The 258627-nt window shown below is 40.9% G+C and overlaps 3 protein-coding genes and 1 long non-coding RNA gene across 4 annotated transcripts; all 4 read left to right on the top strand.

Annotated features, from left to right (window-relative positions):
• The first annotated feature begins 30813 nt into the window (after positions 1-30813).
• On the top strand, positions 30814-160662 carry PKIB (cAMP-dependent protein kinase inhibitor beta). The gene is made up of 4 exons (XM_075553943.1): positions 30814-30956; positions 111472-111541; positions 150576-150752; positions 159925-160662. The coding sequence occupies exons 3-4, from the start codon at positions 150584-150586 to the stop codon at positions 159990-159992; spliced, it is 237 nt and encodes a 78-aa protein (XP_075410058.1). The 5' UTR covers positions 30814-30956; positions 111472-111541; positions 150576-150583; the 3' UTR covers positions 159993-160662.
• Positions 160663-207190: 46528 nt separating this feature from the next.
• FABP7 (fatty acid binding protein 7) lies at positions 207191-211234 on the top strand. Its single transcript, XM_075553735.1, has 4 exons — positions 207191-207339; positions 207720-207892; positions 208543-208686; positions 211184-211234. The coding sequence occupies exons 1-4, from the start codon at positions 207267-207269 to the stop codon at positions 211232-211234; spliced, it is 441 nt and encodes a 146-aa protein (XP_075409850.1). The 5' UTR covers positions 207191-207266.
• Positions 211235-218573: 7339 nt separating this feature from the next.
• Positions 218574-241213, top strand: SMPDL3A (sphingomyelin phosphodiesterase acid like 3A). The gene is made up of 8 exons (XM_075554607.1): positions 218574-218731; positions 225112-225325; positions 226727-226871; positions 231324-231420; positions 236711-236880; positions 237315-237495; positions 238722-238846; positions 240590-241213. Exons 1-8 carry the CDS (start codon positions 218638-218640, stop codon positions 240905-240907), a joined length of 1344 nt encoding a protein of 447 aa, XP_075410722.1. The 5' UTR covers positions 218574-218637; the 3' UTR covers positions 240908-241213.
• Positions 218870-225104, top strand: LOC142453358 (uncharacterized). Its single transcript, XR_012785373.1, has 3 exons — positions 218870-219250; positions 219703-219857; positions 222863-225104. It is a non-coding gene; the product is annotated as an uncharacterized LOC142453358 (long non-coding RNA).
• Positions 241214-258627: the final 17414 nt, after the last annotated feature.

Below are 258627 nucleotides of genomic sequence, written 5' to 3'. Positions count from 1 at the left end.
AATGGTCAACAAAAGCTGACCTTGGCAGAGGATGATTTTAACAAGCAAGTGCATAGGATAACACATTTTGTAGATACCTCTTTCTCCAGTAACTCTTGTTATGGCTTATTGAGCTCATGAACCTTGTGGCCATGATGGCAGGGATGGAAGACATACATGGGGTCAGCAATATGGAATTCTACTCATCAAGGCTAATGTGGCTACACTCATAGCTGAGTGTCCAATCTGTGAGCAGCAGAGGTCACCACTGAGTCCCCAAGATGACACCATTCTTAGGGCACTTAGCCCTCTGGATACTTCCATTGTGGAAAGGACACTATTTTGTGCTTCCTGAAATGGACTTTGAAAACGAATTTGCTTTCCTTACATAGAACGCTTCTGTTAAGTCCACCATCTAGAATTGTATAGAAGGCTTTATCCAGCTGAGGTAGTTAGTTTATTGTACCAACCTGGCCAATAAACACATGTGGGGTTAACTGAAGGGCTGAGGGATAAATGGTTAGGTGACTCTCCCCTTTCAAGTTCTAGGGTCCCTTGTTTTCTGATGGTTGGACCAGGGTGCAGCTGCATCAGCTAGTTCTCTGTTTTAGCTAGTTCTCTGTTTTAGGCTCACTTCCTATAAGACATCCCTGAGGAGAAGCCACATGGACCTACCCTGATGCAGCCCTGGGTGCTGGAGCAGCCATGTGGAGACCCCTGCCAGTGCTGAGACACTCACACATTCACTGATTCGGCTTTCCTCCTGCAGTCGGCATCATTGTGTCTGTTTTGTGAGATGGAGGAGGACTTTGTGGGTTGTTATCAGACACATGGGTTAATGTTGGACTTGTGGGTTTGGGCAGCACTGGGTTAGGATGTTTTCTTGATGTGCACCTAACCTTTATATAAAACTCTCTTATACATGAGTTTCTGTGGATTTGTTTCTCTAAAGTACCCAGACTAACACACCACCATTATGGTATCTCACCCAGCATGGTCTTGGATTGGGGTTTACTCCACAGAAAATAAAGTGCTCCTGCAATTCACTGGTCTTAGCATGCTTCCAATCATTTCGAAGCCACTGTCTTGATTGAATGATGGAATGCACTTCTAAAGGGACAATTATGGCACCATTTAGGTGGTAAGCCCGGGAAAGGTTGGGTAAATGTTCTTCAGGAGGTTGCATGATCTCTTAAGTCAGCATCCAGGTATGCAAGGTCTGTAAAATTTCATGGAAAATTAACTTTTAAAGCTCAACAACAGCCTTTGATATGCAGGTAATACAGCTTTGCTTGGTGAAAGTGAAGAGATCTTGAAGCACTTACTGATGATCAGAGACGGCAGCCTTAAATATGGATGACCCATCAATGTAATGAAAGACAAACAAACAAACAAAACCCTCACATCTTGACTAATAAATAATATCATGATAAATGGAGAACAGATTGAAGTTGTCAAGATTTCATTTTGCTTGGTTTTCAAATGAACATCCATGGAAACAGAAGTCAAGAAATTAAACAACGTATGTACTGCATTGCACAAATCTGTTGCATAAGCCCTTCTGAAAGTGTTGAAGAGCTAAGATTTTGAGCATTAAGATTTACTTGATCCAAACAATGGGATTTTTCAATGGCCTCATATGTGTGTGGGAGCTTAACAATGAAGAAAACTGGATTATTTGAAGATTGGTATTGGAGAAGATGATTGAATGTGCCATTGACGTCCAGAAGAATGAACAAATTTGTCTGGAAAGAAGTGCAGCCAGGGTGATCCTTAGAAGCAAGAATGATGAGCCTTTGTCTCATGTACTGTGGACATGTTATCAGGAGAGATTAGTCTCCAGAGAATTTCATTCTTGGTAAAGTTGAGGATCGTGAGCAGAAGACTTTAACTAAAGCTAGTTCAGCAAGTGGTTACAGCCACAGAGTCAAGCCTGGCAACAGTTGTGAGGATGGCACGGGACTGAGTAGTTTACATTGTGTTGTCTATGCAGAAGACACTTGATAGTATCTAGCAACAAGAAAAACAAAACCAGAAATTGTGTATAGTTTAAGAACATGTGTACAGGTCTCAAGCTGTCAAGGGGTAGATTGAGAAGGGGTAGCTTATGTGCCAACGTTGCCAGCCTCTGATTCTCAGGGAACTGGCAGATACTATGCAATCATCTCCATTATTTGATCTGATGTAAAAAGCTAATCAATTGAAAGAGGAGTTTCCATGGTGATGTAGGCTGCATCAAATATGGATGTTGTGGTATAGAGCTCAATATCCACTCATCCTACCTACATATCCTCCTCTGACCTCTGGTTCTTGGCACTTGAGCTTGCAGTCTGCTATCTGACTCTGGTTCATTAGCCCCTGCAACTCCATGAGTATAGGAGCTTCCAGCCGGACACCTGAGCTATAGAGTTGAGACTTGCCAGCTTTCATAACTGCATGGGTCATTTCCTTAAAATACATCTCTTTCTCTCTCTCTCTGTAGGTTGATGTTATTAAGTGTCATTGAGTTGGTTCTAATGCATAGCAAACTAATGGACAATAGAAGAAAACACCACTTTCTCTTTCTGTGTAACTTCACTGGTTTTGCTTCTCTAAAGGACCCAGCCAAAGACACCGCTTTTCAGTGACAAAGGTCATAAAAATCTTCAGGTTTATAAGTCCAGCAAATATGGCTGGAGAAACACCACCCATTAGCTTTCAAGTGTCAATAAAGAAAAAAAAAGTCCTAAACCCATCACTGAAGACAAATGGAATTGTTCTCATTTTAAGTGTGGAAGACATACAAATATACACTGTTTTTGAAGACGCATTAAGTGGCATGACACGGAGAAAAGTATTGGTAGGTGGGGAGAAGATACTTGTTTTGAAATTTGGGGCCAAGGAGAAAGCAGAAATCTCTTAGGATGGTGTTAAAAGAGAACGTTTGACTGGTGAGACCTGAATGAGTGCTGCTTGAGTTAGAAGGCGTGTGAGCAGAAATAACGAGGACAGGGAAGATCTACTGCAGGTGAGGTGCGGATCCAGGACCCCAGGTAATAAGAGATTGAGCCAAGGAACTTTAAGGGATCTGGCAGAGTCAGCAACATTTAAAACATTGAAGGTGGTATGGTTCCCACTGACTTGAAAAACAATACAAAACAACTTTTTAACCTCGCCTTCTTGATGCATTTCTAACATCTCGAAACCTCCTGCTTCACACGTGAGCTCATGAATTTCCCATGCAAAATAAATTTTCCTCTGAATGTCTCCTTGGTGATCCAAGGATGTCAAGCTGTTTTTCCTTCTTTATCATTTCTTACATTCAGTCATTTGCCTGGCTGTCTAATTCATCTTTGTTTCCTGATTCTATGATCACTTTCCCAATCATTGTCTATTACTTGCCTAGGCTCTAAGCCTGTTAGTGATTCTTTCTCATTGTACACACCGAGGATGTTAATCTCCTGACAGCCAGATCTGAACATATCACCCCATCTGTTCAAACTCTTTCCATGACTACTCATTAATTTAAAATAAATCAAGATTTCAACACTTTCATCATTTGACTATAACCTTCCTTTCAATTACTTCCATACAGCCTTATCAAATTCTGGTCTTCTTATTTTTTTTAATATTCTCTCTGCATAGAATAATTTCCTTTCCCCCTTCTAGCCCACATGCCTTGACCTACTTTTCAATCCCCATCTTCAAATCCCTCTGTGGAGCCCTTCCCAGGTGTATCAAAGCCCTTGGAGCCTCTGCTTCATTTGAACCCTTATCACGTTATATTTGTATTTTCTTTATTTTCTATTACAATAATATATGAAGTATTATTATCTTCCGAAGTAGTTTGCAATTTTTCCAGGGCGAGCATTTGTGTATTATGCATCTCTGTGGCTCTTTACATAATGTTAGGCATTCTATAAATGTCTATTGAATAAGTGAACATTAATCAATAATTAGTATCAAGGCAAAAGGCTACTTTCAAAAATATGATACATTCATTCAATTTCAAAATTCTGAAAATGTTTTAGTTCCTAATGAAAACTTCTACACTGCCAAGTCAGAACTACCCCCTATCAGGATCCCCTGGTAGTGATGAAGAATGCTGAAATAAAGTGGCAATCTCTGTGTAGTTCCACTGGAGGAACTCCGAATTCCTCTCACAGCAGTGGCGACAGGAAACAAGTTGTAAGTGTCAGATGCAGCTAGCTGCTTCTCATTTGGATTTTGCCCACCTTGTCCTTGTTATGGAAAGAAAACATTGTGCATAAACAGATAGATGCAGTCAGCCTCTTATTTAATATCTAAAGTACAAAAGTACTTTTCAATGAAGTCCCATCTGAATTAGTTGTCTAGTTTTATTAATCCAATCATTAAAATTGTAAAAACACATTTTCCCCTTTGTGAAAGCAGAGGCTTCCTATGAACGCAGTTAAATTCAAAGAATAAAATCATTTAGTTGAAGATACTTCTTTAGCCTGAGATCACTCATGTGTATTTGAAGTGTGCAACAATCTTCTTTTCTTAATTGTGCAAGAAAAAACAGCTGTTGAAATTGGAATTTAGTTGCTAGTGGTGGAAAGTTAGGAGGTAAAACTCCTAAATGACTTCAGTATTATGTTATTATTTTTTAAGTCATCTGTTCTACTACATGGAAGTACTTATTGACCCCATTGCCATTTGCATGTTATTCATTCATTAGATTAGAAATAAATTTCTCCTGAATTTCCCTTTGCCTCAGTCACTTCTCCTTTAAAAGTAAACTGGCTTCTTTCTTAGCATGCTAATAAGTATATTGTTTGCTGGCACCCAATCTTGATGTGCCTGTCTTTGGGCCTCTCTGAGCACAGGCTTTTTATGCTGCCTCCAACACCCAGACGGGTAGTGTCCTGGGTTGTGCTTGCATGCACCGTGCACTGCAAGTCCCAGCAGATATCTAGTCTGGTATCCCTTGGGGTCTTGGCGTACCAACTCTAATTATTTTTCAGATTGAATATGCTTTAGTGAGTGTCCTAAATGAAATGTTAATGAGTTAAATAGTGTCGTAGGTTTGTTGACTTCTTTTGCTGAATGGTGTAGAATACTGCCCCTAGTAAATCTCCTTTTTCTTTCCTGCTAAAAAGAACAAGAATTGCAGCTGATGGGGAAATAATTGCTATCCTGTTCTTGTCGTCTAGGTTACAGGAGGTGGATGTTACTAGTGCCATCTGAAAGATTTTATCTTGCTGAGTGCCTGGTACCCTCCATCAATCGGAGGCTTGGATAAACCTCAAGTCACTGGAGAGCCAGGGACTTTGATTGTTGCAACAATTTACTCTACAAACAGCCCTAGTAATTTTGTGAATATAAAGTACTGTAGATTAACCACACTATCACACTGTAATTTGTAAGAATTTACCCATTATAATCCTACTCATACTTTTTCTATAGTAGCCTATCAACATTGAAGTAATTTCTTGGTATTGAAAGTTAATATCTCTGTCTGCCACTGGAGATCCCCTCATAGAGGAGTTTAGGAGAGGAGATGGGTCAGTTAGGGTGCGAGGTAGTACCGATGAAGAACACAGCTTCCCCCCAGATCCTGGATGCTTCCTCCCCCCAACTACCATGATCTGAATTCTGCCTTGCAGGACTGGATGGGGCAGAGGTTGTACACTGGTGCATATGGGGGCTGGAGGCACAGGGAATCCAGGGTGGATGATACCTTCAGGACCAAGGGTGTGAGGGGCGATGCTGGGAGAGTGGAGGGTGAGTGGGTTGGAAGGGCGGAACTGATTACAAGGATCCACATGTAACCTCCTCCCTGGGGGATGGATGGCAGAGAAGGGGGGAAGGGAGACTCTGGATACGGCAAGATATGACAAAATAACGATGTATAAATTACCAAGGGCACATGAGGGAGGGGAGAGCAGGGAGGGAGGGGAAAAGAAAAAAAAGAGGACCTAATGCAAAGGGCTTAAGTGGAGAGCAAATGCTTTGAAAATGATTAGGGCAAAGAATGTATGGATGTGCTTTATACAATTGATGTATGTATATGTATGGATTGTGATAAGAGTTGTATGAGCCCCTAATAAAATGTAAAAAAAAAAGAAAGAAAATGATTAGGGCAAAGAATGTACAGATGTGCTTTATACAATTGATATATGTATATGTATGGATTGTGATAGGAGTTGTGTGGCCTTAGGAGGTTTGAGAGCCACTGTCCTATGGGAAAAGAAGCAGATGACTGCTATCCCAAATGGTGGACTTAGAAGTCATTGGACTTTGCTTCCGATCTTTTGTTTTCAAGCTGCCCAGTAATTGACAACTTCAGAACAGCATACAGTTGCTGTTTTCATAGATATTTGGGATATGTTAGGTTCTGTAGGCATAGATTTGCCTTAGTGTATAAGTGCTGTAAAAATGTGTGTTTTGTGCCTAATCCTTATCATTTTGTCATGCAGTGGTCAGCGACTTTTAGTCTAATAACCCATCCTGCATATGAATATTCCCCTTCTCTCACTAATAGTTTAAATTATACACCACTGGCTGTTGAGCTTAGGCTCCTACTTGCAGTGACCCTGTGCACAGCAGAACAAAACCCGTCCTCGTCCTGCGCCAGCCTCACAATTGTTTTTGTGTTTGAGCCCATCGTTGCAGCCCCTGTGTCAATCCCTCTGGAAGCCTGTCCTTTTTCATGACCCCTCTGCTTTACCCAGCATGGTGTCCTTCTCCAGCGATTGACCTCTCCTGACAACATGTCCCAAACACACAAGAAGTCGTGCCATATTTGCCGCTAAGGAGCATACCTTCGGCTATATTAAATGATATAAACATTAGAATGACCAAATGTCTCCTGAAGGTTATCTGCATCATTTCTCAAGAAGCAGGTAAGGCTGCCTCTGAAGTGGACCAAGGATATACATAAACCTTAGCTATGTGAATTGATTTTGAGCTCACCCTAAGTCATAAACCCTAATCTAAGAAACAGTAGTTTTTCTGTTGTGACCCTGCTGAATGCTTGCCCTCCTGAAGTGATTATTGAAGATATGGGTGCTATAGAAAAATGTAGTGAATAAATCAGATGGTACCATGTCCATCAGGAAGAAGAGTGTCTGACATCTTAAAGGCTTGTCTGAAAACCAGCAGCCCTTGAAATGAGGTGTCAGTTAAAACCACATGAAGGAGCACGTCAGCCAGTGTGATCTAAAGATTGTAGACAATCAAACCCAAGACCACAGGAGGAAAATGGATTAGAACTTAATTTGTGAGCATCCAGATTACAGAAGGCTATGTATGGGTGGCAATGAAAAGTCTAAAATCCATTTGCAGCGCCCCCACATGGATTGAGCCTCCATTGAATTCCTTGGGACCATTGACCAGCATGAGAACAATCTTGCCCTCAGACAGAGTGCATTGAAAAGTACATTATAGCAGAGATAGTGAGCTTAAAATTTAACAGTGTACTATTTGTTTTCCCTTTGACCCATTTAAAACTTGGTTTAGCTTTTATTATTTGCTGCTTTCTTTCAGATTGAGATTTTATTATGTTGATATTGTTAGTTTTTTTGTTTTGTTATTGTATTTTATTTCTTTATATGAAATCCAGGATACGTAAATCTATAGAGACAGTAGCTAATAGCACATTAAGGTTATGCTAGAAGGAACAGGGAGCTAATAAAAATTGATGCAAATGAAGAAAATGATTAAAATTGATGGTGGTGATTATTGCACAATAAATTTTAATGTATTTAAACCATTGAAGAAAATAAGCAAATAAATTGGCTATATAAATTTCTGTTTTGATTTCTCATGGCTGAATACACTATAGGAATCAAACAAACTAAGCTTTGGTGAAGATTATTTTAGAAAAATTTAATGATTTTATTTGAAGAATATATTCCAAAATTTTTTTTTCTGTCACTGAAACAGAAATCTTAATAGTCCTTTCTGGTAGGCAGACCATAAATGGTGAGGCAGAGTTTCTCAACAAGGCAAGCAAAAACAATTCTATCTTTAAATATTTTCACAGACTTGAGTTTAAATGATTGTTTCTTGACTTGAAAGGTAAACAGTCCCTTGGAGCCGTAAGACTCCTTTCCCCTGCTCTGTATCTGTTTCAGTACTTTCACTTTCCCTCCAATGGAAGGCTGAAGTGTGAGCCCTGAGGGTATTTGCAGCATGCGAATTGTCTACACAGGAAGTCATGGTGCAATGCAGGAAGACCTAATCCATTTATTTTTACTGTAGACTTTTGTTTGTTTTTTCTTGAAGTGAATCAAACACCTGGCAGGGTGCCAAGCTATCAAAAACCTAACCCAACTGTTATCCAGATAATTCTGACTCACCATGACACTATAAACAGAGTTGAATTACTGTCCTATTGGGTCATTGGGGCCAGCGAAGCTTAAAACTTTCTGAGGTTGGTGCTAGCTAGGCTTAAACTTTTCTTAACTTCTCCATGGCCACTGCAATGTCTTTTTGCTAGGGGATCCTTTGAAGATTGAGAAATTAAAGAATGCTAGGCTATCCTACTAGAATAGGGTCTAAGAATCAATACAGCCCGCACTCCTGCACCTAACAGAGCCTAAGATTAAATTTGTACCTCGAACTGTTTGTGCTTCCTTTACCTGTTTGCCCAAGATTAGCCTTTGGGTGGTGGGCATGTAACAGTCAACCGAGTGTTAAATGTTAGGCCCAGCACCGGAGTCGCGAGGGCTGATTTTAAGTGGAATTAGTTTTAAGCCTGTAGTCTGAGGACCTGTGCCGCGTGTGGACTCAGTATTTACATTTCCTAGGACGCCGCAGCATAAGAATGAAGTGGACGGCCTTACAGAGCGCATGTGTATCATTTTATAGTTTTAGAGGTTTGAGTCCAGATCTGGGTATTGATCACATTGATTCTTGGAGATAGGTGCGAGTGAAGTACCTCTCTCCTACCTTCTTGTGGCTGCTGCCAATTTGGGGCATTTCTTGGCTGTTTCCAGATGCATCTGCCTCTCTTGTCACACGAGGTCTGTTTTTCCCTGTGTGCGACCCTCCTCATGCATTCTTTCCAAAAATGCCACACAGAAGGCACAGAACCCACTCTGCCTTCCCCCCTCCTGACTTCTCTGACAGCATCTTCAACTCTCGGCCATGGAGTGGGTTCCAACCCGGATAGGCTGGCTTGGTTCTGTCGGGGTCCAGAGACTGTACATCCAACAGGAGCAAACAGCCTGCACGGCACTAGGAGGTTTGAACTGCCGATCTTGTGCTCAGTGGTGGGATTGAAATAATTTAACAAGTGGTTCGCTGCCCTAATGAACTATTTAAACATTAAAAAAGTGATATATTGAAAGGCAGTTGATCATTTCATAAGTTTATACTTAAATAAGGATAATAAAAGAAGTATACAAAATGATTAAAAGTTATGTTTAAAAAGATTAATGAAAAATATTAAATAATACCTGAAAAAATACAATGCTTATTTAAGATATTTCCATATTGCTTCTTGATTGGCATCCTCACTTGCAATCCTCTTCACTTTCATCCCGGAATCATTGATTGCATGATTTATCCTTCATCTTTTCTCCATCTTTGTAGGAGTAGGATTTGATTTCTTCAGAGGCAGGCCAACTAGATAATAGTCATTGTGTTGGATGTATTAGAAACAGTCCAGCATCTTTGTTTTTGATAATCTCTTTCTGACTCTGCTGAGCTCACAGCAGTTGGTTCTAACAATATTTTTTTTTTAGCTCTTTGAACACTTTCAGAAATTGCCTAACTCACCTGTAATATCTCTTGGGGTGTAACCCAAAGCTGAAATGAATGACAGCGTGTCATCCTCTGGTTGTTTGACACTTTGTCTCTTTACATTCTGTTTGCTTACTGAAGTAACAAACACGGAAAATAAAAATGCAGTATTTCATCAAAAGCATAACAAAATGAAATAAATTTTACAAGTGTAGTTCCATCTATTTTTTAGCTTTAGTGAAGAAATGGACATTACTACAGGTAATTACAATATGTTGTTGAGTTGTTTGATTTACTGTTATCCCAAAATTATAAGTTCCCCACATCCTGTTCTCCAGGATCAACAAAGGAATACTTTATCCTATACAGTGAGACAGGGTATAGAAAAAAGAGTAAATGGTCTACTGAATAGTTGAACTCTTCAGCTTGGCTTGGCCTTCCCAGCACTGTGTGGGTTGCATATACCTGTTACTTCTCTATACAATTACTTGGGTGATTGCTGACAGGGGCACATATTACATAATTCCTTTCTGACAGTTAATAAAACCATCTAAAGAAGCAAATTTTACTTATGTAAGTGCACAGTGCAAGACAATGAAGGAATGGTGTCTACAACCCGGTGTCTTCCCTGTTAGCCCAGCACTCGCTTCGTGCTACTCTCCTTTCCCCCCTGGTACCTTGCTTCACACTTGTTAAAATTGAACTAAAACATATTTTCTTGCACTATCCAGACAGTGATTCCTAATGTTTTGGGAGCTGTTATTACATCTTTTGTCCTGTTAGTCATGCTGAGTCTTTCTCTCTTTGTTATCTTTTTTTCCCAAGATAACACATTATATAGTTAATCTGGCTTTGAGATTTAACAACGTTGAAGTAATTCTAACAGAAGGCAGTATATTTTCGTAGCGATCATGTTTTGCCATGTTTATGTCCCTAGCAACTGACAGGTTTCCTGGTGACTAGTAAGTGTTCCCTGAACTAAATGAGGCTCAACCAAATGGATATCATTGGCCTACACTTTGAGAAATTTGGCTTTGAAATCACCTCCTCAGAAGGTGCTTCAGTTTCCCACTTTGTGTGACTGTACAGTGTACACAGTCAGCCATGATCTAATACACTAAGAATGGCATTGGCATGCAGTAACTTACTTATGGTGCTGTTCTTGTTAGACTTCTCATTATTTTTGTTAAATACGTTCTTGATACCACTATTTTCCCCCCATTTTAATGTAAGTATAGTTTATATCATGAACTCTCGTGGCACAAGGGTGAAACTTTTGGCCACTAACTGAAAAGCTGGAGGTACGAACCCACTAGAGAAAAAAACCTGTCATTTTCTTTGGTAAGATTTATAGCCTGGGAACGTCTGTGGGGGCAGTTCTACCTGTCCTACAGGACTGGTTGCCATGAGTCAGGGTTGTCTCAGTGGCACAAAACAACAGCAGCATAATGTTTATTCCATACTTATAGCCCAGCCAACCTCAACAGTTTCATGTTATGAATCATCTTAGGTGATTTGCGTTTTGATTCATCTTTATTTTTGCGTCCTAATATAGTTCTTTTGCCTTTGCAGCTGTCGAGTTCAAAGAAGTTTAACTAAACGAAGAGATTTATGGGCTCAGTGCTGACTGATCGGAATTTCAAAGTGGAATAAACATGGTTAAACTGTTCTTTTTGGTTTTGTTGTTGAAAGCTGCTGTGGAGTTGGCAGTAGAGTGGCTTCAGAGTACTTTCTTGGCTGTTTTCTTTACCATAGCAGAACACCAGGCCTTGTCTTCTGTGGGGCTGCTCAGGGGGCTGAGCTGAACACAGCTGCTTGTGCCACTCATGCGCCTTTTGGTCTTTAAGAGGCATCATATATATTTATTGTTATTATTATTTTACAGTTTTATTGGCACATAATCCACATCTGGGAGCCTTACATTTAAAAAAGTCTCTTCCTCGGGAAGTCCTTTGCCTGCACTTAGCCCTCCATTCCCCTTTTTCATTCAGCATGTGTGAATCCTCCGTGCAATTGATGATGTAACAGAGGAAAGGGATTACCTGTAAGGAGAACAATTCAAGAGCTGGGCCATAAGGCAAACCTTGGGAAGCAAGGAATCTGGAGAACACCAGGAAGTGCCCCTGGAACTTGAACTCTCAATACTGGGGCACAAGTCTTCCAGGAGAGTTTAAGGCCCCAGAACACACAGAATGACCTGTTAAAACATTGTCCTTCCCCCCACTCCGACCCCCCCCCCCACACACACACCAGTAGGGCAGTGGGCGGGAACAAGAACTTCACTCTGGCATTTCTTGTTTGCTGAAAAAGGTGTGCCGAGCAGCTGCTCTGTTCATGCATGTGAAAGCAAAGCAACTACGTGATAAATGTTTATCTCTTGTACTCATGCTTTTGAACACACACATTTTGCAGGGTAGATAAATTTGTCTAAATGCTATCTGTTAATAGGCACATGCCTTTGCTTCCTGGTATTATTTCTTGTTAAATTCTTATTTGAATATTGTAGATTCTTATATGTGCCTGGAAAGAATGTGGAAGGAATGAATAAAGGAGGAACTGAAATATAGCCTTTCAAGGCGGGAAAATTCTGCTAAATCATCTATTCTCATTCCTTCGTCCTGGAGATGAGGACACAGAAGTCTGCAGAGGTTGACTTCCGATGAGCAGAGGAGGGTTTCCCTGCCATTGCGTTTGATGGGAAGAATGCAACTGCTGCCTCCTGGATGGACTTTTTATCTCTTGACTCCAGGATTGAGCACACTCTCATTTTAGTGCCTAAGGCTTTATGACTCGAATATAATCTCTTGGAACAGAAATCTCTCTTAGACAAGACATATGTCACTTCCCAGAAATCCTGTTTCCTGGCACCGCCCCTGAAGTATCACATGGGCAATAGGATTTATTTTTTTAATGTTTATAGCAGCAGTGCTTGTAAGAGTAAACATTGGACATGACCTATATTGTTTCTGTAGAGTGGAATGGCCAGATGATCCTTGACATTTTACTTTATGAAAGAGCACACAACAGTTAAGAAAAATGAGTCAGACAGATGCTTAACAATAAGAGTAAAACTCTAAAATATTATATAGAAAAAAAAGAGAATTGCAGGACACCATGCCAGCGCTTAGATATTTCCACTGCCACTGAAGCCACAAGACTTTCTACTCACTAGCCTGTGATCTTCCTGAATTCGGTGTTTAATTTTTAAAAGGAGCTCTGGTGGCATAGCAGGTTATATATTGGGTTGTTAACTGGAAGGTTGGCAGTTCAAGGTTACCAGCTGCTCCATGGGAGAAAGATGAAGTTTTCTGCTCCCATAAAGATTCACAGCCTCAGAACCTATCATGGGCACTTCCACCCCATTTTATAGTGTCCCTATGAGTCAGAATAAATTCTATGAGAGTGAGACTAATTTTTTCTTTTTAAATGAAAAAAAATCATAAAGAATGATTTTGTTACTATTAGAAAAGAGTCATTTAAATTAAACCAATTTACTTTTAGGTTTAAGTAATAATTCTCAAATATATACTATATTATTTTTCTGGGAAAAGGCAGAATTTTCAAAGTTTGGCAATTCTGAAACATTCTACTTGCTTTTGTTTTGCACTTAATTGTTATGTGTGTTTTGACATCAGTAGGAAGCAAAAGAAATGAGTTAAATCAAGGATCACAATAAAGTAATATTTAGACCTATATTTAGGGGAATCAGTAAATTGTTCAAATATTTACATTAGTATTAAAGACTGGTGGTATCTGATTAAAACAGCTATCATACTGAGCTTGAAATGTGCTGGTAATCCACAGCATATCACCTTGAAATTAAATCTTATTTAGAAAGGAGATGTTGATGAATATTTTCTATCAAATATAAACCTTAGTGAAATTTTGTGATGTTCATTCAGGGGATGTTATTTGTATGGAGGTTACAATCACAGGTGTAGGATACATACACCCCATATACATACCCACCCCCTATACACATCCACCCCATATACACACATACCCCACATACACATATACTCCATATACACACATATCCCACATACACATATACCCCCATATATACATACACCCCATATACACATCCACCCCATAGATTCACAAACCCCATATACACATATACCCCACATACACATTCACCCTATATACATCCATCCCATATACATCCATCCCATATACATCCACCCCATATACATACCCACCCTATACACATCCACCCCATATACACACATACCCCATATACACATACCCCCATATATACATACACCCCATATACACACCCACCCCATATACACATCCACTCCATATACATATCCACCCCAGATACACATTCACCCCAGATACACACACCCCATATACATACCCACCCATATACACATACACCCCATATACAAAACACCCCACATATATGAATGCACCTTATATACACACCCCATATACACATACACACACTGTTAGACTAAAAAACTTTTTATAATATTATGTATTTCCTTTGAATATCTGGGTTATTGGAAACTAATGCTTTTCAGTATCATTTCTATTGCATTTATTATTTCTTCTGTGTTTATGTCTCATACATATGTCTTTGTTCAATAGATAGTTAGGTTAAAACAGCTTTCAGTGAAATCTAAGCATCTTTCATGCATTGTAGAAGCATAATCCTTCAGATAAAATTCAGTTCTAATTAAGATTTTTAAAAATGAGTTATGTATTTCTTAATCTCACCTGGGATTCTATACATGGTGATAACAAACACTGACTTGCTGTGTAGTCTGTTGTGTTTCTCTTTTTTGCTTGAGTTTCCAGGAAGTGAAGAGTTCAATTTAATGCTTCCTTGTCGTCCAGGTGGTTGATGTACTTACTTAACTGCATTGCTCAAATATATGTGGCCTTTTGTAATAATAGATTCCTTGTGGAAGCTGGCAGGGCATGAGCGATATCAAGATCAAATCAGTAGTTCTGCTATCCTTTTCAAATCACTTTGTAAATGGATTTATTTTAAATTGGGGTACTTAGTAATTCTGGACCTTTCTAAGCATTGAAAGAATCATGAAAGGGTTGTAGTGGTGATATGATAAAATGATATACAGTGTTTGGTCACAGTAAATAAAAAATCAGGGGCAGGTGTTCAAGAAAGAAAACCCTTATTGCGGTCCCCTGCGGGCAGCCCGCTAGGCGCGAAGGTGGGCGCAGCGCTGCAGTGCGCGCTTCGCGCTGGGAGTGGTAGTTCGGCTGGGTGGCGGGAGGGACTGCAGGCTGGTGCTCCTGAACATTCCCGGGCGGAAACAGTGCTTCGCCCTCGCAGTCTCCATGGGCGGAGCTCACGGGAAGGTGTGGTTTTACCTTCACAGGCTGATAAGGAAATTAAAGTGAAGACGAAGAACAGCAAATGACTGCAGGCAACCAGGAAGCTAAACGACCACGAATCTGGAGGAAGGGAAGGACCAACCGAAGTGGGCCCCTGAGATGTGTTGCCTGCCAGCAGCTTTATCATAAATACAAGAATTTGCCCAAAGTGACGCGAGAAGAAGTAAACCAAAGTTAAAGCCGAGGATGGTGGGAGGAATGACCTAATTTACCTGGTCGCCACCAAGGCCAAACCTTCTTTCACGTAAAAGTGAAAATCCTGTCCCTTGTGCTTAATGAAGTTTCTTCGTCCCAACAAAAAGAATGAAAGTAGAAAAAAGCTTTTCTTAAATGATAGTAATTAGGACCTTAGTGCGTAATTAGATAAGCTCCGTCGATCCTAGAGACCCAGTTGTTTTTGCAAATACAAAATTCTAAGCTAGGTTACACTTGTTCTGTATTCTTACCTTCCTGCACCACTATCACTCTGAGGCGGCTTCGACAGTTGCACTGTGTCTTTCCGAATTGTGTCGGGCACATTCTGCTGGCGAGGAACATTGGAATAGAGAGGCAAGGACAGTTTGAGTACCCATGCAGTTCTTCACAGTCGGCTTCCACTAGAAAAAAAAAAAAGAAAAAGAAAGCCCTTATTGAGTTGTTTACTTCATGAGGATATGGTGTCTGTCACAGTGCCTCTCCTGCTCTTCTGAAGGCCTGCCTTCATACTGCAGTTTTCATCACAGAAACCAGGTATACTTCACACCACCTGACATTATTGTGAGGTACCCTCGCGCTGCAAAGTTAGCAGTTCAAAACCTCCAGTGGTACTCAGGAGAAAGAGCAATCTTTGTATTCCTGTAAAGAATGACATAGAGGCAGCTCTTTGCTGTCCTCCAGGATCACTATGAGTCAGAAACAACTCAATGCCAGTGAATTTGAGTTTCTGAAAAGTATTGAACAAAGAGGATTAAGAGCAGTCTTTCTTAGAACAAGAGGACCATAGCTGGTGTAGAAAAAGACCCCGAGAGTTAAAGATGCAATGAAATGCATTCCCATGCTTTTCAGACATTAATGCTTGGGAATCTTGTGAAATGCAGATTGTGACTCAATAGATGTGGGGTGGAGCCCAGGACCCTATATTTCTAACACACTCCCTCGTGGTGCCAATTGTGATGGTCTGCAGTTTTGAGGAACAAAGATCTGATAGGTGGGGTCATGTTAGGTTAACATTCTTGATTGACATATAACAATCTTTGGAAGTCATTTTCCTTTGTGGACCATCATAGACCAATAGTATTTATAGTAAAGATGTGTGGGGCCAAGCTAACATATTTGGTCCTAAACTGTCCATTTACAGGTTCCAGGTCTATAGATCCAGGCATGTGGGGCTCGGGCAAACGCAGCACTCCTTTAGTGCTTGTCCTGTTTAACGTTCTTCATTCCGGATGCCACTGAAGGGCTGACCTGAACAAGAGGGCAGACTGGGAATGCAAATTTATGCCCTTCACAAGATCCTCCGAAACAAAGCAGACATTTTTATGAAGTATTTATAAATAAGTGTTATATAAATGTTTTTCACGAGGAAGGGAATGGTGATCTTCATCAGAAAGATCCTTAAGTTAATGAAAAGCTGAGATTATTCCCCTTAAGATTAGAAATATTTTTATCTGTCTTTCTCCTTGAGATGTGGCCTTCTGTCGTTGATGATGATTTTTACCAGATGATTTCAAGAGTATGGCTTGGCATTAAACTCTTTATTGGTATTGAATGATTTATCATCATTAATACTCACGAAGTGCTTAAAGGAAACAGGATTTTAATATAATGCTCATTAAGATTATCCTGTTCAAATATAATGTACAAAAATTTCACTTAATTTTCAATAGGAATGTCAATATCTATTACCATTTTATTTGAAAACGTATATATGGAACATTAAGACGACAACTTTCCCTTTTTACTTTACATAATTTTCTCCATACGGGTCAAAACGTTTATCAAGAGTACAGTGTGTGGGGTTCACCATTACTAAGTATTTTGTACTGAAGAATTTTTGCGGGGCTAAACCCAACACTAACAACAACAAATATTCAAACAAAACATTAATAGGTCGCCTTCTATTGAAAGGTCCAGATTTACCCTGCCTTCGGAAACAGCAGAAAAACAAACAAAACATCGAAAACAATGGTTTTCAGATGTGGAGGAGCAGGCAGTACAGAACCGTGATTCTCAGGATGGGGAAACAAATGAGGTGATCTCTAGGATTGTCTCAGCTTTCGTGCTGGAGAGTTTCTGGGCGATTGTGCAGGAAGGGTGACAAGCAGAACATGCGTGACGCATTCTCACATATGACTAGCAGGAGCTGGGCCTCTAGGGAGCCAGGGTGGGTAGGGGTTGCAGAATTCTTAGAAAGAGAGAAGCCCAGAAAAATAGCTCCTGAACTCTGCCGAAGGTTTCCTTTATAGTTATAAATCAGAACACATGTTTGCAAAAAAACCAGCCTCCTTCCCATCAAGTCGATCCAGCTCATAGCAACCCTACAGGACTAGTAGACTGCCCCCAATGGGCTTTTGAGAGGAGTGGCTGATGGTTTTGAACTGCTGACCTTGGGTTATCAAAAAAGTGTGTAGCCCACTATACCCTCCACCAGGATGCTACCAGAGACTAGTAAAGAATTACCAGATGAACTCAGGGAAAACTCATCAATGCTTAATCAGCGGTTCTTAACCTGGGGTCGTCTGATTCATCACAGTAGCACAATTACAGTTATGAAGTAGCAACAAAAATAATTTTATGGTTGGGGAGGTCACCACAACATAAGGAACTGTATTAAAGGGTCGCAGCCTTAGGAAGATTGAGAACCACTGGCTTAAATAAACCTAAGAATAGTTTGTGTTCCTATCAGTCAGGATGGAAATTTTCATAATTTAAGCAACATTAGGTAGAATACTCAGAAAGATATTACCTCAGTATTGAAGCAAAATAAGCCCTACACTAATAAATTATCTAACTTTACTTCATAAATCTTAAAAGCAAACCTCTTTTCAAGTAACTCAACTACGATTTTTAAAAAGTTCAATGAACTGAAATGTTTTGAATGGGGGTCTGTGAAAATTGATAAAGCATGAATTATTTTTTAAAAATCATATCTTGATGATTGTGCTATTAAAATAAGCCAGCTAAAAGATAAGCCATAATGCTATATAATTATCTTGGGAAAATTAATTAACCTGAAAACTCTCCTCCTAAGAAGATCACTTGATTCTTTGTTCACTCCAAGAATTAGAAAATAGTTATAACCTGAATTTTTCAAACTGAATAATAAAATAAGTTAATTTTCATAATAGGTTTATTTCTTCTAAATAAAGTCAAATAAACACAAAAAGTTCAACAATATTAGTAGGGATACAAAAATATTTAGCACCTACTCAATAGATTCCCAGAATCACAACACACTTCATCCTATACAAAATTGCCAGGCATGCAAACAAGCACAGCACAGTGTCCCACAGTGAAGAGGAAAAGCAGTTGACACAGACACCACAATGACACAGGTGAAAGAATGAACAGACAATGATATTCAAGCTATTTTTCTTCCATTTTATTGGGGGCTTTTACACCTCTGGTTACAATCCATACAGCAATTGTATCCGACGTATTTGTACATCTATTCCATCATGTCTTTTCTAGACATTTACTTTTCATTGAACCCTTGGGATCAGCTCCTCCTTTTTCCCCTTCCTCCTCCCTCCCCCAACGCTGTGGCCCCCTGATAGATTGTAGATTGTTAATTATTTTCAAATCTCACTCTGACCATTGTCTCTCTTCCCCTCTGGTTTCTGTTGTTTTTCCCCCTATCTGGGGGTGTGTGATTATGTGCTATTCATCGTGATTGGTGCCCCCTCTCCCTCCTTCTCTTTTGGCATCTCTATTCCCATTCCTGTTCCTGGTTTCCATGTGTTGTGAGTTTTACCTCTTGCCTATACCTATGTACATGCTCCTGTCTAGTTCAGATTGGGAGGGGGCATTGAGGTCATGATAGCAGGGGTTGGGGGTTGAGGAGGCCTTCATGAAACAGAGGTATATTGTGTGACCCATTAGTGCTCTACGGCAGCCTGATTGACACCCCCCTCCCTGCGACCCCTCTGTGGAGGGATGCTCCATTGTCCATAGGTGGACTTTGGATCTCTGCTCAACGCCCCCTCCATTCTCACCAACGCATTTTTGATTGTTTGTTTACTGCTTGTTGTGAATCTTCTGATGCTCGTTGCCCAGTCTTGACACCTTTCGATCTCACTAGCTAGTGTGTTTCTTCCATGTGGGCTTGTTGCTTCACTGTTGGATGGCTGCTTGTTTCAGTTTAACTTCAACCCTTTAAGACCCCAGGCACTATATCTTTCAATAGCCGGGTACCATCCTCTGTTTTCACCACAGCTGCTTATGTACACATTTTGTCTTCAGCGATCATGTAGGGGGGTGGGGGTGGGTGAGCATCACAGAATGCCAATTTGTTAGAACAAAGTGTTGTTGTATTGAGGGGAGGTATGAGCCGAGGCCCAAGGCCCATCTGCAACGTCAGTTTATTGCATTATAAACATATGTACATAGGCCCGTACCACTATTGTTATGGATTAATATATTTGCATAAGTGCACACCTCTGTCGATCTCCCTATCTATGCCTTTGCTTCCTAGAACTTGCCTCTGTATCCTTTTGCCTCCTCCTGTCCCGCCATCACTTTCCCCATTCTTCCACCTCTCAGTGCTTCCTCTCCACCAGCTTGGTGTTGCTCTAATACTCACCGGATCTCTACCCTCTCCTAGATGCTGGTTCTGCTTCCCTAGTTGTTCCCCTGCCCATGACACCCTCCACTAACCACCCACTTCTCCCCACCTCCTTCTTCTTCTTCTACCTTCCAGGGGACATTCAAACTATTATTGTAACTGTGGTGGAGTAAAATTTATTAATATGACTCTTCTGTACAAGTCACTGCACCTCCTACCAAATGATTTCAGGCCATTTGTAAAACTAATAGAGGGGATTGGTCAGTTTTTGTCCCCACCTTACTGGCTCTAAGGATGAACCAACTTGGAAGAGGAGAGGACCTTGGATGCACACGTTCAAGACCTCTGTCTGAAGTAGCAGAGGCTGCCGAGAGCAGAGGCATCACAGACTGTGGCCAAGACTAAGGGGTACCTTCTTATCTGGTCTGAAGCTATGGGAATTGTGGGACAGAGTGACAGGTGGGCTGCCTTCTTGGCCCATTGAGGCAAAAGCCAAGGACTATGTGGCTGAGAGACTAAGAACCTGAAAGAGACTTGGCTACCACATGGCTGAGAGGCTGAGAACCAGAGAGAGATTTAGCTGCCGGCTGAGCAAGTTAATTATAAATATTAACCAATTTACTCTCAGTTTCTTGCCTTACAAACTGCCCTGAGATTTTACTGCCCTTTGTCTCAATTCCCGCCAGAGGGTGGCTGCCTTGACCCTTGCTAGGATTGGTGCTCTTTCACTAGCAGCTGCTATGTTCATTGGTCAATACATTACTGATGGCATCTCCCCCTCCAGGCACCAGGAATGCTTCATTAGCATACTTACCTGTTAGATCAGTTGCCCGCCATTCCTTCCTTATTTGGAGATGCATGACTAGTGGCTACCTCAGCTGTACCTTATTTTACATGTGACGTAATGGTGCCAGCCTCTTGCTGGATATTTAAACCTCTGCTCTCAACTCAATAAATGAGGCTTGATCAGATTCCTGTCTTGCCTCCATTTCTCGCGCCCTTGCCCATCTTCATTCCCAGTCCCTCTTTCAGGTACCCACGTTGTTGATGCCCCGCGGGATGGGACAGGCTATAACCTTACTATTTGCTGATTCAGACTTGTGGTAACCTATTAACTTCCCCAATAAACCTCCTTAATTGTGAGTATTATCTCTGAGTTCTGTGTGGCCATTGCACTGAATTAGGGAACCCAGCAGAGATGTAGAGTGGCGTGGGGCAACAGTGGGTTTCAGAGTTGGTAAGGAAGAATGGACTGGGAGGCTTATTCGACCCCTGCCTTGTGACAATAGGGAAGAAGAGTAGGTCTGATATGTCCACCTCCATTGTCATTTATGGCAGTAACTATATTCTGCATGCTCATAAAAGAACTGATTGAGTGTGTTAAGTTTAAACAGATGTTAAAAAGACCCAAATAAAAACTTCTAACCCCCCAAATTCACTGTCATCAAGTTGATTCCAACTCATAGCAACTTCATAGTGTTTCAAAGACTATGACTCATCAGAGAGCATATAGTTTCATCTTTCTCTCAAAGAGCAGCTAATGAATTTGAACCACTGACCTTTAGGTTGAGTTTAGTGCCTGACTCACAGTGCTACCAGGGGTCCTTACTTAAGGATTAGATGTTCAAAAGTTGAGTGCTGGATTTTGAGGGAGGATTCCTCTTTCTTTTTTTTTTCTTCTGGGAACTCAACCTTGAATGTATTACCCAAACTCACAGATTGTCTCATTTTGGAATATTTTTCAAACTATTGACCACGAACTCGGTAACACTATCTCTAAACATGCATTTTTAAAGTTCAATTTCCACTCAGATTTCTTTCTCATTTATATCCATGACCACAAATATTTTCTCCATTCTTATAATTAACACAAATCATCTACTGAATGATTAAACTGTGTATCTCTAAATTAATATATATTAATAATAGGGAAATTCAAGCACACAGTGATGGGCACCTGGACTTCTCTTGGCCAGAATTTGCTGAGGATAAAAAGCAATTTCTTTGCAAAAAAAGACTTAGGAGGTTCACAAAAATCCAGGAATTCAAGTACATGGCATGATAATATTTCTCAGTAGGAGATCATTGAATTAGTTCAGTTTTCACATCCAGACTGGTATGGCATCACTTGAACTTGGTCTTTCCAGCACTCTAGGGGGATGGTCTTTGTCTCCTCTCAACATCTGTGGGCCTGCCATTCCTTGCACATCTCTTAGCATCAAGCTAGGAGCTTCCCAACACAGGGATCCTGGGTCCAAAGGATATGTACTACTCCCCACTCTTTTTCTTCGTCATGGTTTGTCCCTTAATCCCTGCTCTTGTTTAATGTCTTACTGGTTTTATCTCAAAAGGGATTCAATCTCACTAGGATTGCTTAATCTCAAAAGAAATTGCCTCAAAATACTATCTAATTCTATAGTTTGTATTCAGACTCATTAACATATCTGTTTCTAATCCTGCCTCGTTGACATAAAAACATAATCCTCATGGACACAGTCTTACCCTACATCATCAACATATAGAGGTGAGAATTTACAACATGTCACAATGGAGAGGAAAATCAGATCGTGGGGGTGACTACATCATTGCCCAGCTGCCAGATCACAGCATTATGTAACTGCCACACCACTGAGAATCATGCTCCTCTCAAGCTGACTCCTATTTGGGGGTCGTTGGGGGACACAGTTCAATCCATGGCACTAAGATGTTCTTTTTTTAGTGTTTTTTTCACACAGCTTTGATCTGCTCTGCAAATTGAAGACCCATTGACCAGAAGCAGGGGAGACACAGACACTGTAGCAATATTATAGACATTTTCCTTAGAAAATGTATACCTTTAAAAGGACCTTGCTCTTTCCTCTGCGTCATTCCACAGACTCTGATTTTCTAAAAGCAAATCATACCTTTTCATTGCCGATTTTCTCCCTTGGCAGTATGGGTTCCTGCAATGGGAAGACTGCTCAATAAATAAGGTAAGTCAACCTTGCTTATTGTGTATTCCATCCCTGTTAAGAACTGTAAATGGGAAAAGCCTGTACATTTGTTTCTGTCAGAAGGTACTGTGAGGTTTGAAGAGAGACATGCTACCCTTAGCAAGAAGCAGAGTCTCATATGGGGTAAAAATGTGAAATTGCTCACTACAGATTAGTAAGTACACCAGTAATTACCTTGCTTATTGGGTAATCCAATACTGATCCCTAACATAATTTTTGCTACACAGTAGGACTCAGATCACCATCTGATGGCTCAGGTCCTGCTCTATCTGCCTTAGAGGTCTATCTCATCTAAGCCTGAATCTTAAACTCCTTCCTGAGAGGTTACCCAAAGATCGATGTTTCTCTGAAATACTCCACACCTCAGCCAGACCAGGCCACTCCCTGGCTGCCGCAGCTGGGATGCTCTTGCTGCCATTTTCCAAGAGAGTGACCAAAAGACTCATTGGTGTCAAGTGTACAGGTCTCGTTCTTCCTTAAGCAGAAGGAAGGAAGGGCCTGAGAGTGGTCCCCTTTATTTAATGAGCTGCACTTGGTGATGGCAGCTACGTAACTCGTTGCAAGCGTCCCTACTAAGTATGTGTGTGTGTGGGTGTGGGGGGTGGTGAGAGAAGGATGAGGTGGCACAGTTACCATTGGTACCACTGTTTTCTTCTACCCTCTCTAAGAATTCCAAAGACTGTCCTCTTTAACGCATGGTTAGGGAAACTAGCCCAGCTTCTGTCACAAAGGCAAAAGGACGCTTCTCTAGCCCCTCTCAATTTTATGTCTTTAAGACAATATGAATCTGTACTCATCCCTTATTGTCAGAGAACTGCATAAATCCTCTAAAATGGAGGGTGGATGGAAAGGAAGTGTGAGCAATCCTATTTCCTCCGGTCCTTGTTATCATATGGTTACTGTCCCAAGGATAAGACTCCTATTTGCAGTACCTCTTATTCCCATGGGCACATAGCTATGAATGGAAACTCTTCTGGGAAGTTTAAAACTTCTAAAATTTATATGTATTAAATTTTATGGTTGGAAAGTCTTAAAAACATTGATAAGCTTAAAAAATTATTATAGATATCTTGCTTTGCCAAGTAGACCTGAAAAACTATCGTTCAGTCTGGCTAATCCTGTGGCCTCAGCTGACCTGTCCTCCAGAAACATGAATAAGCTGCTGCTCCCGCCCAGGTCTCAGTTAACCTGGCCCTGAAGAGTTCCGGCCGTGCCTAGTCTCCCTCAAGACAGCCTCTGCAGTGCTTTGTCTATAACATACTTCAATCCCCGAAAGGTTTGTATTCTTTCTTGCTTCACTTACACTCCTATTTATCCACCCCCTACTACCAAGAGTGCCTACAGCATTCGCAGCCCAATGCCAAATTATCAAGGACTGATGGTGCTGCAGGAAGGAAGTCCAGGGAGCACTGCAGGCATTAGTGAAAAACAAGGTTCTAGGAATTTATGTAATAACAATGGGAATGTTTCAACACACCGATGAAGTATTGAATGCACTCACCGATGGCAAGAAAATTGGAAGCCAGCTACCCGGCTAACTGACTGGAAGAGATATGTATTTATACCCATCCTAAAGAAAAGTGACCCAACAGAATGTAGAAATTATCTAACAACATCGTTAATATCGCATGCAAGCAAAATTATTTTGAAGATCATTTAACAAGAGTTGCAGCAGTACATTGACAGGGAGCTGCCAGAAATTCAACCAGGATTCAGATGAGGAGGTAGAAAAAGGGATATCATGGCTGAATGTCAAATAGATCGTGGCTGAAGGCCTAAACCTCAGAAAGAGGGTTACTTGGTTTTTATTGACTATGCAAAGGCATTGGACTGTGTGGCTCGCATGGAAAAGAATGTAAATTCCAGAACCCTTAACTGTGCTCATGGGAAACCTGTAGTGGGACTGAGAGGCAGTGGTTCAAACAGAACGCTGCTCGGTTGAAAATCGGGAAAGTGTTGAAGAGCAAGGATATCACTTTGAGGACTAAAGTGCACCTGACCCAAGTCATGGTGTTTTCACCGGCTTCGTAAGCATGTGAAAGGTGCGCACTGAAGAAGGAAGACAGGAGAAGAATCAATGCCTTCGAATCACGGCGATAAATTATGAAAAAGAATATTGAGAGTGCATACACTGTCAAAAGAACACAAAGCTCTCTCATAGAGGACCTACAGCCAGAATGCTCTTAGAGGTGGGTATGTCTAGATTTCATCGCACCTATTTTGAGCATATTTACAAGAAAGGCTATATGAAAGAATATCATGCTTGGTAAACTAAGGAGGCAGTGAAAAAGATGCTGCTCCACAAGATGGGTTGACACAATGGACTCAAACAGAACAAAAATTGTGACGATGGGGCAAGACCAGGCAGTGCTTTGTTATGTGTACATGGGGTCAGTACGGGTTGGAACTGACCTGATAGCACTGACAACCACAACCAGGCAAAGTGAAAATGGGGGGCTTATGGTCTGTTTAAGTGGAGAGAGGAGAGTCTTTCTCAGAGCAGGGCCCTGTGTGACTTACTGTAAGTTTGGACACCTCTGAGGCTAGTTCTGTATTTGCAGAATCCTCATTCAATATTGAAATTTCCACTACACTTACAACCTGCATTCACATGACACTGTATCGTTAAAAAAAAAAACCAACTTCAAGTAAAATTCACCTTTCTCCTGGGAATAGTTTCCCTTAGATCTTCTTTCAATGTGCTGCTGTTGTTGGATGACTTTAGGTCTGTTCTGACGCATAGGGACCCTATGTACAACAGAATGACACATTGCCTGGCCTCACACCGCCCTCACAATCATCATTACACTTGAACCCATTGTACAGTCATGCCATTGAAGTCTTCCTCTTTTTTAAAAAAAATCATTTTATTGGGGACTCGTACAACTCTTATATAATCCATACATCCATCCATTGTGTCAAGCACATTTGTACATTTATTGCCATCATCATTCTCAAAACATTTGCCTTCTGCTTGAGCCCTTGGTATTAGTTCCTCATTTCCCCTCCCCTTCCCGTCCCCCCTCCCTCATGAACCCTTGATAATTTATAAATTATTATTATTTTGTCATCTTACACTGTCCGACGTTTTCTGTTCTCCATCCCCCAGGGAGGGGGTTATATGTAGATCCTTGCAATCAATTCCCCCTTTCCACCCACCCTCCCTTCACCCTCCCGGTATCGCCACTCTTATCTCTGGTCCTGAAGGAATCATCTGTCTGGGATTCCCTGTGTTTCCAGTCCCCATCTGTACTAGTGAAAATCTTCCTCTTTTCCACTGACCTTCTACCAAGTGTGATGCTCTTCACCAGGGACTGCTGTCACCTGACATGTCCAATGTGAATGAAATGAAGTCTGGTCATGCTTGCTTCTAAGGAGCACCTTAGCTGAACTTCTTCTGAGACAGATATGTTTGGTCTTCTGACAGTCTATGGCAATTTCAACATTCTTCTCCACCACTTCCATCTAAATACATCAATTCCTTTTTGGTCTTTTGTATACTGATCATTAGCTTAGATAATAGCAACATGAGAGGCAGCATTGGCATCCTAATTGCTCTCTTGCATTGCTTCTGAACTCTTAAAACACACACACACACACACACACAAACTGTTGTCATGGAGTTGATGCTGTCTTGGTGGTCCATGTGTAACAGAGCACAACTGCAGTTTTCTTGACTGCAATCTTTTGGGAAGCAGATTTCCAAGTTGTTACTTTGCAGACTGCGAACAGTTTGCGCCATAGTCTCTTAATCATCTCTTACACAATTGTTGTAAAAGACCTGAGCATAAAAGTTCAAAAGGCAGCAAGAGAACACCAAGAAAAATATTATAATGAAGTATGCAAAGACCTAGAGTTAGAAAACCACAAAGGAAAAACACCTTCAGCATATATTAAGCTAAAATACTGCAAGAAAAAATTCAAGCCTCCAGTTGAAATACTGAAGAATTCTACAGGCAAAATATTGAATTATGCAGGAAACATCAAAAGAAGATGGAAAGAATAAATAGAGTCACTGTACCAAGAATAACTAGTCGGCATTCAACTATTTCAGGAGCTAGCATATGGTCAGGAACCAATGGTGCTGAAGAAAGATGTCCAAGCTGCATTGGAAACACTGGCCCTAAACAAGACTGTAGGCATGGATGGCCCCCCAACTGAAATGTTTCTACAAGCTGATGAGGTACTGGGAGCACCCCCTCATTTATTGGAAGACAGCAACTTGTCCAACAGAGTGGAAGGGGTTCATATTTGTACCCATTCAATAGAAATCTTACCCACAGAATGCTCAAATTACAAAACAACATCATTAATACCACAAGTAAGACTTTCCTGAAGATCATCTAATGATTACAGCAGTACAGGGACAGGGCACTGCCAGTGGGTCAGCCCAGATTCAGAGGAGGATGTGCAAGAAGGGGTATCACTGCTGATGTCAGATAGATGTTGGCTGAAAGAGAACTCCAGAAAGATGTTTCCTTGTGTTTCATTAAACATGCTTGCACCACTTCCCTCATTTTCCGAGTAGAAAGACCAAACTAAACCATACTCACTGCCATTGATTTGATTCCCACTCACAGTGACCGCTAGGGACAGGGTAGAACTGCCCTTGTGAATTACCAAGATTCTAACTCTTTGTGGGAGTAGGAAACCTTATCTTTTTTCCTGAGGAGCAGCTAGTGGTTTCGAGCTGCTGGTGCCAAATAGTATGTTTTGAAATTATACTAAAGATATAAACACCTCTCAACCTCTCTTTATATAACCACAAAAGTTACGATGCTCTCAGAAAAGAAAAGTTAACTTAAGCCATTGTATTAGGCAGTTCCAGGATTTCCAGGGTGCAATTCTTCTCACCACCCCCCTCCAGGGTGCAATTCTGCTCTGGTCCACCCAGTCGTGATGAGTCAGACTCAACTGACCACACCCAGTAGCAACCACAGTGCCTGGACCTCCCTGAGCCTCCTTAGTGGCTACTGTCAGGAAACCCTCCCCTCCCAAACTCACAGGGGGGGGGAGGGGTAAGGATTGCTGTTTTTGTCGGTGGCCGTCAAGTGACTTCGGACTTGTCACAACCCTGTGACCGAGTTCTCTAGACAGTCATGTTTCGAGGGGCAGACGACGAGGGCACTGCTGGGTCAGAGCCAACGACTTTTAAGCTAACCATGGACTGCCCCTCTCCCCTCCCCTGTAAAATTTGTGAGGGCCCCCCAAGTGGGTCCTGACTCAAAATGGACACGGGGTGAAGAGAACTGCCTGGCCCCAAAAATTGTTTCCAAGTTTGTCATCTTTCCAGGGGGAGGCTCTGGTGGCACCATGGTGAAGCACCTGGCTGACCACGGCACGGTGGACAGAGGTGCCGCTGTTGGGAAGATCTCCAGAAGGTTAGGGTGCAAAGACCAGGCTGTGGTGGGAAAGATCGATAGTAGGGGGAAATGCAAGATGACTGTGGGATGCAGAAAGGGTAGTCCCCAGGCTGTCCCCTATATTATGTGTCAAACCCAAGCTGCTGCTTGCTAACACATGATCCATGACTATACACTTGGAGGTGAACTGCTTAAAGGTTATCTCCCTGAGGGTTATCAGCCAGCTAGAGAGATCAGACCCTAGTCTGCCCCACCCTAGGTGGGACCCACTCCTGCTGATAAGGATGGTGGATTACTCTCCTGGAGGAGAGCCCAAAGACAACAAAAAAAAAAAGAGAGAGAGAGAGAGAGAGAGAGAGACATTGTATTAGGTCAGGTTGACTACAGAAACACATCAGTGACGTTCATATCTGTGTAAGAAAGAGCTTTATTTTCAAGAGGCTTTACATACCAAGCACACATCCCAGTCCAGATCAAGTCCCTCTGTCTGATACTAGTCCGGAAGTCCCTCCTCAGAACCATGCCGTCGCAAGCACTGATGTACAACGCAGGAAGATCAAAGGTTGGTGAGTGCAGTCATGTGGATCTAATGGTAGTAGATACATCCCAGGTCTCTGGCAGCCGCCATGGTCAGCCAGCAGGAAGGTGAACGTGAGAGAGAAGGGACGGTTCCCAGGGCCCTTCTCATGAGAAGGTCATGCCATCATGCCAGGGGCACCATCAAGCTATGGCCTGAGTGACAGGTAGAATACCACCACCCCCTCTACACTTTTCATATATCTTCAAGCTGACATGAAAGTATGTAACTACCACAGCCCCCACTGAGAAAAGTCACAAGTTTCATTATTAGGACAATGTTGTGAAAAGTGATTTCTTAGCCATAACCAAGCCTTAAAGGGAAGAGTCACTGGGCCCTGGGGGCTCAGCACCACAGCCTTGGGAAGCATTGAAGTCAGTTTAATATCTCACAGTCCACAAAGACAATGCGTGACTGCCTGCTTTGAGGAATTTGACTGGGGTCTTAGGAACTGTGAGTGGCCAGCTAAGGTGTGAATCTCAAGGGGCTTCAAAAAGCTGTAGAAAAATCAAATGAGCAGATAATGGAATGTTTCCACAAACTTGTTGAAGTCCCCTTGTATTGGCCTCCACAGTAAAAACGAGTCAAGAAAATCAAAGACACAAAGGAACAATTTATCCAAAGAACGAAGACTATTTAAACACAATCCTGAGGCCACACATACTAGATGGGACATGGCTACCGCTGGTGGCCGCTCTGAAGAGGATCATAGTAGGAGGTCCTATTATGATAGAGTGAAAGCAAAATTTAGACCCAAATTCAAAATCGGGGAATCGCCCAGGTTTACTGCTCTGACCCAAACTGCTGGAGCCATCGAGGCGATGATAGTCACTGTGCAATCCTGGGACTGAACTCCCTCAACTTTCAGTCAGACAATGGCGTTAAAAACAAACCAACAAAACGTTGGCGTTGTTAGGTGCCATCAAGTCGGCCCAGACGCCCTAGCAACGCTCAGCATAACAGAAACACTGCAGGGTCCTGTTCCATGTTCACACGGTGTGACTGGGGGAGTGTGGCCAGTAAAACCCAGTTTGGACGCTTCCTAACTATTTTACCTCATTCCAAGGATCTAGCCTTGCTTATTCTCCACGTCTTATCTGCCCAAACACGTCAGACTCAAGTCAATTCTATCTGCCCTGAGATGGGATCTAACTGGCCGCCTTTGGGCACCATTTCGCCACTGTGCCGCCAGGGCCCCACACAGCACTCTGGGGTGTGAACACTAAATAACCGAGTTTGTGCTGTCATTAGAGAGGCTTAAAGTATGTGTCTGTTCATATTATCGTACGTCACATCGGGTCACCAGGAGTCAGAATGATTTCATGACAGAGGGGTTTGGATTTTGAGTTTTGATCAAGGAAATTGGGTATCCGCCTACCAGTTACTGAAGTAGCAGCTAGTGGCGTGGCCTTGGCTGACTTGTCAGCATACAGACAGGATCACTGGCAGATTTTGAACACGAGTAAAACCACACGAGACGTTAGGGCTTCTAGAAGGTGGTTCCAGCTGAGAAGGGCCCTTACAAATTTATCAGCACTGCCATCATCCAGTTCGTCAAGTTTCCACAGCGCCGCGTTTGCCTTCCTGAGGACCAGAACGGGCAACACGGTGGGCTTTGTTTGATGCTTTTCGTGGCATAAAAAGTTGTCAGCGCGATGCCAGCCGCTTGTTCATCCGCTAAAATAATCTGCCAGTAAATTCGAAACCTCCCATCCTGGGCGCAGGAGTAAGAAAACTGTGCCCGTTCCGACCTGCCCCATCAGATAAGGTTACATCAAAGGGCAGCCTGACCCCGCGCGCACAGACCCGCGGGGCGCAGACGGACCGGCCGGACGGGTGCGGACGGGTCCCGGAGCCCGGAGAGAAGCGCACGCCCCGCAGTCAGGCCAAGCCAATTGCGACAGACCCTCCACCGCGGCCGCGAGGGAGCAGGGCTGCTGCGCGCGGGCCACGAAAAGCCCTGCGGGAGCGCTGCGGCCGGAGTCCGCGCTCGGCGCCGGAGGCGGGTCCCGGAGGCCGCTCCCTCCGCCCCCCGCGCCGCCGCCCCGCCCCCGCCGCGCCCCCGCCGCGCCCCCGCCCTCCGCCTCGGACGCGCTCGCAGCCGCTCGGACGGCGGTGGCGGCGAGCGAGAGGCGGCGTCGCAGCTCGGGGCCGAGGGAGCTGGGGAGCCCGAGCGCGCGGGGACCAGGCTGGGGCTTGGCGGGCAGCTCTGCGCGCGACTGGTACGTACCCGGCGGCGGGAGACGCGAGCCGGCGCGGTGCCGCCGTGCGGGGATGGAGGGCGAGGACCTGGGGAGTTGGGGGAGACCGGCTGAGGGAAGAGGTGGCCTCGGTAACTTTCCCGATCTCGTCGCGGGGGTGGGCGGTGGGGGGCACGCGGATGCCTGGGTTAAGAGCGAGGGCGCTCACCACAGGACGGCTCTTGCAAACCCGACTACGCTGGGGCTGGAACGGGCGCTCGGGGCAGCCAGCGGTACCTGGCTGGTGTGGTCACCTGCGTTTTGCACGGTCTGCTCTGAAGGTGGCCACCGATGGTGTGCTGTCCCAAGTTGAGGAGCTTTGAGCCACTCTCGCCAACCGTGCCACGTCGTTGTCGTTGGGCGGAGCTTCCCAAGCCCCGGCGGTAGCTTGCAGCCAGCCACTGGCGCTGCGGAGACCGGGTTTGGGGTTCTAGTCCACTCTCCCAGCGCCCAGTTGTGTGGCTCTCCTGAAAGCACCTCATCTCTGTCCGTGCTTATGTCGGTGTGGATAGACTGATAGACCCAAGTGTCCCCTGTAGCTATTGGATTTCCCCCTCCTTAGCCGCCGCCGCCACCCCCAGCCTTCCACCCCCCCACCCCCCGGGTGTGGGAAGCTCAGGTGAGGTGGTGTCAGGGCTGAGGCTAGAAGAGGAGGGAAGGTGTGGGTCCTCGGCTGCTACATCCCCTTGGGGAAACCTAAAAATATGAGGTGCCCTACCCCCTGCCCCACCTCTGCTAGGGCGGATGGCCCTGTCCCACGTACCCCCTTCCTATCTACCACCTTGGCGGGGGCTGGAGGGCAGAGAGCACATCCCTGCCCAGGGAGGCTGAGCGAACCCGCCAGTCCTTAGCAAGGAGCTCCTCCCAGGCGGCAGAGCTGGCCAGGGCTCCTTTGGAAAAGGACTTGTCCTGGGTTTAGCCACTGGAGATTTCTAAATAACGGAAGGTGGAAAGGATTGGAAAGGGGAGAATCGAAGCAGTCGACCAGTAGTTATTGGTACAGTTGTAACATACACACACCACAACAAAACAAAAACATTTTAATCAGTGATTTGGATACCGACAGAATGGAATTAGAAAAGACTTGCTCTCATCATTGAAATCCCCAATGTATACGAGCCTTCAAAATCCACCTGTCCACCTTTCTTTTCATAAGAACCTTTCCTTCTAGCTGACTTGCCACCTCATTTATTCCTTTAATGCCTCCGCGAGTTGACATGCAGAAAGTGTAAGACTTGGGTGAAAATGAGAACGGATGACCCTTTAAGCTCCCAGACAGCACTGGAATGAGTCACATTCTAGATCGGCCCCTCCTTATGTCATATTAGTGTGTCCTGTGTTGATCCATATCATCACCCAGTGCACTGACATCATCTCAGAATTAATTTTCTCTTGAGAAATTTTCAGATGTGTTGAAAGATCTACTAAACCAAATTTGATTCAAAGTAAGATTTTAAAGAAAAAAAAGGTGGGGGTACTGGTGAAAAGTTTCTGGTAGTCGATATTGTATTCTCTTTTCTAAAATGTCAAAGACTATGATTTTGTGGAGGATATTTAAACATGTCAAGGCTCATTATAGAATTTTTATTTCTCACTAGCCAATTTTATTATTTTTAGATCAGTAAGGGATCTATCTATTTTGCTTCACAATTTTTATAATTAAATCTGTGTCCAGTTTTCACTATAGAATTTTAAATTTCATTGAAATATGTAATTTACATATAATAAAATTCACTCCTCTCAAGGTGTATGATTTTTAGAAAGTTGTCCCTTTCAATGTTTTTAAAAAAATTTTACTGAGTTGTCCATCCATCACCATAATCCAGTTTTAGAACACTTTTATCACCCTCATAAAATTCCTGATGCCTATTTAAAGTTAATCTCTGTCCCCACAGCCAGCCCCGGGCAACCACGAATCTACTTTCTGTATTTATAGATTTACTTTTTCTTGACGTTTCATAGAAATGGATTCATGCAATATATGTTTTGTTTCTTAAAAAGTTCATGATCTCTTTCACTCAGCATAGTGTTTTTGAGGTGCATGCACTTCGCAGCATGGATCAGTGTTTAGTTCCTTTTTTATTGCAGGAGAGTTTGCCGTAGTTTGCCTTTACCACATTGTCTCTGTCTGGCTATTATCAATATAGCTGCTATGAACGTTCACATGCAAGTCTTAGTGGGTTCTTAACTTTTATTTATTTTGGGTAAATACCTAGCAATGGAATTGCTGGCTTGTATGATAAGTTTATGTTCAACTTTAAAAGAGTATTATGGAATAATTTTTCTGTAGAGTTATGTTCACAAAAATGTGTAAAATTCTGGAGAAATAATTGTTTCTCACTGCATCACATTTGATTCAAATGTATGTAGAGAGGGGGTTGGGAGAAGAAACATTTTGCTTAACTTTCAAATCTTAAATTGTGTGTAGCAAAGAATTTTGAGAAAATGTTACAGAAACAAGTTATTTTTCGCTGAACTATTTTTCATTTAAATGATAACTTTTTCTTTTTCAATGAAGGCGCCCTGCCCTCAAGTCAGCTCCAACTCATAGCCACCCCATAGGATGGAGTAGAGCTGCTCCCTGTGATCGCTGAGAATATGCATCTTTATGGGAGCAGGCTGGCCCATCTTTCTCCCAGGGAAGTGTGGGTGGGTTTAAACAACTGTCCTTGACGTTGGCAGCCCAACACCTATACACAAGCAGGGCTTTCCCCTCATCTTCTAATAACGCTAAACGAGAGTAAATTAGACATACCCAACCACTGTTTTTGAGTCTGGTCCAGCCCATGGCAAGCCTGTAGCATAGAATTGATTGGCTTCTCTCACAGGTGTCCATGGCTATAAATCTTTATGGAAGCAAACAGACACCTGCTTTTTTCCCATGGAGCAGCTGCTGGGGCCTTATCACTTGGCAGCTGACCACTTAACCACAGTGCTAGCAAGGCTTCTAAGTCAGATACAACGAGGATGAAATTTCCTCCAGGGTCTGTGGAAAAGGTGGAAGGAATGCCATTGGCAGAGTGTATTTTAAGTTGTTGGTGAGACTTAGCTATGCATGGCTTGAGTTCAGTGGTCTTCTGTTCCTTCTATGTATGAATGAATTAGAAGAAAAATTGCACCTTTTTGAACACCAAAATAGACTATAATTCTAATGATAAGATTAACATTCTTAACTATAAAACCACAGAATTTCAAAAATTACACAGTCTATCATTATAGGTAAAGATCTAAAGCCTGAGATTAAGATATTTACCTGTAGAAAAGTCACACATTAAGGGTCGAGCCAGGGTTTCAATCTTCCTGTTTTGTTTCCGTCTTCTGTTCTATATCTTATTGGGTTCAGGCATTTGCAAAGCAATATATTTCATGTACTTTTATAAACTAATATCAGTAATCATAACAGGAACTCCAGGCAAAACATTTGTGCACATCCAGAAAACCAAAGGTAATCGTTCTCCTTTTGAAGTAGCAATATAACAGGTTTTGAGGAATCAAATAGATGGTCCATTTTTAAACTCAAATGACACATGCTTTGTATTGTAGCTCTTAACACCAACAGTAGTTTTGTGCATCTGTTCAGGAATGGTGCGTGCTGGTCACTTTATAGAGCAGAGTAAGTTTGTGTTTCCCAGGTACTACTTAGATTCTCAAAAGAGTTTGCTGTTTGGTTGAAAAAGAGAGGATGGGGAAGTTTAGATGAGACTAGAACCATTTAGATTTGCATACATTCTGGAGTAGTAGAAGATGATTTTACCCAGAGTACTGGATCATTTAGAACTGAATTTCTCTCACTGGAAAACACCCAATGGATTTGAGGTACTTTAAGATCATGGAGTCAGGATCCGAGAAAGTCATAATATGAGGGGGGGCAACAGCAGAAGCCCAAACCCAAGCCCACTGCCCTCTGACCCTACAACACAGAGGAGATCTGCCTTTTGGGTTGTCAAACCTGTGAATCTTTAAGAGAGCAGGCAGCCTAACTTTTCTCTCTCAAGGATGCTGGTGGGTTTGAACAACAGACCTTGTCATTAATAGTTCAACGCTTACCAGACAGCACTACCTGGGCTCCTTAGAAGCATCTCAGAAGTAAAACTCACTGCTGTCTAGTCAATGCTGATTCAGAAAGTCCTTGTAGGACAGGGTAGGACTACCCATGTGAATTTCCAAGACTGTAACTTCACCAGAGGAGAAAGCTCCATCTTTCTCCTGCAGAGCGGCTGGTGGTTTCTAACTGCGGAGCTTACAGTTAGCAACCCAACCCATAACCACTAGATCACCAGGACCCCTGGTAGCATCTAGAGAAGCATTTGTAGACAATATAAATCGAGACAGATGCCATCCACCATTGCCTGAGTTCTCCCTATCCATAACCTCTACTTCCTTCTAGCCCTTGAAATCCGCTCTAATGATGAAAGAGAGCTCCTTTTTGGGGGATGTGGAAGCCTGTGAGATTAATTATAGGTTTTCATTTTGGGGAAGTGAGACAAAGGAGAACATTGAAGTACAGGGTAAGCGTCAGGAATAAAACTGGGCAGGCAGAAAATAGCTAAGTTGTCCTCACAAGCATGCTTACATTTTAATGATCATAAAATTAGTTAATTCTGGTCTAATATTTTCAGGCTGGGCTAATTTGTCTCCGAAGAAAAACGCACCTTCCTTCAAATCACAGTGTGTGTGTATGCTTACATATGGGTGGCTTACAGCTTAGGAAATCACATTACTTTATTAGGTTTGTTTTAAAAATGAAAAAAAATTCTGCTCTTGTGAAGCCTCTAGAGCCAGGTATAATATTGCATCTATTTTAAAATGTTCCACTTCTTTACCGCAACATGAAAATTGCAATGGACATGCTCTTCACGCCTCTTATTTCCACCACCCTTGAAGCAGGCTTTCCATTGTAATTTGTATGTTTCAGTAAAGAAGTAGAATATTTGTAAATAGTGAAGGGTTAGAAAATAACAAGAGCAACAATAAGGCTCTGCTGTGAATCTGTTTTTAGGTATGTACATGATACAGGCATGCACGTATGTATTTGTAGACAGACATAGCTTTGTAGCTCTGACAGGTTAGATTGAGGAGTACTAGGCAGGTTGTGGTAGTAGTCCCAGCAAGGGATGCTAAGGTGAGGGCAGTAGAATTAAGGATGAAGAGGAGCGTTCAGTGTCTAGAAAGACTGGGAGTCAAACTTGCTGGACTTGATAGTTTGGAAATAGCATGAAGAATGAGGGAATCAGGAACAACTCATAAACCCTTGGCTTGAGATTGAGAGCCGGTACCATTTACCAAGATAGAAATATCAGAATGGGTATCGACTTGGTGGGCATCTGAGGAAAATGATTAATAAAAGATGAATCAGACAGGAAAATATCCATTAGGATATTGTATAACAAACTCAGCAGATGTAGATTTAATTGCTATGGGGATCTAAGAGGTAAATTAAACCTTGACACTTTCTGTGTAGAGTATGCACAATAAGAAGGGAAACTGACCTAACACGAAGGCCGAGTGACTAACAGGAGTTCCTGTTAGACTACAAAATAATAACCTAGAAGTAGCACTTTTTTTTTGTAGCATGATTATAACAAGTTTGGGCCTCAAGTGGCCCAGGAGGAGAGGTGAAAGAACATTCGATGAGTAGAAAGATTACTGGCTTTATGAGTGGGAGACGAAGCCAGGTTGCTTTAGGTGAGAAGCATTTGACAATAATGGGAATGTAGTTAGCCTGTGCTGTCCACTCATTCCAGAGTTATAAGTGAACAAAGGAGGAGAATTTGAGGTACATAGAGGGGTAAAGTTAATTTCTATTTAATCTCAAGTGCAGCCTGTCTTCTCTTTGAGCATCCGATGGGAGCAATTAGTGTGTGAATAATTTGAGGGTACAGAAAAGATAGGTTATAAGATTTGGAGTTGATTTACACAGGAGGGAACGAGACGGATTCAGGGTGAAGATGGAGGCAATAAGCAATACAATATGAATTTTAAACATGTAATAGAAGCTCTAGAATTTTGTGAGAGTGACTTTACTGTGAAAATGACTGTGCATATTAAGAGAAACGAAACTAGCACCTACTGAGTATCCACTGCATGCCATGCCCTAAGCCAGGTGGCTTTCCATATTTTATTTAACCCTCAAGCTATGAAGTTGATGGGATCACCCTAATATTTCAGATGAGTGGGCCTGGACAATATTTAACCTGCCTTTTGGCAGCAAGTGGCAGAGCAGAGGTTATAAAGCAGACTTAAATGATGGCTGTGTACAGCCCTTTTCTTTCTCACTTTAATTTCACCAATAAAATGCACAGTTGTTTAACTTGGATGGGTATTTTTAAGCATTGAATTGGATAAATCTTCTCTACAAGAGCCCTTTAAAGTCTTCAAAAGCAAGGAAGTTGCTTTGAGGACTAGGTGCACCTGAACCAAACCACGGTGTTTTCAATCCCCTCATACGCATGCGAAAGTTGGACATTGAAGAAGGAAGACTGTAGAAGAATCATGCATTTGAATTATGGTACAGGCCAGTAATATTGTAAGTACCAAGAACTGCCAAAGGAATAAACAAATCGATCTGGGAAGAAGGACAGTCAGAATGCTCCTTAGAAGCAAGAATGGTGAGGCTTTATTTCACCTACTTTGGACATGTTGTCAGGAGACACTAATCCCTGGAGAAGACATCATGCTGGGTAAAGTAGAGGAGCAGTGAAAAAGAGGAAGCTCTTCCACAAGATGGTTTGAGACTGTGTGTGGCTGCATCATGGGCTCAGGCACAGGAACAACTATGAGGATGGTGCAGGATCAGGTAGTCGTTCATTCTGCTATCCACAGAACCACCTATGAACTAGTTCAATGGCACCTAACAGCAAGAAGACACTGCTGAGTGATACATAGACCAGCCCTAGTACTTGCTATATGTTGTAGTTACTATTGCCAAAGAAACAATGTGATAAGTTTGGGTGGTGCACCTCCTGCATTCATACATGATCTAAGTCCTATACTAGTGAAGTTAGCCAGGTCACTCTACGTTTTCCATATGCACATGAATGCTTTTGCAATGTGGCACACTTTCTAATCATTTGCCTTAGGGAGAGGTGAGAGAAGGTTTCCTGGGGGAAGCACAGAGAATAATGATATGGCAGAACTGGCTTAACCTCCTTGGGGTAAGTGAATAATAACCTCCAAGGAAAACTCAGCATCATTTTCTTCCATTCTAAAAAAAATGAGTTTTGGGTCCTAGATTTAAATGGACTTTGGGCCTCGACTCAAGTACTCCCTTAACACAAGAACACTTTGTTCTAATAATCTGATATTCTGTGATGCTCACCTTCTCGACATGATCACTGAAGACAAAATGGGTGCATAAGCAAATGTGGTAAAGAAAGCTGATGGTGCCCGGCTATCAAAAGATATAGTGTCTAGGATCTTAAAGGCTTGAAGATAAACAAGCGGCCATCTAGCTGAAAGCAACAAAGCCCATCTGGAAGAAGCACCCCAGCCTGTGTGTTCATGAGGTGTCGATGGGATCAGGTATCTGGCATCTAAGACCCAGAACAAAACCATACCCAAGGTGAATGGGGGGGGCATGAAGTGGAGACCCAATGCCCATCTGTAGACAATTGGATATCCCCTCACAGAGGGGTTACAGGGAAGAGATGAGCCAGTCAGGGTACAGTATAGCAATGATGAAATACACAACTTTCCTCTCGTTCTTTGGTGCTTCCCTCACCCCACTATCATGACCTCAAGTCTGCCTTATAAATTGGATTAAACCAGAGCATGCACACTGTTACAGATAAGAATCCACAACACAAGGAATCCAGTATAGATAAACCTCTCAGGACCAACAATGTCAGTGGAGATACCAGTAGGATTAGGGGAGGGTATGGGGAGAAAGGGGGAATCAATCACAAGGATCATCTAGAACCCCCTCCCAGGGGGACAAATAATGGAAAAGTGGGTGAGGGGTGATGGAGAACGATGTAAGTTATGGAAATAATAATCTATAATTGATCAAGGGTTTGTGAGGGAGGGTGGGTGGAGGAGGGAGGGGGAAGAAATGTGTAGCTGATATCAGGGGCTCAAGTGGGAAGAGAATGCTTTGAAAATGATGATGGCGGCATATGTGCAAATGTACTTGACACACTGGATGAATGTGTGGATTGTGATAAGAGATGTAAGAGCCCCCAATACAAGTATTAAAAAACCCTCAATGGTTTAAACATAGTAAATAGTAATGCAATCATCACACACACAAGAACACTTTTCATATTATCTGTCACTAAATATTGCCAAGCTTAATAGCTGTTTTTTTCCCAGTCGTTCATTTTGAAGATTTTGTCTTGATGTGATACACCTGAAGATGAAGTGTGTCTAACTAATGACTTCCGTTTAGTTTACACTTAATTACATTGTCATCAGCTTGCTTCTGACTCCAGCAAACATATAGGATGACTAGAACCACACCATGGGGATTCCAAGGCTGTCACCTGTGTGAAGCACACTGCCGTACCCTTCTTCTGTGAACTGGTTGGTGAGTGCAAACTGTTGACCTTGAGTCATCAGCACAGCTCTCAGTCATTGCATAGCCAGGTCCTTCGAGTATGCCGACCCCAAACAAAGCAAACACCCTGCCATCGAGTCAGTGCCGACTCCTTGTGGGTTTCCAAAATAGCAATGGTTTACCAGAATAGAAAGCCCAGTCTTTTTCCTGCAGGGCTGCTTGGTTGGGGACCAAGCAAAATGAAATCTGTGACAACTTCAGTTTTTCTCCATTGACTTGCAATCCACACGGAGGGCTGCAGGTCTTGGTCTTTACCAATCAGTGCTTCAAGTTCTCTTCACTTTCAGAAAGCAAGAGTGTGCCATCAGCATATCACAGGTGTTTAATAAGCCTTCCCCAATCTTGATGCCGAATTCTTCTTCATAGAATCATATAATCTGAGTACTTGCTCAGCATACAGATTGAATAAGTATGGTGAGATGATACAATACTGATACATACCTTTCCTGATATTTAATACATGCAGAATTCCTTTATTCTGTTTGCTCCACTGCTTCTTGATCCATGTACATGGTCCATAGGAGCACAATGAAATGTTCTAGAATTGCCATTCTTCTCAGAGTTACTCATAGTTTGCCATAGTCCACACAATGGAATGCTTTGGCCTAGTCAATAAAACACAATATTCTATTACTAATAGTTCACTAAGTAAAGTTTCTTATATGAGACTACTTTCTAGTTTATTGAAAGGTAACATTTTGCTAAATTTGCTGTGTTCACTGGTAATCAGTTACATAGTAAGAAATGGAAAGACAAAATAAAAGTAAACCTAAACCAACAAAATATGTTGCTTTAAATGTCAGCAGTATTTCAGTATGGAATTCAGTTTTCCAAAAGCAATATATGCTTGCGATTGTACATTTCCACCAAGATTATAGATATGAAGCTACAGTCAAGTGGACATTTTTTTGTTTTACTTTGTTTCCAACCATTACACTGTGATGAGTTATTCTCCAGGTTATTATTCTGAAAAAGTGAAGATTGCTGCTTAAAGTACCAGTAAGTCTTACTTTTAAAAATTTTAAATTTGGGAAAAATACAGGGACTTCAAAAAGTTTGTGCAAAAATTCCCCTCGTACACAATGCCAGAAAGAAAGGAAGAACGCCATCCACTTAAGAACAGTGTTAAGAGGGTAATGAAACCTGTACTTCCACCAACTAAAAATCATCCTGGTGATGCCGTCAGGCAACGTCGGACTGCTAAGCACAAGCTGGAGGTTCAAACGCACGGTCTGCTCCTCGGGAGAGAGGAAGCTACGCATGCGCTCCTGTAAACATTTACAGTCTCAGGAGCCTCGGATAGGATCACTGAATTGGAATCAACTTGATGGCAGTGGATCTTGATTTGACTTTCATGGTAACCAATATAAAATTATACTTTGCTATATATAAGAGGGCTTCAGAAGTTGGTGGGAAAAATGGAAAGAAAGCATAATGGAATTTTTTTCCATTAACTTTTAAAAACTTCCCCATACATACCCACTTCCACTCATAGTGACCCTCGTATATAACTTAAAAAAAAGGTGATATAATGCCATATGCTTTGTTTACAGGTAAATGAATCATCTTAATTTTAAAGCAATAGATCACATTTTTGAGTGGCTTCATGATGTTCTCTTAATCTCAGACCACATCATCATGCTGTGACACCACCCCCACTTCTCTTTCAGCTTGCTGTACTGTGGTGGCTTCATACTGGAAGCTGTGTCATTAGCATTTCAAATGCCAGCAGGGCCATCCGTATTGAACAGGTTTCAGCCTAAGAAAAGACTACGAAGAAGTTATAGGTTTTCCATTTCTGAGGAATTAGCCATGGAAAACCTTACAGACAGAACTGAAACATGGTCAGATACTGAAAACCTAATGAGAAGAAGCAGAACATTGTTGAGATAGTGTCAGAAGAGGAGTCCCCGGGGTAAGAAGGCACCCAAAATATGACGGAGGAAGAGATGCCTTCTCAAAGTTGAGTTGAGATTGATGACATGGATGGAGTAAAGCCTGTGCGAGGAAAGCCTTTAGAACCTCTGCTGATGGGGCACAACTCAAAATAAGAATTATCCGTTGCGAACATCAATTGATAATCAGAACTTGGAATGTACAAAGTATGAATCTAGGCACCAGCTACCAAAGCTAGTTTTGAAGAAGTTGAGGAATTCTAACAACATCTTGAGTCGGAAATTTATCAAACATGCAATCAAAATACATGGATAATTATTGGCATGCAATGGTTGAAATACACAGAAGCCAAATTGATTACATCCATGGAAGAGACAGAAGATGGAGAAGCTCAATATTAGTCAGGCCAGGGGCTAACTGTGGATCAGACCATCAAATGCTCATTTTCAGTTCAGGTTGAAGCTGAAGAAAATTAAAACCAGTCCATGAGAGCTAAAATACGACCTGGAGTTTATCCTACCTAAATTTTGAGAGTATATCAAGAACAGATTTCTTAAAAACAGTTTTACTGACATGTAATTCACTATCTTACAATTTGATGGCTTCATCATATTAACAAGAGTTGTACAATCATCACCACAATCAAATTTAGAACATTTTCTTCTTCTTGTACTTATTGTTACTAGCTTCTCATTCCCAGTGCCCCACCCAGCCTTCCCTGCCATGTCCCCAGGAAACCGTTAATCCATTTACTTTCTCCATATTAGCTGTATGTGTTTTCCTATCCTGTGTTTCATATACAGAAAAATATTTTTAAAAATAAGCAAAAATGAAACCAGCCACAATACCAAAGTAAAGCAAAATAACCTCAAGTAAGAAAGCAGAAAATATTACAGTAGAACAAATATAAAATAGATCAAAAGGGAGATCAAATGATAATGTGTTAAATTGTAACCTAACTGTATCTGCAATAATCCACTTTTCAATGTACTGTGTAAGGTAGCAAAGTTCAAGAATAGATTTATTTCATTTAACTAATGATAGAAGACCTGATGAGCTGTGGGATGATATCAAGAACATAATAGTTGAAGAAACCAGAAAGTCATTAAAAAGATGGGACAGTCCTTGATCTATTTACAGGTTTTTCTTTCTTTAATTAAAAAAATTTTTTTTTCTTTAATTAATTTCTGGGTCATTGGTTTTCTTTTTTGTTGTCATCATTGTGTTTTCTTTTGTTGCTTTGTCTTGTGATGCCTTGTTTTTTTGGTGCATATTATTATCTCTGTAGATCTAGCTAGATAAGATAGGCTGGGTGAACACTCTGGAGGAGAAAACAATGGGACCGATGGTTCTGGGGGCACATGGGAGAGGGAGAGGAAGGGGAAAGGAGGTGGTGTTGACCAACCCAGGGACAAGGGAACAACAAGTGATCCAAAATTAGTGGTAAGGAAGGTGTGAGTGTGCCGGTAGGGACTCAGCAAGGGAAATGTAACTGAGAGAATTTACTGAAACCCAAATGAAGACTGAGCATGGTAGTGGGACAAGAGGAAAGTAAAATAAGTGGAGATACTAGGAGGGTAAAGGGAGGATGGGTTGGAAAGAGAGAACCTATTACTAGGATCTACATGTGACCTCCTCCCTGGGGGACAGACAACAGAAAAGTGGGTGAAGGGAGATGTCGGACAGGGCAAGATATGACAAAATAATAATTTATAAATTTTCAAAGGTTCATGAGGGATGGGGGAGTGGGGAAGGAGGGGAATATTGAGGGGCTGATGCCAGGGGCTTAAGTGGAGAGCAAATGTTTTGAGAATAATGAGGACAATGAATGTACAAAAGTGCTTTACACAATTGATGTATGTATAGATTGTGATAAGAGTTGTATGAGCCCCTAATAAAATGATTTTTAAAAAAGAGGAAAGTAAAAGGAAATAGAGGAAAGAACTAGGAGGCAAAGGGCATTTGTAGAGGTCTAAATCCAAGCATGTACATATGTAAATATATTTATATAAGGTGGAGCGGAAACAGATCTACATGCATATATTTATAGGTTTAGTATTAAAGCAGCAGATGGACATTGGACCTCCACTCAAGTACTTACTCAATGCAAGAACACTTTGTTCTATTAAATTGGCATTCCATGATGCACACCTTCCCTACACAATTGCTGAAGACAAATGTGTGCATAAGCAAATGTGGCAAAGAAAGCTGATGGTTCCTAGCTATCAAAAGATGTAGCGTCTGGGGTTCTAAAGGCTTGTAGGTAAACAAGCAACCATCTAGCTCAGAAGAAACAAAGTCCACATGGAAGAAGCACACCAGCCCGTGTGACCACGAGGTGTGGAAGGGACTAGGTATCAGGCATCATAAAACAAAAAAATCATGTCAGTGGATGCCCACCTTCCCGATATGATCACTGAAGACAAATGTGTGCATTAGCAAATGTGAAGAAAGCTGATGGTGCCTGGCTATCAAAAGATATAGCATCTGGGGTCTTAAAGGCTTAAAGATAAACAAGAAGTCATCTAGCTCAGAAGCAACAAAGCCCACATGGAAGAAGCACACCAGCCTGTGTGACCACAAAGTGTCGAAGGGATCAAGTATCAGGCATCAAAGAACAAAAAAAATCATATCATTGTAAATGAGGGTGAATGCAGAGTGGAGACTCAGCCCACCTGTAGGCAACTGGATACCCCCTTACAGAAGGGTCTCTGGGACAAGCCAGTGAGGGTGCAGGGTAACAACGATGAAACATACAACTTTCCTCTAGTTCTTAAATGCTTTCCCCCACCCCACTATCATGATCCCAATTCTACCTTACAAATCTGGCTAGACCAGAGGATATACACTGGTACAGATAGGAACTGGAAACACTGAGAATCCAGGAGAGATGATCCCTTCAGGACCAGTGGTGAGAGTGGTGATACTGGGAGGGTGGTGGGAAGGTGGGGTACAAAGGGAGAACTGATTACAAGGATATACATATTACGTCCTCCCTGGGGGATGGACAACAGAAAAGTGGGTAAAGGGAGACGTTGGACAGTGTAAGATATGACAAAACAATAGTTTATAAATTATCAAGGGTTCTTGAGGGAGGGGTGAGGAGAGGGAGGGGGAAATGAGGTGATATCAAGGGCTCAAGTAGAAAGCAAATATTTTGAGAATGATGATGGAAACGAATGTACAAATGTGCTGGACACAATGGATGTATGTATAGATTATGATAAGAGTTGTAGGATCCCCAATATAATTATTTAATAATAATAAACAAAAATATAGGAAAGAAAGAGAATCTCAGCATGAATATCAGAAGACTCTGAAACTTGCTCTTAATTGTTGAGTAGCTAAGGCAAATGGGAAAAATGATGAAATCAAAGAGTTAAAAATATTCAAAGGACAACACAAGAAGACAAAATAAAATATTACAATTAAATGTGCAAATACCTAGAGTAAGAAAACCAAAAAAGGAAGAACACGCCCAGCATATCTTTAACTGATAGAACTCAAACCTGGAAACATTCAAATCTCAAGTTGCAACACTGAAAAATTTTATGGACAAAATATCGAATGATGCAGGAAGTATCAAAGAAGATGGAAGGAATACACCCAGTCACTGTACCAAAAAGACATAATTGGCACTCAACCATTTTAAGAACCAGCGTATGATCAAGAACCAATGATGCTGAAAGAAGAAGTTCAAGCTGCACTGAAATCCTTAGCCCCAACAAGGCTCTAGCCCGCACTTTATGCCTGGAAACTTGGAAGATAGCTACTTGACCACGTGACCGGAAGAGATCCATATTTGTTACCCACTCCAGAGGAAAGTGACCCAACAGAATGCTCAAATTATAGAACAATAGCACATGTTTTTAAATTTTTGCTGAAGATCATCCAACAAAAGTTCAATATTATTTGATGGGGAACTGCCAGAGGTTTAGGTTGGATTCAGAAGAGGATGTGGAACAATGGTTAGCATTGCTGATGTCAGATGAATTTTAACTGAAAATAGAGAATGGCAGAAAGATGTTTACTTGCATTTATTGACTATTCTAAAATACTCAATGGTGTGGGCCATAACAAATTATGCCTTGCCTTGAGAAGAATGGGAATTCGAGAACACTACATTGTGGGGTACAGAACCTGTACATGAATCAAGAGGCAGTTGTGCGAACAGAACAAGGGGACATAGTTTAAACTTGAGAAAGGTGTGCATCAAGGTCGCATCCTCTCATCATATTTACTTAGTCTGTATGCTAAAGAAATAATCAGAGCTTCTGGATTCTGTGAACAAGAATGCACCACCACCACCACCACCACTGACACCACTACCACCACCACCACCACCACCACCACCACCACCACCACCACCACCACTGACACCACTACAACCACCACCACCATCACCACCACCACCACCACCTCTACCACTACCACCATCGCTGCTGCTGCCATCACCACCACCACTACCGCCTCCCATGAGTCCTCTTGGTCCTAATGATGCCCTGTCTTGTTTTTAAAAATCACTGCAAGAAGTCTTGAAATCCCAATTAGCAAGACTGTTATCCTCATTTGCCCAAGTTGAACTGCAGCATTTCCCTGAATGCTATGTGCAGTTAGCCCTTAACTTAAAGACTCCATACTTGTGATAGGTTTTCTACTTTTTACTATTTTTCTCATCTATCTTCCTTCATCCTCACTTTCAAACTGTAAGTCATTTTTTGAGAAAAGTGCTATTCCTTCTCTGTACAGAAATATTTGAGTCTACATAAGTTGAGACACAGATAACTACGTGCATTAGTTAGGACTATTACAGCTACTTCTGATAGAATATTCACATCAACATTGGCATAAAAGAAAGAGAATTGATTAAATTTATGTCATGGAAAAACCTCCCTTCGGCCACAACCTGATTTGGAGCTCAACTGATTTTATAAGAACCCTGTTCCCTTCTCTCCCTTGACTCGCCTCTCTTCCAGCTTGCCTTAATTGTCAGGTTCAGCTTCGTGACAGAATGGTGATCAACCATCCCATGGCTAGCTTCTGGAGTTTAAATTCAAAGGGAAAAGAAGTGTTTCTATGCTTTAGCTTTGGCAAGTCTTAGGTGAGCCAGCTTGTACCACAGGTTGGGAAAATATAATGATCCTACTGGGTCGATTTGAGTCACAGGCTACTTCTAAACCAGCCATTGTTACTAGTGGCATTTGGAGCTTTGATCGGTTCTGAGTCTGATCTTCAGCTGTGGAAAGAACTGAATCACATGGAGTGAGAACAAAGAGGGGAAGACTCTTCAAAGTGGAATTGTATTGTGGACAGGCAAACCCAAGACCTGTACTATCTCCCAAATTAGTGAAAAACAGGTTACAAAGCATGGGGGTGGGGAGGGGGAAGCAGGGGTGTATAAAAAGACTCTCATTCTCATCAAACCTGTATTGTTATTTTTTTGATTCATAGTGACCCTATGCGTAACACATAACATAACAGGACATAACTGGTCTTGTGCCATCCTCACAAGAGTTATGTGATGGGCCCATTGTTGGAGACAGTGGCTCAATCTTCTTTGAGGCTCTTCCTCTTTGGGTAAGCAGTCCAACCCGTAACCCACTGTGCCACCAGGTTTCATATAGTTTAGCTTACCAAGTTATTTGCTCTGCATACAGATTCAGTATGTATGGCTAAATGATACAACTCTGGCACACTCCCTTTCTGATTTTAAACCATTGAAAGTCCCATTTTTCTGTTTGAATGAATGCCCTTAGGTTTATGTAGAGGTTCTTCTTGAGCACAATTACGTTTTCTGGTGGTCCCATAATTTGTTATGATCCACAAAGTCAAATGCCATTGTGTAGTCAATAAAAGACAAGTAAACATTTTCCTGGTATTCTCTGCTTTCATTTCAGTAGTATCTATCAGACTGTACCACTCCTTTATTATTAAAACTTTGAACAATATTAGTGTATAAGGCTGTTGAACAACATTATTTTGTAACACTCTGATACTTGACTGTATTTTTGATAGTTGAAGTTTCAAAATATATGAGCTTTACATAAGTAGATTATGTTTGATATAATCTTCTGGGGACATCATTAGTGGCTTAGTTTTAAATCTCCCTATTGACATACTTTGAGGATAAATAATAAAATTTTCTTCTTTATCTAATTATTTTTGTAACTGACATGAAAGAAAATATGGTGGCTATTGAATTAGGAGACCTTAATGGAAAACCACTAAGTTGCAAATCACTGTTTTTCACTGTCTTTGAGTTGGATCGGACTTATATCAACCCCATAGGACAGGGTAGCACTGCCCCTGTGGGTTTGCGAAATGGTCACTCCTTATGAGCTCGTCTTTCTCCCCTGGAGAGCTTGCTGATGGTTTCCAACCACTGACCTTGTGATTACCAGCCCAACGTGTAACCACTGTCACAAGGGCTCCTTTCTAAACTGAAAGTAGAAAGCTTTATTAGGAGGGCAAACTCACCTTTTTAATTAGTCATGTGACTTTGCAGAAGTTTCTAATCTCTTGAGATTTCAGGATTTTTGCCACCATGGTTACCAATATGAGAAGTGTTATTTTACCTCACCTTCACTGAACAACATAGCTGTATTGTTTATGAAGGAGTCTGCTATTCCGCATTTTAGTGCTGTATGTGTCCATTCATCTTTAGATCAGGTGGTTACAGATGCCCTTTGTGAATTTGCAATGAAACCTGAAACTTTGTATAGCTATCTCTGATATGAACAACCCCAAATCATTGCTATTAAATCCAACTCCTAGCCACCCTGTGGGAATGTTACAGGGTTTCTAAGCCTGTAAGTCATTGCTGGTGGGTTTGAACCACCAAACTTCAGCCAAAGACTTTACCATGGTGCCATTTGGAACCCCTAAGATGAACATCCCCAAACCAAATCCACTGCCATTGAATTGATTTTGACCCAGAACACTCCTATGTGACAGAGTAGAGTTGCTCTATCAATGTTTCTAAGGCTAAATATTTACAGGAGAAGATGGTTTCATCTTTCTTTCATAGTGCAGTAGGTGGGTTTAAACCACCAACCTTGAGGTTAACAGCCCAGTGATTAAGCGACTACACCCCCAGGACTCCTCTGAGACGAATAACTAAAATGCAAACCAAATTCATTGTCATTGAGTGTAATCCAAAACCTAGGGCCCCTGTAGAGCAGAGGTGTTGTCAGGTGCCACTGGGTCGGTTCTGACCCTTAGTGAGTCTATGCACCAAAGAATGAAACTGTCTTGCGCCAAGCTCACGGTTATTCCTATCCCTGAATCTCTTGTTGCAGCCACTGTGTCAATCCGTCTTGTTGAGAGCCTGCCTCTTTTTTGATGCCCCTCCATATACCAAGCATGATGTCATTCTCCATGGACTGGTCTCACCCAACAATATGTCCAAAGTATGTTAGAGAAAGTCTTACCATCTTTGCTCCTAAGGAGCATTCTGGCCGTGCTTCTTCCAAGACAGATCAGTTTGTCCTTTTAGCAGTCAGTCCATGGTGCTTTCAGGATTCTTCTCCAGCACCATGATTCAAATGCATCGATTCTTCTTCAGTCTTCCTTATTCAATGTCCAATTTTCTCATGCATATGAGGAATTGAAAATAAAATAGCTCGGGCAAGGCAGAGTAGAACTGCCCAGTTGGGTTTCCAAGGCAGTAAGTAAATATTTACCAGAAGATCAGAGTGGCTTGTGGGTTCAAACTGTTGACCTTGGTGGTTAGCAGCCCAGAATAGAACCACCTGCCCTGTCTTCTTTCCTACTTCTTTCCCTAGCTCCTTCTGAGATGAACACTTGAACGTAATTCAAATAAATACTTATAAAACAAGCAAACAATCATACTTCCTCCTTCATGCATGCTTCTTATTTCTGGTCATGTTGCATATACAGGAGACTTGAGACTGCCCTTTCTGTGTTTGGAGAATCTGAGAAAAGACAATGCGTACAGCAGTCCTTTGTAGCAGACCGCACTTCTGGTTGTTAGATGCCATTAAGTCTGCTCCGGTGCGCAGCAACCTCATATATAAACAAAGGACACATTGTCCTGCGCCTGCACCATCCTCATGATTTTTTTTTTATGTTTGAACCCATTGTTTACATGGGTCCATCTGTCTTATCGAAGGTTTTTCTTTTTTCACTGATCTCTAGTGTACAAGCATCATGTCTTTTCCCAGGGATTGGTATCTCATGATAACATGTCCAAAGTGTGGGAGATAGAGTCTTGTTATCCTCTCTTCGAAGAAGTATTTTGGTCGTACTTCCTCCAAGACAGATTTTATTTGTTCTTCTGGAAATCTGTGGTACCTTCAACAGCACCATAAATCTAATGCATTGCTTCTTCTCTGGTAATCCTTATTCCTTATCTGGTTTTCAGCTGCATATGAGTCTATTGAAAATACCATGGCTTGAGTTAAGTACACCTTAGACCACAAAGTGACATCTTTGCTTTTTAACACTTTAAGAAGGTCATGTGCAGCACACTTGCCTAGTACAATATGTCATTTAATTTCTTGACTGCTACTTCCAGGGGTGTTGATTGTAGATCCAAGTAAAAGGAGATCTTTGACAACTTTAATCTTCCTTCCATTTATCATGATATTGTGCATTGGTCCAGTTGTAATTTCATTTTCTTTCCATTGAGTTGCAGCCCATACTGAAGGCTTTGATCATTACTAGTAAGTGCTTCAAGTTCTCCTCACTTTCAGCAAACAGAGTTGTGTTATCTGCCTATCATAGCTTGTTAATAAGCCTCATCCACTTTTTATGCCATGTTTTTTTTTCATATCAACCAACTTTTCAGAATATATGCTTAGCATACAAATTGAATAAGTGTGATGAAAAGATAAAGCCCTGACACATACCTCTGATTATAAACCGTTAGTATCCAATTGTTTTGTACATGTTTTGGGTATGAGCAGGAACACAGTTACGTTTTCTGGAATTCCCATTTTTTTTAGTCCTATCTACATTTTGTTATGTTCAACCCAGTTGAATACCTTTTCATAGTCACTGAAACACAAGTGAAATAACTTCCTAGTCTTTTTTGCTTTTAGCTAAGACCCATCTGACATCTCTCATTGTGAGTGGTAGTCAGATGGTGAATTAGTCTAGATAGACTAGAGAAACAAATCCATGGACATACATATGTGTGTGAGAAAGAGATTTATATACAAGAGCAATTGAACATTAAGAAAACATCCCAGTCCAGATCAAGTCCATAAGTCCAATATTAGCTCATATGTCCGATACCAATCTATAAAGTCCTCTTCAGACTCATGAAACACATGCAATGACTCTGAATGTAGAAGATCACAAGACAGTGGGTAGAAAGTGGTGTTGTAAGCATCTCAGTGCTGCCAGAGGTCTCTCTGTGGCTTCTCCGGCTTCTGAGGTCTGGTTGCATCCATGTGGCTTACCTTCTTCATTGTCTCCCAGGGAGCATCAGACAGAGGTATCTTCCGCCTCCAAGGAGGAAGTACCAGATTTCCCAGAATTCTCAGGAGAAGGCCATGCCCACACAGAGGCCTCATTGGCTATGATCTGATTGACAAGCTAGACTCCACCCCTACACTCTTAATCCTCAAATTGACAAACGATTATCTATCCACCACAGATGGCAATAGGTCTCAAAGAAGAGAAACATAAAATCAGACACACAATATGGTATTTCTCTACGTGGATGGTTCTTGAAGGACTGATGGGATTTCAGTGAGTAGGGGAATGTGTCTGACTAAACAATAGTCTATAAAGAAAATAATGATGCAGAATTTTGCAGGATTTGGGGAACTGGGAAAAGTGAAGGATGGAAGGATAGGCTGGGGCGATAGTAGAGAATTTTAAATGCCGGGATGAATAATTTCGATTTAAATTTGAGTTACCAGGCATCTTTGAAAACTGTTGAATAGAAAACATTATCATCAACATTGCACTGTATGATTAAAAAGTTATCACTTTCAATTTAAACAACTGTGTGAAAAGAGAAAAGTCATATACATTTTTAAAGGAAACAAAAGTAGGGAGTAGAGCAACATCTATTTAAAATGTGGTTTACAGCTTATTCAATATAGACGTCAAGTGTTTACCCAATGATGATAGTGCAGTTTGGAACTCTATTAAATATAGATTATCCAGAACAAGGGAGGTGAGGTAATGATCCAAGTCTGTTTTGCCCTTGTCTTATTGTTCTGGGTATGCTGCTCCTATAAATATATACACCAAGTCCTTATACATTCATATATGCATCCATACATTGAATTAGACAAGATGGTGAATGATTGCAGAAGTAATAGTCATAAAATGGAGACATGAACACATAAGTAGAAAGACATGAAAATGTGCTTGAACAAGCACAGATTTTGGACTGGGATCTGGAATTCAATCTAAGCTCTGCTACTTACTAGCTGTATGATTTTGGGCAAATCACTTATCATTTTTGTTATTTTTTTTGTTATGTAGAGATGACAGACAGTTTATTTGCAGGGTGTGTGTATATGTGTGTGTGTGTGTGTGTGTGTGAGAGAGAGAGAGAGAGAGAGAGAGAGAGAGAGAGAGAGAGAGAGAGAGAGAGAGAGAGAATGATGTACAGCACATTTCCTGGCATCCAGCTCATTTCTACTACTTGTTGACATTGTTTTCATTTGAAGCCTGATTTACAAATACAGTGACTTAAGACAGTTCTTGCGAAATACCTGTGGGGAGATTTAGAATTAATATTGGAGATAATTTTTTAAGCAAAAGACGTTAGAATAGTATAAACTGCAACAAAATGCAATGCTTTATCTAAGCTTAGTAGCACTAAATTCAATTAGTATGCTAATGTGCTAGACCCAAGGCTATATATCTTATACATGAAAGTGAAGACATCTCCCCATGGACATGAACTAGGCCTGGTTTTTCAATAAAAGACTTATCATATATTTTCACCAGAGTTCCCAGAACCGAAGCATTCAAAATAGTAGAGCACAACATTTCTTTGGAATTTTATATTCATCTCAAAATTAAAAAATAAGTTTTGCATTCTACCGTGCAGTCTATTAATTTTGTTCTAGTAAATAGGTCACACTTTCAGACACATATTCTCAAGTAAAAGCACCTCAATGTACAAACTTTATCATGTAGTTTATGAATATCATTGGTATTTAATCAAGTATCCCCAAGTCTGTGGAATCCACAAATTTATAATAGGCCACTTCTCTCTTAGTTCTTAGCACACTTGGGCTAATCCTTCCTTGTCCATTGATCATTTTTTTGTGGCTTGTTTTAAATTAGGTGATCATATTACTGCTACTATCTAAATATTTGTCAATATAGTTGTCTATGTATACGGTGAACTTAAAAAGTTACAGAGAAAGCGTAAGACACTGATATGAAAATGGAGCCTTCTATTTCTAGTTATTGAGTTGGTGAGTTAAGATTTTCAACAGCTGTGTTCAATGCTTGAGTGTTGCATTTGTGGATTATTGTGTGTTGTTTATTTGTGTTGCCATTTGTATTTTCTATTAGTACTTTGGGGGAGTAATTTCTGATTCATGAATTATTATTTAAAAGACCTTAAAGCCAGAATAAGTTCCTTTTTTATTTAGACCTAACAAATACTTTATGTTTTATATTTGTTTCTTTTTCCTTTGGATCAAAATGAATGATTATTATTTTTTGTTTTATGCACATAGTTGTATCCATGCTTTACTTCAAGGAGTGTCGTGAATTATAAGCTGGACTGTTAATAGAAAGATCAGCAGTTCTAAACCACTAGCTATTGGAATTATTAGACAACTGATACAAGTTGGAGCTAGGATTTGTGCAAGCCCCGAACTTCATCCTGGATCTGTGATTGTTAATTAATTTGCTGTAGCTTGGGCTTTAATATATGTATAATGTATTCCATAGTTCAGTCATAGGGAACATAATTGTGCCATTGCTTCCATAATCAATATCCAAACATATTTTTCCTTCCTGGACTTCTTGATGTCCTTTCTTATCTGCCCCGCTCTTTGTTATTACCCCTCCCCTGACCACTTGTTGGGTTTTCTTTCCCTATAGCTTCCATACTCCCAGGTTTCATTTACTGAAGAATAGAGAATCAAATAATATAGCTTCAAGAGGGTGCCCTCAATGGCAGTGCACCCCTGTGACACACCCCAACATGGAAATTTTAATCCAGAGATGATACAGGAGACCTGTCTGTCATGGATATGGTGGTATCACTTCTGTTCGTGGGTTAACTAGGAGGGGCAACCTGCCCTTGGGAAAAATGCTTAGTGTTATTTACATAAACCCCAATGGGAGAATACTCCCAGTATTCTCAGACCAGAGAAGGGAATTGTATTAGCATTTAAGTTCTGAGTACCTGATTTACAGAAGACTGTGGAAAATAGTGAAAGCCCAAGCTCCATTTGTTGAGTGCTTACATGGGTTAAGCCTCCGGAGAATCCCCTCTGGTTCTTGACCAGACATGTGAACATAGCCTTGCTGTCAGACAGAGTGCATTTGGAAACTGGAGTAATGGAGATGTGGCTGTGCTTGTTAGGTGCTGTCAAGTTGGGCGTGACTTACAGTGACCCTCGCTATGTAGGACAGAAACATGTGCCACCTGTCCTGTACCATCCTCACAATGGTTGCAGATCCAGTTAAGTTCAAATTCAATACCATATCATTTACTGTATTCTCCCTTTTGACCCATTTAAATTTTGTTCTTGTTTTTATTTCCTGCTTTCTTTTCAATTGAGGTTTTAAAAATATATTTTGTTATTGTTTTGAGTTTATTTGTTTGTTTTGGGTATGTGTTTCTTTATGTGAAATCCAGGATAGAGTGTAGAAAGTGACTGGATTAACGGTTCCCTAAGGTTATGACAGAGGCAATTGTGAGAGAATGGGGACCTAATAACAATGAATCCAAGAATGAAGAAAATGCTCTAAATTTGATTGTGGTGATGATTGCACAATTCTTTTCAATATGTTTAAACCATTGAATTGTATGGTATCTGAATGATCTATCAATAAAATTATTAAAAAATCCAAACAAAATAAAGCCCAAAAAACACCCATTACTCCATGGGAGAAAAATTAAGCTTTCTGCTCCTCTGGATATTTGCATCCTTAGACATCATCAGGGCAGTTCAACTCTGTCTGTAGGGTTGCTATGAGTTGAAATTGACTTGATGGCAGTGAGTTTTGTTTGTTTGTTCTTTTAAAACTTTAGTTGCACCAAAGATTTCTGCATACGCAATTTTGTTGTTGTTAGCTGTCATAAAGCTGACTAGAAGTCTCTGAGAGCCCCTGTAGAGCAGAATGAAATGCTGCCTGGTTTTGAACCACCTTCACGATCATCGGTGCAGCAGAATGCTCTGTTGTGGTCACTGTATATTTTGAGAGCCTTCCAACATAGGGGCCTCATCTTTGAGTGTTATATCAGACTCCTTTGAGTGAGAGGGTTCTCACTGACTTATTTTTGAAACCTGATTGCCAGACATTTATCCCTAATCTCAGGTGGGACATTCTGCAGAAACCTGTAAACCATGTTAGTATTTGACATATTGACGGTGTAGCTTCCAACATCATCGCAGCATGCCAGCCACCATAGTACAGCATGTGGTGGTGAAAGGGTGTAAGAGTTGCTCATTTGAATGGGAAATTGTCTTCCTTGAGACTGGATGTAGACAAACTTTTGATGGTTTGGTTCTTTTACCATGTAGCTCCTTTGAATTTTGCATTATTATAATTAAAGTCGATGAGCCCTGGGTAGCCTGATTATTTTAGGAACATTGCTATATGGTTTGGATCACCACAAAAGTATCTTCTTGTTTACAATGATGCATCATAGATTAGGAAGAAGAAGGAAAACCTAAAAGTCAGAATAGAGATGTTGTGTTTTATTTTTTGGTGAATTACATTATTATCCAGCCCTGATATTATAGGCCAATGACCTCTAGCGAAATTCAAGAGGTTAAAAGTAGAAATATAATCAATAATGTATTTTATAGTTCTGTGTAGGGATACTGTTCTTTAATCAGTAGTAAATTATAGTATGAATATCTAATATCTCCTAAAGAACACGCCAGACCTTGAAGCAATCAGGTTGAAGGGGTCAAAGTCTTTGTTCTTTTAATTTTTCAAATAATTTATTATATAATTATATATTTTATTATATAACAATCCATCTTTCAATTAGATTAGGCATAACTGTACAATTGCCACCACTATCTTTTTGAAAACATTTTGTTTCTTCTTGAACTCCTTGGTATTAGCTCCCGTTTAACCCCTCCCTCTTCCACCCTGTTCCCTAGGAACCTTTATTATTATATCTTATTATTATTGTTATTATATATATATATTTCCACATCTTATTCCATCAGTGTACCCATTCATGTACAGTTCTGCTATTTGCTCCCCTCAAGTGGGGTTATACAGTCATTGTGGCTATCAGGTCCCCTTTCTCCCCTTTACCCCCTTCTCTTCCCGAATCCTCAGAGAATTCTTACTCCCATTACTATTTCTGTAGGCTTTATCTATTTCAAAGTCTTGGTCCCTGAAGAGCAGTTAATTGATGAGGTAAACAATTTGGCAAGTAAACAACAATAAAACAATGTGACTAATGCCACAGTAGGAGATGAATGACATATAAATCCCAAACCTATTCCCATAGAGGTGATACTCTCTTCCTTTACAATAGAATTCCTTAGGATTTCTGAGGCCGTAAATCTTTACACACATGGAATAGTTCTTCCCTGAAGCAACCAGTGTGTTAGAATCACCAACCACTCGATTGGCAGCCTCCATGCCTAACCAACTGCAATGCCATGGTGCTTGATGAAGTGTGAAGAAGCGCACAGGTGGAAATTCTAAGACCAGGTACAGTTTTTCAGAGTATGGGCCATTTTTGTGAGATCTTTTAAGCTAGCCAATAGTTTTCCAGATAAAGGGGAGGCAGGAAATGAATCCTAGGTTAAGAAAAGAGTCATAAAATGTTCAGTGGGGTCTCAAAGTCAAATTGATTTCAATTCATAGCAGCCTTCCTTACAAAACAGAGTAGATTGGGTCCCCAAGATGATAAGTCTTTACAGAAGCAGACAACTACATCATTCTCCCTTGGTTCTAACTACCCACCTTTTGGATAGCAGTTGAACACTAACCACTGAATCATGTGACTCCTTTCCATGTGACTAATTAACTCACTATTGTGGAGTGTGTACACTATGGGACACAGTATTGTACACATTGTGTGTACACTATAGGAAAACTGACTGGGAAATTAACCAGGCAATAAATTTAGAAGTATGTTGCATACTATGCGAAGTAACTTGATTTTCTTGAAGGTATTGGGCGAAGGGAGTGATTGAACCTCGTTTATCGTGTGGTAACTGCCATTAAGACCATGTCTCTAGAAGCACATGTCTCTTCCTCGACAACACAGGGTCCAGGGATATTAGAGGAAAGAGGGCCAAGCCTGTACTCATGTTTCCATATCTGGACCATTCTCTAGGCTGTTGCAATCTTAAGACGTGGGTCAGATATAGATGAGAAAATAGGACTATATAATTTAGATTTATTAAGTTTGAGTTAAGTGTCTGGCATTTTGGAGACATTGAGACTAAGAGTGAATGTGATTTAATTGTAGATAAAAAATGAAGTCCATTCCCAGAAATTGCTGAGCTGAAATTCGCTGCTTAAGTATTAAAATATTTTAGGAACAGGCTTGCCATTCCTTTTAAGTTACATTGCCTCCCGTTTTTGGTCTGTTTACTGTAAAATTTCTAAATGGTAAAATTCTTTGAAATTCTTATTTTACATGTAATTGAAAAAAAATTCCTTGGTGTGTGTGTGTTCAACATGGACACTTTTCTTTTTCTATTAAAATTTTGGCTTTGATGCTTAAGTTTTTCTGTCAGATTCTGAAAAGACCTGAGGTAGAATTTACTGTAAGGATACATTCAGGGTAGGAGATAGCTCTGCTCCCATTTTTTATTTAGCGATAGTTGGAGGGCATTCTGAGAATAGATTATGTAACTAGTCACTTAAGGCCTCTGGTCTCTTGCTAACCTGGTCCTCATGAGAAATAGGGAGTTGGGAGTATGTTGGGAGCAGCTGGGTCAGACTCAGCGCCTCTGTTGCCTAGCAGTACCGGCAGCTCAGTCATAGGGGCTGTTGCTAAGCAACCATTAGGGAGGGGTGCTCAGTAGTGGAGCCTGGGCCCCACAGAGTGTTATGGTAGTGGTGGACCTGTCCCCTGGGCAGAAGCAATAGATACTGGCAGGAGACCAAGTCTCCCTCAGAGACACAAGGATTGTTAGCAGTAAGTACTTGACCTCATAATCAAAGATGTAACTTGTGTCCTCTGAACATCCAAGTACTTTATGAAACCATTGATGTAAATTTAATTAAACATGAACTTGGGGTAAGACAGTTGGCTGTGGCAGTGAGAGTTCTCATTTTAAGTACTTCACATTTCTTCTGCTTTCAGATGTAAGGTGAGTTTTCTGAGTCAATGGGAAATATTTTTTCTTCTTTATACTGCCTAGAATATGCACCTTTAAATATTTCCCCGATTACATTATGTAGCTAAAGCAAACATTTACACTTGAGGAAAGCCAGCAAGTTAATCTATTCTGTCTTGGTCAAGTGGGCCTTGACAAGCCAAGTAGTTGCCTCAGTATCAAGGAAAGAACTTGCCACTTGTATTTGAAATAATACTGTGTGTTTTTGTCCTGTAGAGAAAGGTAAAAAATATATATAATAACCACTCCTCTGGATTACATGGCATTTTATTTTTTCACATTTAACATAATATTTAAGTGATACTTCAAGAAGGCTGATATATTTTGAAACCAATCAGATCCTGTAGTAAGAAGGCTGAATCCTACTTGTGTATTTTATAGTGGCCCACGTTGAGCAATTGCCTCTTGGCTAAATCCAGGCCTGTGTTTTAAAGGGCAAGACACTTTTGGTATATTGGAATCACACTTGGTTGCATCAAAAGCTAAAGTATGAAGTAGAGGAGCAAGCAACCGTCAGGTCTGAGAAATAATAAACATTAGCCAACTAGGGAGAAGTTACATAAACTTTCCTTATCTCCCTCTCCCACTACTTTTTCCTCCAGTACTTCTGGCCTTGGGCTTTAACTGTTTGCTTACTTGGCTCTGGGTCCAAAGGGGAAGGTTCTTTGTTGACACTGGGGTCTGCACTCTCTTTAGGACATGCACTCTCCTTTCTTATTTTTTTCCCTCTGCTTTATTTAAAAAATACATAAACACTTGAAAAACCCCTTTACTGCCTTGAATATGTTTATTTTATTCACACACATGCGCACTGAATAATATATGAAAGGTCCCTTCCATTAGAGTACAACGGAGATAATTAAATAAAAAGGAATGTGTACACACCAATGGACTCAAACACACCAACTGCCATGAACGTAGTACTGGACCAGCGAAGTTTGGTTTTGTGATATGAGCTGGCTCCATGGCAACTGACAACAACAACAACAACAACAGGACAACGAAGCCTTTTTCTAAAAAGCCTTGTTGAATTGATGTAACTTTTTTTTAAGTATTCTTTTTAATGCTTATATTATTAGCAGGAACACTATATTTATCTTTGTTATATAAGAGAATTAAGAAAGCGGAAACATATCAAGTATAGTACTTGCCCAGACCTTGTTTTGTGTGACTTGAATTTAGTATGTCATTTAAACTTCCCAACCATGCGATGTAATAGATATTGTTATTGGGTTGTTTTCCATAGGGGAAAACCCAGAATTATTAACTAGCCCATGTCTGTCTTCAGAGTTCATGCGCTTAATCATTACATGCACAGTAAATACCATATTATTTTACAAGGGCAACTTAGCATTCATAGCAAACTTGTTTTAAGATATAATGATATAATGGGAGGATGCTGATTACAAAATCGTGTAGGTAACTAGGTTTGCTTATTTTATTCTTGAGCCAATAGCCCAGAGAAGATTTTTAAATTAAGTTTCTTGATATCCATCCAAGTTCTGTAAGTATGAAAAATAAATTCAGTAGGCCTTGAGCATTTCTTAGTTGTTTTTCTTTTGAATAATTTGGAAGAGAAAATGTCAACAAAAGAAGAAATTATTAAGTTGTTAATTATTGTTGAGCCAATTCTACAACAATTTCCTATATCTTAGAGCTTTGAGATATAGAAAAAAATAATGAACATCAAGAAATTGTCATTTAAGCATAAGACAAAAAAACCCCAACCCTTATAGGAGAAAAATTACATACAAAAACCGGGTTGATGATCAAAAAACATTGAAGTAGAAGCTTTTAAAATTAAAAAAAATGGACTTTGAATCTTGGTTCTATGACTTATTAACTATGCGATCTCACTATCTTTAAACCTGGATAAAAGCTCATGGTCTGTGCTATGCATCTTGCTAGACATTTATATGTCTCACCCTATTCAGTCATCATAATCAATCTACTTTACACAGTGAAATTACTGCATCAAGTTTCCCAAAGTTGTTTTTCCAAACAATTTTGCCAAAATGTTATATACAAGCCATTGTACAATGCAAGCATTCTTTTTTGTTTTCTGGAGAATCGGATTCTACTTTATCTATTACATATGTTTAAAGGGGTAAAAAGGAGATGATGCCAGGAGTCCATGAAGAAAAAGAATGTTTGGAAACTGATTATGGTAGCAATTGTATAATTCTGCTTGACGTGATTGAACTACTGAATGATATGATGCATATATTCACTCCCAATTAATAATAAACTATTTTAAATAGGAGTGAATGGATGAAACATGTGTTTTATAATTTTACATATAAAAATAGCTATGAATTAATTTGAAAATGTAGCAGTTTCTGAGTAGATTAGTTTAAAAACCACTCTGGTGGTAGACACCAAACATATATAGTAGGAAAAAAATAGGAGAGAGAATATGCCAAGGGTCCATGAGCAGGAAACCTAGGAATACAACAAAATTGAGCATAATAATGCTTATTTTGTGAACACTTTCACAAATGAATACTCTTCAGAACTACATGAGACAAGAGTAAAACCTGCATTTGAAAGTCATCCTTGTTTTAAATTGTGATATAACTTTCTCATACAAGTAATGCGCATGGACTTCCTATTTCATCATTATTGTTGAGCACCTACAATATGTCATGCCAAGCTCTTTGGCTGGATGAATAAAACATCTCCATTCAAGACATTCACAGGTGCAGACAGACTGCCGTGCAAATATTTGTACTATAGAGCAGACTGTGATGACTGCACCAGGAAGTCTGAACAATGTAATTTGGGGACAGGGATTATGATTAATACCAATTGGTATTCTCTTTCTGTAATTGATATCTCAGTTGACTTGGTTAGATACATGAGGTCAAATGTATGCCTTTATAAATATTCTCTCATTTGCGTTACCTGGAATTGGTCAAGTTTTCCATTTTCCTGTAGGAAAGCTCTTCTTGGTGGAATCACACTCACTGATAACTGAATGCTCGAATTTGATCTCGTCATGTCCTTTCATAGCTCTTATTTCTCAGCTTTCACCCAAATCCATTATCAAGCCTTTGTATTTATTATTTTGGCATCTTTATCATTTATAACCTTGAGCCAATAGTTGGAACAGATGGCCTATTATCTTTTTAAAATCATTTTATTGGAGGCTCATATAACTTATCACAATCCATGCATCCATCCATTGTGTCAAGCACATTTGTACATTTGTTGCCATCATCGCTCTCAAACCATTTTCTTTCTACTTGAGCTCTTGGTATCAGCTTTTCATTTTTTTCAGCTCCCTCCCTCACTAACCCTTGACAACTTATAAATTATTATTTTTCTATGTCTTACACTGTCTGATATCTCCCTCCACCCACTTTTCTGTTGTCCATACCTAAGGGAGGGGATTATATATAGATCATTGTGATCAGTTTCCCCTTTCTTCCCCTCCTGGTATTGCTACTCTTGTTATTGGTCCTGAGGAGTTTATCAGTCCTGGATTTCATGTTTTTAGCTCTGATCTGTATCAGTGTACATCCTCTGGTCTATCTGGATTTGTAAGGTAGAATTGGGATCATGGTAGTGGAGGGGAGGAAGCATTAAAAAACTAGAGGGAAGTTGTATGTTTCATTGGTGCTATACTGCACCCTGACTGGCTTGTCTCCTCCCCATGACCCTTCTGTAAGGGGATGTCCAGTTACCTACTGATGGACTTTTGGTATCTACTCTACATTCTCCCTTATTCAGAATGATATGATGTTTTGTTCTATGATGTCTGATACCTGATCCTATCAACACCTTGTGATCACACAGGCTGGTGTTCTTCCATGTGGGCTTTGTTGCTTCTCAGCTACATGGCTGTTTGTTTATCTTCAAGCCTTGAAGACCTGAGATGCTATATCTTTTGATAGCCATCAGCTTTCTTCACCACATTTACTTATGCACCAGCTTTGTCTTCAGCAATTGTATCAGGAGGTGAGCATCATGGAATGTCAGTTTAATAGAACAAAGTGTTCTTGTATTGAGGGAGTACTTGAGTAGAGGACCAATGTCCATCTGCTACCTTAATATTAAACCTATAAACATGTGCACATAAGTCTACTTCCCCATTGCCATATATAAATATATTTATATATATACATGCCTGTATTTAGACCTCTATAAATGCCCCTTTGCCTCCTAGTTCTTTCCTCTATTTCCTTTTACTTTTCTGTTGTCCCACTATCATGCTCATCCTTCGCTTGGGTTTCAGTAATTCCTCTCAGTTACATTGTCCTTGATCAAGCCCTACCAGGCCTCCTACACCCTCCTCGCCATCAATTTTAGTTCATTTGTTGTTCCCTTGACCCTGGGTTTGCTTAAGTGGGTCTCATTCATTTTATTTCCGTCTCTCAGACAGTTGTCCAACTACTATATTCATTATTAATAATCATTCACTGATTAGGAAATTAAAGCTTCTCTTTTATAAGTACCTTTATTTTCTAATGATAAAGAATGTGACTAGTTTATGAAACAAAATAATAAAATCATATGTAATTTTACTATTTAAAGATAGCTATTTCTAAGATTTTATTATGTATGTATTAACATATAACTTAAAAACAAAATTGTTATCATATTGCGTGCACAGTAAGTGTATCTAGCATTCACTCAATTTCATTAAAAATTATCCACATATGCTCAATAAGTATGTTTTAAGGAGGGTATGAAGATCATAGACTCTAAAGCTCAAATAGAGCAAAGGTTAAGTCACTTCAGTGGGCATCCTACTATGATCCTGTGAAAATCCTGAATATTTCTAAGTTTTAGATTTGTTATCATATTAAATAGGAATCTTAAGAGTCGTCATGAGACCTAATGACTAATTCATGTGATGCATTGTCAGCACATAGCAAGACATATATGTTGTAAAAATGTCGGCTTCTGATGGCTAGATGCGATTTCTTCCTATGGATCCAGCACATTTTCTTAGATCAAACTTCCATTTAGGCTTATTGTTGCCACCAATTCAACATGAACCCTTTCTGTCTGGCTTTTTGGGTTCCCTCTAAACTGTCCTAAATTCCAGTGCTCTTCTGTCTGAGAACAATTTCTCTACACCTCCCTGTGCCTGTTATGTTCACTCCCACCTCATTCCCATTACTTGTGGCTGTCTAATACTGCTGCTTGTGTATCAAGAACACATTCTTGGAGATGCTGAGATTTGACTGCAGAAGGTACACAGAGGAATGCTCTCGGGAATGCTATCTGCAAGAAATGAAGGAAGCAGGTTTGGGCAGAGGGAAATAATGATTTCACAGGGGATGTCGCAATTGCCAGGCACCCTGAAGATCAGCCTGAGTGGAGGCACAGATTTTAGTCTTGATGACCTTATGTTGATCCCTTACAGTATATGAGCTCTTCTTCGCTGAGGGAAATTCTTGAGGGTGAGGGTCGGGGCGGGGGGGTCTCCTCTGAAAGCTCTCAGTTACTAACACTGCAACCACCAGAGGAACTGAGCCCCCAGTTCCAGAAGTGGGCACACCATGTTGTCTATTACATCTGCTTCAGAGCACTCTCCCTCTTCCTTTGTACCAAAGTGAACGTTTTCTTGAAGTCATGTACAAGTGTATGTCAAGCTGAAATATTCTCAACTGATACACAGTTCATTAAAAGGAGAAGTATTACAGAATCCTATTGAAAGAGTTCCCAGTGGCCAAAGCTAGAACAATATGAGAAAGAAAAGTAATACTCAATTATAGTCCAAGGCATTCGTGTGAGATAAGTAGCCATGAGTCCATACTGACTAACTAAATTATTTAAAAACATAAACAAAGGAGGAGGAATATAATTTCCTTCCCTTAAACGTGGCCTGCACAGGGACTGGCCTCCAGAAAGTACTGTGGAAAGGACAGGGGGTGGGGAGAGAACCTTTACAGTAGAGAAACTTGACATGGTATCTCAGCCAAGTGATAAAGGTCAACCTCAACAGAGATAAGAGATGTTGATGGCATATACCTTTTGTATAAAATGGTATTTACCTGTGTTCTCTTCCTTCCAAATCCTCATAATCTCAAGTTAAATCTTGATTAAAAATATCAGACAAATCGCAACTGAAGGACATTCTACTAAAAGTCTGACCAGTACTTTTCTAAACCTTAAAACCCTTCAAAAACAAAACTGCTACCTCCAAGAGGAAATGAGGACAATGAAATGTAATATTATAATCCTAGAGAGCATGGTGGTAAAGAAGGACATAAAATAAAAATGAAAAAAAATCTGAATAAAGCATGAGCTTTAGTTAATAACTTTAGCAAATGTACCACACTAGTGCCTAACTCCCCAAACTCACTGCCAGAGTCAAAAAGACCAATGATTGCGATGGTGGTTCAGAATGGGGCACGGCTATATTCTACTATTCTACGGTCATCATGAGTTGAAGAAGACTGCACAGTAACTACCAGCAACAAAAGGTTTTGCAACTAATGGCCATCCAAAAGCCAATACACTCAAGTGGAAAGAAAATGTTTTGGAAGTGATAATGGCAACATGTGTACAAATGTGCTTGATACAATCAATGCATGGATTGTTATAAGAGCTATAAGAGCCCCCAATAAAATGATTTATTAAAATAAATAAATAAAGCCAATATAAATATTGTTCAAACAACACAAAACAAAACAAAAACCCCTCCCAGTAAAAGATAGAAAACCCAGGAGCGTTTAGGAGTTGAAAAAGAGGGAAAAAACGAATTACTAGCATTTTTATTTTCATTCAATTTACTTGAGTTAAGACTACAGTGTTAATTATACCTGAAGAGATATCTAACTTGATACCTTTTATTTAGGCTTCAGTAACAAAACACACACACACACATCCTACTACACACATTTCACATTCTTCAAAAGCCCTGACATAGTGACAGAGGACTTTTATTTCCATAAAAAATGCCCTAGGGATACGTTTCCTTTTAGAAAGTGCTCGTAATATTTGGAGTCCTTAGCTAAGTTTTAAGGCTTTTTCATTAATATCTGTGTAACAAATGTCTGTTGGTTGACTCAATTAAGATTTTTCATTTTCTTTGGACTCCCCTTTTGCTTGCTTTTCCTTTTCCAGTCAACCTTTCTTTGAAATCCAAATATATCAGGATGTGATTCCATTGTTCTTTTTCTTTGGAGGCGATAGCAAGACTCTTTAGAACATTGCATCCCAAAAGGAAGCTGTGAGACTTAGGGGTGTGATCCCAACTACCTTTCTGGGATCCCAATTCTAATCTAGTGTTAAACACAAGAAGCATAGTTTTTACATTTTCATTTCTTTAAGGAGAGGAATAATGAGATGGCTCACTTGCTATTTTATTGTAGGTAAACTTCTTTGATTACAGATCAACCTGAAGAGACAAAAAGGTTGAACCCTATCTTCCCGATTTGATGAGTAAAGCTCTGCCCACAAGGAAGGAAGGGAACCTCAAAGTCAACAACTGATCAATGAGTCCAAAGAAGAGCTCAGTTGTAATTTTGTCTGTATTACGAGGCCTTTAGAATGCTCTTTTACTTCCTAGTTGTAATCTGTAAGAACATGTGAGAGAGATTGGAGAGAATACTTGTGTTAGTCTGGGTAGACTAGAGAAACAAGTCCATGGACACACATATGTGTATCAGAAAGAGATTTAAAATCAAGAGCAATTGAACATTGAGAAAACATCCCAGCCTAGATCAAGTCCGTAAGTTCAATATTAGCCCATATTTCCGATATCAATCCATAAAGTCCTCTTCAGACTCATGAAACACATGCAAGGATTCCGAATGCTGAAGATCACCGGTCAGTGGGTAGAAAGTCTTTGGATCCGGTGTTATTGGGAACATCTCAGCACTGGCAGGGGTCTCTCTGTGGCTTCTTCGGCTTCTGAGGTCTTGTTGCGACCATGTGACTTGTCCTCTGCAATGTCTCCCAGGGAGTAGCAGAGAGAGAGAGAGAGGTATCTACTCCCTCCAAGGAGGAAGTACCCAATTTTCCAGAATTCTCAAGAGAAGGCCATGCCCACAGAAGTCTCATTGGCTGTTTCCATATTGACAACCTAGACTCCACCCCTATACTCTTAATTCTTAAATTGACACCAGATTAGGTAACTACCACAATGATCAATTTGAAGAAAATAATAATTTTTTAAAATAATCAAAGTATTTGAAAACTTGTTTAAAAGACTAGCATTTGTGAGGAAGAAGAATCTTGATTTCTAATCCCGTGAAAATTTTCAACCACATGATTCTTAGATTTTCTACAAATCAAATTTTGGGTTGCTGCACTGTCCTAATGGGAATGTGGACAGATTGGAGTTCCGTAACCCAGGGAGGCTACTGAGAGAATGAATACAGGAAGCAAGGGAATGGCAGGACATGTGGGGGAGGGTCAAAATCATGGTGGCTATAGGAATCAAATCGGAAGAACCAGTGATGTGAGGAGCAGTAGAAGTGATGTGAGATTTATTAGACAGGAAGAGGAGATAGAGAAAAAAGCAGCACTGCTCCCTACAGACATACTATATACCTGGATCCTCTCTGCTGTAGATGAGATTTACAATGCTCACAAGCACAGGAATACTGATATTGTGTCAGTGCTGTTACACACAAGGCAAAAGTAACAGATTATTTCCATGCACTGAAAGAAATAAGGACTGCTAAACATCTGCTATGTGTCTGCTTCACTATGTCACTGCCTGATAGAAAGAGGGTCAGATTTTACCCAACCTCTACCAGTGGCCTAGGTGGAAAGGAAAATTATTCTTCTCTGTAGTAATTATTTTAAAATTGAGTTTTTAATATGTTAACACTCAGTGGGCTTGAATAGGGAAAATATGCTCCTGGTCAGGTCCCCTCTCCACCGGGAGGCATTTCAAGTGGTTTTCCTGGGGATTGCTTTCTCTTTTGGAATTCCAGTCACTATATCAGAAGTTCGAGGGGAGCAATGGCATTGAAATTTGAAGGTGAATTGCTGCAGGAATGTACTGTTTTCTAAATCAGACATGGTTAGTCCGCCAGGAAATCTGTTTTCAGTGGCCATTTGAAAGAACTTTGAAGAGAACTGTATATCTTGCTGTATTTTTAATTCTGCTAGTTAGTTATACATGCAGAGCATAGGAAAATTGTTCAGAATACAATTAATTGATGGGTTTGAAAGGTGAACACAGTGAGAAGGAACTCACTCCTGACTTACCAGGAAGCATCATACATACTTCTTATTCAAAGGAACCTGTCCTGCTATATATCAAAGAAATGCAGAAGAACAAAAGTATCAGGGTAAGGAATGAGAAAAATTAAACAAAATATTAAAAAATCATATAAAATTTGTTAATTAAGTTAGATGCTTAAAGGATCATTTGGAGTTTTTTTCCCTGCAAGAAAAGAGGAACTAGATATGTTTCTCTAAATTAATCCCCAACCCCTACTTCCTAAAGGGATCATGGTACATAAGAGGGACTTGAATAAGAGAAATCTGGAAAAAAGATATCGATGCTAGTCAGGGCAGAAAAGGTAGCATATTTGCTCCATTGATCCTGGTATTGAGAATGTCCTTGAAGTTATTGTTTCTACTTGAAGCCAGATGGAACATAAGGAGAGGTCTTCTTTTTTTAAAATCATTTTATTAGGGCCTCATACAACTCTTATCACAATCCATACATACAACAATTGTGTAAAACATTTGTACATTCATTGCCCTCATCATTCTCAAAACATTTGCTCTCCACCGAAGCCCCTGGCATCAGCTCCTCATTTTTTTGTTTTTTTTGCCCATCCCCCCAAAAGGAGGTCACACGTAGATCCTTATAATCAGTTTCCCCTTTCCAACCCACTCTCCCTCTACTGTCCCAGTATCACCACTCACACCACTGGTCCTGAAGGGATCATCCGCCCTGGATTCCCTGTGTTTCCAGTTGCTCTCTGTATTGGTGTACATCCTCTGGTCTAGACAGACTTGCACAGTAGAATTCAGATCATGATAGTGGGGGAGGAGGAAGTATTTAGGAACTAGAGGAAAGTTGTATGTTTCATCATTGCTACATCGCACCCTGACTGGCTCGTCTCCTCTCCGATAACCTTCTGTAAGGGGATATCCAGTGGCCTACAAATGGGCATTGGTCTTCCACTCCACACTCCCCCCTCATTTACTATGGTAAGATTTTTTGTTCTGATGATGCCTGATACATGATCCCTTCGACACCTTGTGATCTAACAGGCTGATGTGCTTCTTCCATGTGGGCTTTGTTGCTTCTGAGCTAGATGGCTGCTTGTTTTCCTTCAAGCCTTTAAGACCCCAAACACTATATCTTTTGATATAGTTTTCCCATTTAGTCTTTTGTTCTTTTAGTCAGGTATGTCCATGGATATTTCAATTTGTGTTTGGCTATTGTGAAGGTACCACCTTTTTGGTTTCCCCTTCTGTAGACTTATCCCATGTGTATAACAGTTGGATGGACTTCTGTTTGTTGATCATATATCCTGACAATCTGCCAAACTATTCTATTGCTTCCAGTACTCCCCTTGTGGAACTTTTGGAATTTTCCATATATAAAATCATATCATCCGCAAATAACAACAGTTTCACCTTTTCCTTCCCCAGACAAATACCTTTGATGTGTTTTCTTTGCCTTTTGCTGTTAGCTAAAACCACCTGCACAATATTAAATAAGAGTGGGGAGAAGAGGCGTCCTTGTCTGTTACCCTTTTTCAGTGGGATTGTGAAAGTCTTTTGTCCATTGACTACCACATTGGCGGTTGGTTTTTCATATATAGCTTGTATTATCTTGAGGGTTTTTCTTTCCATTCCTATCTTCTCAAGTGTCTTACACAGGAATTGGTAATGGATATGGTCGAATGTTTTTTTCTGAATCTGTCGATATTATCATGTTGTTCTTATAGTTTTTAATGTCAATGTGGTGAATGATATTAATGTTCTTTCATATATTGAACCATCCCTGCATCCCTGGTATGAATCCCACTTGTTCATGTTGAATTATTTGCTTTATATACTTTTGTATTCTATTGGCCAATATTATGTTAAGGATTTTTGTATTGATGTTCATTAAGGATATTGGTCTGTAGTTCTCGATTCTTCTGGGATCCTTGCCCGGTTTGGGTATCAGAGTTATACTAGCTTCATAGAAGGAGTTCAGGAGTTTGCCATCTTTTTCTATGTTCTGGAAGAGTTTGTGTAGGATTGTTGTTAGTTCTTCCCTAAATGCTTGGTAAGATTCTCCAGTGAAGCCCTCTGGTCCAGGGTATTTTTTTGTTGGTAATCCCTTGATAACCTGGTCTATTTCTTCTATTACTATGGGTCTGGTGAGATTCTTGACGTCCATCGAGGATAGTCTAGAGAGGGGTTGTTTTTCCAATAATTTGTCCATGTCTTCCAAGTTGTGGAATGCATTGGAGCACAATCCTTCATAGTACTGTGTAATTATCCTTTTGATTTCATTAGGTTCCGTTATAAAGTCCCCTCTTTCATCCCTCATTCTTGCTATTGAAATGTATTCCCTCCTTTCTTTGGTTAGGTTAGCCAGCAGTCTGTCGGTTCTGTTATCAGCATTACTTTTTCCATAGTTTTCTTATTTTCCCTCTCCTGAATCTCAGCCCTTATTTTTATTATTTCTTTTCTTTCTTATTAGTATGTCCTACTGACTCTGCTCTAGTTGTTGTAAATTTTGTGCCAACATATCAATCATGAGTCTCTCTTCTTTTCTTAGGTGTACATGTATTGCTATGATAATTCCTCTGATAACTGCTTTTGCTGTGTCCCATAAGTTTTGGTACGCCATGTTCTCGTTCTCATTGATTTCTAGAAATTTCCTAATTATCTCTGATCTGTGCCAGTACTCACTCCCTTTGCAGTAGAGAGTTATTCTTCCTCCAATGGTTTGCTCATTTTCTTTTTCTTTTGTTGATTTACAGCCTTGTGGCACAATGGTCAGAGAGAGAGAGTTTGGTGTAATATCAATGTTCTTGAATTTATGTAGATTTGCCTTTTGCCCCAGCATGTGGTCTGTCTTCAAATATGTGCCATGCGGGCTTGGAAAGAATGTGATTTTTTTTTTATTTGGATGAAAAGCTCCGTAAATCTCTCAGGCCAAATAATCTAATTCTTATGTTTAGATCTCTAACCTCTTTGTTGAGTTTCTTTCCCTGTGATCTGTCTTTCTCAGAGAGTGGTGTATTGAAATCACCCAGTAAAATTGTTGAGGCTATGATTTCCTTTTTCATCTTTCGAGAGTGTTTTGTTGACGTATTCAACGGGTCTTTCATTCGGGGATTATGTTTACAATGCTTAGTTGTTCTTTGTCTACCATTCCCTTGAGTATTATGTTGTGTTCCTCCTTATCTTTTTTTTATGGTTTGCACTTTGAGGTCAATTTTATCAGAGATTAGGATTGCCACCCCTGTTGTTTTTGAATTGCTGTTTGCTTGGTATGCCATTCTCCAGCCTTTGATTCTCAGTCTATTTTTTTTTTTCTGTAGCCTTAAGATGTGTCTCCTATAGGCAGCAGATTGATGGGTTGTGTTTCCTAAGCCAGTCTGCTAGTCTCAGTCTTTTAATGCTTGAGTTCAGGCCATTGGTATTCAGGGTTATTATCTCCATCTGCGGACTCTGTGATGTCATCTTATACTGTTTGTGTTGGGTGTTTTCCTACCTTCCTTTCTCATTAGTGGGTTGTACATGTGTGTGTATCAATCATTCTTTAGTTCTTTCCATCCTTAAGCCAGTGATATCTTGGGGTCTGTTTTTGAGGTTGTTCTATGTGGTGGTCTCTTATTTATGCTTGGTGAGTGTTGTTCTTCTGCCCTTATTGGTTGTCAAGCATCTTTTGTAGGGCTGGGTTTCTTCTAACATATACTTTAAGTTTTCCCTTGACTGGGTAGACTTTTACTTCTCCATCTATCTCAATCGATAATTTTGCTGGGTAGAGTATTCTTGGGTTTGCGTTGTTTTCCTTCAGTTTTTGAAATATGTTACTCCATTCTCTCCTCTTCTTCATAGTTTCTGCTGATAGGTCTGAGCATATTCTTATTTGGGAACTTTTATATATGGTTGTTTGTTTTTCCCTAGCTGCTCTCATGATTTTCTCCTTTTTCTCAAAGTTGGATAGTTTAACTATTATATTCCTGGGTGACTTTTTCTTGAGATGAAGTCTAGCTGATGTTCTTTCAGCCTCCTGAATGGTTGCCTGGTTTTCACAATTAAGCTGAGGAAGTTTTCCTCCAAGAATTCTCTCACTATTGTTGCAGATGACTTCTTTGTTGTATCTTCCTTCAGTAAGCCAATAATTCTAATGTTCTTCTTCGCAGCGTCAGGCACAGCTCGTAGGTTTTCTTCAGTTTTTCTGTATTGTTGCCTTCGTATCCTGTATGACTCCAAGCAGCATTATGAAAATTTCCTGTGGCAGTTCAATGTCTGTTTCTTCTATGTGTGTTATTATGTTCAGGACATCTTCTGCAATTGCCTTCTGTTTATCCTGGTTTTTTTTTCCATTGAGGTCATCGGGCTGATGGCTGTTGTGTTGCATTGTTTTAGAGGAGCCAGGCTCCATTTTCCAGGGAGTCGAAGTGCAGTCGCTCTCTCTGGAGACATGTAGGAATGCTTCTTCTAACTGCCTAAAGCTAATTTCACTATGGTATTAACCGACCACTTTATACTCCTGGCTTCCCTCTCTGGGGAGTGCCCTAGAAGGCTGGTGGGTTGCCTGCTTTGGTGGTGTCTAGTTTGGGCATAGGTTCCTGCAGCAGCTTGGCACTTTGACGATTGTTGGCCGAGCTGCCTTAGGACCCCAGGCACACAGGTATGAATTCTCTGCTAAGAAGTTGGGCGGAGTATCCCCTGGTGGAGGTTGGCAGGGATTTCCCAAGCCTCACATTAGCGGCACAGGGTAGAGCTCACCTATCTGGGTGTGGCTCATGCGTAAATGCCCTAACCTAAGGGGAGTAGTCTGGAGGTCAGCAGTGGAGTGTGAGAGAACAGGAAAGATACACAGAGGAGAAAACGTATTAAATAGTAAACCCACCGAGACTGTGTGGGGATATAGAGAAGAGAGGGAAACAAAAGTAACAATATAGCTGAGTCCCGATCCTTGCCTGTGTACCTGCAGGGTTTAGTCCCTGTCCCGAGGCTGCAGTGTCAAGCTGTGGCTTTGTTGAGAAAAAGCTCCTGCACAGCCCTCTGAGACTGTTGGGCTGCAAAGGTTTAGTCCCTGCCCAGAGGCAGGCAGCATCCAACTGTGGCTGTGTTGAAATTAAGCCCCTGCACAGGCTCCAAATGGTCCTGGCTCCAGTAGAGACAGTGGTGGGGCTGAGGTCAAGTCCTAGCCAGCCACCACTGTAGTAAGCCAAAATCCCATCAAAACCTTGTGGGTTTGTGCCTACTTATCTTTATAATGCTCTTCCTGGGATCCAGCAGTGTTGAATTTCCCTCTAAGCAACTATCCTGGGCTGAATTCTGCAGAGTCTGTGTTACTCCATCGCCATCTTCACTTATATAGATTATTTGCCCTTCGAAATTGAAACCATATTAGCGTTGTAGTGATATTTCTCTCAATATGTTGTAACATTTCTGATAACTTGGTAGAATTTCTATTTGCGCTCCTCCAAACCTTTAGAGCTACCTTCTCCTATTGGGAGTGAGAGCCATGTCCCTTAGTACTGTTGGGATGATTGGTTGTCAAGCATAGAAGAAGGCTAGGCCTGTGTGAAGACTACCATTCTTCTCACAGGGTCTGTTTCTCATGAGAACAAAGCTTCCAGAAAACAGGAAAAAGTGAAAGAGATTAAATTTAGGCTCAGTGCCTGTTTTCTTCAAATCAAACACAACTTTTCTACTAACCACTGTGATTTCATCGAGACATTGGCACTGGGTCCATTTCTATCTCTCATTAGAGCATTTTCACCTAATGTTAAATTCAAATTTCTGGGAAATACATATCTTAATTGAAATCTACTTTTCATTATGAAGTAAAGTCACAAAAATTCTTTTACCAAAAGCATCTCTAAATAGGAAAAATGGAAGTGGATTTGTAAATATTATTGAAGGAAAATTAGAACTAGTATGTAAAATCTAGTTTATTGGAAGTTTCATTTAATTCCCTATGAAGAAGGCAATCAAAGCATGATTTTTCCATAACAACAGTTGAAAAAAACATGGAAATGTCCATTCAGAGTAGCAAAGAAACAGCATGCAGAAAATGATAACTGAAGAAAATACTAACTTCTATTGAAGAACAATAGAGGAGATTTATGTCATAATGCTGCATGTGAAAAATAAATTGTAAAGATGATATCTTCCTGTAATTAATTAATAACATGAATGTAATCCCATTTCAAATCCCAGTAAAATTTTGGGGGCAGATTTAGTAAAATATTTAATTACAGCTTGGCAGAAGCACATTTTGGAGGAAAAAATTAATGAAGAAATAAATTATTATTTTTAGATATTATAACATATTATATAGTCATAATTATTAAGGCACAATGTCAATGTTAACTAAAATAGAAACAGAAAGTCCTTGAAAATCCTCGAGCTGATTTAGCTAGTTTAAGCTTAATTAAGCTTATCAGGGTAATGTATAGTAAAGACCATATTTCATGTTGGTAGAGAAAATACAGAGTACTCAATGAAAACCACTTAAATAACTGGTTCATGTTAGAAAAATATAAACATTTGGATTTTCTGTGGGCACAAGATTCCAACAAATGTAGATTTTAAAAGAAGTCCAAAAAATGAGGCACAATAAACCATTGAGATCTAGATGGTGAATAATTTTATAATCTTATCTAATATGATATCTAGGCAGTAATGATAATTGACAAAACATAGACTTTACTATGTGATTGTTGTCAGGTTCTGACTCATAACAACCCCTTGTACAGCAGAATGAAACACTATCTAGTCCTGTGCCAACCTCACAATTGTTATGGTTGGAGCCCATGGTGTCAATCCATTCATGTGTGGGTCTTCCTCTTTTTCATTGACCCTTTGCCTTACCAAGAATAAAATCCTTCTGTATGGGCTGATCTCTCATGAAAACATGTCCACAGTACATAAGACGAAGTCTCCCCATCCTTGCTTCAAAGGACCATTCTGACTGTATTTCTTCCAAGTCAGGTTTGTTCATTCTTCTGGCAGTCTATGGAATATTTAGTGTTCTTTGCTAGCACCATAATTCAAAAGCACCAATCCTTTGGTCTTCCTTCTTCATTGTATAACTTTCACATCTATGAGGCAGTTGAAAATATCATGCCTTGGGTCAGACACACCTTCAAATTGACATCTTTGCTTTTTAACACTGTAAAAAGATCCTTTGTAGCAGATTTACCCAATATAACCTGTCTTGACTATAGACATATCGTGTCTCTATATTATAAAAAAAGAGGACATTGAAACAGTATGAGTTCAAAACTGTGTCTGAAAATTCCTTTTTCTTGATTTTTACTGATATTAAATCAATACGTTTGGATGTATATCAAATACAAATGTAATAAGTTGGAGACCAGTCTGGGATAGTCTTAATTCAACACTGTTCATCATAGATGCACATAGACATTTTTATAGGATGATTACATTGCTTGTCTTAGCTAAAAATAACAGTGCAGTTCTAGAAAAGGCCAACTGATGGCATGTGAAGTTGGATTATTACCACCGAAAGAGGTCAATTAAGTTTGAGTTACTATTTAAGTAAGCAGGGGATTTCAAACTAGACAGTTTAAGAATTCTTACATGTACCATGGCATTTTGTTTCAACAAAAGGTATTTAGAACATCCTTGAGGAATGTCTGATAATTAAGTGTGTTAAGACATAAGTTATCTTTAATGAAAGTGAAACAATTCTAGCTTGTCTTGAATTATGCAGTGGATAATGACAGAAGAGTGGCATAACAATAAACGCAGAGAGAAACCTTTCTTGCTTTACCGGGGAGTGTGACGAAAGAGAGAGCATTCTGCTTCCTTTTCTCCAGAGTTGTTTTTCCCTTTCCAGACTGGGAGCCCAGACCAAGTGTCAAAGTGAGCAATGGAACAATGGATAAAGTAAAAAATAGATAAAACATCCCTGATGATGATCATTTTGTACTATTAACAGATATGGCATACCATCTATCACAAAACAGCCATTTCCAGCTCCAGGCCCTAGAAGCACAATTACTGCCCTCCCAATTGGAAAAATCTCATGGGAAGGAAGAACCAAAGGGCTCCTGCATGTCCTAGGCTCTTTAGTCACGCCACTTCCTCTGTGTGTCTCTGGTCCATGCATTGGTTTCTGCCCATGGCTAGCCCACCTGCGATTCCTCACCTCGCTTTGTGCCCTTCTGTTAGGAATCTGTCAGCTGAAATGGACCCCGTTTCTGTATCGCCTTGTTGTTTACAGTCTAAAGATGCCCACACTCTGTATTTAGCCAGCTTTTGTCTCTCTTCTCACCCCGAGTTTCATTTCTGGGTCAAGTTTGTTAGTTCATTTCCCTTTAGCCACCAAACACCAGATAGTTGTTTCCTCATTCTGACAGTACTCGCTCTCTGTCATCAGGTCAATTCCAACTCACAGCCACCCTGTAGAACAGGTTACAACTGCTCCAGTGGGTTTCTGAAACTGTAACTCTTTAAAGGAGTTGAAAGCAGTATCTTTCACCTGAGGAGCAGCTGGTGATCGTGAACTGCTGACCTTGTGGTTAACAGCCCAATTCCACCACTATACTACCTGTGCCCCTTTGAAAGGTCCAAGACTATTAATTTGTGTTCCCCCCCCCCAGCATTTTCGGGGTCCTGGTCTTGGGGATTGGCCTGCCATTTTTATCAATGTCCTTTCCATAAAGACCTATGAGTGCTCACGGAGTTATGTCCCTGCTGACACCCTGCAGACATCATACCTGGATGTGTCTGAAGTTAAATAAATGAACAAAGACAATTTGAACACTAGCTTTAGAATTATTGCTAATCATTTAAAAATATGTGTATTAGTTCATAGATATGCACGCTTAGTATTTATTGTGTGTATAATACAAACAAGAAATGTATAAAATGTTTTCTTCTTGAGGGTAATTAAAGCAAAGAGAGTCTTAAGTATTTGTTTAAAAACAAGAATTGCAAAACCAAACCAGCACAACCCAGAGATAAATAAATCTTGTTAATTTTCATGGCTGTCACTTTTAATGACTGTTAAAATGCTCACTGTAAGCGTGGGTTATACAAGAAAAAATGACAAAACAAAACAGCCAACAAACAAAAGAACAAAACAGATACCAGGAGCCACATCTAAGGGAATCAAGAAAAAGAATGGAAGGAGAAAGCGACAGTTTAGAACTATTAGTGATCAAAACAATTGCCGTTTAGTGTTTCCAAACCTAATTTCCTCACTCCTTCATCCACAAAGCAGTAAGTGAGCATTTCTCTCCTTTATCCGGTGCCAGGCCCTCTTGTGAGCACATGGGGATTCACAGTTCAAGACACTGCAGTTCTCTGTGTGGTAACCACCAGTGAGGAAAGGCTAATGTAAGGGAGAAAATTGACTAAATTCAAGAGAGTATCCTGTCAGTAATGGCTGGCAATTTATCGTAGTAAAGTACCAGAGATGAGGTGGTAACTCTTTTCAGTCATATGAATTATAGTACAATTGAGGAGACAGTACTAGACTCGGTGGATGTGTATTAGGGGTAAACACGCACTTTTGCCTCATAAAAGGAAAGGTTCCCTGAAACTATAATGAGCTACCTCTGGTAGCTAAGATGGCTCCTTAAGGTGGGTGCTATTAGGAAGGGGCATAGTCTGAGGGATGCAGGTATAGTTTGGTGTGGATGGGATAGGGTGTAGGAGAGGTGACAGTCATCTCCAATGTTGAAAGTTCCAAGACTTGTTATTGAAAACCTTGGCTTGAGAGGGGCTTCCTCTGGTGTCAGTACACGGGGCTGTGAAGCTGCTTTCGTGTCATTGCACCAGCTTTGCCATTAACGTGTAGGGTTTGATGAAATCTCCCCTCTGAACCTTAGTTTCTCCATGAGAGAATGGAGTTTAGCCTGTCAGCACTGAGTCTAAACTGTAAAGAAAACTAGTAAGTTTTAAAACTCATTAAATTGACTAGATCTGTGGGAAGGGATGATGAAGAAGTTCAATGCAACAGCCAAACATGAGGACAAGGGTAAACTGTGAAATAGACTATCAATTAATCATATGTAAGTTCAGGTGAAGCTGATGAAAATTAAAAACAGCCCATGAAAGCCAAAATATGACTGGGTATATGCCATCTGAATTTCCAGAACATTTCAAGGACAGATGTGGCACATTGAGCACTAATGACAGAAGACCCAGTGAGCTGTGGGATGACATTAATAATGTCATCCATGAAGAAAAAGCAGAGGGTCATTAAAAAGACAGACAGAAAGAAAAGATAAAGTGGATACCAGAAGAGACATTCGCTGAAACTTGCTCGTAATCCTTGAGTCGCAATATTCGATGTTTGCTCTGAGTTTGCATTGACTTGATGGCAGTGAGTTTTGGTTTATGCACAAAATAGTGAATGATTCAGGAAGTACCAACAGAAGATGGAAGGAATCCATTGAAAAAAACTAGTCAACACTTAACCATTTCAAGAGGTAGCATATGATTACGAACCCATGGTACCGAAGGAAAAACTCCAAGCTGCACTGTGATGGAATTCCAATTGAAATGTTTCACCAAGCTTCTGAGGTACTCACTTGTGGCCCAAAATTTGGAAGACAGATAGTAGCCAACTGGTTGGAAGAGATCTATTTTTGTACTTATGCTAAAGAAAGTTGACCTAACAGAATATTTAAATTATAGAACAATATCATTGATATCACTTGCAAGTAAAAGTTTGTTGATGGTCACCCAGAAATGGTTGCAGTAGTACATCGACAGGGAACGGCCAACGATTCACAAGAGGATGTAGAACAAGGGATTTCATTGCTGATGTCAGGTGGATCTTGGCTTAAAGCAGAGAATACTGGGAAGATGTTTACTTGTATTTTATTGACTATGCAAAGGCATTCGACACTGTGGACCATAATAAACTATGGATAGTCAAGAAGAATAGGAGCCTTTATATGGCTGACGAGGCAGGTGTGCAAACAAAACAAGGGGATGCTGCATGATCTAAAACCAGGAAGGTATGCTTCAGGGCTGCATCCTCTCACCATACTTATTCAATCCGTATGCTGAGCAAATAGAGAAGTTGGGTTATATGTAAAAGAATATGGCATCAGGATTAGAGGGAGGCTTATTAACAGCCTGTAATGTGCAGATGACACAATGCTTGCTGAAAGCTTAGAGGATTTGGTGCCCATACTAATGAAGATCAGCAATTTCAACCTTCGGTATGGATTACAACTCAATTTAAGAAGCCCCAAATTCTCATAACTCGTCCAACAGGTAATATTTCATCTTGCTTGGTTGGATCTACAATCAATGTTCAAGGAAGCAGCAGCCGAGAGAGCAAACAACAAATTGCACTGGGTAAATCTGCACAAGATTTCATTTACATGTTGAAAAACAAGGATGATACTTTGAAGCCTAAGGTGTGGCTGACCCAAAACTCAACCAAACCAAACTCACTCCTATTGAGGTGGTGCTGACTGGCAGCAACCTTGTAGAACAAAATATAACAGGGTTTCTGAAACTATAACTTTTCAGGAGGGAAAAGCTGTTTTGTTTGTATTTGTGTGTGTGTGTGTGTGTGTGTGTGTGTGTGTGTGTGTAGCAGCTGGTGGTTTTGAAAGGCCCACATGAAAGTTGGACATTGAACAAAGAAGACTAAGGAAGAATCTATACACTTGGATTTTAGTGCTGTCAAAGAATATTTAAAGTCTGTAGACTGCCAAAAGAATAGACAGGTATGTCTTGGAAAAAGTACAGAGAGAATGTTCCTTAGAAGCAGCAAAGATGGCAACACTTAGTCTCACGTACTTTGGACATGTTGTCAGTAGAGACCAGTTCGCGGAGAAGGACCTCATGCTTGAGGGGCAGTGACAAAGAGGGAGACCCTTGACAAGAAGGGGTGACATTTGTTCTTTATGTGGAGACGTAATTCACACTGACAGTTGTAGTTATAGATCTTCTTCAGTGTGTGCTTCAGGACTGATTGCTTTTCAGCAAGCAAAGCTGTGTCATCGGCATATTGAAATTTATTAATGAACCTCCTAGTTGTGAGGTCACATTCTTATCCATCTAGTCCAGATCCTTGGATTATTGGCTCAGCACACGGATTGAATAAATATGGAGAAAAGATATAACCCAGGTTGTACCTTTCCTGACTATAAGCCATTGTCCTATGCCCTCGTTCTGTTCGAATGACTCTCTCTTGGTCTGTGCCTAGGTTCCACTGAGCATGAAGGTTCTGGAATTTCCATTCTTCCGTCTTAGTGTTATCTTTAATTTGTGGGATCACCACAGTCAAATGTCTTTGCATTGTCACTGAAGCATAGGTAAATATCTTTCTGGCATTCTCTGCTTTCAGCCCAGATCTGCCTGGCACCAGCAATGTCGCTCATTCACTTGCCTCTTCGGAATCTATTGATCACCTGTCCCTGTAGAAACGCTGCTGCAACTCTTCCCTGCCTTTAGGCTCACTATACTTGGAGTGCCATCCCCCCTCTACGGATATTTTGAAGAGCTCATCTGCCAGAACTTTATCAAAGTTCTCCTGTGCTTCATAAAGTTTTTACTGGCTTTTTTAATTTTTAAGAATCCGATCACCAGGTCCTCCTTTTTAGTCTGTGTTATTCAGAAATTGCACTCAGACTGGTCCTCCATGTGTGACTCTGCTGAGACTTAAAACACCAGTGACATAGCTTCCAACTTCACAGGAACACACAAGCCATCAAAACACACAAACTGCCCAATGAGTGGTTGACTAGTATTATAAGTAAATAGAATCACAATTTGGAAACTACTTGGATTGCTTTAAGCGACACAGAAAGTTAGACTCATATTCATTAATGTGGAAAGTTCTTCTCTCCCTGCTTTGAATTTTATAAAAATAAAATCTGAGGTTTCTTCCTAAAATATTTCAGAAAACACCTCAGGCCAATTGTTCCATTTTCTTTGCATTTGCTTGTCATTTGTCTATTTTGGATGATGAAAAGATTTTTACCCCCTAGCTCAGTTTCTGTATCTAACTCTTTATGGGCTAAGGGGCCCAACGGTCAACCTCACTTTGTGAGATCCGTAAGTTTCCTGGAGAACATACTGTGATTTTTTTCAATGAGAGCCTGATTGTGCATGTCAGGTAAGTTCGAAATGCTGGACTTTGGTTGTAACTCAGTACCCGTGTTGCAGTCAATTACTATTTATGTTTCCACAATTTTGTTAGTATCAACCATTGAATAATTTGAATTTAAGAATTCAAATAGACTCAGGTGTTTGAGTTCGTTAGGTCATATCCCCATGAGCTACATAAAGCCAATAGTGATTGCCTATAATAGTGGTTCTCAACCTTCCAAATGCCATGAACCTGTAATGCGGTTCCTCATGTTGTGGTGACCCCCCAACCATAAAATTATTTTTGTTTCCACTTCATAACTGTAATTTTGCTACTGTTATGAATCAGATGACCCCTGTGAAAGGGTTGTTTGACCCCAAAAGGGGTCACAACCCACAGGTTGAGAACCACTGGCCTATAACAATTTCAGATCAAGTAGGGTTACCAGGTGCACTAAAGGAACCATTTCGATATACTGCCCTCGTTGTTCCAGGTCTATAGCTTTGACTAGTTCTGTCTTTTCTTTGTTCTAGTCTTTTTAAAAATCCTTTTATTGTGGGCTCATACAACTCTTTTTTTGGGGGGGGGGCGCTCATACAATTCTTATCACAGTTCATACATATACATATATCAATTGTATAAAGCACATCTGTACAGTCTTTGCCCTAATCATTTTTTTCTCCTCTTTTCTTTTTTTACATTTTATTAGGGACTCATACAACTCTTATTACAATCCATACATACATCCATTGTGTCAAGCACATTTGTACATTTGTACAGTCTCAAAACGTTTGCTTTCTACTTGAGCCCTTGGTATCAGCTCCTCATTTCCCCCTCCTTCTCTGTTCCCCCTCCCTCATGAACCCTTGATGCTTTATAAATTATTATTATTTTGCCATATCTTACACTGTCCAATGTCTCCCTTCACCCACTTTTCTGTTGTCCAACCCCCATTGAGGAGGTTATATGTAGAATCCTTGTAATCCGTTTCCCCTTTCCACCCCACCCTCCCTTCACCCTCCAGGCATCGCCACTCTCACCACTGGTCCTGAAGGGATCATCTGTCCTGGATTCCCTGTGCTTCCAGTTCCTATCTGTTCTACAGTCTTAACAGCCTCTTTTTTGTTCTATTTTTGAGTGTTATAATGTATATAGTGAGACATTTTAAAAATGCGCAGAAGAGGAAAGATGAAACCAACCCCCCACTGCCTGAAATTAATGCTTATCAATTTGTAATATTGCTTGAAATCTTTCATTTTGAAGAAATAACATTTTGTAATTAACACCCCCTCTCAGAATTGGTAGATCTGTGTGTATTTGTCCAATCCCTTTTGTAACTTCACTCAGGCATTTATGGAATCATTCCTAGTATGTAATCCTAGTTTATATTTTCAAACTTTACAGAAATAGTGTCATAGCGCTTTTATAGCACTGTTTTTGAGACCCATTATTTATAGTTCTAGTCCTTGTTCTTCCTTGTGAAATTCACTTCACGTGATAAGACAATTGCTATCTCACATCTAGTGGACATCCTTAATCCTACTTTGGACCTATGGGTGACAGAATAATTTTGCTGAAGCAGTTAGGAGGAAACATTTCATGCGGATTTACATTTTTGCATAGTGTGTACATTGAGACCTTCTGAAAATGACAAAAGCTAAGCCAAATGGGAAACCAGGAAGGAGTGAATAAACTAGGGCTTTCCTGGAATGATCAGTGTGCATAGGAGGAAAACAAGGGCAGGCAAAGTTCAGTGGCATTCTGGGTTACATAGTTAGTTGCTGACAGTCCTGCAAATCCCCAATTCAGATCTCAGATCAAACTATTGCCTAGTGTAAGACAAAAGCTTCCCAGCCCATTGCTCTGTTCACCATGCTACTTCTCAAGTTCAAAAAGGATGTAGGGAGGACAACGAATGGATTCTTAAGGCTACCTCACTGCTTTTCTGCTACCTTTAGAATGATGGGGTTAATACATGAATTTCATCTCTCTCTTCCTCTCTCTCTTTTTTTCCCTCATGATTTCTTCCTGCATGTGATAGGTAGGTTTATTGTGCCAACATGGCCAATGAACACATGAGGTGAAGGGCGGAGAGATAAATGGCTCAGGGAGCCTTACCTTTCTTGTCTCTTGCTCTTTGATGATCGAACCAGTGTGCAGCTGCCTTGCTTGTTCTGTGCCTCAAAATTTTCAAGCTATACATACAACCTGCGGGACACCTAACCCGTAGATGGTGTCACTGTAATTTGAGGTTCCTTCAAGACCTGCTCTGCTACGCTATTGGAGTATACATCTCTTGAGCTAAGGACTGTCGGATCCTGTCATCTGGCTGACTGTGGATGACCTGCTTTGCTGATTGCTGCCTGTGGCCAGATAGCCTGAATTGCTCTACAGAGGACTACCCGGCAGCCCCCAAGACTTGAAGGACTGCCAGTGTATTAGCTGTCACAGGAAGTGAGTTGCACTGAGCCATTTGTACTGCTTTATAGATTAATAAACTGTATTTATTTCTTATGCCATATATCTATCTACATATATATCTATATATATATAATTATTAGTGTCCTGGTTTTGTTTCTCTAGAGAACCCTGTCTAACATACTGCATGTCCTAGTAATTCTAACCATTGTTCTCTTGGCTGGGTAAAGCAGAGATAGGTAGGATAAATTGGCTGGGTAAATCAGTCCTGCTGGTGATCAGAAGCCATCTAATTTCTATTGCTTGTCAGTTTAGCTTTGCCCTATATTTATCTTCATCTATGGGAAACAAATGTGTCATGCCGAGTTTGGGTATGCCAAGGTTGTGCTGGAGACAGAATGTGACTCATGAGTTAAACCACAGCCTGAAAACCAGGGGTTTTCATTTCTAATTTCAGTTCTGCAATTTCCTCTAACCTGACTGATCTCAAGTGTTCTTCATGATTTTAGAACAAATAATACCCTCATTTTATTTGATTCTCAATTTCTAAAGTTAATACAACTAGAATGAAGAGGCTTGTAATGAGTTTGAAAATTTTACTCATTTCATATATTTTTCTGTTTGATGTGTTTTATGCATTCATGAAATAAAATCAGTTTTCTTGACTACCTACTGTAAGTAGACCTAATTGCTAAAATACTCTTTGTAATACAGTTCAGTGATGCAATGAAAATGAAAACTCATCACGAGTTAAATATCAAGTCTTACCTAATTACATTTAAAAAAATTATGATAATTTAATTAGAATCATAATTTACAAATTATTGAGAACACACTCTTGTGGATTAAATTAATGCTAACCTATTACCTTAGATTGTATCATAGATGATGTAACTGTAGTCATAAAAACCAGATTACTTTGAGAAGGAAGTTTAACTGCTTATGGTTGCTTCCAAACAACTCTAAAAGACCAAGAAAGTAACTTTCAGAAAGATGAAATATTTGCCCACTTGCTATACATGAGATGATTACTGCTATTCTCAGAGAACCTATTTTTGAATTGCTCAAAGATGTCATGAGTACTGTTGACTCTGGAGTAATAGTAATTGGAGTCCTGGTGCGATAGAGAGTTACACATTGGGCTGTTAACCGGAAAGTAAGTAGTTCTAACCCACCAGCTTAGTCTCTCGTGAAGCAGGGAACCAGTAAAGAGATCTGAGGGGCCAGCCCCAATTCCAACTATGTGGACAGCCACCCCTCCCTCCAGAAGAATTTACTCCAGAGGACAGCACCAAAGCTACAGGTCAGGGAGCGGGACTTGTCTGATCAGAGCACACGGGAGCAAATGAAGGGGGAGGAAAAGAGAGTGGAATACATCCTGAACCACCAAACCTTGAGGACAAAATCCCCCCTCAGAGGAGAGGAGCCAATGTACAGAGAATAATAATGGCCAGCCCCACTATGAGATACAACATTCCTCACTAACTCATAGCCCTCAAGGGGACAACACTGGAGACACAGTGTGGGAATTGCACCCAATCTGATCCTACTACACCAAGGCAAAACACTAAGGGTGTGCAAAAGAACAGCAAGGGGAGCAGAACAAGGAAGTCCCCAGGGAATACCAAATATAGACTTTGGGGCCAGGGAATGGAACCCGTCAGACTCGACTGGAAAACACTCCTAAAGGTCAACAAACAGACCTTGAACTATTTACAGGCTTTTCTTTTATCATTGTTTGTTGTTGTTTTGCTTTTCTTTGTTGCTTTGTTTTGCTCTGTCTTGTTTTTGTGCATATTATTATCTCTGCAGGTCTATCTAGATAAGATAGGCTGGACAAACCATCTGGAGGAGAAACCAATGGAGACTACAGTTCTGAGGGGACATGGGAGAGGGTGAGGTGGGGGAAAGGAAGTGGTGTTAACAAACCCAGGGACAAGGAAACAACAAGTGATCCAAAATCAGTGGCAAGGAGGGTGTAAAAGGCCTGGTAGGGTGTGATCAAGGGCAATGTAACCGAGAGGAATTACTGAAACCCAAATTAAGGTTGAGCATGACAGTGGGAAAAGAGGAAAGTAAATGGAAATAGAGGAAAGAACTTGGAGGCAAAGGACATTTATAGAGGTCTAAATACAGGCATGTACATATGTAAATATACTTATATATGATGATGGGGAAATAGATCTATGTGCATACATTTATAGGTTTAGTATTAAGGTAGCATATGGACATTGGACCTCCACTCACGTACTCCCTCAATGCAAGAACTCTTTATTAAACTGGCATTCCATGATGCTCACCTTCTCTACACATTTGCTGAAGACAAAGCGGGTGCATAAGCAAATGTGGTGAAGAAATCTGATGGTGCCCGGCTGTCAAAAGATATAGCATCTGGGGTCTTAAAGGCTTGAAGATATACAAGCGCCATCTAGCTCAGAAGCAACAAAGCCCACATGGAAGAAGCACACCAGACTGTGTGATCACGAGGTGTCAAAGGGATCAGGTATCAGACATCAAAGAACAAAAAAATCACATCATTGTGAATGAGGGGGAGTGTGGAGTGGGAACCCAAAGCCCATCTGTAGGCAATTGGACATCCCCTTACAGAAGGGTTGTGGGGAGGAGATGAGCCAGTCAGGGTACAGTGTAGCAAAAATGAAACATACAATTTTCCTCTAGTTTTTTTAAAAAATAGTTTTATTAGGGGCTCATACAACTCATCACAATCCATACATACATCAATTGTGTAAAGCACATTTATACATTCATTGCCCTCATCATTCTCAAACCATTTGCCTCCACCTAAGTCCCTGGCATCATCTCCTCATTTTGCCCTTCCTCCCTGCTCCCCCTCCCTCATGAATCCTTGATAATTTATAAATTATTATTTTGTCATATCTTGCCCTGTCTGACGTCTCCCGTCATCCAATTTTCTGTTGTCCGTTCCCCAGGGAGGAGGTTATATGGATATCCTTGTAGTTGGTTCCCCCTTTCCAACCCTTCCTCTAGTTCTTAAATGTTCCCCCCCACCACCACTATCATGATCCCAATTCTACCTTACAAATCTGGCTAGACCAGAGGATGTACACTGGTACAGATGAGACCTGGAAACACAGGGAATCCAGGGTGGATGAACCCTTCAGGAGATGCTAAGAGGGTGGAGGGAAGGAGGGGTAGAAAGAAGGAACTGATTCCAAGGACCTATATATAACCCCCTCCCTGGGGAACAGACAACAGAAAAATGGGTGAAGGGAGACATTGGACAGTGTAAGACATGTAATAATTTATAAATTATCAAGGGTTCATGAGGGAGGGGCTCCGGGATGGAGGGGGAAAATGAGGAGCTGATACCAAGGGCTCAAGTAGAAAGCAAATGTTTTGAGAATGTTGATGGCAACAAATGTACAAATGTGCTTGACACAATGGATGGATGGATGGATTGTATTAAGAGTTGTATGAGTCCCCAATAAAATGATTTTTAAAAATTTACAGTCTCACAAACCCACAGGGACCATTCTACCCGGTCCTATAGAGTCACTAGATCACTGATCACTCCCTGGCAGTGAGAGAGTAATACATTCATCTTAGTGCCGCACACAGCTCTTTATGTATGGACATGGCTGCTGCTGCTGTTGTTTTAAAGCAGGGTGGTGACAAATAAAGAAGTTTCTTTCAGCACCTCTGTGCTTAGTTTGTTTGGAATCCGGGGTGGCACCTATGGTTGGGGCTTGACTATGGGCAGAAAGGTTGGTTGATTGAACCTATCTAGAAGTGCTGGGCAGAAAGGCCTGACAATCTGCTTCCAAATGTCAAAAACTTGAAAATCCCTTGGAGCACAGGTCTGTGCCATACGTGGGGTCACCGGGAGTCAAATAGTCTTGATGGCAACTAAAAGATCAACTATGCTGTGGCTCAGTTTTGTGAACCACCTGCTAGGAGGTTGCCCGAATGAACCACTTCACTGAAAATTATTGTATGTTAGTTTTGGGACTGTATTTAAATGCATATCTTCACTTACTCATGTCTTGTAAAGCTGCATTTTCAGTGGTTCTTCATACATCTGATAGGCAAGTTCATGGTGTATCCAATACAAAGTGAGCCTTTGAACTCTACAAACATTGTGGTGGAAGGAGTGCTGAATGTTGAAAGTCAAATCTGTGTTTCACATTTCGCCACCCTGCCTAGCTGTATTTCTCAGCCATCTGGAGAGAGATGATCATGTGGAGGGTCAAATCATTGGTTAGCTGGGAGACCTTGGATGAGTCACTTAATCTTTCTGTCTCTGTATCTTCATCCTGAAAATGGAAATGATCATAATATTTGTCTCATAGGGTAATTAAGAGTAAAGTCAGGTGGTTTTACTAAAGCATTTATAATGCTGCTGCTGTTGTTACTGATAGATAATAGTAATGCTGTTGATCTAGCATAGTGCCTATGTGACACAGTGACAGCCACAATGGGTTCAAACATAACAGTTGTGAGAACAGCCCAGGACTGTGTGATGGTTTGTTCTGTTGCACAGAGGTTCACTATTAGTAGGAACCAACTCGATGGCACCTAACAATAACTTACAAAATATCCTGACAACTCCATAGCATTTTAATATATTTAGAATGACATTGAGTTTGATGTCTTTAAGAGTATTTTCAGCTCAAAGATGGAATCCTTTTAGGGCTTTGATTCTTGCCTTTGTTTTTAACCCAACATTAGCCTTTTAAATTTATGCAGCTGAAAACATTATGGGTATATGCTGACTGTTAAAGTTGCAATCCCAATTTTAGTCATTTTTTAACATAAAGACCGTTGTAGAACTAAAAATTGTTTTAAATATAATCAAAATACCTATAGTTTTTCAGGCCATGGCAACCCCTATAACTGAGCATAGAACTTGTCTTTGAATTTCATAGATATTTTGCTTACCTTATAAAGGTTTACTGCCATATATCTCATTTCACAATCTTTACAAATGTGCGATGCTATCTTTGGAAAACTGATCTTAAAGGTTGCGTATACCTCAGTTTTTGTCAGTGAAAAAGATCTCCCTTTTAATCAGGTTTCTTTAGGACATGTTGGTGCATGACTTCCTGTCTTCTCAGGCTTATCAACACATCCATAACTCTTTGCCAAGCAGTACACAGTCACTTTTAATTATTCTCAAAATCTGTTAAATTGAACACTTTTCTAAGGTGTAGAAGCAACCTAACCTTGTCATAAGAATAATTGGTGGTAGAGGGATAGGTTAGTTTGTTTTCAGACAGGATATGTCCACTACAGTGAAAGAGGTCCCTGGAATTGGAATTAATATCTACTGATGGGAGCGCATCCAGCCAAGCCTGTGAGTTCATTATCCAGGGAGAATGATGATGGCAATAGGAGGCAGTTCTGGCAGGCAGTTGGAGTCCAGGAGGACCAGTGAGCAATGGCAGATGGTGTCCCGGCAGGTAGGCGGGCTGTGGTGACACAGAGTCTGGAAACAGGAGATATCCAGGCAGATAAACACAAAGTTCTGATCACACAGATAGTGGGACACCCAGGTAGGGGCTGGGGTTCTGGAAAATTGGCTAGACTAAAGTAAAGTCCCAGTTTTAGACAGAGTAGGATCCTATTTAAGGAGCAGGGCTTTAAATTTGTATGGAGAAGAATCACTTAGTTAATATATAGATTCTGATTCAATTTATCTGGAATGGAAATGCAAATACTCAGCTAGGGCTCAGACTGAAATGAACTCTGGTAAAAGGAGCCTTAGTGTGACAGGGTTAGTCACTTGGTTGCTAACCTGAAGGCTGAAGATTCAAACCAATGTCTGATTGTTTAGCCCGGAATTAAGTAAGCGCAGGTTTACTTGTACTTACTCTAATTTCATATAGTTTCAACACATAAAGCTGCCTTTTCTAGGTATAACTAGCATCTGTCTCTCCCAACTTCAGCATAACTTCCCACAGAATTTATAAGCCTCTTTTCAAATTTATAGCCCCTGTGGGAATGGACTACCTAGTAAGGAAGGTAAATAAGATCTTTTCCACCACATCACATCTCAAGACCACATCTTTTTCACCACATCAAAGATATCAATGAGCACAAGTAAACCAGTCCTAACATTGATGATTGGTAATTCCACCCTGGTTCTAATCCCACCAGCCAACTAAGGGAGAAAGATGTGGTGCCTCTTTCCATAAAGTTTACAGCCTTGGCATCCCCTTGGGGCACTTCTACTTTGCCTTGTAGATTGCTATGTTTCAGAATCTACTGGACAGCAGAGAATTTGGTTTGGGGGTTAGGGCCAGTATCCAGGACATTACAACAGAGACCCTTTGTGAGGCCTCAGGTCCGAGCAGACTGGTGATAAATAGCTTCAATTTGAGTTGTGGTGAAGATTGGGGGCATTACTGCCAGGCGGGCCTGTATAGATGCTGACTCTGATATTTCTTAGTATATAGCCTCTTGTGACTCTTTTAAAGTTTTATGCTCAAGTGAGTTCTTTACCAAACTCTGTTTTATTTTGTTGTTAATGGGGAAGATTAGAAGGCAACTCAGATGTAAGCTATCCTGCTGGTTTGGGGGTGTTTTTGGTACAGCTAACAGTAATCTTTGGATCACACTGAATTCCAGCAGCTGAAAGGCTCCCTGGGGCCCAGGTTAAGTGAAGCATACAAGGCAGGAGCAATCAAACTCATGGATGTCAGTTGATGATGACTGACAACTACTGCACCAAGACTCCTATTCCGCACAGAGGTGTTGTTGTTCCAACTCTCGCTTAGATTTGTCCTCAGAAGAGGTCATGTCTGGGAAGAGGGTACAAAGGAAAGGATGAAAAGTCAGTGGTTGATTCAGATGGAAGCTTTACTGAAATGGAGCAGGAAGTTGTTGAAGTTAATTTCCTCACAGTAGCATGGACTGTTAACTGGCCCTTTCCTTTAGAAGTAATTATTTGAGGGAATACCAGGCCCAGTTAGGTTACTAGGGAATGCTCTGTATTAAACTCCAAGGACTAAATGAGAAAATTGGACATTGATATTTGTCCAAGTCTTTGAATTTAATGGCTTTCTGATGTTCCTTTTATTTCTTTTCAACCGTTTTATTGGCATATAATTTACAAATCATACAATTCAATAGTTCAGTCACATCAGGAACAGTTGTATAGTCATCACTACCATTTTAGATCTTTCCCCTTATTCTGATAGTCATTGTTATCACCTCCCCATTTCCCCCCAACCTCTGCTGCCATACCTCCCCATACCTAGTAATCTAGTTACTGTCTCTTTAGATTTACCCAGCCTGGATTTCATGTGCAGATAAACATTAAAAATAAACAAATGGAAATTAAAATAAATAAAAAACTAGCAAGAATAACAAAGTAAAACAGATTAAAAAAACCCTCAACTGAAAGAAAGAAAAAATATTAAAAACTAGAACAAATTTAAATGGATCATGAAAAATATATAACAGGGAGCTAGATTTTACCCTAACTGCATCTGCCACAATCCACTTTCCAGTGTATCCTGCATGTTGGCAAGGCTCTTCCCAACCCTGTTCCATGGTCAGGGGATTCACCAGGGGCTTCATCAATGTATAATCAATGTATACACAATGTATAAACAATGTATAATCACTTTTTTGACTGAAAAAAACTTTAAAATGGCTCAAAAAGGAGATCATATGATAATATATTACAGTTTGACCTGACTACATCTGCCATAATTAACTTTACAGTGCTCTCTGTTTGAGAAAAAGGCTATTCACATCCCTCGACGAAGTTCAGGGGAAATTCACTGAGGCTTAATCCGTGTGTGGATGCTGCCAGTGGATTTTGGGCTTATACTGTTATCCATAGCTGGTGCAAACCATGTGTTCACCATTTCATCTCTGACACCATTCTTTCCTTTAGATTTGGATTATATTATTTATAATCCTTGGTTCACACAGGCTGGAGTGCTTCTTTCTATGTGGACTTAGTTGAGATTTCTAGATGAGACTCTGTGGACTTAGTTGAGACTTCTGTAAAGACATGCAACATGGAAATCCTCTGCCTTATTCTGTCCAACTTGATCATTATAACTTGGAACTAATGTAATGTCAGTGTTTATTGCAAGAAAAAAATGAACCCTGTTTCATGATTTTAAAACTGGATGTGTGACTAGTGAAGGGGATTATGATGAATAATTTGTTGTAAGTAGGTTTTGGTTCATTCATTTGAAAGAGAAGGCATATTTAAATAATTAATGGGTAGGTAGAGTTAACTAGAAATTACATCTCATGTACTATGAGATGCTTTAATTTGCTCAAATAACAAAATTAAATGTGAAACATCATTTGCAGTTGGGCTCCACCTGGTTTCCTTTACAATAATCCACTGTCATTCTCCAAGATCCATCTGTGTTTTTTCACCAGCTACGTGGAGTCAAATTGGGAATGTGGTGGGACTCACCTTCCCTGCATCTTTCTAGTCCTTAGTGGAATGCAATATCGCCAAGTGTGTACTATTTTTCTAGAGCAGTTTTTGTCCATTCCTACCATCATAGCCCTTGCAATGTGGGAATTCTGCCAGTTACTGAGTATGTTTTTTCTATTATGTAACTCTGCACTGGGCCTAGAACAACAAGATAGATTCAGAGACCCACTCTGTGACTGATCTGCGCGAAACGCTCTTGATCACTTGACCTTAGGAAGGTCCTAGGATGATGATTAGACCATCGTGGCATTTGGGCCACTTGAAATTAGGGTCAGGTCCGAGCCAGTGTAATTTCTATCCGATTATGTTCTTTCCCCATTTCAGAGTCATCCTGGTAAATGACCACAGGTCTCTTTGGGAAAGGCTTCGAGAAAGATTCACAACACAATGTTTGTATAGGCTCAGCTTTCCTAAGTGGGACCCAGTTTCCGTACCAATTGCCTGAGCCTGCAAATCTGTGAATTAGCTGGAGGATTGTGACTCTGTTTGGGGATTTAAGCTAGACCCCTATGCACTCAACCTAAAGCTCTTCCACTAATCGGACCTAGAAAGAATTAGTAGATTTGACATTTAATGTTTTTTCTTAGGAATCCCAAGTAGCCAGCACCGAAGGTCTCTTGTAACTGCCACCCCCCTTTTGTCCTTCTTAATCTCTCCCACATTCTAATCTCTGGTAGTGTGATGTAGAGTCAGCGTTTTAATTCTTATTCTCTTGAAAAGGTTAGTTGATTATTCTAAATTTCTGTTGGCTGTAAATCTTGACAGCACAAAGTACATCACAGAGGGTTGGGATTTACCACAATTATTTGCCTTGATGTCTCCACTCTTGAGTTTCCTGAACATAAACAAATATGTAAATATTTAGATGAGAGAGGAGAGTGCCTAGCTTTTGTTCCTATTATTTCCTTCAGTCACTCAACTAAGCTTTGATATTTTTATGGTCATGAAAAGCATATCCTAGTTATCATTTACCTTTAGAGTATTGCTTATGGATGGTAGGCATTTATTGAATGCCTTCTAAAGCCAGTGTAACAGATCAAAGCCACAGATGATCACATGTATCTAAGAGCACATGGTAGAAAGTTGTGTGTTTGCAAGTTTTAAATAGTGGGGCTGGCGTTTTAGGATTCTTCAAACAGATATGAGTTATGTCCAGTCATCAGGAGTTATTTTATCTATATTGATTTACTCACATATTACATTATCATTTTCTTTATATACGCTCTGATTTTTAGTATTGGAAGAGAAAATTTGACATCTTATTAATTCTTTGGATATATATTTTTTCATGACTGGAGCAAATATAATTACTATTAATTCTACTAATGTGGTTAGGAAGTTTATTATTTTTGGCCTTGATGCACGGGTTTCTGTTATTACCTAGAAAATTTTAATTCTTACAGATAAGTACTTTATACGCTCTTTAGCCTTATAAATATTCACTTAGTCAATAAAAAATTTACTAAGGTCTGAGGATATGGAACAAAATTGGAAATGGTATCTGTCTGCATGGTAGTTAACAGTCTAGTAGAGAAGACTTTGTCTTTAATTGAAAAGCCATGCATACAGCCATGCATTTAACTACTTTTTGGGATGAATATTTTGAATAAAAAAGAAATTGAGAGCTTGAATAGTCAACAAGGGGAACAGGGAAAATAGATGGATGGAAATGGTGCAATCACAATAGAAGTAATGATGATGATAATAAAAGTAATGATTCTTCACATTGTGAAGAATCTATTCAATGTCACCGAACAACTCGTGTAGAAATTGTTGAATGGGAATTTAAACTTCTACGGAAACCATCACCAGCCTAACCTTAATGTTTTTAAAGTGCTTGCGTAAAAGAATAGCCGTGATTCTACCGTGCTAATGAGAGCAGCTCGGTGGCGCACGTTGTACTGCTACTGCAAGACGCGCGCTTTGAACCCACCAGCCAATAACGACGCGTGCGCATGTCAGGGTGAGAAAGCGGCCAAGCACTGTGGTGTTCGGATCCATTCCAGCACCCTCCAGGTGTTCAGAAAACACCTGCACATGATTCAGTGCTTAGTCAAATGCATCCAGAAATGCGTTTGACATTTCCAACTCATTTGTGCAGGCAAATTAAAGAGGATAATTAATCTTCAAGTTTGCCCAGAATATTTCTGTATCATGCTGCATGGGATAAATGTCCCCGTTTGTTTCTTTTCCTTTTGTGTAGTTATTTCTATTGTTGCCTATAATTCTCTATCTTCGTTGTTCCAAAGATTATTGGATTTTTTTGGGGGGTCTCCCTGTCCCAAGAACCTGAGCTTAACGCCTAATTCCTAATGGAAAGCAACAGCAGTAGTGCTAATGGTACTAGTGATGGAGTAAGCATAGTGTTGCCAGACAACAGTGTTGAGCTAGGAATGGTGCCCAACTTCCTGTAGGTTAACTCTTCTAGCCCTCAGAACGACCTTTTAAGGCAGTTATTATTTTGATGATTTTATAGTTGAGTACCTGTAACTTACTCTCGCTTATTAAATTCATTTTTTATTATTCTGCTTTTAAATAGTCATAAACCAATGTAGAAAATTTTATATACCTTATGGACTTTCCAAAAAGTTTTTGTCTCAAGTTCTGCATTGATAGGTCTTGGGATAATGCATATACATATAATAACAAAAATAATTTCTACCGAGCAACTAAAATATGCTGGGAAATTAGCATGCCATTTTGATAGTAGTAAGAAGCCCTGGTGGTGCTGTGAAATGTGTCTGACTGCTAAATGCAGGATCAGCAGTTCAAATCCACCAGTCCCCTATGGGAGAAAGTTGAGGCTATTTTTTCCTGTAAAAATTTATAGCTTACATATGGCCACGGTGAGTCAGAATTGACTTGATGGCAGTGTGTTTAACAGTAGTGTTTGTAATGTTCTCATGACAGGTATGATTATTCTTTTTTATTGATAGGCATCAATGACATGAGAGTAGAAGTTAGCCAAGCTTCAAGCTGGTAGGTGCCAGTCAGGTTTCAAATGCAGTGAAGTGTAGTCAATTAACATGACTACAATAATTTCATATGCAATGAATGTATTGTAATTCTGGAGTCTATGTCTGTGGCTACAATTCTCTATTGGAGGGGCTTCTCTTTGATACTGATGGACAAGACTAAGGTGGCATGAAGACTTGACTTGGAGAGGGTCTAAATCAAATCACACTGTTTCCTTGGGGGCATCTTTACGATTACTAGAGCGTGTAACTTAAGACGCCATTCTCTGTTATCTTTGCTGGCGCATGGTTGGCTAAAAGACAAAACTACACCTCCATCAAAGCAATGCTTCTTTCTTGACTTGAGTTTTGGTAGAAGACATAAGACTTGCTTTGACTTTTGAATATTTTTTATGTCTGGGTCTGGACCATGCATTTGGCTAGCTTCTGCTTGACCTGCGAATTTGAGACTGAACAGTACTCACAACCATGTAAGACATTACTTTTAAATTGTGTGTGTTTCTCTGAAGCTTTGCAGCAAATTGAAGAACCTAGGGAATGTACTCCAGGGAGTATGGGTGTGGGGAATGTAGCAGAATAGCATGCCAGACGCTCCTTGGGACTAGTCTGATATTAATCCTTCAAAACTAAATTATTATAACCACATTCAGGTCTCTAATTCAATCTAAGAGAGTAATCAGTTATTACCCTACCAGCTCATTTGCTGAGAACAAAGGTTTTTCAAATCATAGATAAAGTGGAATAAACCCATTCTCAAACCTGATACCCCAAAGCATTTTCCTCTCCGGTGATTTCAAAGGCATATCAAAGCAATAAAGATAGAAGGTGCATGTCATAAAGATTGTTCCCGATAGAAACTTCAGACTGCGTCCTGGAAAAGAAATCTGGTCATGATTGTGTTTTTGTTATTTATTTGTTTAATTCCCCCTTCTTATGAAATATATATTATTCTTTTTGCCTTTAAGTCTCCTAGAGTCTTATATTTGTGATTCTACATTATTCATACATTATTACATCCAAAATGGACCAAATTCATTCACAGGAACATCTCCTTAATTCTTATGACTTTTTTTTTGAGATATCAGAGCATTGTGTGTGTGTGTGTGTGTGTGTGTGTACATGCTAAAGTGAAGAGCCAAATGGCATGGTTTGAGCAGCTGTCAAGACATTCATAAGGAAAAAAATCGGTTTCTTCTATATCTCACATTTTTTGATTCCTGGTTCATATTTAAGGTAAGACGATGGAGCCCCAGCAGTGGCCCTGAGTCAGATTTGCTCTTGTCAAGCACACCAGGCTTTCCTTGGGTCTTAGTTCAGAGTAAGGCTTTATGCAGATAAGATTCCTTAATACTAAAGAAGAGTCCAGCATAAACTTCAACACTGTGAAACTTCCCTAGCAATGTGTGCATCATTTCATAATGACAATGATAAATCAAAGCTTTCAAATTGGAAAAAAAATAATGTGGACAAATGAAGGTGGACCATTTGAAAAAATTGAGTGCCAGGCTATTGGGTTTATTAGCACCTCAATGAAAATATTCAAGTCATATGCTTTGTTTTTCTTTTTTAAGATCATTTTATTGGGGGCTCTTACAGCTTTTATAACAATCCACATATCAGTTGTATCAAGCATATTTGTACGTATGTTGCTGTCTTTATTTTCTAAACATTTACATTCCGAGCCTTTAGTAACAGCCCCTCTTTTTACCCTTCCTCCTCCCCTCCCACCCTCATGATGCCTTGAATGAATTATTATTTTCATATCTTACTCTGTCTCCCACCCCCTGCGGTTTCTTACCCCCTCTTCTCCCCAGGTCCCCCTACTCTCCTGGTATTGCTACTCCCATTTCTCTTGCTGAGGGGTTTACATGACCTGGATTCTGTGTGTCCTGAGCTCTTATCTGTACCTGTGTGTATGTTCCAGCCTAAACTACAGTGCCAGGTAGGATTGGGGTCATGATGGTGGGGTGAGAGGAAGCCTCAAGGAACCAGAGGAATATTGTGTTTCAATAGTGCGATACTTCACCCTGGTTGACTCATCCCTTCCTTGCAACCCTTCTGTGAGAGGATGTTGCATTGTCTACAGATGGGTTTGGGGGTCTCTGCTCTGACCCACCTCTTCTCAACAATATGTTTTTTTGTTTGTTGTTTTGGATCTTCTGATGCCTGTTACCTGATCCTATCAACACCTCATGATAGCACAGTCTGGTGTGCTTCTTCCATGTATGCTTGTTGCTCCTCTGCTCCCCAAACATTGTATCTTTTGATAGCGGGGCACCATCAGCTTCCTTCACCACATTTGCTTGGGTACCAATTTTGTCTTTAGCAATCATGCTGGGAGGGTGAACATCACAGAATGCCACGTTGTTAGAAAAAAGTGTTCTTGTGTTCGTCCAAAGTTCGTCTACTTCCTCAGTGTATAAAAATATGTACTTATGCCAATACCTCTTTTTATGAATTAATATATTTACATAAGTGCACACCTATATTTATACCTCAACTCATATCTTTGCTTCCTAGATCTTTCCTCTGTTTCTATTTACCTTCCTCCTTTCCTACCATCACACTTGCTCTTCTTCTGCCTCTTAGTAATTCTGCTCAGCTAGATTGCTATTGCTCCAATACACCTAGGATCTCTACATTCTCCTCGTTGTTTATTTTGAATTCCCTAGTCTACAGTGTTGTTTGCTCACTGCTCCTTTCCCCTCCTTGGCCTCCTCCTCTTCCTCCTAAATCCCTCCAGAACCTTTGGTCCTGTTGCTTTCTCCTCAGGCTTGCTTCTCATGCCTATCTTATATAGGATAGCAAATCCACAATAATGGAAACAAAATAGAAATAAATTTTAAAAAATGAATAAAAATAGAAAAGAGAAACAGAAATATATATATAATAATAACTAGCAAAAACAAAATAACAACAACACAAAAACCAACCCCCAAAGCATCGATAATTCCAGGTCTGTCTGCTGACCTTTATGACTGTCTACCCACTGGTCTGGGGCAGGGGGGATGTGCATCTTGAAACTGCCCCTCCTAGCATGAAGTCTATTTTGGGGGCTCCTCAGGAGATTTGTGGCTTGGATTTGCTCCTGTTGCTCATCTGTTATATTCCCTTCTTGGTTTTCCCCACTGTGGGGGAAATCACATTCTTAAGGTACTAAGCAAACTAAGTCAATTGCCTATTATACCATGGTAGAGTAAGATATAGCCGAAGATTATAATTATAACATTGATTTTCTGAATTTTCAAATGAAATTGAGTCAGTATTCAGTAAGGATTATTCAGTTATAATAATTAATTAATAATTTATCTATATTCCAAAGAAGCATAGTTTTGTAAAGTCATAATATAAATGACTTGGCCTAATCCACTTTTGCATGACTATATTTATTACTGCACAGCTATATTAAAGTATTCTCTACTAATTTTTCCAGATGTAGCATAAAACCAGCCTATTTAAAAACATTTTAGACCTCCAGGTTATTACAAGTATATAATATTTCAGTTACTCTCAATGAAACTAAAATTTCAGGAGGTCATTTTTGAGATTAGCATAAAATATTAGTACATTTCATTTTAATGTAACTAAACATGATATAAAAGAACTTAATCAAGGGACTCAGGACACTAGCAGAGTATTAAATTTTGTTACTGTTTCTTTAAAAACACGGAGAATGTTTTTCATTTAACTAAACCTTTCTCTTTAGTTTCATCCCTCCCTTAATTGATTGGGGAAAAGCTACATGCTTCCTGCCTCTATGAGGCTGAATGAAGAGAACTTTTATTGGTACATTGAAAGCCAGTGTTTAAGTTGAATAGCTACCTAAATACACATAGCTGAAAACAGCTCCATGGGATGATGAGAATTTGTCTCTTGCCAGCATGGCAGAGAACAAGTGTTGCTTCCTTCTGTCGTGCATAGGGCTGCTAGGAGGCAGACAACTTGATGGTCCTTAATAACAAAAAACCAACAGTGATTGTAACACATTTCTATATTTTTGTGTGTGTATTGGAACCTCAGGTCACCAGGAACTATGGTGAGAGACTGATATCTGTTGATGTACACATCTGGATGCACTAGAAACAGGCTATTATCAGATACTTGAGTCCCCTCAAGCTGCTTATACATATTTTAAAAAAACAAACAGTAAGTCTGATCTTAATTTTATTTATTCTAAGAATGGTTTGTATTGGAGGAAGGCTTGCTAACAGCCTTGCTTGCTGAAAGTGAGGAGGACACGAAGAATTTGCTGATGAAGATCAAGGATTGAGGCCTTCAGGATGGATTCCAACGCAATGAAAAAAGACCAAAATCCTCACAACTAGATCAATGGGTAACCTCATGATAGATGGAGAAAAGATTGATGTTGTCAAGGATTTCATCTTGTTTGGATCCACAATGAATGCTCCCAGAAGTATCAGTCAGAGATCAAAGATGGAATAAATCTCCTGCACAAGACTTCTTGAGAGTATTAAAAAGCAAGGTGGAAGTACTGTGAGGAATAAGGTGGGCCTTACCCAAGCTATGGTATTTTCAGTTGCCTCATACGCATGTGTAAGTTGGATAATGAATAAGGAAGACTGAAGAAGAATCCATGTGTTTGAATTATGAGGCTGGAGAAGAATATTGTACCATGAACTGCTAAAATGACCAATTGGTCTGTCTTGGAAGAGGTGTGGCCAGAACGCTTCTTAGAGACAAGGATGTCAAGACTTCATGTGAGATAGTTTGGACACATTGTCAGGAGAGATGAGTCCCTGGAAAGGATGTCATGCTTGGTAAAGTAGAGGGGCAGAGAAAAAGAGCAAGGCCCTCAAGGAGATGGATTGACACTGTGGCTGCAACAAGGGGCTCTGGTATAGAAACAATTGTGAGGCTGGGGCAGGACAGGACAGCGTTTTGTTCTTGTGCATAAGGCCTGGCTGGTAGAAATCTACTTGTTGGTGCCTCACAGCAACAACATGAATAAGGTCCAAAATTTGTGGATGCTTCCATTAAGAAATATCCCTCATCTGAGAAAACCTGGCCTGAATTAAAGGCAAATTAAGTAGCTATAGTTCTCTGGACATCACAGTTTATACTCATGCCTTCTAGGGCTTGGGTAACATTCTGTCACCATCTCTGGTATTTGTGATACCACTGAAGTGTGGATGTCTGCTGCCAATTTCTCAGAGAAGCAGAGGTGTGTGGAATTTTATTCTACCAAAAATTATTTATCTCTTCTCACTTAAAATGTGTTCACCATCTCCTTCACAAAATGGTTGTGTTTTCATGAGGATATCATTTTCCGATACTCACATAGCTACAAGGTGATAGTCTTTCAAGTCGTTGAGAATGCTGTGACAAGAGCATAATTCTGCAATGAAATATAAATATCAACAGCCTCCAGAATTCAATAGACTGGGCAGATGGTGTGAGTGAACTCTGTGACAGTAAACCAGAGAATGGTGCTTGGAGAAGAGCTTCCAGCAGCAGCTGCTTCATGGAGAACTGCTCTAGGCGAATCACCAGCACAGCCGCCATCTTTCTCTAAGCCAGGGGAATCCTGATGGAACAAGATGCTCTCGTAGGATGTGTAAACTTAGCCAGTATTGAGGATCACTGGTCTACAGATGAGGCATGCAGTCCTTTTCAAATGACATATTGCATTGGGAAAAGCTGCACAAGATCTCATTAAAGTTTTGAAGAGTAAGGTAGCCTGATCCTAGCCCCTCAACAGTGCTCCTCTGGGAGCCACTTTGGGAAGATATGCAAGATGCCAGCCCTGAATTGTTTTCACACACACACACACACACACACACACACACACACACACACACACACACTGCTGTGCTCTTTTTAAAACAGAGTGAAGCCCTTTGAAGTAGAAATGCATCACCTGGCATTAAATGCTTATAGGATATTTTACAGCAACTACTCTGACAAAAGAAAAGACGTATTCAAACTGACCCAAGTGTATTTTCACGTGTATTTTCCTTATACTTCCACTTTGCTGTTTTTGTTGGTTGACTTAAGTCAACCACTCTTTTGAGTCAATAGGTCTTTGTGCTAGGCGGATCTGGCTTCAAATACTGACTCTTGTTTAACACTGACTCTTTTAAATTCAGGCCCCTCTCATAATATGGTGGTATTAATTTTTTTGTTCTGAGGATTTATGTAAGTATTCAATGAAGGAATGTTTAAAGCATCTGGAAAATAATAGCCACTCAGCAATAATTAGCTCCCTTCCCTCTCAATAAATTAGTATATTCATTTTAATATGAAACATAGTACTCATTGATTTTCTTTTGTGAGCATAAATGTTTGAATGCCAATATAAGTCTGCTAGTATAGAAATAACATTAGAGGGATTAGAGTTCAAATTTGACAAAATTTTATTAGTGACATGAAAATTACTTTATGAAATTATATGAGTAATTTCCTTTTTAAGCTTAGATATACCTATTAAAATATTGTAAATTATATAGAGCACATAGGTTTATTTGTTAATTTCCTGGCATATAAAGAGTATGATACAGACAGATAATACAGGATAACAAGTTTAATACTTTTGGAATGATTTAAAAGTTATTTCTTTTACTGGAGCTGTTTAAGTAAATACCGAGAGTCAGTGAGTAGTTTATAATAAATGTGATCTTTGATATTATGGTTTTATATGGCACTTGCTAAGGAAAGAGACTTTTTAAAAAATGACCTGAGTGACTTCCTGTTGGTGTGTTAAAACCTAGGAATTTCAGAACTGCATAAGCCACACATCAGGACATACACAGAATGTTGTGACTTAGTATCATCAAGTTGACTATGGCTCACCATGATTCTGTGTACAACAGGAAAAAAAAACACTGCCCAGTCGTCCTCTGTCCTATGATTACCCGATTGAACATGGCTAATATCAGGCATTTCAGCTCAATAATGCCTAAAATATAGATATCTATGTGTTCTGTTTGATATTTGATGATTTTAATTTTTGTTTACTCTATTTCCAGCACCATATTCAAATGTCCCATTGCTATTCTTAAGGTCTTCAGTTCCTAATCTCTAAAAGGTGAATAGCCTATTCCTACTTCCTAGTCTGAAAATTCTCTGTAACCTGAACCTCTCTGGACAGTATTTTGCAGTTTGCAATACTGGTGGCATAGCTTCCAACATCTTCAGTGATCGTGTTGGGAAGGTGAGCATCACAGAATGCCGGATTGTTAGAACAAAGTGTTGTTGTGTTAATGGAGTACGTGGTTGAGGCCCAATGTCCATCTGCAACCTTAATTCTTAACATACAAATATGAGTACATAGTTCTATTCCCCTGTCATTATATATATATTTACATATGTGCATGCCTGTATTTAGGCCTCTATAAATGTCCTTTGCCTCCTGGTGCTTTTCTCTATTTCCTTTTTACTTCCCTCTCGTCCCACCATCATGTTCGGCCTTTATTCAGGTTTAGTAATTCCTTGCTGCTACATTGCCCTTGATTAAGCTGCACTAGGTATCCTATGATCTTCCTTCTGTTGAATTTTGTTCACTTGTTGTTACCTTGTCCCTGGTTTGGTCCATGCCCCTTCCTTCCTTCCACCTCCCCTTCTCCCACATCCCCCCGGAACCATTGGTCCCATTCTTTTCATCTACTGCCTATTTTATCTAGACAGACATCTGCATACATTAATAAATGCGAAAACTAGGCAAAGCCAAGAATAACAACAAAGAAAGTCAAAACCAACAGAACAATAACAACAACAGCAGAAAACAAGAACAAAATAATAAAAAGAAAGCCACTGACAAAAATGGAAAAGCCTATAAATAATTCAAGGTCTGTTTGTTGGCCTTTAGGAGTGTTTTCCAGTTGAGTCTGATGGGGTGCCACACTCTGTCTCCCAAGTCTAGTTTTGGTATTCCCCTGGGGTTTCATCAGTCTGCTCTCTGGCTGCTCTGCTGCATGCCCTCAGGGTCTCGCCCCAGGTGATGGGGCCAGACCGTGCACTATTCCTGCACCGTGTCTCCAGTGCTGTCCCCCACAGCATCATGGTTCAGTGAGGGATGTTGTGTCCTGTCATGGGGCCAGCCCTACAGTCTTTCCCGTGCATTGTCTGCTCCAAGCAGGAGCATCATCCTTGGGACTTGGTGGGCCAGGATGTCCTCTCATCCCTCTCCATCCCTTTTCCTTTCTCCCGTGGATTCTAATTTGGTGCACCCCTCTCCCCAAGCTGTAGCCCCAGTGCTGTCCTCTGAAGTGCATTCCTCTGAGGGGCTCGGGGTGTCCACATAGTCCAGATTCAGTCCGGCCCCACAGACGGAGAGGAGGCTTTTATTTCAATTTGTCATTTCCACTTATAAACATCAGTCTCCCAGAAAGGATGAAGACAATAGCAAAACCACTTCTGCTTCCATTTCCCTTTATTTCTCTTGCCTCACTTCCCCTCGATTGTGAGAATTTCAAAAAATGGAAAAAGCCAAAACCAACAAACTTGGGAAGTGAGGGGTGGTGAGAGAATGATATCATTTAAATTACCTGCTGCTTGTCCATTTCTCTTTTGGAATTCAAAAATTTAAATAGAAACTTAACCTAACTTTTTCAGAACCCTGATTAATGCTTTTCTATTTCAAGAAATGATTGTTTTAATTTTTCATGAAAACTTTAAGTAGATTAAAGATGTTCAGACCACATCAAATTACTCTTTAATTTGTTTGCCAACTCAAGTCAAGACCAATTCTGTTAGTCAATGTTTTCCATCATTGGAAAACATTATGTAAGATAATAACTCTTCTGTAAGATAATAACAAATTTTCCCTTACCTATCTGATTACTTTTTTTTTCTTCCTTCCTCTATCATGCCCCACTGCGGAGGCCCACTGGGAAATTCTAATCTTCGCCTAAGATTCCATCAATCCTCAATGTTTTCAACTGTGTATACTATACCAAAGATCATTGAAATTTTCCTTTTCAATTTTCCTGAGTTCCAGAGTTTCCGTTACTTACTTGACTTTCCCTCCGTTGTTCTGCTACCATCCTTCTCATCGGCTGGTTTGTCAGTGGCCTCATGACTTTTTTAGTTCCCTTTACACAGAATTCTTTTGCGGTGCAAAGGATTAACCCTCTTGGCTGCTAACTGAAAGGTGATGATTTGAATCCCCTCAAAGCTACCTTAGAAGAAAGACTTGTTAACCTAGTTTCAAAATATTAGTCAGTGGAGTAGCCAGTAAGAAAGCCAGTGAAGCCCAGTTGTACTTGGACACATACAGGGTAACCACAAGTCAAAACTGGCTCGATGACAGTTAGTATTAGTTCATAAATCTTGAGAAATGTCAGTTTATCCCCTTTCTTATTCACCGCAGTTCTTGGAATCTTTCTATTTTGAAAATTATAAATTATCTCTATTAGGATACATTAGTTATGATATCAGTTTGAACGTTAAAATGTCTAAAACTAACAATGGATTCAATAGGATGCAAATTTTATTTCTTCTCATGCACAGCCCACATGGGTGGTTTAGGGTTAGTGTGGTGGATTAACTCTGGGAGGACGCAGGGTCCTTCTTTCTGGATGCTCTCCCATCCCAAAATGCAGGTGGGCTCATTACCACACACACTTCCAGTGAGCGAGAAGAACCACACTCCTCTTTCATTCAGGTGTCACCTGGAAATAGCATACCCTGTTTCTGCCCACAGCTCCTGTTTGAATGGCACAGGTCAGGCTTAGCAGCATGAGAGGCGTGGCAATGTGGGCCTTAGCTTTGGACCCGGCTAAAATGTTCTATTTCAGGAGGAAAAGGCTATTAGAAGCAACGAGCATTATCTGTCACACTTCCCTATTCCTTTCTCACTGTCTTCATTACTCATGGGCCTTTTTTGTCCACCATCATTATTACCTCAAGCCTTTTGGCTTGCTTTTCGGTTTTCTCATTATTAACTCATTCCTTTCTTTCAAAGAAAGACTTTTAATTTCGCTTTGGCTAATTCTCTGTTCAAGAAGCCCACAGCATAAATTCTCTCTTTAGATCCTTTTTATAATCTAATTATTTTCTATATTGTGCTCAGCTTCTTTCAGCTCTCATTCATTTGTTCCATACACATGTCATGGAGCTTTGTGTTTTCCTGAGCTGCGTTCATTTGGGTGCTGTGGGTGGAAAAACAGAATTACAAATGGGCGTGCTCTTTAATGTCCCAATGATTCATGCCTTTGATGGTGTTTCCACCATTGAAGTGTTTTAGAGTTTAGATATGAGTATATCCTCTTAAGAACAGCCTTTAAAACTAGATCTTGCACTGGAAATGGTCGTTTTGCTTTTTGGAGTCGTGATTGTGTTAACTTTCAGGTTAATATGCATTTTAAACAATGACTTTTAAATACAAATGGAAAAGAATGCTTATGGAGATAGTTTGAAGTAAATTTAGTAGCTTAATGAAGTTGTAAAATACATGCAGGCCTGGACTAAATCCCTTATCTATTATAGTTCTCTACTTACTTTCTTCCCAATCAACCTAATCCCCGGTCCCATAGACTCAGTTATGAAGCATCTATAGCAAACAACACACTTTTGACTGCACTTTGTCCTCAAGACTACATTTTCTTCTTCTTTTACAACCTTATGTGCCAGAGAGGCAAATATTTACATAATTCTACTAACCTGAAATAGCTTTTAGTTTCACTCTTCATTTTTCAGAGAGTCTGAACAATGCTCAGAGCACAGGTGGGACATCAGAGGCAAAGCTATTGAATAACTGAATCAAATCTTGCCTTTAAGAAAAAAAATACTGATATTTTCTTCACCGTGTGTCTTTGAATTAATTATAAAACCATGCATAATATATCATTCATTTTTATTTCTGAGATTCTTGACAATTACAGAATAAACATCTGCACCTGATGTGTGCTGGACCTTTTAACTTCACACAAATTGTTGCATATAAATATTGATCCTGCTTGAGTGATTGAAATTGTAAGTTAGAAAATATATGTTTGCAAGAAAAATAATAAGTCCATTACTTTGTTCAACCCTAAAAACAAAACTCACCTTAAATCCTATCAATGTATATTTCGCGTTATTGGGACTGTGACCTTTCAGAAGAAGATTGCTATCTCTCTTTGAGGCACCTCTGAGTGGTGGATTCAAACCAATAACCTTTGAGCCCAGTCATGTGTGTAACTGTTTTACACCACCTAAGGAGACTTGCTCATATATGTTCTAAGTATTTCTATTGGCAATTGCTTTCAGATTAGGATATGCCGGGAAGTCACTAAAAGGGAACATGTAGGCAACTATGTAGAATTTGTCTGTTTAACTACTTTGTCACTTTCTAACTTTAAATGGCTGCTCTTACTCCATCTCCAGCCTGGTAGCCCATCTCTGAAATCGCAGTGTGTCTGTATCCACTTACAACACTTAAAGAGCAGTATGAGGGAAAAGAGTGCATAGACATTTGACACACACACCCCACACACACACCACACACATGAGTAATCAGAGTTTTGCTTTCTCTGTCTCATATATTTCCCATCTGCTAAAGAGTTCATTTGCAAATATATATATATATATATATATATATATATATATATATATATATATATATATATATATATATACTACTTTGAAATCGCTGGATTAAATTATTTTCAATAATTCTGTCAATTTAGAATTTTGTGTGTACATGCATTTCTAACATTATATAATCCCTTTTGCTATTTTTTACATGTACATTTTATAGGGATGAGGTATTAATGTTTTAAACTCTATACTGTGAATCGGGTGAAGGTTTACAGAGAAGAGATGTTTTCCATTGAACAACTCCTAGGCTTGTTCTTTCGTCTCATTGACTGCACCCCTCACACTAACATCACTTACCTCACTTCTTCCATCCCATTCGTATTTCCATCCATCCCTCCTTCTTTCCTAGCTCTTCTGGGTTTTGCGCTTAGATACATGCTGTACTTTTGACCTCAAATGGTTGTTTTAACATGTGCGTCCCCCCCTAGTGTTTTCTGTTCATGGTGTAGTTCTCCCTATTGTTTGGCTGTAACTTGGGCCACGGTAGTTGATTTCCTGACATGAAGGTGCAACGAAGGGCCACAGCTGTAGAGGTTTCACCAGTCTCTATTTGGTAGATAAACATGATTTTCTGTATGGTTTTGTAACATGTTTTTCTCCACTCTACCCAGGTTCTTCTAATGTGATCCTGTTCAGACTAGTTGGTAATGGTAGTCAACCACTATCTAGTTTGTCAGAGTTGTGGAGAATGATGGATTTATTTTTTGTGTGTGCATTTAAAAGAATTTTTTTTCATTTTCTTTCCCTCTGGACAAGGAGAATCCAATGGTTGCACCTTAGATAGCCACTTGTGAGCTTTTTAAGATTTCATTTCCTTCTCACCAAAAAGGCAAAGCATTGTCTCTGGACTTATTGACCTTGGTGTTCCCTAGAACCTTAGCCCTGACCCCTCAGGTCCCACAGCTCATTCCCTCAAGTGCTTTGGTTATATCTAAGACATTTTCATAACTTTGCCCCCGAATGTTCCACTGAGCTCCCAGATATATTTGCAACCAAGGTAAAAACACATACACAAATATCCTCTGTCAACATTTCATGGGTATACTCATATTTCTCCTCCCACATCTCTCTATTCATGCATCTGTGTTTATTGCAAGATTGTGTAATAGCTACATTGACCTCTGTTGTCTTTAACTCTTGCATGCTTGTCTTCCTCTGTTTCTTACTGGCATTGTGGAGTTGTCTATTTAAAAAATTCTGTTAGAGTTAAGTCATGTTTTTAGGAGCTTTTTCATTGGGTGCATAGCTATTATGGTTATCAACTCTTGTCCAGTTGACACTTTATTCACCATATAATGTGAATTGCCTCTTATACTGGTTTTAGACTTAAAACCTATTTATTAAAAATTAATATTGCCAATCCTGCTCTTTTTTGGATTGCCATTAGCTTGGTTCCTGACCCTCCACCCACCCTAGCCTTTGATTTTTATTCTTTGCTTGTCTTTATATGTAAGGTATTTCTGTTACAGATAGTATATTAAAGGGTTATTTTTTCTTATCCATTCTGCTACTCTTAGTCTCTTGACTGTTTCATGTATCTGTTTACATTATGTCATATGTGATAGGCTTGAATTATTTTCTGTCATTTTACTGTTTTTTTTTTTTAGTGGGGCTAACCAAACATTTTCTCTGCATTCATTTTGTTTGTGGTTTAAAAAATATTCTTCATTGATGTTGCTTTAGTTTTTACTGAATGTTTATGATGTTCCCCAATGTTTAAAATGAGCATATTTATTTGAGTTTACCCTGTAACTCCTGGCTAGTGTCCCTCACCCAGTGGATTGAGGCTGCAGGGGCTATAGCTGTGGCTGGGCCATGTGGGTTCAATGGCTACCTTTCACTGAGTAGGACTGAAATTAAAAAGAGAGAGAGAATAAAACAATAAGAGCAAAAATTAAACAATCAGGTAAAGACAAGCAAATCACTCCAAAAAATCCACAAAATAAAATTAAAACCAATAAAGTAAAAAAATCTACAAAGTAAAAAGAAAAAGAACCAAGTGAAATTAAAACAAGGGAACACAAAAGTAAAGAGATTTGTTCTTAAGGGAAAATATAAACAACGCTAGAGAATAAGGGGAAAGAAGAAGGAAGAGAGAACAGAATAGTAGGAAACATCTGAGAGAGGAAAATAAGGGAAGGGAAAAAAAAAGAAACAGAAGGGAGAAAAAGATGCATATAAGCAAATGGGGAAGGAAAAAGAAGAAAACAACAGCTATAAAGTAGGAAACTTCGGGGGACAGACACCTGGTATGAACTGGCATTCTCTGCTCAACAAGGAGGTCTGAGGCTTCCTGCTCGTAGAGGGGTTCTTACCAGCTTAGAACGTGTCTGGGGTCAGGGTGCCTGTTCTGAACGGTGTTTGTGCCCGCACAGGGGTTGTTTGAATCCGAGTTTTTGTTCCTGGGGGCAGGTGTTTGATCCCAGAGTGTAGGTAAGTGTAGACAGCTGGTTTGGGAAGGACTTGTTGACTGCTCAGGGATGGCTGGGTCAGACTACCCATCCAGCACGGAGCATTCTGCTGATCCGAGGAAGCAAAGTGTCTTGCCCTTCCAACAAGGGTTTGGTGTGTGCCTGCCACCTGTTCCACCTGAGTGTGCATGGACCTCAGGCAGGGCAGGGCTGTGCAGCTGGGGTGGGGTGCTGTCATTGGCTGCTGGGTAGGGAAGGGTGAGGCTTGACGAGGCTTCTGGTCACTAAGAGGTTCTAGGAAACAAGCAGAAGAGCATAGCTTCCTGGTCACCGGCCACTAGTGTGGGTACTTGTGCTGTCCTAAGTGAGTGAAGCTGGCGATCAGGTTTTTGTTCTGATTACATACTGCTTGAAAAAGTTCAAAAAGGATCATGTGTGGAGGCCACTGTCTTTGCTTCCAACATGCTTGTTCAGCTTTTTTCTTTTTTAAAATTTAATCATTTTATTGGTGGCTCTTACAGCTCTCATAACAATCCATACATCCATTGTGTCAGGCACATTTTTACCTATGTTGCCATCATCATTTTCGACACATGTTCTCTCTACTTGAGCACTTGGTATCAGTGCCTCATTTTTTTCCTCCCTACCTCATGAACCCTTGAAAACTCATAAATCATTATTATTTTCATATCTTACATTTTCTACCATCTCCCTTCACCCATGTTTCTGTTCTTCATCACCCTTGGGTGGGTGGGGGGCAGTTATATATCAATCATTGTGATGGGTTCCCCCTTTGTCTCCTCCCTCCCTCTACCCTCATGGTATTGCTACTCCCATTATTGTTGTTGAGGGGTTTATCTGTCCTGGATTCCCTGTGTCGAGAGCTCTTATCTGTACCAGTGTCCATGCTCTCGTCTAGCCGGATTTGTAAGGAAGAAATGGGATCATGATAGTTGGGGGTGGTGTGGGGAGTAGGGGGGCGGTGGGGAGCATTAAAAGACTAGAGGCATGCTGTATGTTTCTTGGTGCTATACTGCAGCCTGGCTGGCTGGCCCCTTCTGTGAGGGGAGGGGATGTCCAATGGTCTACAGATGGGCTTTGTGTTTCCATTTCATGCCCCCCTCCACTCATTCGCATTGATATGATTGTTCTTGGTCTCCTGGTGCCTGATATTTGATCCCATCAACCCCTCGTGATCACACAGGTGCTCTGCTTCTTCCAATCAGTATTCACTCCACTTCTCTATCCTTTTCTCCAAAGCTCAGTGTGCCAGGACTATTATCTGTGCGTTTCTTTTTTTAAAATGTTTTATTAGGGAATCATACAACTCTTATCACAATCCATACATACATCAATTGTGTAAAGCATATCTGTACATTCACTGCTCTCATTGGGCTTCTCCTGTCTGTATTATAAGAAGGTGTGGGTAGCATGTCTGCCTAGCCACCATCTTGCCAGAAGTTTAATATGAATCAAGAATTACTATGCATTTTAAAAGTAAACTTTCAGATCATTGAGAACTTGAAGGTTGAGAACTCTGTCTTTTCTGACATAGATCATTTGTTTTTAGCATATCCCCCATTATATATGAAATTTTGATGCATATGAGGAATCAAAAGTGTATGTGAAATATAATGTCAAGGGTCCTTGGATGAATGTATCATAAGCTAACACATTATGATACATGTTTAAGTGTATCATAAGCTAATAAAATTGAGGAAGGAAAAATAACTTTAGGTCTTGTATTTCTCTACTTTTTTGTTCTATTGGAAATGGCAGAGATGGCATTATTATTATTATTGTTTTAATAATGAAAACAAGCATTTAATCAAGAATAGTATAAAAGCACAGGATGTTTTAACATGCATTATAAAGAAGGAAATGACAATATTTAGGTTTTTTGACTTCTGACTAGATACTTGCTTACAGTTTCTATTAACTCTTTGCCAGGAATTGTATTGTGAATGGTTAAACAAGTCAGGACAAATACATGTATTTTATCCTTTGTATTATATTATATAAATCTTGAATTCTGTGTAACTGTTTTCTACTTCCCACATGATGTTTCTGTATTAATTCCTCTCTTCCTATGCATGGTTCATATATTCTATCTATGCATATAAAATTCACTAAGAAGAATATCATCTCAGACACTGAATGAGAAAAACAACAAACTTTATGGGAATTAAGCCAAAAGCTGTCTACCGTTGATTATTAAATTCTTCCAAGGTGATAAACTATGTTCTCAGGCAGCTCTGTGTCTGAAAGGCACCTCATGCACTTAGAGTTTCAACTGATATTTTCACATTCCTCCCACCATGTGTGAAACCCGTGCTGAGGACAAGATGGGTGAGTCACAGGCAATGCCCTCAAAAGGCTTCAAAAAACTTGTGTGCAGTGTGGATAGGGAGACAGACACTGTTCAGAAATTTATAGCACATGTGATAAGTGCAGCAATAGAGATTTGTAACCTGAAGGGGTCAGAGAAGACATCTTGGGAAAGAAAGCACAAGATTACAATAAAAGTTTGAGTAGACATGCTGCAAGGGAACGGGGCTGGGGCATCGGACCTCAGCCACAGGACCAATAAAAACAAAGCACAGAAATCCCATTGACTGAGTATGCCTGGGGAGCTGCCATTGGTGTGGGTTGGGCATGGTTGGAATTGAAGGAGATAGATTAACTGAGCTAAGGTCCTATAGGGCATCCAGTACCATGTGAAGAGGCTTGGATGATCTCATAGACAATGGGAAGTCTGTGAAGGATGGTCATGAGCAGATTTACTTTGAAGTAATTCCACCTGACCTCTGTGTAAAGAATGGATTAGCAGAGAGTAAGAAGGGAGCCTTTTAAGAAAGTAATAGTTTAGGAAGAGTGGATGACAGGCAGAACTAGGACAGTGGGAGTGTGGTAGAGGAAATCTATGAAGTGCTTTGTTGCTATGAGTGGCTCATGTGAATACTGGTGGTTACTATTTTCCATCCTTTGTTATATCCCGTTTACAGAAATTGCATATATATGCAATTATATATACATAGATATATATAGTGAGATAGTTGGATTGCTTGTACATTACTCTAAATGGGTCCTGGAGGTAGTGATACTGTGTCTAAAGGCATGTAGGGAAAATCCAGAAGCATATTCCGCAAGAACAACATGTTTCTTCAACATCCCATAGTTATACCAAGTATCATTCTTAGTCATATCTTCGTGCCTGCGGGTATTTGTCCTACTGTAAGTCATTTTTAGGTGAGGGTTTTCTCAGCTTGCCATTGATTTTTAATAACATTAATATTATAATTATCCACTGGATTTTGTTGCAAGCAATTCTGCACACTAGTAACAGATCCTATGCTTAAAATTAATTCCTTTTTTAGTAGAGAATTTTATTGTTGTATTGGAAGGTCTAGTTTTCTCAAGAAAGTCAGATCAGTTATGGTGGCTACTATTTTTACTTAATTTAAATGAACAGCAAAAATAATTATAAAATGTATTACTTAACCAGATTGTTAGTTTTTAGAATTCTTACATATATTTTTCTTCTAATTTCCAGGAAGAAAATATATCAGGATTTCTTTCCAAACCTGTCTTACAAATAATAGCAGATCTTAATTAGGAGATTTGTAAGTATGCTTTTCCTCCTTGTTTGGGAAATTTGCTACTGATATTGTAAAAGAAAGTGGCCCTGGTCTTTCTATAATTATACAAGCTGAGTTGTCATCTGAAATTTGAAAGGGAATAATAGTCTAATGAAGTCCTGTTCTAGTTCTACAAACTAGCAATCATCATTCTTAAGAATGCAGAGTCTATGGTTGATGGAAGGTAGACTGATCACTGAACCAGAGCCTAACTAAGGTCTGAAGTTGGTTGATCTTCAACAACATACTATGGGCTCTCAAATGTAAATATTTGTGTTTGAAGGCTGTTGACTACAAAGGATGACTGCCTGAGATCACTTTATGGTTCCAGGATATCCCTGAAACATCACTGCTTAGTAATTAATAGTCACTCTATCTTGGCTAATCTATGGTTATTGTAATTACATTAATATTTGTGTAGTAGGTAATAAAACCAACCAACGGGAACTGAGACATATTTCTAGCTTGCTTCATCAGATATGATCTTGCAAATTGCTTTGTTCAAACATGTAATAAACTGTTCATTATACTTTCTGTAGCAAAGTAGGCTGTTTCTAGATTGATAGCATTAGTTTTCAGTTTTAATGCATCAATTTATTAATCTTGTGACTTGAAGCAAGTTACCTAAATTCTTTAGTCCTTCAAAGTATCTATGAAATAAAGATAAGGAACTAGTGCTTATACTCAAGCTTATTATACAGCCCAACAACAATTTTTTTGGTGTCTTGGTTTTCAGACCCGTTCCTGGTTTTTTGGGGGTGCCCACATCAGCTCTAGTTTCTTAGATATGCTGTTCTACTATATTTTAAGTTATTAAGTTATACTAATAATTTATCATCCTAGTCTTAAACTATGAGAAGAATTCATACCCACAAATTGCAGGGCAAGACAAAAAAAGTAAAAATATTTCAATAAGAATTCAAATATTTGACTTCCTAATATTTGAAAAAGAATTAGGGAAGAAGGACAAAGTGGGAAGGCTGGTTCTACCTGACTTCACCTATTATACAGCCACAGTGGTCAAAACAGTGTGGTAGTGGTAAAATGACAGATTCTCAGACCAATGGAAAAGAACTGAAAGCCCAGAAATGAAATCATCAGCCTACAGACAACTGATCTTTGATAAAGGCCCCCAAAATATCAAATGGGAAGTGGATGCCCTTTTTAGCAAGTGGTGCTGGAAAAAAATGGATATCTACCTACAGAAAAATGAAGCAAGACCCTTATCTCATTCCATGCACAAGAATAAATTCAAGGTGGATTACAGACCTCGAGGTAAAACTCCAAACTATTAGAGCCATCAATGAGGGAATTGGGACAAACCTGAAAACCTTGGTACAGGAATGCGTAGGCTGTCAGAAATAGGGAAGGACACAAACACAGAGGGGGCACAAATTGACAAGTGAGATATATTGAAGATAAAACACCTGTGTTCATCGAAAGAATTCACGAAGAGAGTAATAAGAGAGCCTACAGACTGGGAAAACACCTTTAGCAATGACACATCAGACAAAGGCCTTATTATTAAAATCTACAACATTTTGCAACCTTATAATAATAATAATAAAAACTAACTGCTCACTAAGGAGGTGGGCAAAGGACCCGAACAGAAGTTTCACAGGGCCAGAAATCTGAATGGTCAATAAACATACCAGAAAATGTTCCTGATCATCGGCCATAAGAGAAATGCAAATTAAAATAACTAAGATATACTACCTAACACCCTCAAAGATAGTCCAATTAAAAATATCAGAAACCAACAAGTGTTGGTGGCGCTATGCTGAGGTAGGAATTCTCGTCCACTGCTGGTAGACCTGTAGGTATGTACAGCCATTAAGGAAATCGATCTGGCGATATTTAAAAACAGATGGAAATTGAGCTACCACATGACCCAGAAGAGGCAAGAAACAAACCAAGGTCAGACATCTGTGCTCCAGTGTTCATCGTGGCACAGATCACAATTGCAAGGAGTTGGAAACAACCCAAATTTCTATCAGCGGATGAATGGATCAAAAAACTGTGGTACATACATATAATGGAGTACTACACATCCCTAAAATACAGTGATGAATGCATGAAGCCCATTGCCATATAAGAAGAACTGGAGGAAATCATACTAAGCTAAGTAAGCCAAGCACAAAGGTACAAGTACAACATGAGTCCACTGAAGGGAGGGTATTGTTTGTATTTCCACAGGAGAGGGAGAGAGAGACCAGGCTTCAACTGATGTCCCAAGATGTGAATGCAACTTACCATCAGGCACCAGGGAACTAATAGAGAGATCTGTGGGGCTGGCTCCAATCCCAACAATCTGGACCCTCTCATCCACAGGAAAATGCACTTCAGAGGACAGCACTGAAGCTACAGCTTGGGGAGAGGGGCATGTCTGATTAGAGCACACAGGAGAAACGAAGAGGGATGGAGAGTGGGGGGAGCACAGCCTTGACCACCAAGCCCTGAGGACGATATTCCTGCTCAGAGCAGGCAGTGCAGAGAGGACCATAGGGACGGTCCCTCACTGACCCATGATGCCACAGGGGACAACATTGGAGATACAGTGCGGGAACTGTGCCCAATCTGATCCTATCACACTGGGGTGAAACACCAAGGGCATGCAACAGAGCAGCAAAGGTAGCAAATTGATGAAATCCCTGTGACATCAAAGTAGACTCCAAAGACAGTGTGGCACCCCCTCAGACTCGACTAGAAAACACTCCTAACAGTCAAAAAACAGACCTGGGACTATATATAGCCTTTTCCTTTTTTGTCATTGGCTTTCTTTTTGTTGTTGTTTTTATTGTTTTGTTGATTTTGTCTTCCTTTGTTGTTTTGTTTGGCTTTGCCTGGTTTTTGCACTTATTAATGTCTCTGCATGTCTCTCTAGACAAGATAGGTGGAATAAACAATTTGGCAGCGAAAACAACAGGACTGATGGTTCCCTGGGGATATTGGAGAAGGGGAGGTGGGAGAAAGGAAGGGAGTGGGCAACCAACCCAGGGATAGGGAACAACAAATGAACTAAAATCAATGGAGAAAAAGGTCTAGGATACCTAGCGGGGCTTAATCAAGGGCAATGTAGCAGCGAAGAATTACTAAACCTGAATGAAGGTCAAACATGATGGTGGAACAAGAGGAAAGTAAAAGGTAATAGAGGAAAGAACCAGTCAGCAAAGAAATTTATAGAGGTCTAAATACAGGCATGTGCACATGTAAATATATTTATATATAATGAGAGGGGTACAGATCTATATACTTATATCTATATGTTAAGAAGTAAGGTTGCAGATGGACACTGGGCCTCGACTCAAGTATTTCCTCAATACAAGAACACTTTGTTCTAATAATCCAGCATTCTATGATGCTCACCTTCCCGACCTGATCACTGAAGACTAAATGGGTGCATAAGCAAATGTGGTGAAGAAAGCTGATGGTACCCGGCTATCAAGAGAAACAAGTGGCCATCTAGCTGAGAAGCAACAAAGCTCACATGGAAGAAGCACACCAGCCTGTGTGATCATGAGGTGTTGATGGGACCAGGTATCAGGCATCTAAGACCCAGAAGAAAAAGCATTCCCAATTAGAATAGGGGGTATAGGGGACATGGAGTGGAGACCAAGATCCCATCCATCTGTAGACAGTTAGACATCCCCTCACAGAAGGGTCACAAGGAAGAGATAACCCAGTCAGGGTGCAGTATAGCACCGATGAAACACACAACCTTCCTCTAGTTCATTAATGCTTCCTTCCTTCCACTATCATGACCTCAATTCTACCTTACAAATCAAATTAGACCCGAACATGCACACTGCTACAGATAAGAGCCCCAAAGACAGGAAATCCAAGATAGATAAATCCTCAGGGTCAATAATGAGACTAGAGATACCAGGAAGATGGGGGCAAGGTGAGGGGAGAAAGGGGAACTCGATCACAAGGATCAACATATAACTCACTCCCAGAGGACTGAACAACAGAAAAGTGGGTGAAGGGCAACAGTGGCTGATGTATGTATGAAAATAATAATCTATAACTTATCAGGGTTCATGAGGGAGGGCAGGCAGGGAAGGGTAGGGGGGAAATGAGGAGCTGATATTAAGGACTCCAGTAGAAAGAAGATGCTTTGAAAATGATGATGGCAGCATATGTACAAATGTGCTGGACACACTGGATGATTGTGTGGATTGTGATAAAAGATGTAAGAGCCCCCAATAAAAGTATTTAATTGAAAAAAAATTTTTTAAAGAATTATGTATTAAAGAAATTCCAAGGGATGCTATATATCGACCCATGTTAGCTAGTTGGTTATGCATTGAGTGTCCAGTCATAATGTTCATGGTTCAAACCCACCAGTCAGTCTGCAACCTCTAAAAGATGTAAAGGTTTGGAAAACCAATGGAGCAGTTCTCCTCTGTCCTAGAGGGTCTCTCTGAGTTAGCATCGAGGAGGTGGCAGCGGATTTGTCTGCTTGGTATGGGAGGCTGTGAAATATAGGCAGAGACTCCAAATTGGGTTCTGCAAACAAAACACTGCTTGAGAAAAGAGGAAAAGAAAAAAAGAAAGTTGAAAAGACGTACGTGGAAGGTATAGGAGACACGTGCAAATGTAAGACTTCATAGCAATTTTCATAAATATCTTCAATATCTACATTTTTCTTTTCCAAATAATGCAATAAACATTTCAGAACACATTTTAGTATAAAGAAGTCAATGGATAATTCATGTTAAAGGTTTCAGAAGTGAGGTTGAGGTCAAGGTTTATAAAAAAAACTCTAACTTTTCTTTTATGAATTTCTTTGTACAAGTGGAGAATTTGTATTATCTTATAACAAGATTGGGACATTTTCATTTTAACAAAGGAATTTTGAACTCAAACAGACCCACTTTGGGTTTTTGAGCATTTGAATCTCTATATATTGTACCGAACTCACTACCAGTCAATTAGGAATCTTAGCAACCCTATAAGGCAGAGTCGAAATTCTCCTGTGGGCTTCTGAAGCGGTAAAAGGGCAGACAGCCTCTGCCTTCTCTTGCAGGGCAGCTGGAGGGTTCAATAGCTGACACTGTGGTTAGCAATCAAACACGTATCCTACTGTACCCGCGGTTCTCCACCTGTGGGTCGTGACCTCTTTGGGGAGTCGAATGACCCTTTCACAGGGGTTGCTCGATTCATAACAGTTGTAAAATTATAGTTATGAAGTAGCAACTAAAATAATTTTATCGTTGGGGGTCACTACAACATGACAGGGTCACGGCATTAGGAAGGTGGAGAACCACTGCACCACACCATCAGGGCTCCCTTACTGACTGTTCAGTAACTCTTCTTTCAGACTTCTTTTACATATAACAAATTAGAACTCCCTGCTATTTAGTTCCCAATAAAGGTAAAGTGATACTTTGGGAAAATTCTAAGTTCATGTAATTTACACTGTTCAAATATGTCTTTGGAACAAAGGATCCGATGTGAAGTATGACTTGACCTAAATATTCAGTACAACACAGACTACTTGAAATAAAGCCAGCATGCATCTCCTCTTTTGCAAACTAGCTAACATACATTAAAATACCCTGATTTTTTATGTGGGTGAGCAAACTGAAGAGCGGTAAAAGGCATATGTTCCATTATCTCAAAAACTAGAGCTGATAGGAGAAAAATGGTACCATTTTTGGAATCAGCAGGTCAAATATATCCAGAAACAAGTCTAACATTTGAAGTACCAAAATGTGTGTTGCTGGTGCAATGGAGATCAAACCAAACAATGGAACACTATAATGTAAATATTAATAATGAAACAAACTTTTGCTGTACTCACAGAGTTGTCTTATATTTACTATGATGTTTAATAGCCCTCGAGTTTGTCCACATAAAAATTTGTCAGCATATTAACTACTTTAGGATGTCTCTGGTGTCTGTGAGAATCACTGAAACTTTTGTTAAAATGCAGAACCTAGTGCCCCACTCCAAATTACTTTTAATGTGCGTCTTAGAAAATTAATCTGAAAGTGGCCTACCAGTTGGTTATGAAATTGATAGTTGAATAAGAAAACCACTGAAGGGCTTTGTAAAAAATGCATATTTTTTTAAGGCCCTGGTGGTGTAGTGGTTTCACATTGTGATGTAATCTTTATGATCGGCAGTTCGAAACCACTAGCAGCTCCGCGGAGAAAGACTGGGCTTTCTACTCCTGTGAATAGTTACAGCCTTGGAAACCCCCAGGGGGTCACTATGAGTCAGCTTTGATTGGATGGCTGTGAGTTTGGTTTTGGAGGGTTGCACCTTAGAGATAACTTGTATTTTCAAACATTTTCCTCCTAAATTTGGTATTTGTAAACCACTGCTTTATACATCTCTATCTATCTATCTATCTATCTATCTATCTATCTATCTATCTATCTATCTATCTATCTATCATCTTTCTGTCGATAAAGCTTTTGAAAGTGCTTACCACGTGCAGTTTTGGGCATGTTCCAAGAGCCAAAAGGATACGTTTGTGTGTGTCTCCATTGCAGGAATTAACCAAATGGACAGTCTTTTTCTCACCCCTGGTTGTGGGTCTGTTTCTGGAAAGTTCACTTGCCATAGCCACAAATTGCAGACTGAAACAGCGTCAATTGACGACCATGTAGTTCAAAGCCCTTTTTTTCCCACAGGGGAGGAAAGTGAGGCTCAGGAACTTAGGTGAGGTGACAAGGCAGGTCAAGTTTATTATCCAGATGTCTGTTCCCAGCTTAGTTTTCTTTCCATCACAGTGCGATGACTCTGACCCTGCCCTTCCAGGCATCGTCAGCCCCTGTAGACTGAAACCAGCTTCTGCAGAGCTGGCGGTAGGCTTCTGAGCAGCTCGAGCAGGTGCAGTGTGCGGTAAGAGTCTGCTTCCCTCCTTAACTTTTCCAGCCATCTGAAAGTGAGTGGTTTTTTCCCCAGCTTGTTCTCTTCCCTAAATAAACAGAGACAGGAGGGTACTCCTCCCCAGGAGAGGTACTCCTGCCAGCAATGACATTGTTTTTCTCTATCACCTTTATTCTTTCCTTACGCAGGAGCCATGTCTTCTCAACCTGCAGTCTCTAAATGATGGCGCTCTCTTCTATCTTCTCCGTATTGCCCAATTGTCTTTTGCATCACTTTTTTGTTGTTGTTGGTGTTAGGGATCATTGAGTTGGCTTCCACTCACAGGGACTCCACAGACAACAGAGCAAAGCACTGCCCAGTCCTGCCCCCTCTTGACAGTTGTTATATCCGAGACCCTGTTGCCAGTCCATCTTGTGGAGGGTCTTCCTCCTTTTTTGCTGACCTTCTACTTTATCAAGCATGCTGTCTGTGCCCAGGGACTGACCACCCTTATTTGGACCTCTTTGCTTCTGGATTGCCAAGCACTTCAGAATGTCTGAAGTGCTACTCTGCTTGAGGAGTACCAAGGATGTAAATGAGAAGCATTCACAGCATTGTGGTGAAGGAGAGCACTGTGAAAATGGAGGCGCATTTGAGAGTGCCACAGAAGCCAGGGACCCTGCTTCTCGGGGGAGCCACCGAAAGGCTTTGGAGAGGAGGGGACATTTGTCTTTTTAGGGATATGAGACTCCTCAGCCGTAGCATGGATAGGTGTGCCATATTTTGAAGCCACGTGAAGAGGACATCTCTAAGGTGTACTGAAAAGAGCTGACACGTGGAGATGAATAAGGTAGGTATCCGTCTGAGGGAGAGCAAGGCCGGATACCTGGGCCACCTCACTGTGCCACCCCCAGCCTTAGACAACATAGTGAGATTTTCCAGGCCGCTCTCTCTCTCTCTCTCTTTAAATTAAATCATTTTATTGGGGCTCTTACAGCTCTTATCACAATCCATACATCCATTGTTTCAAGCACATTTGTACACATGCTGCCATCATCATTTCCAAAGCATTTTCTTTCTATTGAGCCCTTGATATGAGCTCCTCATTTTCTTCCCTACCTTCCTCCCTCATGAACCTTTGATAAACTATTATTATTTTCATATCTTACATCGTCCACTATCTCCTTTCACCCGCTTTTCTGTTGTGCATCCCCCTGGGGACAGGGTGGGATATGTCAATCATTGTGATCGATTTCCCCTTTCTCCCCCTACCTTCCCCTTATCCTCCTGGTATCTCTATTCTCTTTATTGGTCATGAGGGTTTTATCTGTCCTGTATTTCCTGTGTTTCTGGCTCTTATCTGTACCAGTGTACATGTTCTGGTCTAGTCAGATTTGTGAGGTAGAATTGAGGTCATGATAGTGTGGTGGGGTTAGAGGGGGGAGAGAATTGAAGAACTAGAGGAAAGTTGTATGTTTTATCGGTGCTATGCTGCACCCTGACTGACTGGTTTCTTCCTTATGAGCCTTCTATAAGGGGGTGTCCAAATGTCTACAGATGGGCTTTGGGTCTCTACTCCACACTCCCCCTCATTCACATTGATATGATTTTTTGTTCTGTGTCTTTGATGCCTGATACCTGATCCCATCGACACCTCATGATCACGCAGGCTGGTGTGCTTCTTCCATGTGGACTTGGTTGCTTCTCAGCTAGACGGCCATCTGTTTATCTTCAAGTCTCTTGGCCTCTCTTGATTCACCTTACGATTCATTGGGATAATGCAATCCACCTTAAACCCTCCCTTGGAATAGAGTTAGCTTGAGGGTAACTGATTCCCAGAGGGAATGGTGTCTACACTGAGGCCTGCTCCAGAGTTGTTGATTAGGTGAAGATACGCTTACACACAACCGTGGCCTAAATCTGGTGGCGGGTGTAAGTAATTCTGTAAGTTACAAGTCTGAATGAAGAGCAGATTCGTCTCACTGCTGGACCAGAGGGCAGGGAGTCATGGGTGGCTATAAACTGAGCAGGTGAACAGTGTATACATCATGAAAGGTGTTACAGGTCACAGTTGCCAATGGTCCGCCTTTTTCCAGGTGTAAAAAGTGAATGATTGAAGAGCTGAGATGACTAGATTTGCCCGATTAGTGTGATTCATTGACTAGAAGGCAATAAAACTGAGGCTCGAGAAGCAGTTAGATTCTGACTGGAGAATCTAAGCCCGAGGGAGTGGGATCTGAACTAGAGCAGTGAGAAAGGCTGAGGAGAGCACTGAGGAGAAGAGGTATTTCGAGGTCCTAAAAGTGATCACGGAGGGTGGAAGAGAATGTGTCTCTGGGTTTCTGACTTGTACACTGACTTGTTTCTAATGTTGTTTGCTCAGAACAAAAACACAGGGGGCAGAACAGGTTTCCAAAAGACGCCAACTCATCTTTCCCAGGCACTGCTGTATGAACTGACCTTCTGCAGGCGAGCATCTCACATACACGGCCATGCTTCCTCCTCTCACCCATGGGAGGTTTACCATCTGTACTCCAGTGATATGAAAACTAAGGCTCAGAAAGCACACAACGTGACTGAAGGTCCTGTAGCTAAGATGTCAAACCAGAAAACTCAAACTCAGTGCCATTGAGTTTATTCTACCTCACAGCGACTCTGCAGGGCAGGAAAGAACTGCCCCTGTGGGTTTACAGTACTGTAACTCTCTACTGGGGTAGAAAGCTTTGCCTGTCTCCCACAGAGTGTTGATGTTTTGAACTGCTGAGCTTGTTGGCAGCCCAACATGTAACTGCTGTGCCACCAGGGCTCCTAGCTAATAAGTAGTGGAGTCAAAACTTAAAACCAGATGCATTTAACTCAGGTCTCATCCATTACCACAGTCTGCTTTCCGTTAGCTCTGAGTAGCACACAGCACTTTAGGCTTCATGGAAGGTTAGCTAGGAGGCATAAGCCTGACCTGCTCATTTCTCATCATCTTTCACTTGGGCTACTGCGGTTGTCTTCTAACTTGTCAGTGGACTCCACTAGTTCTCTTCTCCCGTCCTCCGCATCTCCCTTCCCCAAGCCATTTTACTGGGAGCTCTTACAGATACCTATAATACCATTCCATAGTTAATCACATCAAACAGTATTGTACAATTGCTACTACATTCAGTTTCAAAACACTTTCTTCCTTCTTGAACTCCTTGATATCAGTTCCCCTTTACCCCCCACTCCCTGCCACTGTACCCCACTTAGGAGCCTTCTTTCTACTTGTTGTCTCAGTAGGTTCCTCAGTCCTGGGTTTCATATAAATGAAAAACATAACAATTCAAGAGGGGACCCACAATGACAAAATACATTAGAAATAAACCCCCCACTATGAAAACACACACACACACACACACAGCATTGAAAACAAGATTAGGCCCAAAGTATATCAGGGGGGATCAAGTGACAAGATTTTAACCCTTCAAGTCAGGTTTATAATTTTGATCTCTTATTCCACTGGTGGTCTTTTTTTTTTTTTTTAGTCTAGTTGCTGCAGCCCAAATGAGTTTTATAAACTTTAACTGTGCTTGTCATGACATTGGTTAGCGTCTTGCTATGGCTCGGCAGTGTTATTAGGATGGACCATATTCTTGGAAGGCCACGGTCCTGAAGTAGGTGGCTCCTGGTAACCAGTCCCTTTCATCTGTTGCCATTTTCTGTGTTCTCTGCACACCAGCCGCCCTTCGATGCTCTTCTCTCCCGCAGGAAACACTCCTCCTACCTCGATGCCCGCTCACACCATTTTGTCCTTCATATCTCAACTCACAGTGCCAACAAGTCAGGTCCTGATACACTCACAGATCCCCTTGCAGTTTTTCATTTACTGAGACCCACCAGAGTTTGGAAATAAGAATTTGTGTTATTTTTTACAATGTCTTTCTCACCCATTAGACTCTGTGAAAGCAAATATAAAACTGTTTTTCCTGACATGTAGGTGTCATTCAGCAGACATTTTACAAACAAATTTAAAAAGTGATTTGTGAATGGAAGTGATTCTGGATTAGCTCTTTTAGATTTGTTTGTTAAATTTTTTAAATAGAAAAATAAGAGGATGTTTTACTTTGCTTCTGTGTAATAAAATTTTAGTCTTACGTAATATTGTTTTATAAAACACAATGGTATAAGATTTCCCCTAATATTCCACTGTAATTGTTTTTTTCCCTTTGAGAAGGCATTTTATCTTGCATCATAAGGGATCTGAATCTAATAGCAGAGGGATAATTACTGAGTTGACTTTTTTTGGATTAAACCAATTAAACCAAAGCAATTAAAACTTTGAAATGGCAGTCATATCACCATTTAGTATACCAGTGAAGGATGGATTTATGTCGTAATTTGTTTTTAAATGTCAAACTTTATTGTACTTGCTAATTAAATGAGCTTTGTTCCATCCTATCCCTGCTGAAAATAGCTCAGAATTTTCAAGATTGAATATCTTATTTTTCCATCAAGAATGAATCTCTACTATGTGATTATACATAGTCTAACAAATGAGAGTAGGAAAAGAATTATCCCTAATATTTTAACTCACAGCCTTCCACTAGTGACAAGTTCTCACTGCTGAAAATTTGCTTCCAGGACTCTGGACTAAACAACTGATTGGACTATGGGATGGAATCTAGTGAGAGAGATATCTGCATTCTATTCACGAGATACGTTGCTGAGCTGCTCTGGACTTGTCGACTGAACACTGAGGATCATAGTTACTGTTTAGATGTTCAGTCATTAAGGACCAACTGAGAGGATTAGATTAAATGAGCTATTAAAAATCTGTTATTCTAAATGGAAGAGAAGGAAGCTAAAGGTAGGTGAAGGGAGGCTTACATGCTCGAGACAAATGCAGTCTGTTGTGATAGGAGCCACTGCTAGAGACAGGGTGCCAGCCCCAAGGGCCATGTTCCATGATACAGTTTTCTGCTTGCTAACATGTAGATCCTGGTCTCTTGATTTCATATATGTATTAGAGGTGTCTTACAAAGGTATAGATGTGTCTCTAAAATATATTTACAGACCAACATTTTCACATGTGTATAGATTGTTGTGTAAAAAACAAAAATTAATTATTTAAAGTATGTAGTTCATAGTAGCTTAGTACGTGTTTTTTGAACAAGTATTTAAAGGATCTAGCCACAATACTCTCATGCTATTTAGGTTTGAGGGGTCATCTTGCCTTGGAAACTCAATAAACAGCATTGTAGACCTCATGCTGTGGGTTGGACAGTCTGTATTCCCCAGACTTCCAAATTCTCAGACTCTTCAGATTGTTTGAACTAATTCTGAGTGCTCAGTGTCTCCAGTGTCTGCTTTCCTGGTCTCTCTGCTCACTGCTTCCTGCTGTCTCACAGTGTGTTTTGTTGTCGATGATGCTCTTGCTGGTTTGCTTCACCTCAGGATGGCCTCGAGGCCCTCCTCCTTTTGCACAGTGCATGGATGCAACTAGGACAGTTGTGGTATAGAAGCTTCGAGAGCACGAGGGAATGAAAATGCAGAGAAAGGAAACCTCATCTTGGGGATCCAATGCCGTTGTTACTGGAAGCCATCAGTTGTGCCCCTCACAGGGGTCCCCAGCTAGCTGTCTCTCTCCTTAGTGCCCAGCTTAATACCTTGTTTCATGGTATTATGGCTTCATGGTAAATGGGCCTGCCCATTATGATCACGTTCTACCTCTCTGGAATCCAGGGCAATAGAATCTCTCTCTCTACACATAAATAAAACATAAAGTGGCTGCTATATTCTTGACAACGCTGCAATTCAGCCACCAAGGCCTACAACTTTTCAATAGGAACAATAGTTTCTGTTGTTCTGAACATCAAGGCAAGGTGGGATTCTCATTTAGCAAGCTTCCCCCACCCCACATCTATTCCCAAGCAAGAGGGTTTTGCCAATTAAATGGTGATTCTTTCCCCACCCCCACCCTCATCCCCCTCTCCCTCTCATTAAAGCCTTAGAAGAGCTTAGAAGAATAACTTTTAAGCAAGGCTCAAAGTTACGATACATGGATATGTTTTTTCATGGTAGACTTTACAATTGGAAACTTTCCCCCAAGCACATGGAAGGTGTGCCCTCAGAAAAGGGTAGCAAATATACCAATTATCTGCCTTGGGATTCAAAAGCAAACCAAACTGACTGCCATTGAATGCCTAAAGGACATGTAGAGCCATAATGACCTTATAGGATGGGGTAGAACTGCCCTGTGAATTTCCTAGATTGTAAACATTTACGGTGTAAAAATACTTCTTTATCTCATGAAGTACCTGGTGGCTTTGAACTGCTGACCTCCCTTTCAGATCATAACTCAACTAATACACTATACCACTTAGAAGGAGGGCTTTCTTGTTTTAAAATTTTAATGTTGTTGTTAAACTTGCCTAGGTTGTTATTTTTCATAGCTGATGATAACACTTCTTCTAACTCCAGAATTCTCAGGTATCTACAACACTGATAATTTTCCTTTCCCCCTTGATTGTCCTTAACAACATTGATTCATTTGCCTTTGCACCTATTCCATGAAATGGTAAAATAGGACAAAAGAATTGGATTGGATATGTTGTTGTCAAGATTAGCTATACATGTGTGAGTCTCTTATAAAACATGTTGCATTTCAATTTTTAAAATGAGCCTTTTCTGTTGTGTTTTACTCAAAGAGTACATACACCTATTTTAATCCTCACCTAGCTGCTAATTTTCACAGATCATTAAAAATGTGCAATGAAAAATTAATCACTCCCAGCCCACTCCCCACCCCCACTAGTTATAGATGGTAACAGAACTGCCTAATTTATTAATAAAAATGGGAGTGATTACTGAAACAAATCAAAGGGAGGGAGTGTACCAGAGTAGAAGTTATAGTTGCAATTGTGGATAAGAAGTTGCAGTCTTAAAAAGACTTAACAGTCTTTATATTTAGAGCTATAATCACTACTTTGAATATAAAAATTGGAGATAAGATTGAACCAATTTATGTTCTCCAGGTAAATATGTAGATAGTTTATAGGAAGGATAAGAAGGGAGAAAAATTTTGGACTTAAAAAAAAAAGCATTTAATGCATAAGTGCTTCAGCAAAATGCCCAAATTCCTTGACCTCAGTTGAACAAATGTCTATGAAAACAGAAATCTTCAATGAACATATTCTAACCATGGCTGGGCTAGCTTATTCAGGATTAAAACACACATTTAAATGAACATGATGTTTTAGCCTAGTAGACATTCTGGTTTAGCATTTAACCAGGAAAGAGATTTGGGATTTTAATCTTGACAATTAACAATATTTTATAAATACAAAGACCATCCAAGTGATTTAGACATGCTGTGATCATTACTTTTCTCCTTAGTTCCTGATGAATTTCAGGAACAATTTCAGATGAACGTGTGGGGAATGACAGGGAGGGGTCAGACGAGCCTCCACGGTCCATCCTTCTTGACCTAGTGTGGCTTTCTGATAGGAAAGCAGAGCCTCAAGGAGTTGAAGGAATTTTCCCAACATACAATTGATGTTGCTGGGGACACAGTTTGGCTTCACTCCAATGCCCCACACTACATGTGAACATAGGCAGAAAATAAAAGGTTGATAAATTAGGACGTCTTTTCTGGATCTTCCCCCAAGTAACAGTGTTCCCATCAAATACATGCGGGAATGTGCCATTGAATGAATTGATTCCTCAGTCAACCATGCAACGATCCTAACACAATGAATGAATGAACGAATGAATGAATGAATGAGATAGTTCAGAGAGCAGGTTTGGACGGGATGTATAGGAAGAGAGCATTAGAAGCAGAAGGGGGAAGAGCAGAGCTTGATGAGGGAAGGTAGTGAAGGGGTACAAAGCAGTTGGTTTGAGAGAGCCTGATAAACGGGCAACGAGGGGACAAATGAGGAGCCGATACCAAGTGCTCAAGTAGAAAGAAAATGTTTTGAGAATGATGATGGCAACAAATGTACAAATGTGCTTGGCACAGTGGATGTAGTATGGATTGTGATAAGAGTTGTATGAGTCCCCAATAAAATGATTTTAAAAAATAAAATAAAAAGTCAATGATTGAAACTGACCAGAAGCTGGATCTGTGATGTTACTATAATGAGATTGTGATCCAAAACTCATTATAAATGATCATACCTAGTTTACTTCGCTGCCTTCATATATTCATACTCCGTATTCATTCCATTACAAATAGATGCTCTACTGTGTATTTCTACTGGATGTTTCTGAGCTTTCTATTATCATTCAGACGTAAACATCTGTAAATGTTGCTAAAATATATTAGTTGAAATACAGGCGATGTTCTTCAATCTTTTTTCTTATCCTATTTTATTTATAATCTTCATAGACCACTGCACCCAATGGAGATCTTAATCAATACCCTCTGAGATGTCCGAGCACCCAGGCTGACTCTCCAGAATAAATAGGATTTGATGAATAAGTCTCTCTGCTGTTTTCAAGTGTCCATATCTCCTTTGCTCCAAGATACTCCTGTTATTTGAGACTTGTCTGTAATTATACTAATTTGCAGATGATTACAAACTCAATCAGCTTTCTGTTTTCTTACTTTAAATTTAATAGATTTGGAAGAATTGTCCCATACCAAAATCCGTCTGCAGCCTTCCTCAAATGACAGGATAACAATGGAACATCTGGTGGCAGGATGGCTTCAAAGGCACCCCTCGGTTCAGTCATACTATGGGCCTAGGTTATAAATGCAGCATTATATAAGAGGACAAAGAGCTGTTTTACCCAGCTCTGCTAACATCAGTGTCCTATGTGCACGTATGCACAGAAAGCTGCATCACACACACACAGGTCGGAGCCACATGAAGACCATTCGAAAAGCACTCAGTGGACACCGTCTCTGGAACAGAGACCAGACAGGTCACCCACTAGAATGCCTGGAGAAAGATGAACGAATCCAAGGGATGACTGATCTGCCTGAACTATTAGCATAGGTTTGAAGAAAGTTGCTTTTGTGATATATTACCACAAAAAAGATTAACAAGGTTTAATATTAAACTGTTAGGCCTATATCGCATGTGTAATGCTATACAGATATACTATGTTCCTAAAATAGTCAATAAACAGTCTATTCATTTGGATCATATATGCCGTGAGATCCATAAGATTAAGATTATTGTTAGGTAAATAAACTGCCCCAATCTTTGCTCTCTCTCTCTCTCTCTCTCTCTCTCTCTCTCTCTCTCTCTCTCTCTCTCTCTCTCTCTCTCTCTTTCTCTCTCTTCCCTTCCTTCCCCTAAAGACTTAATTTGCTTTAAACCCCTCTGTCAGTTTCCAGGCTGGCCCAGACAAGATACAGTTTCCCCAAGAGGCCTCATTTTTCATCTTCTCCATCTTACAATTTAATTAAGTGTTAAAGTGAAAAACCTGGTTCTTCTCTGTGGAGTGGTGCATACGAAAGGGGAGGAATTAATTTACACTGTCTGGTGTCAGGATGTAATATGATTATCTTGGCAAAGCTATAAAAAGAAAATATCCAAAGCATATAAAAAATTCCAAAGAGGTCACTGTAAGGAGATGGGCGAGAAGAATGCCTGGTCGTTAGCAGTTCCTGTGCTAACAGCTGATTCAGGCCGCAGTGAGCGTAGCCGGGGCAGCTAAGTGGAAGTTACAAATCTATTATGTTTTCCCAGGGGAAAAGTTCACAGCATTCTAGTAAATTCTGATTTTATAATTCTCACTCTACAGAAGTGGCTGGCTGGCTTGGGAAATACAATGCCATCAGCTTCCAGGTACCCTGCTCAGCAAGCCTGACGGTGGGCTCCCTCGGTTGCATGCTTGGGGAGCTTCTTGACAGTGCAAACTGATTTCCATGTGTTAAACAAACAAACAAACAAACAAACAAATGGACAAAACAGTCCTCAAAAAGGAATAGCTACAGTGTTCTTTGGTCTGAAATAACACTTAAAAAGTTTAAGATTATCAGCCAAAAGCTCATATGGATAGATTGCTATTTTCAAGGCGTTTTGCTAATTGTGATATGATGGATACATTGGAAGATAATTCAAATGCAACCGAAAAAAACCCAGAATCATTCAATTATAGATGAGAATGTAGAAACAGCAATAGAAATGTGTTCAATGTTCAGCTTGTCAAGGAATATCTTGAAGGCATCTGAAGGTGTATGTCCATCAATGCATATGCTTTGTATAAACTAGAGTGGATCCATGAGAACCAGCGCTCAAAAGGACGGCCCTGGCTGCCAGGTCTCCCAAGCGGACAGACTCTTCCCACTTTTCTATCACTCGTTTTAGTGGACAATATTTGAGCTGTCTTTCTCTGACAGGTTTCCATTTGCTCAGGTGGAAACAGAAGAGTAAACGAGAAGTACCAAGGGAACAAATAATTGAATTGTATTTTAAGTTAAACCTATATTTTAAAAGTCATATGACCATCATTTTAAGATTCAAAAATTATTTCAAGTTTCATATTTGATGAATTGCTTGAAAATGTTTGCATTTCTTAGCAATGAAGCCAGATGTAGAAGATCACAGACCAGGGGGTTGAACATCTTTGGATCCATTAGCATTGAAAATGTCTCAGCGCTGGCAGGGAGGGCTCCCTGCATGGCTTCTCCAGCACCCAGGGCTGCATCAGGGTGGGTTCATGTGTCTTGTCAGCTGCTATCTCTTCCAGGGTGTGAGCAGAGTAACTCCCACCTCCAAGGAGGAAATACCAGATTTCTTAGAAGTCTCAGAAGGCCGTGCCCACGAAGAAGCCTCATTGCCTATGATCCGTTTGACAGACTTGACTCCACCCCTTCACTCATAATCTTCTCAAATTGACAGTGATATAATTACTACAATTTCCATCCATCCAGTAATTCATGCTTGTGTGTGTGTATGTGTGTGTGTGTGTGTGAGAGAGAGAGAGAGATACGGATGGCAATCCCCACAATGTAATGCATTCTCCACTGCTGCCCTGTGTTCACCATTAGCCTTCTTCCTATACCTTCCCACTCTCAGAGCTTGATCTCTAGGAAAATGCTGGCCTTTCGATCACTGATCTCCTATGATTGATTAGTTTAAGACGTGTGAATCTCCCTTGGATAATTGTTCCGCGTGTAGACCTATTGCCTATTGTTTGGCTGAGAGTTGAGTCACAGGGTTAATCTTATTTGGAAACCTTTTATTTTAAATTAGGCGCAGGTTCACACAGCAGTCTTTAGTTGTCCATTCAACAGTCCATACATATTTTGTTTCAACTCTTTCACTGCAATCCCCTCAACGTGCCATCCCTTTGTCCCATGGCTCCCGCCACCCTCCTCGTCCATGTGTCCTGTTTTCATTCCTCATTCCTCCTCCTTTCCTGGTGCTCTGTACTGTGTCCTTGAGCCAGTGCTGCCCTCTTGACCTTCAACGTTTGGTTATTTTAAAATGAGGTGGATTCGCTTCCAGGTCTGCTGGGTGATGAAGATCAATTGCCTTAAGGGTCCCACCAATAAGCCTGATTTAGTGCATGACTTTGAGTTCTCGGGGGTTTCCCCTACCGTTCAATCTTTTTTCCCCTCTCTCTTCCTTCTGTCGAGGACCTTCTAATATGATCCTGTTTAGAGCAGTTGATATTGGTCACCAGCCACCATCTAGTTCTTCAGTTTTCAGAGTTGTAGTAATTGATGTTTGTGTGGTCCATTAACGCATTGCTTGCATATGTCTCTCTATGCTCCTCTTCTTTCCCTGGGATGGGGAGAACCAGGAGTTCCACCATAGGTGGCTGCTCATGTGTGTTTAAGGCCCTAGCTGCTACTCACCAAAGTAGGATGTAGAACATAATGTAAATTATATTATGCCTTACTCATTGGGCTGCTAGCTGCAAGGCCAGCAGTTCAAACCCACCAGCTTCTTCACAGAAAAAAGTTGGGGCTTTCTACTCCTTTAAACTCTTCCCTGTCCTATAAAGTTGCTATGAGTTGGCATCAGTTCTATGCCAGTGAGTTTGGTTTTTTGGTTTGTTGTTGTTGTGTGCCATCTGGTTGGTTCTGACCCATTGTGACCTTATGCACAACAGACAGAAACACTGTCTGGCCCTGGGCCATCTTCTTAATTGCTCCTATGCTCAAGTCCATTGTTGCGGCCATCGCGTCAATCCAGCTGCTTGAGGGCCTTACACTTTGTCTCTGCTGCTCTACCTTATCAAGCATGATGTCCTTCTTGGTCACCTGAAACCTTGGTCCCCTGAAACGGCAGTCCTAATCAATCCCCTAGGCCCAGAGACTCATTCCCTCAAGGTGTTTGCTTTTTGTCTAAAGACATTTTCATAACTCTGCTCCAGGTATGCTCCACCACATTCATAGATATGCTGACAGCAAAGACAAATACACATAGATAACTATTTTCTATCAAAGCTAGATGAGTCTATGTGAGTATACTCATATATTAGTCTGTGGGCATACATGAGACTACATCTCTTCACTTTCCCACATATTCAGCTTCCATGTCTATCCAAGCATCTACTGGTAGCATATAGGTTCTGTTTCTTAATATCTAGAAGAGTCAGGTTTCTACTCCTCATTTAGATTATGAGGAAAATGATCGCTTTATCTTTCTAACATTTGTGGTAAGAATTAGATTAGATGATGTACTAATGTCTGAAGCTATGTACTCTTTAGCTGAGATAGTGCATCGTTAAGAGTAGCTATTCCAAATGGTGTTATAGTTATACTTTGGTTCAGTAGTTTGAAACCACCAGTCGCTCAAGACAAATCTCAAAGAGTCACAGTCACTGAAGCTCACTGGGGCAATTCTGTCCTAAAGGGTCCTAAAGAGTCACTATGAGTTGGCAATGATAGAATGACAGTGAGTTCATTTTTTTTTTTTTGAGTTTCAATTCCAGATGTGGGTAGCTGATAATGTGAATTTTCAACTGATATTAATCTACCCTCAAACTTCCTGTAATGTTTGCTAGAGACACTGGTAAATGAAAAATGATCGATATAATCTAGAACAAAAGTTAACTGACATATCTGATTTAGTATTTTGAAAGTCAAAATTATCTCTGTCAACAGCTTGGCCTTTTGGGATAAAATACTTCATAAATTAATACTAGCATGTAATTCAATGAAAAAAAATTCAATGGTATGATTTTCCTTTCTGAATTTATTTGTAATTTGGTTGGGAATTTTTCTGTCTCCATGATCCATAAAATTCTCAAAACAACTATTAAATTCTTTCCACTGTGATTTTGACTTTGTTTTTTTTTTACGTGATAAAACACCAAAATGATTTCTTTAAAAAAAAATCATTTTATTGGTGGCTCGTACAATTCTTATTACAATCCATAGATACATTCATTGTGTCAAGCACATTTGAACATTTGTTGACCTTATCATTCTCAAAAGTTGCTTTCTACTTGAGCCCTTGGTATCAGCTCCTCATTTTTTTGCCTTCCTCCCCACGCCTCTCCCTCATGAACCCTTGATAATTTATAAATTATTATTTTGTCATGTCTTACACTGTCCAACGTCTCCCTTCACCCACTTTTCTGTTGTCCATCCCCCAGAGAGGAGGTTATAATTAGATCCTTGTAATCAGTTCCCCTTTTCTACCCCACCTTCCCTCAACCCTCCCGGTATCACCACTCTCAGCACTGGTCCTGAAGGAATCGTCTGTCCTAGATTCCCTGTGTTTCTGGGTTCTATCTTTACCAGTGTACATCATCTGGTCTAGCCAGATTTGTAAGGTAGAATTAGGATCATGATAGTGGGGGAGGAGCAAGCATTTAAGAACTAGAAGCAGGTGTCCTCAAACTATGGCCCGCAGGCCACATGCAGCCCACCAAGGACATTTATCTGGCCCGCTGGGTGTTTTTGCCCCATTTTTGTACTTCAAAATAAGATATGTGCAGTGTGCATAGGACTTTGTTCATAGTTTTTTTTTTTTTTACTATGAACTGGCCCCCTGTTTAAAATGTTTGAGGACCCCTGATTAGAGGAAAGTTGTATGTTTCATCGTTGCTACCCTGCACCCTGACTGGCTTATCTCCTCCACGCAACTCTTCTGTAAGAGAATGTCCAGTTGCCTACAGATGGGCTTTGGGTCCCCAATCTACACTGCCCCTCATTCACAATGGTATGATTTTTTGTTCTATGATGCCTGATACCTGATCCCATTGATACCTTGTTGTCACACTGGCTGGTGTGCTTCTTCCATGTGGGTTTTGTTGCTTCTCAGCTAGATGGCTGCTTGTATATCTTCTAGCCTTTAAGACCCCAGACACTATATCTTTGATAGCCGGGCACCATCAGCTTCTTCACCACATTTGCTTAGGCACCCACTTTGTCTTAAGCAATTGTGTCAGGAAGGTGAGCATCATGGAATGCCAGTTTAATAGAACAAAGTGTTCTTGCATTGAGGGAGTACTTGAGTGGAGGCCCAATGTCCATCTGCTACCTTAATACTAAATCTATAAATGTATGCATGTAGATCTATTTCCCCATCATCATATATAAATATATTTACATAGGTCCATGCCTGTATTTAGACCTCTATAAATGCCCTTGCCTGCTAGTTCTTTCCTCTATTTCCTTTTATTTTCCTCTTGTCCCACTATCATGTTCAGCCTTCATTTTTGTTTCAGTAATTTCTCTCAGTTACATTACCCTTGCTCAAGTCCTACCAGACCAAAGTGATTTCTTGTCTTGTAAAGAAAAAAATGAAGTGCTTAAGAAAATTCATAAAACATCAAGCTTGACAAGATGCAATTTTCCCCCTTTTCTCAGATGGGGTAAAAAAGACTAGGAAAATTGAATTTTTTCAAAAAAGAACTAAGACATTGATGTAATTTTTCTTTAAATTCTTGAACTAGGTAAAAAGTTTTATTGGAAGTTTATTAACTGCTTACATTCAAAAGGTACCTTTCCTATATATCAACCTAATGTGTCTAATTTAGTGAGGGAATAATTTTTAAATAATTTAAATCCTCACTTGTGCCACCTGTTTTACTTTTGCTGTTGTGTTTTCTGTTCAGCCATGCACATTTTACATAGTTGCTATATTCCCTGAAAATACCAGCTTTCTACAATTAAAAAAATTTACAAAATTTTTCATTGTGTAAGACATGTGGATTGGAACAATACCGTATTCCTAAATATTATTTAAAATAATCTAACTTCCAAATACAGTTATGATATGTGGGTTTGTGTGAGCCTGTCCTGAATGTTACACACCAAAATGACAACTCTGCTGTCCTCAGATCATTGGATACCAGGCCATTTGTTCAGAATCGTCCTTTTTATTTCCTCCTCCAAAATAAGCATACATTTTTAGATGCAAAATGAAACTTACAAGGCACCTGATAATAAGTACCAGGCACAGTCTTTAGTGCTGTAGAGCTTACATTTGAAATATATATTTATTTCATTACTTATTTGTTTTATTAATTGTTATAAATCATTTTATTGGGGGCTCTTACAACTCCCATATCAATCCATACATCAATTGAATCAAGCACACTTATACATATGTTGCCATCATCATTTCCAAAACATCTTCTTTCTACCTGAGCCCTTGGTATCAGCTCCTTTTACTTCCCCTCCCTCTCCCACCCTGCCACCCTCATGAACCCTTGATAATTTATAAATTATTTTTATTTCCATATTTTATACTGTCCGCTGTCTCCCTTTCATCCACATTTCTCTTCCCCTTGGGGTGAGGGCGTGGGGGTTGTGCATCAACCATTGCAATTGGTTCCCCTTTTAGAGCTTACATTTTGTCAGAGGAAGTAACCGCAAATGCAATGATCAATAAGTGCCAGGTCAAAGTAAATCAAAGCAAGAGGAATCGGGGCTGCAGGGAGTAGATAAGTTTTACACGACACAGTCACGGTCAACCTCATTTAAAAAGTATGGCTCTTTTGTATATTAATTTTTGCATTTTTTTCTTCCCCATTTATGCCTTTATGATATCACTCAGCTTGAGAACAGTTGTTCAGTCTCATAAAGACATTATTGAGAATTTATATCTCATTTTAACAATGAAAGAGAACATTTAAACATGGTTTGTGGCTGAAAATGTGTGAAAAATCCATCCTGGGGCAGAAACTCCCATTTTTAAAATGGGTGTGACTATTACGTCTTCACAGAGCAACAATGAACACACAGGGAGATGTGGTTTTCTCGCCTCTTGTTTTTGTTCTGACCGAGTACAGATGTGGTAGACAGATAACCAATTCCGAAATGTGTCTATGCTGGTGCACTGGCAGGGAGTTAAATGTTTCAAATCAACAGACAAAACAAACTTTATTTTTCTAAACATGCTTCTGAAAATATCTCAGGGTGGATCTCTTTTTCTTCTTTATATCCCACAGTATCAGCAACTGTCTGGAGAGCCAACATCAATGGTATAGTTTAGTAATTCATATAACCAGTATAACAGGTTTCTAAGCAGATTGCATCACGGAAATGTTCACCAAGCTTATTAATATCCATTAGTTTATGTGGTTTCAAGTAAAATAGATAATAGAAATACTACCTTTGAAAAATGTGGAAATTTAATTAGCATAGACGTTAGATAGCTCGCTCGCAGTCACAAGTCTATTAAAAGGTAGGATCCAATTTCAGGAATGTGCATTTTTAGACTACCAAGCTTTCCATGGTTCCCTATGGGGTGCTTAATGAATTTGAGGGCTAAGTGAAGGGCAGTCACCCAAGGGTGTGCTAATTAATGTAGCTCAGTAAAGTTGTCATTGCTCAAAGCTCTGCCTTGAAATGTGCTCTGGAAGAGTTTTCTTTTAAATATGTGAAAATCTGAATTACTTTGTACTCAAATGAATACCCTGTGAACCTGTGAAACCTGCCCCGTTTGGGAGTTTGGAATTAAGCCCTCGCTCCTCTGTAAAGGGAGCCCTGTTACTAAAGTGTGTTATGTAGTGGGCTGCAAATCACAAGGGCCCCAGGCAAAACCACTTAGCTGCTCTCGGGAAAAAGATGTGGCTTTGTACTCCTATGAAGAATTACGATCTTGGAAAGCCACGAGGGCTGTTCTAATCTGTTGCACAGGATTGCTGTGGGTCATGATTGACTTGATGGCAGTGAGTTTGGTTTTGGTTTCCCCTGCAAAGAGCGGGGTAGATGCTTGGCATGCAGCCCCAGGGCATGGGGAATCCATTACTTACTGTGCAGAATCCCACAGTATTATGTGTAGTGCTTTGAAAAGTTGATGTTGGATACTTTTAAAATTAAACTAGTGTTAGTTCGAGTTGACTAGAGAAATGAATCTAGAGACCCTCATATGTGTGTCAGAGACGGCTTTATATGAAAGAGCAATTGTATATTGAGAAAACATCCCAGCCTAGTCCAGATCAAATCCTTAAGTCTGATGTTATCCCATATGCCTGAAACCAGTCTATAAATTCTACTTCAGACTCACACAATACATGCAATAACGCAGAGTGCAGGAAGATCACAGGCCAGTGGGTGGAAAGTCTTGTGGATCCAGTGGCGGTGGACGCATATCAGCGCTGGCGTGGGTCTTCACATGGCTCCTTCAGCTCCAGGGCTCTGGCTCCATCATTATAACTCCATGTGGCTTATCAACAGGATTATCCCACAGGGACACAAGCAGAGAGAGTGTGCCTGTCCTCCAGTGAGCTATTTACCTCCATTGAGCAACCACATGAGGTCATCAAGCTGTGATCTGATTTGCAGGCTAAACTCCACTCCTTTGCTCTTAGTAATCTCAGATTGACAACAGATTATGTAACTACCACAAAACGCAAGTGCTTTTTCTTTTTTTTCCCCTCCAGTATATAAGTTCCAGTACTACGACTGAGTACGTTCAGGACCTGCAAAGGGTAAAGCTAGAATGAAGGACTATGGGCAGGGTTTGAGCCAAGATAGGACAAAAATAGAGTAGTAGAAATGATTCCTTCTGATTCAGGCTAAATCTTATCAATTCTGGTGAGAAAGTTGAAAAAAGATTGGAGGCTAAAGACCAAACTAAGATAGAAGATAGAAGGGGGGTTCTAGATGGTTTGTAATCACTTATAAGTAGTTGTTTTAAGTGGCTGTGGAGTTGACCTGAATTATGGTGAATTTATATGAAGAGGTACCCACCCCAAAAGAACCAGAACTGAGCTGGGCAGAGTGGAGCTTTCTAAGTGTGTGTTTTTCCCACTAGGTGAGTGAGCATCAAGCAACTTGTTCTGAGTCAGTGCATCCAATGGCTTTGCCTGGGAAGGTTCTGCTGTCATAGTGAATATTTTTGTAAAAGCAGTTTCACTCGAATGGCATTTTTTGTGATGACCAATTTAAGAGAACAGTATGTAGCTGTGAAATTTTGTCTCCTGATCAGGACAAATACCACAGAAACTATTGTGATGTTGAACACCGCTTACAAGGACAGCACGATGGGAAAAATTCAAGTGTATGAGTGTTTTTTTTTTCTTTCAAAAAAGGTGAAATGTTGATTGATGACAAACCTCATTCTGGACGTCTGTCAGAATGAACAAAAATGTCGACTTGTCCACTGGAGTTCATTCCTACCCGGTCAAACTGTAGGTAGGCAGTCCTTTTTCAGGGAGGTGCAGGAGACGTATAATAGCAAAAGGAATACTCGTTAAGTTTAGGAAAGACTTTGATATAAACTGTATTTTTGATGCATCCCTTAGTAGAGAAGGTTGGATTATATTGTCGCTAAATTATGATTTAACTGTAAAATTCTGCAATAATAGGGGAAAATGTTATGGTTGTTTTGGAGAGCTGCAGCAGGAATTGGGGAAAACCATATGTCACTTGCCTGCAGTCCTTTATGGAGAGTAGATATTGGGTAAGTTTGTCTATCAAGAAACGTAAGAGAATAGGAAAATGAATTAAAATAATCCCTATATTTCATCTTCGTTTGTCCATATCTACATGATTCTGAATTATTGTTCTTCAGTTATTTGAAGATAGCATCTTTGTGCTGAAAAGTTGTTCAGATTTGTGTATTACCGCATCTGGAAGATGATGGGAAAATCAATTTGATCTTTTGTTTTGAATTTTATATATTTATGCTGTCAAAAATTGTTTGTGGTAAGACAAAACAAGAACACTTCCATGCATTTACCAATGTATGTTAAAATGCTTGTCTATGTAATACTCAAACGAAAGCTTCAGCATGAAGAAACACGTGTCAGCCAATAGGACAGGAATCCCTGTGGCTTATACTTGAAGCACTGAAACCCCATAGGGTGTGGAGGAAATTTTTTAAACAGGAAGTTTCTCTAGTAATTTAAACACTTTCAAAAACAATCTCAACAGCTGCTTTAGGCTAATCAGAGCTTAAATGAAATGTATATTTTCATACAATTTATTGAATAGCTTTCTGAATGGCCTTTAATTTTAAAAACAATAATTTATGTGCATGTATACATATCATTTAAGCTCTGATTAGTCTAACGTGGTGTTGAATGTTAGGTAAGAAGGAAATGTGTTGAAGGATTTAGTTTAGAAGTTGTCTTTTCTTTCATTTCCAAATAATGGGATTTGAGACCAAGACGGTAACTGGAAAGTTCAGAGTGTGTTTCATTTCACCAGATTAATGGGTTTTTCTTGACTGCTTGTGAACCAGGGGCCTGGTTTAAAGTGCCAGACCAAAGGTCCTGGCATCCAGTAATTTTGAAGTAGCTTAATAAATGTTGAGTCTATGAATTTTTAAAAAATTATCTTTTGTTGTTTGTGATCCAGATAGAGAAGTAATGTTTCTAATTTTTTTCAAACCTTATTTTATTGTTGTTGTTGGGTGCCATCAGATTGGTTCCAACCCATAGTGACCTATGCACAACAGAAGGAAACACTGCCCAGTCCTGCAGCATCCTCACAATTGTTCCTCTGCTTGAGCCTGTTGTTACAGCCTCAGTGTCAATCATCTCCTCGAGGGCCTTCCTCTTCTGTGCCGCTCCTCTTCCAGATATGATGCCCTGCTCCAGGGACTGGTTTCTCCTGACAACATGCCTGAAGTATGGCAGGTGATGTCTCACCATCCTGCCTCCTAGAAACAGTCTGGCCTTATTTCTTCCAAGACAGATTGATTTGCCCCCTTAGCAGTCCATGCTATCTTCAGAATTCTTCTCCAGCACCACAGCTTCAATTCTTCTTCAGTCTTCTTTCTTCAGTGTCTAACTTTCACATGCATGGGGCAGTTGAAAATGCCATGGCTTGGGTCAGGCACATCTTAGCCCTCAAAGTAACATCCTTCTTTTTCAATAATCGAAAGAGGTCTTGTTTTAGAGAAGTTAAGGTATGTTTAGTTCTTAATCAGAAAATTATACAAAATAATTATTTGTAGGCAGAAAACTGAAGAAATTTAGCATGAAGTTTCAAGATATTGGGACCTGGTAAAGGACAGCTAAGACTTTTGGCTATCAGCTGAGACTGTGTCAGTCTCTTTCTATCTTTTGTTCAGAAACGGCACTGGCTTTCTAAAATGCATCCATCCCCCCCCTCTTGTTTTAGTTATTTGAAGTAAGTTCCACTTCAGCTGGTTTTACTCATAGGCCCAGAAAATTGATTTAGTGGTCAGGAAGTCTCTTTGAAATCTTACATGCAGACTTGGCAGTGGTTTCCTTGTGAGGGGTAGAGTGAGTGTATCTACCTTCTAACAGTGTTGCCTTCAAGAGAAGCTTGAGAAAGAATGAGCTAAAGAAATGGACTGATATCTGTTTCTATTTACAATGAGATTGTAAAAACTTTTCTGTTTATAATTTTGCTTTGAACGCTTCATTATGCCATTTTCCTAACAGGCTGTTTTAAGCTCACAGAGAACCGACTATTGCTTTTTGGTGCCCATGAGTCTTTTCTGACTCATAGAGACCCATGGACAATTGAACGAAACACCACCTGGTCTTGCACCATTCTCTCTCTTAATTGTTCTTATGCTTGAATTGATTCTTGCAGCCACTGTATCAATCCGCCTTGTCGAAGGCCTTCTGCTTTTTCATGGCACCTAGTTTATCTAGCACAATGTCCTTCTCCAGACACTAGTCTCTCCTGATAACATGTCCAAAAGACATGACACGAAGTATCTCCATCCTGGCCTCTAAGGAGCACTCTGGTTGTACTTCTTCCAAGACAGATCTGTTTGTTCTTTTGGCAGTCCAAGTACTTTAAGTAATCTTCTCCACCACCACAATTCAAATGCATCAGTTTTCCTTAGTCAATCCCCAACTTTCATATGCATATGAAGCAGAAAATAGCCTGGCTTGGGTCCGGCTCCTAGTCACCAAAGTAACACCTTTGCTTTTTGACTCTCGATGCAGTCCATTTGCTCAATGCTTCATGCCTGCCCTTGACGGCTGCTCCCACGAACACTGACTGTGGACCCAAATGAGATGAAATGCTTGACAACATCAGTAGTTTCTCTGTTGAGCATGATGTTACCTATGGTCCAGTTGTGGGGCTTTTGTTTTCTTTACACCGAGCTGGAGTTCATACTGAAGGCCCTTGATTATCTTCAGTTCTCATTTTCAGCAAACGTTGTGTCATCAGTTTGTCGTGGGTTGTTAATAAGCCTTCCTACAATTCCGATGCTGCATTTTCCTCATATAATAAAGCTTCTCTGATGATTTGCTCAGTTGACAATTGAATAGGTATGGTGAGAGGATAGAAGCCCGATGTGCATCTTTCCTGGTCTTAAGTCATGCAGTATTGTCTTGCTCTCTTCTCACAACTGCCTTTTGATACATGCGCAGGTTCCACATGAACACAATTAAATTTTCTGACATTCCCATTCTTCCCAAGGCTTTCGTAGTTTGCCATGATCCAAACAGTTGAATGGCTTTGCATGGTCAATAAGTCATAAGTACCCATCTTTCTTGTATTCTTTATTTTCAGGCAAGATTCATCTGACATCAGCTGGATCCTCATCCTCAGCTGAATTCAGCCTAAACTTCGGGCATTTCCTTATCAATCTACTGCTGCAACCATTATGATCTTCAGCAAAATTTTACTTCCATGTAATATCAATGATATAATATTTTTCTATAATTTGAGCACTCTATTGGGTCCCCTTTCTTTGGAATGAGTACAAATATGGTTCTCTTCCAGTTAGTTGGCCAGGTAGCAGTCTTCCAAATTTCTTGGGATACACAACTGAGTGCTACCAGTGTTCCATCAGCTTGGTGGAATATTTCCATTGGGGTTCCATCAATGCCTGGAGCCTTGCTTTGGCTAATGCTTGCAGTGCAGCTTGGACTTCTTCCTTCAGTGCCATTGGTCTTGATCACATGCTGCTCTTGAAATGGTTGAATGGTGGGTAGTTATTTTTGGTACAGTGACTGTATGTTATTTCCATCTTTTGATGCTTCCTGAATCATTCAATACTTTGCCTATAGAATCTTTCAAGATTGCAACTCGGGGCTTGAATTTGCTCTTGAATTCTTTCAGTTTAAGATATGTTGAGCTTTTTCTTTCCTTTTGGAAATTCAGATAACTTTATTTGAACTGAAAACCATCTTAAGACAGTATTTAATGAAGGCCCTTTGTTAAGAGTACTTTTAAGTAGGATAGAAAGTGGTGTTTCTAGGTTAATAGATTTGACTTTGAATATTTTTTCAAATAAATTTTGGAAGAGTAGTGAAAACTTATTCACAGAAAACAATATCTACATATGTACTTAGTGGTACAGATTTGGTGACAGAAAGACTTCATTCATGCTGGCATCTCAGGGATAGTTCTCATTTGTTTTATTTTCTTGGATTTAGGATTTTAATAGTCTAAGATCCTTCTTCTTCCATAATCTTGGGCGCTGTGGTAGTTACATAATTTCATGTCAACTTGTTAAATAGATTATAGGAGTGGAGTCTAGCCTGTCAATCAGTCATGTCCTGACTGATGTCTCCTTGTGGGCATGGCCTTCCCATGAGGATTCTGGGAGTTTTTCCTCTCTTCCTCCCTGGAGGTGGGATACACACTCTCTCTCCGCTGAATATTCCTGTTGACAAGCCACATGGAGCTATGCTGATGGCAGCCAGAGTCCTGGAGCTGGAGGAGCCACATAGAGACCCACTCCAATACCGAGATGCTTTCACCGCCACTGGATCCAGAAGACTTTTCACCCATTGGCCTGTGATCTTCCTGCATTCAGCATCATTGCATGTGCTGCGTGAGTCTAAAGAGGGATTTATAAACTATTATGGGACATATGAGTTAATATTGATCTCATGGACTGATCTGGACTGGGCTGGGATGTTTTTCTGATGCATAATTACTTCTTGATATAAAGCTCTCTTACACACATATGAGGGTCTCTGTGTTTCTCTAGTCAACCCAGACTAACACTGGAGCCAAATGGACGTTAAGAGTCCCATATTTGCAATTTTGTATTCTATGACAAGGGGCACATCTTGGCATATTGTCACTGTAGAAGAGAGTAGAATTGCTCTTGTAAAGAAGTTCAGGTATCTAATTGCAAAAGTTAGCTGAACTGGCTCATTCATCTCTAAGGTTACATCCTCCTCTTTATCGATACTTGTTTGTGAAAACTAATATTTCCACTTCTAAGTTCTCCACTTGCAGAAAGTTTCATTGCATTGTTTTCACAGTAGATGACAAGAGCAACTCCAATGTGACTGAGATCTCGGCAGATATGTGTGAATTCGCCAGAAGGCATTTTCACTACATAGCTGTACTTCTGTTCTGGGATTCCAGATTGCTCAACATCTAAATCCATCAACGTCATTTCATAGTCTGAAACTTTTTCTTGGTTTGGTGCTTCAAATACTAGTGCCACTGTACCAATGACATAACCTTCAGCATCACAGCGACACACAAGCCACCACAGGCAACACAACAAACTGAGAGACAGGAGGTAGGAGGGCTGATTAGTGACTTTTTATATATTTCTTTGGTATTCTTCTTAGATTAAATAAATTTGTCTTCCAGTTTTGTTGGTGCTGCATTTTCAATATTTCAGACTCCAGAGAAACTGGGTGTGTGTGTGTGTGTGTGTGTGTGTGTGGTATTGTCTAATGCAGTGGTTCTATCTTCCTAATGCCACGACCCTTTAATACAGTTCCTTATGTTGTGGTGACCCTCCAACCATAAAATTATTTTCATTGCTACTTCATAACTGTAATTTTGCTACTGTTATGAATTGGGCGACCCCTGTGAAAGGATTGTTTAACTCCCTCAAGGGGGTTATGACTCACAGGTTGAGAACCTCTGGTATAATGGCTTTTTGTAAGAGCATCCTGAAAATTGTCTATTTTCAATATTGCTAGAAGTGTGCTGGAACACTGTAAAATGGCATTGCCTTGCTGTGAGCATGTAAGGACTTCTGCTCAATCTCCAAAGATCCACAGGGTCCCAGCATGTGTAAGCAGTCACATTCAACAAAGCGGAACTCGGGCAGATTCCTCAGCTTATTCTATAGAAGAAAAAGAGGAAGAGATGCGAGTGAGTCAGCTGCCTTGGTTAGCAATGTGCACATAATTAGCTTCTACGCCAGAAAAATTTTAAAGTCTAGAAACTAATCCAGTCTTCCAATATTCTTAGGGGTTTCTCACTTTTCTATGGGTCATTTGTTTTTTAAATATCATTAAGCATTTGAACAGAATGGTTTTCACTTTTTTATATTCATATCTGCTTGTTAAACAATGAGCATATGCAAGCAGCGTTTAACAGGACAGTTACAGCAGGCAAACAAAAGGGCGTTTGAGTTTGTGGGGTGAACGTTTTTATGTCGTTTTTTCTACTGTTTGGTTAAATTAGTGTTTGTTTGCTATTTTTTTCTTTTAGACTATCTGTGGAGACATTCTTTTGCCAGGTGAATGTGTTGCCTTTTTTTTAAATGCAAAGTCAATATATACTCATTCCAATAAATTAACATATATAATTATGTATTCAAATTGTGAATGTTCTCCTCATTCTCTCGCATGCCTAACTAGGGTTCGTATTCTTTTCACAAAGTTGAGATTACATCACCATCATTCTTTCCCCTCATTTTCCAGCACTGTAAATGTTCATGCTTAAACTTGCTTTATTTCACAATATGTCATGGGCCTGCCTCCTTAGATGAAACCTTGTAACTGGTTCTGATGTTCGTTTTAATGTTGTCGTGGTTAGGTGCCTCTGGGGCAGCCCTGACTTGATGTACAACAGAAGGAAATGCCGTGTGGTCCTGGGCCCACCCTCACAGTTGTGTTCATGCTTGAAGCCATTGCTGCAGCTACCCTGTCGATCCATCACATGTGATAAGATGTTCCACAATATAATTCACTTAACTATTATTTTCCTGACAAACTTCCAGATAACTCCCAGTGCTGCAGGAAATTCTGCCAAGTGATTTAGAAAGTCTATGCAAGAATTGCCCCATAGGTTCCAAATGCTCTTGTCAGTGTTCTCTGTCAAGAACAACAAAAACAAACAACTAAACAAATATACTTATCCCTCCCACGCCCCACCCCCCATGTAGAAAGCTCTATACCTCACAGTCCTGTCCTGTGGGGCTGGGCTGGGTGAGTGGGCATGCCTTGTTGTGGAGCTGGTGGAGCCAGACGTCCTAGTCACCCAACATCAGTGGCAACTTCTAGAACAGTGGTTCTCAACCTGTGGGTCGCGACCCTTTCACGGGGGTTGCCTGATTTATAACAGTAGCAAATTGTCAGTTATGAGGTAGCAATGAAAATAATTTAATGGTTGGGGGTCACCACCACATGAAGAACTGTATTAAAGGGTCGCGGCATTAGGGTGGTTGAGACCCACTGCTCTAGAAGAATGCTCATTGGGAAAGGACCAAATGAAGTTACACAGGAAAGCACTCTTGTTACTTGACCTCTTTTTTATAGCCAATTTTATTTTGGATCTTAAAATGGTACACTTAATTAAAACAACTTTAACAACATTTTAGTTGGTTTTATTTTTTAACACCAATCTACAAAAAGGGACTAACTTAGAAATCCTCTGCCTAAAATAAAATAGAGGCAAAATCTTCTAAAATAGCAACCAGCCCATAACCAAGATATGGTGAAATAAGCCTGCAGCTAAGAATTTCTTTATCTACAGTGCTGGTTCTCACCACAGAGGGAGAAGATTTGGAATGTATCTTTCATATACAAATTCTAGTACAATACACATAAGGATCCCCCTCCCTGGGGGTGCTGTGTGATGTTTATTGGGCTGCTAACTGCCAGGTTGTTGGTTCAAACCTGCTAGATGCTCCTTGGGAGAAAGATGAGGTTGTCTACTCCTGTAAAGATTTACAGACTTGTAAGCCCTATTTTAGGGTCATTATGAGTCAGAATGGATTCTTTGGCAGTTGCTTTAGGTTTTGGGTTATAGATAACATGTCCTGTCTTGCCAAGAGGGTTTACCTACCTTATTTAATATAGAATATGCAGCATATAATTAGTAAAATAATGTGTTGTTAATACTTTAATATCTATTGTTACTATTGATGTTACAGATTTAGTCTACCAGGCAAGCAGCAATCAAGGTCTGGCATAGTTGACTTGTTCACAGTTGTGTAGGAAGAGATTCACTTGATATGGTCATTGTTCCCCACTTGTGATGTTAATTGGCTCAGGATACAGTGGAGTCCTGCTGAGTGATCAGCTCCCAAAGTGGTGTGAGGCCAATCCTCACAAGCTGTAGAAAAAGATCTCTGTTAGAAATTCATGTATTATTGAGGTGGGTTGGGGGGGACCAAGTAAACAAACATTTAATCTAAAGAGTAAAATCTGAGTATAAGGCCAGGAATTGAAAATCTATGGTTTTTCCTTCCTCCTCCTACTTTCTGTCTTTGTTTGTTTATTTTTTATTCATGTAATTATATTTTTCAATTGTGGCAAAAACATATACTACAAAACATCCTCCAATTCAACTGTCTTTGTTTCTTTCTGCTAGGTTGCTGGCTCTTATTAATTGCTGCCCCATTGATTCACACTCACGTGTAGTTTCAGGTGTGCCGAGTGGAGCTACTCTGTGGAACTTTAAAGGCCCTGAACCTTTCAAACAGTGATGTTCAGCGAATTGCAGAGTGCTTTGTGCCGCGCAGAGACCCCTGTACAGGGCTGCTGGGGGCTGTTCAGTCAGCCCTGGTGCATAGGTACATTGCGTAGAACAGAATCAGAGTGCCTAGTGCTTCAGCAGCCTCACAAGTGTGATTTTTGAGGCCATTGTTAAGTTTCCAAATTTAATTAAGGGTAAAACTTACGGTAGCTAGTGTATGGATATCTGTTGACCATGGGGATTTGGGCAAGATGTTTTTTCCAATCCCAAACAAACCTTTCTTTATTTTGAACCAAGTAGTATTCCCCTTTCCTGGTCCTACAAATGCCTCGTGATCCATGCGCAGTTTCCACGTAAAGCGCGAATTCCCCATTTTTCTCAAGGCTACCCATAGTTTGTTGTTATCCACAAAGTGGAATGTCTTTGTGTAGTCAATAAAACACAAGTCATCATTTTTCTGGTATTCTCTGCTTTCAGGCAAGACTCACATGACATCAGCAATAATGTCCCTTATTCTACATTGTCTTCTGAATATGGCTTGAATTTTTGGCAGCAACTTGTCAATGTTCTGCTCAACAATTATTAGATGATCTTCAGCAAAACTGACATGTGATTTTAATAATATTGTTTTATAATTTTGTTGGGTCACCTGTCTCTGGAGTGGATACAAATACGGATTCCTTCTAGTCATTTGGGCAGCTCTTCCAAATTTCTTGGCATAGACAAGTGACTGTTTTCAGGGCTCCCTCACATAACCATTCTTATTCCATCTGTGTGCTGAGCACGTAATTAGAGAAGCTGGGTTATATGAAGAAGCGTCAACATTGAAGGATGTTTTACTAACAATCTGTGATTAACAAACATTGATATGTAGATGACAAAACCTTGCTTGCTGAAATTGAGGAGGGGTTGAGGAACTTGTTGGTTAAGATCAAAGATTGCAGCCATCAGTATGGATTAAAATTTAATGTAAAGCAAACAAAAATCCTTACAACTGAACCAATAGGTAACATTATGATAAACGGAGAAAAGATTGAAGTTCTCAAGGATTTCATCTCATTGTATACACAATTACGGATCATGGAACTAGCAGTTAAGAGATCTAACCTTGCACTGGGTAAATCTGTTTCACAAGACCTCTCTCTAAAGTATTGAAAAGCAAGGATGTTACTTTGGGGCACTCAGGTGTGCCTGACCAAAGTAATGATCAGTTGCCCATATGCATCTGAAAGGTGGACACTGAACTGTGCATTTGAATTATGGTGCTGGTGAAGAATATTGAAAGTACCATGGGGAGGGAAAAAATGAGGCACTGATGCCAGGGGTTTAAGTGGAGAGCCAATGTTTTGAGAATGCTGAGGACAATGAATGTACAGGTGTGCTTTACACAATTGATGCATGTATGGATTGTGATAAGAGTTGTATGAGCCCCTAATTTTAAAAAAGAGGAAAGAAAAAAAATTCAATTCTTGAGTTGAATTATTGAAGGAGTCTACAGGCAAATTATTGAAGAATGCAGGAAGCATCAAGAGTAGATGAAGGAGCACACAGAGACGCCACTGAAAAGGACTGGCTGTTGTTCAACCATTTGAAGAGCGAGCATCTGATGGAGAAGCCCAAGATGCCCAAAAACATTGGCAACAAAATTAAGCAAACAAAAGGACTCAGGAGCTGATGAAATATTAATTGAAACTTTCCAACCATCTGATACAGTGTGAAGGCACTCACTAGTCTGTGTTAAGACATATGGAAGAGACCCAGACGTGTGCCCCTGTCAGAGGAAAGCAATCCAACAGAATGAGGGGATTTACACACACACACACACACACACACACACACACACACACACACGAAAGTACCCTGCACTTCCCAAAGAACAAACAAATCTGTACAGCCCGAATGTTCCTTAGAAGCAAGGCTGGTGAGACTTTGTCTCATGTTCTTTGGATATGTTATCAAGAGAGATGTGTGACAAGCTTAGTGTAGGCCTAAGAGCCCAAGATTAGTCTGCAAATTGCCTTAGAAACAAGCCATTCCGTGACTTTCCCAGATAGTCTGGCTTTTCTAAGAATCATGGAAAATTTGAGAATGATGCTAGGTTTTCAGATGCAATTTGGGGATCAATTAAATTTACAATTATTTAATACTTGGTAATTATCTGGCACTGAGAAAGAGCATGGAGCAATGTAAATAGTAATGAACTACTAGTTTTGAAACAAAAATAGATTCATTTTAATATCTATTGTTATCTTCATCATAAGCTAACACATGATATTGATTAATTCAGTTATATTTTTCCCTAGCTACAATTGCTTTGCATATAATATCATAACTAGTCTGACTGGATTAGTAAGATTCTTATGAAGAAATAATAAGATAAAAGATATAGAAATGCATTTCAACTATAAAATCATATGTTTGATTCCTGCCACCATTGTTCATATCTTACTAAGTTTTTTTATTTCATCACTCCTCTGGAGGTGTCTATCAATTAGTATCGAATAAACTAACATTTTTATATCTGTTTTGTCATTTATACTTTTCAATGTTCCTATGAGGTAATGTGGTAAGACCCTCCCTTTATGGATGTGGAAACTGGAGCTCAGAGAAGTTAAGAGCCTTGTGTAAAGCTATGAAATTGTTCATCTCATGCTCAGGGACACAGATCCAGGGTTAGTATACAGTGAAAACAAGATAACATGGATAGTCACATACACCAAAAAAAGCCATTTAGCCTTTGAGAGAAGTTGTTGCTCTTAGGTGCCATCGAGCCAGTCTGACTCACAGTGACTGTATGTACAATAAACCAAACACCATCTGGTGTTTCCTCACAGTTGTCCCTGTGTTTGATCCCTATTGAAGTCAATGTGTCAATCCATCTTGTCGAAGGTCCTCTTGTTTTGCAATGTCCCTTTATTTTAGTGTTTCCTGAATTACATTATTGGGAAAGGCCTCTCTTCCCAGTACAGTGAGAAGTTTGGTTTGCTTTGTGTGAGCCAGAGGTCACATATTCTTGTCTTCTTCAATTCAACCAATAATGATCTTTCTTCCTTGGATATAGCATATATCCTAGTTAGCATATTGGATGCTTTTGTGTGCTTTTTTTAGTGAGCATATTGGATGCTAACTAGTTATATATCCTAGCTAGCATATTAGATGCATTTGTGTGATGTATGCTCCCATATATAGTTTTTTTTCTTCCTGTGGTCTTCAATGCTTGTTCTTCAAACAAACAGCCATCAAAATGATTTGTCAACTAAGCCCACATGGAAGAAGCACACCAACCTGTGTGGTCCAAGGATTATAAATAATATAATTCAAATTTGAAGGAATGAAAAAGAGAAACCCCCCACCCCCCCCAAAAAAAATTACCTGATGCTCATTTGTTTTTTCGATATGAGGGAGATAGTGCATTTGGGATTCATTCCACCAGGTCAGACTGGTAATCAAGCTTTCTATTTAGAGGTTCGGAAAAGATTGCATAACAGTGTGCGACAAAACGGTCTGATTTGTGACAGATGGGGGAGGCTGGTTTTGCCACCACGACAATGAGCCTGCTCCCACAGCCGTCTCAGTGTGCCAGTTTTTGGCAAAATACAGCATGCCTCTCTTGTCCCACACACCTGAGTCACCTGACCTCACTCTGTGGGACTTCTTTTGTTTCTGTGAATGAAGTGGGACGTGAAAGGAGAGTGATTTGAGGACATGGACGAGGTGAAGAATAAAATGAGGGAGGTTTTATCATCCATACAAACAGATGAGTTTGAAAAATGTTTCCAAGAATGGAATCACAGATTTGACAAATGTCTAAGTGTATGGAGAGTGCTTTGAAGGTGATACGGTTGTTTTGTAAAAAAAATTTTAAAGAAAAAAAATGACCTAAACCTGGAAAAAAAATACATAGCTTTGAAATAAAATTCTGGGGTGTTTTTTTTTGGGGGGGGGCCCTCATAATATCATAGTATTAAATTGTGAATGCCTGATTTTCAGAAAGTAGTGGATGACATTAGGAACCCAAAATCCATTTGGAGGGTCCACACACAGATTAAACCTCTGGTGAATCCCTCTGACCTTATTCAAAGGATGTGAGTAACCTTGTTATACGTCAGCATTGTCAAGTCAGTTATGGGAGATGTAGTTAGGTTAAAATGTAACATTTTATTTGATCTCCCTTGTGGCCCACTTAAAAGTTGGTTTGGTTTTTAAAAGAAGGGGGTGGGGTGGGTGAATTAAGCCTCCAGTGAGCACCCCTGACCAGACCAGGGATGTGAGTAGTCTTGCTGTCATGCAGAGGGCATTGGAAAGTGGGGTGTAGCAGATGTAGTTAGGTTAAAAATGATCACTTTAACATTTGATTTCCCCTTTGACCCATTTAAAGTTGTTCTCGATTTTTAATGTTTTCTGCTTTGTTTTTGATTGAGGTTTTTCTCTGTTTTACTTTGTTATTGTTGTTAGGTTTTGTTTTTGTTGTAGCTATTTTTTGTATGTCTTTCTGTATATGAGATCCAGGATAAATAAATCTACAGAGACAGGAAATGGATTGATGGTTTCTTGGGGATATGGCAGGGGAGGTTGGGGGGAAGATGGGGAGCTAATAACCATGAGTGCAAGAAAGAAGAAAATGTTCTAAAGTGAATTGTGGTGACAATTATACAGCTCTTTCTTGATGTGCCTGGTCTATTGAATTGTATGCTATGTGGATTATGTGCCAGTAAGAGTGTTTTTAAAAATTAGGTCTAAGACTAGGGGGGGAAATGCATAAGTCTTTCTGTGCAGAGGGGAGTGCAATATTTGAGATAAAATCCAATTTCTCAAGAGTAGGAACAGAAAGTGTTTTGTTTGGTCTCTGCAAATTACAGTGATTTGGTTTCAGCTTGAACAAGCACCACAGCAAATAAGTGGTAGGAAGCATCTCTACAGGAGTGGCCAAACAAGTCAGTGTTCATTTTCTTCCAAGCCTGGGTTTGACTGATCTAAGCACAGAAAATGCAGAACAAAAGGCAAGGGATTACTGCACCCCAAAGTAGTTCATTTGGCCCAGGGGGTTATTTATAGCAATCTGGCTCATGCTTAGAACTTCCTGTTCTGTTCAGCAAATGCGCAAATGGACCGTACCAATAGGCATAGATGAAAGGTATGAATCTATGATTCAAATTGCTGCCTGATGTATTTGTGACTTAGCCTTGCATTTCAGCCACCGTCGTGAACATTGTCTTCTTTGTGTGCATGTTCTATTTGCAGATGTTGCTATGAGGACAGATTCATCAGAAATGACTGATGTGGAGTCTGTGGTCACCAGTTTTGCATCTTCAACAAGGACAGGCCGCAGGAATGCCGTACCGGACATCCAGGGTTCAGTTACTACCGAGGGAACCTCAGATTTGCCTGCCAAACTGGAGGCTCTCAGCGTGAAGGAAGGTAACACGCGAGACCCTCTTGAAGTCACCGCATTCTCCTTATTCACTCTTTCCCCACTGGAACAGCTTCTCTTCTTAGCTAACTTAAAGCACCCCTTTCCTTACTTGTCTACTAAACCCTCTCAGCTTCCGCTTTGGGTAGATTTCTTTACAACCTTCTTAAAGGCAGACACTTTCATCTCAAGGTAAATGTGTGAAAACTGAGCATCCATTTACACATAAATCGGTGTGGCCATCACAGTGCTAGTGACTGAGATCACAAAGGTGAATCAATATGACTCTCCCCTCGGAAGCTCACAAGTTATTGAAAACGACTGCAATAGCATAATCGTCCTTTGCTGTCAATAGGCAAACCACTCTGCAAAGATTCTTCTTCGTTATAGCATGCTACAAGCCCTTCCACTTCTTATGTCTACGGGCAGGTTTCTTTTCAACTAAGCGTGAGATCTTTCAGATAAATCTTTGTATAAAAGGTTACCATTCTTTAACAAGTGGAAAAGTGTAGCTAACAAGAGAGTTGTGAAACTGGCGAAGAAAAATCTTGGGTCTTTCTCCCCATTGCGTATAGACAGTTCGTGTCGCTTCCAAAGTGTAATCTTCTATGAAGAAATCTAGCAACACTGCCAATAAGGTCCCTTAGAATAGTCCCTTCATTTAAAAATACTCATAGAGAGTATTAAATATAACGTAGTTCTAAGTTTTCCCCCAGTACCTATACCTTTTGCCACATGTTGAACTCCAGAGGGACCACCGTGGGGGGCGGGGCGGGGCGGCAAGAACGAGCCGGAAGCTGCGGTGCATCCACTCTGTTTGTGTTAACTCAAGACTGGGGTTCTGGGCTGCCTTTGCCACAGGGCGCTATTCATTATGTGGTCAAGTTGCTAAGATTCCTAATAACTGTTTGCAATATAAAATGCATATGATTCCTTAGTCTAGGGACTGTGGCAAGATCCTGGAGTCCCACAATTACCCAAAGAAAATCCATTCCCAAAAGGGGATTACACGCACAGGAATAGAGTTTAGGTACGATACAGAGCACTTACTGTAGAGGGGTGGCGGTAGGGGTAGGGGTGGGATAGAGACGAAGTTCACTAACATTCTACCCTCTGCTGCAGGCTTCCGTTCAAAATTCACGTTCTTCCCACTTGTGTAACTAACAGTTACACACTGTCATATAAACTCTTAGTTTAAACTTCATCTTTGGCATCATATAAGGCACCTTGGTGGCATAGTAGTTACACACTGGACTACCACCTGCAAGGTCCACAGCTCGAAACCACCAACCACTCCTCAGGAGAAAGACAGGCCTTTCGACTCCCATAAAGGTGACGGTCTCAGAAACTCACAGGAGCCGTTCTGCCCTGTCCTATAGGGTCACTGTGAGTCAGCACTGACTCGATGGCCACGAGTGAGTGAAAAATGTTAAATATGAGTGAGAACCAAGGCATAATCGATCCTGGGGTAAGATTCCCTTCTATCTTTGGATGTATGAAATCTCGAACGCAGGGTATCTGTTTCCAAGTTGCAATTGGAGAATACACATAGGATTGATATTCCCAAGACAAATGAGAGAAAACCACGAATACAAAGCAAATCCAAAACACAGTCTAACAAATTAATTTGCTCTCAGTCCTTGAAAATACTCATCTGTTCTCTGCATCCGGCTGGACAGTAGCTTTTGCTGTACCTCCTGGGTGTTGACCACACTCTGGATGGAGGCGCCTTGGTCCTGGGCACCACTCTCACTTTCTAGGCCTCCTGAGGAAACTGTGCTGTCCTCCCCGTGGCCGTCTGTGTGGAAACACTCTCCTCTCGCCCCTAGCAGCTAGGCATTGCTCTCCTGCCCCGTGCGCATGGCCGCTGCACCTCCTTGGCTCTGGAGGGAGGCCTTAGCCTCATGCCCCAGCTGAATGGCAGCGCCACACTCCAGAACCGACTTGTTGGAGATCTGAAACATAAGAAGCCATTTTTCTAGCCTTTGCCATGCAGGCAAGCTTTCCTGCCATGTTCCTTGCAGCAGTTTGCTGGTCTCTGAACTATTCCAATAAGAGGACGACAAGAGCTGTACGCAAACAAGTTGCTGCATTGACCCCACTTCCAAAGACCAAACTCACTGCCGTCGAGTGGACTCTGACTCACAGCAGTCCTGTAGGACAGGGAAGAACTGCACCTGTTTGTTTCTGAGACTGTAATGTAATCAAAGCCTCACCTTTTTCCCGAGAAGCAGCTGGCTATTTAGAACTGCTGACCTTGCTGTTAGTAGCCCAACACATACCCTGCTATGCTACTGGACTCCTTGTTGACCCACATATTCCTATAGAATTCCAGAAGGTAGGTGACCTCTTCTTCTTCTTCGGTACTGGCTCTATCCCTTTCATTATAAATTGACAGATTTTTCACTTCTGAGGTTAAGTAGGTCCGTCAGTCACATCCTCATTCTCTTTAACAGAAGACTGAGTAGCCACATTCTTGATGAGAGTCTAGGACATGTGTCCTTAGTTTGGACAACAGCATTTTCCAAATATTGTTGCATTTGCACAATTAATTTTAGCTCCATTTCTTTCTTTCCACATTCCATTAAAAGGAGCAAAGAGAAACCACACTACCCCTTTAATATCCTGCATGGAAATCTCAGTCAGCTGTCCCTATTTTTCACATCTATGTTCTCTCTGCCATCAAACATTGGAGCGTGATTCAAACATGTTTTCTGCTCCTGCACCACCTTCCCTGCAACATCCAAAGCATGTTAGTTTCTTCTCCGGGAGCACATGCAATACCTACAGTTCTATAACGCTTTGTTCATAGGCTAGAGTCTTCATAGTAACTGTCATTCTTTCTTAGCCTTCTTAAGAATGGCCCTTGATGTCTAGTAATTCTTCCAGCAGTCTCTCCAGGACAAACGAAGGCCTCACTCGTGCAGCACATCGACGTTCTTCTTGCCTCTAATCTTTGCTCATGTCCAAAGCCACTTCTACATTTTAGGTACTTACTAGAGCAGTACTTATTTCTTGTACCAATTTCTTTACTGGGAGCATGTTCAAATGACAGACACCGTCTCAAACTCTCACTTCTGAGGAGGATTCTGGCTGTCTTTCCCGAGACAGCTTTGTTTTCCTTCCAGTGTCCGTGTGCTTTAGGATTCTTCACCAGCATCACGAGTCACGTCCACCAGCCTTCTCCAGTCTTCATCGCCTTTGCACATGTGCTGGGAATCATATTAGGAAGAATTTCCACGTGTGTTGGATTTTATGGTGATCTAGTTCTGAAAAATTAGTCATTGAAACCCTGTAGAGCAGCTTTACTCTGACACATCTGGCTTACTCCAAGGTAACTGCTTTTATCTGCTTATATATGTGGCTCGCGTCATAATGACAATCTTTTCAATGCTAGAACAGATCGCATCGCATAATTAAGAACCATGAATGCATTTATATTGCTTTTTCAAAAGTTCTTTTTAATTAACTGCGCTTATGAAATTAGATAAGCAGTATTTAATTAAACTTATTCACAATTGAAGTGAAAAGGGCAGGTTTGAAAGAACAATTTGACATTTTGCAGAAACTATGCTCAAGAAATATATTAAAAATGTAGACTGTAGAAGAATAACAATAATGACAACTATTCTGGGACATGCACAACGTTACATGGAAAATGACATGTTTTGTTTGATAGGCGTTTTTCTTTCAGTAACATCACCATACATACAGTATTAAAAGCAATCATAACCACTTTTCAGCAGTTGGTTGTTTCTATCTCTACTCATTTTTCAATGTTTTTCTAGCATTCATTTTCACACTTTAAAGCGAAAGATGAAACTAGTGTAGGAGGCATGTGTAGCCGTATTTCATATTTTACCTGATGATTTGAGCAAGATACTGGGATTACTACTCATGATCTCTATATGATCGCTATCAAGACTCAATCAAGTCTTCATCTAATTATTATCTTGGATGTGCAGTTCATTCATTGATGCCATAGACTAGGTAGTCCATAATCACATAGGCTAAGAGTTTACATTTTACCATCTGCACATTTGAACAACTTAGAGTAAGCATTCTAAAAAGCTGTACATTTTTATAATTAGTTTAATTAAATCCTAATTTAATACATGCTGCCAAGATTGTTTTGGAGATAACTTAGCCCATCATTGTTCATTTTTGTTTTGCATACCGTGTCCTACCAACCTTGTTTTCCTGAAGGATCGCTTTAATGAGCACTTTGTAAGTCCCCACCAGCCTTCATTAGGGATTGCATCTTAATGTAAGAAAAGAGAGAAAAAAAAATCCTCACAGCTGGTCTAATAAATAGCATAATGACACACAGAAAATATGGAAGCTGTCAAGGATTTCATTTCACTTTGATGCACAGTCAACACCCATGGAAGCCACAGTCAAATGAAGCCGTGGGCGAGAGCTCTGGCGGTGCAGTGGTGAATGCACTCAGCTGCTAACCCAAGGTCAGTGGTTTGAACTCAGTAGCCCCTCCGCAGGAGAGAGCGATGGTAGCCTGCTTCTTCAAAGGTTTACGGTCTTGGAACCCCTAGAGGTCGCTTCTACTCTGTCTATAGGATTGCTACGAATCAGAATCAGTGTGACAGAAATGGGATCTTTTGGTAATGCATTGGGAAAATGTGCCACAAAGATCTCCTTAAAGACGCCACCTAAGGACTAAGATGCACCCTGGCATTTTTAAATCTCTTCCTGTGTGTGTGAAAGTTCCACAGTGCGTGAGGAATGGCAAAGAGGCATTGATTCCTTTGAATTATGGTGTTGGTGAAGAGTATTCAAGATACCATGGGTTACCAGAAGACGAACAAATCGTGGAGGAGCTGCAGCCAGAATGCTGCTCAGAGGCGAGGGTGGTGAGGATCCATCTCATGTGCTTTGGACATGTCCTTGGGAGGGACCGGTCTCTGAACAACGATTCCATGCTGGGTCAAGTGGAGTGTGAATGACAAAGAAGAAAACTCTCATTGAGAAGATTGACAGCCCGGCTGCAATGATGGGCTCAAACCCAGCCTGGCCTGTGTGCGCGATGAGGCAGGTACATGAGCTGGCATGATGTCTCTCTGCAGGTCTCTGCAGGTTCAGGTTGTTAGGGGGGCAGCACTTAGCGAGAAAGAGCATGCTCATCAGAAGGCTAAGGTTCCAGTGCCCTGGATTTCACTTTGCCATTGACGGTCCCATGTTTCTGTTTCCATTCTGTAGCAACACTTCTGGAAAGGTTTCTCTGTTTTTGTGACTGCAAATCCTCTTTATCTCATTCTTCCTGTCACCTTAATAGGATTTCACCCAACCAATGAAGTCACTTCTGTTTGAATCACAAATGATACTCTTTCTGCTAAAATCAGTGGCAAGATTTTACTCTCCATCTTTCATGACCTCGGCTTATGTTTTGTTTTGTTTTCATGGCTGTGCATCCTGTATTCCTTGCAATATTTTTCTTCCTGTGGTTTCTTGTTGTCTCACTTGCTCACTGGCTGATCTTTCTTTTTTAATTTTTATATTTTTAATCATTTTATTAGGGGCTCATACAACTCTTACCACAATCCATACATACATCAATTGTGTAAAGCACATTTCTACATTCATTGCCCTCATCATTCTCAAAACATTTGCTTTCCACTTAAGCCCCTGGCATCAGCCCCTCATTTTCCCCCTCCCTCTCCACTCCCCCCTCCCTCAAGAACCCTTGATAATTTATAAATTGTTATTTTTTCATATCTTGCCTTATCCGATGTCTCCCTTCACCCACTTTTCTGATGTCTGTCCCCCAGGGAGGAGGTCGCATGTAGATCCTTGTAATTGGTTCCCCCTTTCCAACCCACCCTCCCTCCACCCTCCCAGTATCGCCACTCACACCACTGGTCCTGAAGGGATCATCACCTTGGATTCCCTGTGTTTCCAGTTCCTATCTGTACCAGTATACATCCTCTGGTCTAGCCAGACTTACAAGGTAGAATTGGGATCATGATAGTGGGGGTGGGGTGGGGGAGAGGAAGCATTTAGGAACTAGAGGAAAGTTGTATTTTTCATTGTTGCTACATCGCACCCTGACTGGCTCATCTACTCTCCGAGACTCTTCTGTAAGGGGATGTCCAGTGGGCTTTGGTCTCCACTCCACACTCCCCACCTCATTCACTATGGTAAGATTTTTTGTTTTGATGATGTCTGATATGTGATCCCTTCGACACTTCGTGATCGCACAGGCTGGTGTGCTTCTACCATGTGGGCTTTGTTGCTTCTGAGCTAGATGGCTGCTTGTCTACCTTTAAGACCCCAGACGCTATATCTTTTGATAGCTTGGAACCATCTGGCTGATCTTTCTTAAGCTTATGTTTCCACATCTCCACATCGCTACATAAATTGGAAGGTTTCAGAACTCAATCTTTAGACATTTTTTCTAACCCAGTCGTTCTCAACCTTCCTAATGCTGCGACCCATTAATACAGTTGCTCATGTGTGGTGACCTCCCCAACCATAAAATTATTTTCATTGCTGCTTCATAGCAGTAATCTTGCTACTGTGATGAATCGGGCGATCCCTGTGAAAGGGTCATTCGACCCCCAAAGGAGTCTTGCCCCAAGGTTGAGAACCGCTAATCTAACCCGTGTTTCCAGAAGTGGGTGTACTGCGCCCCCTGGGGGTGCTGGCACCATCCAAGCGGCACTGCAAATCCAGATTGTGCTCTGGTGACTTGTATGCTCCCGAGATGCTGGAAGTTATGCCGCTGATATTCCGAATATTAACAGGGTCGCCCAAAGTGGAAAGGTTTCATCAGAGCTTCCAAACTGAGAAGTGACTACGAAGGAGGACTAGTCTGTCCCCCTCTGAGGAGTAAGGAATAAAAACTGCATGAGGCGCAGCGGAAGATCGTCTGATCAGGACGGAGCATTGTGTTGTTCTGTTGTACCCAGGGCCACCATGGAGCAGAGCCAGCTCAGAGGCACCCAACAACAGCACACACTCTTCATCCTGCATTCGCTCGACTACAAAAGGTTTCACTAGCCAAGGGCGCACTCAGTAATTTTTCTTCTTCTTCAGAAAGGAGGCCAGTAAGCCAAATATGTTTGGGAGCCTGTGATCTAGACCTTCTATTTTGAGGTGTTATCTAATCCCGTGTGATCATGCTCACCCTTCTGATAATTTCAAACGTAACCAGTACAATAACAGACTCCAGATGATCCCCCTGAAACCTGCAACTCTTGGGTCTACCCCATGTCACTGAGTAGCAAACTCAAACTGCCAGTCGGTATTAAGTCACCCTTGTCTTTCTTCCTTCACATTTCATATTCTAGCCATCAGAAATTGCTGTCCACTTCAAAAGCTGATGCACAAATCTGCCAGGTTTTACCTTCAAGATCTAGTTCTGAATTCACCCTGACCATATCTTCTACTTCATTCCTCCTCCAGTTTTAGCCACAGAGTCTTCCTTGCAGTTGCTTCCTGAGCTTTGCTGCGGTCCTTTCTGCTGGAATGCCTGCTTCCCTGTGACCCATATGGTTACTTGCTCACTACCGTAGATCTTGACTCAAACATCTTGATGAGATATTCCTAAGCAAGCCTATTTTAAGTGGCAACCTCCACAGGCCAGCACTTCCTAGCAATTCTTGTTTTTCTACCCCCGTTCTAATTTCTGCTTTAGGATTATCATCTCACACACACACTTTACTTATTTGTTTATTATGCAGCTTCTTCACCTGAAGTTTCAGTGAGGACAGAGAGGACTTTGGGGGTCACTCAGTGCGTGCTTAATATTTCCCAAGTACTCCTGAGTAAGTGTGGAAGAACTGAATAGAATCTCGCATTTATCTTGAAAGACGCCATTGATGGCCCTGATGAAAGCAATTTTAGGGAGAATGATAAGAAGAACTTCAAACAAACCCAAACCATGTTTGCTGCCGTCAAGTTGATGCCAACTCACAGCGACCCTACGGGGCAGGATAGAACTGGCGCTGGGTTTCCAGACAATAGCTCTTTATGGGAGTAGTAAGCCCCATCTTTCTCCTGAGGAGCGGCTGGTGGTTTTGAACTGCTGGCCTTGCCATTAGCAGTCCCACGTGTAACTCTGTGCTATCAGCGCTCCCTAAAGCAACAACAGAGTGGAGGCTTAGCTGGTTTTAAAGTTGAGAGAGCAAAATATGGTATATTTTTTAAAATGAGAGGGTAGTAAAGGAGGAAATTGGACTTGAAAGAGTACTTTGGTTTTGAACCAGGAGAAAAGGAATTCAGATGAAATTGTATGAGGGAGGGTGCTCACGAAGGTGAGCTTCCCAGTGGGGCTCCCCAGTGGGGCAGACAGGGATGGAATTCTGGATCATGAGGCAACAGGCCTGGCTGGTGGGAGCAATACCAGGTCCAGATCCCAGGTGGTACGTGACCAGGGCAGTCTCACAGGGCTCTGAGCTATGAAGAGCCAGTGCTCTACCCTTGCTAGCTCTGAATGTTCATAATTTAAAAAAAGAGGTGATACAGTTCCTCTTTGTGCTGGGCCCCACAATTATGCAGTCAGTCCGGAGGAGCATATCTCCCACTCTAACCGGAGGGAAGGCTTAGAGAGGAAGGGCAGCTCCCAGGGAGGTTTTGAGGTTTGGTGGCTGGAAGTTGAGGGAATTCCTTTTGATTGTTTTAAACGCCTCTCTGTGAAGTAGAATGTGTGACCATTCCCTAAAAGTAAAGCAGACAGGAAGTGGGAGGAAAATGGACATAATGTCTCCCAACATGGTGCCATCAAGTCAATTTGGGCTCCTAATAACCCACTTCAGGAGATGGTTAAGGGCAGGGGCTATGGAGTGTGGGTCTAAACAGTTGCTCTGCTACTTACCACCTCAACCGTGGGTGATTCACTTCCGCTGTGTGTACCTGGGCTTACTCATCTAAGTGAAGATTGCAAATCATATCCAAGAAGACTTCCTGATACATATTGATCTGTAGAATTATATTTACTATTATTCTAGCACACGGGAGAAAACGGTGAGTAGGAGAACATACATTTCTAAACCTACACACAGCTCTTCCGTTTGTGTCACTTCTACATCTGCACTGAGGGAACAGTGTGTCTCAGTCAAGTAGAAAGTGACTAGCTTGAATATGGAAAAAATCAACCCTTTCATTCCACTTTATTCAAAATATGTTTCAAGATATTCTCTCTATATTAATGACTTTTTTTTCCAGATGTAAAAAAGAAAGATGAAGAAACAACACAAGTCCAAGTGGAAAGCCCTCCAAATGAAGGAAAATGAAGACTCGTCTCCTATCAAAAGTGCTGAATTTGTATGCATTTAAAGACTTAGCGGTTCTCTTTTCCCGGGCTGTTCCCATGTCATCATTGGGACATGCTGTCCTCAGCAACATGTGTGTTTTTGAGGATATTGCGATGTTATTTACTTGGATTGTGATCGTGATATGTTCTGTAAGCTATCACATAAAAGACAGGCTCCTTCCAAATTACACCCAAGGAAAAGATAAAGTATGATTGCTTAAATACATGTCATTGTCTATAAACTCAACAAAACTGTTCCCTTAAAAACTTAGCCAGCCAGATTTACTTCTAATTCCACTTCTACGGTAATGGGTAAACTATTTCTTGGGAAATATAAACCAACACCACTAATTTAAAACGTATATTTGTAGCAAAGTGATTTCTTTTATTGTTGTTGTGAGGAACAAAAGAATCAAAAAATCACAGTGTGTGTGTGTGTGTGCATTGTGTTTTTAACCCCAAATTTTCTAAAACCTAAGAAGATTTGGAAAAGGTGTAAAACTTTGGCAACATAAATATCTGTAAGCTTTTTTTTTGTCTGATAGCTTTTGCTTCTAGTCTATGTGTATACAGTGATTTTTCCTGTGAACCCTTAAGATGCAAAATTTATCACAAATTATTTATATGAAGCATACTAATTAAATGAATTTCACTATGTTCCTTAATTTGAGTATAAATTTTTGTGTGTATGCTTTACTTGAATTGTGAATTATACAAAATAATTTACACATTACTTTACACTCTCCTTATTTTTAGAAACGGTTTCTGTCTAACATTTAGTTCTGAAATCATTTTATATTTGAAGGAAGCCAGGCAATAGCGGTCACACACGCTAAAGAGGGACATTAACCATCTTTGCAATACAAACATCTCCTTCTTTTCCCTGAGAATAACAAGAACAAGATTTCAAAGAACCTGATTGGCTTACATTTTCAAATATGTTTTAAAATAGCATAATCTAAAGTAATGCTTTAAGTATATCATTAATTTCATAATCAATATAATGCATTAAACCACTTCCCAAATCTCCCCGCCATTGAGTCCATTCTACTCATAGTGACATGATAAGAGAGAACAGCTTCGCAGAGTTTCTGAGACTGTAAATTTTACAGCTTCTTATTTTTCCCAGAACTAGTGGCTTTGAACTGAAGACCTTGCAGTTAGCAGCCCAAAATGTAACCCATTGCATCACCAGGGATCCGTATAGTACATTCTAGCTTTTAAAATTCTATGTCTGAAGGTTATTTAAGTACATGAGACATAGACTCAGCAGAAAGAGAGGTTAGCGTAGAACAATGGTTTTTAAACAGGGTGTAATTTGGCCCTTGAGACATTGGCAATGCCTGGCATTATTTTGGCCTGTGCCACTGGGGATGAAGAAGCTGCTGAAGAACCTGTTGTTGTGTACAACTCAGTGTAGTCCCCACAGCAAGAACTACCTAGCCCCAAATGTCATCCATTGTAAGGCGGAGATGCCCTGAAACCTCATGAAGCTATTAACGCATGTGAAGTTTGGACTCAGATTTCCTCAGTTTGAGTTATAGATCTGCTATTCACTTCCATTGTTATCTTGGAAGATTTGCATTTCTTTAATTCTTAGTTTTTTCTTTCACAAGTTGTAATGGCTAGGCAGGGTTTCATACTGCTGTCCCTGGGGCCACTGTAATGTGTCTATAGCGCCTCACCACAGCACCCGTCCATACTGGAGCCAATGGCTAGAAGCAGTGAATGAGTGAGCAGAAGTAAAGCACTGGCCTTCACGTCTCGAACAAAACCCATTTTAAAATAAATATCTGTTCCCATCATCATTATCATCATCATTTTTATTTAGATGCCAGTGTACCGTTCTTTCAAGGTAGATGCGATAAGCCTCGGGATTTTCATTTAACTTCCTTCTGCTGTCTTCTGCTCCTGTATACACATTTACAATGCTTCCTAATGGGAGAAAACACTGTAGTGGAAATTGATAACACATGATCGTTATCACATTAATGCCCATCCAATCATGTTAATAAATGCCTGCCTGACAGGAGACAAGCATTACATTTAGTAGTGAGTCACCTTGCTAGTATATTTGTAATAGTGCGACAAAACAGAATTCAGCCACTATTTCAATAAGTAACTTGCTCCGTGAAACTGTTTTATACAAAAGTAGCAGCGATCTTGAGTCAGGACAATGTCTGGTAGCTTTCGCTCATTTAAAGAGCATTTGTCCATGTCCTTCCTCATTACATAGCTAAAGGTGTCTGAGTTATGTATATCCCTCACAGTACACACACAAATGACATACTGCATACGTGTTTGTAAACATTTTGGATTACATTTTGGATGTCATGCTGATTGACCGAGAATATTTGCTAGCAAAAGGAAGGGGTCCCCCCCCACACACACCTTAAAAAGGAATCTAGACAAAGGAGACTGAGGGGTCAATACTAGTTGAATGACAAAATTGAATTTACCTAGTCACTTAAAAAAACCCTCAACAGTCAACGGGGAGCCTGTGGTGTTTTGTCACTGCAAGTGGGCACTCCCAACCGTGTTCCCAGGTAGGGCGCCTTAAAAAGATCTCCACTTTTCATGCCACTTGATTCCATCAATAGTTGTAACCTCTTCTTAATGCTGTAAAAACAAACAAACAAAAAACTCAGGACAAAAGGGAACTCAAACAATTAAGCAGCTATCTAAACCCTCCACCTGGCCGAAGAAGGAGAAAGCGGAAGCAAATGATTCCATGTCATGTGTCCAGAGATATTTTAGTGGTCTGAAATGGAACATGGTGAACATTTATAGGCCAGGAGTGATGACAGATGAGTCCTGAGGGTAAGGACATCCCACTTGCAAAAGAAAATGAGCGGTTATGGAGCGAACCCACCCACCACCAACTCCAAACTCCGCGCTGTGAATCCTCTAACTGTAGCCTCTGTACTGGTGGACTAATCCCATTTGAGATTTGGGTTATTTTTATGATTTTAAGGAGGCCATAATTAGTATGGGTTATGTCTTAAACCTAATCATGCTAGAGAACTAAAGAGAACAGATTCCACACAGGATCAAGCAAGCACAAATGGGGTGAAGAGAATGCAATGTGGAAATAAGTAAGGGGGTTACGAACATGGAGACAGAACAGAGAGTATTCTCAGAAAAGAATATTTCCATAAAACTAGTGTCCCACATTCAGACTCCTAGCCTCCTGAACAGTGAGAGAGAGAAAGAGAGAGAGAGAGAGAGAAGTTCCTGTAAACCACTCACTTGTAGTATGTCTGCTTTCGGAACAATAAGAAATGACGGTTTGTGCTAACTTCAATTTGCCAGTTTGGGTAAGTTAAGTAGCTTGGGGAAGATGATGGTGAAAAGAGAGAGAAAATAAAATGGAGAGAGAAAGAGAAGAAGAAAGAAGAGTAGGTGGAGAGATGGGACGGAATGGACGGAGGGAAGGATGGGAAGTTGTTGCTGAGGACTGCTGGACTATGGCCCAGTCTGTGGAATCTGGGCTTGTGAATGCAAATTGTGCCCGCGACATTTGCTCTCCTGACCTCTGTTCTTCAGTTCCCCACTGTGTAAAATATGGACTATTGGGAGGATGGAGTGAGTGAATACTGGTATATTGCTAAGAATATCAAGAGCGATTTTCACTTCTGGTTGGCAGCGTAGAAAAGGTATTAGCGGCTTAAGGCGAATATTCTACATCTATTCATTCTCTTCATGGGTTATTTACTAACATCCATTTTTACCTATTCCTCAGCATTTTTCACTTCCCAGTAATAGCCCTTCTTTTGGTAAAATTCCATAGTCACCTGTGTGCACACAACCATTCCCACACCCTCTAGCTATATTTGTGGGGAAAGGTTTTCCAGTTTTCTTTCCTGAACTTGGGAGGCCAGGAGTGAATTAACCAGATTGGTATCTTTCTCCCACCCCAGAGCTGTTGATGCCAACTCTCAGCTTGTCAGAAATATGTAGCTCTTTAAAAATTGAAGCATCGGTTTAAATGAAGGGACAGGGCAGGTGTTGCTTCCTGTTGAGATCTAAGGACAGACACACGTCGACATGCACTCGGGTGGCTGTACTTCTCTGTGCCAGTGGCGTGGTGAGTTCCACATGGGGCTGTTAACCATGGGCTCAACAGAACAGGAAAACAATAGAGAGAATCGACGAGAAAAGACGTTTTCTTAAAAAATGAAACATTAACAAAATGGACAATCTACTGACCCAGCTAACAGAAAAACAAAAAGGTGTAAATAAGAAAAAGAAAGGAAATGAGTGCCAGCACCATAGGACCAATGGCTAGACAAAAATGAAAGTGGTATATTGTGGGAAACGATACTGCAACCAAATAGCACCCCGAGGAAATGGCCAAATTTCAAGAAACACACAATCTACCTAAATTTACACAAAATCAAGTAGAAAACCAAAACAAACCCGTAAACACCTTAACCCAGGGGGCAGCATTGAATTGTTTCTTGTCTTTGGCCCTAGCTGAAGGTAACATTAATGCCAAGTGACCTGGCCATCTTTGGCTCATTACCCACTCAAGAGATTCAAATTAAAAACAACTGTATCGATCCAATTTGGCTATAGAGTTGGAAGCTCTCTTCAAGCAAAACTTTTTTTTTAAAATCATCTTATTAGGGGCACATACAACTTATCACAATCCATATGCATTTATACATTCATTGCCCTCATCATTCTCAAAACATTTGCTCTCCACTTAAGCCCCTGGCATCAGCTCCTCATTTTCTCCCTCCCTCTCTGCTCCCTCTCCCTCATGAACCCGTGATAATTTATAAATTATTATTTTGTCATATTTTGCCCTGTCCAACGTTTCCCTTCATCCACTTTTCTGTTGTCCATTCCACCAGGGAAGAGGTTATATGTAGATCCTTGTAATCAGTTCCCTCTTTCCAACCCACTCTCCCTCCACCCTCCTGGTATCGCTGCTCTCACCACTGGTCCTGAAGGGATCATCCTGCTGGATTCCTTGTGTTTCCAGTTCCTATCTGTACCAGTGTACATCCTCTGGTCTAGCCAGATTTGTAAGGTAGAATTGGGATCATGGTAGTGGGCAGGGAGGAAGCATTTAGGAACTAAAGAGAAGTTGTATGTTTCATCGTTGCTACCCTGCACCCTGACTGGCTCATCTTCTCCCAGCAACCCTTCCATAAGGGGATGTCCAGTTGCCTACAGATGGGTTTTGGGTCTCCATTCTGCACTCCCCCTCATTCACAATAATTTGATTTTTTCTTTGATTATAGAGGTCTAAATACAGACATGTACATATGTTAATATAGTTATACATGATGATGGGAAAGTAGATCTACATACATACGTTTATAGGTTTAGTATTAAAGTAGTAGATAGACATTGGGCCTTCACTCAAGTACTTCCTCAATGTAAGAACACTTTGTTCTATTAAATTGGCATTCCATGATGCTCACCTTCCTGACATGATTGCCGAAGACAAATGTGTGCATAAGCAAATATGATGAAGAAAGCTGATGGTGCCCGGCTATCAAAAGATATAGCATCTGGGGTCTTAAAGGCTCGAAGGTCTTTGAGCGGCCATCTAGCTCAAAAGCAACAAAACCCACATGGAAGAAGCACAACAGCCTGTGTGATCATAAGGTGTTGAAGGGATCAGCTATCAGGCATCAAAGCCCATCTGTAGGTGACTGGACATCCCTTTACAGAAGGGTATCAGGGAGGAGATGACCCAGTCAGGGTGCAGTGTATCAACGATGAAACATACAACTTTCCTCTAGTTCTTAAATGCTCCCTCTCTCCCCACTATCATGATCCCAATTCTACCTTACAAATCTGGCTAGACCAGAGGATGTACACCGGTACAGATGGGAACTGAAAACACAGGGAATCCAGGACAGATAATGCCTCAGGACCAGTGGTGAGAGTGGAGATACCGGGAGAGTGGAGGGAGGGTTGGGTAGAAAGGGGAACCAATTACAAGAATCTACATTTAACCTCCTCCCTGGGGGATGGACAACAGAAAAGTGGATGAAGGGAGACATCAGACAGTGTGAGATATGACAAAATAATAATAATTTATAAATTATCAAGGGTTCATGAGGGAGGGGGGAGCAGGGAGGGAGGGGAAAAATGATGAGCTGATGCCAAAGGCTCAAATACAAAGCAAATGTTTTGAGAATGATGATGACAACAAATGCACAAATGAGCTTGGCACAATGTATTTATATATGGATTGTGATAACAGTTGTACGAGCCTCCAATAAAATGATTTTTTAAATATTGTTTTATTGGTGACTCATAATTCTTTTATCACAATCCATACATCCATCCACTTTGTCAAGCACATTTGTATGTTTGTTGCCATCAGCATTTTCAACACATTTTCTTTCTACTTGAGCCCTTGATATCAGCTCCTTGAAGTATGAAGTCTTTCACTCCCCAATTTCAAAACCTTAATAAGAAAACAAATAACTCCATCTAAAAATGGGTACAAGACATAAAAAGACAATTTACTTAAAAGATGTTCAGGTGGCCAACTATCATATTAAGATTATACCACAGTAATCAAAACAGCTTGATACTGGTACAGTGATAGATATGTAGACCAATGAATTCGAACAGAAACCCCAGAAATACAACCAGATACCTGATTTTTTATAAAGGACTAAAACCCATTAGTGGGTAAAGATAGCTTTTACAATAAACAGTGCTGGAAAAATTAGATCTGTACCTGCAAAGGATGAACCAGGATCCATACTCATGGCATGTATTAAAATCAAACCCATGGTGGATTTAAGGCCTTAATATAAAACGTAGAAGCATAAGGGTCACCAATGAAAATGTAGGGATCTAATACAAGGCATAAATATACTACCAACTATAATTTTTAAACCCCCCACAATACAGAATATAGAGACTGGGGATCTCCTTAAAAAACAACAGTTATGGACATCAAAAGACTTCATCAAATACGTAAAAAGAGAATTCACAGCTTAGGGAAAATATTTGGCAATGATAGCATCAAATAAAGGGCTAATTTGAAAAATCTGTAGAAAAATGACAACAGCTTAGTAAGAAAAAATAATGGTCATAAGACATGGAGCAACTCATGAAGAGAGTGGCCTACAGGGCCAGCCCCAATCAGAGTCAAACTGACCCTTCCCCTAGAATATGTGCTACAGAGTACCACACTAAACCTACAGGTGGGGGAGAGGGACTAGCACGCCACGCCCACATGGAAGCTAACCAAGAAGGCAAAGAGAGAGTGAAGGTCTAGACCCCATATCAGCACACCAAGTCCAGAGGAAGACATCCCTGCACGGAGCTGCTAAGGCACAGAGAGGACTGTAGGGCCCCAATCAGCTAGAAACATGATGTGCCCTCACCAGAGCATACCGCGACAGAGGACAATAATGGGGACAGCTGGTGGAGAGTTAGTCCAGTCTGAACCCTCCACAGCTGGGCAAACAAAGAAGGGAACATAACAGATCAGCAATGGGAGCAAAGCAAAGCCCCTGAGGAGCCCCCAAAATAGACTTCAGACTAGGAGGGGCAGTCCGGGAATTCCCCCAGGACCAGTGGGGAGATAGTCATAAAGATCTACAGATAGACTTGGAATTATATGCTTTTTTCCCTTTCTAGTTATTATCAACCTGCCTAGCCCTTTTTGGGGTTCAATCTTGTTTCTTTTTGCTTTGTCTCTGTTATTGTTGGTTTACCTACCTATATAAGATAGACAGGGGAAGCAACCTCCAGGGGAAGGCAACAGGACCAAGGGTTCCAGAGGGACTCGTGGAAGGGAGCAGTGTGCAAACGATGCTATAGACGGGAACAACTAGGGAATTAAAAACAACGAGGAGGCTGTAGAGTTTCTGGGGGTGTTGGAGCAACAGCAATCTACCTAAGGGGAGTTACTAAGAGGCTGAAGAAGGGTGAGCATAGGGTGGGGCAAGAGGAAGTTAAAAGGAAACGGGAAACATCTAGGAAGCAAAACAATGAATAGATGTATAGGCATAGATGTGTGCATATGTAAATACATTAATTCACAAAAAATAGAGGTATTGGCCTGTATACATGGCAATCCACTGAGGTCGTGGATGGACTTTGGGCCTCTGCTCAAGCCCTGCCTCAACACAAGAACACTGTTCTAACAACCTGACCTCCTGTGATGCTCACCTTCCTGGCACAATCACTTAAGACAACATGGATGCATAAGCAAATGTGGTAAAGAAAGCAGATGGTTCCCAGCTATCATAAGATACAGCATCTGGTGTCTTAAAGGCTTGAAGTTAAACAAGCGGCCATCTAGCAGAGAAGCAACAAGCTCACATGGAAGAAGCACACCAGCCTATGCAATCATGAGTTGTCAGCAGGATCAGGCAACAGGCATCAGAAGATCCAAAACAAACATTAAAAAAAATTTTGTTGAGCATGAGGAGAGCCAGAGCAGAGACCCCAAACCCATCTGTAAACAATGGAGATCCCCTCACTGAGAGATCACAAGAAACACATAATCTTCCTCTCTTTCCTTGAGGCTTCCTCACCCCTACCTCCCCTCCTATCATGGCTCCAGGCCTGCCTTCACTGCAGGCTAGACAGGTACAGATAAGACATAAGAGATAAGAGCTCACCACACATGGAACCCAGGAACAGAAATGGGAGTTGTGATACCAGGAGGGTAGGGGGAAGGTGGGGAGAAAAGAGGAGGAACTGGGAACCGATCACAATGATCAACACATAACCACCACCACCATCACCACGACCAGCATGACCCCCCCCCCCGAGAAATGAACATCAGAGACTGTGGGGGAAGGGAGACAGTGGTCAGTGCAAGATACGAAAATAATACTTTATAATTTATCAAGGGGTCACAAGGGGGAAGGACGGAGGGAGGGTACAAAGAGGAACTGAAACGAAGGGCTCAAATAGAAAGTAAATGTTTAGAAAATAATGATGGCAACATATGTACAAACATGCTTGATACAACTGAATATGGATTGTTATAAGAGCTGTAAAACCCCCAATAAAATGATCTTTTGATTTTAAAAAATTGTTCATAAGACAGTAAGTTGAATAAACCATGTGCTAAATATGACATCTGGCCATGAAGAACTGAAGAAGTTAATTAGCCATAAGAGAAATAGAAATTAAAACAACAATGAGATGCCATCCCACACTGATACTTTTGGCAAAAAAATCCCCAAACACAAACAAACGCGAAAAGCCAACAGCAGAAAGTAATAGATGCTGGAGAGGATGTGGAGAGATTGGAACACTTACACATTGCTTGTGAGATTGTAGAGTTGTACAACCACTATGAAAAAGAGTAGGGTGCTTCCTTAAACCAACGCAAATACACATACCTTATGATCCTGCAATCTCCCTACGTGGTGCATATCCTACAGAAATAAAGAACAAAGCACAGATATGCACACGTGTTTATTGCAGCGATCGCTACAGTAGCTGTGCAAGGACATTACATAGACGATGCTTTCTTTGTGTGTGTGTGTGACATTCCACAAATAATAGGGTAAAAACTTAAATGTTTTTAGTTTATTTAATAAATCATTTTATTGGAAGCTCTTACAGGTAGCATAACAATCCATAATTCAATTAGATCAAGCATCATTGTACAATTGCTGCCACCATCATTTTCAAATCATTTTCTTTCTTCTGGATCTCTTTGATCTCAGCTCCCCTTTGGCCCCTTCCTACCCCAGGAACCCTTATTATTATAATATGATATTTAGTATTATTACTATATTATATATTATATTCTATATCTGCTCTTTTCTACATCATCCAAATGTATCTGTTTGCCTACTATTCTGTTATTTATTCCCCTAGAGTGAGCCTATACAGTCATCACCACTATCCCTTCCCCTCTGACCACCTCTCTTCCCATACCCTCAGGGAATCATTACTTCCATTACTATTTCTGAAGGGTTTATCTCTCTTGGATTTCATGCATTGAACAATCTTAATGATACAAATGAACATGCACAGGTCTCACAAGATTAATGAGGTGAAACTAAGGCTATAACAGTAAGGGAAGGAAATATTAAAGAACCAGAGGATAGTTATGTGTTTCATCAGTGCTATACTGCATCCTGGATATATCATCCCTACTTGTGGGCCCTTCTGTGAGGGACTGTCCAATTATCTTACAGGTGGTCTTTGGATCTCCACTTTGTCAATGCTCCTTCATGTCAATTTGATTACTTGTTTTTGAATTTCTTATACCTATTCCTGTCAGCACTTCATGGTCACACAGCCTGGTCCGCTTCTTTCATGTGGACTTTGCTGGTCTGCTAGATGACCACTTGTTTAACTTAAAGCCTTTAAGGTATATCTTTTGATAGCCAGGCACCATCAGCTTTCTTCACCACATTTGCTTATGCACCCATTTGTCTTCAGTGATTGTGTCTGGAAGGTGAGTATGATACAACCACATTATTCAAACAAGCTGTTATTGTACTGCTGAGGTAAGAAAAAATATTTTTGTTTAAGAGAAGAGTCACAGCCTGAGAACCCCTCCAGATGCCTTACCCATCAGACCTAAGCACTGGTCTGAGTGGGGTCAAAGGCTGGGGGGGGGGCAGTAAAATTGAAACTGACTTAAAGTTTTTGTGACACACAAGCTATTTTCAAACAAACAAACCAATCATAGCCAACAGTGATGTTGCATCACTTCACCCCAATATGAACAGCCAAGTTTAATGAGCAAACAGAAAAGAACACATTAGGGGATGGTGAGAAGAGACTTGGACCCTCCTGCATTGCTGGTGGGACATGGTGCCACCTCTGTGGAAAGCAGTGTGGTGAGTCTGCAAAAAGCTGAGCGCAGGACTGTGCCATCCAGCAACTCCTCTACGGAGAAACGAGTCATAACAGGACTAGACAGGTAAGGGCACACCTATGTTCATTGCAGCGCCATTTACAATAACAAGAAAAGATAGAAATAGCTTAAATACCTAAAAGTCTCAGGGGACACGAAAGTCAATTGGCATAACATAATTCACAAAGACGATGGTGTACATCCTAAATTGGTGAATAGCAAGTTGGATTTTAAAAGCTCGTGCATAGCCATCTTACACTCACTGCCATCAGATCAATGTCGACTCATAGTGATCAGATAGGGTCCCCTGTGAGTTTCTGAGACTCTCTGGAACGCTTTACCAGAGTAGAAAGACTGGTCTTTCTCCTGGCAGTACAGCTATTAGTTTTGAACTGCTGACCTTGGGGTTAGCAATCCAACTCATAACCACTACTCACCCCCAGGGTTACATGCTACTCATGATCTCATCCTGTTCAGGAGAAAAAAAAGATGATGCGAAGTCACCTGGAAACAATCCAGTAGACGGAGGGACTATGCACACTTCAGTCATCCCAGCCTGTGACCAGGACTGGGAGATCCCGGGTTGCCACTGTTGAACACCCTGAAAGGATCCCATGAGAAGAGAAGATCTCAGACAACGTGGGAGGAACATGTGGAACCAAACTCAAAATGATAAAAGAAACCAAATTTATTCGTCAGGTAGAGACAGGTGGGGCCCCCGAAGACTATGGCTCTCACCACTCAAGTCTGGAATGGAACTCACCTGTGTTCGAAGAATCTACGCGTTTAGATAGAAAAGCTTCATTTACCCAAAAGCAAAGTGTAGAGGGTTAGAAAGAAGGAAAAACGGAGACCAAACACAGGGAAATGCAATGGAAGAGTTGAAAGCAAATGTGTATGATTCGTAGAATAAAAAATTGATATGCTCTGTAAACCTTTACCTAATTCACAATAAAATGTAACAAACAAACCCCAGGAGGGCCACAGGCAATTTCCTCCCATGTGTCCTATGTCCTCTGGTTCTACTGATGTCAGAAGCACCTAGGAGTCAGGAGCCTTAATCTTTGGAGGGAGGGAGAGAGGGGGGGGGGGGAGAGAGAGAGAGAGAGAGAGAGAGAGAGAGAGAGAGAGAGAGAGAGAGAGAGAGAGAGAGAGACTTGTTTCACCTCGATTGTATAGCATTGATTTGGGAAACGATCGTATTTCCTAGAGTGATTTATAAATTAAATACTCTTGCTTTACAACCAGTCTTTCACTTATATTCTATTTTCATCAGATGAAAGATTTTTTGCTTTGTATGTTTTTAGTTTTGTTAGTGCTACAAAGCTGTGGAGAACAACAGAAGAAAAAATATGAAGCTAATAGTAAAGAAATGTGGTTCCAGAATTTTTTCACTAAATCGATTATATCACTGAAATGCGCAACACACATCACCGCACCCACTGGCGTCCAATTGAACTGTCCCACGGGGCTTCCCAGCGAGTACATCTGGGAAGCAGGCTGCTCTCGGAGCATGTGCTCGCTTAAAAATGCTAACCTTCTGGTTGGCTGTCCAGCGCTTTAACCACCGTACACTAGTCGATGCCAACTCATAGTCCAGAGCGTAACCAGTGTGCCACCGGGGCACCTCACAAGACCCCCTAAACTATACCTTTGTGTAAGTAATCCCCGCGTTCCATTTGCAAAAATTACTTGAAATCGACACTAGGTGGTGCTGCCAGCACACTATTGCCTGATACTGCCGAAGTGCAATTTAATCGAGGTGGTAGGTTAGTGGTTAACTTTGGTAGGTGGTTCTGGCGGCGATGTAGGGTCAGAGGTGGACTATTTACGACAGGTGAGCGGCTCAAACGCTCAGCAGTTCAAACACACCAACCATTCTGTGGGAGAAAAAAAGAGGCTGTCTTCGCCTATAAAATCCGATACAGGCTCTATGAGATGGACGGACACACTGGCTGCTCATCACTGGTCCAAATATAACCATTGCGAGAATGTGGCAGGCTTGGGCCCTGTTTCTGTCGTGACTCGATCTGTTGGGTGAATCTTGGCACCTAACAACGACAACGATGGGTTGGAATAGACTGAAGGGCAGTGGGTGAAGGAAGGGTCTGTGTTCAGAGCCTCAGTGGCGGCGAAGTAGGACTCCACCTGGGCTGGGCAGAGTTTGACTCCATCAGAGGCTCCGCGGGAGAAAGACGAGGCTTCCTGCTCGCCTTGTCAGGAGTGCTGCAAAAACAATTAACAACAAAAATCCCTGCAGCATGTGAATGATCATTGTGCCCGGGGGCTATTTAGAAAGGAGATTGTAATCGAAAAGTGGGTTGAGTTCTGGAGAGAAATATTAGCTTGCTTGCGCATAAAAAAGATCATTTAAAGTCTCTGAAGTCCAAAGGGAAATTCTGCTCTATTCCATTGGCCGGCGGCGAGTGGGAACCGGCTGGATGGCCATGGTTTGGGGTTATGCTCTTTTGTACCAGAAGAGGGTGCTCTAACACATCTTTAAACTACTTCTCTGGGCCGACTAGGTTTGCAACAGCCCTCCCCGCCCCCACCTCTTGAATAAAGAGTTCCTTTTTCTATATTACAGTCAGCTGAATGAAAAAGAGAGAGCCGTGCACAAATGTTTTATTCATTAAAGGCAAATTACAAACACTTTTGAATTGTCTACAATCTTTGATTCAAAACAGACCTTTGATGTCTGTCAAGTCAAAGTCTCTATTTTCAATTGTGACTTTTAAGACTTTGAAAAGCCCCTGGTAATTTGAGGCCAAGTGTGTGTGTGAATGTGTGGCTTTAATCCTTGATTTAATTGAAAATATCTTCTATCGCTGACAGTCTCGCCCTTCACCTGGGAGGCAGAGGTCCACTTGAAAAGAGACTGGAGGTTAACTCAGTAAATCATCCCTGTCTTCCAAGGGCAGCAAGGGAAATGGGAAAGCAGTTTCCCATAAACTCAGCTGGAAGTTGCGTGGGAAAGTTGTGTGCACAAAGAGGACACTGGGCAAGTAGTCTTGGCAACGTTCCTAGTCCGATAAGGAATCTCCAGCACGGTTTCTCGGTACCTCGCGAGTGCTGGACAAGCTGTCCCTGAGTAGTAGAAGACACACCTGCGGGGTGGGGGGTGGGGGGAGGCGGGATGAAGAGGGAAGAGATGGGTGGTGGTGACAGCAGCTCTGCGAAGGCGCCTGGCTTGCAAAATGCTTTCAGCTGCTCATCAAAAGCTTACATTTGGAACCCAGTGGGGTCAGTGGACAGAGGGGCCAGGGTGGGGCAGGGAATTGCAAACGGGGGAATTTCAGAATCTTCATCTCAGACGATGGCCAGGACATAGGTAATTTTTTAAAAGGGAAAGCTCTCTCACTCTTTCTTCTGGTGAGGACACCTGGCCCCCCACAGGTTGGAAAAGTTCAGGTGGGAGACCCAGAGGCGGGCTAAAGAAAAGGAAGTTATCATAGACCCAGGAAATTAATTTACCATCTATTTTGCCCATTAGCAGGGAAACTTGCCCAGAATGATAGAAAATATGAAAGCATTTGTGTGTTGTGCTTTTCCATCTTTTATTTATCAAATCATCAATTTTTAATAGGGAAAACAAAATTAATTAAAGGCTTTCTAAACTTTCCCTAATTTTGATAATCTATGGTTTTTGGATTCACTTTATGAGATATTTTCCCCCCAAAGGAATAAGGCTGCTTATATGCTAAGCCATACGCTAAACTAGCACACATACCTTTAACTTCCAAACAAATCCACAGACGTTTTTATGGTGCATTTTTTTCTTTCCTGTGCTACTTATTCCAATTTTCCAGTTGAGAGGACACCATCTAGACTGCATATGCATTTTCAATAACTGCACACCCATTTACAATAATTAACTAATGAGCAATAATGTAATTTCTCAATATTAATTAAAGGGATGAGAAAGAAACCCTAAAGCAAATAATGCTATATGAAACATTCATTTATCTCTCTATTTAATTCAGTATGTCTTATTGAGTGCCACCTCAGAGCTACCCTTCCTCCCTCCTCACTGCTTCCTGGAAGTACGCTAACAGGCAGCTGCCCACTGACACATGACTGAGTTACTGGACCCTCAGTCATGAAATGAGTCACCCTGTCAGGGGACCAGTGACCATAGGACACCTTGAAATAATCTTCCCCTTTTCTTACCCCATCTGGTTTTTATTTTAGATGGCTGGAGAGAACAGATTTGACATCTTTTGATTCCGGTGGCACGGACCATCTTCACTCAGCAACCAATTGGAAAGGTGGTTCAAACTCACCTAGCACACGAAGCTGAGAGGTCTCTGTACGGCAAGGTGCTGCAGCAGTTCATTTCAAAGGACTGCCCTACCCGCAGTTCTACCCAGGGTTACTCTGGGTTACCGGGGTTGCCATGATTTGCAATTGACTACAGCAGTGGGCTTGGATTTTCTTTTCTTTCTCTTCAACCACCGAGAGAAATTCAAGGCTCGGTAAATCACCTCTGGGTGCCTTTCTGGGTGCTCTTTTAGAGGACTAGCTGCCTCCGTGGCTGTGCCACAGGCAATGGGCAATGGTTGGGAGTAAGTGACAGGTGTGGTGACAGGAGGCCTCTTCCTGGTGCAGCAGTCAGGGGGGGGGGCTGTTCTCGAGGAGCGGGAGCTTGTGTTTGGGGGTATGGCCAGAGGACCATGAACACATACACTCGTGATTCCACACCCTTGCCAATCTCGTAATCTCACCTACACGTTACTATCCACTCATCCCTGCCAATAAGCCGCAGACCTGTGCATTTCCCCCTGGTCTTCTAGTACTTCTTCATGCTTCTCTGTAAACGTTATCTTTACTATTTCCTTTCTTTCTTTTTTCCCCTTGCTCCCTTCTCTTCTAGAAATTATCTAATATCCCCCGAGGAAAGAGATCAAAACAAAATACTCTCCTTAAAGTTGGCCTGTTTAATAGCCAGATATTACTTTTTCAAAGCATCTTTTTAGAGCTGCAACACCATGGCCTGTTTCCATGGCTCTCAACCTTCCTGGTGCCGCAGCCCTTTCATACAGTTCCTCATGTCGTGTTGACTCCCCAGCCATAAAAATGTTTTTGTTGCTACTTCATAACTATAATTTTGCTACTGTTATGAATTGGGCAACCCCTGTGAAAGGGTTGTTTGACCCTCAAAGGGGCCGCGACCCACAGGTGGAGAACCGCTGGCCTATTGGACTGTGTAGGCTCTGCTCACTTACACTACCAGCGCATGGTTGCGCCCCAGCTTGTTAAAATGCAGGAGTCTTCATGAAAGAGCAGACAAGTTCAGAATCTAATTTCTACATCTGCTTGCTTCTCTCTGCGGGCTGAAGTGATGCTCCTTAAAGAACACCACAAGTAAAGAAAGTAAAGGCCAAAAAAATCTTTGCTCTGGAGAGAGCTGACTTTTGTTCACAGATCGCTCTCAAGGGTAAGTCGGATAAGAAAGGTAAGAAAATCGGGTTTTCTGGGAGCCCAGTGTGTGGACGCTGAGCAGCCATCATGCACGCTGAGGGTTCTTACAGCACTGAGAGCTTGGCCTCTGAGGTGGGATATTTTTTGACACTTGGCTCATTTTGTAAATTCTCTCTGTTCTTGTGTTGTTAGGTGACATCCAGTCAGTTCCAATGTATGGTGACCCTCTGCCCAACAGAACAAAGCACCACCTGGTCCCGTGCCCTGCCCACATTGTTCTTATGTCTGAGCCCATTGATACAGCCACTGTGTCACTCATCTTCTCAAAAGTGTTCCTCTGACCAATCGTTTCTAGCATAGTTACACACACACGCTTTGTGTAGTTCCACCTAATCATTTGGTGAGAGTTAATAGAGACACCGATCACAAACTCAAAACACGCTCACTGCCATAGAGTGCAGATCCAATTGGCTCCAAGAGGGCAGGGCCGGTTTTATTCATTTCATCTACATAACATATTGCCCAGTTGCCCTGGATGGCCTACTGGTTACCCTTTGGGCTGATAACTGCAAGGTCAGCAGTTTGAAACCACCAGCCACTCCGAGGGAGAAAGATGTAAAGTGTTACAGCCCTGGAACCCCACAGGGCAGTTCTGCCCTGTCCTAAAGGGTCGCTATGGAAAGAGACATGGTTAGAAGAGCCATAGTAAGATTTTCACTTCACCCCTGGTCTCTTCTGTACATAAAAAAAAAATTAGCATCTCTTTTTTCAGTTAGATCTTCTATAATTATAAGTTTTAAAATCACAGTTCATTCTTCTAGCAGTCACTTAAACCGGAATCGTAGAATAGTATTAACATTTACCACTACCCTCTTTTCCCTACAGGAAAATGGGAAACTCTTCTGTGGGGATTTTTTGAAATAAAAGACATGCTTGAAAACTTGTAAGACAGACACTCAGGTTTTTGTTTCCCTCTCTTTAGGAACTCTGAGGAACTATCAACTCTGAAGAAACAAGCAAGTTCTTTTCTCTGAAGAATCTCCTTCCCAGTTGTAACATTGAACATCTGTGTCCATAAGCAAAGTCGAGAGCAGACCATCCATCAAAACCTCAGCAATGTACACAAGCTCACTCAAGCCGCTTGTGGTCAATTCAACCCTTGCCATTTCTAAGAAAAATAGGTACCAGCAGCAAGCTTGGGAGTTCATACATATAACCCTGTACTTAATTTGGCCCTTTCATATACTGTTGCCAGCCCTAAGTATTTGGAGTAGATCATGCCCATAGATTCAAGTTCCTTGCAATTCTTTAAATTTTAGACCAGTCAGCCCTTCTTCTTCTCTCTCATTCATCTCTAGACCTCTGTGGACAGGGTCAATATTGCTGATGGAACATGTCCAAACTCAAAGTCTGTCTTCATTGCAGCTTCCATTCAACAAGTTAACCCAGATGCTCACTGACTTCCCTTAACTTTCATTCAAAGTAGTAGGTCTTTGATGATGGCCACAGGTGGTCAAGGAAGCCATGTAGGGTTATCCTATTGCTGAAAAGAGACCCCAGGAGCAGAGTGGAGATTGTGTTGAGCTGTTCACCTCTTGGTTATCAGTTGGAATCTACTGGTTGCTTTACTACTTGGCAGACTGACGAAGCTGTCTAGACTCCCCAGAGAGCAGTTCCACTCCGCCGTTTAGGATTGCTACAAGTCAGAATGGTCTAAATGGCAGTGGATTGGTTTGGTTTTGGTTTGTTACAGAAGAGAACCCTTAGTCTTGGTGTGTATTGGGCCTTCAGATAATAGTTAATAGTGATATGAAACCATCTGTGATTAGCAAGACAGGATATAAAAATAGGGGTCAGAGTTGCCTTGATGGCAGGAAGTGATTGTCTTCTCCTCCAGTGAAAATACACACATTGTGAAAACACATAAGTCTATTGGAAGTCCAGAAATAGTCTCGATTGGGAAGATGTCCAAATTTACAGGTTATTATCAGGTACAGGAGAATAGCATGCATGTGCGATTCATGATTGGCTAAGGGAACATACCTGCAAGCATATGTGTTCCTTAGGTGTTTTTTTCCTCCCTGTAAACAATGATAGGACAATGGCAGGACAGTTCTTTTCTGAGAACATACTATTAAAATGATCTTCTCTCACATCAGCCTGTGTGATCACGTTGATTCTGAAGGGATCAGTTATCAGGCATCAAAGAACAAAAAATTCATATCATTGGGTGCACACCTCCAGGATACGATCGCTGAAGAAAAATGGGTGCATAAGAAAATGTGGTGAAGAAAGCTGATGGTGCCCGGCTATCAAAAGAGATAGCATCTGGAGTCTTAAAGGCTTGAAGGTAAACAAGCGGCTATCTAGCTCAGAAGCAACAAAGCCCACATGGAAGAAGCACACCAGCCTATGTGATCATGAGGGGTCAAAGGGATCAGGTATCAGGCATCATCAGAACAACAAAAAAATCTTACCAGAGTGAATGAAGGGGGAAATGCAGAGTGGAGGCCCAAAGCCCATTTGTTGGCCACTGGAGATTCCCTTGCAGAAGGGTCTAGGGGAGGAGATGAGTCAGTCAGGGTGTGATCTAGCACCAATGAAGAATACAGCTTTCCTCCAGTTCCTAAATGTTTCCTCCTACCCACCCACTCCTCCATCTATCATGATCCGAATTCTATCTTGTAGCTCTGAATAGAGCAGAGGATGTACACTGGTACAGATAGAAGCTGGAAACACAGGGAATCCGGGGCGGATGATGCCTTCAGGACCAGGGGTGTGAGTGGCGATACTGGGAGGGGAGAGGGAGAGGGGTGTGGAAAGAGGGAACTGATTACAAGGATCTACGAGTGACCTCCTCCCTGGGGGACGGACAACAGAAAAGGGGGTGAAGGGAGATGTCAGACAGCGCAAGATATGACAAAATAATGATTTATAAATTATCAAGGGCTCATGAAGGAGGGAGGAGTGGGAGGGAAGGAAGAACAAAATTTTAAAACTTAAAAAAAAGAAAGAAAAAATGATCTTCTCAGCCATGTTTGCCATAAAAATTCTACCAATAATGTTGTGCATCAGGACCTTCTGGGCAGAAATGATGACATCTTGCCTCTGTCGGGCCACATGGGAAGACCTTTCAAAGCAAATTGTGATATCTTGAACTTGCCAGACCACAGGGGGAGAAATGTGCCCTTTAGGGTAAGTTTCTTATAGGTCAGCACAAAGTTTAGAGGAACTTGTATAGACAATGCAACTCTAAAAATTAACATGAATTCTAGACTTATGACAGGAATTTTAGATTTAACTTAAAATCATAATTTTAGTAATAATTTCTTTTGTAAGAATGAACACCAGATCCCAAAGAAAAAGAAGCAGCTCCCCGCGAAGGGGGAGCCCGCCTGCAGTGGACCCGAGGAGGCGGCTGCTAGCAGCAAGAGCAACAGCACTAAGAAAAAGAAAAAAAAATTAAAAACCAGCCCAGGAAGATTAAAATGGACATTCCCTGGTGCGCCCCAACCCTCTCAATAAAGAAACAACTCAAAAAAAAAAAAAAAGAATGAACACCAGGCTAGTCCAAGAAGTTGGATGATGAACATATCCCAAATTTCCCACTCTTCTAAGCTGCTACTCTGCTCCACTCCCACTCCTCCTGTGAGTAGACGCTGCTATGGCTCTGGCAGAGGTTGTGTATCCCTCAGAAACTTGCAAAATTTTGAAGAAACATCTCGCCTGGTGGTGGGTTCAGTTTAGTCCAAAAGCCAAGGGCAGGAAAAAAGTGAGCCAAATGCAGGGTCCAGAGCCTGAAGTCAAAATATCCTAAATCTACAGCCGGTCTTCTGGCTTCTTTCAAAACTCAGTCAGGAAATGGAAGCCTGGCTTTTTAGGTAAATTGATGAGGGCTAGAACCAGCATTTTTATATACTCCACAAAAGATGGTGTCTTAAGTCAAGCCATGATTCAAGGTAAAACCAAAGATGCCCCCGAAGAAACAAAAGGTGTGGCTTGGTTCACACCATCTACTACAGTGGGTCTTACACGTAAACTCAACAAAACAAAGGGTGTGACCTGGATCACAGCATCTGCTGAGATGAGGCCTTAAAGATGTCCTAACAGAAACATTGGGTGTGGCTTGGCCCACACATTCCACCAAGGTCAGGTTTTAATCCCACCCCACTCCTGTCCATCAGCATAGTATAGAATGCTCAGCAAAATGGGGCCACACCAAGTCCAAGTATCAAGTCCAGAATCATCATATATCATATAAAGAACCTTGGATAGAAAGGACTTATTGATTTGCTGTGACTCAACAACAGTTCAATAACTTAGCTAATTTTACATATGGTAAAGATTAGGGGCAAGATTTAGCTTCAGGAAGTCTGGACAAAAAATCCATGTTCTGAATGCCATCATACTGTCACAATCTTACTGTTCAAACTTTCTCAGATGTAATTCACACACAATAAGTGCAACCATATCAAACATATAGCTTGATAGTTTAGACCACTATATGCACCCAAGTATTCATCAAGCTAATCAAGATGGAGGACGTCACCGTGACTCTGAGAAGTTGCTACATGCTTGGCTTTCAGACCGTTCTAACTCCACGCACCAAGCGCCTCTGATGGTGATCGCATGGGATCTCGCTCTCTTTGATTTGTCTTTGATATGTTTTATAATGTCCATATGTCAGTGTGGTAATAATGTGTGCATGTAAGTATGCACTTATGAATAAATACATTTGCACGTGAAGTGCATTTTCTTTTTTAAAAAACATGTTATTAGGAACTCACACAACTCTTATCACAATCTACACATACATCAATTGTGTAAAGCACATCCGTACATTCTTTGCCCTCATCATTTTCAAAGCATTTGCTCTCCACTTAAGCCCTTTGCATCAGGTTCTCTTTTTTTTCCCCTCCCTCCCTGCTCCCCCCTCCCGCATGAGGTGAAGTGCATTTTCATACAGAATCCACTACTCATAAGGCAGCATCTTTCCCAACTTATTCTAAATCTAGAGAGAAATTGTAGAGCTATGCAATATTTTATGAAGTTTTAAAAATCAATTTATTTGGGGCTCATACAACTCATCACTATCCATACATACATCAATTGTGTAAAGCACATTTGTACATTCATTGCTCTCATCATTCTCAAAACATTTGCTCTCCACCTAAGCCCCTGGCATCAGCTTCTCAGTTTGCATTTCATTTCCTCCTTCCCTGCTCCCTCCTCCTTTATGAACCTTGATAATTTATAAATTATTATTATTTTATATCTTACACTGCCCGAAGTCTTCCCCGGAGCCAACCTATTCTTTTCCTTTGTAATGTTTTAAGGCCAATTATAATTTCTATAATTATAATTTTTTTTAATCACACTTACTTTGTTAACAATCATGTACACCTGAATCATAGGATCCAGTCAACATCTACCACTACCCTCGGTTCCCTAGACCCTTCAGGAAAAGAGGAAGCTACTCCGTGGGGATCCTCCCTTGTCTCACTCATTGGAAACTAAAGACACTCGTGAAAACCTGTAAGCCAGCCACTTCCTGCCTTGTGCCCCTGTGTTTCAAATATCCACTTTCTCAATTGCCGAGTCCTGTAAACCTAGTAGTCTAAGAAAATAAGCGCCTTCTTTGATCTGAAGAATCTTCATCCAGTTGGAACAGCGAGCACCTGGAGCCATAAGCAAAGTCTTGAGCAAAACTCCAGCTTGGATACAGGCTCACAGGCTCATCATCTTTCCCTTTCACTCGCTCCATTTCTGGTCAACTCAACCTTAGCCGTAGGTGGGTCACGTAGGCATCAGAAGCAAGCTTGGGAGGGCACACACCTAACCCTGCACTTCAGATCATTGGGCGCCTTCACAGAGGCTCACAGCCCTAACATCTGGGGATAAGTCAGGCCCACAGACTCAGGGTCCCTGCTGTTCTGTAAAAGTCAGACCGAACAGCCCTTCCTCTTTTCTCATCACTGGCCTCTGTGGAACACGTCCATACTTGCCAATGGGACAAACTAACTTGTCTCTTCATTGCGGCTGATCTTGTGATTACCAGCTTCCACCCAAGAGAACCAGGGTCCTTTCTGGCTCTTCTTGGCCACAGACGTCTGCCTTCTCTAATGGGTCCTGGGAGTAATGAAGAAAGCAGCTCAAGGCCATATGGATGATCCTTAAAATTGGCAAGCATTCTATTCAAAAGCGTTTTTGCCTTAGAAAAACACTTGAGGTCATGTCCCGTAGAGAGAAAATTAGTGTCACATTAATATTTGGTTCTTTATCTTCTATTAGCATGCAGGCCCATATGGACACTCTCCCCATAGTTCCCTTTTGATCAGACAATTATGAATAAAAGACAAGTTAAACTAAATCCTTCACTGCTTCTATTTCAAGATGTCTTTTCAATTTGTAGTTTAGAGACATTTTAGAGCTCTCATTAATATTACTTTGTTATAAATAAACCATATCTGCATAGTTGTCCTTGTATTTCACAGATTGAATTTTCAGTTTCTATATGTATGTGTCAGTGTGTATATGAATGTGTGTGTGTGTGTGTGAGAGAGAGAGAGAGAGAGAGAATATGTTTCAGAGAGAATGCGTATCTGGGAGTTCATACACATCACCCTGCCCTTCAGATCCTCGGGACCCCTGTTTTCCCACCAGCACTAGCTCTCTTTGGCTGTCATGCTCATAGACTCAGGTTCCTCACAACTTTTTAAACTTCAGCTCAGCCGGTCTTTCCTTTTGGGAAAAGTGTGTACCTGGTAAGGGGAAACAGGTTGCTTTTCATAATAACTCCCACAATATCTTTAAAAAAACAAACCCCAAACCCAACTAAATGTACTTTCATCAAGTCAATTCAAACTCAAAGTAATCTTCTAGGATAGAGTCGGAGTGCTCCTGAGGGACATTTCCCTAGTGTTGAATATTGCCTGCTTCTTTCTCAAATGAGGTTTTATCTCAGCTCTATTTTCGTGGCGGCAGTCTTTAAAAAACTTTTTTGGGGGTATTTTTTCTAGTATGTGAAATCTAAAATAAGTAAATATATAGAGATAGCACCTGGATTAATGGTTCATTGGCGGGTGATGGGAAAGGAGGTTGGAGGGAAATGGGGAGCTAATAAAGAATACAAGAAAAATAAATATGCCAGAGCTGATTGTAGTTATTATCATGCAACTCTTTAATATGACAGAACTATGAAAGTATATGACAGTGTATTTTATGTCAATAAAATGATTTAACAAAAAGTATATATGTATACATTTTGGAGGTTCTGTATTTATTTGAATTCTAAATATAAAACCTACAACCAAAAGATTATCAAGACCATTTTAGGGATCATAATTCATAAGTACATCATGAAAAATAACAAAGAAGACACAAAAATTAGTAGACAAATTAGGTGACTGAGACCTCCTTCAAATTAGACACTTATGATCATCAAAATATTGTACCAAAAGAATTGAAAAAATCCACAGAGACAGAAACATTTTGGCCATGACATATCAGATGAGGGACTCATCTCTAAATTTTATAAAAACTTCAACATTTCAACAACAAAAAGATTTTTAAAATCCAATTAAGAATGGACAGAGGACATGAAGTGACATTTCACCAAAGAAAATATCTGGCCAGCCAACATCTGAAGACATGCTCCTGATCATGAGCCATGAGCAAGGTGCGAGCGAAATAACAGTGCGATGTCCTCTCCCGGCATTAACACGAAGTTTGAAACCTAGAAGACAACTCGTGCTCATGAGGTTACGGAGAGACCCAAGCACGCCGCTCCCCTGCTGTGACTGTAAAATGGCATAACCACGGGAAACTGTTGATGTTTCCAGAAATAGCATATGACCCAGGCATGCCTCTATTTGGTATATGTCCTAAGTGATGAGACCTAAAACATGACTAGATATACATAGGCCCAAGTTTAGAATAGTGCTATTCACAACAAGAAGAACATAAAAATAAATTGTGATAGTTAAGGTCTAGCTCAGAATTCTCAATGGTTTGGCCATCAACACTGGGGGGCAATTAATGAGCCCCCAGCACCTGACCTAATGCAGTATCATCAGAACCAACACACTGTAAGAAGATTGGTTGCGAAGAAACACTCACACCTAGGAAACAACGCTCAAGCAGCCAATTAAAAGGAAGTTTCTCCAGGGGTGTGACTTGCTTCCAATTTAAATGGATGCTGTGGAAAATCGTGCTTTCCCTTTGCTGAGTCTGGATCCTGCCTCTGGCAAACTGACCTTTCCTTCTTGGCCTTGCCTGCCATGCAGCTTGCTGATCTTGGAAGTTTTCAGCAGCCTCCCTGGGACTGGCTGACCTTTCATTCACCGCTGCAGTCACAGTCTGTGGTCTTCCTGCCAATCTTTGGCTCACCTCCATCCCCACTTGCAGCTACTTGAGTCAGGAGGTGCCTCCAGCCTAGCATCTGACCATACACTTGGAAGTTGGAGTTAATTTCTCTGCTTCTAAAGTATGTGAGCCACTTTCTTGATATAAAACTCTCTTTGTATATGTAGAGAGATATGTATAGATATGATTTTTCTTCTCCACTGTACCAAACTAAGTTACTCGTCAATAAAACAATGAATGAACAAATTAAGGAATATACCCACAATGAGATACTATGTAACATTAAAGAATAGTGATGAATCTAAAACATGATTACGAATCTGCAGGACATTATGCTGAGTAAAATAATTCGATTACAAAAGGACAAATATTATATGAGATCATTATTGGAAAAAGCAAGAGATGGTTATCATACTCAAACAAACATTCTTTGATGGTTAGCAGGGGGAGGGAGGGAGGAAGGGTAAATTACTGGCTGGTTGGTTGATAAGGGTGACAGGGAAAGCAATGTGAGGTCACCAGTGTATGGTGGAGCCAAGAGAAAATGCTGGGGAAAGGCAAACGTTAAAAGCACCAGAGGTTAGCATGGCTGCGTATACAATCTGACAATAAGGGTGATCAAAAAGTAGATGCACAAATACACACACGTGGGTATGAGAGGAGGGTGGTCTATGCCCAGGAAGGTATAAAGTCTGACAGTAGACGTTTGTACTTGCGTATTCACCTTTGCTGCAAATATATCCAGCACTATGGTTGGGTATACAGGGGACAACATCACGAAAACTCCTGAGCTGTAAGCGACCTCTTTGAGGGAATCAACCACTGGACCGAGGGACTCAGGTCCATGTTCTCAGATGTCAGGGCAAGGTCAATCGGCAGAGCACAGTTTACGGACAAGTTCCTACATCATACTTAACTGAGCAACAAGTAGGGTCTTAAAAGCTCATGATCAAGTGCAACTACTTATCCCTCCTTATCTTGAGAAGAAAGTAAAGAAAACCAAAGATACCTGCAAAGATTTAGTCCAACAGACAAATGGACAATGGACAATAGACAAACTCAAACATCCGTCTCTATGCCCCTGAGAGCAGAAGAACCCAGTAACACCAAGCTACCACTAAACAGGCCACGTTAGAAAGACCTGATTAGACTGGGAGAAAAATATGGAACCAGATCCAAAATCATAAAACACAAAACAAACAAACAAAAACAGGCTGACTAGCCAGATGGAGACTCATGTTAAATATCCCAAGACTAATGGCCCTTAGTGACCCTTCAGGCCTGGAAATGGACTCATTCCATTGTTCAATTCTCACCAAATAACAGACCTATCTGTAAGAAAGCAGTGACGCTACGATGATACGCACATATTAAAACAATCAACTAATTAAGATAAAAGAGCAGCATTTATCCAAGGACAAAGGTCAGCAGGATTAGGAATGAGGAAGAACGGAAACAGCAAACGCAGGGAGAAAGTGAAATAAGTGATGCTTTGTGTTAGGCAGGGTTGACTAGAGAAACAAATGCAGTGATACTCGTCTATGTGTGAGAGAGAGTTTTATATCAGGAAGTAGTGATTATATGTCAAAGATCCCAGCCCATTCCAGATCAGATCCATAAGTCTATACTAGTCCATAAGTCCCTTTCAGACTCACACAACCAATTGCAATGAGGTGGACTGCAGGAAGATCACAGGCTGGTGGGTGAAAAGTCATGCAATGGCACCCAGGTACCCTCTCTGATAAAAGTGTAAGGGTAGAGTTTAGCCTGTCAATCAGGTCACAGCCTGATGGTGCCTTCTTGTGGGCGTGACCTTCCTATGAGGAAGGGCCTGGGAAATGCCCCCCCCAAAAAAAAATAATGGAAAAAAGCTCCACTGGGCAGAGCTCTCGTATGACGCATTTTTCCCCAATTAGGTGAGCAGGTAGCAACTCACTCTGAGCTAGTGCATCCAGTGGTCTCACCTGGGAAGGTTCTCTCTGGTCTCAGTGAATTTTTTCATAAAGGAAGTTTTGCTCAAACCTTGTTTTTGTGATGGCTGATTTAAGAGAACGGTGTGCTGCTGTAAACTTTTATTTCCTGTTAAAGAAAAATGTTGCCAAAAATGTGATGTTGAACACAGCCTACAAGGACAGCACTATGGGAAAAACTCAAGTGTACGAGTGGTTTTCTTGTTTCAAAAATGTGAAATGTCGATCAATGACAAACCTTGTTCTGGCCATCTGTCAACTTGACAAACAGATGAAAATGTTGACTCATAGTGCATTTGGAATTTGTTCCACCAGGTTAGAATGTTAATCAGGCTTTCTATTTAGAGGTTCTGAAAAGATTGCATAACAGTGTGAGACAAAAAAGGCCTGATTTGTGGCAGACAAGGGACTGGTTTTGCTACCACAACAATGCACCTGGTCACACAGCCATCTCAGCGCACCAGTTTTGGCAAAAAAACAGCATGAGGTGAAGAAAAAAACAAGGGAAGTGCTGCCAGCATCCAGACCAATAATTTGGAAAAATGTATCCAAAAATGGCATCTTAGATTTGACAGATGTATTAGATGTAATGGAGAGTACTTTGAAGATGATAAGGTTGTTTTGTAAAAAAAAAAAATTAAATACATAGCTTTGAAAAATATTCCGTGTTTTTTGGGTACTCCCTTGTATATCTTCAAGTTGACATGAAAGTATATAACGACCCCAGGCTTCATTGTGAAGTTTGCAATCAATGACACAAAACAAAAGGTGTATGGCTTGTTTAATGGAAAACTGATGTTTTCTAAACCTTGACTTAATTCACAACGAAACTTTTTTTGGGGATCATTTTATTGAGGGCTCTTACAATTCTTATTACAATGCATATATCAACTGTATCAGGCATATTTGTACACATGTTGCCATCAGTCTTTTCTAGATAATTACTTTCTATTGAGCTCCTGGTATCAGCTCCTCTTCCCCCCTCTCACCCTCATTACCCCTTGATTGATTATAAATTATTATTATTGTTATTATTTTCATGAAAGCATTTTTTAAATGCTGCAAATACCCAAAGGTGCAAACACTGTTTCAATATAATCAAAACACAATGAAGCATCCTTCATATTTTATACAATAAATATGTAATAACACATATTTTCTTTATGTTTATTATACTTGCCAAAGTAAAGAGATAGCACATCTTTTTTAAAACGATAAGGTGGCTTCAAAAAGTTCATGAAAATATTGAATTAAAAGATAATGAAAATTTTCTATGAACTTTCTGAAGACCCTTCATATATAGCTTCTAATTTTACTCTCTCTCTTTTTTTTTCTTTTCTAATTTTACTCTTATTCCAGCCCTGGTAATGTTCAAAGAAGGATTAAACAGACAATACAAGAGATTTTTTTAAAACTGGATGTTGAGAGAGAATTTAAGGTGTTTATAAAAAAAAGCATTTAAGCTGGTTCCACTATTAGACATGATGTCCCTCACTAACCCATAGCATTACAGGGGACAACACTGGAGACACAATGCAGGAATTGCGCCCAATCTGACCCCATCACACTGAGGTGAAACACTAATGGTGTGCAACAGAACAGCAAGCGGAACAGAGCAATGAAGTCCCCAGGGAATACCAAAAATACACTTTGGGGCCACCCCATCAGACTCTACCAGAAAACACTCATAAAGGTCAACAAACAGACCTTGAACTAACTATTTACAGGCTTTTCTTTTTCCTTGTTGTTGTTGTTTTGTGTTGTTTTGTTTTTTGTTTTACTCTGTCTTGTTTTGTGTGTGTGTTATTATAGCTAAAGATCTATCTAGATAATACAGGCAGGATAAATAATCTGAAGAAAACAACAGGACCTATGGTTCTTGGGGGACGTGGGAGAGGTGGAGGTGGGGGAAAGGACGTGGGTGTTAAACCCAAGGACAAGGGAACAACAAGTGATCTAAAATCGATGGCAAGGAGGGTGTAGGAGGCCTGGTAGGGCTTGATCAAGGGAAATTTAATGGAGAAGGAATTACTGAAACCCAATTGAAGGCTGAGCATGATAGTGGGACAAGAGAAAAGTAAAAGGAAATAGAGGAAAGAACTAGGAGGCAAAGGGCATTTATAGAGGTCTAAATAAAGGCATGTACATATGTAAATATATTTATATAGGATGACAGGGAAATAGATTTATGTGCATATCTTTATAGGTTTAGTATTAAGGTCGCTGATGGACATTGGGCCTCTACTCAAGTACCCCCTCAATGCAAGAACACTTTGTTCTATTAAACTGGCATTCCACAATGTTCACCTTCCTGACATGATTGCTGAAGACAAAATGGATGCATAAGTAAACGTGGTGAAGAAAGCTGATGGTGCCCTGCTATCAAAAGATATAGCATCTGGGGTTTTAAAGGCTTGGAGATAAACAAATGGTTATCTAGTTGAGAAGCAACAAAGTCCACATGGAAGAAGTACACCAGCCTGTGTGATCACGAGGTGTTGATAGGATCAGGTATCAGGCATCAAAGAACAAAAAATCATATCATTGTGAATGAGGGGGAGTGTGGAGTGGAGACCAAAAGCCCATCTGTAGGCAACTGGACATCCCTTCACAGAAGGGTCACAAGGAAGGAATGAGTCAGTCAGGGTGCATTATAGCACCAACAAAACACACAACATTTCTCTAGTTCTTTAATGTTTCCTCCCCTCCATTATCATGATCCCAATTCTACCTTACAAATCTGGCTAGACCAGAGGATGTACACTGGTACAGATAAAACCTGGGAACACAGGAAATCCAGGACTGATAAATCCCTCAGGACCAATAACGAGGGTAAAGATACCAGGAAGGGAAAGGGAAGGTGGTGGAGGAAGGGAGAACCAATCATAATGATCTACATATAACCTCTCCCTGGGGAAAGGACAACAGAAAAGTGGCTGAAGGGAGATGTCGGACAGTGTAAGACCTGAAGAAATAATAATAATTTATAAAGTATCAAGGATTCATGAAGTAGGGAGAGTGGGGGAGGGGAAAATGAGGAGCTGATATCAAGGGCTCAAGTAGAAAGAAAATGTTTTGAGAATGATGATGGCAACAAATGTACAAATGCGCTTGACACAATGGATGGATGTGTGGATTGTGATAAGAGTTGTATGAGCCACCATTAAAATTATTTTTTTTAAAAAGCACATTATTTATTCAACAATCAAGGTCCATAAAAAGAAGAAAATTGAAGTCATGAGGTAGCTCATAAGTGGGCTACTAAGAATAATCTGAGAGACTAAATTCATAAAGGAGAGCTTTGGAGGTTTTCTTATTCTTAGAGTTTGCTTAAGTTAGTATGATTTTATCTTTGATTGTGCTAAATGGACTGTTATTTTCAATCTTTATTGTGTGTTATATAACATCACATTGTTTAAAAATTGCCAAACAAAATTTTTAGTGTGTTTAAATCCCAAGGTTTGAAAATTCAAATGATAGAATTTTGTGTGACCAAGAACTTCTTCATTGCAAATTTTTTCCCCAAATGTATAAATGATGACTGTACCTATGAACCCTGCCAGATGGAAAACTCAGAAATCATACTGAATACAACTGTGGGAAGAGATGACGGTGATCCTAGAGTGAGAAAGCCAATGAGAAAAACATACTCGGCGTATCTCAAGCTGAAAGAACTGAGGAACATTTAAGACCCATGTTGTAATATTTAAGGTGTCTATGGGCAACATAGAAGGTAGCATAAACTGATGTTAACCAATTCTACTTCATTCAAGATTTCTTTCTTAACCTTTCTGTGCCTGTTTCCTGATGTATAAAATAGATATTAAGCTAGTACTTGTATCCTAGATTTGCTGGGAGAATTAAATGTGTTGAAAGAATTACATAAAATAATGCACCGTCTTCACGATTGCTCTTCTGTTAGAGCCCATCTGTGCAGCCACTGTGTCAGTCCATTTTGCCCAGGGCTTCGCAATTTTCTCTGCCCTCCACTTCACCAGCCTGTCTATTTGGTCATTATCTGTATCCCGATTTACACAGTCGCTCTGACATTTCATGCTGATCATGCCCAGCAGTGAGGAAACAAGTCAGGGTGAGGATGTTTCTTGTCTTTGATTTTCATTGTCTGCTCGTGCTGAGAACGAGCCTGTGGTTTGGGTTGGGTCTTGCAACCACCGGTGGTTCAAGCCCACCCAGTATTCCTCAGCAGGAAGATGAGGCTGCCTATGTCCATAAACACCTACATCAGGGGAAGCCCTATAGAGAAGGTCACTATGAGTCACAATCAATTGGGTGGGGGTTTGGTTTACTCATGCTGAGAAACCATCTTCTTTTAAAGTTTCCACACAAGTTACTGACACATCCTGGCCACCGATTTTTGTTCCTCTGCAGATTTAGCTATTTCATATTGATTTTGAATATGCGAGTGTTATTTAGCCCAGGAAAATTGTGTGTCAATCCATCTACTTAGATTGCATATGCAGCCATCTCTACTCCAATGAACTATTGCCACCTATGTGAGAGGGGAACTGAAAAACTCAACAAAGATTGCTAATTCCTCACAGTCTCCCCTGCAAATTGAAGTCCAAATTCATTCTTTCTCAGATTATTCAAAATGTATATGGGGTTTTTATAACCTGTAACCTCATCTGAGGACTTAGTCTGGGAATGGAGACAAGAGTAGGCTATCAGGCCTCCATCAGGCTTGCAAAGACTCTGGCTTCGTATCTCCAGCTGGTGTCCGTTACCCTGTTTTCCTGTTATCTCTTTGTCCCAGCCCAAGTCCTCTTCTAATTTTCAACTGAAGACAGAGTAACTCTCATGAAGTTTCCTAGGCTGCAAATCTTTACAGACTCAGACAGCCCCATCTCCCTCCTGGAGCCTGGGTCTGGGGTTCAAATCGCCAACCTTTTGGTTACTAAATGGAGCACTTACCCAGTGTGCAACTAGCGCTCCTTATAAAACATGAGTTCATTTGTCTTCCACATTTGTGGTTTATGCCTGAATGCTCAAGCATAGTAACTCTCTTATCACGAAATGATGGATTCATTTGGCACTTGCCTTGAGAAGAGTTTCCAGCCATTCTACAGGCATTTCCTATTCCAATAGCTCTCCTAACCCACCTCCCCACCCATAATTCCCCTTGCCTGAGTGAGCACGAAGGAGTGCGGGTGGAGCTGCTGGGTCAACGTTGGCCCACCTAGCACAGGTCAGCAGCTCAAAGCCACCAGACTGTTCCAACGGAACACACCAAGTCTCTGAATTTAGACTCATTCAATCGTCTTCTCTTCAATTTGTCTTTTATGCATTTTAATAATGTCCATGTGCTACTGTGGCAATAATGAGAACATATAAGTTATGAGTGAATAAGTATTCACATGAAGGGCCAACATGTAAAATAAGATGGACATAGCACTCACTACTCACAAGACTTCGATGTCGGAGCTTATACTGAATCTGCAAGGCTTGGGAGAGCCATGAAGTATTTTCAGAAGCCATTTGAAGAAACATGTTTCTTTGCAGCCAACCTATTCTTCTTTGCAAACTTGTAGTAAGGACACCAGTCTTCGCATATTCAGATTGACTCAGAAACCCTCCCATTCATTAATCCGTTTATACATATGTAGTAAGCATATGCTATTTTTAGATCTTGACAGGGCAAGACGCAGAAGTTCCTCTTTGGAGTTCCTCAACTCAGACAAGAATGTGGGGCAACAATTCTAAATTGTGTTCAGTATTTGGCCACCATCTGTGCCCATAGGGTGTGCACCAATTATGCAGATTAAGTTACAGGAAGAAGCTTATCATTGCTTAAGCCAAAAAAAAAAACCAGAATGCAAATTAATTCCAGTTAGTTCCTGGGTTAAAAACTGATTTACAATACAGGGGGATTTCCCCTTCTTTTTCATTTTTTTCCCCCCTCTCAATTTCAAGATGTGTTCAGTGTTCATCAGGATTAAGCAGAAGATAGAAAATACCATAATAGTTCATATATATTAAGTACTCATATTATTCTAGACACTTTATTTCTTTTTTTATTTTATCTTTAAAAAATGTTTTATTAGCACTTCATGGACACATTATACAATCCAATAGTTCAACAATATCAAGAGGTATAAAATCTTTAGCACAATTTTAAAACATTTTCTTTTTCCCTGTACTCATCATTATTCATGTATCTTTTTCCCAACGTTGGCAAAAAATATACAAAACAAAACATCACCAATTCAATGACTTCTACTTGTCTAATTCAGTGCCATTGGCTATAGTCTTCATGTTGTATAACCATTACTATCGTCCCTCTCCAAATTGTTCCACCGCCATGAACATGAACTCAATGCTCCCTAAGCAAAACACTCCTCCTCCTGCACCCAGGGTAATCCTAGGTTAACTTTGTTTTGTTTTAGTAGCTTTCTTGATATAACACTCACATATCATCTACTTGCATAGTTGCACCACTTCTGAACAGAGTGGTATACACATCACCACCCTCAGCGCTAACATCACTTCCCCAATAGACACTTTATTTCTCTTAACTTATGTATTCCATACAACAACCCTGTACTACAACAGTGCCTAAGGAGAAACCATGGCCTAGAAAAGAAAACTAACTTAGCTTAGTTTATCTACAGTCAGGAGGATTCAACCCCAGGGTGGCTCAGCAAAGAGTTCCTATTTTGAAGGATGCAACATTACTAGAACACTTCACCATTCAAACTTCATCCATTTACATATAATGAATACACCCATTTAGAGTGTACAGTTTGACAGTTTGGGCAAATATGCACACTTACATACTCATCAAGTCATCCATGAGGGAGGATGTTGCTGTCATGCTCAAAGGTTGCTTCATGTCCCCTGGCATGCAATAGTTGTTGAGCAATTGAGTCTATTATCATGATAATGTTCCTCTTTTTTTTCTTTAAATGTTCCTTCCTGAAGACTACTTTTCTCACAATATCACTCCAGTTCTAGTCATCAGAATCTATTATTTTTCTATCATTTAATTGTATCATGTGCATTTAAGTTTCATGTAAATATCTTAGGGATAACATCAATATACTGTTTTTGCGTCCAAAATGGGATGCCAAATCTCAAATAAAATGTAGGAGAACATTTAAGTCTCAAGACAAATACAAAGACACCTCATTCGGAGGAGGTGTTAAGTTTCTGCAGTGGTCTACCTCAAGACGCTGAAAGAGTTGACAAGGCAGACGCGCTCTTGCGATCCAAGAGACTTTGATGAGTAAAAGCTCAGGTATGACAGTCCCCAAAGAGTGCACGCTAGTTCTTCAACGTGCACAAGGCCGCCCGGGACCACGTGGGAGCTCTCCACTCAGGATGGCCATTTCAAGAGAGCATGAAAAGCCTCGTGGAAAGAATCCGAAACTACGCCTGGGGCACCAAGGTGTGGATCCGGGGGAACCCCGAGGTTAAGAGCTCCAGCAAGGCCTCAGGCAGGCCCTGAAGGGGCACTCAGGTGCACGTGCCCCTGCACGTGGGAGGAATCTCATCCTCAGCCTGGGGCACGCACCTAAACCACAGAGCCCACAGCTGGCTTTTATCCCCACTGGCTGGAGAGGCGTGGTTGACGGTATTGGCCAACCTTTTGGGTTGAGTTTAAGCGCACCTGTGTGATGTCCTATCTGTAGTGCCTAGTCTGTGCCCAGGTGGGCCTCCCTAGGTGACTTGGTTCTGAGCATGCTCAATTCTGGATTTCCCATAGGTGCTTAATTAGTGTGCCTAATTCCTTTCCAACCCCTTCATTGTGGCATGGACAGCTAATTTTCATTGAGCGCAGGCAGTAGAGAAGACAACCCCTCCCCCTCCCTTATCCCTAATCAAGTGTCCTGTTAGAGGGAGATAATTAGCCTGAAGTTATAATGCCATGCAAGGGTTTACTGACATTTAGAGACTTTAAAAGGACATGAAAGTCACAAAAGTATGATTGACCAATACATCACAGGTAAAGGTGGGACTATAGAAACAGGAATGCGACTATGACTGGGACACATGCTTTGTTAGAAAGACGGCTTACAAGATTAGTCCAGGGCCTTCTGACCAAGGCAGTCCCCAAGAAGCAGGGAACCAATAGAGAGGTCTGCAGGGCCAGTCCCACTCCCAGCTATGTGGGCCCCCTCCCAGAAGCATGCCCTACAGAAGACAGCACTGCAGCTACAGCTCAGGGATGGGGGCAGTCTGTTCAGAGCACACAGGAGCAAAGAAGGAAGGACAGACAGAGAGAGTGGAACACATCCTGACCCACCATTCCCCGAGGATGATCTTCCTGCTCAGAGCAGCCAATGCGCAGAGAGGACCATAGGGCTGACCCCACCACAAGACATGATGTCCCTCAGTGACCCATAATGCTATGGGGGACAACACTGGAGACACAGTATAGAAACTGTGGCCGATCTGACCCCACCACATCTGGGCAAAACACCAAGGGCACGCAGCACAGCAGCAAGGGGAGCAAAGCAATGAAGTCCTGAGAAATTCCAAAAATGGACTTTGGGGGCAGAGCATGACACCTCATCAGACTACACTGGGAAAAAAAATCTCATAAAAGTGATCAGACAGATTTGGAAATATGTATAGGCTTTTCTTTGTTGTTTTTTGTTTTTGTGTTTGTTATTGTTTTTGCATGTCTATCTAGATAAGATAGGTGGGGTAAACAATCCTGAGGAGAAAACAACAGGACCAACAGTTCTAGTGACATGGGAAAGGGGGAAGTGGGGGAAATGAAGGGGGAAGACAACAAACTCAGGGACAAGGGAACAAGTGATCTAAAATCGATGGCAAGGAGGGCATAGGACACCTGGTGGGGCTTGATCAAGTGCAATGTAACCAAGAAGAATTACTGAAAGTTGAATGATCAGACATGGTAGTGGGACAGGAGGAAAGTAAAAGAAAATAGAGGAAAGAACTAGCAGGTAAAGGACATTTATAGAGGTCTAAATACAAGCATGTACATATGTAACTATATTTATATATAACAATAGGGAAATAGATCTACATACATATATTTATAGGTTAAGTATTAAGGTAGCAGATGGCCATTGGGCCTTCACTCAAGTACTTCCTCAATGTAAGAATACTTTGTTCTAAGAACTTGACATTCTGAGATGCTCACCTTCCCAACATGATCGCTGAAGACAAATGGATGCATAAGCAAATGTGATGAAGAAACCTGATGGCACCCGGGAATCAAAAGAGATAGTGTCTGGGGTCTTAAAGGCTTGAAGGTAAACAAGCGGCCGTCTAGCTCAGAAGCAACAAAGCCCACATGGAAGAAGCACACCAGCCGGTGTGATTATGAGGTGTCGATGGGATCAGGTATCAGGCATCAAAGATCCAGAACAAAAAATCATATCGATGCAAACAAGGGGGAGTGTGGAGTGGAACCCAAAGCCCATATGCAGACAATTGCGTTTATCCTGTTCGAAAAAGAATAATGTATGAAAATGTTTGTTTCTATGTACCTATTAGGGCTTAGAAGAGTGCTGGTACTTAAAGTGCTGTCCTATCAATGGAATGTCCCACCTGCTGCACTGAGGAGGAAAGATGTGGCATTTGGTTCCTGAAAAGATTTGTGGCAATGGGTTTAGGTTGGGCCTCAGGAATACATAACCACTCAAAAGCTATGCATTGTATGAACATATTTTTAAAAGTTGCTCAATTACCTACCCAATTATTTCATGTAAAATTGAACTTTTGCCTCAAAAAGGCAATATTCTCTAACAGTTTCATTTATTTTTTAAATATGCATAATATCAAGGACGTTGAAATGTGGCCTTACCTATTTTGGGACATGTTAATAAGGAGAGGCTAGGCCCTTAAAAAAGACATGACGCTTGGTAGAGTAGAATGTCACAAGACAACGGAAACCCCTTGGTGAGATGGCGAAGACAGTGGCTGCCACAGAGGTCTCAAACATGACCATGGTGAAGCTGGAGAGGAACTGGGCAGAGCTCTGTTCTTTGGTAAATGAGATTGCTGTGAGGCAGAACCTGATGGGACCTAACAACACTAACAACAACACTAACAACGACACTAACAACGACACTAACAACGACACTAACAACGACACCAGACATAGGACGTATGGCTGGCGAGTAATAATCAGTAATGACTCTACTGATCAAACTAAGACCTAGTGTTTCATGAGTCATTTTTCAAAATATAACAACTATAGATTATATCATTACTTCAAACAAATGTCTTTGCAGCTTTACAAATGATTAGTGTCTAGTTTCACATTCAATAAATAATCAGATTTCAAAACTCATCTTGGAGCAAGACTTATGAGATTTTGTTGTTAAAATTATTTACCTGAGGAACTTGAGCATACCTACTTAGTTTCTTTTTGTTTGTTTTTGCCAAAAACAAATCCAGAATAATACCAATTATCTCAAAATTTTATGTTAGTAGTATAATTTTGTTTTCCCTGAATTAGAATCCTGACTATATCATGGTGGCTGCTTCAAGTATGATGTAATTTTTTCTTACAAGTTAGATGTCTCTTAACTTGGCTGATACAATTTTGAGGAAATTAAATCTGAAAAGGAAACAACATATTGTACAGGTGCCAAGGGAGCCAGCCCCTAACAAATCAAATCATCACGGGTCTGATAGGTGCAATTGTACAGTGATAACACATAAAGGTAATAGTAAGATCATAGAGAATAAGATAGAAGAGTCAGACACATTTGATGGTAGCATGCTCACCTCAGCCCCGCTTGGTGGTCCACATCAGGATGGGACATGAGGGGCCAGGAGAGAGAGCCAGAGAGAGCTATTCATTGCTAACCAAGGCTTATATATCTTTGGGGGTGTGCATGCCTCCTAATCACAGGTAAAGACATACGTCACAGGAAGGGGCTGTACAATAGGCAATACAAGCAATAGGAGGGGGATATATCGTGGACATAAATGTAACAGGAAGGGGATAAGCTAGGGGTGTACACATGATAGGAAGGGGTGAAACTAGAAGTATTCATGTGACAAGAAGGTTGGACCCTAGATTCATGATGGTGGCCCAACCTTGGTCACCCTTGAGTTGGTTTGACCTCCCTGGGCTCTGCTTCAGGGAAATAATTTACTACTATCCTTATCAGAAGGGAGTGGGCCCTACTTATTGTGGGACAAACAGTGATGTCTGCTTGCTCTGGATAGCTGATAACCCTTAGGGAGAATAATCCCTGACCTACTTCTGTTGACCTCCAAGTGTATAGTCATTCATCACATGTAGCAAGCAGCTAAGTTTGGCATATATTTGGGGGAGACAGCTTTGGAGAAATATTTCTGTTTTCCACAGTAGAAGTGCCAAAGAAACCTGGACCACTAAGGGAAAAATGAATTTAGAAGTGACCCGGCTTGTTGAAGACAAATGGGTGCATAAGCAAATGTGGTGAAGAAAGCTGATGGTGCCTGGCTATCGAAAGATGTAGCATCTGGGGTCTTAAAAGCTTGAAGGTAAACAAGCGGCCATCTAGCTCAGAAACAACAAAGCCCACATAGAAGAAGCACACCAGCCTGTGTGATCACGAGGTGTCGAAGGGATCAGGTACCAGGCATCATCAGAACAAAACATCATATCATTGTAAGTGAGGGGGAGTGTGGAGTGGAGACCCAAAGCCCATCTGTAGTCAACTGGACATCCCCTTACGGAAGGGTCGCGGGAGCAGATGAGTCAGTCAGGGTGTAGTGTAACAAAGATGAAACATACAACTTTCCTCTAGTTCCTAAATGCTTCCCCACCCCACCCCCCACTATCGTGATCCCAATTCTACCTTAAAAATCGGTCTAGTCCAGAGGATGTACACTTGTACAGATAGAAACTGGAAACATAGGGAATCCAGGATGGATGATCCCTTCAGGACCAGTGGTGAGAGCGGCAACACAGGAAGGGTGGAGGGAGGGTGGGGTGGAAAGGGGGAACTGATTAAAAGGATCTACATATAACTACCTCCCTGGGGGACAGACAACAGAAAAGTGGGTGAAGGGAGATGTTGGACAGTGAAAGATATTGCAAAATAATAATTTATAAATCATCAAGGGTTCATGAGGGAGCAGGGAGGGAGGGGAGGGAGGATCTGATGCCAGGGGCTTAGGTGGAGAGCAAATGTTTTGAGAATGACGAGGGCAATGAATGTACAAATGTGCTTTACACAATTGATGTATGTATGGATTGTGCTAAGAGTTGTATGAGCCGCTAATAAAATGTTTCTTTTAAAAAAGAAAAAAGGAAGTGATCCGGTAATCTATCTTAAAACAAGATAGGTCGCAAAATGTTGAGAAAATCTTGGGAAACTCTGTAGGCGCTCATACTCATCTCATGTATTGAGCATCAATTGGCTGAAATTCACACATGGACTCGGAAAAGCGTGATCTCATTATTTTATTTTTAGTCTTTCCCTTAGAGGTCACATGATTTTAGCTCCATTTATTGAAAAGTTTGATACTTCTTTTGGTAACATGTTTACTTACAGCATGTGTGTAAATCTCCCCTTAATCTTTGTGCTGGCTTGTGGAGAGTCTGATTGCAACAATAATTAAAACCAAATCAAAACCAAGTAAATCCTCAAAACCAGGGGATTAGCATTTTTAATCCTAAAATTTCTCAGATCCATTAGTTAGATCAATTGATGTAATAAATTTTTGTCCTATATTTTAAATCCTATTATGAGATTATCTTGTTGTGCTTTGAAAAGATACAAAACATGAGGTTTTTTCCCACTGATATGCTGTATATTTTTAGATAAATTGTTTAACAACTTCAGCATAGATGTTTTAGTCTGACATAATAATAAGTACACAGAGATGTTCAGCTTACTGATGAGAAAAAATGCAAATAAAGAAAAATTTACCTGTCATCTTAATGTATCTAGTTGGAGAACATGAAAAAGCATATCAATACTAAGTGGTGAGGAAGGTGTGGCTACAATAGTTGTAATATAAATTAGTGGTTCCAATCTAGATAGCCCAGACAAGGGAGTGCTAGTAGCACAGGTTATGCGTTGGGCTGCGAACTGCAACATCAGCACTTTGAATCCATCAGATGTTTTTTGTTTTTTTTTTTAAGAAAGATCAGTTTGTCTGCTTGCATAAGGCATTACAGCCTCAGAAACCCAGAGGGGAAGTGCTCCTGTGTCCTATGGGATCACTATGAGTCAGAATGGACCTATGACAATGTTTTGTGTTATTCAGGAAAAATGAGTGCACATGGAAAAGTTAAAACCCAGAAAAATCTTCAGCAACAACCCAATGGACAAGTAGATGATCTCTGAAACCTATAGAATACTGCAAGACCACAACAGGAAAAAACAAACAATAATCATTTGATTTAAAAGGAGCCAAAGCCCACCAGGCCGTGAGGATGATGTTCCTGAGTAGAGCAGCCAGTCCACAGGGAGAACAACATGGCTGGCCCCACTTTGAGAAATGATGCCACTCAGTGACTAAGGGCGCTGCAGGGGACAGCACCGGAGACACAGTGTGGGAATTGCGCCTGACCTGATCCCACCACACTGAGGCAAAGCACTGGGGGAGTGCAGCGGAACAGCAAGGGAATGGAGCGGCAAGGTCCCCAGGGAATGCTGAACGTGGACTTCGGGGCCAGGGCGTGGTGCCCCAACACAACGGACTGGAAAACACTCCTAAGGGCCAACAAATGATCCTTGAACTAACTACAAAAAAAAGTAGCCAAAGATGTGAACAGTTTACCAAAATGACACCCCAATGGTTAACAAGCACATGCACAAATCTTCACGATCCAGGAGATACAGATGCAAACAACTATGAGAGGTCACCTTTACTGACCTTTAACGAGAGCCAGTCCAGAAAAACAGCAAACAACACATGCTGGAGCGAGTGCCGAGAGATTGGAACTGACACTGGTGATGGTCCTGTAAGGACCGCGTGTGCAACCGCTGTAGGAAGTGATACAGTGCGACCTAACACAGATGGGAATGGAGATCCCATCAATCCAGCGCTACCTCTGCTGCTCTATACAGAACCTAAAGAAGTAAGACACAGAGCATGGACCGATGTGTGGACGCCCATCTTCGTGGCAGCACTGTTCACAGCAGCAAGAAGCTGGAAACAGCCCAACAGCCTGTCATTAGAAGGTTTTATAAAAAAAAAAAAGAAAGAAAACCTTTTACATACTCACCCAATGGAAAACTATGCGTCGCTGACATTGACGAAACTATGAAGCACCGCAACATGGATCAACATGGCGAACATCGTGCTGAGTGAGGGTTGTCAATCACAAAAGACAAATCTTGTATGAGACCACTAATGTCAGGACGAACTCCGAGACTAAGGCAGGTCTGTTCTCGCGATCATTTGATCTGGTCTCCCAAACAATGTGGTCGCGTACCTTTTTAATGCGTGTGATCCATTTCTGATTCGCTTATTTGTACATATTAAAACCACCTCTTTATTGGAAGCCTCACCTGAGCTGTGGAGAGTATTTTATTTAGCAGGGGAGTGAAAGGACCAAATACTTTCTATCATGGAACCATGCTCGACTGTCACGCCAAATTAATAGACGATGTGTTTCAGTGGGAATCCATGACCAGAGGGGAAGGGGAGAGGTGTCCCCAGAAGATGATTTTATCTCCCTGCGTGGGTGGGAACCCAAGCAGGGGCAGCCTGCCCTTGGGAAAATGCTTAACACTATTTCCATAGACTCCCAATGAGGGAAGAATCTACCAGCATTATCTTGCTCATGATGCATTGTTGACCAAGTTCTTTTCAGCCTTTGGTCCTGACCCTAGTTGTGCGCTACAGGTTACCTGGATTTTAGATCTTTATCTTTTCAAGATGGACAGTTTTCTTCATAGACCGCATCAGAATTACATGACTTGGAAATCTTACTAAGGGAGTTAGACTTCACCTTAAACACACCTATTGCAGAGGAAGGGGAATGGAATCCTCCTTTGGACTTGACGCTGACAGACTAGTGTAGTGGTGCAGTGATTCTCAGCCTTCTTAATGCCGCGGCCCTTTAATGCGGTTCGTGTTGTGGCGATCCCGCAACCATAAAATTATTTTCATTGCTACTTTATAACTGTCATTTTGCTACGGTTATGAATCGGTCAACCCCCGTGAAAGGGTTGTTTGACCTGCAAAAGGGTCGCGACCCACAAGTTGAGAACCCACGTTCTAGTGGAAGAAGAAGAAGCAGAGGACTGCTATCCCACGGTTTTAGACTAAGCAGTCAGTGGACTTTGGGTCAGATCTCCTGTTTTTGCCAATAATTGGCAAGTAAAGACTACCACACACTTGCTAGTCTTATACCTTCTTCACTTTTTGCGCTGTCTCAATCTTGCAAACTTTCTTAGTGAATGACTCTTAATAAAAAGGTTACCTTAGTGTCTAACCCTCATTTTTCTTAAATGGTGTTTAGTTAATTCAGTTTTTAACCAGGATAAGTGAACATCCATGTAAGTTAATTTAGAAAGCTTTTTCACACATGTATGTTCCTTTCCTCAATAGGACTTTAAAACCTATGCTATGGATAGATTAGGGATCTGCAAACTTTGGTGGCAGAAGAGCCAATCCTGTCCCTCACAATAATTTAAAAATTATTTGAGAGCCATATATTTTTACAAACAAATGAAGTCATCATTATCTGAGTAATATCTTCAATTATTTCTAAACATGTTGAAAATGCTGCCTCTAAAGTGAATCAGGGCTATATATATATTTAAATACATTAATCAATTTTGATCATGCACTTAACTGTAATACCTAATATATGAAAAATTAATTCTTACAGTCCTCATGAAGTGATCACTGAAGAAATGGATGCTGTAGGAAAGTGTGGTAAAGAAATCAGATGGTCCCTAGTTATTAGAAAGAATAGTGTTTTGGGTCTTAAAAGCTTATTTTAAAACAAGCAGCCCTCTAAGTGAGATGTCAGCTATGTTCATAAGAAAGAAGCACACCATCCTATATGATCTGAGAATTGTAATAATAAAATCCAAGATCAGAGGAGATAATTCTATATTAGAGCTTAAATTCTGAATACCTGGCTTGCAGAATGCTATGGATGACAGTGAGAGCCCCGACATCCATACTCAGAGTCCCCCCAGAGATCGTCCCTCAGACCATTGACCAAGGATATGGATTATCTGGCCTTCAGACAAAGTGCATGGAAAGTGGATCACTGCTGCTAGAGATAGGTTAAACAAACGTATTGTCATTTGTTTTCCCCTTTGATTCATTTTTAATTTCTTCTAGTTTCTATTACCTTCTCTCTACTTTCTCTTGGAATGAAGTTTTTCTGTGTTTCATTTTGTAGTACGTGTTGTTTTTTTGGTAGGATTTTCTGTATGTGAAATCCAGGATAGGTAAATTCATAGACACAGTCACTGGATTAACAGTGCTTTAGGGAGATGAAGTTGTCGGGTATTGGGGACTTGATAAGAATAGGTATAAGAACAAAGAAACTTTTCTAAAATTTAGTTAGTGATGGTTACACAACTCTATATTTAAACCATTGAATTGTAACAACCCCAAAAGTTAAATCTCTGGAGATTATATAAAACTGCAAAACAGTTTCCTTTTTTTATGAAGAAGAAAGAGTTTTATTTTTATTGTTGTTTATTGCTGTTAGTGCTGTATTTTTTAATGTTTTATTAGGGGCTCATACAACTCTTATCACAATCCATACATACATCAATTGTGTAAAGCACATCTATACATTCATTGCCCTCATCATTTTCAAAGCATTTGCTCTCCACTGAAGCCCTTTGCATCAAGTTCTCTTTTTCCCTTTCCTCCCTGCTCCCCGCTCCTTCATGAGCCCTTGTTAATTTATAAATCATTATTTTGTCATATCTTGCCCTGTCCGACATCTCCCTTCACCCACTTTTCTGTTGTCCATCCCCCGGAGAGGAGGTCACATGTAGATCCTTGTAATCGGTTACATTTGTCTAAAGATAAAAAGTACATTAATCTATAAGGCACTGTATATTCATCACAAACCATAACATAAAAACAGTTAATTCCTCCAATGTGGGCCTGCACATGGTAATCATCTCAGCAATAATAGCAAAGGAAACATGACCACCAGACCCTGGAAGAGAATTCCTTGGCATGGGAGGAAGTGGGACACAATGAACACAGATGGTTACTTTCCAAGTCTTCGGTTTTCTTTGGTTGCTCGGTTCACACTTGCTTACTTCATTAATTAAAATCAATATGTAATTAACCAAATACATGATAATTGGCCTGCATAATTATCCTTGCTTTTCAACACTTTAAGGAGGTCTTTTGCAACAGATTGCTCAAGGCAATACATTGATTTTTTTGACTATTGCTTCCATGAGCAATGATTGGGCATCGAAGCAAAATTAAATCCTTGTGAAATCCAAGTAAAATTAAAAATTCATAAATGTTTTTGCTGTTTATCATGGTATTGCTTGTATTTTTGTTTTCTTTATGCTGAGGCATCATCTATCTGGAAGACTAAAGTCTTCGACCCTAATCACTGGATGCTAAAAGCCCTCTTCACTTTCAGCAGGCAAGTGTGTCTCCCTGCATCGGGTAGGTTTTTAAAGGGCCTCCTCCAATCCGGATGCCATATATTTCCTCATAATGTCCAGCCTCTTGGATTTCTTTTTCTCAGCATACAGAATGAATAAGTACGGCAATAAAAAAATTCAAACCTGATATGTCTTTTCTGAATGTAGACCACATAGTTTCCCCTGATTCTGTTTGAACACCTGCCTCTTGGTGAGTGTCCAGCTGAGAATTTCCTTTCTCACCATGTTGTCCATAGTTTGTTATGATACACACACTCAAATGCCTTTTAATAGTCAATGAAACACAGGCCAACATCTTCCAGGCATTCTCTGAGTCTAGCCAAGGTCCATCTGACATCAGCAATGACATTCCTCTTTCCATGTTGTCTTTGGAATCAGACTAGAATTTATGACCATTCTCTGCCTATGAGGTGCTGCAACTATTTTAAGAATTATTTTCAGCAAAAATGTACTGGCCTGTGATATTAATGAGCTTGTTCCATCATTTCTGCATTCTGTTGAATCCCCTTCCTTTGGAATAGATACATTGTGTATCTCTCCACTGGTTGCCCAGGGAGCTATTTCCCTCACGTCTGGGCATTGACCAGTTAGTGCTTCCTGCGTTGCACCCCTTTGTCGAAACATCCCAATTGCTATTCTGTCAGTTTCAGAAAATTTGTGTTTGCCCAGTGTTTCAGTGCAGCTTGGACTTCTTTCAGTACCATCAGTTGCTGATTATATGAAAGTACAGCTGTAGCATTTGAATCATGACCTTCCTTATAGATGCATGGATATTATTCTTTAGCTGACAATGTTGTATTTCAATAGGATCATGAAAGGGGGGGGGGTAACTGATAGCAATGATGAATGTATAGCCCCACTCGAGGGGAATGAGCAACAGAATTTAGGTGAATGAATCCTTGGATGGTGAAAGGTATGGTGTTATATATGTGTGTGTACTAATTAATATAATATAACATAATATAATTAATATAATATAATATATTAAGGGTTCATGGGGGTGGGGTAGGATGGGGGAGAGAGGGGAGCAGTTATCAAAGATTTCAAGAAGAAAGAAAATGGTTTGAAAATGATGACAGCAATTATGTAAGTATGTTTGATTTAATGGCAATGTGGATTGTAATAATACTTGTATTATTACAGGTAGTAATATAAAATGTTTTAGAAAAAGAAAAGGACAGAAATATTCGCTTTGTCAATGAGTGTGACACCATGCTCTTCATTGTGTGCTTGTTGGGGAGTGTGGCTGTTGAGTCAGCCTCGGCTCAGAGGAACCTGTGCCCCAGTGTCTCATACATTGCCTGCACTTGTGCTGTCCTCACAATTATTGATTTTCTGGAGCCCATTCTTGCAGCCACTGTGTCAATCCAACTCACGAGGGCCTCCCTCTTTCCACTGCCCTTCGACTCTACCAAGCATACGATCATTTAATAACCTGTTCACCGTAAGTCAGATGAAGTCTCAACATCCTCGCATGTAAGGAGACTTCTGACTGTACTTCTTCCAAGATAGTTTTGTTTGTTCTTTTGGATGTTCAAATATTTTCAATATTCTTGGTCAACAGCATTAATTTAAATGCATGGATTCTTCTTCCGTCTGCCTTATTAAATCATGGCAGACCATATAATTGTTTGATTCAACATGGCTAATGTCAGTCCATTTCAGCACACTAATGCTTATGATATCACCATTCAAGTCATTTCATTTGTAGCAACTTAACGATTTTTCTTGATTCATATTTTGTACGTCTCTTGTCCCGATAATGAATGGATTTTTAAATGCAGCTCCAGGAATCAATGCAGCTGTTTCTTCTCAGTTAGAGTAGTGCAGCATCAACAAATAAAGGTCTCAGAGGTTTTCCTCCATTCACATCTTCCAGGTGACTAGTCTGAGGAGCCAGGTCTTCCCTAGTTGTGTTTTCATTGTCTTTCAACCTTAGGGGCTCACTGTACCAGACAAGATTTTACTGCTGCTCACATGGTTTTTGTGGCCAATTTTTCTTGAAGTAGATTGCCAAATCTTTCTTTCTAATCTGTCTTAATCTGGAGGTTTTGCTGAAAGCTGTCAACCATAGGTGACCCTGCTACTATTTGAAATCTTGATGCTAAAAAATATAGCATTACAGAAACACGTAAGCTACTAAAATATGGCAAACTGACAAGGAAGTGATGGTTCAAAAGTTAAAAAGTCTTCTAGTGCAGATCGCTTAAAGCTTACTAAATAATCTTTTCTATAATCTTTTGACACGGGGAGGAAAAGACACTGCTTTCTTTCATCTTGCTTCTCATTAGTGAATCCTAGCCACACTCTTCCTCAGATCCCTTTTTATCTCGGTCTAGTTCTCACATTCTTGGAAAGGATAATGGGATCTTTAAATTCGCTCTGTTTGTATTGGGAAGGAGCCAAATCAGTCAACATCCCATCGATACCCAGTTGGAGTAGCCTTAGACCAGACAGACAATTTAGGGAAGGCATTTATTCCTCTTTTCCCAATTTTGCATATTCTAGCTTGTGTTTTGTTCCCCCTCTAAATATAAGCAAAAACAAAAGATACTATTCAAATTCTTTTGTCTGAAAACGCTAGCATTTCAGTGATGTTCTTTAGGGGGGGGGTGCCTCATTTATAACCAGCTTTGCTACTAACGGAAATCAATCTGAATGTCTATTGTGCATCTTTTCTCTTTCCTCACAGTCTGACATTGCCTTTGCCAAGTTTTCAGGGTTGGATCTGAAAGACCCTCTCTCATTTTCTTGTTCCCTGCTTCCAGCCCCTTAGAATTCCCACCGAGCTTTCTCAGGCATAAGGACTGCTGTGTGAGGCTGGGAGGACCTTGACCTACTCTCCTGACCCAGTGGCCTGAGCCAATCACAAAGAGGATTAGAACCTCACTTGGGCCCTCCTCCCCATCCCCTCAAACTGTGCCAGCCTCCAGGAAAGAGAGACATTTGTGGGGGAGGGTTTGCAATTCAAATTCTTGGCTCTTCGCCCGATCTTTTTCCAAATAAGAAGGCAGGGGCTGCAGCTGAGGCACACCGAGGTCATCTGAATTGCAGCAGAACTAACAGCGGAAGATCCTTGCTCCTGCCTCGTCTCCTTTCTTGACGTACAGGGCGGAAAAGACAGAATGGTGGAGGCTTTCTGTGCTACCTGGAAGCTGACAGACAGTCAGAACTTTGATGAGTACATGAAGGCTCTAGGTAGGTAAAAATAAGATGTGCTATTCTCTTCTTAACTTGCAGCTTCAGATACTTGTAGGTCCGATTTGTCAGCCATCAGACTAGCAACAGGCAAAGACAGATCATATTGTCACCATCCAAGGCTATACCTAAATAGCCTTTGAATGTGACTTTGATCTGCTCTCTTAGCCACAGCCAAAGAATGGAGCCCTTGCTATTCTGAGGAAGATGGGGCTTCTGGGTCTTGCTTTTACTTTGTGATCCTCAGAGCTGTAGTGCATCATGGCCTCATGAACCTTAACAGGTAACAACCTCCATTCCAGAATCGGAAAGCAGGTTCCAGCTCGGTAAGTTATCGTGGAATTTGCAGTTGACCGTCTTGTTTCCTTTTGCTATTTCAGGTGTGGGCTTTGCTGTTAGGCAGGTGGGGAATGTGACCAAACCCACCGTGATCATCAGTCAGGAAGGGGACAAAGTGGTAATCAGAACCCAAAGCACATTCAAGAACACAGAAATTAGTTTCCATCTGGGAGAAGAGTTTGATGAAACAACCGCAGATGACAGAAACTGTAAGGTGAGGAACCATTTTTCTCCGAGGTGGGTAAAGAACAGGAAATGAAAGCGATATTGTGGGTTTCCTTTTGTATATTGTGGGAATTAGAAAATGCTTTCTTGATTTCAACTCAGGGAAGAGGATATCAAGATTAATGTAGTATTCTTATGTAGATATGTCCTGAACAATGATTATTTGCTATGCAGCTCAAAGCTTGAATCAAGTTTTCTCTTACCATATATGTTTCCTATTTTATATCAAATCTATATTTCAGAAAGTGTTTATACTGTGCATTTGAAAGAAAGATGGCATTATGTTTAATCTGTCTGAGGGCCTCAGGTCAACTAAATAAACAAACAGCTTCACCTTAAGGCTTCGTTTAAACCTGAACTGTGACTCTTAAGACATATTAATTTGGCTCAGGATGTTTATTTCCAACATATGAAATGTTTGCATCAACATGTACTCACTTCAGTCGGATGGTCAATTATTAGAATTACATAACAGTGAGTCTAGAGCAACAAGGAGGGTGGCACAAACAGCATAAAGAATTGATTATAACTTAACAATTAGAAAGCTCTTAGAGGAAAAATCCATTAGATATGCGATCTAGCTATCAGGAATCTAACTTGTACTTCTTGTCATGTTCTGCATTTTATTGTGCATATCAGTCTGTTGTGAGTCTGGATGGAGACAAACTTGTGCATGTACAGAAATGGGATGACAAAGAAACACATTTTGTAAGAGAGATTAAGGATGACAAGATGGTTATGGTGAGTAGTGGCCACTCTGCTTTCTCCATCCTGTCCATACCCGTACCCTCTCGCCCTTCCTCCACCTCATTCCTTTTCTCTCAGCTTCCTTGATCGCCTCCCTTCCTTTCTTAATAACATTCCATCCCTATCAAGGCTAGTAATCAATGTGGAAAAATATAGGTAAATATCTTCAAATATGAAAGGAAAACTGCCTCTCTGTTCTCCCACTTCCACACTTGTAAAGAAACATGATGACGTAAGCCACGTAGAACTACTCTAACTACAGGAGTCAAGAAGGGAGACAAAAATAGTCAATTATATTAAGCAATAAAACCAGTGTAAAACCACATGTAAGAAAGTATTTTTAAAAGATCCTATCTATTTTTTCCTTGGTTTTATTTCCATTGTAAAAAGAGAGAATAATTCTAATTGGTGTAGCTAAGAGAAAAATGATTGTTTTATTACTGGGTGCCAAAAAAGATTTTTCGTTTTGTTAGGATTAATATCATTCTTATGGGTTATTGAGTGGATTCTGATGCAATAAAATCTAAACATAAAGCAAATTATCAAGAAAATAAAAAATATATAAAGATGAATGATTCTGTAAGAACATGAAAGTTATTGGATCTCAGCAAAAAACAAACACCCACCTCTATAGCTCATGTAATAAATTATAGAAGATCGTTAAGCATTTATATTTTAATTTATAGCAGTTATAAATGTTCAGTGACAAAAAGTTAGAACTGACATAATATATTATAAAGTAAATAAAAATGAAATACTCTCTAATCCCCATCATAGAAAATCATTTTAATGTTATTTTCTTTTAGTATTTTCCCCCCAGAAGTTCTTTTTAAAGATATGCTCGACCCTGAATGCTGTTATTATATGCCTTTGAGGTGATTCCAACTCATAGCAACTTTGTAGGACTAGATGGAATTTCCCCATAGGATTTTTCAGACTGAAATTTTTGGGGATGGGGGTAGGAATCACGGGCTGTCCCTCCATAGAGCCCTGGGTTTCTGAGCAGTGACCACCGGATTAGCAGTCATACACTGAACATTGCACGACCAGGGCTCCCTCACCACGGGACAGGCACGCAAATAGATAAATGAAAAACAATGTCCCTAATGAGAAATGGGAGTGGTATCACAGAAGGGGGGAGGGGGTAGGCCTTTCAGACTAGCTGAGGGCCCTTTGGACTGACTTCTTTGCCAAAGCATCTTCTTCAATAAGCTCATTCTTTCTGTTCAACCTTGAAAAACCAAAAAGTTATGCCTTGGTTTAGCCTCTCCCAAATCTTCTGTGAACCAGAGAGTTGTGTTTTGATAATAACACCCTCCCTAGTAATGTCGATGCAATCGTGTTTTGGGATTGTCTGCACAGTGAGTTATATGCTTATGTGGTTATATTTCTTTCCAAATGTGGAAGAGGGAGAACAGAGAGGCAGTTTTCCTGTCATGTTAAAAAGATATTTGTCTATATTGTCCACATTGATTATGAAAAGAAAGACTAATGTCTTAAAAAAACAATGTGTTCCTATGTTTCTATTTAACATTTCCCTGAATATAGAAAGGCAAATAGCTCAACTTTGGCAAGCATGACAATAGTCAGGCAAAATCAAATTCAAACAAGGTGTTTAGAACAATGCCACCGATATTTTCAAATTTACTTTTCTTGTTGCTTTTGGAACAAGGCATTCCGTGTAACAATTGGCTGGATGAGTTGGGATTTTTAGAGACTGTTTAACATTTATCTAGATTATTAGTAGAAATCTGTTAAGAAGAGCTGTTATAAATCTTCAAATTTTGGAGCTGAGAACATAATTTAGACATGCTACTAGGTGACTGGGCGAAAGACAGGACTTTCTCCCTGTATTCTCTTACAAGTCTTGGAAACACACTGGGGTAGTTCTACCTGCTCCTTTAGGGTCGCTGGGAGTCAGAGTTACTCCATGTCAGTGAGTAAGTGCGTGAGTGAGGCAGTGAGTGAGTGAGGCAGTGAGTGAGTGAGTGAGGCAGTGAGTGAGTGCATGAGTGAGTGAGGCAGTGAGTGAGGCAGTGAGTGAGTGGTGAGTGAGGCAGTGAGTGAGTGAGGCAGTGAGTGAGGCAGTGAGTGAGTGGTGAGTGAGGCAGTGAGTGAGTGAGTGAGTGCGTGCGTGTGTGAGTGAGTGAGTGCGTGCGTGTGTGAGTGAGTGAGGCAGTGAGTGATGATAGCAGGGTGCTATGGGTCAGACTGTACTTGATGGTAGTGAGTTTGATGAACATCTAATCTATTGCCATTTACCTGATAATCTCAGGGGAAAGGAATTCTGACAGGAATCTAAATTGTCAGTGTAAGTTTTTGCTTTAAACAAGTACTATGTCTACATGTTTGTATAAATGAATTGTACTCCCAATAAACAAATTTCTTCTCTTTTTAGCTTTCCTAAACAGTTATGCAGCTTTGTAAATTTGTTTAGTTCTGAATAATGATGAAATAAAAGCGTGATAATTGTTTAACATGCAGCTCCTCATCTGACTGTGTAGAAAGATTTCATTTTCTTTGAATCTTTCAGACGCTCACCTTTGGCGAGGTGGTTGCCGTCCGCCACTATGAGAAAGCCTAGACAGGCACCGCTCCTGGATGGCAGATTCTTTTTGTTTTGTTTTCTGTCGAATAAAGTTTCAGTGATATCCTGCTAATCACTAATTAGAAGGTGTCTCTTGGTGTAAAGTGGAAAATAATGACTTAAATACATAAAAATATGTTACTCCAGCAATGTTTTGATCTGCAAATTCATCATGTTTTATAATATGTTTTGAAATTTCAAGTCATGTTTTAAAATCAAGAAGTGAATACATTTTGTACTTTCTCTTGGAATGTATCTCAAATTGGAATAAACCTTACACAATGTGGAATACTATTGTTTTTAATATCATTATTCTGACTGAAATGCATGTAAGAGAGAGAGAGAGAGAGAGAGAGAGAGAGAGAGAGAGAGAGAGAGAGAGAGAGAGAGAGAGAGAGAGAGACTTGAGATCCTTATAACATATAATAAGATTGGAAAACAGAGTTCCTCCTTGTTTTGTTGTTTTTTTAAATTTTATTTTATTGGGGCTCTTACAACTCTTATTACAATCCATGCATATATCCATTGTGTCAAACACATCTTTACATATGTTGTCATCATCTTTTTCAAAACGTTTTCTTTCTACTTGAGCCCTGGCATCAGCTCCTCCTTTTTCCTCCTCCCTCCCCCACCCTCGGCCCCTCCCTCCCTCCCTCCCCCATGCCCTCTTTATAATTTATAAATTCTTTTATTTTTTTCATGTTTACACTGACTGCTGTCTCATTTCACCCACTTTTCTGCTGTTTGTCCCCCTGGGATGGGGCCATATGTAATCATTGTGATTGGTTCCCCCTTACTCTATCCCCCCACCCCCTAGTATTGCTGTTCTCCTTATTGGTCCCGAGGGGTTTATCTGTTCTGGATTCCCTGTGTTTCGAGTTCTTACTGTACCAGTGGATATGTTCTGGTCTAGTCAGATAGGTAAGATAGAATTGGGGTCATGATAGGGGAGGGCATTAAAGAATTAAAGTGGGGCTTCAAACCGGAGGCCCACAGACCGCATGCGGTCCCCAAGGTATTTTTTTTTTGTGGTCTGCAATGCTCTGAAATAAAATTAAAATAGAAAAACTGGTTATGAAGAAAATAGTGTTTAGGGGAGATCGAAGCAAGACGTACACACACAATTCCCTTGATAACCCTTTACCTATTGAAGACATGTATGCACGCGACCCAGTGCCTTTCCTGGGGGCCCATGAACGTGTATCAATGCGCTGGCTCAGTTCTCGCGACGTTTGGAAGCGATACGTCTGCCACCCTCAGGGTCACGTCATGTAAACAGATCCCAACAGCAAAAAGGTTATGAGCAGCACTCTGGGTTGTGCTGTTATAAATCACACCTAGCTGCAGCGCTAGGGCACATTCTCAGCAGGAAGCCTTCATTGCAATGGTGCGTCACGTTTGTCAGCTGTCCAACATTTTCTGTTTTTTATTGGTTACTTTGTTCTATTTTCCGGTCACAACATAAGAGGTAATTGAAAACTAGTAGGAGGAAAGCGCCGGCAAGTTTTAGGTAAAAAAGATAATTTTAGTTTTATAAATACATTAAATAAAATAAATGCTTAAATAAATGCTATTATATAGAGTTTTAATTATCCTATCCATATTCCTAAATCCTCACTTCAAAACAAAATGTGTCAATGTGATGTGGCCGGCATGAAGCTTGCCTGTTGCACCAAATGGCCTGCGTTTGAATTGAGTTTGACAGCCCTGACCTAGAGGAAGGTTGTGTGTTTCATTAGTGTTATACTGCACCCTGACTGGTTCTTCTCTTCTTTGTGGCTGTTCGGATAGGAGGGTGTCCAATTGACTACTGTTGGATTTTGGGTCTCCAATCTCCCCTCATTCCCATTGATATGCTTTTTGCTTGTTTTGTTTTGGGTCTTTTTATGCCTGATGTCTGATCCCATCGACACCTCATGATCACACAGGCTGGTGTGCTTCTTCCATGTGGCCTTTGTTGTTTCTCAGCTAGATGGCCGCTTGTTTATCCTCAAGCTTTAAGACCCCAGATGCTATATATTTTGGTAGCCTGGCACCATCAGCTTTCTTCACCACATTTGCTCATGCACACATTTTGTCTTCAGCGATGGTGCCAGGGAAGGGGGACATCACAGAGTGCCATGTTAGTAGAACAAATTGTTCTTGCATTGAGGGAGTACTTGAGTGGAGGCCCAATGTCCATCTGCTACCTTTACTAAACCTATAAATATATGCACATAGATCTATCTCCCCATCCTCATATATAAATGTATTTACATAGGTACATGCCTTTATTTAGACCTGTATAAATGCCCTTTTCCTCCTAGCCCTTTCCTCTATTTCCCTTTACTTTCCTCTTGTCCCACTATCATGCTCAGCCTTATTTGGGTTACAGTAATTCCTCTCAGTTACATTACCCTTGATCATGCCCTACCAGGCCTCCCACACCCTCCTCACCACCGATTTGGATCACTTGTTGTTCCCTTGTCCCTGGGTTTGTTAATACCATTACCTTTCCCTCCCCCTCTCCCATGTACCCCTGGAACTGTCGGTCCCGTTGTTTTCTCCTCCAGATTGTTTATCCAGCTTATCTTATTTAGACAGACCTGCAGAAATAATAACATGCACAAAAACAAGACAGAGCAAAGCCAAGCAACAAAAGAAAACAATAACACAAAGCCAATGACAAAAAACAAAACAAAACAAAAAACCCCACAACAACAACAAATAAAAGTTTGTAGTTAGTTCAAGGTCTGTTTGTTGGCCTTTGGGAGTGTTTTCCAGTCAAGTCTGATGGGGTGCCAAGCCCTGGCCCCAAAGTCTGTTTTTTGGTATTCCCTGGGGACTTCATTGCTATTCCCCTTGCTGTTCTGTTGCATGCCCTTAGTGTTTTGCCTCAGTGTGGTGGTATCAGATCAGGTAGAATTCCCATGCTGTGTCTCCAGGGTTGGCCCCTGTAGGGCTATGTAGGTGAGGGATGTCGTGCCTCATAGTGGGGCTGGCCATATGGTCTTCTCTGTGGAGTGGCTGCTCTGAATGGGAATATCATCAAGGCTTGGTGGGCCAGGATGTGCTCCACTCTCTCTTCCTTCCCCTTCATTTGCTCCTGTGTGCTCTGATCAGACATGTCCCTCTCCCTGAGTTGCAGCTTCAGTGCTGTCCTCTGAGGTAAATTCTCCTGGGGAGAGGAGCAGCTGTCCATGTACTTGGGATTGGGGCCGGTCACTCAGATCTCCCCACTGCTTCCCTACGCTCTGCTGGCATGTTGCAATCATGTACTTTATAATTTATAAAGTGCTTCTTAATTAAATTTTTCGGGAAACATGAGGTTTCTCTACTGACAAGGAGATTTCAGAGTCAGCATTTGAATGCACTCCAGATCTCATGGCTAGTGTAAAGGGTACGGAGCTGCTGACCACAACCTTACAACATTTCCATTCACAAATGAATATTTCAAGTAAATAACACTTTTTCTGAAACAAAATGAAAAATTTCATTTCCTTTAAGCTATTTTTTAGAAACTGTTGGTCTCTTGGGGTTAAAAAGAGATATTTTCAGAGTACAACACTCCTTTTGTGTCAACCCAGTAATTTCAAGATCTAATTAACTTGCAAATCCGAGGAAATTTCCTTTAATTCACAGTTCACTGAAATCAGAAATTACCCATTACACTACTTTAGTTGACCACATTGACGAGTAGAACAATCAAAAGTACAACTATAGGATTTAATATTTATATGTATAATTATTATTGAGATTATCTGATTATGGCTACCATTCTTAAAACGAGATCCTGTGCTGTAAAAGCTGGTGTCATATGCAGATGTTTGCTCCAACTGTGCTGTTAGACCCACACCAAGAATTACATAATTTTTGTGGATTTCCACATAGTCTGTCATAGGTGACATAGTAGTGCAATGGTTAAGCAGCTAGGCGGTGAACTGTAAGGGTGGCATTTCAATGTCACCGTCAGTCCTGAAGAGAAAAGACCTGGCAATTGGATCGGTTCTGCTCCTTTAAAACCCCGAGTCCAGGAAACCCTCAGGAGAGAGTTCTCTGTTCTCCTTTAAGGTAGCTCTGGGTTGGAATCAAATTGATATACAACAGCATTCTTGGGAGTGAGGGTGGGGCTTCATAACCAGCTCCTTTAATGTGGCAAATAGTATCTTAGGCTTAAGGGGCCCCTAAGGAAGCCCTGGTAGTGTAGTGGTTTCATGTTGGGCTGCTAACTGCACGGCCAGCAGTTAAAAACCACCAGCCTCCCCAGGATTGGGCTTTCTACTCCTGTAAATTGTTAGTCTCGGCATGGTCCTGCTTGATGCTCAGCCTCCTGAAGTGATCATTGAAGACATGGGTGCTACAGCAAAGGGTGGTGAAGACATTAAATGGGGACTGGCTATCACAAAAAACAGTGTCTGGGATCTTAAAGACTTGTCTTCATAAAAGAGGCCATCTAAGTGAGGAGTCAACCAGGTTCACAGAGAAGAAGCACAACAGCCTAAGTGGACCAAGATTATAAATGATAAAATCAAAATTCAAATCAGGGAACGGTCTTAGAGCTTAAATTGTAAACATGTGGTGCAGAGTGCGGTTGACAGTGGAAGTCCAAAATTAATTGCAGCGTCCCTCCATGGACCAAACTTGCGGTGCGTCTTCTCTGATCGGAGTTCAAGGATGGGACTGGCTTTGTTACGAGACAGAGAGCATGGGGACGTTAATTACGGCAGGTGCAGGTAGGTTAAAATGTAACGTCTTACACTTTTATCTCCTTTTTGACCCATTCTAAAGTTGTTTCCGTTGTTTTTTTTTTAAACAAGGTGAAGGGTAAGTACAATGGATTAAGTCTCTGATGAATTCCTTCTGACCATGGACTGGGGCTGTGAACAGCCTAGTTATCACACACAATGCATCGATAAGTGGATTTCTCCAGATGCAGTTAGGTTAACAAAATTTTAACATCTTAAATTTTACAATTTAACAAGTTGACTTTCCTTTTGACCCATTTTAAATTTGTTCTGGTTTTAATATTTTCTGCTATTTTTCAGTTGAACTTTTCCTCTGCTTTACTTTGCTATTGTTGTCCGTTTGGTGTTATGTTTTGTTTTTAAAATATTTTTCCGTATAGGAAATCCAGAATAGGTAAATCTCTGGAGACAGTCACTGGAGTCCTGGTTCTGTGGGGAACAATAGGAGGCGTTGGGGTAAATGGAGAACTAACAGTGAGTACAAGAAGGAACATTTGTCTAAAATGGATTGTGGTAATGATAGTACAACTCTTTAAACTATGACTGAATATGACTGAACTATTTGTATGATTTGTGAATACATAATAAAAACTTTTTTTTTTTTTTTTTTTTTTTGGCTAATGGAACCTTTCCCTGCGGTATAAGAAGTGTAGGGGGCAGTTTTGTCCTATTGTAGAGGGTCGCCAGGAGTTTGAATCGTCTTCATGGCAGTGAGGGTTGTTTTTGTTTTCCTTTTTTTAAAGTGACACAGTGTTGATGTTATGGAAGATAGAACACACATTTTGTTTTTAGAATATTTCCAATGTAGTTGTAAATCATTTTCCTTCACATCATCTTCTATTTCACAATATAATCATCTTCCAATGTACTAACCTTTCTGATTTTTCTCTTTTGGTTTTTCTGATTTGTAACGTTGTGAACAGCAGAGGAAAAATTACCAAAGCCAGAGGCCATTTAGCCACAGCATTTAGAAGATGTTGTTTGGTGATTTTGACTCATACCAACCCCATTTACCAGCATGGAGAAAAACCATTTCTGAAGCTCTAAAGCCTCTATAATTGTCTAGTGAAGTCCCACAAGTCATTGCTGCCAGTGAGCAGAAATGCCCCTCCTCTCACACGCGTTCTCCCCCGTGCAGAGGTGCACACTCACAAGAAGGGTGCTGCGTGAAGGCACACACACATACTCCCAGGGTCAGTGGCGTCCCTGGGATTGCTGTCGCCCGCAGTGCAGTGACTCATTGGTGCACACCCCTGGCTCCCAATATGGACTCCCTCCCATAGCAGACCATATCCTGAACGATGCTCATAATGTGTAATTCCCATCGATCACGGAGTGTAAACAGGAGGAATAGAGGGTCTGTGTCAGAACTGACTGGCAATTAAGTGTATGTGTTTTGGTCGTTGGTTTAGGGAGGGGTTACGTATTGGGTTGCTAACTGCAAGGCCAGCAGTTCAGACCCATCAGTGACTCCAATGGAGAGAGAGGAGCCTGTCTAAGTCTGTAAAGATTTAGCCCCAAGAACCTGAGTCAGCAATTCTCCTCTGTCCCATGGAGGTACTCTGAGAATAAAATTTACAGCCTTGGAAACCCGCAAGGGGAAGTTCTACTGTACTGTCCTGTCGGTTCTCTATGAATTAGAATCTACTCGATGTCATTAGTTTGGTTTTGAGTTTGGGCCTATTAATTTTTCCCATCCCTTATTCTGGAGAAAGTGAACGGAGATATTCCTAGGACCATTTGCCCAGGATTGGAAAGCACGTTGGTTCTCGGCAGCATTTGAATGTCCTGGAACCCAGGCAAGACTTGAACTTTGGGGGCAGAACTTGAAACAGAAAATTGAAGTCAAGGGCCTTGAGTCCCATTTCAAAGACTCTTTCATGACACACGCTCCCACTAAATGACTCAGGATCGAAATGAGGTTTGCCCTGATGGGAAATACATGCTTTACAACATCTTTTATGGGGTCAATAATTCAGGAACTTCAATGAAAGTTCATGTCCTACAAATAGAAAGGTTGAGTTCAACATCCACATAAATGTCAGAGAAGGAACTCTGAATAACCATCCAACGCAGTTTGGGCATCTTGATCCTTCTAAAAATCTGGGGAGGATTCTCAGAAGAGTAAAATCAGCAGCCTCTATGTATTTCCGGCCATCTCGGGGCTCAATACAAGGCACGGTTCTGAGATGTTCCTGCAGTTTAGTGGTCAACCACCTGAGCAATGGTTCTCAAAACAGCATCACTTTAGCAACACCTGGAGCTCCCCAAACAAACAAAAATGACCAAACCTGATCCCCAGCTTGTAATTTAAGGCAGCTTGCTGTGGGTCTAGAATTTGCATCCATAACCAAAGCTTCCCGGTGGTGTGCCAACGCTGCGGGCCCATCCGTGGTACTTCAAAGCCGTCTCCACCTACGCCCAGGAAGCCCGGGCGCCACTTAAGGAAGACGGATCGGCCCCAGAACATTCTTTCCTAGGCCAGACACTGACGTCAGAAGGGCCTGGCGTGCCAACAATCCCAACTCGGCCGCTCGCAGGCAGACCGGCGGCTCGCGCGGCGGCTGCACGTGACCCGCGGGCGTCCGCCCTCCGCCGGCCCCGCCGCCCAGGCCCCGCCGTCCGCGCGCGGCCGCCGCACTGCGCGAGCCTCGGGGGCGCCGGCCGCGGCCCGGGATGGCGCTGCTCCGCGCGCTCCTCTGCTGCCTTCTGGCCGCCTGGCCCTTCCGCCCGGGCTGCGCGCGCGCCCGCGCCGCCGGCTCCGCCGTGGGTGAGTGCGCGGCGCCGAGCGCGGGCACGGCTCCAGCCGCGCGCCCCTGGCCCGCCCGAGCCCGCTGCGCCGAGGGGCGTCGGGCGCCGACGAGGCTGGGGGCGCCGGGCGGCCGCGGGGGGCGGGGAGCCACACTGCCCGCCCGCGCCTCCTCCTTGGCAAGTGGCCGGAGAGCTGTGTTTCTTCGAGCCACGGGAAGGCAGTGGGTTGTGCCGTCGTCCGGCGCGAACCTGCCGGGGCCGAGAGAGGGCTGCGGGCGGGGGGAGCGCAGGGTGCGCGCCCGGGAGGCAGCTCACTTGGCGGCGCCGTCAGGCTTGTGCCCGAGTTCGCGGGCGGCGGGCGGCCCGAGTCACTCCCCAGCCCGGGGCCCGTTTGCGGTGGAACCTCCGCTTCTCTGGACACTACTGCCCAGTGGGCTCCGTGAGGGCAGGGCCGACTTTTATCCCTTTCTCGCAGGTAGCACGTTGCCAGCGGAGCGCTGGTGGCGCAGTGGTTACAGGTTGGGCTGCTAACTGAAAGGTCAGCAGTTTGACACCATCCCGGCTCTGCGGGGGGGGGGGGGGGGGGAAGAAAGGGTTTTCTACTTCTGTAAGGAATTATTGGCTAGAAAACTCACAGAGGCAGTTAGTTCTGCCTGGTCCCGTAGGTTCTCTGTGCGTGGGCATGAGCGGATGGCAGTGAATTTTGGTTTGGGTTTGGATGACCCAGTGCTGGATGATTCCCAGGCCCCTCAGCAACGGTGTAATGAAACTTGTTAGAAACAATGATAATAAGTTTTTAAAAGTCAGCTCTACTCAATACCTACTGAATCTGGAATTCTGGGAGTGGGGCCCAACAATAGTTTAACAAAACACCCAGGTGATTCTCATAGTCGATATTTGAAAACCAATATTTGATGAGAAATGGTACTAACAGTAGTGAGCCTCTTCAATCTCAGAAGCCCACGGTGGCAGTTCTACCCTATCTTACAGGGTTGCCATGACTGGGCATCTACTTGATGGCAGTGAGTTTTCGGGACTCTCTTTGAAACTAATCACAGTCTTCATGTGCGCCGTGTAACAGCGTGCATGTATGTATACCTGTGCTCCTAAGGTTGGACTCCACTTCGGACATCCGACCAGAGAATGTAAGTGTCCTGCGTGCAATACTGTGTCTCAAGTCTTGTATGCTAAGTGCGTTGTCAGAAAGTACAGAATAGATGTCACCTATGCTGCATGTATCTTGATATTCACAACACTGCTGCATGTACCACACTAGACTTTCTGAAACGTGTACCCTATAGCAGTATCTGCTCTGCCTCCCAGGCTGCAGTATCCAGTCACGTGCAGTTCTCATCGCAGGGTGTTGGAGGTTATCTCTTTGTTGAGGAAACTGTTACTGTGAAGTGCCTCATGGCTCCAAGATGCAGCAAAATTGATGCTGTGATAGGAGTAGCAAGAGGTAAAAAAGAATGATCTATTTAGCAGTGTAACAAGGTTATCAAAAGCAAACTCACTGAAAACACCCAAACTCGCTGCCATTCAGTTGATGCATAGTGACCGTATAGTACAAAGTAGAACTGCCCCTGAGAGTTCTGAGACTGTAACTCTTTATGTGAGTTAGGAGTAGAAAGCCTGTCTTTCTCCCGGATGGTTTCAAACTACTGACCTTGCAGTTAAGCAACCCAATGCATAACTACTACACCGGCAGGGCTCCTCGCACAGCACCAATCCCTCACAGAGGGGTCTAGGGGAGGAGATGAGTCAGTCAGGGGGCCATGTAGCACCAATGAAGAATAGAGCTTTCCTCCAGATCCTGGATGCTTCCTCCCCCCAACTACCATGATCCGAATTCTACCTTGCAAGACTGGATAGAGCAGAGGTTGTACACTGGTGCATATAGGAGCTGGAGGCACAGGGAATCCAGGGTGGATGATACCTTCAGGACCAGGGGTATGAGGGGAGATACTGGGAGAGTAGAGGGTGAGTGGGTTGGAAAGTGGGAACCGATTACAATGATTACATGTGACCTCCTCACTGGGAGACGGACAACAGAGAAGGGGGTGAAGGGAGACTCCGGATAGGGCAAAATATGACAAAATAATAATCTATAAATTATCAAGGGCTCATGAGGGAGGGGAGAGTGGGGAGGGAGTAGGGAAAAAAAGAGGACCTGATGCAAAGGGCTTAAGTGGAGAGCAACTGCTTTGAAAATGATTAGGGCAAAGAATGTACGGATGTGCTTTATACAATTGATGTATGTATATGTATGGATTGTGATAAGAGTTGTATGAGCCCCTAATAAAATGTTTTAAAAAAATTAAACCAAACTCATTGCTGTCGAGTCGAATCCAACTCAGAGCAACTCTGCAGGACCGAGTACAACTGCCCTTGCGGGTTTTGAGACTGGAGTGAAAAGCCACATCTTTCTCCCTCGGAGCAGCTGCTGGTTTCAAACTGCCGACCTTGTGGTTAGCAGTCCAGTGAAAGCTATCTCTGGCAATTTAGTCATGTGTGCTCAGTGTCGAACTACACAGCATCGCATTTCTTAGAATATATGGATGCTGGCACTGTGTGTTAGGCGTTGCTCTGCTTGCTAACAACAAGGTTGGCAGTTCAGATCCACCAGATGCTCTGTGGGAGAAAGATTTTGCTGTATGCTTCCATGAAGACTTGTAGTCTTGGTAAATATATTTAGTTATGGATATCGGTATAGATAGAGATGATATAGAGTCACTGAGTCAGGATTGAGTAAAGGCAGTGGATTTGCTTACTGGGCTCATGGATTTTAAGTAATGTCCGATTGCACTCTTTTGAAAAAAAAAAGAATTAGATATTTAGAAATCTGTTTTGTTTTTGAGCTGTCTGAGACTCAGCAGTGCAGGATTTAGTGCGGAAATCTCTCTCTTACACACACACACACACACAGGATATTAGGACTGTACTGTGGGAACATGTCTCCTCTTTGAGAACTACATTCTCATAGTTCAGCTCTCAGTCAGTTGAAAGCAAGAAACTATAGATCTGGTTTCCTAGCCCTAGCGAATGTCAGCCATAACAAGACATTGCTCCAAATATTCATTACATGTTGCTTTTGACTTTTCCTGGGCTTATATTTCTCTGACTCTATGAGGGGGGGGCTCCAAATATTAATGGAAAATAGCAGTATCGTTTATTTACATTTTCCCACAAACTTTCTGAACTTCCTTGTATGGCTATTTAGGTTTTTGAGATACACATGCCTAAGGTTGCATGACACCAACATATACAATGTCTGAGTTACACACACTGTGCCTCCAACTTTCAGGGAGCACCAAGACTGGCAGGAAGGAGATGAGGGCTGCTCCTGGTGGCCAGGCAACGACTTCTCTAGGCTTCTATTTAAAGACCTCTAAGAATGACCTTCTGATTTATCTGTCTGGCAATTCAATGTAGTAGGAGGTGCACAGAAGTCTGGAGAGACCGGTTCTCATTCAGCTTTCATTAATTGAGTCATCATGTCATCACCGAGGGAATCCTGAATGCCTGTCTTTGCCTAAATGTCATCATATGTAAATTCAAGGCGTATTTGCTGAGGGCCTAGGGCCCTCGTGGTATAGTTTGTTACTAGTTGGGCTACTAACTGCAAGGTCAGCAGTTTGGAACCACCAGCTTCTCCTTGGGAAAAAGAAGAGCTCTCGACTCCTGTGTAGGTTTAGTCTCAGAAACCCCCAGGGGCCGTGCTGTTCTATCCCACAGGGTCCCTACGAGTCAAAATAGACTTGATGGCAGTTGATTTTCTTTTCTTTTTTACTATATTTTAGATGTTGTGCTTTATCAAAAGCAATACTATTTACACCATAGGGGCATATCTGTAATGCATTCTGAGTTTTCGTTGATAAACATTGATTATGGTTCAGGTCTCGCTTCCTTTATTTACCCCAGTGTCTCACATGATGGTATTCGTTACCCTCAAGTCGGTTCACAGCCATGGGACCCCGCGTGCTAAGAGCACGTAGGGCTGCTCTTTCGGATTTCCCCGCCTAGGAGCTTAGCAGAAAATGGCCCCGGGCACTTTCTTCTATGGCATTGCTGGGTGGGTTGGAACCACTCACCCTTAGGTTAGTTGTCTTTCGCAAGCCTTTTTTATCCCCTGGGGACCTTGATTTCCTAGGTAGGTATTTCGTTATCTCTGCCATATTGAGGAAAGCTCATCCAAGTGTGAATGAAGGACCCAGAGAGGCAGCTGCCTGTGTGCTCTGGGTAAGTCATTTGGATTCTGAAGTCAAAGTTGCTGAATTAATATTCTTATGAAATATGTAATTTGAGCACAATTTCTCTGCGGTTCCATTCTCTCTCTGTTAAATGGAGGAATACTTGCAAAGAAAAACAAACCAGTACTTAGTATGCATAGTTTGTACTCAATAAATTGTTGCTATTACTTATGAAGAATGCATCTCAATCCCAAATTCAAGACCTGGGCATACAAAAGAATAATAGTAAAATTAACAGGAACTGAATAAATACCAGGTACTTCCTAAATTCCTCCACTTAACGAAATCACCTAATCCGCCTACAGTCAACACTTTCGTGAGCAGTAACGGAGCAGGAGAAGTGCTGCTTCCGTTTTCCAGATGGAGAAACAGAGGCCAAATGCGCCCAGCTTGTAAATGTAAACGGCAGTTTGTATTTGATGTGAGACAGCTTGACTTCAACATTGCCCTTCTCAAGAATCTTGCTCTGCTCTCTCTGGTGTGCTGTTTGCTACACCATGACTTTGTACAAACAGTGAAAACGCATTTTTCTATAAAAACGAGGGCCACTATATGCTAGGATCTCAAGGAAGAGCAGGCTAACTGGGCTGTTCCACAATTCCACGTTGCATGTCCTAAGTATATGTATATGGGAAATAATGGTTAGGATGTTCTCTGCATTTCAGAATAAAATGAAAGGGAAAGACATGTTCAAATGACACCTAAGCACCTAGTAATTGCCCATGTAAACATTTTTTAGGTGGGGTGGAGGTGGGAGAGACTTTCTTCTGGACCTTTTGTCTAGATACTCTTAGCTATGAACCTAAATGTGCTACAAATTAGAACACCATTGGAAAGAAACAGCAACTAATACAGAACTTCCCTTTTTAATATCTTACCAAATCATCAGCTTTTAACTTTGTATTCCCCCCACATACTTCTCTTTGCGTAATCTCGCTTCTGCTGCCCACATGTGTTGCCATCGCTGCACTGTGATCTGCTGGGAATCAGTCAGAGAGTGGCCTGGAAAAACGAAAGTGTGGGGAGAATCCCAACAGTAAAATAACTTTAAAATTACATATGCAGGAACGGCAAAATCTTTGAAGATAGATGTGAATTGTATCCAAGTAAATGTGGGAGCCTTTCCTCCCGGGGTTCAGAATGGGACTCAGCCATTTCTCAGTTATGTGTTCTAGAACAAATCTCCTAATTGACCCAGCATTGGATTCTCAACTAACTAAAATAAGGACTATGATTCTTTTACAGAGAGTAATTTTGAGAATTAAATTGCTTATGAAAGTCAAGAAATAATAAGTATAGGTCCTATTATTAGCAGTAATCATAGAATTTCCTTCAACGAAAGATTGTCTCTTAAGATGAATCTGAAGCAGGTTTGCTAGCAAATGGCTGCTTGGCTTCTGCCTCTCCTTTAGCATCTGCCTCTCGGAGTGTAACCAGCCTTTCAGAGAAGGGCCTGGTCAAAGGCATGCTTCTATTGCACAGTCTTCAAGAACCTCTGTAATTACTGTTTGGGGCTTTAAACTATCATTAAAGAACTATACTCTTTTTACATTGATATTGAGAGGCAAAGTTGGGCCAGAGTTTAGAAATGGAATTTAGTTTCTGGTTCTGCCATAGACTTATTGGGTAACTGTACCCATTTTCCTATAAATATAATACAACTTCCCAAAGCATTAGATTTTACTAGGAGACTTTTTATTTAGATGCAATGCGATACTATTGCTGTTCTTCCAGAAGAATGTGTATTCCATTATATCAATTATATGTGTTATGTAGTCAGGCTATCACTGAGCTCATCTATTCTGACACACGTAAATGTAATCTTCCTGATTCATTCTTTTCACAGGGAATGATTACATTTAATATTAGAGCAAGCCCAAGTGGGAAGAGAATGCTTTGAAAATGATGATGGCGGCATACGTGCAATTGTGCTTGACACATTGGAGGAAGTATGGATTGTGATAAGAGATGTAAAAGCCCCCAATAAAAGTATTTTAAAAAATATTAGAGCAAGCCAACTTTCAATTACTCAGATTTTCCTCCATCACAGGACGAAGCAGCGGCGTCTACTGTTACCAGTGTAGATATCTGTAGGGGAATCCCAGGAGAGAGATGACTTGGGTTACAGCAGTTCTCCTCTAACCAACAGGACAGTTTTGGCACGTGACGGACTTACACTTGGATCCTACTTACCACCTCATCGGTGACCACACCAAAGTGTGCGCTTCATCCAAAGGGGAAAACGCCTCCAACCCTGGCCCTTTTGGAGATGTTCTGTGCGATTCTCCATATCGACTAATTTTGTCATCATTTGATTTCATTAAAAATTCCGGACAAGAAGCATCGTTCATGATATGGACAGGGTAAGTGGGCAGATAACCGGCATGACTCAGTTTTTCTCTACTGTGTTCTGAACGCCATTAGAAGGTGGAAGCCTTGCATAAGATTAATTAAGTTTGGGGAATTATTTGGGTTGAAGACCCTAGATAAAATTAATTAGCCTTAGTAGTGATAAGAAAAAACTGAAAAGCAGATGTGGTTTTATGGAGTACAGGCTTCTGAAGTATGTCAACGTTTGCTAAAAGATGCATTAATAAACAGTGCACTTTGGTATCAATGTTTTGAGGTTTTGATTAATGTGATGACAGTTTTGGTTGAAAAAGAAACATATAAGACAACAGTAGGAGTTCATCTGTGAAGGCAGTTTTATAAAACGTCATTTTCCGCCGGTGTCGAGAACACATCCCACCCGTCTGGCGGCGTGAAGAGCCCTGTCTGTCCAGCGATGCAGCAAACACAGAGGCTTGCCTTATGCGCGGCCCTGTGCGAGTGCAGGTCTGCGGGGCCGCTCCTCGGGCAGCCTTTGCACTGCTGTGAGCCTCGCACTGCGCCCACAGAGAAGGAAGGGAACAAGGTGTGTGTGTGGGGGGATGGGGGGGCACGAGGCATCTGCACAACTTGTCCAGGGCTCCGTAGCTAGGGAGTGGCAACGCTGGTATTTGAATCTGGATATTTTGACTTTGACCTCTGTGTTCTTCATTACTATGCTCTTTTTTTTTTTGGCTTCTCATCAGTCTCTAGTAAGGCACTGAAGCAGGCTGACATTTCCAGTTTTTTATGGTGCACAAGTTGTTGATTTTCTTCTTTGTATGATTCTTTCTGGGGGAGGGGGAGCAAGGTGAAGAAGTATACTGTATCACCTCTTAAGGAAGATCCTTTCCGTCCCCGCACTGAGTTTGTAACATGGCAAATAGGTACTGCCAGGTAGGTTCTGACGCCATGCGTTCAAGGGTAAAGAATGATTCGCTCTTGTTCCTTTGATGCTGTTGTTATGATTAACTTTCAAATGTTCTCCTGAATCGCTGAGTAAACTGGTTTTCGTTTCTCCGTCCATTTTCTGGAGGCGAAGCGTACCTACCTTGAAAACATAATGAGCCACGTCCCAGGATCAGGAAGCGAAGACTCGTGCACATTTGGCCAGATTGCACACTGCTGTGCCTGGTTGAAGCAAGCACTCGGGGAAATCAAAGCACTCTGTGAATAAAAGTGCTAATTTGCCACTAAAAAAACAAGAAGAGCCTTTCTACACCCATCACGATCCCACAGAGGCAGGGCCACCCCTGCCTTGATGACAGTGAGGGTGGAGTTTTGGTTTTAACTGTTATTTGCTGCTTTATCGTCGAAGTGTGTGATGTCATGACAAAGCTTCATGGGTAAGCTTTACAGGAACTGACTTTGTTCTCCATGATTCTGTCTCTTTTCAGGGACAGCCCACCTCACGTTCCAGTGAAAGAACTCTCCACAGACATAGTCATAAATGTGATTGCTAATATGACAACCACTGTCCAGAGTCTCTTTCCAAATCTGCAGGTTTTCCCTGCGCTGGGGAATCATGACTATTGGCCGCAGGTACGTTGACCTTGACTTCCAGAAGGATGCCAAAGATCTTCCCTGTGGTAGTGTCAACATTCTGACAAGAACACACCTACAGTCCTGGGTGGGAGGAGGGCTATGGAGAGAGCATTGACAACGAGTCTTTTGATATTTTACAAAGAAACTTATGTCGATGGCGAGTTTTCAGAAGCAAATTGCCCGGTTTGTGGATTAGTTTCTGCTTTCTTTCATATTTTCCCTTCTTTTCTCCCTCTATGGATTTCTCCTCACGGGAAGCCCAAGTGTGCAGAGTAGAACTGAGCTAAATAGGGGTTTTAAGGCTTTGAACTTTTGTAACCCAAAGGCCAGACCTTATTTCTGAAGCGCCTCTGGGTGAGTTTGAACTGCCAACCTTTAGTTTAGTAGCCCATTGCTTTAACCATGTGTGCCCCCCCCCCACCCCCCGGGCACATTAAGATCCCCAGTAAGTGGGGTAATCGCTACTGAACCTTCTCTATGTGTTGTGGAATCATTCAGTAATGACACAAGGTATGTTTCATTTATTGTCTTTGAGGCTACTATGTTTCATTTTGCCTTTACGTTTTCTTTTTATGCAGTCAAATATTTTAGTCAATCAAAACTATAGATGTTAACTTCTATATTGTGTATTCTTACCATATATACTAGAGTATAAGCCAACCAGAATATCCACTGAGGCACCTAATTTCATCACAAAAACTGCATTAAAAATTTGCTGAAAAAACTCGGCTTATACTCAAGTATATACAGTATATCTACAGCTAGGGTGCAGCTAATATACCTTAAACATTTAATTTTTTTCTCTTTCTGATGTATCACTTTATATTCAAAGATCTTCTTTCTATTATTCAACTGCCATTCTCCTCACTACAGTTTCAAAAATATCAAATGTAACATGAAAGTCTCCAAAATAAATTCTTACAGAGACTGAAATCTGAGCTGTGACTCTGATGGATGTTAGGAGCAAATCCACTTCATAAGTATGATTTCTCCACTCTGCACCATGGCTACATAAACATAACAGACAAAGCCCACAGCCCCACCCATTCCGTCACGAGAGGTAGGTGGGTATCAGTGTGGGCCGTCCAGGGATTCCTTCCTATTGCCGCCCAAGGAGCTGCCACGGTCGGGTCCTTGTTTACTCCTGTACTGCCCAGAGTGGCATCACCCAATATATGGCCTTTACACCCCTCAATTCCTGGCAAGGCGAATGTCGCTGTGAAAAAAATGATTGAGGCACAATGCACAGCTGGATAGAAAATGGGTGCTGAACGGGTCTGGGGTTAGAATCATTTCCGAAGGTGGCCAGCTGCCCCTAGGCAAGTCATCTAACTTCTCTGGTGTTCATAATTTTCATCGGAAAGTCTAGGGTGATTTGTGTGTAAGTTTAAGATGCTACGTGACAATGTCAGTACCTTGGTATCCATCCTAAAGTAAATAACTGACCAAGGGTCTGTTATTTTATATTACTGTCAGTTATTGACATCATTTCTTATTCAGATTGGCCGAAGCCTTTATTTAATTCTCAGTCAGGCCAACTTGATCAGTGACACAAACTAAATATGTATTCTGGGTGATTGGTTCTGATGAAAATAAATGGTTTGTTTTTTACTTGACGTGAGTGTATATATATATTCATTGTAGGTTTGACTGTTAGGAAAATCACCATAAACTAGTGGGTCTTTGGTGTTATCTTGGAAAGCAATTGACTTCATTAGGGTTGACAGGAAAATGCCTCTAAGCAGTAGGAGTATACAGAAGGAAATGCGAGTAGAGAAAAGGATTTCGGTTCTTAAATATAATTAAAAAATTATGAATTGCCTTTACCCAGTTTCATAAATGATTTGTTATTTTTATTCAGTATTTAAATTCTCCCTATGCTCTATATATGTATTCTTTAAAAGTCAAAATATGGGAAGGGGAAAATGGGGAGCTGATATCAAGGGCTCAAGTAGAAAGAACATATTTTGAAAATTATGATGGCAACATATGTCCAAATGTGCTTGACAGAATGGAAGGATGCATAAATTGTGATGAGAGCTGTCAGAGTCCCTAATAAAACATTTTATTTATTTATTTTTGGAAAGTTTTAGTTTTTAATCCTTTCTTTTTAAATTCTCATTATGCAGGTCATGCGAGCCATGCATGCTTTTATTTTGCTTAACAGTTATGACCATTTTTGCAGAGGAGAGTGAGTTCTTGCAAGGTCAGAAACAGGGTGAAGGTTTCTATAAGGAGAAGTTTCTTGAACAAAGTTCCCTCGACACCATTTACTAGCCCAGTCACGAAACTGTGCGTGTTAACCACAGGAGCCAGCATCACGGCCACAAGCCAAAGCACAGTTACCTAGAGGGATGTCAGTCGGTACGCCTCATGCAGATGCTAAGACGCAGAAGTTCTAGGGTGTTGCACGCCGGTCTACTCTACTGCGGCCCATGACATCAAGGCAAACAAACGTCCAGCGAAGAGAGCACGAGCCTGTTGTTATGGAAGATTGTTTGGCACACACTCTCAGTTTTCAGTCTTCCCTGATGGTCAATGGCATTAACCTGAAGTACCATCAATTTGACTCAGAACTTACTACTAGAGGCATGATTCCTTTGGGGGGAAAAATTGGCTACTCCATGAATAACTTGCTATGGCTTGCCGATTTACTTTTGTCCAATTTTGAGGAGAAAGAGATGTAACAATTTCACTGATTCCAGTCTCTACCTCACCACACTACAGTGTCTGTACAGTAAGTATAGACACCGAGGATGTTCGCGCAGAGAAGCCCTGCCCCGGCGTAATCTCCTTACACAGGCAGTCACAAAAGGTAGATGGCACCCAGAATGGAGAAACAGGGACTTCTCTGTGTGAGCCACATCTTCAATATGCTCATCTTAATTTTGAGCCAAAGTAATAAATATCTATCACTCTGTGCAGAAACTTAAATTAAAAATGAAGGAAGTGATCATAAAGAAATAAAGAAGCAATATATACTAAAATCTACCAGATAATCTAACAATATCCCCAAAACAAATAAATGAAATGTGTTTTTAATGTATGGCATACTTTTAATCTATGAATTCAGTCTTTTAGAATTTATCTAAAGTAGTCTATTAGAGAAGGAGGGAAAGTTTTTGCTATTGTGATTGTCATTGTTAAGGGCCTCCAATTGGTTCCCCCTCATCGCCCCTGACAGACAACAGAAGGAAACCTGGTCCGGGTTTACCAATTTCATGTGTGCCATCTCCGTTGCAGTCACTGGGTCAATCTATCTTGTCAAAGATCTTCCTTTTTGGTGCTGTCATCCCTCTCTTTCACCAAGAAAAACGTCACTGTGCAGTGGCTGATCTCTCACGACAGGTCCAAAGGACATGAGAAAAAGTTGAATCATCCTTTCTTCTAAGGAGAATTCCGGCTGTCCTTCTTCCAAATAGAATTTCTGTTGTTCTACTGGCAGTCCGTGGAACTTTCAATATTCTCTGTCAGCAATGTAATTCCAATGCATTGATTCTTCTTCAGTCTTCCTTATTCAGTGTTCCACTTTCACGTGTACATAAGGTCATTGAAAATGCCATGGCTTCTCACAGGAGCACAGTCATCCTCAAAGTAACATGCTTGCTTTTCAACACATTATGGAAATCTTGTGCAGTAGATTTGCCCAACCCAGTGTATCATTTGATCTCTTGATTGCTGCTTCCATCGGTATTGATTGTGAGCCTCTGGGACAGCCATGATCTCAACAGCCAGGTCCACACGGAGAGCAGGAGGATTTGAATGGAGAAGAGAGCATCTCTCTAAAATGATTTATTTTAAAAAGTCAAAATACGATAGAATTTAGGCTGACATAAAAGAAATCTTCAAATCAAAAACATGAATATTCACTCTCACACTGAGGGAGTTAAGGAGCTTTATGGTAGTTTAAATGTTAATTCTAAAATCATGCCATTTCCCTATTTCTGTGGACTCTTTCCCTAGACCCTCCACATTCAGGCTGAAACCTGCCTGCTTTCAGTGTCTCTCTCATACTGCTGCCCGCATTTTATGCCTTGAGACATGAAAACCCGTGCTATTCTTTCGTTGGTCAAACAATTGCATGCCTCCAGGTCTGTGTCTTGTCAGTGTTATGTTTTCTCTGCTGCCATCTCTCATCCGTCATCCTGGTGAAATCATAATCCAGGCCTTGTTCGATTACTCTCTTTGAGCAGCACCCTGACAATTTGGGAAGAATGGATTCTTCTTATTTCTCGACCTTCAGGATTCTGTGACAGCACCCAGCACACATTTTCACCACACTCTTCCTTTCCCAGCGACGTTATGAATGCCCTGAAGACTAAGTCTATCTGGTATTCATCCTAGTACCTCCAGAGTCCAGTGAATTAGGAAATGCTCGGGGAAGGTTCAAACCGATCACCTCATATGTCTTGTAGCATTTACAGCATGTTTTCTGTTGTTTGTGGACAGGATCAACTGCCCACAGTCACCAGCAAAGTGTACAACGCAGTAGCCACCCTTTGGGAACCATGGCTAACTGAAGAAGCTACCAGTACGTTAAGAAAAGGTAATTGAAAGACTTTCTTGTATTTTGCCTCTAGGTCCATGCTGTTTAGACTCAGTGCTTTAATGTTTGCTTGCATGTACCAACTTCAGAGTGCTTCTGGACTCAGTCTCTCTGGAGGACAGTAGTAGAAATAGCATCTTGGGACACGTGTTGAGAACCTGTTTATCTTACAGAAAGCTTTTCCTATTTCTTTTCCAACTGCAGTTACATGTGTTTCACAGGGAGCAAAAGCTGCCCTTTAGATTTGAATGCCAACGAAAGCCTATCTTCATAATTAGCAAACTGATATCAAAGAGAGAATGGAAGTTAACACTTAACTCAACCGGCACAATTTGATTAAAAACAAGCCTCTGGTAAAGGGATGCTAACTCTGCTTTTAATACGGATCCTGGGATGGTGGGATGTTGAGGTGGAAACAGTGAGCGGTGAGCACTGCACAGCCTTCCCTTGGGCCGTGTCTACAAAGCTCCAATTCAGGGACTCGAGAATCTTTACTAGGAAACTTAGCTTCATGGAGGTGCCAACTATTACACTAAAGTCTTGATGAATTTTAAAATTTCAGAAAAATCTTAAGTCAATGTCTGTAATTCTCCCCGAAGTTTTCTAAAACACTTTCTTAAACCTTTGGCTTGTACCCTTATTTTGTTTGCTTGCATTCTGAAAGTCATAGAACAAATATATTAGAGACCTACTCTCTTATAATTAAGTAATGACATTAATTAATCTAGGGAACTCCTTAGAGCATGGACAGTGAGGCTTTGTCTCATGTACTTTGGACAGGTTGTTAGAAGAGACGAGGATTATGTTGAAAAATCTTAATCAAAATGGGAAATATATAGAACAAAATTACAGAATCTCATGGACTTTAGAATTTCTGAAGCCATGGAAACAGATGAATCCCTGAAACTATTGCCCCGAGATAATCATTAAACCTTAAATTTTAAAAATATGCCCTGCAGTAAAATCACTTGAAGGCTGGGGGTGGCCATATTTGAACTCCCTTGGCGTCCTTGTTGCCACGAGGTCAGATGGACCTCCACGTTCCTTCCTTCTTTCCCTAATCTGAGCCAAGTGCGACTTCCACGGCTCTCTTACCGCTAGTCTGGGTTCAATTCTTCATTGGAATGGTGACATAAAACTCACAGATAATTATGGTGCTTTATTCAAGAGGTTAATAGGTGACCACAGTCAGGATCAGTAAACAGTAAGGGTACTACAGTCCTTGGTCCACAGCAACACCTCTTCTCAGCCAGTCACAGAGTTAGCCTCTTAACCTGGCAGTACCTTGTCATCTGCCTCTGTGGACCAGGAGGCCTGCCTGTCACTGCCTCACAGCTTCTCCCAGTCTCCTAGCTGATACTCTGGCTCATGGTTTCCTTGTCTCAGCCTCTGGTCTTGGTGTGGTTTCTTTGTTCTGCCCTAGATAATAATCTCTGTGCTAACAGACTGGTGCTTCTGGTCTTGGCCTCCCCCAAGATCTTGAACTTGCCCTTCTGATGGCACTGAGATTTCTCACTTTCTCCAAAATGGCTCTTACACACAAAGGAATGGCTTTGAGATGTGGCTTTTGTCTTTCAGCAGGCCATACCACCAAGGAAACAAAGGATTTGACTGGTTCTCACACTCTGCTAGATTAAATACACAACACCACCTTAATTCTGTCCATTGGCAATCTCAAAATGGGATGATAGCCACAGGCATAGAGTCAGAATTATAATCCATTGCATATGGAATTAAGACTAGAAGGGCCATATTAACTGACTATATCTCTTCTCCTGAAATCCCTTTTAAACCAAATAATAGTTTGATTTGACTAGTAGAAACGGTATGTTTTCAACCTTAGGCTCTTTTAAGAACTACCTACCTGGCAACAGGTTGGCAACCACTTGAAAGATTAGCAGGAAACGAGGAGAGCAGGGAGTTTATGTTAATAAGGGAGGAGCAACGAGGACAAGGAGTTCAAGAATGGTTGCATAATTCCAAGACTGCATAATCAAACAACTGAAGAGGAGAAACTGGTAAATTGGTGTGTGTGTTACTGCGTATGTTCTCAACAACAGCAACATTAGTTAAATTTCAAGAAGAAGAGGAGGGAGGGAAGATTGCTGGGCAGGGGAGAATTTTCCAGTTTGGATCCGCCTGAGAAGTACTGAAGAGAAGCTGTGCAGAAAGAGTCAGAAAGACTAGTCAGGGAGCATGTATTAGCTGCAAAGGTAGGTCTGCTTTGAAAAACTGTACCAGGGATTGGTGAATCCTGAATTTAGATGAAATCACCAAGCACTAGTGTGAAGAACAAAAAGACAGACGAGGATAGAGTCTAGAAGGATACAATTCAAAGGACAACAAAACGTTAGTGGCCTAAGGAGAGACTTATGGCGCCTGTCAAAGACGTAAAGAGGAGACTAGGAGAGCTGGACTGGAAAACCCGAAAGAAGACACTTTCAAGAACTACACAACCCTGCAAAGAAGTCACATGAAAATGGCAAGCAAGTGTTTGTATATAAAATACCATCTAGAAGAAGCAAAGAGTGAATGGTTAGAGATAGAGAAAAACGAGGCAGAAAAGACCTGGCAAATGGCATGGTGGCCCTAAGGAAAAGCTACGTATGGTTGAGAGTGGTGGATCTAGGACAACTTTGCAGTTGAATATTGAGGCAAATTGATGAATGCTGAAATCCTTAAAAACACAAGTAGTTTGATACACAGAGGCCCATGGGAGAAGGGCCAGCACCCCACCACTATTCGTGGGTTCGATAAGTGCAATTGTAAGGTTAATTTATATATATAAAGATTATAGTAAAGTCATAGAGAACATGAGAGATTGAAATAATGGAGTCAGACACATTTCATAGTAGCATGCTCACCTCAGCCCCGCGTGGTGGTCTACATGGAGAGAGGGGGAGAGGAAGGAGGACAAGGGAAAAGGTAACAGGGGAGCAAGGACGGAGAGGAGAGGGGGAACTGATGAGAGGCCAGGGGGAGTCCTAGAGAGCTGTTTATTGCTAACGCAGGCCTATATCTCTTTGAGGGGTGTGCAAGCCCACTAATTACAGGTAAAGACATACATCACAGGAAGGGGTTGCACTACAGGTTATACAGCAATGAGAGGGGGACAATCTAGGGGTGTACACGCAATAGGAAGAGGAGGGCTTCGAGGTATACATGTGACAAAAGGGCAGATCCTAGATTCAGAATGGCAGCTTAATTTCGGATGTCACTGAGCTGGTTTGATCTGTTCCCTGGATCGCCATAGAAACCATTATCAGTAGGGTGTGAACTCCACCGACAGGAACCAAATTGATGACTGCAAACCTTTAGGGGAAAGTAGCCCATTGTCTTAACAACAGGGAGGGGAGTGGGGCCTACCCATAGTCTGGCAACTGACTGCCTTCAGGGAGGTAACTTGACAATCGTTCATTGGCTGCAAGCAGTGTCCTAAACTTAACATATATTTGGGGGAGATGCTTGGTTGGGAGAAATCTTTAAGTTTCCCTCAGGGTGATGCACAGAGGCCCGTCCTGACGGCCCTATAATTATGTTCATGCACAGCCCTAGTGAGAACTGTTGAACCTCCTTCTTGAAAGCCATGTGGGAAGTTCTCTGAAATAACTCCCACCGCACTGAAAGCTCTCCGCCTTCTGACAACCATAGTAAGAACCACAAACTGACTCACAACTATGGGCAAGGATAAAAAAATTAAATAGGCAGTGCGTAGTCCTGTCTGACAGCTGAAACAAGGCCAGGTGGTAAGCAAGCAGAGAAAGCAGGGCCTAGACCCCAGCGGTCAGCTCCCCAACAGCCCCCTCTGCAGACCCTTGCGGGTTCTTCTTCCACGGGGCAAAGGCTGCCTGGAGTCGTGCTTGTAAGTATCTTCTCCAATGAGATTGTAGCAGTTCTGATTTATCTGCCAATCCGTCCTAGTCGTCTCTGGCAACACCCATAGGAAGGGAAATTCTTTGGACTTTGATTTCACAATATTTTTCCTCTTGTTTTTGTTGTTGGCTGTCATTGAATTGGCCTCTGACTCACAGGCACTAAAGACTTACAGACTAAACCAGCTCTGTCGGGTTACTGGCCTGTAATCTGTACTGTAGTCCTCTGCGCAGCTGCTGACTGGCTCAAACCACCAACGTTTAGGTGAACAACTGACTGAAAGCTGCTTGTACCATCCAAGCTCGTTTCTCGCATCTCACTCCCCCAATAATATAACAGTACAACTTCATGCATTGCTGCAAACAAACTGCAGCTCATCACTGTGGCAATAATCTCTTTCAGACGAAATAATACCCGACTGGTAGCAAGGAGTTAGAGCTTAATGATATCCTGTCTAATTTGTTCACAATCCTATTCAGCGCCATCTCCCACCCCCACCCCACCCCACACTCCTCCCTTGAGATATATAGTACCTCACATCCGGAGGCTCTGTGATTTACCACTGTATCCCACATAAAGTCACAAAGCTTTGAGGAATCAGCAAAACACGCAAAGAAAACAAACTCAGAGGAGTCGTTCCATGTGGAGGTGGGGGCTGTTCAGTCAAAAACCTGATGACCAGGCGATGGCCAGGCGAAGACCAGGCGATGGCCAGGCGGGGGTAAGTCAAGGCCCGAAGCCAGAAGCCAAAACTGTTCGAAAGCTCCAGCAGGTCTTTTTAACTTCTTACCAAGACTCGGTCCGTAACTGGAGACCTGGCTTTCCAGCTGAGGCGATGGATGTGTGGAATCGGGTGGTAGCGCCATTCTGTAGCCAAGGCAAAGAGGGTGACCTGATTCATACTCTACTAGAAACAAACCATCCACAAACCCTGATTGCTGTTGAGTTGATGCTGACTCATACTGAGCCTGGTGGATAGGGTCGCGCTGCCCCTGTGGGTGTCTGAGACTGTGCCCGTACTTACTGTTCACGGGTAGTCACTGCCCTCCAGCATGGGACTGCATCCACGGGCATAGACAGTCCAGAAGTATCATGGAGCACCCAAGCCATTATGGTCTGCTACAACTCAATCACCCAATTACAAATATTTTATTCTTCTCTTCTCATCTGAATATTATATATAATTGTTTTATCTTAATGTGTAGCAGCGGCATATTGGGCCTGACAAGTAGTAGGTTTAATGCATATTTTTCAGATCAGATTCTATTCTCATAGCCTCTGAATGTATAAACAACAATGAGAAATAAGTACTATTTTCCTGACTGGTTTGTAGATCTTAATTAATCATTTGCTTTTATACTGCCTCCGTGTATTTCTATGTATTTCAATACAATGCGTTTTGAATTTGTTTTTATAGGTGGCTTTTATTCACAAAGAGTTACTACTAATCCAAACCTCCGGATCATCAGTCTAAACACAAACCTGTACTACAGCCCAAATGCTGTGACCCTGAACCAGAGTGACCCGGCAAATCAGTTTGAATGGCTAGAAATGACGCTGAATAGCTCTCGGCAATATAAGGAGAAGGTAGATCACATCGACCAGAATCATTGGGGGGATACAAAGAGGGCTAAGTAGGTGCATTTATTAACCTTGAGGGTTAGTTACTTATAAAATATTATAATTTCATATGGAATGCTTTATGACATCTCTCTTCTGTTCTGTTTTACTTTTAATGCCTTGAAGACTGGTTGGCATCTCTAACTGTAAGAGAGACCTAATTGTAAATGCTGTGATCAAGGTGATAGTTGTTACATTGTCAACAGTACAAATACGGTGCAAGTATTGTGACCGTGACCTATCGTTTAAGATCTTGACTCTTTCTTTTGTAAAATAGAAGAGATGGTCGATTCAGTTTGTAGATTTCAGTGAATATATTTCCAGTCGCTGACATTGAGATGCTACTTGGCTCTGCTGAATTTGCACACACCGTCTCACTCCCCCTGTCTGTCTTCTTCCAGGTGTACCTCATAGCACATGTTCCGGTGGGGTATTTGCCCTTCGCCCAGAACACCACGGCGTTGAGAGAGTACTATAACGAGAAGTTGATAGCTATTTTTAGAAAATACAGTGATGTCATTGCAGGCCAGTTTTTCGGACACACACACAGAGATAGCATTATGGTTCTTTCCGATGAAAAAGGTAATGTCCTCTATTGTGTGAATCACTCCACTCCGAGATGTGGAAGCATCACAGGGAAGGTCCAGGAAATTGAGAGTTTTATTTTATTAAATTGCCAGCACCACCAGCATTTTCTGAATTTCCTCAAAATTGGTACTTGGTGAGTGCCCAGTCATAGATGAGGTTTGCAATTTGGTTTCTTCAGTGTCACCTGACCGGTTTATCATCATTTAATTGTGTTCAACAAAAACCTCTGAAACTCAGTGTACTTAAATTTTCTTTTGGATCTTTGAGTTTAGAGAAATATTACTGCTTGTTACTTAACTGTGAGGCAAGACAAGGTATTTGGGTATTTTTAAAATTCATTTTACTTCCAAGAATTAAAAAAATCAAGTGTAATTTTTATCAGTGGTTTGAAATAAAGTATATTAAGCTCTAACAAACAATGCACTTTAGATTATCTACTATCTTAAAAAGGCAGAGAGCTGATCATTCATGCAGTAAATGCTTTTATGTTAAACTAGTCAGAATAAAAATTCATATGCCTTTTTTTCAGTAATTGGAGAATTAAAAATGTGTTGTACTTCTTTCACATATAAGGCAAAATGACATATTTTAATGTATTGAACAACTTTTAAAGAATGAAATTTAATGTTATAAAAATATGTTTATATTTATATATACACCTTTGGGCTCTCATATGTCTGAATGTGTGTACATGAAATAAATGACATTTAAATCAAATTCTTATATAATTATTGGAATATTATTTTAGGCAGCGGTGCACAGCAAGCTAGGTGTGTATTTTGTGTGTGTGTACACTTGCAATAGAATTACACTCTTTTTAATTTGAAAGCTTTCAAATGTATGAGAGCAGAGTGAAGGATAAGCAAATTCCCACCCCTCCTTCACTCCTTCAGCACTTAGGAAGCGTTTACCTTATTTACCGTTCTTATTTTAAAGTAACTCTCAAACATGAGGTAATTTGAGGCTACATACCTCTGTAAGCATTGCTAAAATATATAGACATTAACTTACATAACAAAAATAATTATTGGGTATTATCTAATACTAGTGCATAGTAAAAACCCCAGTTCTCTTAAAGAAAAAAAAGTCTCATTAAAGTTTCTCGGGCCCCTCAGGAGCCCTTGATGTCACACTTAGTTTAGGCATGGTTTTTCTTTTCTTACTTTAATAGAGTTAAATTCAGCATTTTTGTTTGTAAAATATATGTATGTTTTGTCCAGGAAATCCAATAAGTTCTTTATTTGTGGCTCCTGCGGTTACTCCCGTGAAGGGTGTCAAACAAAAGCAGACCAACTATCCTGGTGTCAGGCTATTTCAGTATGATCGTCAGGATTATCACTTATTGGTAAGTGGGCACAATTTTAGAGTTGACGTTATCTTTTTGCACGATTGCTATGCCCTCTAGCTTGATGTTTCTAGACAGCTATATGAACGGTGCTTTGTAGTTTCCACTCGCAATTTCTCTCTTCTTTTTGATGTTAGGAATATTGGTCAGCACTTTCTAAGTGTGCGCTTATGAGTCCAACTTTTGGGATGCTATTTCGGTGTCAGGACTTTAGATGGATTCAGATTGCACCCAATTTAGGCTGCATCTGCAAATTTGTAGACACATTGAGACTAGGCCACTGTTGTTCTTCTTGTTGAGGGCCTTGAGTCCATTCTGACGCATGGCTGCCCCATGGGTGCAGAGCAGGGCTGCTTCATGGGAACGTTGAGGCTGGGAACTTTCAGAAGATTGCCAGGCCTGGATTCTAAGGCCTCGTTGGGTGGGTTTGAATGCTCAGCCATTCAGGTAGTGGTCAAGTACTTTGATTGGGTTATTTTGAGTGTGTGTCCACAAAATGTGGTTGGAATTTTGATCAGGACTGTGTTATATCTTTAGATCCCTTTGGTTAGTACTGACATCTTCACAATATTAAGTGTCTCTACGCAGGGGCATAGAATGTCTTACCATTTCTTTAGGTCTATTTTAGTCTCTTGCAGGGGTTTTCAGTTTTAGTTTTCTTTTATTTTTTTAAACATTTTATTAGGGACTCATACAACTCTTATCACAGTCCATACATATACATACATCAATTGTATAAAGCACATCTGTACATTCTTTGCCCTAATCATTTTCATTTTTTACATTTTATTAGGGGCTCATACAACTCTTATCACAGTCCATACATATACATACATCAATTGTATAAAGCACATCTGTACATTCTTTGCCCTCATCATTTTCTTTCTTTTTTTTTTTTTTAGTTTTAATTTTCATTGTATAAATATTTCCATCTCTGGTTAAGTTTAACCCTAGGATTTTTTGTTTGCTTTTAGGTGTTTCTGTGATTGACTGTTTTCTTGAGTTCCCTTTCAGATTTCTTCTTGCTAGCGTATAAGTAGAAACTCAACTGCTTTTGTGTGTTGATCTAATGACTTGCAACTTTGAATTCTTTTCATCTTGGAAGTTTTCTTTGTAGATTCTCTGGGCTTTTCTATATATAGGATCATGTCACCTGCAAATAGAAGTTGTTTTACTTCTTTCTTTCCAATTGGGATACATTATTATTGTTATCATCATCTTACTTATATCTGTATGATATTGAATAGAGTGGTGATAATAGGCCTTCTTACCTCATCCTTCTTCTCCAGGGTAAGGCTCTTAGTCTTTCTCCGTAGAATATAAGTTGGTTGTTGGTACTTCATAGTTTCTATAATTATGTTGATGAACTTCCTTTCTGTTCTTAGCTTTTTGAGAGTATCAGGAGGGGATGTTGGATTTTGCGGAATGTGGTCTGCATTTATTGAGATGATCCTTACATTGCTCTCTCTTCTTTTTCTATTATGTGGCATATTACTTTGATAGATTTCTGATGATGAACTTTTCTTATTTTGAAGATTAAAAATATGATAGAGACTTTTTAGCAAGATGTCTTTTACTTAAACCTATTTTCACTTCTTTTTTTAATGACTACAATTTTATTATTATATATCTAATCTAACTATAAATTATATTATAATATTACATAAATTCTACTAACTTATCTTGTGTAATGCTTTACATGCTAAGGAATGAACCAAACTTTGTTATTGTTTTCACCTATAGGATATGCTGCAGTATTACCTGAACCTGACCGAGGCTAATATGAAAGGAGAATCCAACTGGACACTGGAATACATCCTAACACAGGCCTATGGCATTGAAGATTTACAGCCACAAAGTTTATATAGTTTAGCTAAACAATTTGCAATGCAAGACAGTAGAAAGTTTCTGAAATACTACAATCACTTCTTTGTGAGTTATGACAGTGATGCGATTTGTAATATGAAATGTAAGATCTATCAAATTTGTGCAATTATGTATCTTGATCACATTTCCTATAATGATTGTTTGAAACAATTGTACAGAAAGTACATTCACTAATATTTCAAAGTCTGTGTTCAATGAAAATGTAATGTCAGTTTATGGAAATTGATATGTAATTCTTTGTGAATTATTGAGTAGGCAAGCAGAATTTTTGTCTGTTTTTTTGTTTTGTCTTTTATTATGCCCAAATCTTTGATATCTTTGATAATCTAAATTTTTATTAAATTAAATATATTTAAAGTACCTGTTGAATAATGTTTGGCTATAAGATATAAGTATCTTAGCTACCAGATTAAAAATTAAATTTAATTTATACTCTTGTTGAAAATGTGATCTGTCCAATAAAAAAATGACTTCTCTTAAGTTTGATGGGCTATTCTTAATAGGATGATTTTTAGTCACTTAACTCATTCTTGTTTAAATCTTAATTGATACATTTATTAGGTGAGTCTTTTGGTTTTTTAGTATTTTAAAAATTAGAAGTAAAATCACGAGAATGCTAAAACAAAAGATTTTATTTTAATAAAATAATTACATCATTTAGAACTTGTTATAAGCCCCTACTTGAATTACTTCTCCTTAGAGTACTGATCAGTGTGTTAGTATGTGAGCAATAATTGCATGGAACATTGGCAGAAATAACACAAAAAATTATACTTATTTTATAACTTTTTATTTCGCAGGATACACTGGAAGTGCCTGTTTTACAAAGCGATTAAGTTTGCATACTATTCATCATCCTGATTGATGTATGGTTAGGTGCCATCGATCTGGTTCTGACTCATAGCAAGCCTCTGCACAACAGGACTGAACACTGCCCGGTCCTACTCTATCCTCAGAAATGTTTTTTATGCTTCAGCCCATTGTTGCAGCCATTGTGTTAATGTACTTTGTTAAAGGCTTACCACTGTTTCGCTGCCCCTCTAATTTGCCAAGCATGATCCTTACTCCAGGGACTGACCTGTCCTGACAACTGTCCAAAGTATGTAAGACCTTGTACTTTGAGGCAAAGTGCTGGCTGGATTTCTCCCAGGGCAGATTTGTTTGTTCATTTGGCAGTCCATGGTACTGCCAATACGCTTCACCAGTACCATCCTCCACACGCACCCATTCTTCTTCAGTCTTCCATATTCAGTGTCCAACTTTCACATGCACACAAAACAATGGAAAATGCATGTCTTGGGTCAAGCACATCTTAGTCCTCAAAATAACACTCTTGCTTTTCATTACTCAAAAGGGGTCTTGGGCAGCAGGTCTACTCAATGCAACATATCTTTTATCTCTGCTGCTTCTGTAAGCAAGATGAAATCCTTGATGACAACACTCTTTTCTCTGCTTATTATTTTTGGTACAATGACTGTATTCTCTCCATCTTTAAAAAGTTATTATTAATTAATTACATATATCATTCCATAGCTCTATCATGTGAAGCAGAATTGTACAATTGCTACCACACTATCGAATGATATGATATATGTATTAACTCCCACATATATATATATCCAGGAAAGGGTTTGAGGCTCACACTAAATCCTAGCTCCAACTTAAGAACAACGAGTTCTTACATCATGGCCCTGCTCAATACTCACCCTTAGGAACAGAACACAGAAAATACGGGGCGTGCTATAGCAAAATGAAGTGACGAAATTCAATAGTGCCTGGCTATCAGATAAGATAAAATGGTGTCTAGGTAAAAAAAAAAAAAAAAAGAGGACCTGAATCAAAGGGCTTAAGTGGAGAGCAAATGCTTTGAAAATGATTAGGGCAAAAAATGTACAGATGTGCTTTATACAATTGATGTATGTATATGTATGGATTGTGATAAGAGTTGTATGAACCCCTAATAAAATGTTTTAAAAAATACAGTAGGAAAAAAATACCAACCAAGAATCTTATAGGTAGTAAAATTGAAATGAAGGTTTTTCCAGATTAGGGTAGTTAAATAAATTTGTTATAAAAAAATAGTGTCCAGGGTCTTAAAGGCTTGTCTTCAAACAAGCACCCATCTGAGCGAGATGTCAACTAAGTCCACATGGAAGAAGCACACCAACATCAGTCACTGAAGGATTGGAATCCATATAATCCGAAGTAGAAGGAGGGATCAGTATCAGCCTAAAGTGTGAGGATCCAGTGTGCAGAAGGCTATGGCTGACAGTGGGAGCCCAAGATTCATTTGTGGAACTACACAGGAAATATGCTTCTGGTGAACTTCTGTCCACAATTGAGGGGTGGGAGGAAAGTGGTTAATAAACAGAGTACGTTGGAAAGAGGAGTATAGAAGATCAAAGGCATAAATCTGACAAAGAGTTACAACTTGGCCAACTGATCCTTCTCTGCTGCAGGCTGGGCCTGATCTGGCTTTCCATCCTCTTTTGCTGCTTCCTGCATCATGCAATATTTTGCCCATAGCATCTTTCAATATTGCAACTTGAGACTTGACCTTTTCTTAGTTGTTTCAGTCTAAGATATGCTGAGTGTGTTCTTCCTTTTAGGGTTTCCAACGCTGAGTCTTTACATATTTCATTATACTGTTTCACTTTGTCTTCCCAAGTGGTCCTTTAATGGCAACGCCGGGAGGGAAGGGAGTGTAGAAAGGGAGAACTGATCTTGGGGATCTATGTGTAACCTCCTCTCTGGGAGATGGGCAATGGGAAGGTGGGTGAGGGGAGACGCCCGGCAGTGTAAGATAAGATAAAATAATTATTTATAAACTATGAAAGGTTCAGGGAGAAGGGGGGAGCAGGGAGGGAGGGGGAGAAAAAAAAAAAGCTGATTCCAGGAACCCAAGTAGAAGGCGAATTTTGGGAATGACGAAGGCAACGAATGTATAAGGGTGCTTTACTCAATTGATGTATGTATGGATTGTGATAAGAGTTGTATGAGCCCCAATAAAAAGATTTATTAAATTAATAAAAAAGAAATATCCAGAATCAACAAATACATAGAGATAGAAAATAGATTTCTGGTTACCATGGACCAGATGAAAAGATGTAGAGACAGAAAATAGATTTGTGGTTACCGTGGACCAGAGGGAAGAATGTGGAACCATTATTGCTTAAGGGTCGTGAGCTTGTGTTTGGAATAGTGAAAGTTTCAGAACTAGTGGGATGATGCAATAGTCACCTAATCTTGTGTCAATTTAAGGATTAAGAGTGTAGGGGTAGAGGCTAGGCTGTCAATCTGGAGATAGTTAATGAGTCCTCTGTGTGGGCATGGCCTTCTCCTGGGAATTCTGGGAAATCTGATACTTCCTCCTTAGGGAGTGGAAGACACTTCTCTCTCTCTCTGCAACTCCCTGGGAGACATTTGCCGAAGACAAGCCACATGGATGCAACCAGACCTCTGAAGCTTGAGAAGCCACACAGAGACCCCTGCCAGCACTGAGATGCTTACAACACCACTGGACCCAGAGACTTTCTACCCACTGGCTGTGATCGTCCTGCATTTGGCTTCATTGCATGTATTTCATGAGTCTGAAGACTGGTCTTTAAAGACTGGTATCTTTATAGATACCAATATAGTCTTTATAGATTGGTATAGGACATATGGGCTAACATCAGATTTATGGTCTTGGACTGTACTGGGTTGGGGTGTTTTCTTAATGCACAATTGCCCTTGTATATAAACCTCTTCCTTATACATAAAAAATTTCTGTCCAGCCCTTTAATTCCATTTCTTCCACTTGCCTTAGCTGTTCTACAATGAGCAACACGCTCAAGCAATTTTTCTGACATCCTTACTTTAATAAAATGTATTTCTTCCTGTAAGATGCCTATGCCTGAAAATTTTTAAATGCATCTAAAACTTTTTTTATTACAAGAATTCAGGTCTCTTTGAAGTTACTGAATCCCCTTCACATAAGGGGTAAACTAGGGAGATGGTCAAGGGTCTCCAGTAGCCACTGCATTGTAGGCCTGAAGGAGTGTGTTCCACACCAAGCCTGGCACTTGATGTGACCCCACTGGTTTAAATAGTTCTGGGAGGATTCCTATTTCTCCCACCGCAGCCCCACTTTTTTAGGTCAACTGAAACACAAATTCAATGATTCATTTCTTTACCTTGGCACTTAGTGCTATTGCTGTCATTCTAGCCCCCTTTATTTTTTCCTTTCCCAAATTATTATTTATTTTTAAAATCCCTTTGTAGAAGTAACCTCTTCTGTTACAGTGTATGCAACCTTTCCAAGCAGATTCCATCTCTTCTCTGTGGGCCCCGCAGCATCAATTTGGATTCATTAGGACCAGTGAGCACACAGCACCTTCTCTCCCTGTGCTCCATCAGTTCTGCGAAGGGAAGAGTCTCCGTCTCACACTTGTACCTCAATGCCTCACTCAGTGCATGATGAATCCGTCAAAGTGCAGTAAGCAGTGTGGAATGCATAGAATTATATTGACTTCCAGGCATATTTTTCTCCATTTCTTGCTGATACCTGAATTACATGTGTAGATTATATTTGCCTCTGCATGGCAGAGATGAAAGACTTTTGTGTTGGCCATGTTTGGCCAAGGCAACACAGACGGAAGCATGTTTATATGGTAGCATTATGAGAGAAATGAGCCAGCTGTCTTGTGTGCCTGGGAGTGTCCTCACGCCAGTTTTGACATAGAGGATGGGATTCTGGCATTTGTGGAGTGGAAAGGGGAACTTAAAAGTAAGACAGAAACTTCAATTTATAAGAAAAGATAAACAGCACGTCCTTTCTAATTGTAGCAGTGAGAAAGACTTATGATTAGATGATCAAGGTCAGAACTTCTGGTCAGAGGGATTTGAGGCCGTCTGGTAGTTACATAATCTGTGGTCAATTTGAGAGGATTCAGAGTGAAGGGGTGGTGTTTAACCTGTCAATCAGGTGACAGCTTGATGCCCTCATTTGTAGGCGCTGCAGAGTTAATAGCTCACTAGAGGTGGGACACTGGAGGTGGGAAACAGTAATGTCACTACGAGACGTTACTGATGATGAGCCTGATGGAGCTATGCTGATGCAGCCAGAGCCAGGAGCTGGAGAAGCCACATGGAGACCCCTGCCAGCACTGAGATGCTTCCACCGCCACTGGCTCCACAAGATTTTCCACCCATTGGCTTGTGATCTTCCTGCATTTGACGTCATTGCATGTGTTTCATGAGTCTGAAGGGGAATTTATAGATTGGTATTAGACATATAGGCTAATATCGGACTTATGGACTTGATCTGGACTGGGCTGCGATATTTTCTTAATATTCAATTGCTCTTATATATAAAGCTCTTTCTTATACACATGGGAGTGCCTATGAATTTGTTTTTCTAGTCCACCCAGACGAACGCAGGCCTGATCCAAAGGCCTTCCCTTTTAAAAACTATAATCAAGATACTTTCTGAAATCATTTTTTCTCATCCATTCAATATAATAACATCATTTCTAGCATTTCTGTGGAGATTATGTGAGATAATGACTCGGAAGCACACCCCATTTCCTGGTACATAGTAAGCATAATTAAATGTTATAAATATTTATATTGATCTAAAAATTAGTAGATGTCTGGTGGGAACAGTGTGGGGCTTGGAAGAATATGGAAGATGGAGATTGAAGTTAGACCTCATACTTTCCAGTGTAGCTCTGGGGAACACTGTGTTTCTATTCAAACCAAGCCATCACAACTGTATTTGAAGTGGCGCCAATTTCTCCACAAATATTACGAAGTGTTACTTCAAAGTGAAAGATGCTCCTCTAGGTGCGCTGGCTGTAGCAGCAAACAGGCGGAGAGTCCTGCCTTGTGATGCTCCTTCTAGGACGCACCTTAGCAGGTGTGTGTGTTTGCTGCCTTTCAGAAACACCGATCGCCTCTAAACCACATGACACATAATCAAAGGTACTTCAGCAATTAACATATTTTAAACAGAGTCCCTTTTATTATATTGGACTTAATTCCCAGAGAACTAATTACTAGGGCATATGACTGCCATATCACAAAAGTGTCAAAATGCAACTATATTACAAAGATATACGTTGAAGTCTTCAATATTTGGGAACAACAAGGGACAGTTGCTAAAATAGCAGCTTTGTTCATAACCGTGTGACATTAATGTGGAAGTGATTATCACAAGATAGAGGAACAAACACATTTTATATTTAGTCTCAGGGGCAGACTTGGTTGGTTCACAGATCAACAGTGAGGTACCTATCTGTTACTGACAAAATCCCCTTTCTTACGTCGCCTTGAAAGGATTTATTCACCAGGCAGCAATGGAGTTGTGCTGGGCACCACGCAGTGTCTCCTGGAGCATTCTGCTGTCATGTTCATTCATCTCAGCAAGTTGCTGCCCAGTGATGTCAAAGCACCTCAGCAACAGCCAGAGGGAGTTTCTATTCATTTAAAAATTCACTAGTTATCATTGCTCTTCAAAGGTTGCCGATATCTTTAGCTAAAATCAATGTAATTTCTTCAGTTCCTTTATTTATTTGGGAAGAAATGCAACCCATGGGCTGCCAGGAATCCCCTTGGGGCAAGGGGCCTTGCTTTTGGTTTTGACAGCATTCATTTAAAAATACCTAGATATTAAAATACTTCAATAAAATCAAAACACTTAAAACATTAAACTGCCATATACTTTTTACCACTTAAGGTTTAATGGGTATATCTGATATACCAGAAAAGACCCAAATCTTAGCTTTGGAATATTCACGTGTTAGAAGAAAGACAGAATTTTTTCCATTGTTGTGATTAGGTGTCATGGAGTCTGCTCTGACCCATAAGGATCCTAGGAACCACAGAAGGAAACACTGAATGGTCCTGTGCCAGGCTCACAAATTTTCCCACACCACAGCCACTGTGTCAATTCATTCTGGGGGGGAGGGGGTGTCTTCCTCTTTTGGGGCTGCCCCTCCATTCTCCCAAGCATGATGCCCTTCTCCAGGGACTGGTCTCTCCTAAAAAGATGGTCAATGTAGGTGAGACGTCTTGCCTCTAAAAGCACGAGCCTTTGAGTTCATTCTGAGTACTCATTCCACTATACTAGCAAAGTTTCAGGTTCCAAGATTTCCCCCGTGGACGTGCAAGTCATCAGATGCACAGGGCAACCAATCGTAAATAGTTCTGCAGGAACATGTTTTAGCCATTTGCTTCACAATTGAGTTAGACAATGGCTTCTTCTCCTGAAGATTGCTTGTCAATATTTCAGAGCTGTGTTGATTCAGCCAGTCTTGGTTCTTTCTTGTTTGAAGCTGCCTGTGGCAGTTACGCAATTTCCTGTCGATCAGGCCATAGCCACTCAATGCCTCTAGTTGGCATGGCTTTCTCCTGAGGATTCTGGCAACTCCAGTCTTCCTCCCTAGAGGCAGGACACACTCTTTCAGAGACATTCCTGTTGACAAGCCACTTGTAGCTATGCTGATGGAACCAGAATCCTGGAGCTGGAGGGGCCCCATGGAGGCCCACACCAGCACTGAGATGCTTCCAGGGCCACGGGATCCACAAGACTTCCCACCCTTTGGCCAGTGATCTTCCTGCACTCTGAGTCATTGCATGTGTATTGTAAGTTGGAAGAGGACTTTATAGATTGGCATTTGACATATCAGACTTATTATTGGCTAGTATCAGGCTTATGGACTTGATCTGGACTGGACTCAGATATTTTCTCAATATACAATGGCCCTTTTATATCAAACTATTTCTTAGACACATGAGTGTCTATGGCTTTGTTTCTCTCGTCAACCCAGACAAACACACTGACTATGCCAAGAGTTGAGTATCAGGAGACACTGTTTCCTGACCACAAATCTCTTTACAAAGAAACGACCATTTTGCCACTAGATTATTCAAAATATCCCCAACACTACCATTGCATGGCTCTTTCTTCACCTTCTCCCATTAAAGCTGTGCTTTACATTTTTGTTTTCCTTTTTATTTTGATCAAAACATAAGAACTCAAGCAAGGAAGTGGTCATCCTTTTGCTGTCCCTTGAAGGTGGGAGGCCTTTGGCAGACTGGTTTGGTATGTTAAACATGCCATTGTGCAGACTGTTAGAAAGTTTCCTTCTGTCTTTTAATGTGAATAACTCAATATAACCTCAGCGATCTAGACACAGATTGTCCCGTGACATTTTGTAATGCCAACAAGATGTCAACACTCTTCGGTTTCCATCTTAAGTTCCCTGTTCTGTTTGCCCAATTTTTTCTGACCCTTCTTACATTTTTTTAATTAAGCATCTATTTTATGCAGGGTATAGACTTTATTCCTTTAAGCCTGATCAGTTCAGTTTATGGGATGTTTTCAAAATTTCTTCAATCATCTTGGATTACCACAGAATCTGATATTGAAAAGGGATCTAGCTGTTGAACATACCTTCCGGTTAATCTCTGATTAGAAAGAAAAAATATCTTAGGATTATATGGAAATTTTAAAAACTCAGAAATTATACTGTAAACAAAAACCATATATATACATACTTTTGCTCCAGAATTTTCTTAGGAGGCAGAAAAAATCATAATTGCTCTGCAGACACATACACACATATATTTATACACCAATTAATGTATTATCACATGAGAAATAAATAGTTCTATTTTTCTTAGCTCAGTTAATTTGCGAGTGTGGTAATATTGTACAGGTAACTCAGTACATTGAAAGCCATACAGTGAGAAATAACACAATCTACATTCTCCTTTTAGTTTCTTCTAATACTGAAGACAGAAAACCTCACTGGCCTCGAGTCAGTTTCAACTTATGGTGACCCTATCAGACAGCCTAGACCTGCCCCTGTGGGTTTCCAAGACTAACTCTGCGGGTAGACAGTCTCAGCTTCCTCTCCCAGAGTGGCTGCCGACTTGGTGGTTCGCAGCCCTGCACATAAGCTAATCACCACCAGAGTTTCTGCTTCTACAACTAGTTGCCTTTTTTTTTTTAAGTACTGAAATGATTTTTGAACTATCATAGAAACAATTAACTCTGGCAAATATCCTCAATGTATGCTAATATTATTGAGGGAAAATCTAAAGATAAACAAGACATTACACTATCTCAAAATATTTTACTACAGATTGCAAATTCATTACAAAATGTTAAGTGATAACTTTATAAGGGAGAAAACTCGCAGCTGCTATCTTAGCTGAGTATTCTAAATGAATGTTACTAACACTGAGATAAACAAAAACCCCAAACCCACTATCATCAAGTTGAAGCCAACTCATAGCCATACTATGGCTGGACAGAATTAATTTCCCCATACAGTTTCCAACGCTATACGTTTTTATGGAAGCTGATCTATAGTCAGTTAATATGACCCTTCTAGCCATGATTCTTTAAACTATATAATTTCAGATTCTAGCACAAAGGAGAGGTGGAGACAGATTCCCAAACGTGCTTCTCTAGCACAAAGGAAGGTCAAGGGCAGATAAGGTATTTATCAATGGAAGAGACCACAGATGGTGAAGGCTGAGTGCAGAAAGACAAGACGATTCATGACTGGATAGACTTGTATGTTAGGTCTGAGACAGGAGCACAGCATGAAGTCTGCGGTGACAGAGGCAGAGGAGGGACACTACAGAGGAGCTGCCAACAGCAGATGATCCTCCAGAAAGCCAGCCTATGGTGGAGGGCTGCCATTAGCAGAAGATAAGGTTCCAGTCTGCATTCTGCTGGGGCCTTGGGGAGAAGGATGGGGCATTCTACTTCTGTAAACAGTTACCGTCTTGGAAACTCACAGGGGCAGTTCTACACTGTCCTATAATGTCACTTTGAGTCAGCATCGACTTGATAGCAGTGAGTTTTGAGAGTTCAGGTCCCTTTGGACTTCTTTTTCAAAGCGTTTCCTTCAATAAATTTAAGTTTTCTGGTCAAATCTTTTCTCTGACTGGGGTCTGAATGTTGACACGTGCCTGAAATCTTTCTTCCAAGAGGGACAAGAAGCCCGGTGCAGCCCTCTGACACCACCCAGGGACATGGACATACAAAGGAGCTTCACACAGTTTCTGGGAAAAAAATCCCCTACTTTTCCTTTACATTCCATTTTCACAAACTTTTTGAAGTCCCCTCATATATATGCCTATGCAAAATCAAATAAGCTGTGAAAATTTAAATTCAAGAAAAACATTCCAGCTAAAAATAAACAAAGGAATGATAAGTAGAACTTAGCGAAAATATATTGGATGTTTTTCCTCACATCTGTGGCATGAGAAGTGATGTAATAAATACTTTAAGCAAGTTCGACAACATGTCTAGCCTTCCCTTCCACCCCCCGATTTTACAACACTCCTTTATGCTGGCAGATTCTCTGCAACATCCATTTTCTTGCTTAATTGTCTTGCTTAGCTTATGAATCTTCCCCCAGAAAGGGACGATGATCGTTTCTTCACATTGTTTCTCAATGTGACTATACTTCCGCTCAGGAGACTGTTGCTCCCTTGCAAACCTTATTGGGTTTCCCGCTGCACTAATCTGGGCGCCTTTGTGTAATCTCCATTCATACTCTGCATATTTAACATTGCTTTTAACAAGGCTGCCTGAGCCATGGTAACTTCTTGAAATTGAGTAAATGATGGAAATTAAACTGATCCTTCTTTCCAGCGGCGTGTGTTTCAAGGTAATCGGCTTTCATTACAGGCTTTCTTACAGAGGTGGTGGGGATTAGATGCTGTAAACAGGGCAGGCTGCATTAGCGCTCTCAAAAGGCCACATTTAAGATTTGCATGAATCATTTATCTTATTTTCTCACAGCTATTTTCCACGCCTTCTAAATAGATAAACTTGCTCAGCACAGCTTCTTTCCACGTTCAGCATCTCTTTGAAGCATTCTGGTTCCTCTAAAGAATGATCTACAAAAACATCTCTCTTTTTAAGATATTAAGTTAGCAACGAATAACCAGAAACTGGATTTCCTTTGAGAAGGTACGCTGCTGCTCTCATGGTTGTTTTTGTTTTGGAGATTACAGGGTAAAGAAAAATACAGATATTTTTTGGGGGTGTACATAGGAGTTATATATGGAGCTGCTAGATGGCAAGGTCAGCAGTTCAAACCACCTCTGCTCCAAGGGATAAAAATGAGGCTTCCTGCTTTGGTCAAGATTTACAGACGCAGAAACCCACAGAGGCTGTTAAACTCTGTCCTACAGGGTCGCTGTGGTAGTTGCATAATTTGTTGTCAACTTGAGACTATTAAGAGAGAAGGGGTGGAGCCTGTTAATTTGGTCGCAGCTTGATGACCTCATTTGGAGATGCTAAGGAAATAAATAGCTTGCTAGAGGCTGGAAACAGAAACACACACACGCACACACTCCCTGCAAGACATTCCTACTGATAAGCCACATGGTGCTACACTGATAGAGTTAGAGCCCTGGAGCTGAAGGAGCCACATGGAGACCCACATCAGTGCTGAGATGCTTCTACCACCACTGGATCCACAAGACTTTCCACCCACTGGTGTGTGATTTTCCTGAATTCAGGGTCATTGCATGTGGTGCATGAGTCTGAAGAGGAGTTTAATCATTGGTATTGGACATATGGGCGAATATCAGACTTATGGACTTGATCTGGACTGGGCTGGATGTTTACTCAATAGTCAATGGCTCTTGTACAAAAAGTTCTTTCCTATACACATATGAATTTGTTTTTCTAGTCCATCTGGACTAACACAGTTGCTATAAGTTTTTATTTTATATTTATGCATGCATAGTGGTGATTATCTAATATTTTATGCAAAAATCAATGCAATATACTAATTTTGTCTTCAAAATATGTTAATATGCTATTGATTAAAAGAGGGGAGAGGCTATCATGAACGAACTTTTCAAGCACTGTTATAATGAGAATTTTCAAAATTTTATCAAGGGAACTGGCATTTGAATCATTTCCTGTTATTTCTTGCTACTAAGCCATTATCATTGATAGAAATGTGGGCTTTAGCGACAGGGGATTTTGTTGTACCTGTTTTAATGCAGAATCTTAAAGCAGGCTTAATCATTCCTACTGAGTTTCTTGCTAAGAAAAGTTACTATAATCTGCATCCTTTAGACTGTACTGCATCTTGAATTTATCAGTAATTAGCAGCATTTGCATTATTGCTTTTCAAGGAAGAGAGGTTTGTAAATCTGGCTTGAGCTACAAACCCAAAGCTCTTTGGTCGGGCTGTAACCACAGAAAGACCTCTTTGTAATTGGGAGTAAGTTAAGACCTTGCCCCTACATCTATAAATGGTTTGATTTTGTGTGTGTGTTGATGTTGATAGCCTGGCATTGCCTTTGTGTTTGCCTGAAAAAGAGAGGAAAGCTTTACAAAATTCTTAATATCTAGTCTATCTCTCATTTTATGTGATCTTAGCAGCATTGAAGGCTGGCTAATCGCGACAGCATGGCCTTCCTCTAGTTTGTATCTGTCTTGAGAGGCGCCTGTCATGAAAGCATGAAGCTTTTCTTGTCCACCGTGCCATTTGTATCCACTTTCTACCACTTCCTAATTATTGCCAAGGCACTCTCCTCACCCACGCAGCATCATGTCTACGACAGTTGAACTCGGCTGCAAACAACTTGCAGATCCAAAATAAAGGGACAGAAATATTGCCACATCGAGAAAGCAAGTGCCTTCTCTACAGACACCACGCATCTGTGCGAATGAGCCAGTTTCTAATTGTCCGTGTTCGTTGTGGTGCTTGGTAGGTGCTGTCAGCAAAGTGCTCTCTCCCAGTGACCAAATACTGTTGGTCCGGCATGGTCCCAAGAATTGTTAGGTTTGAGCCCATTGCTGCAACCAGTTTCAAGTTCTTTTGATGAGTCGTCCTCTTGTTCGCTGACTCAGTTTTGTCAAGTGAGATGTCCTTCTCCAGTTTGCTCCCTCCTGATAACATGGCCGAAGCCTCGGCGTCCGTCCTCACTTCTCAGGAGTATTCTTTATGTTCGTTTTTCAACACTCGTTTGTTTGCTCTTTTTGCAGTCCAACATATATTCAATATTCTTCACTCGAAACCATAATTCAAATGCATCAATTCTCCACTGGTCATCCTGCTTCATTCCCAGGCTTCGATATGAGGTGATTGAAAAGACCAGGGCTCGGCTCCGGAGCACCTTCCTCCTCACAACGACGTCTTGGCTCTTCAACACTGAAGAGGTCATTTGCCGATGGACCCGAAATGATACCTGATTGCGCTGCTGCTTCCATGAGCATTGAGTAGAGATTCCAGTAAGATACAATCACGGACAACTTCAATATTTTTCAATTTATTATGATATTATTTTTTAGTGCAGGTGTGATGATGTTTGCTTTCTATGCAACGAGGCATCATCCAGACGGAAGGTTGTGGTCTGTTATTGGCATCAGCGCTTCACGTCTTTACTTTCCGCAAACAAGGCTGTGCCCTGAGCGCCAGCTGGAGGCTTCCTCCCATCCTCGGGCTGAGTTCCAGTTTCGCAGAGTATTTGCTGGGCTCACGATTGAATAAGGACTCAATGTAAGGTGGAAATATACCTTTCCTGATTTTTAAAACATTCTCGGTTTCCTTGTTCTTTTCCAACTACTGGTTCTTGGTCTAGGTACAGGTTCCACCCGTGTAAGGAAAATCCTCCAATAGGATTTTCTATAAGCATCAGAAAAGAAGCTTTCCCCTGCCTCATCTCATGCACTTCCTCATTCCTGGAATGCACCCACCCTCTCACGACCCTCCCTCCTCCTCCACTAATGTCCATGTCTTCCCTAGACATCCTAGTCCACTGTGTAATCCTGCTCACTTCCTGGTGCAGAGACAGTGTGAACGCTGTGCTCCCGACCATTCCGGGCCCAGGTCTTCCAGAATGCCAGTTCCTCTGCGTTTCCGGCTAACACGTTTTCCTCCTTCAGGAGGGTCGCCGTTCTCATTCCCGAGTCACAACTGTGCTGTTACACATGCACATAATTAAGCCATCTGGATTTCTATCTTTGCATCATCATTCGTAGTTTCTTATGATACATACAGTCGATGCCTTCATATGGTCAATAAAAACACAAGTAAACATTCCGGTATTCTCTGCTCTCAATCAAAATCCGTTTGATATCATCAATGACATCTCATATTCCATGTCCTCTTCTGAATCCAGCTTGAGTTTCTGACAGTTCCCTTATTGTATTTCTTCACTTATTTTTATATTCTCTTTAGTGAAATTTAACATGCGTGCTATATTAATGATCCTGCTTGAAAATCTCTGCATCCTTTGGGCCACCTTTCTTTGGAATGGGCACAGATATGAATCTCTTCCAGTCAGTTGGAAAGGGAGCATCCTTCTAAATTTCTTGGCATAGATGGGTGAGTGCCTTCAATGTTGCATTGGTTTGTTAAAACATTTCAATTAGTAAATTTGGAAACTCTGGTGATTCCTGACACTTTGTGTTTTGCCAATGCCTTCCATGCAACTTGGATTTCTTCCTTCAGTATCATCAGCTCATAATCATATGCTATCTCACGAAGTGGTTGGATGACAAAAATTACTTTTTGGTACAGTGACTGTGTATTCCTTCCATCATCTTTTGATTTATTGTTCAATATTTTTCCCTGAGAAGATCATGATGGGATATTTGCAAGTAGTTTGGAAGGAATTCAAGGAATAAGTTAACATATTTATGATAAAATGACTTATTTTCCATCTTTTTCATGTAAATAATGTTACTCTACTTATATCGCTAAAGTTAGCAATAAAATAAATGCTAAATTTTATCTTGTTTTGGAAACATGATGCATCTGTCAACTAATTTGAAAAAAAAATAGTGGCACCGTCAGTCTCTTCAATAGCTACTCTACGAGAATACATTCTTGGCCTCGAGTCTTCATTCTTTTCTTGCTTTATCTGGAAACTTTGCAATTATTCACACAGCCTCTGGTTCAATAATTCACAAGAACAGCGCATAGAATGCACAGAAACTACCATCCGTATGTGTACAGTTTTGTGGTAGCAAAAAGGATGCAAATGGAAAGATTCCCAGGGTCAGGGCTGGAAGAGTTGTGGACATCCAGCTCCTTGTTCCAAAAAAAGGTGAGCTACCATCCCACTGGCGTTGATATTTCACCCCGCAGAAAGTCCATGGAGCTTCCAAATCCAGAGTTTATATTGGGACCACATGGCACAGGGATTTTGGGTTGAACAAGCCCCACTCTTTACTTGCTAAGGTCAGCTGGTATCATGAGGTTGTCTTTCTAGCCTGGATGGCCCCACCCAAGAATCAACTCCTATCATAAACCTGCAGATGTTGCCTGGAGGCCTTAGGATACTCTAATCAGTGGGGGGAATTTCAAGGTTTTGGATGGCATTTTTTGGTAGCCAAGAGCAAAGTTATATTTATCCTACAGATCTCCTCTTAAAGATGTGTACAAACACACACATTTTTTTCAAAATCTTTTTAGAATGTAAGAAGGAAAGATATATGAGGAACACTGTGGTGGCGTTTGACTAGGGACGTCGTTAAAGAGAGAGATGTGTGACATGCTACAATCCACTGCCTAGGGGACTGATGTGGAGTTGGAGATGGAGGGGCCTTCTGACCAATCAAAGGGGCCAACCTGAGGATGCAGCCCTTCTGATGCCTGAGGAATCAATCTAGGTATAGTCACGGTGACGCAGTGCCATCTTACACTTCATTTCGTCTGTTTCTATCTCGTGTAGACCCCCAAAGAAGTTGGAGCAATGCAATTCCTACTTGCAGGTTCAGCCTGTGACCGAACAGTAGTGCAGTGAGCTGCTTGTAGTTTCCGTCTGGCCTCCTTCCACCGCACCTGGTCGAGAAGCTGACAGTTTCCCCAGGATGTGCCCATCTGTTGTGTGCTTGGCTCGACAACAGCCAAGCACTGCAGGGATTCGTAACCTGTGGGTTAGGCGTGGGCTGCTAAAACCAAGGTCAGTGGCCCAAGCCCACCAGTAGCAAGCCCTGTACTCTAGTCACGGCAGTGCCGAATGGACTTGATGACCGAGGGTGTGAGTGTTCCCTAGTGTAAAGACTCTTAATGACAGGCCTCACTTCCTTGGTCCTTAGGCACCCCTCATTTTTAGTTTCAGGACTGAGGAATTTGCTATTATGTCTCTTCCTACACAGTGTCGAGGGGAGGAGGTAGGACACAGGGCTATGAAGCCAGCTTTTTGGTGTTCTGAGGGAGACATGCAAATTTGAGTTGCCCTGGCACACTGGAGAAGGAAGTGACCACAAGCCTGAGATAGCGCAGGCTGGGAGAGTGTCTACCCCAAACAGCCCAGTCCCTCAGAGCAGAATCTATGGAAAGATAATGAATACAGTCTCTTAAGGGGGGTTGGTAGTGAATATCCATTTGAAAACCTGGATATTCTTTGACAAAGCAAATTGTATGCTTGTATGAGCTACTCAACTTTGGAAGTCCAGAGAACTACTCCTTGCGATTACCAAGACTGCGATTCTTCATGAGGGCAGACAGCAGAGTCATTGGTGATTTCGAACTGCCAACTGTGAAGTTCAATTCCTGGGCTGCTGTCCACCGAGGACCTAGTAAGCCCCGAACCTGTGTGGTTTGTTAGGGTCCAGAGATAAGCAGTGCTCACACACCCATATACAGACACAGCAGCGAAGTGCTACACCCCATGTTTGTTAAAGCATAGTGCCACTTCAAAAGAGACTAAGCAGGTTTCGGGAGTGGAGACAGACACCTTAAGCAAAGACAAGATAGGTCCCGCTTTGCGAGCTCAGGTGAGGCCCTAGTCTAGGGAATGCTTCCAGTTTTCCTATAGGACTTTCTAAGAGAAAGGGTCGCCCTGCAGAAGCTCAATAACTCTCTAATCAGTCACTCAGTGGTCTGTTTTATCTGGGCTACTGTGTTGGGTCATCTTGTCTCAGAATTATTATCTCTAAGTACAGTCCTGGGCCAGAAATGTCCTGAGGCTTGGCTTCAAGGTGAAGGTGTTTGCCAAGCCAGTTCTCACAGAGTCCTTTGTTTCACAGGGTCCTTGCTAAGGGGATAACCCTCAACAGATGGGTCAGAAGTCCTGGTGGGTCCCTATCACCAGCCATGCAGTGAGCAGCCCAGCACAGACTCCACTAAGCCGCCGGGCTTCTTTCTTGTTCATATGAACGAAGGCTAGTAGATGGCAGGTCCCCACCATTCTTCTAATTCAAATGCTGCATATTTAGGCTGACCGATGTGCGACAGGCACAACAGTCCCCAATACAGTGGATTACTATTTAGAATTGACTGTATCTCAGTTATGACAGGATTTAAAAAATCATTTTATTGGGGGCTTGTACAATTCTTATCACAATCCATCCATCCATCCACTGTGTCAAGCACATTTGTACATTTGTGGCCATCATCATTCTCAAAACCTTGCTTTCTACTTGAGTCCTTGATATTAGTTCCTCATTCCCCCCCCCCACCCTGCGTCCCCTCTCTCATAAACTGTTGATAATTTATAAATTATTATTTTGTCATATCTTACACTATCTGACATCTCCCTTCACCCACTTTTCTGCTGTCTGTCCCCAAGGGAGGAGGTTATATGTAGACCCTTGGAATCGGTTCTCCCTTTCTATCCCACCTTCGATCCACCCTCCTGTATCACCACTCTCATCACTGGTCCTGAAGGGATCATCTGTTCTGGATTCCCTGTTTCTCTGTGTACCAGTGTACATCCTCTGATCTAGCCAGATTTGTAAGGTACAATTGGGATCATGATAGTGGGGGGAGGAATGCACCCTGACTGACTTGTCTCCTCCCCACAACCCTTCTATAAGGTGGTGTCCAGTAGCCTACAGATGGGCTTTGGGTCCCCACTCCACTCTCTCCCTCATTTACAATGATATGATTTTTTGTTCTTTGATGCCTGATACC

This window comes from Tenrec ecaudatus, chromosome 7 (assembly GCF_050624435.1).
Source record: "Tenrec ecaudatus isolate mTenEca1 chromosome 7, mTenEca1.hap1, whole genome shotgun sequence".
In the NCBI taxonomy this organism is placed as follows: domain Eukaryota; kingdom Metazoa; phylum Chordata; class Mammalia; order Afrosoricida; family Tenrecidae; genus Tenrec; species Tenrec ecaudatus.
The sequence above is the reverse complement of the archived record's forward strand: the minus strand, read 5'-3'. Positions and strand labels throughout refer to the sequence as shown.

Coding starts and splice junctions, on each gene's coding strand:
- PKIB (XM_075553943.1), top strand. CDS start 150,584: ATGAGGACAGATTCATCAGAAATGACTGATGTGGAGTCTGTGGTCACC. Junction 150,753..159,924: donor GGCTCTCAGCGTGAAGGAAG/GTAACACGCGAG, acceptor TTTTTTTTCCAG/ATGTAAAAAAGAAAGATGAA.
- FABP7 (XM_075553735.1), top strand. CDS start 207,267: ATGGTGGAGGCTTTCTGTGCTACCTGGAAGCTGACAGACAGTCAGAAC. Junction 207,893..208,542: donor CAGATGACAGAAACTGTAAG/GTGAGGAACCAT, acceptor TGTGCATATCAG/TCTGTTGTGAGTCTGGATGG. Junction 208,687..211,183: donor TCTCCATCCTGTCCATACCC/GTACCCTCTCGC, acceptor TGAATCTTTCAG/ACGCTCACCTTTGGCGAGGT.
- SMPDL3A (XM_075554607.1), top strand. CDS start 218,638: ATGGCGCTGCTCCGCGCGCTCCTCTGCTGCCTTCTGGCCGCCTGGCCC. Junction 218,732..225,111: donor CGCCGCCGGCTCCGCCGTGG/GTGAGTGCGCGG, acceptor TCTAACCAACAG/GACAGTTTTGGCACGTGACG. Junction 238,847..240,589: donor GTCAGGATTATCACTTATTG/GTAAGTGGGCAC, acceptor TTTCACCTATAG/GATATGCTGCAGTATTACCT.